At 44.1% G+C, this 288,034-nt stretch overlaps 2 protein-coding genes across 2 annotated transcripts; both read left to right on the forward strand.

Moving 5' to 3' along the window:
• Positions 1–19,014: 19,014 nt before the first annotated feature.
• DAPK1 (death associated protein kinase 1) lies at positions 19,015–227,953 on the forward strand. The gene is made up of 26 exons (XM_082842193.1): positions 19,015–19,272; positions 20,133–20,302; positions 123,917–124,138; positions 163,122–163,260; positions 164,977–165,106; positions 165,276–165,324; positions 165,411–165,437; positions 166,149–166,301; positions 166,663–166,708; positions 167,858–167,947; positions 169,538–169,630; positions 171,939–172,058; positions 172,515–172,613; positions 173,438–173,536; positions 175,351–175,449; positions 176,349–176,546; positions 177,883–178,080; positions 181,823–181,921; positions 189,609–189,686; positions 203,156–203,378; positions 209,070–209,258; positions 211,320–211,517; positions 213,030–213,168; positions 214,293–214,413; positions 216,700–216,888; positions 226,637–227,953. Exons 2-26 carry the CDS (start codon positions 20,241–20,243, stop codon positions 227,867–227,869), a joined length of 4,293 nt encoding a protein of 1,430 aa, XP_082698319.1. The 5' UTR covers positions 19,015–19,272; positions 20,133–20,240; the 3' UTR covers positions 227,870–227,953.
• Positions 227,954–272,701: 44,748 nt separating this feature from the next.
• Positions 272,702–276,731, forward strand: CTSL (cathepsin L). The gene is made up of 7 exons (XM_082842679.1): positions 272,702–272,834; positions 273,137–273,259; positions 273,352–273,498; positions 273,950–274,174; positions 274,624–274,786; positions 275,438–275,555; positions 276,369–276,731. The coding sequence occupies exons 1-7, from the start codon at positions 272,709–272,711 to the stop codon at positions 276,466–276,468; spliced, it is 1,002 nt and encodes a 333-aa protein (XP_082698805.1). The 5' UTR covers positions 272,702–272,708; the 3' UTR covers positions 276,469–276,731.
• Positions 276,732–288,034: the final 11,303 nt, after the last annotated feature.

Below are 288,034 nucleotides of genomic sequence, written 5' to 3' on the forward strand. Positions count from 1 at the left end.
AACCCCTCATAATTTTATGTGTGGTCGTGATATTGTAGGTCGAATAATAAAAACAAAATTTATATTCATTGAGCCCTACTGTGTGCCAGGCATCAGGCTATACACATATTTAAAACTCACATCAACCTTCTGAGGTAGGGACTAATTGTTGTCCCCATCTTTCTAAGGAGAAAGCCGAGGTATAGGGGACTTCAGTAACTTCCCCGTGTTTACACGGAATGGGGCTGAGATTTAAAATGAAGCACCTAACTGCAGAGACCATCTGTGGTCATAACAACGTGCACAGCTCCCACTAAAAATTGGTGAGGTTTTATTTTCTTGTTTTACTCTTCCTTCGTGGGAGTTTGAAACAACATTCAATGAAGGCAGAACAAATAAATAAACACAAATACTCCAAAGGGAAACACGGCGAATACGTAGGTGGCCTTATCCTCATTCAGTGGAGATGCCAGTCAGAAGGTGGGCCATGAATCTACACGAGACAATAAGCTGTAACATGGAGGTGGAGGTTTGGGAGGTCGTTTACAGCAACCACTTGACCTTAAGGACCATAATAGGATTTCTGGGATGCAGCAAAGCTTATGAGAAATCACAGACATAGAGCTTGACACCTGTCTTAGTCTGTCCAGGCTTCTATAATAAAATATGATAGACTGGGTGCTTGTAAACAACAGAAATTTATTCCTCACAGTTCTGGATGCTGGAAATCCAACATCAGGGTGCCAGTGTGGTTGGGAATCTGGTGAGGGCTCTCTTATGGGCTGCAGACTGCCAACTTCTTGCTATATCCTTACATGGTAGAAGAGAAGGGAGCGCACTCGGATCGCTTTTATAAAGGCACTAATCCTGTTCATAACCTAATCCCAAAGGATTAGGGATTTGGAGGTGCTAATACCATCACATTGAGCACTGGAGTTCAATATATGAATCTGCTGGCAGGGGAAACACAAATGTTCAGTCCATGGCAACACCCAACCCATCTCCCTCTTTTTATCAAAGTGACAACAGAGGTCTAAAGTGGGAAAATGGCTTACCCAGATTCATGGAGTTTTTGGTAAAACTAGAGCCATTTATTCAGTTAACCAATTTCTCTGCACCTCATGACCTCTCAAATAGGTGAGTTTAGTTAGGCAAATGGGTGTGGCTTTCAAAATCAATTCAACAGCTCAAGTTAAACACAGAGACAAAAATATTACGGTACCAGATGTTCACTTTCTTTTTTTTAATTGAGGTATACTTGACGTAGAACATTATATTAGTTTCAGGTGTACAAATGATGATTTGATATTTGTATATGTGGTGAAATGATCACCACAGTAAGTCTAGGTGACATCTGTCATCATACATAGTTACAAAATTTCTTTTTCTGGCGCTGAGAACTTTTAAGATCTACTCTTTTAACAACTTCCAAATACGCAATTTGGTGTTATTAACTATAGTCACTATGCTTTACATTATATCTCCATAATTTGTTTCTTTTGCAACTGGAAGTTTGAGCCTTTGGGCTTCCTTCACCCATTTTCCACATCCCCCAGTCCTGCCTCTGGCAACCACCAATCTGTTCTCTGTATCTGTGAGCTGGTTTTTTGTTTTTGTTTATGTTTTTTAGATTCCACATGTAAATGAGATCATACAGTACTTATTTCACTTATAATGCCCTCAAGGTCTATCTGTGGTGTGGCAAATGGCAAGATTTCATTCTCTTTCACAGCTGAATAATAACCCACTGTTTAGCACAATTTCTTTATCCATTCATCCATCAATGGACACCTAGGTTATTTCCACATCTTTGCTATTGTAAATAATGCTGCTGTGAACATAGGGGTACATATGTCTTTTTGAGTTATTGTTTTCATTTTCTTTGGATAAATATCTGAAAGTAGAATTGCTGGATCATATGATAGACCTATTTTTAATTTTGTGAGGAACCTCCATACTGTTTTCCATAGTGGTTGCACCAGTTTACATTCCATTTACACCAACAGTGCACAAGGGTTTCCTTTTTATTTGTCATCTTTTTTTTCTTTTTTTTTCTTTTTTTTTTCTTTTTTTTTGCAGTACGCTGGCCTCTCACTGCTGTGGCTTCTCCCGTCGCGGAGCACAGGCTCCAGACGCACAGGCTCAGCGGCCATGGCCCACGGGCCCAGCCGCTCCGCGGCATGTGGGATCCTCCCGGACCGGGACACGAACCTGCGTCCCCTGCATTGGCAGGCAGACTCCCAACCACTGTGCCATCAGGGAAGCCCTATTTGTCATCTTTTTGATAACACCCTTTCTAATAGGTGTGAGGTGATGTCTCGTTGTAGTTTCAATGTGCATTTCCCTAATGATTAGAGATGTTGAACATCTTTTCACGTGACTGTTTGCCATCTGTATGTCTTCTTTGGAAAAATGTCTGTTCAGATCCTTGGCTCATTTTTTAATTGAATTGTTTGGTTTTTTTGCTATTCAGTTCTATGAGTTCTTTATACATTTGGGATATTAACTCCTTATCAGATATGTGATTTGCAAATATAATCTCCTACTCCATAGGTTGCCTTTTAATCTTGTTGATGGTTTCCTTTGCTGAGCAGAAGTTTTTTAGTTTGATATAATCCCACTTGTTCATTTTTGCTTTTGTTGCCTTTGCTTTTGGTGTTAAGTCCAAAAAATCATCACCAACGCTGACGTCAAGGAACTTAAAGCCTATGTTAGCTTATAGGATTTTTATGGTGTCAAGTTTTGTGTTCAAGTCTTTAATCCATCCTGGGTTAGTTTTTGTGCATGGTATAAGAGAGGGATCCAGTCTCATTCTTTTGCATATAGCTGTCCAGTTTTCCCAGCACCATTTATTGAAGATACTGTCCTTCCCCTATGGTATATTCTTGACTCCTTTGATATAAATTAATTGACCATATAGGCGTGGGCTTATTTCTGGGCTCTCTATTCTGTTCCATTGATGTATATGTTTGTTTTTTATGCTAATACCATGCTGTTTTGATTACTACAGCTTTGCAATATAGTTTGAAATCAGGGTGTGTGATGCCTCTAGCTTAATTCTTTCTTCTCAGGATTGCTTTGGCTATTTGGGGTCTAGATGTTCACTTTCTATGTGGCATTACAGCAGATTTTAGCAATATCTCAGTCCCTCCAAATCTCTATTAACTGGAATTTCCATAAAAGATGCTCATAATTCTTCAAGATTTCACTGTGCTTTCTGGATCATTAAAGAAAAGATAAAATTGTGGTCAGTGCAGGTTTGCTGTTATGCAATCGACTTTATTCTGTCTCTCCATATGGCATTTTATCTTGCATCTTCTAAACTCAGAGTCTGCTTATTAACCAGAGCAGCCAGGCTGAGCAGGAATGGTTAAAAGTTGGTGGAGGTGGGTCTTGTTTCTCTCCAGAAAACTCAGTAGGTTCTAAGTATAACTGGAAAAAACTGGGGCAAAATATCAGAGAGAAAATAGCTATAATACAGCATCACCAGCGTGAAGGAGAACAGGAAGCAGGAGAAATACAGTGGGGGTAGAAAAACAAGTAATTAATCGTACTTTACATATGCAGGATGTTTTATGTTTTTCAAAATTTTGTGTGTGTGTGTGTGTGTGTGTGTGTGTGTGTGTGTGTGTGTGTGTGTGGTCCCAGTATGCTAATTCTGACCCTAGAATATTTATATTAAAAAATATCATCTGGGGCTCCCCTGGTGGCACAGTGGTTGAGAATCCGCCTGCCAATGCAGGGGTTCCAGGTTCAATCCCTAGTCCGGGAAGATCCCACACGCCGCGGAGCAGCTAAGCCCATGCACCACAATTACTGAGCCTGTGCTCTAGAGCCCGCGAACCACAACTACTGAGCCCACGTGCCACAACTACTGAAGCCCGCGCGCCTAGAACCTGTGCTCCGCAACAAGAGAAGCCAACACAATGAGAAGCCCACCCACTGCAACAAAGAGTAACCCCCACTCGCTGCAACTAGAGAAAACCCGTACACAGTAACAAAGACCCAACGCAGCCATAAGTAAATAAATAAATAAATTTATTAAAAAAAAATCATCTGTGGATGAATGTGATAAATGCTTGTAAAACAGCTAATCAGAATGTCTCTCTCTGTCTCTGTCTCTCTCTGTGTCTCCGTGTCTCTGTCTGTCTCTGTCTCTCTGTCCCTGTCTCTCTGTCTCTTGTCTCTGTCTCTGTCTCTCTCAGGCCTCTGGAGTTGTGAGCAACACCTAGCATATGAGTGAGTGTCTGGAGCGTGTGGTTCTTGTGGGGGCTGAGCCGTAGGAGATTTCATTGGCTTCATGACCATTCTTGTCCAGGAAGCCACCTCTAGTGGCCCTTTCTTCTCTTTATCCTTCACTTTCCTCATTCACAATGTTAAATGACATCACCATTTTTTGGAGATTCATCCAAGCTGTGAAGATGGCGAGGTAATGTTACCACTATGACAATAACATCACTTTAATGTTTAACCAAACCGCCCACAGTGCTGTCGGTGACTCAGGACAACCATTGAACATCTTCCTCCATCCGGCCTGGGGGATTGAAGCGTTTTGTGCGAGAAAACATAAAGTAGGGAAAGATAAAACCTCAGCAGTCCTAACTGTCAATCAAACATGACTGCAAGAGGTGATGTTAGAAAAGAAACTGGATGTCTCCCCAGGTGATCATATCCTCTTGTTGTAAGACCGAAGCATAAATGAAAAAACGAAAGTAAAGGGTAGCTCCTAGGACTGCCTATTAAGTTCAGGGGTGGACCATGTCCCGTAAGCTGGTTTGAATGCTTTGCAGAGAGCATCATATATACACTTGAGGGACTGATTGGAAACTTCCACTGCTAGCTGCTCACAAGTGATTCTTTGATGTCACTTCCTTATTATCATAATAGGTGGAACCTAAACCTTCAAGGCCAATTAACACATCCTTTATTCAGGTATTTGCATGCTGAGAACTATTGAGGAATGTCCTTGCATGGCAACATCATCCTGTCTATTCTCAAGGGAAGAATTAATTAATGGCCTTGCTCCAGTATAAACACATTGTGTTTTCAATAAAATGATGAAAAGCTTATTTTTTTTAAAAAAAAGTATCTTGCAAGTCACTACACTTGAAATTGTCCTTCAATACAAAATGCTGAACAATTATTTTAAACAAATCTATTGTAATAACAATTGATGAGGATGTCAGTTCTGTAAGTTCTCTGACAACTAATTCAGCCAGAGACTTTAAGAATACATTTAGGATTTCCCTGGTGGTCCAGTGGTTAAGACTCACAGGGGGCTCAGGTTCACCTCCCGGTCTGGGAACTAAGATCCCACATGCCGCGTGGCAAGGGCAAAAAATAAAAAAAAAAATTTAATTTTTAAAAAGAATATAGTTATATTGTATATTACATGTAAGATGGTATGTTCTATCACATCAGAGCAGTACTCTCCTTGAAGAATTTCAAGAGTTTTCTCAATGCCACTCTGACTAAAATTCTGCAATTCTTTTTTTGAAAAGAAGTTTTATTGAAATTCACTTGTTTTAAGTGTTCAATTCAATGATGTTTAGTACATTTGCTATTCATTTTCAAAGTGGTTTTCCCTGGTAAAACCATGCATTGAGTTTTCCTCAATCATATGAATCATTTCCAATTTGGGTGTTTTGGTTGCTCCTGTATCTAGGTTACTCATTTGTACAGAACTCCCAATTCTTGCTAGCTAGAAGACTGAAAGGCCTGGGTTTCCCCGATGACAGCTTTTAACAAATATTTGGTTGCCTCTGCATTGTAATCAAAATACTGATAAATCTACCCGGTTAATCCTAGTTATCGTCACAAAAGACCCCAAGGGCAGGCCATGGTATGTTTAACATCTACAAAGCTGCATATAAGTCTGTCTTTTGCAATCATATTTTAAAATGGTTTATTCCACTGTCAAAATACAATGCATTTGATCATCATCAAATAAAATATTCTCGGGCTTCCCTGATGGCGCGGTGGTTGAGAGTCCGCCTGCCGATGCAGGGGACACGGGTTCGTGCCCTGGTCCAGGAAGATCCCACATGCCGCGGAGCGGCTGGTCCGCTGAGCCTGCGCGTCCGGAGCCTGTGCTCCGCAACGGGAGAGGCCACAACAGTGAGAGGACCGCGTACCACAAAAAATAAATAAAATTTTCTCTGCTTTTTGGCAGGTGGACAACCTATCAGTCATTGGGAAAGATTGCCACAATGCAGAATTTAAAGGTGCTGTAAATTTTGCACCTTAAGAACACCTGTGCCTTGGTGTGCTTAAACAGCTTTCAGTGCATATTAAAAGCCAGCTGATCTAATTTAGCAGTACAGTGATCCACTTGGAAAATAGGTAGAACTGTTATGCTTTCAATTAACATATATGTAATCAAAAGGTAAAGAAGGGAAGCCTAGGAAAGAAACAATTATTCAGCAGTTTTAAATGAAATCCATGTGTGTACCAGGTGTAGGACACTCAGCAGTTATACAAGGCACGTTCCTGAAGAAGCAAACTGTACTGAGAGATGAGAGCAGCAAACATGGAACAATGAAGGCTATATAAGGGAATACATATATGGGAATAAATTACGTAGAAAGACCTAAAGGGTCAAAGCAATTTAGAGAAGAGAGATCAATGTAGACCATAAGTATTAGGGAAATTTTTATGGAGAAAACAGGACATGTTCTGGACCTAAGGGATAGTTAATATTCTCAACAGAAAGTTTCCAAATTTGGGAATACTTCAGTACATACAGTAATAATTTTGATGGAGTGGCATAATCTATATTTATATGCAACTAAATTGACTTAGGAATAGCACATGAGTAAAAGTGTATCCATATCCTTATATGCAGAACAATAGAACTGGAAGATATAAAAAGTAGTTTGCACATCTAGAATTCCTGGGCAAAAGAGACGATCCAATAATTTAGGGAGACCAGGCTTACCAAATTCCTGACTTGGAGCCCTACAAATGATGATATTAAAGGTCTCAGAAGTTGAGCTGAAGAGAAACTGTTTAACTCTACTGTAGAATGTGTGTGGTTTTTGTAGGGGCTGAGCCGTAGCAGATTTCATTGGCTTCATGACCATTCTTGTCCAGGAAGCCACCTCTAGTGGCCCTTTCTTCTCTTCACCCTTCACTTTCCTCATTCACAATGTTAAATGACATCACCATTTTTTGGAGATTCATCCAAGCTGTGAAGATGGCGAGGTAATGTCACCACTATGACAATAACATCACTTTAATGTTTAACCAAACATACTGGAGAATTCTGTAGAATTCTCCATGATTATCTGACCATGGAACACTCTCACAAAATACATGTTACACAGAATACACATGTCAAAGAACTGAATTCCATGGGACACAGATTGGAAATAGAAATATATAACAATAAAAAACAAGCAACCCAGTTTTAAAAATGGGCCAAAGACCTTAAAGACACCTCACCAAAGAAGACATGCATTAACGTGTACGCACTACTATACATAAACTAGATAATCAACAAGAACCTACTGTATAGTACAGGGAACTCTACTCAATATTCTATAATAACCTATCTGGGAAAAGAATATGAAAAAGAATGGATATATATATAAATATATGTATGTATAGCTGAATCACTTCGTTGTACATCTGAAACTAACACAACATTGTAAATCAACTATACTCCAATATAAAATAAAAAATTAAATAAAAAAAAGAAGATATGCAGGTGGCAAATAAGCAAATGAAAAGACGTCTGCATGATTTGTCATCCGGGAAATGTAAATTAAAATAACGAGATACCACTACACACCTATTAGAATGGCCAAAATTCAAAACACTGACAACACCAGATGCTGGTGAAGATGTGGGACAGCAGGAACTCTCATTCACTGCTGCTTCAAACGCAAGATGGTACAGCCACTTTGGAAGACAGTTTAGAAGTTTCTTACAAACCTAACCAGGATCCAGCAACCACGTTCTTTAGTATTTACCTCCCCAAATTGTAAACTTAACGTCTACACAAGCAACTGCCTATGGACGTTTATAGCAACTTTATTCATAATTGCCAAAACTTGGAAGAAACCAAGATGTCCTCAGTAGGTGATGAATAAATAAACTGTGTCACATGCAGACAATGAACTTATTCAGTGCTAAAAAGAAGTGAGCTATCCGGCCACGACGAGACATGGAGGGAAGTTAAAAACATATTCTTAAGTGAAAGAAGTCAATCTGAAAAGGGTACATACTGTATGATTCCACATATGTGACACTCTGGAAAAGACAAAAACTATGAAGACAGTAAAATGATCGGTGGTTGCCAGGGATTAGGGGTGGGGGAGGGAAGGATGAATACTCAAAGCTCAAAGGATTTTTAGGGCAGTGAAACTAGTCTGTATGACACTATAATGGTAGATACATGTCATTATCAATTTGTCCAAACCCACAGAATGTACAACACCAAGAGTGAACCCTAATGTAAGCTATGGGCTTTGGGTGATGATGATGTATCAGTACAGGTTCATCAATGTGACAAATGTACCACTCTGGTGCAGGATGTTGATGATGTTGATAATAGGGGAAATTGTACATGTGAGGGGCAGGAACTCTATGGGAAATCTCTGTACCTTCCCCTAAACTTTCCCCTCAATTAATCTGCTCTAAAAAATAAAGTCTATTAAAAAAAGTAACCCAGTCAGGCGTGCGTTACACATCAGTGGAATCTGGTCCACACACATATTTTGTTTGCTACATTACCTACTTACATTTCCTGTCTGGTACAAAGCTTCATTTAAAAAAGAGAGAGAGAAATTGGCATTGAGAGCTATTATGTGACTTGCACAAGGCCCCATGGTGGTGTTCATGGCACAGTGAGTGGCGGAACCCAGGTCTCCTCAACGCCAGTCTTGCGCTTCTTCTGCAAAGTGCTGCCTTACAGAAGCTTCCTTGTCTGTATCCTGAAACCCTCAGAAAGACAGGTGAACAGTTTAGAACAATGTCACAACTAATATTGAGAGGAAAAAATTAGGAGCCTAAAATGTAACCTACTTAAATGTGGCCAAATACAAATAATCTTTAAAGGGATGAAAGAAAAATGCCTTATGGCTCTAAAAGTGTCAAAATTGTTCAAATGCATAAAGATGATCACAAGAAGAATTTGCAATCACTAACCCATTCCATAAGGATTTCTGGTCTTTTTTTTTTTTTTTTTTTTTTTTGCTGCACTGCGTGGCTTGTGGGATCTTAGTTCCCAGACCAGGGACTGAACCCTCGAGCTAGGCAGTGAAAGCGTGGAGTCCTAACTACTGGACGGCCAGGGAATTCCCTCTGGTCTACTTTTTAACCACACAAATCTATTATTTCTCCTTAAGAACTGGTGTACTTCCACCCAACCCTTACCTTGAAAAAGCAGACATTTCAAAAAATCATGGCTGAATGCAGTATTTGGAAAATGATCTGATTTAGTCAAACATGTATAAGACCCTCAGCTCCCACTTTTCATCTTTTCACATGGAAGTTCTTGCATTCCATACTGCCTGACAGTAACCTAACGACCCTTTTCCATTTGTGTCCTTTTATCATTTTTAAGTTTGTTTCCTTCTTCAATGGCTTTAATCATTTTAAACATTCTTATTTTACAACCTCTATCCAATTGTCCCATTAACTAAAATTCTGGGGAGAGAAGTTATTCCCGACATTGATGAAGTCTAGTGGTTCCTAGTTCTGTTGTACTGGTTCCTTGAGGGTTCTACAGTTTTCAATTATGAGCTCATCTTCAGTGGGGTTTGGGTACCCTTCCTGGGGTGAGATGAGGGCAGGTCTCTCCAGAGGAGTTTACCAGCCCAGGACTACTTTCCTGACGTAGGTGATTCTGGACCAACATAAAGTGTCAATTTTAAACTCAGTTCCATGTGAGGAGGAGACCTGATGTTACAAATTCTCAAACACCTTGTGGCAGATCAGTTTTTGTCATCAACCCATATTCATGGGTGAGTTTTTATCCACTCCAACTCTTACTGAAGGTTCAATCTCTTAAAGAGTGTTTTATCTAAAACTGCCCGAAGCCTCAACTCCTGTCCCACTTGAGTATTAAAAATCCCAACCCCTTATATTCCTGAGGCTGACACCCATCCCCAGTGCTGTCAGGATCCACTTGTACCTTAATTTATTCTTTTGGTTGTATCTTTCTTACTTTCTTTCAGGTACAGATGTGCATTTAAATGATGTTATTAGTGTTTCGAATACCTCACAGCTAGAGGGTTTTAGGGTTTCTTATTCACCATACAGCCAAGTTCAAAATGCCCTTTAGCTTTCACTGCATGGCTTCTGTTAGAGAACAAGGGAACAGCTCAGGCTGCTCAGATTATGTTATACAGCTTTCTTGATAACTCTATTACAATACATAAAACTACTATTATAAGTTCAAAGTTTTCCAATGAACTGGAAAATGCTGTTGTGTATTCTTTTCTGGGAGTTTTCCTTATATTTCACGATAAACAGAATTTGTAAATAAATTGAGGAAGCAGCAAACAGTGAATGGGAGAGATTTTTGGTCACATTTGAGATTCTTAAAAAAATACTTCTCTGTGTAGCAGCCATTGATGTCAGCAAGTAACACATGTTCATAGCCTCATACCATCCTTTGAAGCAGCACTGATGAATTTCAAAGCTTCTTGTTGCTCTAAGGAACTTTTCTAAGAGAGAAAGGGGAATCAGCTCAAACCTTCTTGGACAGATATTGGAAATTTGGCCCATGCCAATTATCCCCCAATGTCCTTCCAAACTCTAAGAAGATAAGCACAATTATTTTTGATGAACTGTTTAATTAATGTATCTATTATTCGGCATACTACTTTAACTAGAATTTATGATACTATAAAGTTGCATTTTATGTGATATACATATGTATACGCACATGTATCTATAACAGTAGAGTGCTGTGGTGATACCTACCGTGCATTTATGCCCATTTTATTAGGCTTGGAGCATAATTTTACTCTTTTGAATTTTCACGGAGTTATTGTTGCTGAGACTTGGCTTTTATGACATATTTTTGTTTACTGCCATAGTTTTTCCTTAGTCAGTAGTACAACCTCCAATTATTGCATTCTTTCCATGAAAAAGCACTATACGTTTACACCATGGGCTTCATGATGCTCCAGTTTCCGGGAATGCATTTTGGTTAAAAGCAAAAATTGTTTGTATATCAGAACATGATTGTAGCTAATTAATTACACCAAAAGGCAATTAGTCCAGGAAAAAATTTCACTGTGTGCCTAGTACCATGCTTTTTTAGCACTAGCTTTTTGAGATATTCTAAAAGATATAAAACATGGACCTCTAACTCTCAAGGGGCCTACAAGTATTTTAAAAGCTTATATAAATCAAATACCTAATCAAATATTTGCAAAACATTTGATTTTGCAAATCAAATGGACAAGACCCATTTTTAAAAAGATGTATTTAAGACATACTTAAGTCAATTAAAGTGTAATATTTTTTTTTGGTCACGCTCTGCGGCATGCAGGATCTTAGTTCCCCAACCAGGGATTGAACCCATGTCCCCTGCAGTGGAAGTGCCGAGTTCTAACAAATGGACTGCCACGGAATTCCCCCAAAATGTAAATTTTTCTTTAATGTATGAAAGAATCTAGTTAATATTTGAAAAATTAATCACCTTTGCAAAAAGTTAGGATAGGATGGAGGGTTGGGAATCTATGTTTTTTAAACATGAAGATAGTGAGGTAGACTGGAGAGATGGGAGTGGCGTGGAGGTCTGCAGAAGAGGTGGGAAATGCATTTTCAACTATTGTGTCTTTTTTATTGCATAACCTTGATTAGGAACTACTCTCATTGATAGTGGCTGGAGAGCTCCACTGGGGGGATTTCTTCTAGGAAACTTAAGCAGGAAATTTCAGAAAAACCAAGTAGATCCTTTCTTTAAGAGGATTCTACAGAAATATAAAACGTGGCTACTTCTTAGTCATTATTCCCTGGGTTTGTCTTATTCACCATTATCCTTACCATTCAATAAATAATTAAATCAATGAGTGAACATTAAATTACTAGAAGCACTTCTGAATTCCTAGGAGGTTATAAACCCAGTGTAGTGTTCTTAAGTGGTATTTCCTCATAAATTTTCATCATCCGATGACATTTCTTAAAATTAAGAGAAAATGGCAGAAATACTTAACAAATTAAATTAAGCCCATTATTCTTTTTTTTTTTTTTTTTTTTTTGCGGTACGCGGGCCTCTCACTATTGTGGTCTCTCCCGTTGTGGAGCACAGGCTCCGGACGCGCAGGCTCAGCGGCCGCTGCTCACGGGCCCAGCCGCTCCACGGCATGTGGGATCTTCCTGGACCGGGGCACGAACCTGTGTCCCCTGCATCAGCAGGCGGACTCTCAACCACTGTGCCACCAGGGAAGCCCAAGCCCATTATTCTTATACAGTTTTTTGAAAAGAATATATTTGGACTTATTAAGTCTAAACAAAAAACATCAATTATCTATAGGTGTGCAAATTTATGAGAATACAGCACTGAAAGGGTCAAAGATTATTGCTTTATTTGCGAATCTTCAGACTGACAAAACCCTCTGGAAAAATTTATGATGTTTGTCTTTTTTAAAAAGCAATGTTTCTATAAACCCTAACAAACTGCTATGAATAAGGCTGTAAATCACTTCACTGGCTTGAGTAATGGGACTTGTATTTCATGAAACCATGCCAAGAAACCTGGAGGCTTTCATTGATATTGAATCTCCTGTAATCTTTAATATCTCTGTGTCCCCCAAAAAGACAAATTTTGATACTGACCCAAAACACTTTTACCATAATTATTTTCTGAAAGGAAAATAAACAGAAATCAATGATATGGTCTGATGGTTTTCAAGAGGTTCATTAGTTACCAAAAGAGAAAAAAAAGTTAGAGGCAGTAGAAAATAAATAGAACTACCTTCACTAAATCAATGTGGCTGTAGGTTTAGATTTTATCTGTAATTATGATTTGTACATCCAGTTCTAATGGATGAATAATGTTGACTTCCTTCTGGATGACTTTTCTTTCAGTCTTGCTTTAAGTTTGTTTTGACAAAACAGAAACTCTGTTGAATGTTCCACTCTTCCCCTTCCCCATTATATCCAAATGGATATAATCCCAACTATATCCATTTTATGCAAATAGGGAAATGTTGTAGAATCTGGTAGCTAACTGCACTAAAAATCCAATAGCAGGAACGCTGCGGAGAGAGAAGCGTATGTGTTATATGAATGCTACATTTGCATTTAACAGTAAAATAAGCGACATGTACAGTGCTTAGAGACAGCTCTGTGTACCTCTAGTTAGGAACCTGGCTGACATTCTGGGCCATGAGTTTTATGAGTGCTGCTCAGTGTTACCAATCTTTTGCTTCAGGTAGTGTCTGAACCTAAAAGAAATTGGGCCAAGAATAAAAGAAATCAGGCTAAGGACCAAAGCATCTGTATCCCCAGATGTTTATAATCTCCTGTGGCCTTTCAGACACTGGTCAGTGATTTGTATGTGTTTATTTACATACCTCTTGGGTTTTTTTTACAAAGGATTTAATGAGGGTTAGCGATGCATTCGATACCACAGGATACAATAAATAAAAATTGGAAAGAAACTGAGTCGGAGGGCAAGTAGGTGTAGACAAGTAGGCAAAATCCACGCCATGGGGTCTTAAACTCTGGGTCCCATACTCCAGTGCAGAGGGCCAGGCAGGTAATGTCAAGCCCTAATGTTTAAACCCATGAGCTACAAAAAGACTGTGAGTCTGGTACAACAGCAGGAGAAGGGGTCGGAGAGGTGCTTCAAACAGCTCACAGCTCAGAAGGAGTTGTGTAATGTGCATTTGATATTTTCTCTGTGAATATTCAATTCTGTTACAGAAAACAAGAAAATAAATGGGATGGATGAAACTCACGAGATTTGTTAAGCACGGAGAGGAAGTTAGTAACCTATTAGACCAAGAAGACAGCAAATATTTATGATGCACTATACATACAGTATACACATAAGGCACTCAATATTCATGAGGTCTTAATTCACCACTCATTGGTGGTACCCATTCTGATTCCAAGGAACACAAGTAAAACCCACAGCTACTCAGCAGACTAATTGGCAATCTATAGCTACTGGCGAGGCATACCTGCCCCTCTGTATTTGCTTGGGTTAATATGCTTCTGTTCTCAAGAGTTTTGCCCCTAGCACTCTCCTTTTTAGTCCTTCATCCTGTTCCTAAATGGCCTCATCTACTCTCATGCTTGAAGCTCCTCTGGTGTACACCAAAATTACCCTCGGCCATCCCATAGGTACCCAGCTCCACCTGGACATTATCTAGATGCCCCATGGGCACCTCAGACTTCATATCTCCCGGACTGACCTCATCTTCTCTTTCCCCAAACAGCTTGTCTGTCTGTATTTCAGCCCACATAGCAGCAATATCTACCTAATGACTCAATCAAAAATTTGGATACTGCCCTGACTCTGTCCTTTTCCTCTAGCACCAAGTCCTGTGATTTCTACCTCATTAAAGTTTCTCATTGTTTTTCTCTACCCACCATGTCCAAGGATGTGCCAGATTAGTACTAATCATACTGGGTATCAAAGAGTCTTCAGAACGAAGACCTAAGTGCCGAGCACAATGGACAGGACTGCAAAGATCTCCCTTGGTTTACGTCTCCGCTCTCCTCCAAGTCCTGGACACAGTGCAAAAGACGCTTCCCCTCTCTACTCTTACCCCTTGACATTTCACTGACTGAATTCGGATTACTTACAGATTCCTGAACGAGCCATTATCTCTCACATCCACGACTCCATCCTCACCGTTTTCCTCTCTCTAGATGTCCTTCTCTCCCACCTCTACAACCCCACAGTCCACCACCCCATCATCCACCATTTTATTCTGTTAACTCTTAGTCTTCTTTTGCATGTTTTAGTGGGACTGTCAACTCCTCCAGAAAACTCCCCTGGAACCCCAGGCTCACCCCTATCATCATCCTCCATCCCTGGCCTTTATCTGAATTAAGTGCCCTCCCTTCGTGCTTCCACAGCAGTCTGTCAGGGCTGCAGAGGAAGGAGATGGCACACTCAAATTAGGATGATTCAAGGAGGTGTGGGAGAGGTACAGGGGAGCCATAAGGGACGGGGCAGGAACCCCAGGTTAGTAACGTGGTGCTGCCACCAACTCTAGGTCTGAAGAGACTAGGGGAGAGAGTGGTTACCAACACCTGGACAGAGAAAGTCACGTAGAAGAGTTTATCTGGTGAGGAGCCTTTGTCTGATAGTGACCAAGGCAAACTTGCAGTGAGAAAAGCATGACAATAATTACCCTGGCCTCATTCTTCTCCCTTCTCCTTGACGCCATGCCACGTTCCCCGCTGGCCAAACCAACCTGCAGCCAGAACATAAGGAAATGAGTTAAAATAATCTTACAGCTCAGCCTGCAGACCTGTAGGGGCGGAGAAGGATAGAAAATACATCTAGAGAAATAAATGGATTATATCTAGCACAACCACACTTTAATAGAATTGTCTCTTTGTTCTTTAGTCTTCATCACTAGACTGAGTTACTCGAGGACAGAGAATGTTCTATTTATCTTTGCATCCTTAGTATCTAATATGTATTAGACAATAAAAGTTTATTCAGCGAATACGGCAAATTGGCCATAACTTGGAGGATTACATTTTCTGATCTTGCCACTTGCTTTCTCACTCTGGAAAACGGAGAACAGAGTGAGCTCTACAATTTTCATTGTCTGACAAAAAAGAAACATCATTTGGTCAGGAGTAATGAGTTCTCTTAGCACTCGGTGCTGAGAGGAATTAGAGTCAATCATGTGACTGTCTACCTAAAAGGCACTCAACTGCATAATGGGCAATATCTTCAACATGGAAAGCACAGGTGCAGAAACATTCTTCATGGGGTCATTTAAAAATATTAGCCCTTGATAAAAGCCAAAGGCATGTTATTAAAAAGTAATCCAAAGGTGAACTGAGCTAGTGTGTTCCACTCTGATTAATCTTAGAACATCTTGCCCAAGAAATGGTTAAGCCTTAGACTTCAAACCTGACCCACTAAAAAACTCCAGTCCTCTCTGGATTCTCTCATCTCTCATCAGCCAATAGATGAAAAGGATCAACTGAGAAACTCAATGCACTGAGGAGTCATGGATCCATTAGAGGGCAGAAGCCTGGGTCCCTGAATGACTAGGTGGAGTGGAGCCCTTGCTCTAATCTCTGCAAACCTCTGTGCTGAGAGCAAGAAATAAGCCTTAAATGTGTCAAACCTCTGAGATCTGTGGAGTTTTATAGCAGCAGTTATTTTACCCTGACTAGTGCAGTTATAAAATAATGTCCTAAATTCTATACTGGAGTCTGTTTTAAATGTTATCACCATTATTATCATAAGCCATAGTCCATATCATATTCAATTTCTTTTCATGGAAGTCCTTTCCAGCTTGAATCTCATAATATCAGGATTATAGTATTGTCTTCCATAGGAGAAAAGTCTCTCAGAGCTCTTCTTGCTTGGACTACGATAGAAAACATAACACCAACATTCTGATGTATTTTATAATGTAAAAAGCCCTGTTTCATGCATTATCGTTTAGAATCTCCCAGCAACTCTGAGGAACACACTCTATTATTATCCTCATTTTGCAGGTGGTGAAACCGAGACTAAGAAAGATAAAGTGGAGAAAACAATTTACAGAGTTGTTTGAAGATAAAGCAAGAGAATAATTTAGTCTGCCTGGCATTTGGTACATGTTAAGAATTAAGTTTTCTTACATGTTATCTATTGCCTCGTAATAAACCACCCCAAAATAATGACTTAGAACAGCAGCAATCACTTACTCTGCCAGCAGAATTGGGGCTGTGGAGACACAAATAGCTGCGGGTGGGGGTAGGGTGGAACAGCTGGCTTCCTTGGGCTTCTCTCTTTCTGTGGTCTCTCCACATGGTCTCTCCACATGGCAGCCCCAGGGTAACCATGGCAGCTGAAGGCTTCCCGAGTGAGTGGAGAGAACAAGAGCAAGAGAGCAAGCAAGAGAAAAAAAAAGAGAGAGAAAGAGAACGTTAGGCAGAAGCTCTAACACGTTATGACCCAGCCTTAGAAGGATATCACACTGTGTCACTTCTACTACATTTCCTTAGAATCAAGTCACTACAGACAACTCATATTCACGGGGAGGAGAATTAGACTCTGCTTCTTCATTGAATTTGGGGGCACATTTCCCTCTCTAAAATGTTTTCCTGAATTAGTACAGACATGAAACTAACAGGTAAGGGACACAGCCAGGGTCATTCACGGCTAGGGTTAAATGGTTCCACCACTATTAGATCTAAATGTGTGACTGCCAAGCCCCTGCTCTTTTTCACTACTCCAGAAAATCTCCTGTGATCAGCATGTCGAATAGGGAAGACATGCTAGTCCCCAAACAGAGGCAGTTCTTCTCATTGCCTTGGAAAGCACACTTCAACATGTATTTTGCAGGAAAATATTACCCTTAAAGCAGTCATCCATAAGCACTTTCCAAGTATCTGTGTTTTTAATCTTCCGCCAACAGATGTATTCATTTGCATTTCCCCTAGATGAACCACGTTTTTTTTGTTATTTTTGACTGTATATCTCACCTCTCAAGATCCTTTTGTATTAATTCTCAAACCCATCACTAAGGTTGATGCCGCCACCCAATTTGGAATCTTCCCTTGATTCCATGATCATGAATGTGTGCCCTTCCTGTGGGCCATTGAACGAAATGTTCTTTAAGAGGAGGTTCTGACGTAAGATCTGAGGGGCATTCTTTTTTTTTTTTTATCTCCCAAGAATTTCTATTGAACTAAAGAGAGTTTAAACCATCTCATTTTAGAAAATCTGGAAATTTGAACAATGACATGGATCTGAAATCTCAGAGCGTTCACATACCGGTTTTTGTAACTCTCAGCAGTAAGGCAAATTTCCCTATAGGAGCTTTTCTCTGTTTAGGGATCCCCAGCAGTCCCTATGGGGAAACATCCTTTTTGTTCCCCCTGAACCCCAGGGCTTGGTGGGGGCCTGGGGTAAGAAGTAAAGAGAATGGATAAGGGTCTCCAGTGTAGACCAGCACAGTCCACAGGAATATAACTGGAAGCCACATAGGTACCATATTTTCTAGTATCTGCATTTTAAAAAGTAAAAAGCAAAATTAATTTTAATAATATATTTCATTTAACCCAATATGTACAAAATACTATCATTTGAACATGCATTTCATATTAATATAAAAAATATTCAAGGGATTTTTTCATCCTTATTTCCATACCAAGTCTTGGAATCCCATGTGTATTTGACACTTCTTGCACACCTCATTCCGGACTAACCACATTTCAACTCATCAATGGACAATACTGTACTGGACTGCACACATCAACCCTTCGTTTCTGTTGCTGCATTGGGCCTCTGAGACCTCAAACCTTTCTTCTCTGGTTTCATACCTTCTTACAGTTCAGATCTCAGCTCAAAACACCTATCCTGAACAGAAATCCCTTCTAATGCTGTCCATTCCCGCCCGCCCTGTCATTCTCTATCCCGTTACCCTGCAGTATTGTCTCCATGGAACCAATCCCTTCTAAAATGATCTCATTTATTCGTTTACATATTGATTGTCTAGCTTCTCCACCAGAATGTAAGTTTCAAGAGGGCAGGGATTTTTTTTTTTAACCTATTATGGTCTCTATGATTTTCCGGTGCCGAGCACCGTGCCTGGACCACGCGGGGCGCTCAGGACACCTCTGCAGGATGAAGGAATCTCATTTCTCTGGAGCCCCGCCGAAGGGGGCAGCGTAGCAGCGTGTCACAGGTGGGGCGCCCATGTTGCGCGCGGCCGCTTTGGCTGAGCTCCTGGCGCGGGTGTGGGGTGAGTGGGTGTGTGCGGGGGTGTGCGCGGTAGAGCGCGCCAGCGAGCCCAGAGCGCCGAGCGGGGAGGAGCAGCCAGCGCCGCGCAGCACCCGCAGCGCCGGCCCGGCCGGGCAGCTCGGAGGTGGGTGGGCCGTGTCGCCAGCCCGCCCGCGGGGTCCCCATTGGCCGCCTGCCGGCCGCCCTCCGCCCGGAAGGCGGCGAGGAGCCGAGGGGCTGCTCCGGAGCAGGAGCGGGAGAGCCCGGCCGAGCCGACGCCGGACGGACGCGCGGGGTCCGCGCCCCCACTCGCTGCCTCCCTGCGCTCCCGCGGCCGCCCCGCTTGTCCCCGGCGCTGGCGCCTACCGTCGACCAACGACAGCGCCCCGGAGAGACCCGGGCAGCTCCCGGGCGCCCGGGTGAGTGGCCGCTCGCCGCTCCCCGTCTCCTCCCGGGCCCCGCCGCCTGCTTTTGCTTTCACGGCCGCGGCGCGGCGGGGTTGGCCCGGGCAGCGCCCAGGGCAACCGGGAAGGCCGAGGCGGGGTACACTTGACTGAGGGGAAAAGGGGAATGGCAGCCAGGAGATGACCGCAGCCCCGCGGGCCGGGTGGGAACAGGTGGCGCGGGCCGGGCGCTTTGTGTCGGGACGCGGAGACCGGGAGCGGGCGGCCGCGCCTCCCTCGGCCGCTCCCTTCCCTCCCTTGCTCCCCCGGGCGGCCGCACGCCGGGTCGGCCGGGTAACGGAGCTGGAGTCGCCAGGAATGTGCCTCTGGGGACTGTTTGGCTCGTGGGAGGAGAGAAGGTGGCTGAGGCGGCCGGGGAGGTGCGGGAGCCGAGAGGTGGCGCGGGGGCTGCACCGCCGCTCCAGGCAGGAGAGGGATGCTTCCAGCGAGGCGCGTTCGGCCCCGGCGAGGGCTTCATTCTTCCGCTGCGCCCCTGGAGGTGGGGAGCTGGGTGGGCGTGTGTGCAGAGAAAGGGGAGGCGGGGAGGCCAGCCACTTCCGGAGCGGGTTCTGATCCGTGCCGAGCGCCCTGCTTTCGGGGACGCGGACCTTGGGGTGCGGTTGTGCCCGGCCCCACGCGTGCGCCGGCGATGCGGGGCTGGGGGCGTCCCTGGCCCGGGTTTAACAAAGAGTGCTGCTCTCTACCCGGCGGGGTGCGGCAACTCCGGAGAGGTGGTCTTCAGCGAGCGAGTCTTAGCCCTCGGGAGGGGTACTTCGTTTTTGGGTTGTCATTTTATTGTTGTTATTGCCTTTTTTTTTTTTTTTTTTTTTTAAAAGGACTGTTGACTGATGCATGAGGGGCCCACGGAGGCGCAAGAGCGGTGGTGATGGTTTGGGAAGCGGAGCTGAAGTGCGCTGGGCTTCCGTGAGGCGTGACAGTTTATCATGACCGTGTTCAGGCAGGAAAACGTGGATGATTACTACGACACCGGCGAGGAACTTGGCAGGTACTGGGGGTGCCGGAAGCGCACGTTTCTGGGTTGTGGAAATGCACAGTACTGCGGGCAGTGGGCGGTAAACAAATGCAGTTTGAATTCAGGCGTCTCCCTCGTCCTTCCAGGAGATGTGCAAATTATAGAGAAAAGAGTTAACTAACCCAGCAAGGACTAGGGACCGGAAATAAACTACCTAAAACAAGGAGCTGGCGGCGGAGAAGCTATTTGAGTGTTAGATTATGATGCAGAGTGTATTGATCAAGACCCCTGGACAAGAATAGATTTAGTTGTCTGCAGTAACGCTTGTCAGCTTTTGCCCTTCTGAGACAGTGAGGCAAAAGCTGAGATATAGTTGAAACTGGAGTTAGCTCCAGTTAACTGTGACTTAGCCCTTATGTGTACAGAGAGTACAAACTAATTCATAGGCTTTTAAAGGCTTAATACTTTGCCTCTTTCGGAATTTTCAGAATAACATGCACAAGTATCGGTAGGTCACACATGGAGACTTGCCAGATGTTGATGTTGGGTTTGGATTTTGAAACTTCCTTGAACCAGGAGTTTAATTACCCAGTTGGTGTCAGTGGTTGCTTTGGTTTCATTCACGATGTTAAATTTTTAACACGTCCCTAGTTGAGAGTCTAATATGGCTATCTGGATTCAGAGCATACTTCCATTGCTGCAGGAGCTGTGATTCTGAATGTGAAGCCTTTCAGTGCCAGGTGAACAAAGAATGATTTCTTTGGGGGCCTCTAAGGGCTGGATGGGTTTCCCCTTGACTGGGGATTTGACAGGGTGTGTTATGCTCTGGTCTAACTTAAGCAGAAAACCCAGTTTTCACACCTAAATTTAAATTCAACATAAGAAATTTGACTGCAGTGTATTTGTATCGTGAGTCAAGTAGACAAAAGGATCTTTAAACCCACAAAAAAGTATGTATTTACTTACATGTGTATCAAAATATGTATTTTTCCGTATACACCTGATGTCCTGATTCAGTGCTTCCTGTTTCCCCATGAAAAGGAAATTCAAAACTACCCACACCCTAGATGACCTTGTGAGAATTGTGAAAGTTGAGTTTAACTAAAATTTTTTCAAGTTCAAGTAATAGTTCAGAACAAAAGCAATTTTTAAAAAGATACTGTATCAAAATATTTCTGTATACATTTAGTATGGCTTCAGAACATCACTGGGAACTTGTGCTTGGGGGAGCTCACTATATCTTGGAGATTTACTGAGTGAATAAGTAAGAAGGAAAGCTCTCAAAAATATTTCATGGATATGTTTAATGTTAAGGTTTAAGGGTATGTGGTTGAAATACTTGGTTTAACTAGAATTAACTAGAATTAAGTCACTTTATTCCTGTGGTTTTTAGCAAGATGAGTGGTACGTGGTGTTTTCCTTTGGGAGCAGGGGAAAAAGGCAAAAAAGTATGTTTAAATTCTGTTTGTGTAGGGTGGCCTGATTATATGAATTCTCTTATAAAGAAAGATGATTAAAAGTAGGTGAGATGATTGCTTTATAGATTAAGTATGTTGACCTTATTTTCCTTAAGATCTTTTGGTAGAATTATGTGTTATGAGAAGGAAAAATAATGAGGCCTCCCTGTGGCTGGCGGGGGAGTCTGTGATCTTTATTTCGTGGGTGGGGTGACAGGCTCTCTGCCTCTGCGCTGGAGAGCAGTTTGCTCATTTGTCACTAGAGTTTGCTTTGATTTCGGCTCATTCTACATTTCTGTGTATAATTTTCTCCCCACTGTGCAAGACTAATTGCCAAATTGTTTATTGAATAATTTAATTTGTGTGACCTGTGAATTTGAAAGAAGTGCCTTGACAAACTGGGAGTTGGGAATTTTTAAAAATAAAGCATCCAGGCCGATCTGTCTGATAGGTCTTTTTCTTTTGTTTAAAAATGCAGTAAATGGTTGATTTTTTTATTTCAATGTGTTTTTCGAGTCCTGTGAATTTTATGTCCGCCAGGAAATAGCCACTTCCTGAAAACAGATCCTGGCATAAGATGGACATATAGGAAAGATGCTGCTTCTTGTGTCACTGAGAGAAGATTGGGAGTAGAGGCAGGAGCTTAGTAGTGGCAAATGAAAATGGGCAGATGTTTAACACAAAAGCAAGCTTGTTCTAAGCAGTGAGTTGTAAACAAACCAACATCTATGGTTTAAAACTTCATCCACATATCTTTAGCAGTAATCTACACAATAGCTACTCACTTACTTTATAAATGGTCTAAGACAAAGTCCATAGCTGGAGGAGGGAGGATGGGTTTTTAAACAAGTAGGATATAGTATTTTGATTATGACTATTGTTACTTTACTTTTAGGAAAACAGAAAGTGTGTGTGTACAAGGGTGAGAGTGTGTGTGTGTGTGTGTGTGTGTGTGTGTCTGTATATTAGTGTGTGTACTGTAAAAGCTGTCAACTCTAAAGAACTTTATAAAGTATTATGATTATTTGTAGTAGTGATAGAGCAGACAGACCGCTGGACAGATATTCTGGTCCAAAATTGGCCCTAGAACTTGCTAGCTGTATAACCTTGAATAGGTCACTTACCATCTCTGACCCTCAGGATCTTCATCTATAAAATGAGAGACCTAGTGCTTATTTCATGGCTGTTGTGAATACCAAGTAAAAGAATTTTATCAGCCGTCAAGAGTTAAACAAATATAGATATCATCAGCAGGACTGGTTGAGACATGTGAGTATTCCAGGCATGCTAATAACTTGGTTTGCAACTTGATATTCTTTTTTCTGTTTACCAATTTGAGGAAGGGAGGTCCTGTGGGAAAAGGGTCATGGGGGAGACCCATTGCTGACAGCCCTTGGCCTCTCCACTCTGATTCTGAATAATGCAGCTCTGGCCTTGAACTTGCACACCCTTCAAGTAGAAACAAGTCCCTGCAGTGACAAGGACTGTCATGGTTAGAATATTGTTTGGTGACCTGTGTTGACTTCAGGAGGCCCTTTGGGTTTCACCCTCTATCCCAGGAGGTAGAACGAAGAACTGCTTCTGTCACATGTAGTGGTTTCTGGGAGGGGTTCTTTTAAATGCGGATTTCTCCATGTGCTGTTACACTGGGTCATTTTAATGCCCCAGGTGCCTTAGCATCTCTTATCAGTTGGCACTCGGGGCAGCTGAAGGCCAGCTTGTCCCACCATCGCGCTCCAGTTACATCCCTGGCTGTGGTTCAGCCTAACCTGCGAGCCTTCTTGGCACCTCTGTGAACACCGCCTTCCTGAGAACTGGCCTTCTTTCTCTTACACTGTCTGACCTTATGTGATCTGAAGACCTGGGTCCCACCTCCTGAATAAATCTCTCCACAATGATCTCTCCCTTTCAGAAGCCAAATGACTTGCTCTCTGAAGCACTCCACTGGTCATGACCACAGACTGCCCCGTCCATGCTCCATCCTTGCTTTGTGTTGTTAATATTCTTGTATGACTCCATGTAGCCGGCTTAAAAGTTCCTTCAGGGTGCGCTGTGGGCTCTTTTCTCCCCTGTGGGTGTGCAATGTGCTGTATCATTCTGGGCAAAAGTTTCATCGACGCCTGAATCGGCAAATGCAGGCCGGCAGGTACCATACTGAGACCAGAATGGGGATTTGAGATGCAAATGCTGATGCGGGTGCTGAGGCCGATGGAGAGGTGGTGTGTAGCGTGGGACAGCCCGGCCCCCTCCTTTGGGAAGTGGGGAGACACCTACCTTTGCAGGATGCTATACGAATTAGAGGCAGTGGCTGTAAACATCTCACACATAGTCGCTGCCTCAGATATTATTCTTAATAACCTCTTTTCCCCGTTACAGCATTTACCACAACGCATACTCATTACTTGTTGGATTATCTACTTTCGCCACAGCTTGTCACAGGGTTGTGACCTTGGACTTGCTTGTCATTTTTTATCTCTTATGCCTAATGAGGTGCATGAGGTAGGTGCTCAATAAATGCTGACGGATTGAATAAATGGATTAATATTTGTAAGGCACCATGAGTACACACACACATGCACCTATATATGGTTACATGTATATGGGCCTCAATGAGTGATGACTCTGGTGGGGGTGAACTTAGGATATTGAAGGCTGCAGCTCAGCAAAATAAAAGCTGTTTTTCCTTTTGCGTTCTGTGGCTAAGGTGCACAGCAGCCAGCGTATCCAAGCACAAGATCAGTTTTAAACAAAACAAAGTGGAGCATTAAGTATTCTCCATTTGTTTGGATGGTTGCTGGAAGCTAATAATTTAAAGTTAAAACACTCTCATTTTGGCATAAAATCCAGAGGCATTTTAATTGACGTGAGGAATTGTAATAAACCCTGACAGTCTGAGTACATCTTTCTGCTGGTTTACTGTGAACTGCAGGAATCAGTCCTAAGACTGGCAATCCCGTGGGGATGGGAGAGGGAGAGACTTCCCAGCGTGTTTTCTCCTTGGAAGCGGGACTCGCAGGCTCACAAGGTTGACTAGTGAGATCATCCTGTAGGACCTCCCTGAATGTGAGTTTTCTCTTCTCATTTCTGCTTCTGTGTGCCCTCAGCTGTTTCCTCTGATGGGAAAGGCTGCAAAGGTTTAAGAGAGATAAAGTTCAAATATATATATTAGAGGTAACAATCAGGGATTTTAAAATTTTGTGCATTCTAGCATGCGAAGGGAGGGCACGGTGACAGTAGTGAGGGGCAGTTGGGTTGAATGCTTGCTTGCCAGCACTGGGAATGCGCCTCCGGACCACCTGGGGATGTAGAAATTAGGTTCACTGGGACCTGGCGGGACATACCATCAGGAACGTAGGCTATGGAGGCGCTAATTGATGGGGAAGCCAGGGAACGTTGAAGCGGCCTTTTTGGTCCTCCTGTGCCCTTTTACCCTAGGCTTGTGTCTCACCCAGCTGCTTAGGAACCTAAAGGCCCCATAGCGTTGGCAGGCCCCTGCAAAGCTGTGAAAAACACAGTAAGCTTACAGAGATGCGTGGTCAGGTGAATCTCAGTAATTGCAATACAGGGTTATATGAGAAGAGGTGACATTATCAGACGTATCCTGTGGTCTCCCAGCAAAGTTGTAACCCCAGAAAGGTAGAGACCATTTCCTTCAGGCATTGGGGTGGGGGTGTGTGGATACCTTCAGAGGTGGTGTGGTGGGGGAATGACGGGGGAGCGACAAGGTCAAGATTAGGTGGTCTGACCTCTGGGACACCCTGTAGGGGAATGAATTATGAACTTTCACCCCTAATTCTACCCAGCTGCAATGTGTACCTAACCTAACCTAATCAGGCATTTTATATGCATGAAATAAAGCATGATTTTAATGGAAACATTTCTGATCAGGAGACAAAGAATGCCACCTGCTGGTAGAGGGGAGGGGCTTTTGTTGGTGAAGGGTAGCCCGGGACCCTTGGGCACTTAGACCTAGAAGAAGCTGAGCAGTCAGTGAGTCCTTCCTTCTTGTTTCATCCCATCAGTCCTTAGGTCAAGTGGCTTTCTCAAGGTAGCTGGCTACCAGGTAGCAAGAGATGGACCTAGACTCCCGAGCAGGACTGTTTTCATTATATTCTTCACACTACTTAGGATTTGGCAATTCTCATTTTTTTAGAAGCCAGATAATGTTGATATCGAACAGAAGTGATTTGGGCAGGCATCTCGTGCCTATCCATCTTAATACGTGCTTGGAGGGGATGGTCAGGAGTAACTAGTAACTGCTTCATGGTGGGTTTCCATTTTCACCCCATGAAGAGGCTGACGCTTTGAGTTCAGAACTCTCGTGGGCACTTGACAACACACGTGACCTTCTTGCCTTTTCCAAATGGCTCGTGCCCCACAGTTATGAATGGTGCTAGTACGTGCCGTAGTCTTACCCAAGTGCCAAAGTGCATAATTTAGCTTTTTAGAAAGTTCACAGAACACTTTCATCATTATTTAACGTTTGAGTCATGGAATGTATAAGAGTCGTGGCTCTGCTCAGTAGGCAACCCCACTAAAAGACAGTTTCTCATTTCATTAAGTGGCCCTAGTCTGTCTGGTTTAAGGCTGGGGTGTGATTGTTTGAAGCTTTATGTGGAAGGTGATACTTAATTGTTTTGCTTTGGTTTGCTGTGGTAAGTGATCACAACAGAATGCATCAACCCTCGGCCTTGAGAGAGATTATATGGCAGTATAATTATTTATAATATATCCAGTCTATCACTTTGTTTACATTCTAAATTAATTCCTGTAAATGTACAGTTAGGAGAGAGTAGAGGAAAAAATGACTGACCTTTGGCTTTTCTACATCATCTAACAAAAATGGGTTTAAAAATAACTCTGTCGGGCTTCCCTGGTGGCGCAGTGGTTGAGAGTCCGCCTGCCGATGCAGGAGATGCGGATTCGTGCCCCGGTCTGGGAGGATCCCACATGCCGCGGAGCGGCTGGGCCCGTGAGCCATGGCCGCTGGGCCTGCGCGTCTGGAGCCTGTGCTCTGCGGCGGGAGGGGCCACAGCGGTGAGAGGCCCACGTACCGCAAAAAAAAAAAAAAAAAACAAACACAAAACTTTGTCTAACTAGTACATCTTCCTTAGGTAAAACAGAAAGTGTCATATGCCCATTCTAGGTTTAATGTACTAAAAGGATTTTTACAGGGAAGGAGTCTGAAACCTGAAATAGTTGGTCTTATTTTCAATCCCAGTCCAGAACAAAACAAAACCAGTCATGTGCTGGTAACTAATCTCTGGTGATAACTGACAGGTGTGATCCTTAGTGACTCTTGTTTATCGCTTCTGTCTTTTGGAGGTGACGTTGAGAGCTCGTGTGGCTTACAGACCACACTGCCGTCATTTAAGTATAATGTTGCTAACCTCTGAGGCGTGACCACGGGGCTTTCCCCTATGTCCTACCTGTCGACATTCCAATTGTCAACTGGAGAAATTTTATTCAGTACTGTAATGTATTGGTACATTCAGAGATGTCAGGAGGGGAAGGAGGTGGGGAGAAAGTTGTTGATTTTTCCCTTTATCAAGCATTCAACTTTGGATGAGGAATGTAATGTTTGAGCAAATGAATGCTGTGAACTGCCGATCTCTGGTGTTTGAAAGGTTTATATTGATGGTGCTTATATTCATAAGCCGGATGGATGGCTTTCAGCTGGGAAATTTAGCTCTGTGTGTGGACTCTTGTGGGACACATTCTATTTTCGGTCAAAACTGTCTGATTACTGTTTCTTAGATGTAATGTGATGAATGGGGCTGGTTTTCAGATATCTCCAGTACAGTTGATATAGTAAGTTTTCACGTATAAGGAATGAGTGAATTTCCATTTTTTTTTCCATTGTTAGTTTTTTCTGTAGTTCATTGTTTTCTACTTTTGAAACCATGCAACCCTTCCCTTTTTAACTTGTAAGAATTGTCAGGATTTTCGAGACCTTACTTTGGTCCTCCATGCCCTTGTCCCTGGCCCCCCAGTGTGGAATTTTCCAGTTGCAAAAGAGATGTAGGAGAGGTAATCAGTACCTTTTTTTTGGTCCCATCATGAAGAGGGTCAGATTTCCCTCTGAACTGCCTGTCTCTATGTCCACCTAGCAACTCATACCACCGTCTACGACCAGGCTGTATATGCAGGAGGGTAGGTACGACTCAGGTGATAGGACAAGATAGTGACAGAGGGATACGTTGGCACATAGATGGAGTGGCTTGGGGGAGAAGAGGTCAGTAGTTAGTGCTGATTCTGTTCTAATGTTTCCTCCCTCCTTTGAGAAGTTCTTCTAAATCGTTTTGCCTCCTCTGGGTAGAGCGCAATTTATTTGTTTTTTTTCCATCTGTGGTTTATGGGTAAGTGGCAGAAATATGTGTCTCTGGGAGAGTGATGAAAGACTGCAACCTTTTGAGTATAATATTTAATAGACTGAGAATTGCAAGCTGCTTCCCTTTCCAAAAACAAAGCTATGGGCACTGTAGGTATACGAATACTGTAGAGAATAGACTTTTCACAGCTAACTGCTGAGCTGGAAATGCTGAATTGCACCTGACACCCGGAAGAGCTGTCCTGAGAAATTTGGTAAGCCAAAAAAAGCTAAGAAGTTATTTGTTATCTTAAAAATACTATTTTACTGGTACATAAATCAGTGTAATTGAAACCAGATCCTGCCAAGGGGTTTCTGATGTACACTTGGAATGTGAATATAGAAAGTTGTCTTTCTAAATGTTGTCCTTGCCACTCAGAGTGTCTAGAATCAGCGTGTGAACTGCTGTTTGTAATGCCAGAAACTTCCACCAAAATATCCTCAGGAGCTCCCCTGTCTTTGGATAATCACAGGTTTATTTCCTTCCCCTTTCGTGGCCGGCTTACACTTCTCTGCAGACCATAATTGCAGTGGCACCTGTGTGCCCGGGACAAGGCCTGGCTGATGTAAGGCACCTCTGCTCTTGTCTTCTCCCTAATGTCTCTATTTCCACATTGAACAATCGGAGTGAAGGAGAATCCTCACCTGTCATCCCATTTGGTGGAGAACTTATAAAATGACTGCTTGAGACCTTGTTCTAGGAATTTCTTTGCCATGTAATTCAAACTAGCTTTGGGATGGAGGGAAGATATTTACAGTTCCCCATTTAGAATGGATAAGGTTTGAGCACCTGGCCGATATCCCCCCTCAGGAGCTTCAGGAAGCTGATTCAATTGTTTGGGAGAGGAAGTGAATTAGAACAAGTGGAATATTTTCCAGGATGAAGTTTTATCGGTCTGGCTTTCCTCCCCACCCCTCCCGTGGCACACAGAGATAGGAAAGCTTGGCAAATACGGCAGTGGACAGGCAAGGTAAGTCGAGGTGGTGTAGAAGCATGAAGTCCCTCGGTTTTGCTAAACATGCTTCGGGCACTGAATGAGTATATCCGGTTTTATTAATGTTACCAATTAATATGGACCGTCCTTTGTAGGCCTCTTCAGAGGCAACATTCTCTTTCATGCAGATAATTAAAAACATTAAAAAAAAAACTTTTGCACCCACAGGGCAAGGTCAGGCAGAGCAACCGCGGAGCAGGACCCCGCGTCCCGGCGGGTCTGGGCTCCCAACATTCCCGAGTCTCTGGCGCCCCTTCCCCGCACCCTCGCCTGACCCCGCGCCCCAATGTGCCCTTTGACCCCATCCAAAAAAGTGTTCTGAACCAAGCCGCCGACGGAGGAGGGGCCCACAGCGACCTGAGGGACCGCTCTGCTGTGCAAACGCTGCGGCACAGCCGGGCACCCGCTCGCGGAGGCGGCGGGGAGGCTGCAGGGCCTCGTCCCCTGGCGCAGCCTGCCCTCCGCCCTTCGCCCTTCGCCCTCCGCCCGCGGGGCCGGGGTCCTGACCGACCCACGCGCCCAGGCCTGCTGGAGGAGCAACGCGGCGGCGCCGAGGCCGGTGTCCTCGCCGACCCCGAGCCTCCTCCCCTCCGGCCCAGGCTGGGTGGGTGGCAAAAAAAAATTTTTCTAATTAAAAAAATTATCTGTATTAGAGACAAGTTTTAACCTGGAGAACTAAAAAGCGAATGCAAAGTGAGCTGGCCTGTTTCGGCCTGCAGGCTTCTGTGGAGCACGTCCACAGCTAGTCGTGCAGATTCTCTCTTTTATTTCCTATATCCCTTAACAATGTGCGGTAAATAACTGCGCACTTGGTATTATTTTACACTTGGCTTGTTCGTGTGATTCTTGGCTCTCTCTGAATTGTGAGTTTTCTGAGAGTAGAAAACATGGCTTTTTGTGTCTCTTACATGGGGTGGGATTCAGCTAAGCCCACAGGAGGCTTTGTTTATTTGCCTTATGAAGGTACGTGTCCAGAAATTAGAATGTGGTTCAGAGCTTTTGACCCAAATCCCTGACTCCACAGTGCACTAGCCGTTGCCTTGGGAAAGTCACTTGACTTCTGTGAGACTCAGTTTTCTCATCTGTGAAATGGGGATAATAAACATACCTCCCTCATAAGGTTGTTGTGAAGACACACGTAATGCGTGTAAGGCACGTGGCCCAGTAGCAGGCACACTGTAAGTGCTGGAGAAGGGGCAGCTGTTTAATAAGACAGATAGCGCAGGAGAGACTGAACATATGCTTCTGAACATAACATATGCTCCTTGTCACCGGGGTCCTGCCTTTTTCTGTTAGTTCCTCATTTCCCCACCCAGGTTCTGACCTGGTCTCCCAGGGGCGGGGTGGGGGTGACGGCCCTCTTCTCCTCAATTCCATTCTTCCTCCTTCTCTTCTTTTTTCCTCTATCTCCCCATCTTTGGCTCAGCCTGCGGGGTGGGCTCATTCTACCAAGTTTGACGTCGTTTATGTGATCTGCCCTTCTAGCTGCCTGTTCTGGCTGGCTCGGGCCCAGGACTCGGTTTATGTGCTGGGCTCCCTGGTGGGTCCGCCCAGTAGCGTGGTCAATGATTTGCAGAGCTCCTGAGAAACAAGTTAGCCAGGAATTTAGCCGTGCATTTGAAAGCGGGCTGCTGGAGATGGGGCTTACAGGGATGCCATTGCCAAAGTGCACCCAGATGCCCCTGGAAGAGGGAGGGAGGAGCTCATGTCAAGGAGGGTCTATTAAGATGGGAAAACATGCTTTCAGGGAAGCCAGGACAACTAAAAGCTGAACAACAGCCGGGAGAGAGCTGCTCGGAAATGCTCAGAGGGACGGTCATCCTGGCGTCATTAAGAACCTGAGGTATGTCAGCACACAAATTTATGTTTTAACAGGGTGTACTGTAACTTCCCGAAAAGTCAATTTCGTTTTTCTAGCTGCTTTTTAAATGAAAAAACTGTCTTAAGCAGCCCAATAAGAGACTAGGAATTTGATCAGATGAACAAATCATTGATTTTTCTTACAGATCTTTATGGAAGAAGGGATCTGAATGAGTGTGTGAGTTCCATTCTGAGATGAACTTGCTGCAGAAGGCAAGACGTACGGCAGGTCTGAGCCTCCGTTCAGTTCTGACACGTACTGATTTAAGATGTGAAAATAAGTGTTTGGCCAAGCCAGAATTGCCTGTGCCAAGAAAAGCCTATTAGGTTGGTGGCTGAAAGGCTGAATTGTTAGGATTTACTTAATGGCGAGGTTCTGCCAGCTGCTGGGAGTGAATGCCCACTTAGGCATTTGAGTGTATCCTTGTTCCCTGGACTGGGGGCCCATTTGTTCAAGGAGCATGGCGGTCGCACCAGAGGCCCCTTTAAAGGATGCTTCCTTATTCTTTGGGCCATTGAGTAGAGATATCTGTAGTTTATAAAAGTGACATTAGATGCTCACAAATTTGCAAAGGAAAATGCCCAGAAATTGGGTTTATAAGGTAAATTCAAGAGAAATATCAGGGAGTTGACAATGCTAACTATAAACAGGTAACATAAATAGACCGTTAAACAGAAGCGTCGTGTGAACTGTGATATCCGTCCATCACATATTCATTCGTCGAGGGTTGATTGGACTTCTGAATGATAGGGCACTGGCTGGGGTGTCAGGCAGGACCGTTTATCTCAGCAAGTTCCTAACCAAGTAGGGCAGACAGACTTTATACAACCAATGATAATAGAAAACCTAAATAAGGAGTGAGAGGAATTCAGTATGAAAAACTGTTTCTGGAGTTCAGGCAAGAAGAGGCCATTCTGACTTGGAGGGTTCATTCATTTATTCACTCATTCATTCAGATTCTTGTGGGGACAGAAAAACATAAGCAGGTGGGTGCCTGAGCGGATATGTGTGCGTGCACGTGTCTGCCCATTTATTCCCTGGAAGAAATTGGAACTCAGACATGAAGGAGGAGACAAGGGCACTAAGATTTACTGGGAACCCATTTTAGACCAGGGGCTGGAGGGAGGTATTTAATCCACATTTTACAGATGAGAAAACCGAGGTTCGGAAAGACATTGGCCTTGGATAATGTGTTTAAGATGGTGGAGGCAACCATTGGACACCCAAAATTGCTAAGTCATGACTGGAGATTGGGTGATGGGTGGTAGGGCTTACTCTGTGACCTGTTTCTCTGCCCTGTCATGGAAGCGAGAAGTTTAAAGAACTTTAAAACATCCAGCACAGTGCCTGGCTCATACAATGTGTTCAATATATGTTTCCTTCCTTTTTTTAAAAAAAATAAATTTAATTAATTAATTAATTAATTTTTTACTGGGTTGGGTCTTTGTTGCTGCGTGCAGGCTTTCTCTGGTTGCATCGAGCGGGGGCTACTCTTTGTTGCAGTGCGTGGGGTTCTCATTGCAGTGGCTTCTCTTGTTGCAGAGCACGGACTCTAGGTGCACAGGCTTCAGTAGTTGTGTCACACGGGCTCAGTAGCTGTGGCTCGTGGGCTCTAGAACACAGGCTCAGTAGTTGTGGCTCATGGGCTTAGTTGCTCCGCGGCATATGGGATCTTCCCAGGCCAGGGCTCAAGCCTGTGTCCCCTGCATTGGCAGGAGGATTCTTAACCACTGCACCACCAGCGAAGCCCGATGTTTCCTTCCTTTAAACTGAAAGTTCTCAACCTTGGTACTAGTGACATTTTGGTAGAGATGATTCTTTGTGGTTGTGGGATGTTTAACAGCATCCCTGGCTTCTGCCCTCTGGATGCTAGTAACATCTGCCCCCACCCCTGCCCCAGCCCATTGAGAACCACTGGGCTACAGTATCAGGACAGGGAAGTGTTAACACATGGACCTAGGGGTTGGAGCGGGTAGTAGGCAAGGAGGATCCTGCACCCAGTGAGCAAAGAAAGTGCCCCTGAAGGAAGGTATTGACCTTGGGTGTCCAGAGCTTAGGAAGGAAGAGAGCAGGATGCAGATGGTGTGAGCCAGAGGTCTGAGGCAGGTGTTGTCTTAGTCTGGCTTTTATGTACTGTCCCTGGAGCGGGTGTGTCTGCTGTTTCCCAGAGGCGTGGGGTGGCACTGACAATGAGTAAGACCCGGAGAGACTTCCGGATGTCGCTTGTCCAGTGTGGTAGCCACCCATGACCAACATCGGAGTTTCTGCCTTGCCCCATCCTGCTGAGCAGGCTTCTCTGAGTCATGGCTCCGCTGGGTTCCCATCACTGCCAGACTTCAGTCCACCCTCCTGTCTCCTAAGGGGGGCCTTCTGCTGCCATCTCCACGACTCTGTTTTTAACCTGCTGAATAGCTTTGTGTGTGTGTTTTTTTAATGCTGATTTCTAATTTTTAGTCAAAGCTAGATAACTCCTTGCTTTTTATTTGCTTTTCATTCTCTTAGGCCCCAGATCTTGCCTCTCCAGCAGACTGGATGGCATAGCATGCTGTGTGACTGTGGGGAACCCATATAGCTTAGTTATTGCCTCCAAAATCCCCTCTTCCAGCAGGGGGCTTTTAAAGGTGAAAAGTCAGGTCTCAGGATGTGGCAGGAGGTGTGAAGAGTGCCCTCTCCCAGCTCCCTGGGGGAGGGGCACTTATACGGAAGTCACCTGGGGAAGCTTGTCAGTGGTGGAGGGTGTGAAAGGACAGGGGCTGGTTTGGAGGGCACGGTGGGGAAGGGAAATGGGTCAATCAGGGTGCTGGCAACAAATGTGTCCACTCCTCTTCCCTGGTGGCACAGTGGCACCTGCCAATGCAGGGAACACGGGTTCGAGCCCTGGTCTGGGAAGATCCCACGTGCCACAGAGCAACTAAGCCCATGTGCCACAACTACTGAGCCCGCGTGCCACAACTACTGAAGCCCGCACGCCTAGAGCCCGTGCTCCGCACCAAGAGAAGCCACCGCAGTGAGAACACGCGCACTGCAATGAAGAGTAGCCCCCGCACGCTACAACCAGAGAAAGCCCGCACACGCAGCAACGAAGACCCAACACAGCCAAAAATAAATAAATAAAATTTAAAAAAAAAGAAATGAGTCCACTCCTGATGGTCAACGTGAAGGACGGCCAAGTACACACAGTCTGGGAAGCTGATACTGTGCCTAGGGCTGAGCTGGGGCCACTGAGGAGGGCCTTCAGCACATATGCCACTTCGGGGAAGACACACCCTGACCTCTCCCTCCTCCTTTCTGCCAGTGCCTCCTCTTACCCCCCCCCCCACCGCCCCCCAGGGAGCAGGATATGGGGCAGCCTCCAGCTGGGCAGAGAACGGTGAAGAACAGATTGGGGGTGGGGTGGGGAGGGGGGGTGGACAGATGGAGGAGATGGAGAGTAACCAGGAGAGGGGCGTCCACTAGTGACAGCTGTGAAATAGCACTGGGTTTGCCATGGAACTGCTCCCCTCTGTTGGTGCAGGTGATCAGAATCTGTACTCTCAGTGTGCAGGGTCTTCCTCCCTACTCTGAATACTGGATTTATATTCCATTTTTCCCAGGAAGTCACTCCTGACCATCCCCTTTCAAAGTGTTCCCTCCTCTTGCAAACTCCTGGATATTTCCTCTTTGGCACAGTCATCCAGCATTTAGACTCTCCATGTTGCATTGCTGGCCGTCCCTGCCTGTGTGTGTGTGTGTGTGTGTATCTGTGTTTATCTTCCCTAGATTGTAAGCCCCTTAAGGTGTCATAGTTCTTTTGTTCCCAGCATCTTGCACAGAGAAAGTATTCCAGAAATACCTGTTGTCTTCATTGGTCATATTACAATATTCTGAAATGAAGGACTGTACCATAGTTCCTATGAGTTTTAAAGGTGGGTAAGTAATCACTAACAAGTTCCTTAAGATGCATAGTATGTTTTCATCCTTGGAATAGCCCTGGGTAGCGACAGCCCTGTAAAGGTCCAGAGTGGGTCCCAGTTTCAACTGCTAGCTGGAGAGTAGGATATGGACAAAACGGCTATATCCTTTCCATTGTATAATTTCCATTGCAGAAATCCTGATGATTTCCCCCAAATCTATTGGTACTGTTTTTTTTTTTTTTTTTTTTTTTACCATGTTACCTATTCTCATTGTCTGATTTTAAAGTCTGGGGGAGTCTAGTGGGAATACACTGTGGTGGACCCCCTCTCAGTTACTGAAGGGAAAGGTACTAGAGGCAATAGGCACCAGCTGTTGATGTGCCCATGTCACAGCTAGCGTGGTTCTTAGAGAAAGCAGCACGTGTTTGTGCTGAGTCTGTGAACAGAGCCTCTACAGCACAACTGTTTGCCCTGGAATATTTGCAGTTTAAAAGTGAAAACCATGGGACTTGATGTTAAACCTTTCTGCAGTCGGCAGTCTCTTCAGTACCATCAAGTTTGCTCTCTTTTTTTTATGATGCTGGAAAACTGGGGCTTCAGAAAGCAAAAAGGAAGTCTGAGTACAGAATTGACTTCTTCCCCAGTAAATTTTAATTGATTCTAGTGCGAGTAGAAAGGTGTATCATGTGTTCTTAAAAGATAGGATTTAATTATGATTTAAAATTAATTCTCTAGAAAGTGCTGGAGTTGCACCCAGAGAGAAAAAACAGAGGGCTCTGGTAGAATCCTGTAAACGGATTGATGGGAAAGTGGGCTCCCGCTGCTGAGGGTTTGGGAGCGTTGCCAGCCTTACGACAAGGTGTCAGTTAGCCTTCCCACTCAGGGAGCAAGTGGGGGGACTGCCAGCTTGGGGGAGCCCTGCTCTGAGGGGGCAGGGACATCTGGAGCCAGAGCAGTTTCCAAGGCGGTGCAGCTCTTGTTTCCCAGGTAGCATTCCTTCTTGTGGTAATAAAGAGGTTACAGGCGAGAAGACAGCTGCTCGAAAGCCAAGGACAGTTGTTGCGAACAGGTATTTAAAAATCAGCCACCGTGGGATGGGAAGAATCAGGATATTGGAGACAACTAGGGTTCAACTTTATGGCTTGAGGTTTCTTTTCTGACCCTTGAAGGCAGGTGGGAAGTGGTTTTTTTATGCTTCTTTTACAGATTGGGAAACCAGAGTTTAGAGAAGTTAATCTCAAGGTAGCAGAGTTCAATTCAGTGTGAATTGAAATGCGTGTATGTGTGTATATACTTACATACATATATATATATATATATATAATGTACACATGTATATGTACACCATAAATACATTTATTGTAAATTTTACTAATGTAAAGGATGTGTAACAATTTACAAATAATCACAAAATCTCCATATTCATGATTATAAATTCCATATATAGAGCCAGAATGCGTTTGTTAATTTTTGCTGTGGTCACCCTGTGCTTGATGATGTTTTGACAAATGGAAAGGCATCCCCATCTGCTAATTCTTTTCCCAGTAAATTGATTGCCACCCGATCTGGCATGTGATCTACTGTCCAACGATTTCTCACCCTTGTACAAATTATATTCAGTAAATTGAACCCTCTTTCAACTTCAGCACTGCTGATCGCAGTAGTGCTATCTTTTTTGCTTTTGGTGTCATTGCCGGGATTGGGACATTGTTGGATTCTGTATTCTTTAACAGTGGCTATGTGTAACACGCAGCTCACAAAGTTTCTGCAAAATGAGCAGTAGGCTCTCATGAGCAGCACGGACTGGCTGGAGCGCTTCCCCAGCTCCGTGTTTAAGCAGTTGTCTGAGAAGGCAACTGCTTACCTGTCTTACTCACTGCTGAGCCCAGTTCCAAGGCTGGTGCCAGATGTGTGCTTGGAGACTCAGAAAGTGTTGTTCACATGGATGAGTGAGACTTCAAAGCTGGAACCAGCAGCCAGTTCATGGGACTCCAGTTTGCACCCCATGAGGACAAGGTCCTTGCTGGACAGTGAGGGAGCTCAGGAAGGAAGAGGCACCAGAGACCATCTCCACCGTCAGAACTGCCTGACAGAGCCCTGCCTTCTGGTGGGATGTTAGCGCTCGGGCAGTGACACAAAGAAGAGGAGAGAGGACAGCATCTCCTTCTGTGTCCCTTTCTTCCAGCTTTATTAAGTCTGGCATTTTTCTTCCCCATCTTCTAGGGAAGGCAGAGCCTTCTTGTCTACCAGTGTAGGGACTTGCCCTAGTCATCAGTACCCGATGCGGGTAACCAGTTATGGGGAACAAGAGACATATAGATCCCTTTACGTCTTCTAAAATGAAATGGGTCACACCTTTCACGCAACACAGACGTCAGAGAGAACATGCAGGGAAAGTCGTGCCCCTCCTTCTGTCTTCCAGCTACCAGCTCCTCAGCTTCTTGGGGATCCTTCCAGGTAGAGCCTGTGCATATTTCAGTCAGTAAGCTTATGCATATTTTCATGTTTTTACTGAGATCGTATCATGTTATATGCATTGTTCTACACTTGGTTTTTTTCACCTCACAACATATTTTGAAAATCATCCCATTACTGCAGAAAGAGAAAGGCTTCTTTCTGTTCTTTGAGTTTACCGTAATTTATTTAACTCTCTCCCTATCTATGAACTTTTAGGGTTCGTTTCTAATTTTTTATTACAAATAATTCTTCAGTGAATACTTTTGTATAAAAGGTTGAAATTATCTGTAGGATAAATTCCTAGAAGTGAAATAGCTGGGTCAGAGGGTATGAGCATTTGTCCTTCTGGTAGATATCGCCAAGTTGCTCTTCACAGAAGATAAGCCGGTTTACAACCCAACGACCCAAAATTGAGAGAGCTGATTTCTCTACCTTCTTTTAAAACTTCTGGGTGCATTCTATTTTGGTAGGTGTGGTTTCATTATTATTATTATTTTTTTTGGCCCCACTGCATGGCTTGCAGGATCTTAGTTCCGCAACCAGCGATTGAACCCAGGCCACGGCAATGAAAGCGCCAAGTCCTAACCACTGAACCGCCAGGGAATTCCCTCGTTAATTTTTAAATATGAATGAGTATAAGCTTCTCTTCATGTGTTTAAGAACTATTTGTCTTTGCTGTGAACTTTCAGTTCATACTATTTGCTCATTTTTCAATAACTTTTTAGACCTCTATTAATTTGTAGGAACTCATTATATATTAAAAATTGCTTTATGCCCATGGTATGATTTAGACATCTTTTCTCTAGGTTGTTCTTTGTCTTACTTTGTTTCTGGTCTTTCCCCCCCCATGGATATGTTTTTCTGTATTATGGTAAAATATACATAAAATAAAATATACCATTTTAACCATTTTTCGTGGATTTTTTTTTTTTTTTTTTTTTTTGGCGGTACGCGGGCCTCTCACTGCTGTGGCCTCTCCCGTTGTGGAGCACAGGCTCCGGATGCGCAGGCTCAGCGGCCACGGCTCACGGGCCCAGCTGCTCTGCGGCATGTGGGATCCTCCCGGACCGGGGCACGAACCCGCGTCCCCTGCATCGGGAGGCAGACTCCCAACCACTGCGCCACCAGGGAAGCCGCATTTTAACCATTTTTAAGTGTACAGTTTAGTGGTATTAAGTACATTCACATTGGTTATGCACCACAGTCCAGCTCCAGAACATTTTCATCATCCCAAGCGGATATTTTTTTAAAGTAGTCAAATTTATCAAAATTTTTTCATCTTTCTTAGGTTTTGTATCACATTTAGAAAGTCTCTGCTCATTTTGAGTTCATTAAAAAATACTTTCTGTAGTTTCTTCTAGTACTTTTATGGTTTAGTACTTACGTTTAAATTCTGTCATCCATCTGGAATTCCTTTGGGTCTAAAGTGTGAGGTATGACTCCAAGTGTACTTTTTCCAGATAGGGAGCTCCTTGGTTGCCATTTGGCCATCAAACAGGTTTGAGGACTAGCTAGATTCGGTTCTTGGTAGCTATAGGGAAGCAGCAGAGGAAGCCACTTTGAGCCGTCCATGTGAGCGTGGGAGACTTCAGAAGTTAAGCCTGACCTAGACTGAGGAAATTGAATTGTAGGAAACTATGAACTCCTAGGTATTTATGTTTGCTATCCCCCCAAAAAAAATCACAGACATGCTAGTCAGTACTTTGAATTTGCTGAAAGACAGTCTGTTCCCCCTGACAGAGGTGGATAGGATATGTACAGCACACAGGACAGGACTTCTGGCTCTTAGGCAAGGCCATCCTGCAGGACGAGCAGTTTGTACCCTGCCGAAGGCTCTGCAGCAGGCTGAGAAGGGGTGGGGTCAGGACTGTAGTCCAGCTGATGCTCTGGGACCTCTTCCTGGAAGAGGGGGCACGTGTTTCGCAAAGGCTCCAAGTAGGCCAGAGGTGCCCTAACACTAGAACTCAGTGTCCCAGGTCTCTAGACCCACTGGCAAGCACCCTTCTGGATCCTCCCAGGCTCCTCGAGTGGAGGATCAAGGAGCATCCCTCACGTTCCAGGTGGACTGGGCTGTGGTTCGGTGCCCTCACTCTCAGAGTAACTAGGCAGGGCCTGGGATCATTGGAGCCCCCTGGCTGGTTATCTCAGGCTGCAAGAAGCATAGATATCCTTTCTATATGGTCCATGAGGTGGGATAGAAAGGTTGGGAAGCACAGACTTGACCTCTTGAATTTGCATCTTTCTCAGAAACCTGCAGGTGGAGCTGGGGTGAGTTTCCTGCCAGAACCACCTCCTCACAGAATTCCAGGGGACACCAGTCACAGACATTCACATCCAAGCTGTATGAATGGTGTGCCCTGCAGTCTCCCCAGGGTCCCATTGTATCCCGTGGAAGCCTGTGGTGGCCCAGTGGAAGCAATTGGGGTGGATGAATGTCTTTCTATATGTGGGGGTGAGTTCCAGGACTTTCTGCATCTCTGTTTTTCACTGTGCTTAACTCAAAAAATGAGTTGAATTAATGAACAATGTGATGTCAACTTCCAGAAAAACCTGTGGTATTTCTTTGTGTGTGTGTGTGTGTGTGTGTGTGTGGTATTTCTTTTGCAAAGCAGCCAAAGCAGCAGGTTGGGAACTCTGGTCTACCTCCCCCTTCCCCTGTGAGCTCTCCAAGGCCTGGCACTGGGGCATCTCCGTTTTGCCCAGCTCCTCTCTCTAGACCTGACTCCTATTGGATGCTTGAAAGTTTGAGGAGCTTATTAATTACCTGTCCCTGTTGCTCCCACCACGGGGTGAGAAGTCAGTTGCTCCAAAGGACACAGCCAGTCAGTTGAGCCACCAATGTACAGAGAGATGCAAGTTTGGTTTTATGTTTTATTTTATTTTTATTTATTTTTAACTTTTAATTTTATCCTGGAGTATAGGCAATTAACAATGTTGTGATAGTTTCAGGTGCACAGCAGAGGGACTCAGCCATATGTATACATGTATCCATTCTCCCCCAGTAAGTTTGTTTTTAAATATTAAAGTGGAAATCACCTAGAAACAGCAAATATTTAAATTCTTTGTTGGGTTTTGCTCTTTTTCCTGGTTACTACTAGATTTTTTTTGCGGGGGGGCCTTTTTTTCAGATATAGTTTGCATGCAGTAACATTAGATTTTATATTGTACAGCGTTATGAGTTTTAACAAATACATATTGTCATGTAACCGCCACTGCAATCGAGGTACGGTAGTTTTGTAATCCCCTCAAATTTCCTTGTGCCTCTTGTAGTTAACACCCCCACTGTCCCCAGCATCTGACCACTATTTATCAGTTTTCTGTTCCTCTAGTCTCTCCTTTTCGAGAATGCTATAGAAATGGAATCATAGCATGTGTACCTTTTAAGTCTGGGTAGCATAATGCATTTGACATCCATCCAAGTTGTTGCTATATCAGTCATCCCTTTGTATTGCTGAGTAGTACCCTGTCCTATGAACATGCCACAGTGTATCCATTCACCAACTGAAGGACATCTGGGGTTTTCCAGTGTTAGCATTTTGACTCCATTTGCTAGTGGGTGGGAAGCTTTCTAGAGGATCATTGTGGTCCTAACCAAGTATGTTTGGTATCTTTTTCGAAGACATTCCCCAAGACACTGCTGTGTAATTGTGCACTGAATGGTCCTTTAAGGTGATGGTAATGGTGGTGTCACTGCCCAAATCTGGTTGACATCTCACCATTCAGCCATCCTTAATTGTTCTCTGCTGTTCTCTGACACGCCTTCTTTGATGTTGAGGCCAATTAGAAATGTTATAAAGGCATTTCTCTGAAAAACTCAGAACCCAAACTAAACTACCTCCATATGCTGTTTTCTGCTTCAAAGGCAGTGAGAGGCTAGTTCGACACAATTCCTTCCCATAAGAACAGAGAAGACTCTTGGCAGTGGGGCCAAGGAGGAGGGGATGGAAAGAACCACCTGAACAGAACACACTGGTCTCAGGCAGGCTGTGAAAGTGGATGCCTGAAGGGTGGGGGGCCAAAGGCCATGTTAGTTGTCTGTGCTTACTTATCTGATGGAACAAGCATTCCACAAACATTCTGTGAGACCAAAGCCTAGTAGTAGGCGGCTGCACACTCAAGTGAGGAGAGCTGGGGTCTACATACTTCACTGATACGTTGTTTCATTTGGGGCAACCCTCTGCCTCTCTAGGTCTTGATCTCCCAGTGACTGAAAAAAAATCCGAGAAGGGAATTGAGGAAACTCATCTTTTGACCTTGACTTGTGTGCTCTTGAGCATTGTGTGTCCTTGGGTGGCTCACCTACCCTCCAGTTCTTCTTTGCGAGAATGAGGGGCTTGGAGGGGATGGGCCTCCTGGGTCTCTGACACTGATCTCACCCTCTCAGAGCCCAGCACATACTGGCTCTTCGCATCTGCTGGGTCTGCAAGTCCAGAAGCAACAGCTCGGTACCACAGGGAAGCCCCCGCTGCCATCACTGCTCACCAGTCATGGCGGTGGGGGGAATGCTCTGTTGTAGGACAAGCCTGGGCTGGCCAAGCCCCCCTAGCAGAGTGCAGAGAGAGCTTGCTCCCCCTGGGAACTTCCCTGGAAGCTTCTCTGATGCATTCTGAATCCAGGCCTATAAGGAAGGTGAACTGGCAAAAGATCCCCAGAGCCTTTGAAAATCCCTTTTATAGATGTGCCTGCAATACTGTCTTCCAAAACACAAACGTCATGTTTTCTTTGGGTCATTTCCAAACACTGAGCTTTTTTTTGAGCTGTCACTGGCTGAAGTATTGGGACTTACCTCAGGTGGTTATTTCACATCCTCCTCTTCTCGCAAGTGACATTTAAAATACTTCTCCTTTGATAGCACGCTATGTTAAGCCAGGAAAAAATCCAAGGACTGGAAGGGATCTATTGGCTGAGGTCTTATCTGCAAGTGATCGTTTGTCGACTGGAATGCAGAAACCACGAGTCCTCCTTTGCTGCTGCGTTCTAGTGACTTTGAAGTGGAAAGTTAGATTTCAGAAGCACTCCCAGTGCGCTGTGCAGGCCACATTATTTCATACTCCTGTATGCATAGGTAGTTTGAATTCATCATGTACGTTCATCAACATAGTAAGCCACATTTGTACAGAGAATGCCGGTGACACTAACACGAACGTGCCGTGTAAGCCTAATATCCAGATGGTTGAACACTGTTCTACATTAATCATTCTTCCGAGTACTTCAGCAATATATGGCCGCTTTATCCATTTAAGCTTATTGTTGGAATGCGATGTCTATTCCCTCTTCCTGGGATGCTCTTCCCCCCCCCGAGAGTCACATGTTAACCCTCACCTCCTTCAGCATTTGCTCAAGTGTAACTTTCTCAACGAAGCCAAACTTTACCACCCTATTAAAATCACCTCTCACCCCACACTGTACCCCATTTTCTGCCCTATTTCTCCCCCAGCACTTAGCACTTTCTGACATACTACTAACATAACCTTACCTTTTTAAAGTTAAGGATGTTATTTATTCTGTGACTCTTTGGGCAGAGATCTTTGTCTCTTTTGTCCTAAGCATCTAGAACAGTACCTGCCTGGCACATAGTAGGTGCTCAATAAAAAGTGATGGAGTGAATGCATGCATGAATGGGGGGATGAATGGCATAGTTATTTGGTTATTTGTTTGTTTTAATTTCTTGACCGCAGAGCTGGAGGGAAGGCCCAGGTTGCATTGGAGGAGACCGAGCTTTAACACCACATGGGCTGCAGCCCATATCCCTTCTCCTGCTGGATAACTGACTACATTGAGGCTGCCTGGAGCAAGGAAGCTGCCAGCCCCAGAGGCTTAGGCTGGCCCGGGAGAGCCCAGGAGGAGGGGTCCTGGTCGCCTGCCCCTTAGTGCAGGGCAGATCCCCTCTGTTGCACTGGGATCTGGTCTCCTGCTGTAAGTTTCTTCCTTGTTGCCTCTGGCCCTTTAAATTTGGGGTTTTATGAGAATATCTGGGGTGGTGGAGTATCTGATGTCTCCTTCACTTCTCAGAACTCCTGCTTCCTCATCTGCAAAATAGGATCCTAAGAACTGCCTTAGAGATCTGTGTACATTAAATGAAAGAATGTCCATAACTTCTTACTGCAGTGCTGTCATTAAGTTTTAAGCTCACTGCTCCCTCCCTGCTACCATCCGTATTTAGAATTCAAAAGCACAGCCTAATCTTGCCCTCCTGTTTTCCCCAACAAGAACCTGTATGGTTTCTCTAAAATGCAAATCAAAATTACAGTGAGGTATCACCTCATACTGGTCAGAATGGCCATCATCAAAAAATCTACAAACAATAAATGCTGGAGAGTGTGTGGAGAAAAGGGAACCCTCTTGCACTGGTGGTGGGAATATAAATTGATACAGCCACTATGGAGAACAGTATGGAGGGTCCTTAAAAAACTAAAAATAGAACTACCATACAACCCAGCAATCCCACTACTGGGCATATACCCTGAGAAAACCATAATTCAAAGAGAGTCATGTACCAATATGTTCATTGCAACTCTATTTACAATAGCCAGGACATGGAAGCAACCTAAGTGTCCATCGACAGATGAATGGATGTGGCACATATATACATGGAATACATATATACAATGGAATATACATATACATATATATATACATATATAATGGAATATATACATATACATATACGTATATGTATATACATATATGTATATATACATATATGTATATATGTATATACATATACATACATATGTATATGTATGTATATACATACATATATACACATATATACATGTATATACATGTATATATGTATATATACATATGTATGTATATATGTATGTATGTATACATATATATACATATATAATGGAATATACATACATATATACATATATATATACATATATACAATGGAATATTACTCAACCATAAAAAGAAACGAAATAGAGTTATTTGTAGTGAGGTGGATGGACCTAGAGTCTGTCATACAGAGTGAAGTAAGTCAGAAACAGAAAAACAAATACTGTATGCTAACACATATATATGGAATCTAAAAAAGAAAATGGTTCTGATGAACCTAGGGGCAGGACAGGAATAAAGACGCAGATGTAGAGAATGGACTTGAGGACACGGGGAAGGGGAAGGGTAAGCTGGGATGAAGTGAGAGAGTAGCATGGACATATATATACTACCAAATGTAAAATAGATAGCTAGTGGGAAGCAGCCGCATAGCACAGGAGATCAGCTCAGTGCTTCGTGTCCACCTAGAGGGGTGGGATAGGGAGGGTGGGAGGGAGACACGAGAGGGAGGGGATATGGGGATATATGTATACGTATAGCTGATTCACTTTGTCATAAAGCAGAAACTAACACACCATTGTAAAGCAATTATACTCCAATAAAGATGTTTTTTAAAAAAATATGTATATATATAAGCGCCTTTTCAAAAAAAAAAAGGAACTTACATGGTTTCTCTTGTGTTCTGTTATTCTTCCATTCAGCATAACTTATGCCATAGCAACATAGCATTTTCCAGAATGTGAGAAATAGCTGAACGTTGAGACTGTCACTTTTGTGCAGTTGTCAGAGATCTAGGAGAAGCAGTTGAGCGCTCTTTTGACTTTTAGCATCAACCTCAGAGACCCTGTGTTACCAACATAGGCTGTGTTATCAGTTCATGCCTTTAGTCTTTTAAAGGTAGCTTGATTTTCAGTTCGCAAGTTGATTTCAAGTTTGTTTTGTATGTACAATTTATATTCAGCACATTCACAGCCTCGATCTCTCCGAGGGTCAGATAATAGGTCTGCTTTTCTGCACCCATTTTGAAGTTAGCAGAGACAGTTAATAGGCAGCTGCGTTCCCTCCCTTTTAGTTTTAATAACAGACGAAAAGTTCTTTCGTCCACTGTATTTCTTCGAAAATTCCAGAGCAGTTTTCCTCTATTTGAGGAATATTAATGTGACTCTTTAAAAAGATAAACATGTTATTTCATTTCTAAACTCGACTTTCCAATGGAATTCTGGCATTCGGGGACAGCCTGGATGAACTGGGTTGGGTGTTGCTACATGAAAAAGATGTGCAGTGGGGAGCCTTCGTGGCCGGTGGGAAAGGACATCCAAGGATATCTCTAAGGGGCCCTTTTGAAGGTCAGGCTCCCTGGAACAAAGATACTCATTGGGCCCAGATCCATGACCTCTTCATATTCATGCAGGTCTCCCCTTCAAATAAGTAATTTCCTTCCCCAGGGGGACAGAGCAGCCGTGAACCAAGGATTAGCATCAGGCCTTTTGAAGATAGAGACCGATGAATTTAAGAAATGCTTACCCTTTAGAAAGTCAAGTAGAGACATAGATATATTTTAAAGTATCTGTCTATCTAACCCTCTCCCTCAAAGGAGACGGAGAGGGAGGGAAGAGAGCCAGAGAGTGCGAGTGAAAGCTAGAGAGAGGTGCGTTTGTGGAGGAGATGGGGGAAGGGAGGAGAGGGAGAGAAGAGACAACCATTTTTTAGGGAAAATATCGTCTGATAGTTCTGGGTTGCACGCAGTGGGTTTGGTTCCGTGTGCTTCTCGTTTGCACCCCATGATGGATCGTGGCTTGTTCACAAGTCCTCTTGTGCACGGTCCCCTCCGAGTGGAGGGCTGTGCCCCATGCCCTCTGCTGGAGTGCATTACTGGGCCACCAGCCTCCAGCCTGTTGTTCAAAGAAGAAACAATATTTGAAAGCTGGCCTGATTTTTCTTTTTCCCGTTGGGCTTTCCTGCATTTTCTTTACTGAGCATGTAAAACGTTGTATTATAATTGGGGAAAACAGAATAAATAGCAAAAAGAAGGGTCATGAGGTGAGACCATCTGAAGGCTTTGTAAGTTGTGAGAGGGAGCGGTGGGGCGAGGACACAGTCACTGGGCAGCAAAGACTGGTGGGTTTCAGGCCAGTGCAAACCTCTGCAGGATTAGTGACCCAGGACGAGTAGAAAAAAGTCATCACTTCTGTTTAATGCTAAGAAAAAGCCACCCCCTCTCTGGCAGAGGGCATGGAATCCGTCAGGATTTCATACAGGACTAGATATTACGTAGAGTTTTAAAAGCTAGTTACCTGAAAATTAAACTGTTATTGTTTTCTCTGGCTTACAGGAGAGTTACAGAATATTGGAGTGAGGAAGTGGGGGGGAGGGGTATCAGTTCAGAGCAGTCCCCTGGACTCTCTTATTTCTGCAGTTCTCCCCCTGTGCGTCCCGTGGGCGTTTGCCCCATGATCTGTTGCAGGTAGTGCCGAGAGTGTTCCTGGCTCTTGATTTTCATTTTTCGAGGCACCGTCTCATATTCCTGAATGGGCTTTAGTGCTGTGCTGGGCCTGCTCTCTGTCTGGCCACATGGGCATTAATGACACCCTTTGAGCTCCTCCTGTTTGTAAGCCCTTATATGCCGTTGATAACTGGGGCCAGAAGTGGCCAGGGTACTGTGGTTTATATCAGGGGTCACAAAAGATGACTTGAAGGACAAGTCTGGCCCAACGCCTTTTTGTCCAGCCCACAGGCTAAGAATGGTTTTCAGATTTTTAAATGATTGGAAAAAGTCAGAAGAAGATACTATTTTGTGACATGTAAGAATTAGATGAGATTCACATTTCAATATCCACACATAAAGATGTGTGGGAACACAGCCTCACCCATTGTTTTACATTTGGTCTACGGCTGCTCTCATGCTATAGAGTTGGTCGTTGTGGCAGAGATCTGGAGACCTTGAAGCTGAAAATACTTACTATCTAGCCGTTTACAGGAAAAGGTTTTCAATCCCTAGTTTACATCATTGGGCGGTGCATGTTGTACTGTTGTCCTGTTGTTTAAATTTTGAGATCTGAAATGTATTAAATTAATCCCACTTACATTATAATGTAACATTTTTGTTTTGACAGCACTTTTCATGCCCCCTATAAAAATCTGAAAATGCCAGACAATGACTCAATGTTGAAACTGTTGAATACACAGAGCCAGGTGTCCATAACCGAACGCTCTGATGCTTTAAGAGAAGAAAAGCCTCATCCCTCCTTTTCCATCCCCTTCTTTTTTCCCAACATGTTATTATGAAAAATTTCAAATATGCAGAGAAGCTGATGGAATATGCAGAGAAATTTACTATGCAGTGAACACTGATATGCCCACCACTGAGATTCTGCATTTGCTAACATTTTGCTTTATTTCCTCTATCCTATATCTATCCATCAGTGCACATTATTTTCAATGCATTTTAAAATAAGTTGCATATGTTACTACATTTCAACTATGGGTTACTTTTATTTCCACTGTTGATGAGGCATAACCAGGAGGGTGTGGAATGTTTTCATTCTCAGAATGGAATAAAAGGGAGGTGGTAAGAGCAGATAGGAGCAAACAGGAAGAGATAATGTAATTAAAGCCTGGGTTTAAAAAAAAATACATGTTTGTGTGTGTTTGTATGCGCACACACACATTGTAAAATTGTGTGTGCATATACATGTGTGTGTATATATGTATGTATGTCTACATATAAAATAAAGGACAAAAATTGTCCTTAAAGTCATGGAATCTTAGGGAAGCTTATTCAGAGGCAGCTGCTGGGAAAGAACTATGTGTAGATGTGCCCGGACACCAGGACAGGGTTGTGAAATTAAAGATGCCAGAGACAAGGCCATACTGAGTGTCTGAACTGGGGGCAGATGTGTTTTAAGGAAGGAAGCACGTGGCCACCTGGGTAGCCCTGTTCCTAGCCGGGCCACGTGGCACCTCCAGGGCAGCCTCGACTTCCCTGCGCTTCGCTGGCGTGTCCTCTAGAAGCCTGAGCTCTCCTGAAGTTGTAGTTGTGTTGCAGTGCTGCCCGAACCTATTTGGCTGTGCTTTAGGAGAGCATCCGAGGAGTGGGACGAGGCAGGAACAGTGGTGTCTGTGTGTTCCAGGCGGCTTCAGATGGGTTGAGAGCTACCTTCAGGATCAGAAGCCAGCCAGTCCAGAATGTGCTTGTGTCTACGTGTGCAAGCAGCACTCTGGGGAGCAGAGCCGGGTGCCTGGGGGAAAGTCTGAAGTGCATTAGGCAACCTGCTACCTGAAGGACCAGTGAGGAAACATTATCAGAGAAGCCCTTTAGGACAGGAACAATTAATCTTTAACTAACTCATTATGTCCATTCATTTTCTCACAGGCTTCTCGGCTCCCTGTCCTGACGGCATATTTAAATGCGTTTGCATAGCGCTTTACAAATTTTAAAGCACTTTTCATGGGTGGTATTAGCCGTCACTATGATCATGTGGGAGTTATTATCCCAGTTTCTTAGGAGAATTTTTTTTTTGCAAATTGATTTGAGTTCTTAGGGAAAATTGTGTAATAAACACTAGAGCCTATTTACCAGTAAATGTACATAGAGCTATACACCACATGTGGCAAAATACAGATGGCTTAATTTGGTAATTGTTTTTTGTTTTTGTTTTAATGCTATAATGCTGTTCCAACTGGTTTGGCTTAGAAGTTTTTTAATTGACAGTTTTTGCCCCTCCCAATCTTTGCTCCCTGAGGGCTCCGGTACGCTGTCGGACATTTAATCGAACCTTCTAAGGCCCTTAACATAACGTTGATCCTCGTGCAGATACTTTGTAATGATTACTTTAAACTGACTTTGAGTTATTGATAGGATGACTTAGTTTTGATTCCATCTCTGACTCAAGGATCAGCAAAACTAACTTTAGGCACACTCAGTGTTCTTGTCAGTAGATACTGTTGTGAACAAGTGAAATACCTTTCTGTTGGTGACCATTATTTCAAAATTATGTTCTTCCTTGTGTTGTATTCTTCCTTGATTTGTTTTCTATAGTCGATTTGATTTGTGCAAATGTATTTGTTAATATGAAGAATATTTTTTGGAAGACATGTTATTCAGAAGATTAAGGAATAAATAAACAGTTCCTGGTTTCAAACAATATTGCAAAGCTATAGTAATCAAAACAGTATGGTACTGACATAAAACAGATACATAAATCAATGGAATAGAATAGAAAGCCCAGAAATAAACCCACACGTTTATAGTGAATTTTCAACAAAGGAGACAAGACTTTACAAAAGGACAGTCTCTTCAATAAATGGTGTTGGGAAAATAGGATATCCACATGCACAAGGATGAAACTGGGCCCCTATCTTACACCATACACAAAATAACTCAAAATGGATTAAAGACTTGAATATAACTGCTAGAAGAAAACATAGGAGGTAAGCACCTTGACATCAGTCTTGGCAATTATTTTTTGGATTTGACACCAAAACAAAAATAAACAAGTGGGACTACATCAAACTAAAAAGCTTCTGTACATCAAACGAAATCACTAACAAAATGAAAAGGCAACTTATGGAATGGGAGAAAATACTCGCATATCTAATAAAAGGTTATTATCCAAAATATATAAAGAACTCATATAACTCAATAGCAAAAATACCCAAACAATCTGATTAGAAAATGGGCAGAAGAACTGAATAGACATTTTTCCAAAGAAGACATACAAATGGCTATCAGGTACATGAAAAGATACTCAACATCACTAATCATCAGGGAAATGCAAATCAAAACCACAATGAGATATCACCTCACACATGTTAGAATGGCTATCATAAAAAAGATAAATGTTGGTGAGGATGTGGAGAAAAGGGAACCCATGTGCACTGTTGGTAGGAATGTAAATTGGTGCAGCCACTATGGAAAACAGTATGGAGGTTTCTCAAAAATTAAAAAATAGGACCACCATATGGTCCAGCAATCCCACTTCTGGGTATATCCAAAGCAGATGAAAACAGGATATCAAAGATATATATGCACCCCCATGTTCATTGCAGCATTATTCATAATAACCCAGATATGGAAACAACCTAAATGTCTCAATGAATAAAGAAGAAGTGGTATAGAATATTATTCAGCCATGAGAAAGAAGGACACCTTGCCATTTGTGACAACATGGACAAACCTTGAGGGCATTATGCTAAATGAAATAAACCAGACACAGAAAGACAAACACTGCATGGTATCACTTATATTATGTGGAATCAAAAAAACTGCCCCCAAAACCCAGTCAAACTCACAGAAAAAGAGATAGAAAAGTGGTTACCAGGGGCTGGGGGCAGGGGAAGATAGGGAGTGGTTGTCAAAAGGGTGCAGACTTTCAGCTACAGGATGAATAAGGTCTGAGGATCTGTTGTATAACATGGTGACTATAGTTGATAACACTATATTGCTATTGTATGATTGAAATCCACTAAGGGAGTACACACACACATACACACACGCGCACACACACACACACACATGCACACACAAAAGAATAAATAAAAAATCTTCATCAGCTCTTAGCTGCTGGAAATTACGTGATGTAAATGATTGGATGACACAGAGACCATATCTCTTTTTCGTGTTCTCTGTGTGTTTCTAGCCCCTGGCTAATCCTCTTGTAATGGCCCCTGTTGTGTTTTCACCGTGGTTTATGAACTGCTTTTCCATTAACTCCCCTTGTCTGGGTTTACCTGACTCTGGCTTATTGTTTCCTCAACAGCATCAAGCAGAAATCAGCAGAGAGATGCTTGTGAACATGCTGTATCCCCAGTGTTCTTAGATTTATTTTAGTGTTCAATCCTAGGAGTGACATGAAGTTAATTTTTTTGATATTGATTTACATAAAAATTATAAGTCCTAACTTTTGAGCATGGTTTAAACAAATCCTATAAATTTGAAACTGGTTCTTCTGTGGGATCAGCATTTTATATTGTAAATTATAGACACTAAGAATAACTTACAAGGAGGTTCAGTTGATCCTAACGTGGAGTTCTGACATGTGAAGGTCTCCTTTGATGTCAAATATAATGTAATATATTTTTAATGTAATACTGTCTATAAATATGATTTTTTTCTCTAAGCAAGGTTATAGTCTTACCTTAGTTAATTTAGATACATAGTCCTTTAGAATTTTATTTCCCTTTATATCATAACATAATTCACATAATTCAGGATATCTTAGAGTATTTCCAGATCCATAAATTCGCTTCACCAATTCTTTACAAAATTATTAAACTGTTTATTATTTTTAATAAAATAGATGATGATATAGTAAAGGTCTTTTGCCTAAGACATACTGTTAAGGCAACTTAATATGTTTGTACGTATAGGGAAGAAAAGGGTTAGACATAAACCAAAGGCCAGTGGTGGTTATCTTTCCATAGAAAACTGCTTTTTGGTGATTTTTGTTTCCCTTTTGCTCATCAGTTTTCTAAAATTTCTACAGTAGATGTTTTACCTAATAAAATGGAACAAAATGATACTTTACTTTTTTTTATTATTATTAATAAAGTCAGTTATACCTGCCCCTCAGCTTTTCTCCCCTCCTAAGTGAGGCAGGACTCACATGAATTTTTTTTTTAAGCTTTATTGAGGTATAATTATACCTCAAACTTTAGATATTTAAAGTGGACATCATGGTGATTTGATATACATTGTGAAAGGGTTCCTCCCATTTAGTTAGTTCCATCCATCACTTCATGTGTATATGTGTGTGTGTGTATATAATTTTTATATATATATAAATTTTTTTTAAGTGAGAACATTTAAATGCTACTCTCTTAGCAAATGTCCATTATACAATACACTGTTATCAATGGCAGTCACCTCAGGGTTCTACCTGGTGTCCTTGACTGCATTCTAGGTTAGGTTACTGCTCAGGTCAGCCCCAGGTGCTGTAGGAGCTCAGGAGTAAGGGTAGTCTGCTGTCACCATGCTGTGGCCTCACTGGCTGAGACATGGGTGTGGAGACAATTTAATTAAATTGTATTTAGAAAAAATTGATACGGATGAGAGATGAGGTTTTGATGTGTTTTGGAAGTCCTGTTGAGGACATCAGCATCTCCTGTGATACGGCACTGTCTTACCTCCCCCACTGGACAGGCTGGGGGTCCGGGGAGATGTTCCTGGGTGTGGTAGGGTCTGCGTATATGTGTGTGGTATATGGGATGCATGTGTGTGGGTGTGTGCGTGTGTGTAGTACGTGATGTGTAAGGTGTGTGTCTGTGTGTTCTCATCAGGAGTAGTGGACGCCATAAAGGATGCATTCTCACGCTCTGCTAAATGGAGGGAGAAGGGTTTCAGGAAACAGCAGGTGGAATAAAATGTGCAGCTGTAAAGTTAGAAGAAAATGTTGTTGAGGACCAGATTGGTTCTCAGGCCCAAGAAGGAGAAGGGGCATCCTCATAACATCCACCGCTTAAAACTATAAACATCAGATAGAGCCTCAGGCCACCCAGGGGCTGAGAGGAGCTGAAATGTGCTCTCATTCACAAAAGCAGTGGCTGCCAGCTTGATCCACAATCCTATAGGAATTACAACTGTTTTACTGGTCCCAAACGCTTTGTAATTCAGCAGATGTCTTGAAGAATTCAGTATCTTCCCATTTTTACTGTAAAGTTAAAGGGATTCTAATTAAAGCTAAAGCTACAATCTCAATGTCATTGTTTAAATGAATTCACTAAGACTATAGCTGTGGAATCTTTTTAAAGACATTTTAAGATGTTAATTTCCTATAGAAGTGTAGTATACTAATAACTGAACCAAATAATTACACTAAAGAATGGTTTAGGGATCTGCCCTTTTGGAGTACATTTTTTTTAAAAAAAGAATTTTTTCTTTCCTAATTATAAAAGTAATAAATGGTCATTAAAAAAAAAAAACCCTGAAAGAAAAGAAAAATCACTTATAATCCCCCCCACCCAAAGAGAATCATTGTAAATATTCACTCATTTCCCAATCATAAATGCAGATGTCTGAGGCTGTGTAGGGGTATGTGTATTGGTTTGTTTTGCACGTCTGCAGTTAAAGGCCAATATCTTTCCATTCAACTTAAGATTCTATTACTGTCTCCCTTTAAAAGGCCTTTATCTGAAATCCCCAATATGTCACAGTTCACACGTCCTGGAGACCTGCTGTTAGAACAAATATTTGAACAGAATTCTTTTAAAATCCTGAAATGTACGAGATACAATATTTAAGCAAGACTGACTTTCTGCCCAGATGTTTTGTTGCTGGCTCATTCTACAGGAATTGCCTATATGACTAAAAATTCATTGTGAGAGATTAAAATAAATAAATAAATAAAAAACAACAAAACCAACCTTACGTCTGATTAATTAAAAATGTTAAATTTACCTATGTTAAAAAAATTAAATTACAAAACAACAATGAATTAGTATAGCTTTATAAACTGTTGGCTTTGTTGTTTTTTGTTTTTGTTTTGTTTTGTTTTTTATTGGCTTTGTTGTTTTAATTTTAACAATTTTTAAAATTAGGTGATTTTGAGTCTTTAGCTGTGATGTCTTTGTACTTGTTAGACAGTAAAGGCCTTTGTACTCTAAACAGTGGGCTAAAAACCCTAACTGGATTATATATTGATATATATTTGGAGGCCTTTTATGAAAACTTTTGGTGTTAGCTTAAGTGTCCTAAAAGTGATAAGACTTACATTAAGATAGTTACTGAAGTTCAGGATGTGTAGATTTTATATAGACTTAAGATGTATAGATGTATAATTTAAGATGTATAGGTTATATGTGCTGGTAAAAGCTAGACGTAACCTTTTCCTGGCTGCTATTAAGTTAGTTTAATAGGAAAAATAATTGTAGTTGATAATAGGAGTATCAGTGTGACCACAGGAACTAATTCTATTATTATACACATTATATGACAATGTAGTGGCTCACTTATCTGTCTCTTTCCTAAACTGTGAGACTCTTAGTGAAACCTGTGTCTTAATCATTTTTTAATTCCTAGGGCTGACATGTACTTGAGATAGAAATAATTGTTGAAATAATGAAAGACCCTCTCTCTGAACTTTCTCTTTACCCAAGTTCATTTGGACTGTGACATACATCCCACAGAAATCTGTTTCAGTTTTCCATGTCAATCTCAACCTCACACAGAAATGAAAGTAATTTGAAAGACTTTCCAGGAGCATTCTCATACTTTCCCACATTTTAATTAAAGTACTCCAGATTTTCAAAAAGAAATAGTAATATTATTATGTATAAATTATCAGAAGTAGTTAAGTAAAGACAACATCAAGACATTCAAATAGAACATCCTTTTTCTAAACATTGAATATTGGTTACTGCTTTTATTCCTCCATCAGCCATTTCTGGTAAATGCTTATATATTCCTGTGTAGTTTATGACCAGCTCAAGTATAAGTGATTCTTCTTCTAACGCTTAAAGAATGATGACAAGAGACAACGAAAGGCAGTAGAGCAAACTGCATGCCACTGGAGGAAACTTGTGACTTTTTGAAAACTTCCTCAAAACACTGTGGTTAACCAATGAAGAAATGCAAAAGGGGAAATGTGAGGTTTATTTTTAAACTGAAGATAGTAGTAAGAAGAGCTAGAACCTCTCAAGAATATATTTTCATTAACTACAATCACACATCACATTCCCACAGGTGCTATCGTGGTCTGTAGGGCCATTCCTGTTACTAATGTGATTGATTCATTTTTCTGTTATATATCTATCACATATCTGTGTAGTCCGTATGTATTTATGCTTTTCCTGTTTGTTACAATTGGATTTTGTTGTTTTCAGCAGTTGCTTGTTTCTCAGGTCAGAGAATGTCTTTGCTCATTTTTAAAGTGGTATGGATAACTACACAGAATTAAATGAATTTTTGAAGAAATTGAAATCAGCAGGTTGTTTTAGACCCTGAATTTAAGGACTACAGCAGTATTTATAAGCCCTTTGCTCTGATAAGAAAGAATCAGGGACTTAGTTAAACTAAAAAAAAATAACTTATAGGGTTTGTCAGCAAACTTTTGTGCTAATCTGTCCCTTCATAATGATTTAGCTCACTTTAATCCCAGATTAACAATAAAAAATTAATAAGGTGTAAAAATTACTTACTAATAATAATGGGTAGCATTTCCTGAAAACATGAGACAAGTCAGACAAGCAGTGCTTTCTGCAGATTATCCCGCAGTCATCACACAATCATAAGAGGTTGCTGCTGTTGCGCCTATTTTACAGATGAGAAAACCGAGGCTTGACAGGTAAAGGGATTTGTCCATGTCACACAGAGAGTAAGGGATAAAGCCAGACTCTGAGCCCAGGTGTGTCTGGCCTCCTGGTCCTAGACCTTGTGCTCCACCCATCATTGCTAACTTTGTCAGCAGTCCAGCATATGAACCTGCAAGCAATGCACATGTCATTGCCTCACCAGACCTACCCTGTGCTGCAGGGGTTGCAGCTAGGTTTTCCTATGCATGTTAATGAGTACTTATCAAGTACCTACCCTGCTGGTTGACTTACATTCAGTGACTTTTTGAAGCCTCGCCAAACCCTATGCAGTTAGAAGGATCATTCCCATTTTAAGGATGAAGAAACTGGCTTTGTGGCTAAGTCACCAAAAGACAGATGGCCAGTGAGAAGTGAACCCAAGTCTGTCTGAAGTCAAGTGTAACACCCTTGCCGTTGCCCAGGGCTGGCTTCAGAGTCAACGCAGAGCCACTCCCCAAGGCCTTGAAATGATTGGATGCCCTGCACAGGTTTGCTAGCCCTTATCACCACAGAGTTCATTGACAAATACGGGAAATGTTATCAGGATCCTAAATAGGTGTTCAAATAACCTGGCGTATTGTTAGCATGTCATTTTATAACTAATTATCCTAATGTGACTGGACAGGTGACAAATCAGAAAATAAATTTTTGTTGCTTCTACCGTGAAGCATGTAGACATTTTGTAGGAATTATTTTAATAAATATTTAAAATATGGCATATATTATATAGAACAAGTTAGAGAATGTTAACATAAAAGAGGTTCTTTTTTAAAATTAATTAACTAATTTATTTAGTTTTTGGCTGCACTGGGTCTTTGTTGCTGTGTGCGGGCTTTTCTCTAGTTGCAGCAAGCGGAGGCTACTTTTCCTTGCAGTGTGCGGGCTTCTCATTGGGTGGCTTCTCTTGCGGAGCACGGGCTTCAGTAGTTGTGGCCCTCGGGCTCGGTAGTTGTGGCGCACGGGCTTAGTCTGCGGCATGTGGGATCTTCCTGGACCAGGGTTCGAACTTGCGCGCCCTGCATTGGCAGGTGGATTCTTAACCACTGCGCCACCAGGGAAGCCCAAAGGAGGTTCTAAAAGTATTATTTAAGATTGCACATTTATGTGAAAAATATGTAATTCTTGTCTTGATAGTTCTGCTTGTCTAAAACAAATGATCTGAGAAGGAACATGCCTTAGCCCCGAAGGTGAGGGGGAGGGGCAGGAAACCTTTATAAAAAACAAAATTATGGTGGCCTCCTTAACAGGCATAAGGTTGAATCTTTCTCAATGCTCATCTCTTAAAGATCGCTTTTCATTCAGAAAATTTCCTTTGCTCACCAATTAAATATAACTATTAATCATTTTGAACCCAATTTCTTTAAAATACACTGTTGTTAATAAATGTTTTCTGGTGGTAGATAAGCGGATTCTGACATAGTTAATGAAAACAACACAATCAGCCTAAATGATTCTAAGGATTATCTTTTCATTTCATGGCGCTTTCTGCGTATTTATCATTTATCCCTATCTGGGTTTTTTTTTTTCTGCAGTTGCTTTATTAAGCATTGCATTATTTGGTAATACAGATTGTGAGTTGAATGAAGTGGTATAAACTTGGGAAAAATGTAAAAGGCTCACTTAAATATCCAGATTACATTCAGTATAGTCTTACGTGTTTAGAGTTTGTTTATTGTAACACTGTACCGTAGGTTTAAGGATTGAGGACTTAGAAGACGATTGCAGCCTGAATTAGTGATCTGTCATATTTTAAGCAAACTTGTGATGATATAATAAAGATAGAAGTTGTAAATATATAATCCTCCAGAAGGCAGGGGTTCTATCCAAAAAATTATTTCAGATAATGTTTCAGAAGAGGAATATACATGATTAAATATATAAATCTATTGTCTTAGGAAAAATTATACAAGGAACATGATTCATTATCCAAATTTTGAAAAAAGAGAAGAAAATTCACCCACAGCTCCACTGTTTCAATAAAACTCTGTCATGATTTTGAGTTAATAAATGCTTGTTGACAATAAAGATAAAACAGTGAGCTCACCAGATTTTCATTTTTAAATATTGCATGCATGAGCAGAGAAAAATTTTATAAATACCTTACTCAAGAATATATGGTACTTGAGAATCTGAGTGTGTTCAGAGGTATGCGTATCCATGTATACATATACGTACACACGTTTCAGGAAATTGTCTAATATTTCTTACAAAACACAATCCACATCTTTATGAAGGTAAGTATTTTTGCGTTGTATTTAGTGACCGTATCATTTATTTTTCATAGCAAGATTTGGGTGGTCCCTACAGATGGTGCTCTCCTCCAAGCTCTCCCTGGCAAGGTGGATTCTATATGTCCCACTTCAAACAGGGAAGGCAGGACGACTTGAAAATGTTGAATTTTAAATGAGAGTTTAAGATTGACATAAAGTTAACTTCCCCTCAGGTATCCAAAATGCAGGAAGAAAAAAAGCATTTTTCTCTAGGATGAAATAGAAAAGTGAAGATTTTCATTCAGTCCCTGCCCCACCCTCCTCCCAGCTCCCCCAGGTGGAACTGGCAAAACAGCTCTGCTTTGTGGCAGGTAAACGATAATTCTGCACGTTTGTGGCCCACTCTTGCACCTCGCACACTGTGTGTGTGGGTCTCACACTCCCTAGGTTGCTTTCAGCATCTCACTGCTTGCTTTCAAATCTGCTTCCCATCTGGAAGATATTGTCAGCTACCACTGTACTTCGCAGGCATGGACAGAACTCCTGAAGAGCAGAGGCTGTCGGACCAGCTGTTGAAGGGCTTACCACCTTTTATTCAGAAAGTCAGAGGCCCCCAGCAGCATGATCTCCCTGCTTCTCCCAGAGCAGGCTCCCTGTTGAGATGTTAGGAAAGACTTAGCTTGAGAATGGTTCCTGAACCCACAGCTAAACTATATTAATCATCTCAACTCCAGCAGTTACTTGGGATGAATAGATCTTAATGGCTGCTTAATGAAAATGTACATAATATAGAGGATTAGACAACCGCAAGCAAGAGTCTACGTCATTTATTAGTTTCTTTCCATTTTAGGTGAGTGTGGACCAGACTGAGAAAAATATGCTAGACAGACATCAGTCAGAACATTTAGGATCCAGTCCTAGCTTTGCCCCTGCTGGTGACCTTGGGCGAGACGTTCCAGCTGTAAAATAAAGGTGTTTGTGTGATCATCTGACAGTTAGGTTTGAGCGATTGCACATGGTCCTGTAAGAGGGACCATTTTGCTGCGTCCCAAAAAAACTATAAAAGAAGAGTTTTGTTTTGGCTTTTTGGTTTGATTTGGTATTTTGTTTTTTTTGCTTCGTTTCTTTTTTTGTTTGTCTTGCAGAACTTACATATCCTCAGTCCTTCCCACAGCACAGCTGAATAACACACTCCAGCTCTTTGGCTAGGAAATTGATTTTCAGTTAAACAAACTTGAGTTTTCCAGCGGTGAGACTGGGTGTGGTGGGGTGCAGCTGTTTCCAAATGTAGATTTTGTTATTATTCGGGTATGGTGAGGTCAACAGGTACACTGGCAGGTGTGTTATTATCTAAGAACTGCCTAGTCCCGGGAGAGCGTTCCTTCCTGGGTTGCAAGGTCCTGGAATAGAGCAAAGCATCAGAATATAGAAAATAAAAAGGCATGATTGATGCAGACAGTGTGTTGGTTTTGGATGACAAGAGGCACATCCTTTTTCCCCCTCTTCCACACCCTGCTTCTATGCACCTCGCTTCCTTTCTTCTGCCCTATTCTCTCTGCCTTCTACCTCATCTGTTTTTGTTTTCCTCGCCCTTCCTTTTACCAGAAGACTCAGACCAAGTCCAAAAACAGCTGCACTGACTAGAGCAATCTGCGTTCTTTTTTACCTTTGTAAGTAAAAAATTCACAGGGAGGGTTTAAATACCTGATGTAATGATAATAGCAGTAACAACAATAATAATAAAGCCAAGACCCTCCCTGCCATCTTAGCAGATTTTTACTTAGGAGCCACTGGCTTCCTAGGGAAAAGGCTCCTTTCCTTTTCTAGAGGAGTCCCGTCCAAGAGAGCTCTCTGAATGGAAATCTCTGTATCTGCACTGTGCAGTACGGGAGCCACTGGCCACCTATGGCTGTTGAGCATTTGAAAAGTAGCTAGTGAGATTGAGGAGCTGAATTTTTAATTTTAGCTCACCTAAAGTTAAATTTAAATAGCCACCCCAGCTGGTGGCCACGGTGCTGGACAGCACACATGTAAGGACACTCTGCCTGTCGTGTGCCAGGCACTTCACCTGGGGCTCCACCAGATAAGTGCTATTGTACATTCTGTAGGAAACATGGCGGAAGCACCTAGTCAGTCACTTGCCCAACGTCACACAGCTGGTAAGTCGGGATTCACACCCAGGCAGCTTGGCTACAGAGGTCGTGCTTTACCACCACCTCTACTGAGCCTCCCCTAGCTTTGAGGGGCAGAGTTGCTTTCTAAACATCAGACTTTTTTCTCGTGGGGGCTGAAGTCAGAAGGCTTAGGTTAGAACCCTAGTTCTGCCCCTTAAATAGCTGTGTGATGTGTATGTCACTGAGTACCTGTGAACCTCTGTGTCATCGTATGTAATATAGGAAGGATAATTCTTTCCCCTTGCATTTTTTTTTGAGGGGAAGGAGGGTCCTAACATTTTGTTTGCATTTCTCTCTCTCATCATTTTGTGGACTACATTTTTCTTATTGCTGTGTCTATTCTGCAAAATATAAGCTTGAAAATGTCATCGGTAAAAGGCATTTGGTTATTAAAGAGTTATACTGATTTACATTATTTTTTCCTTTAATACTAAAATGCTGGAATTGCTTCTTTGATTATACAGGAACAACTAAACTTACGTATTCAGAATTACCTCGCTTACTCAAAGAGGAAAGCATGGCATTGTTCTTATTTGTGTAAGGTTTTCCTTTTAAGTAACTGTCTCTGAGCCAGTTCCCCATATTTGGCTGCCGTCTTGGGGAGCATGGTACTGATTTTCCTCCTGGTGTGCACACTCTGAGGTTCTCCGTTGGAATCTCCCCATCAAGTTTCAGTAGCTGGTTCTGCTTTTCGGAACTCCTGTCAATGCCGCGCCTCCAAACGAGGCTATACAGGACACAACTTTTGAGAACTCAGCACTGAATGTGAATTTAATTTTTATGTGGTTTGTTGGTTTGGGTTATCCTCAGGATTATTAAGAATAGACATCCCTCATAAAAAAAGAATGAAAATTTTGCCATTTGCAACAGCACAGATAGACCTGGAGGGTATTATGCTAAATGAAATAAGTCAGACAGAGAAAGACGAGCACTATGATATCATTTATATGTGGAATCTAACAAATACAACAAACTAGTGAAGATAACAAAAAAGAAGCAGACTCACAGATATAGAGAACACACTAGTGGTTACCAGTGGGGAGAGGGGCAACATAGGGGCAGGAGATTAAGAGGTACAGACTATTATGTATAAAGTAAGCTACAAGGATATATTGTACAACATGGGAATACAGCCAATATTTTATAATAACTATAAGTGGTGTATAACCTTTAAAAATTGTGAATCGGGGGGCTTCCCTGGTGGCACAGTGGTTGAGAGTCCGCCTACCGATGCAGGGGACACGGGTTCGTGCCCCGGTCCTGGAAGATCCCACATGCCACAGAGCAACTGAGCCCGTGCTCCACAATGACTGAGCCTGCGCTCTACAGCCCGTAAGCCACAACTACTGAGCCTGCGAGCCACAACTACTGAGCCCACATGCCACAACTACTGAAGCCCACGCACCTAGAGCCTGTGCTCCACAACAAGAGAAGCCACCACAATGAGAAGCCTGTGCACTGCAATGAAGAGTAGAGCCCACTCACCACAGCTAGAGAAAGCCCATGTGCAGCAACAAAGACCCAACACAGCCAAAAATGAAAATAAATTAATTAAAAAATTCTGCCCAGAACCCCAACAAATGACTGAAAGAGTCTCCTAGGTTGTTGCATGTGTCAGTACTTTGTTCTGGTTGATGAGTAGTTTTCCATCACAAAAGTAAACTAAAGTTTGCTTAGTCACTGTCCTGTTGGTGGGCACTAGTTCTGGCTGTTGTGACTAAAGCTGCTAGGAACCTTCTTGAGCCAGTCTTTCTGTGGACTTGTGCTTTTGTTTCTCTTAGATGTAGACCTAGTGTGGAATAGATGGCCTATCTCCTTCCAGCTGTAACCTACTGAGATTCGGAAGTAAACCTCTGGGCTTCTGTTTCCATATCTGTGGAATGAAGATTATTAGAGTAAATAAATAATCTTGAAGAAAATAGCTTCCTTCTACATTTCTCTACAATAATAATCAAGAGACGGAGGATTCCCCAGAATGTCAAGTCCTGTCAGCTGTAGGACAGTAACCATAGTAACCTTTGAATATTGGCTCTGCAGACTTGGGGAAAGTGGAAAAACAAGTGAATTTCGTACTTGCCATAAAATGGCTCCTATAGAATGATTGACATTTGGCCATAAATGTTCCTTAACAGCATAGAAAGTATACAGTGAAATAATAATGAGAAAGTCAGTTTCTACTTGACTAACAGTGAGAGAGTTTCAACAATTATATATAGAATGGATAAACAACAAGGTACTACTGTATAGTACAGGGAACCGTATTTAATATCCTGTGATAAACCATAATGGAAAAGAATATGAAAAAGAATGTATATATATGTATAACTGAGTCACCTTGCTGTACAGCAGTAATTAACAGAACATGGTAATGCAACTATACTTCAATCAAAAATAAATTTTAAAAAAAGAAAGGCACAGACTGGAAGAAAGTATTACATCATATGTAAGTTACAAAGGACTTGTATTCTGAACTTATAAGAACCTTCTACAAATTCAAACAACAGTAAAAAGACAATCAGAAAAGAGACTTGAAGAGGTACTACATAGACGAAGTTATCCACATATATGAAAATGTGCTCAAACTCATTCATCCAGACAGTCAGAGGAGAGTCTGAACCCCTGTGTCATCTCAGGGACTTGGGACCAGGAACAAGGATGAGATGCCCCAGCGTCCAGAAGCAGCAATATTCAGGAAGGCAAAGACAAAAAAATATGTGTGTTATATTTTTATATATAATAAAAATAAATAAAAGCCTTTTCAGGGTTGTGCAGAAGAGCCTGGTGCCCAAGGTAGAACTCTTAGAGAGCCCGGGAGGGAGAAGTTGCTCCATCCACAGAGAAGCCAGAGGGGCTGACTCAGGATGGAAGGGTGGATGTTGAAGGGCATTCCTCTCCAGGCCAGAGGACCCCAGCTGGTGGATTCCCCCACCCCCACCCCCATCTGCTGTGGGCAGCAGCCTGAAAGTGTTGCTGGGATACAGTCCAGTTGGGAGGCAGCAATTACAAACCACAGACCCTCCTTCTTAAAAGTGGGTGACATCTTCATGTCCCTTCATTTAGATCCTAGGCCAGGATCTATTGGTCTCCCTCTAAAGTTAGTAATGAAGTCCCTAAAGACCCAGTGGCTGAGGGTGTTACTGGGACAGCAGAGCAAAGGGAGGTGGGGAGATAGTCCCCAGGCCTCTGCTGGCAGCTGATGAAGGACAGAGAAGAAGGTGAAGTCCTCCAGAGCTGCAGGGAAACGGGGACAGAGTTCCCTGGGCATCCTTTGGGGCCAGCCCAGCAGGATGTCCCTTGCATCCTGCCACGGGGAAGCAAGCGATCAGCACCCCGCACGCTTCCAAGGCAGCTCAGGTGCCTGATACATCAGCACAGAGAAGCCTTAACGAAACCAGAGGGTGTAGAACCCTGACGGCGGATCTTAAAGATAAGCATCTGCCTGTACAGTCATCTCCCTGTAGCGATAGACATGCGAGCCTGAAGCTGATGCGGGAGTTTCAGATCCCTCTGTGGGATGGCAATCCACAGGCAATCTAGATGAACTGCACTCCAGATAATCTCAGCTGCCAGTAAACCTGGGGGCTTTGTGATAACCAAGATCAGGTTCTGAGATGACCAGGAGGCCCATGTAACTCTCCCCACAAGCAGCTCACTTTTCAGGCTGCTAGTGACGGAAACGTGATGCTGTCCGGGGTCCACTCTCTGGGCCCCGGCAGGGAGCCCAGGAGCAGGCAGGAGAGCTTGCAGCTGGTGGCCATTCCGAGTGTGGGGACTCGGTCAGCTGAGGCTGCCAGACACCGCAGCTCTGGTCAGGGATGCTCAGGGCTTCCTTTCCAACCCTGAGAACGTCCCAGAGGAGAGAAAGGAGGGGAGTGTTGGCCTGAGCGTGGACAGGGACGCTGCCTAAGAAAGAACCTGGCACGCATCAGGGCTTGTGAGACTCTGGGCCCAGCAGACTCATCTTCTTTAGCACCCCCGCAGAAATGGGTGCCAGTAGCATCTCTTTTTGCCAATCACATACAGAAAAATCAACACTACTTTTTTTTTTCTTTTTAAATTGTGGGAAAATGTACATTCCATAAAATTTACCATTTTAACCGTTTTTAAGTGATCGGTTCATTGCCATCAAGTCCATTCACATTGTTGGGCAACCCTCACCACCATTCATTCGTCTTCAGAACTTTTTCATCTTCCCAGTGAAAACTCTGTACTCATGAAACACCAACTCCCCATTCCCAACCTTCCTCCTAGCCATTCTGCTTTCTGTCTCTGAATCTAAGACTGCTCTTGAGCTCATCCTTGACATTTTTATTGATACTGCCAACGAAAAAAACTAATCAATAGTTGATCTAAGAAAGAAAGGGAAAATTTTATTCAAGCCACCCTGAGGATGCTAACCCGGGAGACAGCCTTTCAGAAATCTCTGAGGACTGCGACCAACCGTTAGAGGTCAAAGCACAGTTATAATAAGTATTTGAGATAAAGGGTTATACATCAAATGACAGTATTGTTGACAGTCTACACAATCCAGGCCTACAAAGCGAGTAGTGGGTCATGGGTCATCTTGGCCTCTTACAGGATTAAGAATGAAGGTTATCTCCTGAGTAGTTGTGACCCTTGATGAGATTAAGAAGGAATGTTATCTCCTAAGGAGGTCTGGGTAATGCAGAGGCACAACACACACTAACAGGGAGGGAGGAGGCCCAAAGAGGCAGAGAAAAATTTTATGTTTAAATTTTTCTCATCTTGCCGTAAACTATGAATTTTATTTCATCAATACCTAAGTTTCCAGCCAGCCAACTAGGCAAGAAACCAAACAAAACCTCATTCATCAGGTTCTTTGAATATGTTCTTCCTTGATTTTTGTCTGTGACCTAGGGTGGGGCTGGGGATTGGAAATTGACACCTACAGAGCAATCTCCGAACCTCCCCCAGCTTTCTGTTCGTAACATCTCAATAATCGTTGCATAGATGAGATCATCTATTTGTGGGTCCTTCTTTTCCATCTGACTCTGAGCTCCCTGAGAACATGGGCCCTGTCTGATTTGTCCTTGTATCTCCAACACTGAACACTATGTCCAGCACATGGTGCTCAGTATTTATTTATTTATAAATATTCTCCAGATGAGGGTGACAAGGAGAGGAGGAAGAAAAGGAAGAAGAGAGAGGATGAGGTGTGTAACTTGTGGGCAGAAAGGGGAGGCAGGAAAACATCCCCTTATGTATCTTCCACCAAGTTCTGACATGTTCAAGGGAATAAAAGGAACTGGATTGGGTAAATTTGCTATCGATTAAGTAGACTCTAACCATTTTGGGGAACTCCTCTGAGAATAGTTGAGAGCTCTATATACCCCTTTCTCAGAAAAACGCCCTCAAATACTCAAACACATAGCCTGCTCACAGACCTGCAGGTCAGAAATCCTGTCCTGAGGCATAAAAAATAGAATTTTTATTTTCATGTAAGTAGTTTAGTTCATAAGGAGCTACAGATGCATTAAAATTTTACCCTAGGTTTTGCCCTCAATGAGTGCAAGGGAGTCAAAGGAGGATATTCTCAAATGCGGTCACACCGATGCTTTTAAGCGTTCTTGTTGCTGACTACCATTTTGAAAGTGATTATTATTCCCGTCTTGTGCAACGCCTCAAGGCATTTTTTAAAAATATTTATTTATTTATTTTGCGGCACGCGGGATCTTCACTGCTGGGCACGGGCTTCTCTTTCGTTGCGCTGCGCGGGCTCCAGAGCACGAGGGCTCAGTAGTTGCAGTGCTCCAGCTTAGTTGCCCTGAGGCATGTAGGATCTTAGTTCCCCAGCCAGGGATCAAACCTGTGTCCCCTCCCCTGCATTGGAAGGCGGATTCTTAACCACTGAACCACCAGGGAAGTCCCCCGCAAGGTCTTTTTTAAGCTCAATATCAATCATTAATTGAATTAATGATTAAATAATTGTGGAATACTGGAAGCAATAAAAGTAAAATGTAATACCAAAAAGAAAAAAAAGTCATCTTCATTTCATCTAGAAAATTCAGTTTAAAGAAAAAAATCCTGTCCCTCCAGACATAACAGTGACTAAGGCAGAACACTCCCTCTGACTCAGCGGGACATTGGGAGTCCCAACCTACCAACTCTGTACACAGTCCCCCTCCAACCCCGCGCACTGCCTTGACTTAGGGGTGCTCGCTTAGCTTCCTCCAGTGGTCCTGTAGTGGGGGCATCCAGGGAGACTCCTGATCTCCATGGCAACCTGGATCCAAGTAAGCAAAGCCCATCAACTGTTCTGGGCTTGCTGACTACTCGGAGGGACAGAGGCAGCTGGTCCCGCCCTGGCTTCCTGCACCACCTCCCCTGGACACCTGGAGCAGGGGGTTTCTGCTCTCAGCTTCAGCTGGTTCTCCAGGAGGTCTTTAAAGAGAAGCCCAGCTGGTGACAAATTCTCTACCAGAACCTGGAGTGCTGTTGTAATGATGGCTCTTTAGATGGGTCAGGGAGCCAAGTGACTTGCTGGAACAGAGGAGGAACTGTGGACCGGCCTCCCAGAGCCGCAGCAAAGCAGATACAGGAGAGCTGTGTGCTCAGGGCAGCCTCACTAGTATAACTTTTAAGGACTTGGGGGTTTACATAACATCCCTTTTTCTCAGCTAAGTAAGTTCCTTCTTTCTGAACCTCATTGCTCTGAGAAGACCCAGTTCCTGATCTCGCTGTCCCATTCGAGCATTTCCCTAATATAGCATGTTCTTAAGCAGATGTTAAATCAGGAAGCAATTAGATCAGAGCTAAGCCTGGTCTTAACCTTCTAAAGCAATGTATCTGTCCTTCCCTTTAGCCTGTCTCCTGTCTCATGGACACAGGGAGAAGCTGAGACTGATACCCTGGGGTCATCTGGTACTTTCCTTGGGAAATATTAGTAAACAAACAACAAAAACAAAACAAAAAATTTAAGCCCCAAGTTTAAAAAACTGAGCACTAGAAACACCTTAAAACTTACTGTTAAGCACAAGTACGCAGAGCGCACTATTGTAAAATTACTGGCTAACTAAAAAGTAGGTGAGTTCCATGTCAGTATGATGAAGCAGTGCACAGAAAAATTATTATTGAAAGGAATGGAGGTGGTCACGTGCTGCCACTGCGGGAGATACTGTTTTATTCTTAAAAAGACAATTGAGAACATTAAGTATTATGAATGAAGGAGCAAGTGCGAATGTGACCGTCATAATTACTGCCGAGGAGCAGAGGAAGAGCCATTTATCTCCTTTCTAGTCTTGGCCACTGGGACTCATTGGTGAGGCAGGACCAAACACAGGAGAAGGCAATTTGGGGTGGACATTTCATTAACAGCAACTTGTGTGGCCCAGCAGCTGTGAGGGTCGGCACCGCACCAAGTGCCTTTTCACGTATTATCTCGTTTTAATCCTTGCAGTCCTTGCATATTCATGTTGTGGGTGAGGAGGCTAAGGCAGGGAGCTGGAGGGCTTGCCAGAGCTTCCCTGTCAAAGGTGGCAGGGCCGGGTTAAGTGCCCACGTGTGCCCCCACACCCTCTCAGCTACTCACGACGCCCAGTTTGCTCTCTGGCTCACTGATTTACCACCGTATATTGATGGGAAAGCTGCCACACACTGGTCGGCGTTTGGCCCCTGGGATACCTCGGTGGACAGGACAGCATGACCCCGTGGTCTGGTAGGGAGGAGGGTTTGGCGGCGGTGCGGCAGGTAGGGCCACCGTGTTCTCGCGCCGAAACCCGGTGAAGCAACTCCACCGCCCTTCCACGGAGGGCATCCTTGGTCTCTGAGAGGTGAAGTCGTTTGCTCAAGGCCAAGGTATTCGGAACACGATGTGAGGATTCTGGCCCAGGCCTGTGTGGCGCCCAGCCCCTCAGGAGGACGACTTCCAGGCTGAAATGGGGTGCGGTCACCGAGGTAGGGCCCAGAGGCTGGGGGCTTGGGCCTTCTGAGCTGCTTTTCCCGAGCCGGGCGGGCAGAGCTCCTCAGACCTGGTGGTGGAGGTGGATGGAGGACCTTCAGCTTTTCCCGTCTGGCCGGCAGCTGTTCACGCCCTTTATGGGTCAAGGAAAGAGGAAGGTGGAGGCCTGGCCTCTAACCCCATCCTCCCTGAGGCCGCTCTGCAGGAGGCCTCCCGGAGGGCCAGCACCTCCCCTCTCGGCCGGGTGGTCGGCCGGGTGGCTTCTCGGAGCTCAGTGTCTGGCTTTGTGAGGCCAGTGGTTTTCAAATCCTCTATGGTCTCGAGCCCTTTGTTCAAAGCGTGTTACCGGGCAGCCCCACACGTGCCAGGCAGCCCTCTGAGGCACGCGTGGGACTCCTGAGAAGAGTCCAGAAGCCTGGAATCTGCCTTTTCCTCCGTGGCGGGGCCTCGGGAGAATCACCTCTTGTCTTTGTCCTGCCCTCTGTTCACTACATCTGGCCCCTTCCTCGTGCTTCTGATGCGCTGTATTCGAGAAGAATATTCGTTTTCCTTCTGTGACTCAAAGAAGCCTCTTTTGTGAGCTCTAAAGCCATGCAGATTAAGAAATTACAAATTTAAAATAACATTGAGGGACTTCCCTGGTTGCACAGTGGTTAAGACTCTGCCCTCCCAATGCAGGGGGCCTGGGTTCCATCCCTGGTCAGGGAACTAGATCCCACGTGCCTGCCGCAACTCAGAGTTCACATGCCACAACTAAGACCCGGTGCAACCAAGTAAAAATAAATAAATGAATAAATAAATATTAAAAAATAGCGAGTATTCATTGTTTTTTTTTTTTTTGGCCATGCTGCACAGCTTGTCGGATCTTAGTTCCCCCACCAGGGGTCAAACCCCGGCCCTTGACAGTGAAAGCACAGAGGCCTAACAACTGGACCGCCAAGGAATTCCCCATGTTCATTGCTCTTATTGACAAACAACTTTAGTCATTAGAGTTTTTTTTTCTGTCTCCTGCAGAATCCTCCTCTTATTACTTAAACCATTACTTATTGAGAAGTTATCTATTAAGAGAAAAATGTGTTGGGTTTTTAAAAATACCTAATCCTTTAGCCAAGTGTGTCTCTTGGAAGAGTCAGTTATTAATCCTTAGAGCATTTTCCTTCTTTCACTTACCCAACCATGATCAGTCTTTAATTTTAACTTCGGTGATCAGGATCCTGAGTGAGAGCCCAACGTGGTAACTGGTACTTAGCTCGTCACACGTCCTATCATCTTGCCAGCCCCTTGGAAGCCAAGTGCAGGATACAGGTGATCTGTCTGGCTTCACATCATGGTCACAGAATCTCCCAGGCTGATGTCTTATCTGCACACTGGGTGTCTTGGCCTGTCCATACCGTCCTTGAGGGCTCCTAGGAAGATACTAAACAATATGGGTCGTATCCTTTTGTCATGAGTAAACCAACGGGCAGCATTACAAAATCTGAGAATAAACCCACAGACTAGTGGGAGAAAATAAAACAAGCAAGCCTATAAAATCAAGGGATATATTATAACCGTGAAAAAATCTTAAATAAGTAAAGGAGCTTGGAATCACTTGACTATATGCTCCACATACATAAATGCACACATATATATGTCCACACACATAAGCACGTACACAGTAGCAGATAGGCAAGGTGCAAGACGGTCATTGCATGTCAGTGCTCCTCTTGAGGGACATGAACAATTCCTGGTACCAGCTGGTCCCTGGGTGTCTGCTGTCTATCCTGCAGAGTCATTGGAGGGAAGGGCTGTGATTAAAGGGGTTCCTGTTGACACGGGCAGCAGTTTTCCTCTGTGGATCCCTCACTTGCCTTGTTGAACAGCCTGCTGGGGCCAAGTGGGCGCTCAGTCAGAGCCTGCTCTGGGCTGCGCCTACCCATGTGGCCTCCCACCTGTGGTCCCCATCCCCTCATTCCCTCCAGTTGGACTCCTGATAGGCAGGTGGGAGAAGGGAGACCAGACCTCCCTGCACCTGGTCACCGTGCCTGGTACCTGGTGGGCCATCTTGGAGGTGCTGTCCATTTCAGTTGTTTAATCAGAATCTGTTACGCTTTCTGTGGATGGGGAAGGTGTACAGATGACTGATTCATGCTCTCTCGCTGCAGGGAGTCCCACATGTATGTGTGTTTGTGTGCATTTGTATTCTAGTTGCGCCCTTCCCCAAAATAATACCTAGCATTCATTGAGCTCTTACCATGTGCCTTACAGGTGTGATGTTGTTTACTCCACTTAACAAGCCTATAAGGTACATGCTAATACTATAACTTACGTATAACATATGTGTATATGTTAGGTGTAATACATTTTACACGTGAGGAAACTGAGGCAAAGAGAGGTTGTGCGTCATCACTGGTACCCCCCAAGTTCCCAGTGTCCCAGGAAGGCTTCTTCCCATTACTGCATAGTATAGTGTAGTATACAGTAGTGTCTATACCGACGCTGTGCGATAGAACTTTCTGCAATTATGGAAATGTTCTGTGCTGTCCATTGTGGTGGCCTAGAGGTTCCTTTTGAACCGAATGGTATTCCACTGAATGTATCTCACATTTTCTTTATCCATTCATCCACTGTTGGATATTTAGGTGCCCTTCCATCTTATCTTTTCTTCCTTTCCCTCCCATTTCCCTCCAAATATAATAGGTAATTAAAATATCTAGACAATTATTGTATTAGATGAGGAGCAGTTTGTGCTTATTTCATATTTTAAGAGCAGCAAGCGCTGAACCTTTCTTCTCCCCCCAGCATCACCCCAAAATGTACCAAATGTGTCTGCCAAAAGTGGATTTTTAGTCTAATGAAGCCTCCTATTGACTTTTAATTTCTCTGGGTCATTGACTTTCCATAGAAAAAAGAAATTCCCCAGGTCTGCTCAGGGTATGACCCTGTTCAGATGGTAGGTTGGAGAGGCTCTGCATTGGGGTAATGTTTGGGTATGTTGGGTGACAGTAGTCTTGACCTGTTAAAGAGTTAATTGTTGTTTCCTACAAGAGTGGGGAGGTAAGTGGCCGAGTGTGACATGGTGGCCCCTCGGTGCCATGGGAGACACAGACCCCTGGGTTTCTCCCCTGCCATCCTTAGGGGTCACTGTCATCTGTGAGGTTCCATGGTGGCCACCAAAGCTCCATCCACCATGCCCATGGTTCAGGCAAGAGGATGGGAAGCGTAAAGGGTCCCAGAGGTGCCACCCGAGGCTCTGTCCGCTTATCAGCCAGACTGTGTCACACGGTACCCTGGCCCCACCGCCGGAGCATGGGAGGCAAGGCACGTGGCTGCCATGAATAAAGTTTGATTCTGCTGGGAAGACAGAAGCGGGTGGACATAGGGCAGGCAGCCAGCAGCTCATCTGGTGGCTTCAGCATCCACCCTCTTGGGGTTCAGGCTATGGTACCAAGAATTGGGGGCACAGACCCCTTTCAAATGGCCTGCCCTTGATACCAGAGGCATTTGTCTGCTTCTTTTGCTGCTAGAGCGGGCCAGCTTCCCTTTGTGAGTGCGGGCTCTAAATTCTTCCAAAAATAGAGGAAAAGGGTGTGTTGTATCCCTGTCTGGTTTCTTTGTGCGTCTGGTCACGGAGAAGTGTGGGATAAAGTAGCTGCCTGTGAGGTCTCCTCTGCATGGGTCTGTTTTAAAATTCTTCTATTTAAATGGGTTTTAAAATGTGAAAGGGGAAAAAAGGGTTGTCCCCTTAAAGAAGTCTCTTTCAGACGATGGTTCATCAGACTGCAGCTTAATAAAGACACTCATTCATAGCGATTAGGTCTTTGTTAGAAAGGATGGGGGAGAGTTTTTGAGGCTGGTTTGCAGAGACTGCGATTACCCAGATACCCTCGTGGTTTGAGCAGACAGGTAATTTACTCTTCCTCCGCGCTTCACAGGGGGCCTGTGAAGGAAGGGGGCACAGGGGGTGTGGGGATTGTCATAAGTCCTGGCTCCTCGAAGGAGTGAAGTAGGAACAGGGCGGTCAGGGTTCCAGGCCCTACTCTGGAGGGCTCAGCGGGAGTGCTGGGGAGTTTGGGCAGGGTTTCCTTGCTGAGTCGCTGTGAACAGAAGTGGTAGGCTTTGGGCATCCAGGGGCTGGCCTTTGAGGCGATATAGCTGTGGGACCAGAGAAAAGAAACCTCTTGGGGAAGCAGGGGAATCTCAAGCCTCGGAACCCTCAGACCAGCTGTATAGAGGCAGAAAAGGCAAGTCAGATTCCAGGGGAAAGAGAAGACAGGCAGGAACTGGCTTCCATACAGTGTATGTACTAGTGTCGGGGGGACAGTCTATGAGTCAGCAATGAGCCCAGGAAAACAGCTGGGTTTCAGACCTGGGTTTGCTACGTACTCTAGGCAAGTGGCTCACTCTTTGCTACTCAGGGTCAGGACTGTGAATGAAATGGCCCCGATGGGCAACACGAATATCCCCTGACCCTATGATCTAGACTTGGGGATGCTGTCAAAGGGGTCAAAGCCAAGATCCCGTGCCAGAGAGGAACTTGATAGGCCGCAAGCTCTCTCCCTTAACCCAGTCACTTCTGTGCGTTTCCTGCAAAGAAAGGAAGTGAAGCAGTTTCCTAAATTCGAGGCAGGCGAGGAGAGAGAAGTAGGAGCAATTAGGCAGAGGGAAGTGAGGAGCACATAAACTGCTCTAAAACCAGGAGTCATCTTGCTTAAACGGGCTATCACTTTCTTCCTCCCAGCAATTAAGGGTACTTACGTGTTCAGCGTAGTTATAGTAAGTTAGGACAGGCAAAGTCATGCCGCTGTAAGAAACAATGCCAATGCCCAGTATGAGCGAGCTGGGGGCTCTGTCTCACCCGTCCTGACCACGGGACCAAAGCTCTACCATCTGAAAAATGACAGTCACATTGGTGAGGGAAGAGGATGCGGCATATTGAGGACTGGCTCTCGAAGCTTTCATCCAAGGCAAGTACTTTGGTGGCCAAAGGAAGTCACGTGGCCAAGCCTTACTTGAAGAGCATCGGGGGTGCCCTCCTACCGTATCCTGACCGGGAAGGTCCCTGAAATATGTGATGAATAGCACTGCCACAGTAGTTATTTTAATAAAGAGTTACATTTTTACAGAAAAGGGGTCAGGAACAGGGTCATTTGCTAATCCAAGTCCCTGCATTATTTATACCTGAAGAAAGCTGAGATTCCCATATAACCTTACCATACCATTTAGCTTAATCTCAAGCACAATGTCCAGAAGGAAATAAATCTTGCCAGGTCTAACCCATAGAATGATAGCTTGTCAGCTGTCCAGATTAGGAGGACGGGTTGAAACAGCGGTCTGCTGTTACTGCCGAGGAAAGACAATTTGCCGTGTATTAAGTTTAAAGGGTGACTTAAAGAGGATTCCGCCCAGACGTGATGACTGCTCTGCTTTTTCAGTGGAACCTAAAGCAGGTGCCGACCTCTTAAACTTTTTTACTCCATCATGACACATGATGGGATTTGGAGTGAGGGTTGGTAAATGGAGGGAGAGCAACGGTCTCCCTGGAGATTTGCTACTGGTGAATTTCGGGGCACATTCACGTTCTTTGTGAAACGGTCACGTTCTTATTCTGTCGTCTCAACGTTTTTTGTCAGCAAAAGAGACTTTTTATTCTTTATTCACTGGGCCTTTGGGAATTCTCTGCTGATAAATTCCAATTCCTGAGTTTATAATTATGTGTATTTGTGACAATTTAATGAATCCACGTGAATTTATTAAACACCCACCGTGTGGAAAGAACTACGGGCGTTGCAGTTGGGGCTACAAAGGTAAATAGGATTTTAGGCTCCTTGAGTGCTTTTGAATTTAAGGGCCCCGCAGAGAAGGTATAAACTCGTGCCCTAATAATCTCTCTTTCCGTTCTGGGGTACATCGTAATATTCATGGTCGCTAAGGAACCTCTCGGTGACACACCCCCTGGCAGTTCGGCATTGCTGTTCTTCCTTTCCCTTTGAATCAGGACTGGCCCTGTGGCTTGTCCTGGCCAACAGAATCCTGCAGAAGGGATGTTGTGACTTCCAAGGCCGGGCCTCGCTCTCTTGGTACACGTCATCCTCACATAAGGGCTCTCTGGGTAACGTCCTGGAGGATGAGAGGCACGTGGAGGGAGGGGCCCAGCTGACGGCCAGCAGGCGCCACCGGACACGTAAGCGAGGCCATCAGCCCCCGCCAATCCCACTGGATTGCAAACAGGTGAATGAGCCCGGATAGCACCATGAGGAGTGGACAACCTGCCCAGTTGAGCCCAGCCCATACTGCAACCATCAGAACCGTGAGCAAGCCAGTTATTGTTATTTGAACTACTAAGCTTGGGGTGGTTTTTGTGCCCAGTGGTTGACCGTTGCCCAGTCCCTGCACTGACCCAGCCAGACCGACCTTCTTGTCATTCTCCAACATGATGTGATTTTGGGCTCCTCCTTGGACGTGTTGTCCCTTCAGTCTAGAATGCCCGCCCCTCACTTCCTCTCTCGGAACTTTCTGTCCTATCCTCAAGATCCAGGTACCTCTCTGAGTTCCCCTGGAGCCCTCGATACACGTCTTTTATTGATACTTTCTCTGTTGTCCTGTGGTTCTTTGTTTACAGGTTGGTATCTCCCATTAGATAGATGCTGACCTCCTAGGGGAAGAGGCTGTCCTCTCCTTCACTGACTCCTGGGCCTCTACTCAGATCCTGACACACAGTGGATGTGGCAGTCCATTGGGAGACAAAGTGTGGAGAATAACTCCTTTGTGAGGGTGGGCACTGCACTGGTAGTGGGAACATGGCTGCCGGGTCCTGACTATAACTGGATATCATACAGCAGTGCCTCTCACACTTTAACCATGTGCACGTGATCGCCTGGGATCTTGTTAAAACGCAGGCTCTGATTCAGTAGGTCTGGAGAGGGGCCAAGAGTCTGCATTTTTTTTTTTTAACATCTTTATTGGAGTGTAATTGCTTTACAATGGTGTGTTAGTTTCTGCTTTATAACAAAGTGAATCAGCTATACATATACATATATCCCCATATCTCCTCTCTCTTGCGTCTCCCTCCCACCCTCCCTATCCCACCCCTCTAGGTGGTCACAAAGCTCCGAGCTGGTCTCCCTGTGCTATGCAGCTGCTTCCCACTAGCTATCTATTTTACATTTGCTAGTGTATATATGTCCATGCCACTCTCTCACTTCGTCCCAGCTTACCCTTCCCCCTCCCCATGTCCTCAAGTCCATTCTCTGTGTCTTTATTCCTGTCCTGCCCCTAGGTTCTTCAGAACCCTTTTTTTTTTTTTTTAGATTCCATATATGTGTGTTAGCATGCGGTATAAGAGTCTGCATTTCTAACAAGCCCCCGCAGTCCACACTTTGAGTAGCAAAGCCATAAGATAACCCAGGTGCCCAAGAACAACAGTCAGTAGTTACAGAGGTCCTCAGTGGTTCAAAAAAAATAGGGATGAGTCTTTTTTTATTGAAGTACAGTTGATGTACAATATTATATAAGTTACAGGTGTACAGTATAGTGACTCACAAATTTTAAAGGTTTTACTCCATTTATAGCTATTATAGAATGTTGGCTGTATTTCTTGTGTTGTACAATGTATCCTTGTAGCTTATTTTATACATAATAATCTGTACCTCTTAATCCTCTACCCCTCTGTTGCCCCTCCCCACTTCCCTCTCCCCACTGGTAACCACTAGTTTGTTCTTTATATCTGTATCTGTTTCTATTTTGGTTATATCCACTAGTTCGTTATTGATATATTTTTTAGATTCCACATATAAGTGATATCATACAGTATTTGTCTTTCTCTGTCTGACTTATTTCACTTAGCATAAACCTCAAAGTCCATCCATGTTGGTGCAAATGGCAAAATTTCCTTCTTTTTTATGGCTGAGTAGTATTTCATTGTACATTGTACACCACATCTTTGTTCATGAATTTGTTGATGGACACTTAATAGGGATGAGTCTTAATAGCAGTGCTGATGGCCGTAGAACACAGAATACGGCAAATAAAGTGAGCTTGATCATTTTGAGGGTGCTCCAATTGAAGAGCAATGGTAGAAGGAGATAAATATTTATTGGGAAAGGAGTGTTCTAAATAAGCTGAGATTTTTAAAGGATCTACCAGAAATAAGGTGGGGAGAATGAACTATATCAGTACTGTTGACTACAGAACTAGCCTAGATTCTGACAGATACTAAATACAGAAACAAAACAAAAAAATTTTGTAGCCTGGTGTCCTGAAGAAGAACAAGGATGGGGTGGACACATTAATCGACTTCTTAGAAGGATGAAAGGAAAGCAGTGAACACTGGGGAGCTGGTTATATCAGGCTAACCTTATTTTCTTATTTGAAAAGATGACTGGGCTGCGGGAACAGAGAAGTGTGGTCCTGGCACACAGCGGATTTCAGCAGGGCATTTGACTCCTACCTGGGACACATCCTGTGGTCAATATGGAAAAAGCATGTATGTTTCAAAGTGTACAGTGTGTATGTTTGGAAGTGTACGGTGTGTATGTTTGAAAAGATATTTGTACATTTTGATGACTAGTTGGAAATCAAGACAGCAAGAACGCGGATTGATCAAGTTTACCAATGCAAAGAGAGGTGCCCTAGAATTTGTGCTAGTGGTTCATCTGAAGATATAGTTGGTACTTACGAAATATAGAGTTCCTTCCAAAACAAATTATTAGGAGATTAAAATATACTCTTTCTATTGACACAGCAAGTAAAGGCAAAGTCGAGGGGACTTGAGAAATGCTTGGCACCCCCCCCCCCACCGGTGACTGGTGCCAAGTCAATCTGTAGCTGTTTATTGTCTTGAATATGTACTCAGATTAGCTGTGTAGCAGGCCATCTGCCGTCTCCTCCAGACTCAGTTGATAGGCCCTGGGAAAGGGAAGTCCTGCCAAAATGCAAATAACCTACTAAACTGATAATAAAGGGAAAGATAAGGTCTGTGGGGGGATGGGGTAGGAATAAGTGACTGTCTTCTCAGCTCCTCTTTATCTTTCTTCTGCCTGTATTTCTTCCTGTTAGAGAAAGACCAGGTGTGCCTCAGGAGACCCCGGTCTCAATTGGAGATGCTGGGTCAGACCCGAAGTAATGGGGCAACTAGGAGGCTCAGTTGTAAGACTACGTTCTGCAACCTCCCAAACTAGTCTCTTCGTTTGAACTCAGCAGCTGGCTTGGTTTCCACTGGTCGGCTTGCCGAGGTGGAAGCCCTGGTCAGATTTGCGCTCTTCCAGGTGAGGGCTGTGGTCTCTGCCCCCAGGGGGCTAGCACCTGGATTCCCCAGGTTGCCTGCCGGCACATTAATTCATGAGCCCAGTCTCTTCTCCCCCCCCCCCCCCCCCGCCCCTGCCCCCAACTGCCCTCCATAGCGTTCCCACCCAAGCATGATTCAACTGTTCCCAGCAGCAGTCTTGAGCTGATTGGACAACTGTCATTTACATGCGCCTACTACTTTAGTTTCCAAACACTTTCATATTCACCTTCAGCTCCTTTCAATACTCATAGCCACCCCAGGAAGCTGTCACTACTCAATTGGAATAGTAATGTTAGAGAAACTAAGGCTCCATCCCAGGAGGAGGTTGTGACCATCTAAGACCTCGTAGCTAAGGAGTAGGAGACCAAAAACGTGAATGCAAATCCTATCACCAGTTCTGTCACTTTAGGGTGAGTCGTTGAGTAAAGAAGAGTTTGCCAACTCAGATGTCAGCAGGGCCTCTGCTCCTAGCAGCAAATGTGTGAAGCTGACCAGGTACCAGGCAATAGGGAGCAGTGAGGCCTGTGTCCAGCTGGAGAGCACAGGGCCTTCCCAAGGGGGCTGCCGTTATTCACTGTGTGATGGTTGTATGTGTGGACTGGGCCAGCACTGCCAGCTCTTCCAAGTCTAGGCAATGCTGAGAATTCGTTTTAAAATATTGACAATGGATTCATTTCTTTTCACACTTCGTGGCTCAGACAACAGTCATCCCCACAACCCTCCAGTTTGATCAGTGGATTAAAGTAACATTCCCTGGTGAATGAGGCTTCGCTTCTTTTGAGGGTACTTGCCTTTTAAAAGAGTTTGTTGAAGCAATTTAGTTTCTAATTAATGCAGTCCATGGGGGAGATGTTTTTTCATCCGCGTCACTACCTTCCTGAGCCTGCTTTAAGTCCCTCAGCTTCAACAAATCTTGGCTAAAGAGAGTTTGAAAATGAGATGCAGTATGCATGGCATCACCCCGCAGCTTAACCATATTGCCCCCATCCAGGGGTCTAAACTCCACAAGGTGGCTGCCCACCAGGGTACAGAAGGGGAGGCTATCTAAACTTACTTTGGGGGATGCACAGAAGTCATTAAAAAAACATTTTCCAAAAATCCTTGGAAAGGGGGAAGAGGACTGTCTGAGCTGTAGTTTATAGTTTGGAACGGTTGCAGAGCAGATCCATTTTTAAATTGCAGTTGTTAATCACCCACGCCCTGTGTTGGAAGGAGGATCTTGCCACAGGAAGGGACTTGGTGTGATCCGGGGCTGAGGTAATGAGCAGACTTAATACTGGGAAAGGAGTTTAGAGGAACAGAGAGTCAGCTCCAGAAAGGAAGTGTCAACCTAGCAGGAGTGATTGAAAAAATATGGGGGTTGGGGGGTTCTCTTGATATAGGGAACGCCTTAGGCCGTCTTCATTTTGCATAAGCGGCACCAGTCTGCGTTAGTCTCCGTGGTTCTGGGGGATCTCCTGGGAGCTTTAGAAACCACTGCTACCCAGGCCCAGCCTCCAAGATTAGATTTAACTGGTCCAGGTCTGGTCTAGGCACCTGCATTCTCTACAGCTCCTTGTAACTCTGGTTGAGAACGATTACTCCAGGTTTGGGGGTTTCAGACTTCACAGCATCAAAGAGCCCGGGGGGCTTGTTAACATGGGCATTGCAACGCCTCTCCTGTCCAATGAATAAGAACCTCAGGGAGGCCCTGGACTCTTTATTTTTTAAAGACCCCAGATGATCCTTGACTTAGGTTTTGAGCAGCCCTTTGTAAACCACCCCCTACCTTGTGGGCACCCAAGTACACACACAGAGATGCCATTTGCAACCGATAAATAGCAATACTTTAGTGTCCCACTTTGGCAAGCACTTGAGGTGAAAATAGATCTCCTGAAACAGATGTCAGTTAAGGCACAAAGGCTGTGACTGCCTAACTCTTAACTGCTGGGGAGTGGGGTCAGAGGGGGCAGTGAGGACTGGACCAGGCCGGGCTTCTGGTTAAACTCAGGCTTTCCCTGTGAGAGGTCTTCCAGCCCATTGATCTTGTGTCATTTGTAGAAATGGTGGCAAACAGCTGCAAATGCAGGGCTGAGAGCTCTCTGTCCCCTTGCTTTGTTCCCTTTCAGATTACAGAACACACTTTTGACCAATAATGTAAACAAAGTTTTACTTATTCTCTTTTGATTCAAAAAATCACCATAAAACACAACTTCAGAAACTCTGAATGTCACGATTTTATAGCTGGCGATATAATATTTGTGTTTCTGGGTCTTAAGTTGTTAGAAGAGCTTATGAAACAAAAGCAGTTTGTTTCTCCCGCATCTGATTCTTACACCCCTCATTTTGAAGTTTGCACTGCACATTTAGTGTTGGTCTGTGCATAACTGAGTCACTTGCTAATATAATTTTTGTTGTTCTTTTGTGATAAGAGCAGAATTTCTGTGAGTTGCAGTCCAGGAGACAGAAGGTACAAACACGGCAGATCAAATATCACCTGGGCCTGTATGGACTCCTGACCTCGTTTCCCTCTTGTATCTACAGGATACGCACTTCATTCTGACTGTTTAAGCCTCTCTGTCTACTAGAAACTTCCCTTCTGATTCCAACCTTATCTAATTATTAACACTCTGAGATACTACTATTGAGTTGATCAGAAAAGGGGAGAAAACTTGGGTTTAGGGCTAATTTTATTACATCTCAAAATGGCTTTGATGGAAATCTGCCGTATGTATCTTTTTATATATCGTCAAGTGCTTTGCTTTAACTCCAAGGATGTTACCCTCCAGTTGGGCCATGCTCTTTTCCATTCTTCTTCTTATTTTGTTACGCAAATGAACAGCCAGTTGCACACAGCGTAAATAATACAGGTTTTGTGTGCAGAGCTAGAATTCGTGGGACACCTACAACCAAAGACCTTGCGTGCAGGGAGTGAAAACCTCGCTGAGCATGTCCTCTTCTCAGGAATTTCTTGAAGGAAGGGAATCATCATTTACGGCAGCCACCCTGGGAGATTTTATTCCAAAGACTGAATTTTCTGTTCAAATGTCTGAAATACCTGATTCCCTAGATTTGGGGGACAGAAGAGGGAGAGAAATTACTCAGGAACACATAGGGTGTTGGCTATGCGTCTCAGCGATTTTTTTTTTTCATCCTAAGTGTCATTTGCTCAATTTGTTTTCCTTGCTTACATGTGGAACTGACCCCTAAACGTGCTGATAAGAGAAGAATAAGTAAGTAAACACTCCCAAGGTTCGAGGCTGATATAAAAGTCACTTGGTTTCAGTGAACCGGACTGGAACACGAGCCTTTTGTTTGCTGTTGAAAGTTTAGCACTTGAATTTCGGGTTGGGCTGTTCATTTCATTAAGGAAAATGTGGACACCTCATGCCAACTCCTGTTTTCCTTAGTCCCTGAGAATGGAAGGCATTGTGTATTTGGTCCACACACCAAAAAGTGAACAGTGACTTAATTGTGCCCTGGGAACAAAAGCTATTACCTGGGGACAAGATGGGAGACCCCAGGCTTCTGCTCACCCAGCTTCACTCTTTACAAAAGTCAGCGTTGCTGGGAACCCCAGAGCAAATGTTTGCATTGTGGCCACTGTTTGCGTTTGAAATTGTAACCCGTAGAGTGGTTTCTCGTGGTGCTTACAATTGAGAGGAATGTGGCAAAGTGGGGACCAGGCTTATTCGGAAGAGATCAGGCATCGGGCCCTAAGTCCCCCGACAAAGACCAGATGTCAAGCAGAAGGGGGAGACCGAAAAGGAAAAAGAGAGAGTTTGGTTCCTCCACTCAATCTGCCTCTTCCTCGCAAAAGCCCCAGTGACACACATTGAAGCTTGCATCAGTCATGTGGCTGCCCATCTGCTTGCCAGCAGTTCAACTTCGGTTAAATCTGTTTAAAAAGCACTTACGCACTGTTCAGTTATAGGCAGGCAACGAGTATGTGCCAGTGTGAGAATTGGGGGGGGCATCAGCTTTTCAGGCAGATGGTGGCAGTCCCTTGATTCTTCTGTCACATGAATATGATGACACTGTACCTCCTTGAATGGTGATGTCGGGGTAGGAAGCCTCTTTCCTCCTGAGAGTGCCTAAGGAGTTGGCTTTGCTGTTGGTTAAAGCCAGCACTTTGGTTGATGACCCCGAGTCCCAGGACATTTTGTTTTCTTTTGCCTTTGGAGTGTCGGCCAAGACTGAGATTTTGAATGTTTTTTGGTTCATTGGGGAGAATGTTGACTTGCCAGGGGTTGGGAATAAAGTGTCTCAAGTAAAAAGAGTTGCTTCAGAATTTGAAATTCCTCTTCCCCCAGTGGTTCTCTTGAGTTCTGGTAAATCAAGACCAGTGAATATCACAGCTAATAATAGTGGTAGCAAAAACAAAACTAGAATTTTTTTGACCTTTTATACTATACCATAACATGTATAAGCATTATCACTTATAATCCTTACAATAAGTGGTTCTTATTTTTAAAAATGAAACAAAATGAAAAGCAAGTATTGAGATTGGATCTCAGGACAGTGGCTAAATGTGTTCTGTTCTCCATGAAATCATGACATCACGGACCTAAGCCAGCATTTCCCAGACTTTGGTGTGTACATGGATCACCTGGGATCTTATTAAAATGCAGATTCCGATTCAGTAGGTGTGGGTGGGGACCGAGAGTTTGCATTTCTAATGAGTGTGATGCTGCAGGTCCACGGAACACTCTGAGTGGCAAGTTTCTAAGTCAGAGATTGCCAAACCTGGCTGATCGTTGGAATCGCCCGGAGATTCTGGAACACATAGCTTCCCTTCCACCTTTGAGATGCTGATTCTTAAGACCCCAGCCTTACTTTTATAAAATGAGCAAACTGTGGCCCTGAGAGCGGCTGTGATCTATACAAGATCACACGCGAGAATCTAGCCTCCTGGGATCTGGAACACACTTGTTCCTCACACTACCTGTGACTTAACGTTGACTGGTATCACGGGCTGAAATGTGCACCCAAGTTCCCATCTTCTTTCCTTCTTGCCGAATCTGCACAGCTGGCAAACCACCCTGGTTGCCGGGAGGAATGGGCCTCACTTCCCGCCGCATGATCTGAGCTGGTCTTCCTCCCTGGACTGCTTATCGTGTGCTACACATTTCTCCCAGGTGGCACCAAAACTAAGGCTCTGTCTCTGCAAGATGGAAACACTGCTCCCTGAAGAGCTGGTGACACTCGAGTTCTGTCCTTGCACACAGCCATTTATTAACACGACATCAGGAGGTGATGTGAGGAGGACAGGGGGGCTGGTGCCGGGGCAGTGGGGCTAAGTGGCTCCGAAGGAGGTGTGGTGTGTTTGCAGAGGTGAACAGCACAGCTGGGGGCTTCTCCGGCATGGCTGCATCATTGCTTCCCATCCCTGACCAGGAAGGCTCAGACTTCTGGAAGTGCTCCCAGCTCTAGCCAGCACCTTATGTAAGCGTCCTGTGGCCCCAGGACCTTCTCTAGTCACTTCTGCACAGCTTCCATCTCCCTAAGTGTCCAGGAACTCAGCAAGCTTATGAAATGGCCCTACAGGATTCACTTCATGCCCCTGATCTCTGTGACTCTAACCCAAGCTGACCCTTGATCATTTGGAGTTTTGAAGATATTTTCATTACTGAATATTTGTTAGGATTAGTTTTGGCTGCTTGGGTTTGACAGAAAACCCCAAATAATAATGGCTTAAAGAAAATAGGACTTTATTTCTATCTTGTGTAGGAGTCCAGAGGTGCTGTGGCAGCTCTGTTGTATCAAGCACTTTGCCTTCTTTTATGATGTCACTCTGCCAATATGGCTGCACATGCGTCAGCCATCACATCTTCGTTCCATCCAGCAAGAAGAAAGAAGGGCATGCCCTTTCTCATGAAGGACATTCCTTGACGATTGCACCCAATACTTCTGCTCACATCCTGTTCACCAGAATGTAGTTACATGGCCACAGCTAGGTAGTTACATGGCCACAAGGAAGGCTAGGAAATGTAGTCTTTATATCAAGGTGGCCTGATTATCAGCTGAAAATTGATAATTCTAGGACTCAAGACAAAGGAAAGATCAAATATTAGGATCGACAACTGGCCATGCCTCACCAAGGTCTTAAGGTCATTTTCAAACCCAAGTAGTGTTTGAATTAGAACCAGATTTTCAGATCGTTGCTTCCAAGCCACTTTATATACCACAGGAGGTCTGAGGTTATGCTGGATCTCTTAGGCATTCCTCCAAGAGGAGCCAGAGCTGGCCATTATACTTTTATTCAATTCATTATGATTTAATAATTTAATTAATTAGGGCTGATGTGGAATGCAGATTTAAGGAGAGGGTTGCTGGCAGTAATCAAAGCTTTAAGGCAGAAGGCAAGACTCGTAGATTGATAGCATTTCCCCTGATGCCGTCTTCAGCTTGCTAGAACTGCTTGTTCATATGTTTGGAGCTGGGCAAAAAGATTAACTATAACCACGGAAAGAAGAGAAAAATGGACCAAGTCTTAGCACCAGAAGGGATGGTTGTTTTGAGTCAGCATTGGGTGCTTTCTGGAGCATGATAGAACCTGTGAATCTTAAGGAGTGTCTGGGTCCTGAGATCCTTATTTTGTAAAATGAAAGCCCAGATCTAGAAGTACCTGGGATGTCAGTCTTCATGGGGGTTTCAAAGAAGCAGTTTGAGGAGTGGCATCCATATTATTTGAACATTGATAGTTAAATAGATTTCCTCAGATAGTATACGACTGAGTGGGCCATTCTGCGTTTTTTCTAGAATGTTCTGCCTTGTTCTTAGAAAATACCTAGAATAACTTCTGTATAGCCCATAAATGGATGTTAACACCTCACTTCCCCCCCCACCCCTCTTTTTGCCTAACAGCAAACACAGTTTTCTCTTTAGAAGAGAATGGCCAAGAGAGGTGGGAAAATAAGAATACATTTCTTAAACCTAATCATTCCAGACAGTTGGAACAAAGCAATCGTCACACAGGTAATAAGGAGCTCCCCTGACAAGTGGAATCTAGAGCAGAACAGAAGGTGTGGGTAGACCTGGCCATGCCTTGCAGGGGGAGGCTGTGAATATAGTTACCTCCTGAAACCAAAGTAGACAAATGACACGTCTTTTACAGATGCTTCCCATGACTTGACGGCTTGCTTTTACCGACTACTCTGGATGTCTGCTTTAGTGTAATGCTCTTTAACATCAGTGTCCAGTGTATTCCAAACTTCAGTGGATTTTGATGGGCTCATTCTTCACAGACATACACATGGAAAATGCGTTTGAATTTGTGCTAAAGGCAGGCTGAGCAGATGTTTTCTTATACTGAATGCATTGCTGCTTTCCTGTACTAATAACTGTAAGAATTTAAAAACAGCATAAGGAACTCATACATTTGCTCCTGCATTTTCCCCATGTTATATAGGTCATGACTTTTCAGGCAGCATGATACTTGCTTAGAGGAAAGGTTTTATCTAGTAAAATGTGTGTATGTTCTCCGAGGGAGAAAAGCCAGGACTTGGGCATCTGACAAGCCTCGGCTGCATCTCGACCTCACCCTTCACTAGCTGCCCATCCGTGGCAAATGACCCTGTTTCCCTGGATCTCAGTTTTCATTTTCCTATGATAGAGATGGCGGTGCCTCCTCACAGGAGGATGGCATGAGCTCTAGAGGATGTGAAGGGTCCAGCCCAGTGCCCAGTTCCCTGCAGCTGCTCAGTGAATGGGCATTTTCTTTCTTTGTTTTGATTTTCTGGACCTATGCCTTCTTTGGAAAAAAAAAACCTGCCGGTCAGTGTTTAGAGGAAGAAATAATAATCTGGTTTGTCACTAACATTTATCTGAGAATCTGCTATGGGACTCAAGGTCCCTGGGGCAAATCCAAGAAGCTCTTGCTCTACATCAGTAGCTCTTGAAGTGTGGTCCTCAGCCCCACAGTATCATCGCCTGGGAAATCATCAGAAATGCAGATTCTCAGGCACCACCGCAGACTTGTCAGCTGGGAACTCTGGGAGTAGAGCCCAGCAATCTACGTTTTAACCAGACTTCTGGGTGATTTGAATGTATACTAACATTTGAGAACCACTCCTCTCTACATCTGGATTCTCGGACCTTGCTGGACCTGAGAATTCTGAGGTGCATTTTTATTTATTTATTTATTTATTAGATTAATTAATTTATTTTTGGCTGCGTTGGGTCTTTGTTGCTGCGCACAGGCTTTCTCTAGTTCTGGCGAGTGGGGGCTACTCTTCGTTGCAGTGCACAGGCTTCTCATTGCAGTGGCTTCTCTTGTTGCAGAGCATGGGCTCTAGGCACGTGGGCTTCAGTAGTTGTGGCGTGCGGGCTTCAGTAGTTGTGGCTCGCGGGCTCTAGAGCGCAGGCTCAGTAGTTGTGGCGCACAGGTTTAGTTGCTCCATGGCATGTGGGATCTTCCCGGACCAGGGCTCGAACCCGTGTCCCCTGCGGTGGCAGGCAGATTCTTAACCGCTGCGCCACCAGGGAAGCACCACCCCCCACATCCGGTCCCAAGGTGCTTTTTTTTAAAAATTTTATTTATTTATTTATTTATGGCTGTGTTGGGTCTTCGTTTCTGTGCGAGGGCTTTCTCTAGTTGTGGCAAGCGGGGGCCACTCTTCATCACGGTGCGCGGGCCTCTCACTATCGCGGGCTCTCTTGTTGCGGAGCACAGGCTCCGCACAGACGCGCACGCTCAGTAATTATGGCTCACGGGGCTTAGTTGCTCCGCGGCATGTGGGATCCTCCCAGACCAGGGCTCGAACCTGTGTCCCCTGCATTGGCAGGCAGACTCTCAACCACTGCGCCACCAGGGAAGCCCCCAAGGTGCATTTTTAAATACCTGCGCCTGGGCTCTGATCCCAGAGATTGTGATGCTGGGAGTCTGGGGTGGAACCCAGACATGGGGATTTTTTAAAGTCTCCCAGGTGATTCCATTGTGTGCCAGGATTAAAAAAATTCTGCTCTAAAGAGTTTCCATCTCATCTTCTTTCTCCTTCCCTCTTCCCCTCCCCCCCTCCCCCTCTTCTCTCCTCCTTCATCTACTCTTTGGGGCGGGATGCTGGAATTAGGGCAAGAATTGTAACATGAGCTCAGAGGGGCTCACAGGGAGTGGGTGAGATGCTACCCACAGACCACAGAAAATTTCCATTGCCTTTGCCTCATTCCTACAGCCCTCTGCTATGTTTTGATGGAAGTCTTCTGATTTTAAATGTACCACATGCTCGTGTAGAAAGTTTGAAAAAACCTGGGAAACTTTGAAGGAGAAAATGGAAATACCCCATAATCCTATTCCTCCAAGGATCCCATTAAATGTTAACATTTTGCTGTATTAGCCTCCAGTCTTGCACTTATATGTCATGTTTAATATGAAATTAGGATCGTATGTATAGCTGCATATCTTGCTTTTTTACCTAACATTATATTATGATAATTTTGTATGATATTCTTTGAATTTCAAAGCCAGCATCAAATTGCACTTTGTGGATTTGCTGTAATTGGCTCAGCCATTTCACTCTGGTTAATTCCATTCTTTTTTTTCCAGGATAAGTTCAAATATCCTTGTAAATAAGTCCTTGTTTTTCTGATTATTTCCTTAGGGTAGATTCCTAGAAGTAGACTCACTGAGCCAAAAGTTAAACTTTAAAAGTTCTTGTTACCTAGTGCTAAATTCGTTTCCCAAAAGGGCTGTGCCGTTTTCACTGCTACTCTCTGAAAGTGTCCTGTTTGCTTGTACTTTTGCTAACATTGGTTATTATCTAAACAAACAAAACAAACAAACAAAACTTGTCATTTTGCTGAGGCAGGTGGTCGTGCCTTTGCTGTCTAGCAGCTCTCTGTGGACATGGTCACAGATTTCTAAACACGTGTCTTATCTTCCTTTCGTTCATCTTTTGGATCGTGTTTATCTTTTAACATCTGACAGCACTGGTTTGGGAATTTTCATCTTATCTTGGGATTTGAGACCATCTGGAATTTCCAACTCTGCTCTCTTATAGCTCCATCCTCACTGTATCTGGGCTTCATCTTCACTGCCTTTGAACCTTTGAACCCATTCATGCCATGCACACCAGCTTACCAGGAAGACACTTAGGACAGTACCCTCAAGAGACCCTGAATAAGTGCTCTGAGATATGACAGCAAAGGGCATACATCAGATTACAGTCAAAGTTAAATTATTGTAGGTCATCAACCAAGGTGTAAGTCATCTAATGCAGAAGGACACTGCATCTGCACCCAACACACACACACACACACACACACACACACACACACACACCTTCAAGTGCATTTCTATAGTGCATCATGTAGGGAAGTCTTTTAAGGACCCTCAACTGAAAGGATCAGAGAATTCATTTTCTTGGCCTTCCTTGACAAATGATATTTGCTTGAAGCACCAAAGAACTTATAATTGTAGACTTTCCTTTTAAACTGAATGTGCCTTGCTTTAGTGAAGGAAGAGGTCGAGAACATTTCCACTATCCACACTTAACATCGTGCAGGCATCCCAACTTGTAACAATGGCTAAGGCCATGTAGATAAAACCAAGATAACTTGTCTTTAGGTTTGGGACCTCCTAGGTAAGTCTCTGTGCTGGAAGGGTGCTGGTGAAGTCATAAATCATCATTGCTGTAATTCATGAAGCTTCCGGCACCTTCACATCCTAGGTGCTCTACTTTTGGAAATGTAGACAACTACGTGCCAGCTTGAATTCAAGCTTAGAGCATCTGCGGTCTGGGAAGAATAACAGTTAGAGACCCAGCTGATGGTGAATTTCAAGAACTTTGCATTATTTGAGAGGTGGGGAAGTTCAGGAGAGACAAGGGCAGGAAGGATTGAACTCTTCTATTCCAGGGTCAAGGCCACAGGTTTACACATTCTCTTCAAAGAGGGATTCCTCTTTGCAAACAAATAGAAGAGAATGGTAATCAGGTAACTGATGCTGCAGAAACAGACTGATGGCCTTATTTTTATCCCAAAGGCTCCTGGATGTCTCTGTTCTATCCATCCACCCATCCATACATCTACCTACCCACCCATTCAGCCAGCCAGCCAGCCATCCATCCACCCATCTACCCACCCATCCATCCATCTACCCACCTACCCATCCATCCATCCACCTACGTACCCATTCAGCCAGGCAGCTACCCACCCAGCCAGCCAGCCACTCAGCCAGCCAGTCAGCAGCCACCCATCTATCCATCCACCCACCACCCATCCAGCCACTCACCCATCCACCCACTCATCCACCCATACATCCATCCACCCATCTATCTTTCCAATACAAATTTATCGAACACCTGTTACTAGAAAGCAGCCACTGTGGTCCATGGTCTTCTGAAGCACTGCAATACTGTACAACACGAGTGTGTGCTGTGTATCCAGAGGCCTAGGAGTGGCCTGGTGTGGACTCACTGGCATATGCAGGTTTTTTTTCACTTAAAGCGGACATTATGACAAACAAATAGAAAATTAGCCAATAATAAGGCCTAATCTATTCAAAGACAGTAGTTACTGCATGTAAATAGTGATTGAAGGGGCAGGCGGGGAGCAGCTTTAACTGTGGGTAAGAGAACCTCCAGGTTATAGATGGAACTGCCCAGTCTGCTCCTTCTTCCCGACAATTCCTTTTAGTTCCTAATTTAAAAAATAAATAAGTAAGAAGGTCTATGGTTATGTTTAGCTCATTTTACAGGTGTGGTAGGCTTGGATAATGGCCCGCAATGATGTCCTCCTCCTAATCCCTGGAACCTGGTAAAGGGGACTTTGCAGAGATGGCAGTAGGAAACTAACATGGGGAGTGGGGTGTTCCAGTGCAGAAGCAATCTCAAATATTTTGTCCTCATAAGTATACTTTACTTTTTTATGCTACATATCCTGGTTTGGGGTTTGAAAGGTACAATCTCCATAGCAGATTACACAGGAATGAATTCTATCCTCCATCCCTTTATCTTGGGAGGAATTTTTCGCTCCGAAGTTTAGTTTATTGGATATTATTGGCACTTACTGTATACAGGGCTAACATAAGAGTAACTACACAGGTTGATACCTGCTCTTGCTTTGCATGACTTTACCACCTGCTCTAAGACTCCCTTCATCTCAGCCCTCCGTGGTGTCCCAGTAGTGATCTGATTGCCCCATAAAGGTAGCACATGTATGGCTCTCCCAGGTAGGACTGCAAAGTTAAACTTCTGAAGAGGATTTTGGAAGTTTTAGGGAGAAGCAGTACTCAGAGTATGGTTCCAACAGTGCGTGAGGACAGGTAATATGAAAACATCATCATTATTTCAGTGTGTGCCCTTTATACAACTTGGTGTTGACTCTACTGTAAAATGGAGATGACACAGACCTCTGTGGGATGCTATCCTCAATCCCCCCACTACAAAGTCAGTGGAGAGGTAGAACTACCATATGACCCAGCAATCCCACTACTGGGCATGTACCCTGAGAAAACCATAATTCAAAAAGATACATGCACCCCAATGTTCATTGCAGTGCTATTTACAATAGCCAGGACATGGAAACAACCTCAATGTCCATCAACAGAGGAATTGATAAAGAAGATGTGGTACATATATACAATGGAATATTACTCAGCCATAAAAAGGAATGGAAATTGGTCATTTGTAGAGACGTGGATGGACCTAGAGACTGTCATACAGAGTGAAGTTAAGTCAGAAAGAGAAAAACAAATATTGTATATTAATGCATATATATGGAATCTGAAAAAATTGGTATAGACAGAGAAGAAATAGAGACATAGATGTAGAGAACAAATGTATGGATACCAAGAGGGAAAGGGAGGGGTGGGATGAATTGGGAGATTGGGATTGACATATAAACACTATTGATACTATGTATAAAATAGATAACTAATGAGAACCTGCTGTACAGCACAGGGAACTCTACTCAGTGCTCTGTGGTGACCTAAATGGGAGGGAAATCCAAAACAGAGGGGATATATGTATACGTATAGCTGACTCACTTTTGCTGTACAGTAGAAACTAACACAACATTGTAAAGCAACTATACTCCAATAAATTTTTTTTTTTTAAAAAGCAAAGTCAGCAGAGAGGGACTGCGTGCCCCAGTCAGAGGTGACCTCTCTGAGTGGTCTCTCTACCCGCTCAGTCTCCTTGACCACTTTTAGACTCATCATCTAAAACCATGATGCAGGCAGTTTCACTCAGCTGTTCAGACCAGCCTCCAAAAACATAGCTTCCTTGCACACCAGCTGTAATCCTTAAATTGCATAGTTTTTATGCCTTTGTTTCCATTTTTCCTTCTGAGGGGAGGAGTGGGGAATGGCAGTGAGTGGTGGGAGTTACCTTAATCTGTCATTAAAGCTCTTCTGTCTGTAGGCAGATAGACTCAGCTTTGCCAGAGCACAAATCGTGATGATGGAAACAAGCTGTGACTTTTTAAAAAACTTAGCTAATTTTTTTTTTTTTGGGGGGGGGGTACGCGGGCCTCTCACTGTTGTGGCCTCTCCCGTTGTGGAGCCCAGGCTCCGGACGCGCAGAGTCAGTGGCCATGGCTCACAGGCACAGCCGCTCCACGGCATGTGGGATCTTCCTGGACTGGGGCACGAACCCGTGTCCCCTGCATCGGCAAGCGGACTCTCAACCACTGTGCCACCAGGGAAACCCTTAGCTAATTTTACTTAAACAATATTCTGCAATCAAAATGGATTTTAAATTGTGTAGTTATCCTTATCAATAATAAATAAGCTGATTCCAGGTCCTGTGCTTTCAGAGGTGCTTAAGCCCATTTCCGTTTTGAGATCCACATGTTATTTATGGCTAGGTCAGGGTGGAAATTAGAAGTTGATTCTTCTCCCAATTCCCTCTTGACCATGTGGACAGTAAGCTGTTTTGGGTCAAAAGCAACGTGCTCACATGACCAGCCTACAAAACAGAGCCAGCCTTAAAACCTGCCTGACTGAACCAGTTTGGAAACTTGGAGAAACTTCCCACGGGGTAGAGGGTCGTGGCCAGGGAACAAACCAGCAATTCATCTTATGCCCTTCACCTGGAGTAGATCATGTGCCCGGAGGTCATATGTATTTTTCAACATTTCTTCCGTCTCATTTTCTTTCATATGAAACTCTGGGCTTAATGTAATAAGAAAATGTAACTGAAATTTTGAACAGGGCCTCACATATAGAGTTCAGTATTCTACCAAAAAATGACTAAACTTTTCAAAAGAAAACTAATTTAGAAGGCCTTCAAAGCTATACACTTAAAACAATCAACTTTATGTTTTCAACGAAGATAGATTTTGTGTTCTGCTGGAATGTGGCCCCTTACCAGGTACGTCCTTCTCCTCTGATTCCCTTCTTAATGAGCTAGAGTATTTAGCGAGATCTGAATGAAGTGTACACAAAGTAAAACTGAAAGAATTGCTACAATCTTGGCAGCTTTTCTGATTGTACCAAATAATTTAAAGCAAAGTGAAGTTGGAGGTATATATGAGTCAGCTCAGGCAGCCATAACAAAATTCCATAGACTGGATGGCTTAAACAACAGAGATGTATTTTCTCATAGTTCTGGAGGCTGGAGGTCCAAGAATAGGGTACAGCATGGTTGGATTCTGGTGAGAACTTTCTTCCTGGCTTGAAGATGGCTGCCTTCTCGCTGTATCTCTTCTTACAAGGGCACTAATCCCATCATGAGGGCCCCACCCTCATAACCTCATCTAAACCTACTTCTCTCCCAAAGGTTCCAAATTCCACCTCCAAATATCAACATACTGGAAGTTAGAGCTTCAACATATGAATTGGGGGGGACACAAACATTCAACCCTTAATGCGGTGAAATGAGTTAAAAGGCTGGACGTGTCATGAAGAAAACAGTAGAGAAACAACAGTCATTAGAGTCTCTGGGACTGTAGCCTTCTGGGGCCCAGTAATGGTTGACATTCAGTGGCAGTCTTCACTGCTCTTCAGTGTAACAGAAGTATGAGTCCTTAAAATGTAGTCAGGAGTGGCTGGCAAGTTTGTTGAGACTGACATTCTACTTCAGTTGCTTCTCCCTAAATGGGGAGAAAGAGTCCTAGAGATGTAATTCTCAGCCAGGCAAGGGAAGAATAACATTTCATTGTTACAGATTCCCCCCTTTTGTGATATTTTAGGAGAAAAAACTCCCACCAAACTGTGCCTGACACACAGACGGTGCTCAAGAAGTGTTCACTGAGTGAGTGAATGAGTGAATGTATGCATGCAAGTAATAATCACCTGGAATTCAGGCAGAGACCCCAGTTTTTCTCAGCATATTTAAACTTGCCATCTGGCAGGAACGCTAAGCACACTGTACATAAATGCCTACGGCAGATTTAGTGAGTCCTGCGTGATAGGCTTGTTAATTCTTATGACTTTCCCAAGCAAGGGGAAATAATGGATGTCAATACTGTGATCTCTCACAAGTGAGGGAGAAATGAATCAGACCTGTGTTTGAGAAATATGGTGCATAGAGAGGGCAGATGTCAGTGAACATGAAAATCCGGGCTTGCAGGCTTCCCTTTCACCCCTCCCCTGCCATCCTGTCAGCTGCATTAACCTCCCTGTGGATGATGATATAACCATTACCCTGCCTCCTACTTCCTTTGACCCCCTCGTTTCCAGTATCCTTTTCCTCTGCTTCATGGTGTCACCAGAGACTCTACCAATATCTCCATTTCCAAGCAGGCCTTCTCACAGCACCTCCCCCGCTGGCCAGCCCACCCCTTACACCATAGATACTCTTTGGCCTCCTTGGAAACTTGCAGTCATCCACCACTGTTCCACATCCATCACCATTCTTCTCTACTTTAGTCCTTGGGTAGGAGAAGGGGGTAACTGAAATAAATAAGATCATACCAAAATCAATTTACCGAATAGGGTCAAACTTTTAAAGTTAGCTGAATCATAATCTCTGTGTTTCTCACTGGGGTGGATGTATTTTTGTAGCCTCATGTAGTATGCTGCTTAGAAATCTTGACGTTTGCCTTTTTGGAGCCATAAGGTTGTCTACACCAAACAGTGGTTCATGATAGCAGGAATTTGCTAGAGAAGGCTGTACGGAGTCTTAGTAAATGCCTTCAAATGCATAAAAGTTGGTTAAAGCACGCAGGTTGTCCAGTTGACTCCTGTACTCTAAACAGCAGTGTACGCTTACAAAGAAGACTATCTTTGAAGAATTGAAAACGTATTCACATAATTTTAAGAAGAATATCCAGAATACCTGGTCTGGGTTGTCAAGAGAATGTTGGTCTCTATTATTCTTATAATAAGGTCAGCAGTAATATCTTTATCTTCCAATGGTTAAGGTGTTAAATTAGCAATGGTTCACCTCCTAGGGCTTTCACAAGTATCCTTTCCACCTCCCTTCTGTAAATAAAATAATCACGCTATGTCCCAGTTTTATATTATGGCTATAAAATTAGCCTGAAGCGGTGCTGTGTGACACAGTAGCCACCAGCCACTTGTAGCCATAGAGCCCTTGGAGTGTGGCAGTCCCAACTGAGGTGCGCTGTGGGTGTCAAGCACACACTGGAGCTCAAGCACCCAAGAAAGGGTAAAATAAGTCATAATAATTTTTAATTCTTGATCACATGTTGAAATTATAACGTTTTGATATGTTGAGATAAATAAAATATATTATTAAAGTTAATTATACCTGTTTCGTTTTACTTTTCTTAATGTAGCTACTCAAAAATTTTAAATTGCACATGGGGTTTGCATTGTGGCTTTTATTATATTTCTGTTGGACAGCTCTGTCTTAAATAAGTCATGTTTTAATTTATAAATGTTTATTGCTTAAAACTTAATTTTATATTTATGTCCTAATTAGGAAGATTACATATTTATTTATAACTATGTAAATATATAAATCTTATATAAATATATAAGATTACATATTTGTAATTCAATTACTATAGGAAAAAACTATTAGATACATTTCTGGACAAATTAATTGACACTGGGACTTAAATAGATTAATGTAAATTGAATTGACCTTAATATAGTTAAATGGCAAGCTTTTAAAGCTTTTCTTATGTGAAATTTTATTCTAAGTATGTTTGCTTAAGAGAGGTTAGAATTCTGGAACTAGTGCAAAGTTCAGTTCCGTTTGCTTTGCCCTGAACCACAAATATTAACTCTTCTGAACCAGTTATATAGTGACATGACACCCAGAATTTTTAAAGTTAATTCAACGTCCTAAAAGTCATTTTCTTCAGTTTGTTTACATATGTCTTTATCATATCCCGTGGACCTAACAATGAAAAACATCTAACATTTTCTTTAATTGGGTTAGTGCATCAAAAATTAACAAGAGAAGCTTGGAATGCCAAGGCCCAAGGCTAAACAAATTAATTCATCCACCCATTCAGCAAACATTTGCTTAGAGGAAGAGGGAGATGAGGTGTCCTAGCAGGGCTGGAACTCCTCTTCTCCCTCACCATGTAAGGTTCAGGGATTTGTAGACAGACCCAAAGACATAGATTCAAAAGCACACGGTATGTTCTAGTAGCTACGGGTTGCCGAGTTCATCGCTGTCGGGTTTATAGGGACAGAGTTGTAGCTAGCTCCCAGGCATGAAGCTTTCCTCAGTGTTCCCTGTCTTCATGGCAGGTAGGTGATAATATTTCACATTTATGTTATTAATAATGGAAGAAAAAACAAGGCCAGATCTTTCTCTACTCCCTTTCTATATTAATTTTTTAATTAATTTTTGTTTACCTACACAGAGCGTGTCTGTGCGTTAGAAAATGTTAATCTTATTTTTCTTGTGCATGATAAATGTTGGTCTTGAATGATCAAAGTCACAATTGTTAGCTTGAGAAATTTGAGGCTTCTTTGAACATAGGTAAACTCGAGTTAGAAACAGCCTCAAACAGCCTCAGTTAGAGTCTTTCCTCCATGGCTGTCCAAGAGATGGACCTATAATTGTCCCAGGGTGAGGTTGCCCCACAGAATTTGACCATCCAGTCACTCCTGAGGCCATGGGGCCAGAAAGATGTCAGAATGATTTTAGTCAAGGGCCCAAGGTGTGAAAATTGGCCACTTTTGTTCTCATGCTTTCTGTCTCTTCACCCTGAATATTTCAGTATTTCATAAGTCCAAGTGATTAGCACCTTCCCCACATGCCAAGGTGTTCTGAAGCCATCAGCCTTCATGGGAGATCCACTCAGCAGCCCACGCTCAAGACAGCGTCTCCAGAACAGGGTGAAAAAGAAATTGCATAAATTTTTCCTTCTCTTATTTCTCTAGTAAGACAGTGTAAGAGCCTTGACATGTGTCTAAGAGATGCAGATGGTTTTAAGCAACAATATACAATAATAGCACAGGTTTTTCCCACCACCCAAAAGTAGAGCATTCCTATGAAGCTTCTCCTAAGCTGAAATAGCATAAAGTGAAGAGTTTCCCCCGCTTTCCAAAAGTTCATTTTATACCACTTTGCTTTTATGAAAAACCTACATTAGTACCTGTTTTTGCTAACTGCAAGAAATCCAAAAAGTAACAGAAATGTGCTTTTTTTTTCATAAAAGTAAAAATTCTCTTTTCTCCTTAATGCTCTCGTCAGGCAGCTTGTAAGTGGCAAGGCCAGGATTCGAAACCAGGCCCTCTCTTTCCAAAGTTCGAGATACATGATGTCATGCAGATCTGTCTGTCTAGATATTTATTTTAAGTTTTCATTTTGAAAGACTTGAATGGGCTGTTTCTAAATCCTGCTTAAAAGAATTCTTTCCTTCCCTTGTCATCCCCTATTAGAGACTGACCTGAACTTATTAGGGATCTTTGGACATGGACACAGAGGTTTTATTCCCAGCTGTGATATCACTTAAATATTTCCAATTATTAACATTGTATTTGTGTGATAGTATGGAGTGTATAAAACACAATCACATCTCTTTACTTCTTTTTAGTCTTACAACAGTCCTATAAGCTAAGCATCTTTAATCTCAGTTGTGTGTGTGTGTTTTTTAATTTCCCAAATGACCATGCTAAGGCTCAGGAAGGGTACTAAAGTATCAGCGTTCCCACTGTTGCTAGATGGGAGAGTGGGGTCAGCTGCCTCCTGGCTGGGCTCTCTTCCCTCCCCACAATGCATTTCCACTCAGGTTGTTAATACTGTCTGTCATTTTGGAGAGTTAATCTCAAGGTGCAGATGCATAAAATGTATTTCCAAATAGAGTCTAGAGAAGTTGATGGAAATATGGATTTGATTTTGAGTTTCAGTCTGGGAAGATCATTAATATAACAGAGATTCAGAAAATGTGTGAAGAAAAAATAGTGTCATAGGATTTCAGGTATACTCAATAATATGTTTTCTTTTAGTTAAGTGAGGAGTATAGCAAGCCAGAGTCTTGATTTCTGCAACCCCTAGAAACAGAGCATCTTAAGGTTGGAAGGAATTTAAGAGACCATCGTCCAACCTCCCACTCATTCCTGGCTGATGGCCTGATTCCTCTTGACAACTTTTCAGATAGTGACAGTTCTTATGACCAGAAGCAAAACCTCCCTATTGTCCTTGTCCTCCCCCGACTGCCACCTACACTGCCAGCGTCTTTCCTACCAAGTGCAAGTGCCCAGCATGAGGCCCAGGCTTGCGCTGAGAGCAGGAGCAGTGCACCCCTTCAGCACACTGGGACCAAGTGCACGGTGTGGACAGTGAGGTTACACTGTGCTTGTGTCATGTGTGGTCAGATAGAACCATCGTCTGTTTTCTATAAGAACTGCTGTCCCGTGAGGTTCATTTCCTTGAACTTAACTTTAGGGATATCTATTTCTCTTACGAATTTTATTATTCAGCCTGTTGGGATAATTTAGACTCTAGGTTCTGTCAGTAAATACAGCCATTACTTTTAGACTAGTTATTTTAAAATGTGGTAAGTATGCTTTCATCTGATACTCTGAAAAATGTCTAGAACAGCGCTAAACTCGAGAGTCTTATGGCCTGCCAAAATCCGCCACGTGGTGATTCACCATTTCAGCTACAAAAATGTCATGAAAAATTATGTCACAGGCCCTGCTGAAATCAAAACATTTTCTTGTCTGTAGCATTTCCCATTTCTGCTTGTCTTAGAACCCAGTTGGGACAGTGGGAAAGTTCTTGCTGGTTATGCTGTTGATCACTTGCTGTTTTTAATTCATCTGAACGATAACTGATCCTCAGTTTTTGCTGGGTACTAATAACAAGCTAATTGATCTTAGGTGGGGAGTGGGTCCTCTTTTGAACATCAGTTCAGCATCACTCCTTAACATTTGTCCGAGATTACCAGCAATAGAGATTGCTTCTGCCACACTGAGGTTTAACTTTCCCAGACCTGTGGATTGGAATTTCTTTTATTTGTCAAGCCAGACAACCTTTTACCATGTCTTTTCTAAACTCAAGCTTCGGTTCCACTTTACCAGTGTTTTCCCAGTCTTCCCTAAGGGAAGACCATTGACCTCATACATGAAAAAAATGAAAGCTTAAGAGAATTAATTTTGTTTCCTACATGTCTATTACACCGTCGACTCTGACCAGCCGTTTTTAGCCCTTTTCTGTCCATCGTCTGTTAAATTTTTGAGGTTTTTTTTTTTTCCCCAAATCTTAGTTCATTTAGGGTTCCTGTTGTGTACATATGAGAGCATGAACCTAACCTCCTCATTTTCCCTTCTTCAGAAATCTGACCTCATGGAGTTTGCAAATTGCATTGGCCTTTCAAGGGCCAGTTACAAATTGCTTAATGACTATGAGCAATTCTTATTTAAAAAATCTTTGGGATTTACCCAGTTACCTAAAGTTATAGCCTAAGGCAACTGCTTGGGAAAAGCACTTGGCCCTAAGGAGATCTTAGCCCCAAGGAGACTGGGGGAATTCAGAGAAGTGTCAATTGCCCTATGAGAACCATAATATACCTTTGCTTTTTAAATGAATGTACAAGATCAAATGCACTGATTGCCCCTTTGACAGCTTCTAAGGCAGGTGGGCAGCTCCCGGGGGGCCAGTTGGGACCTAGCACAAGGCTGGAGTCCAGTAAATTTTGGAGTAAAGTAAATGCACATGGACTGCCTAGGGCCAGGAAGTTCCTAAAGCTAATGATGAGACATCTTGTGTGATATTTTAAAATACTGGAACAACTGTTTTTCCATGTCCAGAAGGTCAGTGGAAACAATTTAAACAGTTAAGTAGTCAGCATATAAATTTAGGGTGACCTGTAAGGTGATTGAGTCAACATGTATTAATTCCGGAATTGTACTGAATACACCATGTTGGTCTCTTGGTACTCAATAGTGGTGTCAATTTTCAGGAAGGATCCTATATACAAATGTGATATAAACAATATTTTAGAAGTTAATATATTGGTAGATCACTATGAAGGGGATTAAAATTCAGACTCTATAATAGACGATTCTTCTAGCGTTACTTCTTTGTGGTTCTAAATGTCATAAATAGTGGTGTATCTCTCATGGTTGCCTAACAGGTCACAGAGTAGCTAGAAAAATGGGTTCTACTTTTGTGCCATTCACTTGCCTGTTAAGTGGAAAGTTAGTTCCAAATTGTGTATATTGGACTTCTGCAGCCACTGTCACCGTGAAGCCACCTAGCCACACTTGAGTCCAGCTGCCCTCCCTTCTCAAGTTGCTCTAGAACCCCCAGAAGTCAGCCCCTAGACCGTAAGGCCTAAACAAGTGGCCTGGAGTGTTGCACATAACCTCTGGTGAGCCCGCCTAGGGCATCAGGAGTGTGTTTATTCCCATTAGATTGTCCGCTGCTCCAGGCCTATAGCCATGTTTCCTTTGGGCCTCATTACCTGCCCGGAAGTTGTGGATCTTTTTTTTTTTTAATATTCTTTTTTTCTTTAAACCCCACATTTGTTTATTTATTTATTTTTGGCTGTGTTGGGTCTTCGTTTCTGTGCAAGGGCTTTCTCTAGTTGTGGCGAGCGGGGGCCACTCTTCATCGCAGTGCGCGGGCCTCTCACTATCGCGGCCTCTCTTGTTGCGGAGCACAGGCTCCAGACGCACAGGCTCAGTAGTTGTGACTCATGGACCTAGTTGCTCCGTGGCGTGTGGGATCTTCCCAGACCAGGGCTCGAACCCGTGTTCCCTGCATTAGCAGGCAGATTCTCAACCACTGCGCCACCAGGGAAGCCCAAAGTTGTGGATCTTGAAAGCAAGTAGCCTGGCCCAGGTGTTTCTACGAAACTGCAGATAAGCACAGGCTCTTGATAGGGTGACAAGACAGTGTAGACCTTCCGGGGAGGTGTTCCGGCAGCCTCACTCAGCTCTGTGGAGTCCAAGGCCATCAGTGGGGCGGGGGTGGGGTCGCAGAGACCCTCAGTGCCCCACACTGCAGATGAGGAAGCGGGAGAAAGGTTTCTCACCTGCACCTCTTCAGGGGCCGTTCCAGAAGTTTCCAGCGGACAAAGCTTCTGAAGCCCCTGCGCACGATCACTCTGAGTCTCCCCGAATGCAGGTTCCACATTTGCTTAGGAAGCGACATGTCACGAAAAGGCCTTGGGGTTTGAAGCCCCTGCTTCGGGAAGAATCACTTTCATACCTCATACACGTGAATTATTTTTCGTTTTCTTTTATGTTTGACCTAAGACCTGATAAGGGGCACCTGCTCCTCAGAAGTCTCCCTTCCCGGGAGAAGAAACGTCATCCGTGTGTTCGGGCTCTGGGCTGGGCTGTTTACAGCCCTCCCGGCCTCCAGCGATAAGCTTCATGTTTGCTCTGGTCGGGGCGCAGGGGTGAGGTCAGCCCACGTGGCAGGCTTCCAGGGAGTTCTGCTTCCATTGAGGGAATACTCAGCCTTCCCGGGAGCTCTGGTTTCTCTTTAACTTATCATCTTTCAGTTTTATCTGCGTGGCTCTCTCTTCAGGTAACTCCAGCAGTGAATTTCCCTGCCAGCCTCTCCTTGCCTGGCCTGAAGTGACCCCCTCGGTCCTCTACCTGTTTTCTCCTCTCCCCAGACTTCCTCCGGGAGGTGAGTCCCCTCCTGATTCAGAGCCAAGGTGACAGGTCCATAGACATCATGGGAAAGGGCTTGGCCAAGAGCGCTGTGAAAGGACTCCTCCCAGCTAGGCTGATGGCCAGACAGCAATTGGCTGCCTCATTGAGACCTGGGCCTGCGACTTCTGCTGCCCCAGAGAAGGCAAACCCTCAGGAAGCCACTGCCCCAGCTGTATTCTGTGTCCAGAGCCAGACAGGCTCGTGAGCAGTGTCTCCAAAGAGCATCGGTCTATGGCTGCACTAAAAGCCGTGTAATGCCAAGCGTATTTGAATTTCTGTCAAGTCACTCAAGTCCAAACTCTTCACTAATATAGACCCGACTTCCTGGAATAAGATAGAGCTGATTCTTCCCATGACAAAGTGTGACAGAGGGTCCCAAACCTGCTCATGAAAACATGCAGGCAAGTAGTATTTCTACCTAAACTGAGGGGGAAGACATGAAAATAGTCAAACATCTTTGTTCAGCACCTCGAATGCTCCAGAACTGGGCAGAGTACATATGGGAGGGCGGGGGTCATCCCACAGTTCCTATAAGTTACATTTAGTCTATGCAACTCAATACAGTATTTGCGCAATTACAACCCATACCCATCAGATTGCGGAACTGGTCCTTTCTCGTTCCCTGGAGCGCGTTCCCTCATCTTGAACCCTAGCACCTTGCACAAATCTTTCTCTCTGGCTGAGGCATAAGGAACTTCAGCTCAGCTCCTCGTTTGTCTTCTCTCTCCCTGTGAAGTTATATGAACCTCCTGCGCGCTTTTTGTTTTTTTCCCCTGAGAACGGCTTGCTGAGTTAAGAACAGATCGTACCTTATGGCCCAGTTACCTTTAGTCCAATAGCTAGAAGGGGATTACATGACAAAGTCAGGATGATCAAATAATGGGATTGGCCCAGGGGGTAGGTTGCTGAGGTTGGAGTGATCAAACAAGGGACGGACCCCTCTGAGTCTCGATGGGGCATCCGGAGGGCCCCCTGCAGCTCCAGCTGTCTGGGGCAGGAAGCCCCAGTCACCAGTCCCCCGATGTGGTCACCATTCATTAAATGGGCGAGCTGACCCTGGAGTGACGCCCTGTCTTTGTAAAGGCATTTGACTCTCCATAAAACTGGATCCACGAGCAATCCTGGTTCCGATGTGGGACTTACTATTTGGAGAAAACATTTGGAGTATTGCTGTTTGTTTTGTCTGGTCCATTGGAGCATTGTTTAGATTGTATTAAATGACACTTTTCCAGTACTTGTTTTCTTCTTTCCTTTCCCTTTTGGCTTTAAAAACAAAACCAAACAGCTCTCAAGCACCATGTCTGTGCTCTGAGTTCGGTACCAGGAGTGGTACTGAGCAGAGTGGATAAAGCTCCCCTCAGCCCTCAGCTAGAGCAGGACACGCACCTGCTCTGCACACCTCCATCACGTAGCACGCGCAGCTCTGTCATAGAGAAATGTATAAAGTCTTGTTAATCCCTGTGGGTTGTAAGTTCCTTAAGTCACAGACCGGATCTGAATCAGGCAAGATGATTAGGCATGAGTAATGCAAACCGAAGGAACTGCACCCAGAACAAGATGTTTTTTCTAGGCTCCTGAAAATCAGGTGCTGGGGGAGGCCATTCAGGACTTACTTTAAGGGCTCCACAGGATCCAGGCTCCTTTCCACCACCACACTCCTCTCAGGGCTGGTGCTCACGGTCCAAGGCGGCGGCAAGGGCTCCACACATCACCTGTAAATCATCCAGCAAGTATCACTGCGCTCTGCCTTGGAGCTCCCACTCTCCACACCTACTCAGCCTGTTCTCAGTTGCCACGGTAAATACCCAACCCAACTGACAGTCTGAAAGAAAAGGAAAACACAAAATTCCCTGCTGGTCTCCAGTGGCACTGGGCTACTGTTAGGACCAAGGCCATCATGCGTTTGCCTGTCTCCTGTGAGCAACCCAGACCAGCAGCCAGAAGGAGGCCGGGGAGCCCCAGGTCCGAGGCGGCAGGTGGCCTCCTCTCCCAGGCGTGACTCGGATGGTCCCCACCCTTCTAATAGGCCAGAGCCCCAAAAGGGTCTGGACCCCCATGGACACCTCCATCGAGCTCTGCACTCAGCTCCACCCAGGCCTTGACTGATATCGTGCCTTAGGAAACACCTCAAAATGCAGCTCTTGGTTGAAAAGGAAAAGGAAACGGTGCATTCAGAGTCAGTCCCAGCTCTTTTTTTAAACCTTTTTATTTTATATTGGAGTGTAGCCAATTAACAGTGTTGTGATAGTTTCAGGTGCACAACAAAGGGACTCAGCCATACATACACATGTATCCGTTCTCCCCCAAGCTCCTCTCCCATCCGGGCTGCCACATAACATTGAGCAGAGTTCCCCGTACTATCTAGTAGGTCCTTGTTGGTCATCCATTTTAAATATAGCAGTGTGTACATGTCAGTCCCAAACTCCCTAAATATCCCTTCCCCCCATCCTTCCCCCCAGTAACCATAAGTTCCTTCTCTAAGTCTAGTCCTAGCTCTTAAGATGCTGACCATTAACCGGGAGAGAGGAACAAAGCAAACTTCTATTAGAAAACTGGACCTCACAACAAAAAAGTGGTGAACAGCACCCTCCAACCTGCTGCAGCGCTGAATCCTGTGCCCCGTCTGCTGGGTCCTTCACAACAGAGGCCTGTTGTGACTCTGTTGACCCAGTTTTCCCTAAAAGTGCTTAGCCATGAAACTCTTTCTCCAAGTAGCCTTTTTTTTTTTAAATTTTATTGAAGTATAGTTGATTTACAATATTGTGTTAATTTCCGCTGCACAGCAAAGTGACTCAGTTATACATATATATTCTTTTTCATGTTCTTTTCTATAATGGTTTATCACAGGATACTGAATATAGTGTGCTGCCATGCAGTAGGACCTTATTGTTTATCCATCCTATATGTAATAGTTTGCATCTGCTAATCCCAAATACGAGCTCCAGAGAATCCACTTTGGGAAATGCTCTTCCAGGTGGATCTCAGACCTTCCCCCTCCAAAAAGGTATCCTGGGGACCAGTGGAGTGAACAAAGATATCCACTGCTCTCTTTCTGATCTTCCTTATTTCTGAGTCTTCACCTGCTCTGGTTTGCTAATTTCTTAATTATAATGAGGCTGCTCTAGCCACCCGATACTCGGTGTATTTGGTTTCTCTGACCCACTGGCAGCACCACACTTGGGTGGGAAGTGAGACCCTTGCCTGCCCTTGCCATGGGTCCTGGGTCTTGCCCTGTTCTCCTGGACTTCTCTGTGGCCTGTCTTCTGGGAGGATGCTCTCCCCAAGGGGGTGGCCTCTGGTCTGAGCTCCTCTGCCCAGTATGTGGCTCCCAGCATACCCTCCGGCAGCACTTACGTTCTGCATCTCACTCCTGACTCCTGGGGTGACGTGCTGCTGTTTATCCCCTTGGCAAACTCTGCTTCTCCCTGTTGGTACCCTGGCAACCTGCTCTGTTTTCTCACTGGTGGGGGAACTGTTGTTCTCCAGATCGTGTGCCATTTTAACTGACCCGTGGCAGCATTTCAAAATAATTTTTGGAGGGTTGTTTTTTTTAATAATAATAATCGTGATAAATCACCAGTTTTGTTTTTTTGTAAAAAGTGGTTTCGCTTGCTGTCACATCTAGCTAGCTCCTCAAAAGGCAGAAAGAGAGCAGTTTCCAAGTGTGGGCTGCACCGTGGAAATATTCCAAGGGAATTTAACTTGGTGCTGAAGTACCAGGTTCCCATACTGAGTTAGCCATCATCATATTCTGAAATCTGCACAGCCGGTGGGTTAGGATGGAAGGGGAGGTTTCCACTGAACGAGGACAAAGTGCTTCCTCTTCACCAGAGACCCCTCCAGGTGATGTCACTAGGGGTAGGCCCTGGACGTTCAGAGCAGTCAGGATGGAGATTAGCAGTCATATGTTTACTGGGTCCTGCTGGAGAGTTTGGTTCTTGTGTGTTTCCCAGAGTGGGGACCTGCTTCACCAGAGAAACTGGGAAAGGTAGGTTGGAGATGAGCACAGCTCAGGCAGAAATCTGCGAAAGCATTTCAGGGAGATCTTTGGGTTTTGTTGTCATCGGTTTGGGGTTCTGGCACAGAGGTCCCTCGTAAGTGACGCAGCATTTTTCTTGAAAGAGGGAGAATTGCTGCCAAGATGAGAAACAAAGAACCTGAAAAGTGAGGCCACACGTGCTGATGTAACGAGGGGGCTGTTTGTGGGAGGCCCTACCCCACCCCAGGGGGACCTGAGTTCAGAATGGTCTGGACACTCTCACTCCTTTCCCAGCCTCTCCCTTTAGGCTCGTCAGCAGCACTGGTCACCTTCTGGCGCCTCACCTTCTGTACTGAATCCTTTCTTCATGTAGCTTCTGGGTTCATCTGTTTAACAAACAAAAATAGTGGCTGTTCCACTTATCCATTGCCCAAAACTTGATAGCTTGAAACAACAATTTTTTATGAGCTCATGCTTCTGTGGGTTGCTTGAGTGTTCCTGCTTGGGGTCTCTCACATGGTAGCACTAAGATGTTGGCTGGGGCTTGAGCCATCTGAAGACTCACCTGGCTGGCCTTTTTTTTTTTTTTTTTTGAATTTTTAAATTAAATTAAATTTATTTATTTATACAGCAGGTTCTTCTTAGTTATCGATTTTATACATATTAGTGTATACATGTCAATCCCAATCTCCCAATTCATCACCCCCCCCCAACTTTCCCCCCTTGGTGTCCATACGTTTGTTGTCTACATCTGTGTCTCTATTTCTGCCCTGCAAACCAGTTCATCTGTACCATTTTTCTAGCTTCCACATATATGCGTTAATATACGATATTTGTTTTTCTCTTTCTGACTTACTTCACTCTGTATGACAGTCTCCAGATCCATCCACGTTGCTACAAATGCCCAATTTCATTCCTTTTTATGGCTGAGTAATATTCCATTGTATATATGTACCACATCTTCTTTATCCATTCATCTGTCGATCGGCATTTAGGTTGCTTCCATGACCAGGCTATTGTAAATAGTGCTGCAATGAACATTGGGGTGCATGTGTCTTTTTGAATTATGGTTTTCTCAGGGTATATGCCCAGTAGTGGGGTTGCTGGGTCATATGGTAATTCTATTTTTACTTTTTAAGGAACCTCCATACTGTTCTCCATAGTGGCTGTATCAATTTACATTCCCACCAACAGTGCAAGAGGGTTCCATTTTCTCCACACCCTCTCCAGCGTTTGTTGTTTGCAGATTTTCTGATGATGCCCATTCTGACTGGTGTGAGGCGATACCTCACTGTAGTTTTGATTTGCATTTCTCTAATGATTAGTGATGTTGAGCATTCTTTCATGTGTTTGTTGGCAATCTGTATGTCTTCTTTGGAGAAATGTCTATTTAGGTCTTCTGCCCATTTCTGGATTGGGTTGTTTGTTTTTTTAATATTGAGCTGCATGAGCTGTTTGTATAATTTGGAGATTAAACGTTTGTCCATTGATTCACTTGCAAATATTTTCTCCCATTCTAAGGGTTGTCTTTTCATCTTATTTGTAGTTTACTTTGCTGTGCAAAAGCTTTTAAGTTTCATTAGGTCCCATTTGTTTATTTTTGTTTTTATTTCCATTACTCTAGGAGGTGGATCAAAAGAGATCCTGTTGTAATTTATGTCAAAGAGTGTTCTTCCTATGTTTTCCTCTAAGACTTTTATCGTGTCCAGTCTTACATTTAGTTCTCTAATCCATTTTGAGTTTATTTTCATGTATGGTGTTAGGGAGTGTTCTAATTTCATTCTTTTACATGTAGCTGTCCAGTTTTCGAAGCACCACTTATTGAAAAGACTGTCTTTTCTCTGTTGTATATTCTTGCCTCCTTTATCAAAGATAAGGTAACCATATGTGCATGGGTAATCTCTGGGCTTTCTATCCTGACCCACTGATGTGTATTTTTCTGTCAGTACCATACTGTCTTGATTACTGTAGCATTGTAGTATAGTCTGAAATCCAGGAGCCTGATTCCTCCTGCTCCGTTTTTCTTTCTCAAGATTACTTTGGCTTTTTGGGGTCTTTGGTGTTTCCATACAAATCATGAAATTTTTTGTCCCAGTTCTCTGAAAAATGCTATTGGTAGTTTGATAGGGATTGCATTGAATCTGTAGATTGCTTTGGGTAGTATAGTCATTTTAACAATGTTGATTCTTCCAATCCAAGAATATGGTATATCTCTCCATCTGTGGTATCATCTTTAATTTCTTTCATCAGTGTCTTATAGTTATCTGCATACAGGTCTTTTGTCTCCCTAGGTAGGTTTATTCCTAGGTATTTTACTCTTTTTGTTGCAATGGTAAATGGGAGTGTTTCCTTAATTTCTCTTTCAGATTCTTCATCATTAGTGTGTAGGAATGTAAAAAGATTTCTGTGCGTTAATTTTGTATCCTGCTACTTTACCAAATTCATTGATTAGCTCTAGTAGTTTTCTGGTAGCATCTTTAGGATTCTCTATATATAGTGTCATGTCATCTGCAAACAGTGACAGTTTTATTTCTTCTTTTCTGATTTGGATTCCTTTTATTTCTTTTTCTTCTCTGATTGCTATGTCTAAAACTCCCAAAACTATGTTGAATAATAATGGTAAGAGTGGACCACCTTGTCTTATTCCTGATCTTAGGGTAAATGGTTTCAGTTTTTCACCATTGAGAATGGTGTTGGCTGTGGGTTTGTCATATATGGCCTTTATTATGTTGAGGTAAGTTTCCTCTATGCCTACTTTCTGGAGGGTTTTTATCATAAATGGGTGTTGAATTTTGTCAAAAGCTTTTTCTGCAACTATTGTCATGATCATATGGTTTTCATCCTTCAATTTGTTAATATGGTGTATCACATTGATTGATTTACATATATTGAAGAATCCTTGCATTCCTGGGATAAACCCCACTTGATCATGGTGTATGATCCTTTTAATGTGCTGTTGGATTCTCTTTGCTAGTATTTTTTGAGGATTTTTGCATCTATGTTCATCAGAGATATTGGCCTGTAGTTTTCTTTCTTTATGACATCTTTGTCTGCTTTTGGTATCAGGGTGATGGTGGCCTCATAGAATGAGTTTGGGAGTGTTCCTCCCTCTGCTATATTTTGGAAGAGTTTGAGAAGGATGGGTGTTAACTCTTCTCTAAATGCTTGATAGAATTCACCTGTGAAGCCATCTGATCCTGGACTTTTGTTTGTTGGAAGATTTTTAATCACAGTTTCAATTTCATTACTTGTGACTGCTCTGCTCATATTTTCTATTTCTTCCTGGTCTGTCTTGGAAGTTTATACCTTTCAAAGAATTTGTGCATTTCTTCCAGGTTGTCCATTTTATTGGCATAGAGTTGCTTGTAGTAGTCTCTTAGGATGCTTTGTATCTCAGTGGTGTCTGTTGTTACTTCTCCTTTTTCATTTCTAATTTTATTGATTTGGTCCTCTCCCTCCTTTTCTTGATTTGTCTAGCTAATGGTTTATCAATTTTGTTTATCTTCTTGAAGAACCAGCTTTTAGTTTTATTGATCTTTGCTATTGTTTTCTTTGTTTCTATTTCATTTATTTCTGCTCTGATCTTTATGATTTCTTTCCTTCCTCTAACTTTGGGTTTTGTTTGTTCTTCTCTCTCTAGTTCCTTTAGGTGTAAGGTTAGATTGTTTATTAGAGATTTTTCTTGTTTCTTGAGATAGGCTTGTATTGCTATAAACTTCCTTCTTAGAACTGCTTTTGCTGCATCCCATAGGTTTTGGATCATTGTGTTTTCGTTGTAACTGGTCTCTAGGTAATTTTTGATTTCCTCTTTGATTTCTTCAATGATCTCTTCGTTACTTAGTAACGTTTTTTTGTTTGTTTGTTTGTTATTTTCGGTACGCGGGCCTCTCAGTGTTGTGGCCTCTCCCGTTGTGGAGCACAGGCTCCAGACGCGCTGGCTTAGCGGCCATGGCTCATGGGCCTAGCCGCTCCGCGGCATGTGGGATCTTCCCAGACCGGGGCACGAACCCGTGTCCCGTGCATTGGCAGGCAGACTCTCAACCACTGCACCACCAGGGAAGCCTGAGTAACGTATTTTTTAGCGTCCATGTGTTTGTGTTTTTTACGTTGTTTTCCCTGTAATTGATACCTAATCTCGTAGCATTGTGGTCAGAAAGATGCTTGATATGATTTCAGTTTTCTTAAATTTACTGAGGCTAGATTTGTGACCCAAGATGTTATCTATCCTGGAGAATGTTCTGTGTGCACTTAAGAAGAAAGTGTAATCTGCTCTTTTCTTTTTGGATGGAATGTCCTATTAATATCAATTAATTCTAGCTGGTCTATTGTGTCATTTAAAACTTGTGTTTCCTTATTAAATTTCTGTTCTGATGATCTGTCCATTGGTGTTAAGCAAGGTGTTAAAGTCCCCCAGTATTACTGTGTTACTGTCGATTTCCTCTTTTATAGCTGTTAGCAGTTGCCTTATGTATTGAGGTGCTCCTATGTTGGGTGCATAATATTTATAATTGTTATATCTTCTTTTTGGATTGATCACTTGATCATTAATTATGGAGTGTCCTTCCTTGTCTCTTGTAACATTCTGTATTTTAAAGTGTATTTTATCTGATAATGAGTATTGCTACTCCAGCTTTCTTTTGATTTCTATTTGCATGGAATATCTTTTTCCATCCCCTCACTTTCAATCTGTATGTGTCCCTAGGTCTGAAGTGGGTCTCTTGTAGACAGCATATATATGGGTCTTGTTTTTGTATCCATTCAGCAAGCCTGTGTCTTTTGGTTGGAGCATTTAATCCATTCACGTTTAAGGTAATTATTGATATGTATGTTCCTATTACCATTTTCTTAATTGTTTTGGGTTTGTTTTTGCAGGTCCTTTCCTTCTCTTGTGTTTCCCACTTAGAGAAGTTGCTTTAGCATTTGTTGTAGAGCTGGTTTGGTGGTGCTGAATTCTCTTAGCTTTTGCTTGTCTGTAAAGCTTTTGATTTCTCCATTGAATCTGAATGAGATCCTTGCTGGGTGGAGTAATCTTGGTTGTAGGTTCTTCCCTTTCATCACTTTAAGTATATCATGCCAGTCCCTTCTGGCTTGTAGAGTTTCTGCTGAGAAATCAGCTTTTAACCTTATGGGAGTTCCTTTGTATGTTATTTGTCCTTTTTCCCTTGCTGCTTTCAATAATTTTTCTTTGTCTTTAATTGCTGTCAATTTGACTACTATGTGTCTCAGCATGTTTCTCCTTGAGTTTATCTTGCCTGGGACTCTCTGTGCTTCCTGGACTTGGTTGGCTATTTTCTTTCTCATGTTAGGGCAGTTTTCTACTATATCTCTTCAAATATTTTCTTGGGTCCTTTCTCTCTCTCTTCTCCTTCTGGGACCCCTATAATGTGAATGTTGTTGCATTTAATGTTGTCCCAGAGGTCTCTCAGGCTGTCTTCATTTCTTTTCATTCTTTTTTCTTTATTCTGTTCTGTTGCAGTGAATTCCACGATTCTGTCTTCCAGGTCACTTATCCATTCTTCTACCTCAGTTATTCTGCTGCTGATTGCTTCTAGTGTATTTTTCACTTCTGTTATTGTATTGTTCATCTCTGTTTGCTTGTTCTTTAATTTTTCTAGGTGTTTGTTCTTTAATTCTTCTAGATCTTTGTTAAACATTTCTTGTTTACAAGAAACTTTTCACTATCATTATTCTGAATTCTTTTTCTGGACGATTGCCCATCTCCACTTCATTTAGTTGTCTTTCTGGGGTTTTGTCTTGTTCCTTCATCTGGTACTTAGCTCTCTGCCTTTTTATCTTGTCTATCTCTCTGTGAATGTGTTTTTTTTCCCTCACAGGCTGCAGGATTGTAGTCCTTCTTGCTTCTGATGTCCGTCCTCTGGTGGATAAGTCTATCTAAGAGGCTTATGCAAGTTTCCTGATGGGAGGGACTGGTGGTGGGTAGAGCTGGGTGTTTCTTTGGTGGACAGAGCTCAGTAAAACTTTAATCCGCTTGTCTGCTGATGGGTGGGGCTGGGTTCCATCCCTGTTGGTTCTTTGGCCTGAGGCGACCCAACACTGGAGCCTACCCAGCTCTTTGGTGGGGCTAATGGCAGACTGTGGGAGGACTCACGCCAAGGAGTACTTCCCAGAACTTCTGCTGCCAGTGTCCTTGTCCCCATGGTGAGCCACAGCCACCCCTGCCGCCTCTGCAGGAGACCCTCCAACACTAGCAGGTAGGTCTGGTTCAGTCTTCTATAGGGTCACTGCTCCTTCCCCTGGGTCCTGATGCACACACTACTTTGTGTGTGCCCTCCAAGAGTGGAGTCTCTGTTTCCCCCAGTCCTGTAGAAGTCCTACAATCAAATCCCATTAGCCTTCAAAGTCTGTTTCTCTAGGAATTCCTCCTCCCGTTGCTGGACCTTCAAATTGGGAAGCGTGACGTGGGGCTCAGAACCTTCACTCCAGTGGGTGGACTTCCATGGTATAAGTGTTCTTCAGTTAGTGAGTCACCCACCCAGCAGTTGTGGGATTTTATTTTATTGTGATTGCGCCCCTCCTACCATCTCATTTTGGCTTCTCCTTTGTCTTTGGATGTGGGGTATCTTTTTTGGTGAGTTCCAGTGTCTTCCTGTCGATGATTGTTCAGCAGTTAGTTGTGATTCCGGTGCTCTTGCCAGAGGGAGTGAGTGCACATCCTTCTACTCCGCCATCTTAAACCAATCTCCCGGCTGGCCTTTTAAAGCTACTGTCAGCCCAGCTGGAGCTATTGACGGGAACACATCCACATGGCCTCTCCAAAGAGCTTGGGCTTCTCCCAGCATGGTGGCTCGGTTCCCAGAGGGAGCTTCAAAGAATGTGCATGCTGAGCAACCCAGGCAGAAACCCCAGAATCAACTCTGCCTCATTCTAGTGATCAAGCAACACTCAGATTCCAGGGGACCAGGATGATGGGAGAGGCAGGGCCACACTGCGGAAGAGCACGTGAGATAGAAGATATGGCTGAGGCCGTGTTTACAAAATGCAATCTGCTTCCCATCACCTACCCACAGGCTAAAACTTCAGCCTACAAACAACACCACAAGATCCTTTAGGAACCAAGGGGGTAAAAATCAGATAGGTCCCACCCAAAATGAAAATAGCTTTGTTGAGTCCTAATGGGGAAAAAAAATGTAGAGACTTAACACTCAGATTTCAAAGATGTTGGAAAGAAAAATGCCAAGAAGAAATTAGGTGCTGCTTTTCAGCCTCTGAAATACTACCATCTTGGCTTCTTTGAGAAATCAGAAGCTGAGACAGCATACTAATTTTCATTCTTTACATGTGCTTGATGTGCTGTACTCACTTGAGTGGCCTCATTTCATGTTGCCATTGCCCTTGTACAGATGTGGAAACTGAGGCTCAGCCAGGTCCCTGCTTTCCCATGTTGTTGGCAGAGTTGGGGCTGGCATTGCTCCACTCTGGGCAGGGCCATGATTGTGGGGATCCCTCATACCTCCCCCATCACTTCCTCCTCCCTCAGAAATATTATGCAGGCTCTTTCATGCCCCCCTGCCTCGGGTCACGCTCTTCCTGCTCTTGGAAGCGTCCCTCCAACACACACTTTCTTCCTCTCCTGGCTGGAGCCCAGCCTTCAGGACACAGCCTGGGCCTCCTGACCTCACCCTCTCGCCTGGAGTGGCCCTGAGTGGCTATGTCCTGTTTGTGGCCCTTTCCATATTATAGCGTTACATGCTTCTCCCTCCCTTATTCTATAAACCCTTTGGGGTTTGTATTCCCTGCCATAAATGTGAATTATTATCAAATGTCAACTCATCCTTGAAAAATCTTTTCTGTCACCTCACCTCTTATATAAGACCTATAATTTCAGTATTCTAGCAGAATTTGAGTCAATGCCACTCTCAGAATGCAGTTCTTCAAGAAAAATAGATGACCCATAAACCAGCACTAAAATTTTGCCACGGGCTTGATATATGAATTCAAAAGTAAAAATTATTTTGTGTTAATTAAAAACCTTTTTGCAAATCTTGGGAGGAGGGGAGAGATGGAACTGATCAGCTGTTTGATTTAATCCAGATCTGTTTCCAGCATTAATGTGGGGAAGTCACAATCATAAATAGTTACCAAAAATAATTTTAACTGTCATATGCACCGGGTAGATACATATTTAAAATCAAAGAAAAAATTACACCCTGTTTTAGTCACTCTTTTTGAATCCGCACCCACCTTCCTTGGTGGGAGCTTGTTCAAATGTAGTGTCTGGATCAAGGTCGATGATGAAAATGTCAGGCCCTAGGGTAGGTACCAACCCATAAGGTAGAAAAAATTGTCACTCCAGCCAGTTTGCTCTTCATTCTAAATGCAGCATTTTCTCTAACATTGTGTGTCCATACAGTCTTTCCCCAAGTGAGAGCAAAACTGCCACAGAGATAAATTTGAAAACAAAACCTGGGGACTTCCCTGGTGGTGCAGTGGTTAAGAATCCGCCTGCCAGTGCAGGGGACACAGGTTCGATCCCTGGTCCAGGAATATCCCACATGCTGCAGAGCAACTAAGTGCCACAACTACTGAGCCTGCGCTCTAGGGCCCATGTGCCACAACTATGGAGCCCACGTGCTGCAACTACTGAAGCCCATACGCCTACAGCCTGTGCGCCACAAAAAGAGAAGCCACCGCAATAAGAAGCCCGTGCACCACAACGAAGGGTAGCACCCACTCGCACACAGCAAACGAAGACCCAACCCAGCCAAAATAAAATAAGATAATATAAAATAAAATCCTTACTGGATTAAACAAACTTCAACAGGTTTATGTATGTATGTATGTATGTATGTATGTATGTATGTATGTATTATTTTTGGCTGCATGGGGTCTTAGTTGTGGCACGTGGGATCTTCATTGTGGTATGCAGGCTCTTTCTTTGCAGCACGTGGGCTCTTCGTTGCAGCGCACGGGCTTCTCTCTAGTTGTGGCGTGCGGGTTTTCTCTCTCTAGTTGAGGTGCACTGGCTCAGTTGCCCTGCAGCATGTTGGATCTTAGTTTCCTGACCAGGGATCGTACCCGCGTCCCCTGCATTGGAAGGCTTTACCACTGCCACTAGGGAAGTCCCACAATAAGTTTATTTTTAATGAGCAGTGAAATGTATACAAATGCTTCCCCCAACTGTGTGTGATCCTTGTGTGCTGACCTTGAGAATGAACCTTCTGTGGTTCTTTCTTATTGTTAGTATCATGCTTCCTAAGCACACATACAAACAGGGTTCTCTTTTTATTGCAGAGCCCTTCTGAGCATGTTAAAGCCATGGTTTCAGCTAATTAAAACACTGTCTGAGTTTTCAGTGGGGAGGGGGAGGCTGCATTGCCCAAACTTACTTAACCACAAGGCCCCTCTCTTTGCCTTGCCCTCACAAAACTCTTTCCTGAATGATACTCCAGTCCTGTCTGTGACTTCACGGGAGTGGCTTGTATCTCAGACAAACTGGACACAAGCCCAGCACAGCAACTGTGCTCAGTGAATAGAGCTTTGGAGGCAAATGCACTTGGATTTGAATTCATTTCTCAATTATGCAATTTACTTGCTGAATGATTTGGGGGCGATTTTTAAAATCTCTTTGAGGCTTGGTTTTCTCATTGATAGAAGAGACAGTGATAATGTGAATCTCATAGTTGTGGTTATTAATAAGATAATACGTGTAAAATGCCTTGCATAGCATCCTGGATACAGTTCGATGAGTGACTACAAGGGTACTGTTTAAATTACATATATTGGTAAATTAGACAAAAAAATCACATTGGAACTTAGGTTAGGTGTTTTTATATGAAGCTTTGCTCCTTTTAGCTAAAGTTTTTCTCTCTTTTTTTTTTTTTTTTTGAGTTTATTTTTGTGTATGGTGTTAGGGAGTGTTCTACTTTCATTCTTTTACATGTAGCTGTCCAGTTTACCAAGCACCACTTATTGAAGAGACTGTCTTTTCTCCATTGTATATCCTTGCCTCCTTTGTCATAGATTAGTTGACCATAGGTGTGTGGGTTTTTCTCTGGGCATTCTATCCTGTTCCATTGATCTATATTTCTGTTTTTGTGCCAGTACCATACTGTCTTGATTACTGTAGCTTTGTAGTATAATCTGAAGCCAGGGAGTCTGATTCCTCCAGCTCCATTTTTTTCCCTCAAGACTGCTTTGGCTATTCAGGGTATTTTGTGTCTCCATACAAATTTTAAGATTTTTTGTTCTAGTTCTGTAAAAAATACCATTGATAATTTAATAGGGATTGCATTTAATCTGTAGATGGTTTTGGGTAGTATAGTCATTTTCACAATATTAATTCTTCCAATCCAAGAACATGATATATCTCTCCATCTGTGGTATCATCTTTAATTTCTTTCATCAGTGTCTTATAGTTTTCTGCATACAGGTCTTTTGTCTCCCTAGGTAGGTTTATTCCTAAGTATTTTATTCTTTTTGTTGCAGTGGTAAATGGGAGTGTTTCCTTAATTTCTCTTTCAGATTTTTCATCATTAGTGTATAACAATGCAAGAGATTTCTGTGCATTAATTTTGTATCCTGCAACTTTACCAAATTGATTAATTAGCTCTAGTAGTTTTCTGGTAGCATCTTTAGGATTCTCTATATATAGTATGTCATCTGCAAACAGTGAGAGTTTTACTTCTTCTTTTCCAATTTGTATTCCCTTTATTTATTTTTCTTCCCTGACTGCCGTGGCTAGGACTTCCAAAACTATGTTGAATAATAGTAGTGAGAGTGGACATCCTTGTCTTGTTCCTGATCATAGAGGAAATGCTTTCAGTTTTTCACCAGTGAGAATGATGTTTGCTGTGGGTTTGTCATATATGGCCTTTATTATGTTGAAGTAGGTTCCCTCTATGCCCACTTTCTGGAGAGTTTTTATCATAAATCGGTGTTGAATTTTGTCAAAAGCTTTTACTGCATCTATTGAGATGATCATATGGTTTTTATTCTTCAATCTGTTAATATGGTGTATCACATTGACTGATTTGCATATATTGAAGAATCCTTTCATCCCTGGGATAAATCCCACTTGATCATGGTGTATGATTCTTTTAAGGTGTTGTTGGATTCTGTTTGCTAGTATTTTGTTGAGGATTTTTGCATCTATATTCATCAGTGATATTGGTCTGTAGTTTTCTTTTTTTGTAGTATCTTTGTCTGGTTTGGGTATCAGGGTGATGGTGGCCTCATAGAATGAGTTTGGGAGTTTTCCTTCCTCTGCAATATTTCGGAAGAGTTTGAGAAGGCTGGGTGTTAGCTCTTCTCTAAATGTTTGATAGAATTCACCTGTGAAGCCATCTGGTTCTGGACTTTTGTTTGTTGGAAGATTTTAAATCACAGTTTCAATTTCATTACTTTTGATTGGTCTGTTCATATTTTCTATTTCTTCCTGGTTCAGTCTTGGAAGGTTATACCTTTCTAAGAATTTGTCCATTTCTTCCAGGTTGTCCATTTTATTGCATTGAGTTGCTTGTAGTAGTCTCTTAGGATGCTTTGTATTTCTGCAGTCTGTTGTAACTTCTCCTTTTTCATTTCTAATTTTAATGATTTGAGTCCTTTCCCTCTTTTTCTTGATTTGTCTAGCTAATGGTTTATCAATTTTGTTTATCTCCTCAAAGAACCAGCTTTTGGTTTTATTGATCTTTACTATTGTTTTCTTTGTTTCTATTTCATTTATTTTTGCTCTGATCTTTATGATTTCTTTCCTTCTGCTAACTTTGGGTTTTGTTTGTTCTTCTTTCTCTAGTTCCTTTAGGTGTAATGTTAGATTGTTTATTTGAGATGTTTGTTGTTTCTTGAGGTAAGATTGTATTGCTATCAACTTCCCTCTTAGAACTGCTTTTGCTGCATCCCATAGGTTTTGGATCTTCGTGTTTTCATTGTCATTTGTCTCTAGGTATTTTTTGATTTCCTCTTTGATTTCTTCAGTGATCTCTTGGTTATTTAGTAACGTATAGCCTCCATGTGTTTGTGTTTTTTACGTTTTTTTCCCCTGTAATTGATACCTAATCTCATAGCATTGTGATCAGAAAAGATTCTTGATATGATTTCAATTTTCTTAAATTTACTGAGGCTTGATTTGTGACCTAAGATGTGATCTATCCTGGAGAATGTTCCGTGTGCACTTGAGAAGAAAGTGTAATCTGCTGTTTTTGGATGGAACGTCCTATAAATATCAGTTAAATCTATCTGCTGTATTGTGTCATTTAAAGCTTGTGTTTCCTTATTAATTTTCTGTCTGGATGATCTGTCCATAGGTGTTAAGTGAGGTGTTAAAGTCCCCCAGTACTATTGTGTTACTGTCAATTTCCTCTTTTATAGCTGTTAGCAGTTGCCTTATGTATTGAGGTGCTCCTATGTTGGGTGCATAATGTTTATAATTGTTATATCTTCTTCTTGGATTGATCACCTGATCATTAATTATGGAGTATCCTTCCTTGTCTCTTGTAACATTTTGTACTTTAAAGTGTATTTTATATGATATGAGTATTGCTACTCCAGCTTTCTTTTGATTTCCATTTGCATGGAATATCTTTTTCCATCCCCTTACTTTCAGTCTGTATGTGTCCCTAGGTCTGAAGTGGGTCTCTTGTAGATAGCATATATATGGGTCTTGTTTTTGTATCCATTCAGCAAGCCTGTGTCTTTTGGTTGGAGCATTTAATCCATTCACGTTTAAGGTAATTATTGATATGTATGTTCTATTACCATTTTCTTAATTGTTTTGGGTTTGTTTTTGCAGGTCCTTTTCTTCTCTTGTGTTTCCCACTTAGAGAAGTTCCTTTAGCGTTTGTTGTAGAGCTGGTTTGGTGGTGCTGAATTCTCTTAGTTTTTGCTTGTCTGTAAAGCTTTTGATTTCTCCGTTGAATCTGAATGAGATCCTTGATGGGTGGAGTAATCTTGGTTGTAGGTTCTTCCCTTTCATCACTTTAAGTATATTATGCCAGTCCCTTCTGACTTGTAGAGTGTCTGCTGAGAAATCAGCTGTTAACCTTATGGGAGTTCCCTTGTATGTTTTTTGTCATTCTTCCCTTGCTGCTTTCAATAATTTTTCTTTCTTTTTTTTTCTTTTTAGGATGTTGGGGGTAGGAGTTTATTCATTTATTTATTTATTTTTGCTGTGTTGGGTCTTCGTTTCTGTTCAAGGGCTTTCTCTAGTTGTGGCAAGCGGGGACCACTCTTCATCATGGTGCGCAGGCCTCTCAGTATCGCGGCCTCTCTTGTTGCAGAGCACAGACTCCAGACGCACAGGCTCAGTAGTTGTGGCTCACGGGCCTAGTTGCTCCGTGGCATGTGGGATCTTCCCAGACGTGGGCTCAAACCCGTGTCCCCTGCATTAGCAGGCAGATTCTCAACCACTGCGCCACCAGGGAAGCCCAATAATTTTTCTTTGTCTTTAATTTTTGCCAATTTGATTACTATGTGTCTCGGTGTGTTTCTCCTTGGGTTTATCTTGCCTGGGATTCTGTGCTTCCTGGACTTGGGTGGCTCTTTCCTTTCCCATGTTAGGGAAGTTTTTCAGTATAATCTCTTGAAATATTTTCTCAGGTCCTTTCTCTCTCTCTTCTCCTTCTGGCACTCCTATAATGCAAATGTTGTTGCATTTAATGTTATCCCAGAGGTCTCTTAGGCTGTCTTCATCTCTTTTCATTCTTTTTTCTTTATTCTGTTCCACGGCACTGAATTTCACCATTCTGTCCTCCAGATCACTTATCCGTTCTTCTGCCTCAGTTATTCTGCTATTGATTCCTTCTAGTGTATTTTTCATTTCAGTTATTGTATTGTTCATCTCTGTTTGTTTGTTCTTTATTTCTTCTAGATCTTTGTTAAACATTTCTTGCATCTTCTCGATCTTTGCCTCCATTCTTTTTCCGAGGTGCTGGACCATCTTCACTATCATTATTCTGAATTCTTTTTCTGGAAGATTGCCTATCTCCATTTCATTTAGTTGTTTTTCTGGGGTTTTATCTTGTTCCTACATCTGGTACATAGCCCTCTGCCTTTTCACCTTGTCTATCTTTCTGTGAATGTGGTTTTTGTTCCACAGGATGCAGGATTGTAGTTTTTCTTGCTTCTGCTGTCTGCCCTCTAAGTTTTTCTCTTTTTAGTAAAATTTGTGATTATATATAAAACACATTTTTTTAAGTAGGTAATTCTTTAATGCAAGGGTGGGTCTCCTTCTTTTTATACTCATCTGACCAGTAGAGCTTAATAAATGTTTATTACATTGAAGTGAAAGTTTTCATTTTAAAATGAGTGTGGCTGTCTGTACCTAGTGCAGCAAACTGTCAGTTATTAAATGACGGAATGTTAGTCGAGTTTTTTAAAATGACACACAGTTAATTCTCATTGTGGTATGTTCTATAAATTCATCACAAACACTGAATTAATGGATACTGAACCATTGGTTCTGGAGGACATACAGGGTTAGGTACTGGTGAGCCTCTGGTCACATTTTCATCCACAGATCAATGCATAACCTTGTTTGATGTGTGTTTCTTTTTAAAGGTACCTTATTTAATATATATCGTTGATTCACTAACATTGAACTCACAGCCAGCACCGGTTATCTAGCACACGTTTTCTCTGTAAGGTGCACCATAGCGTCCATGCTTCTGGACAGCACTTCAAAGCCATGTTTAGGGACCATTTTAAATAGCGAAACCACAAACAAAAAACACAAAATTCAATTTAAAAAAAAAACCCAAAACAAAACAAAAAACCATGGCACTAAACAGACTGTAAAGTGGACACTGTTTACAGTGTGAGAGCTGAAAAAGGAAGGCAGAGTGTGGCCTTGCCCGAGCTCAGCTGGGAGCATGCACATCTGGCTATTCAAATCCACAAATGACCACAAAAGTACTGCGAGTATTGATTTTTTGGTTTAAAAATATATTTTAGGGAGTAAGTGAATTCACAAATATGGATCCCACAAAAAATGAGGATAGCCTGTACTCTGTTTTGTCAAGTTTAAATGATAATATACAGTGAGTTTTTGCTTTCTAGTGAGGAAGGTACATTCCCCATCCACGGAACCGTCACCACAGCCTGTGTGGGCATCATTCACTGAGAAGCCTCATGGGTTTGTCACGGGAGGGGGGCTGGAGCGACAAGCAGTCCCCCAAGTGGGCAGCAGTGGTGGCCTGGCTTCTCTGTGTGTGCTTACTCTCCTCCTGCCCAGAGCTCACCCTGGAAGCTGGAGCAGGATGTTGTTCTGGGAGCCCACAATTTAAAAGCCCTTGCCACAAAAATCCCCAGCAAATTGTCTTTCAATTGGGGGGGGGGGGTGTTGGAGAAGAGGACTTTCCCCCAGTGTGGCCAAATGCAGGGTTGAATGTGGGCACGAGGGAGACGGGGGCCAGGTGCCCAGGCAGGGAAGGATGGCAACAGCAGCAGTTAACCAACGGCCCAACTGGAATTAGGCCTCGCAAAGGAAATCACTGTGTTAGAGAAGAATGTCTTCTCTGAGGAGTCTGTCCTCAGCCTGCTGGTCGCCTGAGGAGGTGGCCCTGTGGAAATGCCCGACGAGCATCGCCGAGTCACACCAAGCCCCTCCCTGTGGGCCTTGCATGTGGCTCAGCTGGGACTCCATCCTCATCCCAGGCACTGAGTGCAGCCAGCTTCAGGGACCAGGAGTCCTGAGCAGCTCCTCTCCCTCGGGGTGGGGCAGTGAGAAGAAGAGAGACAGGACGCTGTGTTGGAAGACTGGAGCCAGCCTCCAGATTTAGCAGCAGTTTTGCATACTTTAACAGAGTATCGCCCTGCTGTGTGTGTGTTTTGTGTTGCTTTTCCATTTAGGGGTCTCTTCCCCCAGGCAGTCCTGAGAGGTGACATTTTGGGGGTAAATACTGCAGCGCTTTGAGATTTGAGCAACCGTGAGCTAATGACAATAACTCCAGTTTGGGGGACTTCCCTGATGGCGCAGTGGTTAAGAATCTGCCTGCCAATGCAGGGGCACGGGTTCGAGTCCTGGTCCTGGAAGATCCCACAGGCCACGGAGCAACTAAGCCTGTGTGCCACAACTACTGAGCCTGCACTCTAGAGCCCGTGAGCCACAACTACTGAGCCTGCGTGCCACAACTACTGAAGCCCACATGCCTAGAGCCCGTGCTCCACAGCAAGAGAAGCCACCACAGTGAGAAGCACGTGCACTGCAAAGAAGAGTAGCCCCCGCTCGCTGCAACTAGAGAAAGCCTGCACGCAGCAATGAAGACCCAATGCAGCCAAAAAGTAAATTAAATAAAAACCAAAAAATCCTCCAGTTTTGGAAGAAAATGGCTCACAGTTACTGAAGATTTACTATTGCCAGGAACTGTTCTAACCACTTGACCCATCTTAGCTCATTTATCCCTGCTCCCTCCATCCCAACAACCCTCCCAGGTAGGCACTCTATTGTACCCACTTTACAGGTAAGGAAAGTGAGGCAGAGTGGTTAAGTAGGTTAAGTAAGCCCACAGGTACGCAGCTACTAGGCATTCAAATACAGGCATTGTGAGCCCCTCGCGGCTCCACGGCTCTATGGAATTACAGTGAGGCAGCTTCAGTTTAGCACCTCTGGTTTTTAGGGTTATAGATTCGGAATTCAAGAGCAGGACATCAGCATTGTGCATGGGCTCCTGGCGGGGCTCTGCACCAAGGGCCTCGGGGATAGAAGATGCACCCGACAGCCCTCGGTCCTGAAGGGATTACGGTCTGGGGAGGGGTGGAAATGGGCAAGAAACAGGAAACAGCAGGTACCACAGAGGGGTATGAGGTTCCCTGTGGACTCAGGGGTGGAGCCCTGGTTGGAGCAAGGGAGTAGGGAGGCAGATTGTTCAAGAATTGGCAATAAATAAGGAAAAGTGTCTTTAAAGAGACAGCATTGAGATAAGTCTAAAAGGTGTTTTCCAAAATTGTTCTACACCCTCGTCTGACCCTCTGCAGCCAGGGTTATCCAGAGCACTAGCACGCTGCCGTGGGGCACTGGAATCACATCCTCTCCTGCGCGGGGGCCTTTCCCACCTGCTGGCCCCTCCTCTCCCACCAGCACCCCTCACGTGGGGACCCTGAAGTGTGAGTGGGGGATCAATGATTTGGTGAGGGGATCGGTTCCAGATGTTTTCGCTGCAAACCTGGGCAACATGGTCAGCTTAGATCTGTGCACACACTACTGGCCTCAACACATAGGACGTTCAGAACCATGCCTGAACCCAGCCCTTAGGGTTGGGAGGCCTGATGCTCTCACTTCCCATAATTAAAAGCATCAAAGGTCAACGTGAAGGGTTTTCCTGGTGGCACAGTGGTTAAGAATCCGCCTGCCAGTGCAGGGGACACGGCTTCGAGCCCTGGTCTGGGAAGATCCCATATGCCGCGGAGCAACGAAGCCCGTGGGCCATAACTACTGAGCCTGTGCTCTAGAGCCCGCGAGCCACAACTTCTGAGCCCGGGTGCCTAGAGCCCGCGCTCGCAACAGGAGAAGCCGCTGCAATGAGAAGCCCGCACACCTCAATGAAGAGTAGCCCCCGCTCGCCGCAACTAGAGAAAGCCTGTGCGCAGCAACGAAGACCCAACGCAGCCATAAATAAATAATTTTTTTTTTAAGTTTAGCTTAAAAAAAAAAAAAGAATGTCCAAAACTTTAAAAAAAAAAGGTCAGCATGGAACATTTGGCAGTGAAAACACATTCGGAATAGTCTTTGAGTTTAGGCTTGCATTCAGCAGGCTTTTGGCTCTTTGCTTTTGTTTTTTAAAGCAGTGATTCAAACCACTGAGTTTGCCTTGAGACTGCCTTTACAGCCCCCGAGACAAGTGACTGTGACTGCAAGATATGTGCAAGGCCCAGCTCCTGGAAGCATGGGTTGCTATGGGTTGGGGGTCCTGGGCTGGCCTGCGGCCCCTTGAGAGCACTCAGTGGGGACATGGTACTGTCTTTGAGAGGAGAGGGGATACAAGCACCACTTCACTGGCCTCTGTAAAGCAGTAACTAACTTTGTTTTGTATTCAGGCTGTTTTTCCTCTTTCCTCCATAAGCCCCATCTCTGCTGCTCACCTCCCACCCCCCCCACCAGAGAGAAAGCCCAGTTCTTCACTCCCCAAAGAAATCAGGAAATGGTTGTAATAAAGTCATAACAGATCCCATGACTCTTTAAGGTTGTGAGTTTACGGGCAATAGGTGCTAGGGTTCCGATGTGACAGCTTCTCGGCTATCCTGCTGCAGGGGGAAAGATGGTGTTAATAAGCTGTCATGCAAAAAAATTGACGCTGCTATAAAAATAATCCTTCATTATGTATTTTTCCTTCACTGGCCTCCCGCTGCCAAAGTAAATGAGTAACGTTTTAAAGTATCGATTCTTTAACATCAAAATATTAACCTTAATTTGATTTTTCTATCTCCCTTTTGTCTTCATGTGAGGAGAATAAAGCTAGCTAGAAATAACTGTGATAATTCTCCACATAACAGTTCCCTAGAAGGTACCAAGAAATATACAGATCCTGTGATGGGTGGATGGGCCCTGGGCACTAGGGTGTTAGGGAGGAAGTGAAGGTGCCGCCATTGACACAGGAAGCATCCTTCCATTACTTTCAGGGTAGCTTACTTGCGTCTCAAGATTTCAGCTGCTTACATAGTCACTTTACTATATTTTGTCAAGCTCTGTTATTATATTCTTTTATATGTGGATAGGAGACTCTGGTTGCTTGCTGTCGAATTTAGGATGCTTTCCTCTGCAAGAAATAAAAAACCCAAATCAAACTGGTTTTAGTGGTAAAGGGAATCTTATTGGCTTACATTGCTGAAAAATCTAAAGGCAGATAACTTCAGGCTAAGGTTGATCCAGCCATTCCACAGTGTTACTGCAGTGTTACTGGTTTCTTTCCTTTTCCAGCTTTGCCTCTACTTTAGATCAAGTGTGGTCATGAGATGATTGGCAGCAGTTTTGGGGGGTCAAAGTGTCTCAGAAAAAATCTTTGTCTCACATTCTCCAAAAGGTCTCATTTAGGTCATGTGACTTATCAGTCCCTGAAGTGTGAACAAAATATACACAGGCAGACTCAGAGATATCACAGGCTCAGTTCCAGACCACGGGCAATGCAGCAAATATTACAATAAAGTGAGTCACAGGCATTTTTTGGTTTCCCAATGCATATAAAAGGTATGTTTATACTATACTGTAGTCTGTTAGGTGTGCAATAGCATTTTATCTAAAACAAAACAATGTAGATACCTTAGTTAAAAAATAATTTATTGCCAAAAAATGCTAACAATCATCTGAGCCTTCAGCGAGTTGTAATCTTTTTTCAGGGATAACATCAAAGGTCACTGATCACAGATAACTATAACAAATATAACAATAATCAAAAAGTTTGAAATATTGCAAGAATTAACAAAATGTGACACAGACACAAAGTGAGCAAATGCTGTTGGAAAAATGGAGCCAACAGACTTACTCAATACTGGGTTGCCAGAAACCTTCAAATTGTAAAAATATCTATGAAGCACAATAAAGTGAATCACGATAAAATGAGGTATACCTGTATTGTTTGTTGTTGCTTTGAGTGTTTCAGTTGACAAATATTGGTGCTAGAAATATGTCATTGAAGGCAGGGCCCTATATATTTTTCTGTTGGTCCCGATCCCTTGCTTTCCTAGACATACAGGATAAGAACAAGGAAATGAGGTCAGACAGGAGGGAGCTCCTTCCTGTGGCCCCTGAATCTGAAATGGGGGAGATGGAGGAGAGCAGAGAAACGGGGGCATATTACCAATTAATAACATTTAATTCAAGAAAATAAATTTTTGTTCTTTGCAACAATGATCATAAAGAGACAGGCTTAATGGAACTGAAATATAGAAGAGATTTCTCTGGTGAATTCGTTAGTTTCCCACAATTTGGACTTTCCTATTTGTAATCCTGTTGTCCTCCCCCCGCCGCCTCCCCCCACACACACACCACCACCGGCATGGGGCCACATCCTTGCCCAAACCTGGGTTTTAGTGAACAATAAAGGATGTATAAATGACCTGGGACCTCTTCTGCCTTCTCTCTTCAGTGGGCAGTTTGCAGTCGTGAAGAAATGCCGTGAGAAAAGCACCGGTCTACAGTATGCCGCCAAATTCATCAAGAAGAGGAGGACCAAATCCAGCCGGCGGGGCGTGAGCCGTGAGGATATCGAGAGGGAGGTCAGCATCCTGAAGGAGATCCAGCACCCCAACGTCATCACCCTGCACGAGGTTTATGAGAACAAGACGGACGTCATCCTGATCCTGGAACTGTGAGTGCTGTGGCTGGGCGGGGAGGAGCGTGGGCTGCAGGCTTCCCGGCAGCTGGACAGCGCAGTGACCAGCCCTGGAGCCTCGTCAGGGATTGACTTGGCTTTGCCAAGTTCGAGAACTGCAGTGGGTGGTGCGCTGTGAGGCCGGCTGCAGTTATCTGGAGTAATTCTGCAGCAGCTTCCGTTGATGGGGTCCCACTTGATCTGCAGGCGGGTCCCCAATCTTGGGGTTCTTCCTCGTTTGTCTTGAGGTCGTCTGCGTTTTGAGTTTCATGTTAAGCTTTAGGCTTACGTTCTTCCCTCCTGTCATGCTGTTCCTCTGCCTCCCCTCTGTTTTCCTACTTCTCTTTTTCTCTTTCTTTCTCTATTCTCTTCCCTCTGTCTTACCACACCCCATTTTTAACTGTTGGAACTGTCAACACTCATATGAAAGGGTAAAAGTGAACCAGAATCACTCAGGGTGAGTGATTGTTTTTAAAGCGTTTTGCTGATTTTCTCAGGCACACCCTGCCCATCGGATGTTATTGTGGGAAACTGTAGCATGATGTTCTGTGACGCGTCCCCCTGTCCCTGGCCCTCTGCCTGAGGGCCCCACTCCTGGTCATGAGTCCAGCAACATGGGCTGGCAGGAGAGGAGAGGAGAGGAAGTCATCGAGAACACGCCACTGGGAGTGTCTCTGGGCTGTTCGGATGGAGGACACACATTAGTACCCTGAGGGCAGAGGGAGGGGTGGATGGAGCAATCCTGGGTGGTTCTTAGTGAACCACCCATTTCCTGGAGCCTCGAATTAAGATGTGTCCTTCTGCCAGCCCAGCAGCTCCCCATATGTGCAGATCTCTTAGGGCTAAGAGGTGATTTTTGAGACCAGGGGAGATGGAAGTGAAGGGAGGTATACAGAGGAAGCCCAGCCTTGGGGGCACTGCACTATGGGGACCTGCGCTTTGCTGTCACAAGGGCCTGGGATGCCCACTGCCTCTTGCCTCACCATTGGGATCTGGGCACATACCTTTATGCGTCTGAGCAACAACCTTCTTAACTATAAATTGGGGTCAATAATACCTACCTCAAAAGGGTTTTGAGGAGATAAATGAGATGAGAACATAAACATGTCTGGCTCGTGGATGTGTTTAATACATGTTTCTGGGAAGTTCTCAACCTCTGCGCTAGTGACATATTGGGCTGCATAATCCTTTGTTCAGGGGGCCATCCTGTGTGTTGTAGGATGTTTAGCAATATCTCTGGCTTCTACCCACCGGATAGCATCCTCTTCCCTAGCTGTCACAGCTAAAAATGCCTCCAGACACTTCCACATATCCCCTGGGGGGCAGATTCTTTTCTCCCCCTACCCGCCTCCCCATCCCCCCACCCCCTCCTTGAGAACCACTGCTTTAAAGGAAGAGCAGGGTTTTAAGGGCACAGAGGATTAAGGGGCCTGCTCAGGGTTCAGCAGAGAAAAGACAGGAATCAGAGTGTAATCCTTGCTATGGCTTTATATGGTGACTTGGAAACCAGACAGAACCGAGATCAAAATCCAGGGCAAATCCTTTACCATCTATCTCTAAGCCTAAATTTCCTTCCTTAAGGCTGTTGTCAGAGACCATGAATGCAAAGTTCCTGGGAAAGAAATTATGTAGATCACAACTGTTTTGCGTTTTCAGAGAATTACCAGGTCACGCGTAGTAAGTCAAGAATATAATTTGCTCCCTTTGTATATCAGAATGTACAAATGATGCCGGGGAGTTACTGCCACCTGCGTGTGTATTTTCTGGATTCAGCTTCTGTTGACTGACTCCCAGTTCATAGGTATTTTCCACTAGGTGCATTTATCCTGTGCATAGAATGGATAACATACAGATTTTTTTTACCACTTGATTTAAATTTTTTTAAAATTATTATACAGTAAATTTGATGTTGGGGGAGGGTTGTGTAATTCTATGAAAGTTGACACATGTATAGATTTGTGTAACCGCCACCCAAATCAGGATTCAGAATAGTCCCATTGCCCCCAAAACTCCCTTGTACTCTCCCCTTCTAGTCACACCCACCTTCTTCCCTCTACCCTCTGGCAATCACTGAGCCATTCTCTATCACTGTCGTTTTGTCTTTTCAAAAATTATAGAAGTAGGATTATAAAGTATTCAATCTTTTGAGACCGACTTCTTTCACTCAACATAATGCTTTTGAGATTTGTGCAGGAGTCGTTTGCTCCTTTTTATTGCCGAATAGTATTCCCTTGTGTGGTGTTTGTTTATCTACTCACCCATTGAAGGACATTTGGGTTGCTTCTAATATTTGATGATCGTGCATACAGCTACCATAAACAGTCATGTGTGTGAACATAAGTTTTCATTTCTTTGGGGTAAATAACACTGAGTGGGTTTGCTGGGCCATGTGGTAAGTGTACATCTAACTCTACAAGCAGTTGCCAAACTGTGTTCTAAAGTGGCTTCACCATTTTACAGCCCTTCCAGCAATGAATGAGCGTTGCAGTTGCTCCATCAACCCTTTGTATTGTCAATATTTGTTTCTAATTGTAGCCATGCTGTTAGGTGGATAGTGGCGCACAGCTTTACACAGTTCATTATGTGGAGACCTTGAATAAAAGTTGAGGGGCTTCCCTGGTGGTGCAGTGGTTGAGAGTCCACCTGCCGATGCAGGGGACGCGGGTTCGTGCCCCGGTCCGGGAAGATCCCACATACCGCGGAGCGGCTGGGCCTGTGAGCCATGGCTGCTGAGCCTGCGCGTCCGGAGCCTGTGCTCCGCAACGCGAGAGGCCACAACAGTGAGAGGCCCGCGTACCGCAAAAAAAAAAAAAAAAAAAAAAGTTGAGTGAGCTGACAAAGAGCAGCTCTTAGGTGGAAGAAGCAGGAGGAATCTTAGAAGATGGCCCCTCCCCCACAGGGTCAGATGCATGTTTGTCTTCCCTGGGTATTTGATCCTTACAGATTCCAGCATTCCCTGTGAGCTGATTGTCCTAGCCTTTTCACCCACCGGGCATGTGGGGAGTAGTGATGGTTACTTTTATGTGTCAATTGATTGTGCCACAGGGTGTCCCAACATTTGGTTAAACATTATTCTGGGTTGTGTCTTGAGGGTGTTTCTGGATGAGGTTAACATTTGAATTGTAGACTTAGTAAAGCAGATTGCCCTCCCCAATGGGGGTGGGCCTCATCTAATCAGTTGAGGTCCCAAACGGAACATAAAAGCTCACCTTACCCTGAATAAAAAGGAATTCCTCCTACCTGACGGCCTTCAAGCAGGGACATTGGCTTTTTCCTGTCTTCAGACTGAAACTGATACATTGGCCCTACTGGGTCACCAGCTGGGTTCAGTGGACTCCCCTTGCAGGTCTTGGGACTTGTCAGCCTCCATGATTGCATGAGCCAGTTTCTTAAAATAAATCTTTTTCTCTCTTTATATCTGTACATCCATTTGGTTTTGTGTCTCTGGAGAACCCTGACTCATACAGTGGTACCAAAGGCTAAGGAGGGAAAGTGCACCCTTGCTTTCACATCACAAGTCTGTCCCATTTTATATCTATATTTACTTTGCCATGAAGAGGTGTTTTCATTTTTAATAGACTATTCAAAATATTAGGTCTGCCCAGGAGAAAGAGTCATCTTTGCCTTTGAGAAAATTATTGTTGTTGTAAATTCTAACAGCTTTAAAGGAAGATTTAGTCATCAGTGACATATTCCATCTCTTCTTTCCTTTCTTAAGAATGCTGGGATACAGTGGTGGTTAAGGAGAGAATAAAATGTAAGAATTTGTCAGAAAATAGCCCTATGACCTAATAGTGGCCCCTTGTCTGTATCCTCTGGTTCAGAAATCTTTAAGTGGATATATTTTTTTGATTTTCTTGCTTTGGGATGAACTCCATGGCAGTAGAGCTTCCTTCAGGCTTACTAATGAAGCTTGCTCCCTTGTTGAAACTTCCCTCATTGAAGCCTGTTTCCACGTGGATGTGTGAGTTCTCACTCCCACATCTGGCCCTGTCCTTACCACTGAGACAGAGACCCCAAACCGCCACTCCATGCACTATTTCATGAGCTGCCCCTAATGATCTGGGCGAGATACAGAAATGATATCTTTTCCGTTCTTTGTACAGAAGCTACTTGGTGTCTGTGTTAAAGGCACAGTTGTCAAATCCTACTCCAGGATTTGACTTAAAATTTCTGTAAGCCCTGAAAGTAGTTTTTAAGAATGATATTTCCCCCACATGCTTCTCTGGAAAAGAATCTTTCCACACCTTATCTGCTATTGCAGCTTAGCAGAGCGTATACACCAAGGAAACAAACCTGATGTCTCAAAATCACAATTCCATGTCCTCCACATCCCATTGTTCCATAATGAAGTCATAGAAAAATCTCTTTGTTCTGTTACAGCTCACCCGTGCATTGTCACATGGGCAAGCCACTACAAAACTTTGATCTTCAGTGCGTGAGTCATTTCATAGCTTGCCCTGTTACCTGGTGAAAAGTGAAGCCAAACAGAGTCAGTGCTAATCAGAGACACTGGCTTCTAGAATTCTGTTCCTAAACTTGCTGCTCAGAAACAGCTAAGTATTTCAAGCTGTGGATAATTTAGGTTCCCTCTGCCCAGACATGGGTCAAACCCAAATGCCTTCAGGGGCTGGACAGGTGATGTAAGTGAGTGAGGTTGGTCTACACAAAGCCTCAGAATCAGGGAGGCATCAGGGAATGGTGGGGACTGTGGCTAACTGAACCCTCAGCCACTCTTCAGTTGATTGTTGCCATGTGGGATTTTGGATCCAGTGTTGCCAGACCCTGCAATCTTTTTCAAGAAAAGTCTGGTATCTAGGTTTTTAATTTTGGCAGTTCATAGTATTCATGAGCAGACGAAATAAAACCTTCCTGAAGGTCACATGTGGCCTTCACAGAACTCCAGATTCTAGCCTGTTTTATGTAAGCAATAAGTATTAGCAGCATGTGATAAATACAGTCAGAGACAGCCCCAAAAGGCTAGCAATTCTGTTGGAAAGGCAAGTTACACACTTAGCATTACAAAATGATTTTTTAAATGTCCAGTGTGGTTTAACAGTGGTTCTCAAACTTCAGCGTGCTTCAGAATCTCCTGAAGGCTTGTTAAAATACACATTACTTGGCTGCACTTCCAGAGTTTCTGAATCAGTGTGTCTAGGGTAAGGCCCAAGAATTTACATTTTAAACAAATTCCCAGGTGATGCCGATGCTGCTGGTCTAGGGTTCACCTTTTGAGAAGCTGTAGTAGGTTGAATTGTGTCTCCCCCAAAATGACAGGTTGAAGTCCCAACTCCCTTTATCACAAAGTGTCCCCTTATTTGGCAATAGAGTCGTTGCAGATGTCATTAGTTAAGATGAGGTCATACTGGAGTAGAGCGGGCTCCTTATCCCACGTGACCTTATAAGAAGAAGGCCATGTGGAGACAGAGACCTGGGGAGAAGGCCCTGTGGAGATGGAGGATTGAAGTGATGCAATAGTAGCATCTACAGGCTACTAGGAGAGAGGCCTGGAACAGATTCCCATTGGAGCCCTCAGAAGGAACCACAGCCCACACCTTGCTTTCAGACTTCTGGCCTCCAGAGCTGTGAGACAATGAATTTCTGTTGTTTTTAGCCACCCATTGTGTGGTACTTTGTTACAGAAGCCTTAGCAAACTAATAGAGAAGCCCTAGAATAGAAAACTACCCATTGCTGGACTGCGAGCCCACTCATGTGTTAACCAAAAACTCTTTGAGCCAGTTAACAACAAAATAAAACACCTAATCATGGTAGTTCTTCCATCAGGCAACCAAGAAGCAGTGGGATGCGTGACCCTTCCTCCCTGCAGGAAGCTTGCGCAGAGGAGGGCTGGAGTGGGGTAGGTGATTCTGGGTCTACCTTAAGTCAGGAATGGACATCACCCTGTCATGGCCTGCTTCAGGAGGGTCACCTGAGCTTTGGATGACCTGTCTGAAAGGTTACCCTGTTAAGATTTATAAAGTAAACATCCTAGAATTGCCATGTAAACTTGGTATAGTGGATTGTTCCAAAGAAATCAAGCCAGTTTGGATCTCCAACCTTAAATTTTCCCCTTTATTTGTTCTGCTTGGAATTTAAAGCAGGTCTTTAAGTTAGAGTAATCTCTCCTCTCTCTCTCTCTCTCTCTCTCTCTCTCTCTCTCTCTCTTTCTCTTTCTCGTAGGAAATTCAGTTTAGTGCAGTATGCAGTGGTTGTAGCCAGGTGCAGGACATGGAATTAATGCACTCTATTTTTATTTATTTAATAAAGTAAATTTTATTACTTTTTTACTGTGGTAGAAAACACATAACATAAAATTGACCATCTTAACCATTTTTAAGTATACAGTTCAGTAGCATAACGTATTCACCTGTGCAACATATCTCCAGAACTTGTTCATCTTGCAAAATGGAAACTCTATACCAATGGAAGAACAACTCTCCTTTTCAGCTCTTTCTGACTTTGTCTAAGTTAATAATTTCTGGAATTCAGTTTGTTCGTTGCAAACAACTGCCGAGTTGTATTCAGATATTTGTGTAATATTAGATCACTTTATGCAGGATCATTGTTAAGTTGGCTCACTCTCTCGTAGCCAAACGGAGATGCAGACTCATAAGAATATAAATATGATTGTTTCATTGTACATCAGCACAGTGGATGTATGTGGATAGGTTCATGCTTCACTGACAGCAAATCCAGAATTGCAAGGGCCTTTCAAGAAGCAAATGCAGTGATTAAAGTGATGGTTTCAGGGTACCTTAAAAGTGGCAAAGTTGTACTAAGCTGAACACAGTTGTAGGGACATAAGTGATGCTGGTAAATGAGGCGTATCTGACACTAGGGGCCTTTCAGTCTCCCACCCCCATTCTCTGCTGCTCTCCTGGTCCTCACAAGACACAAAAACACATTAAGATTGCTTAAATACTTTCCTTCCTTCCTTTTTTCTTTCTTTCTCCCTCTCTCTCTCTTTCTTTCTTTCTTTCTTTCTTTCTTTCTTTTTCTTTTTCTTTCTTTCTTTCTTTCTTTCTTTCTTTCTTTCTTTCTTTCTTTCTTTCTTTCTTTCTTTCTTTCCTTCTTTCTTTCTTTCTTTCCTTCCTTCCTTCCTTCCTTCCTTCTTTTTTTTTCCTTTTTGCTGCTACATTTGTTCTCTCTTCTCTGAGCTCCTGCCAGCTCTTTTGACTTTTTGAACTTTTGTTTTTATTCACAAAGGTAATTTCAAGAACTGTTCTGGGTTACACTTTTGGCTTCTGGATCCTCAGATATCTACTATTAGGCAAGAACAGAGAACTGAAATGCATTTGGCACCAGTCTCAACCTTTCACAACAGAATTAAATTTGTGTAGAATAGGTTATTTTCCGCTCAGGCATTATCTTGAGAAATAAAACCCTGTATGTATGTCTTCCCCCATGCTCTTACTTCTTGCTAATTCAGTTGAAAGTGTTTCCTTAGTGTTTATTAAATGGGCATTTTTATTCACTTAAGTGGATTATTTGATTTCCAGATGGTCTTAGAAAAATTGGGACAATAAAAATCATAAAAACAAATCACACGTAGTATCTGTGAGCTCATAGATGTGCAGTTTTTATCATATATTCATAATTTTAATATCTGGCTCCATTTACTCTGTGCTGTATACGTAAGTTATAGATAGTGAGTATTTGAAATCTTTGCTTATCTCCAAGAAAGGTGTATAATTGTTAAGGTTTGGTAAACTGGGGTAACACTGCTGCCTGCCAGCCTCAGAGACTTCCATAGCTGCAGTGATGTGCTATTAATCCCTCCTCAGGGACCACAGATTCTACTTTATGATGCTCTGGGGTACTCCAAGTCCCTGGGAACTGTTCACACTTCCTCTTGGAATCTCACAGCCATGTCACAGATCTCATTCTTCTTCCTGTCTTGGTTAACCATTCTCCTAATCAACACTTCAAGAGCATGCAACAGGTTACTCTGTAGAATTGTGGCTTCAAATGACCCCTCAGGCATTCTGGTTTCCCCTCTTGCTCTGCTCCCTCTCCTTGCCTCTCTGGTTTCGTACGTCCGAGGTGGGGGCCATCCTGGACACAATCACAGCCTCGCTGCACTGCTCAGCTTCTTTTCTGCCCCCAGAGCCCAGGGCCCTCCCAGGTCGAGGGCTGCTGGTTTGGTGGTCCATGTTCAGTCCAGACCTTCTGCCTGGCTTGCCTGACACTGCTCATACAGCACCCACGTCTAGGCACACTGCGCCCAGAATTCTGGGGTGTGGTTGGGATCAGCTTCGGGAACAAGAAGCTGCGGGGGACTCCCCCCGAGCCAGTGCCACAGAAGAGAGAGCATCCTGATCACAGGTCATGGGTGGGATTCCCTTATTAGGCTAGTATTTAGAGTAGATCAGTAACAATCTCTCCAGAACATCGATGACTCCCTGGGAGCCTCCCTTCTGCCTCATCATTGAAAAATGTTGTTTAAAGAACAAACAGGAGGTCAAGACCTTCAAGATGGCGGAGGAGTAACACGTGGATATCACCTTCCTCCCCACAAATACATCAGAAATACATCTACATGTGGAGCAACTCCTACAGAACACCTACTGAACGCTGGCAGAAGAGCTCAGGCCTCCCCAAAGGCAAGAAACTCCCCACGTACCTGGGTAGGGCAAAAGAAAAAAGAAAACACAGAGACAAAAGAATAGGGACAGGACCTGCACCAGTGGGAGGCAGCTGTGAAGGAGGAAAGGTTTCCACACAATAGAAGCCCCTTCGCGGGTGGAGACTGTGGGTGGTGGAGGGGGGAGCTTCAGAGCTACGGAGGTGAGCACAGCCACCGGGGTGCGGAGGGCAAAGCGGAGAGATTCCCGCCCAGAGGATCGGTATTGACCAGCACTCACCATCCGATAGGCTTGTCTCCCCACCCGCTGGGGCAGGCGGGGCTGTGAGCTGAGGGTCGGGCTTCAGAGGTCAGATCCCAGGGAGAGGACTGGGGTTGGCTGCCTGAACACAGCCTGGAGGGGGCTAGTGCACCACAGCAAGCTAAGAGGGAGTCCGGGAAAAAGTCTGGACCTGCCTAAGAGTCAAGAGATCATTGTTTCGGGGTGTGCGAGGAGAGGGAATTCAGAGCACCGCCTAAACGAGCTCCTGAGACGGGCACGAGCCGCGGCTATCAGCGTGTACACCAGAGACGGGCATGAGACACTAAGGCTGCTGCTGCTGCCACCAAGAAGCCTGTGTGCAAGCACGGGTGACTATCCACACCTCCTCTCCCGGGAGTCTTTGCAGCCCGCCACTGCCAGGGTCCCGTGATCCAGGGACAGCTTCCCCGGGAGAACACATGGTGCGCCTCAGGTGCAACGTCCCGCCGGCCTCTGCCGCCGCAGGCTCTCCCCTCATCCGTACCCCTCCCTCCCCCCGGCCTGAGTGAGCCAGAGCCCCACTCAGCTACTTCTTTTTTTTGTTTGTTTGTTTTTGTTTTTTTTTGATTTGTTTTTTTGCTGTACGCGGGCCTCTCACTGTTGTGGCCTCTCCCGTTGTGGAGCACAGGCTCTGGACGCACAGGCCCATCGGCCATGGCTCACAGGCCCAGCCGCTCCGCGGCACGTGGGATCTTCCCGGACCAGGGCACAAACCCGTGTCCCCTGCATCGGCAGGCGGACTCTCAACCACTGCGCCACCGGGGAAGCCCCTCAGCTACTTCTTTAACCCCATCCTATCTGAGCGACAAACAGATGCCCTCAGGCGACCTACACGCAGAGGTGGGGCCAAATCCAAAGCTGAGCCCCTGGGAGCTGTGCAAAGAAGAGAAAGGGAAATCTCTCCCAGCAGCCTCAGAAGCAGCGGATTAAAGCTCCACAATCAACTTGATGTACCCTGCATCTGTGGACCACATGAATAGACAACGATTCATCCCAAATTGAGGAGGTGGACTTTGGGAGCACCTGTAGACTTGGGGTTGGCTTTCTGCACCCAATTTATTTCTGGTTTTATGTTTATCTTAGTTTAGTATTTAGAGTTTATTATCCTTGGTAGATTTGTTTATTCATTTGGTTGCTCTCTTCCTTTTTTTATATAGATATATATATATTTTTTTCTTTTCTCTCTTTTTGTGAGTGTGTATATGTATGCTTCTTTGTGTGATTTTGTCCATATAGCCTTGCTTATGCCATTTATCCTCAGGTTCTGTCTGTCCGTTTGTTTGTTTTTTTTCTGTTTGTTTGTTTTTGCAGTATGCAGGCCTCTCACTGTCGTGGACTCTCCCGTTGCAGAGCACAGGCTCCGGATGCGCAGGCTCAGCGGCCATGGCTCACGGTCCCAGCCGCTCTGCGGCATGTGGGATCTTCCTGGACCGGGGCACGAACCCGTGTCCCCTGCATCGGCAGGTGGACTCTCAACCACTGTGCCACCAGAAAGCCCTCTTTTTTTTTTTTTTAGTATAGTTTTTAGCACTTGTTATCATTAGTAGATTTGTTTTTTGGTTTGGTTGCTCTCCTTTCTTTTTTTAAATTACTTTTTAATTTTTAAGTTTTTAATAATTTTTAAATTTTTATTTTATTAACTTTATTTTATTTTATTTTATTCTTTCGTTTTTTCTCCATTTTCTTCTGAGCCATGTGGCTGACAGGGTCTTGCTGCTCCAGCCAGGTGTCAGGCCTGTGCCTCTGAGGTGGGAGAGCCGAGTTCGGCACCAGAAACCTCCCAGTTCCATGTAATATAAAACGGCAAAACCTCTCCCAGAGATCTCCATGTCAATGCTAAGACCCAGCTCCACTCAACGACCAGCAAGCTCCAGTGTTGGACACCCTATGCCAAACAACTAGCAAGACACTAGGAACACTAAAGCACCCATTAGCACAGAGACTGACTAAAATCATAATAAGGTCACAGTTACCCCCAAACCCAACACAGGACGTGGTCCTGCCCACCACAAAGACAGGATCCAGCTTCATCCACCAAAAAGCAGGCACCAGTCCCCTCCACCAGGAAGCCTACACAACCCACTGAACCAACCTTACCTGCTGAGGGCAGACACCAAAAACAACGGGAGCTACGAACCTGCAGCCTGTGAAAAGGAGACCCCAAACACAGTAAGTTATGCAAAATGAGAAGACACAGAAACACACAGCAGATGAAGGAACAAGGTAAAAACCCACAAGACCAAACAAATGAAGAGGAAATAGGCAGTCTACCTGAAAAAGAATTCAGAGTAATGATAGTAAAGATATCCAAAATCTTGGAAATAGAATGGAGAAAATACACGAAACGTTTAACAAGGACCTAGAAGAACTAAAGAGCAAACAATGATGAGCAACACAATAAATGAAATTAAAAGTTCTCTAGAAGGAATCAATAGCAGAATAACTGAGGCAGAAGAACGGATAAGTGACCTGGAAGATAAAATAGTGGAAATAACTACCATAGAGCAGAATAAAGAAAAAAGAATGAAAAGAGCTGAGGACAGTCTCAGAGACCTCTGGGACAACATAAAACGCACCAACATTCGAATTATAGGGGTACCAGAAAAAGAAGAACAAAGAAAGGGACTGAGAAAGTACTTGAAGAGATTATAGTTGTAAACTTCCCTAATATGGGAAAGGAAATAATCAAGTCCAGGAAGCTCAGAGAGTCCGATACAGGATAAATCCAAGGAGAAACATGCCAAGACACATATTAATCAAACTAGCAAAAATTAAATACAAAGAAAAAATATTAAAAGCAGCAAGGGAAAAACAACAAATAACATAAAAGGGAGTCCCTAAAAGGTTAACAGCTGATCTTTCAGCAGAAATTCTGCAAGCCAGAGGGAGTGGCAGGACATATTTAAAGTGATGAAAGGGAAAAACCTACAACCCAGATTACTCTGCTCAGCAAGGATCTCATTCAGAGTCTATGGAGAAATCAAAAGCTTTACAGACAAGCAAAAGCTAAGACAATTCAGCACCACCAAACCAGCTTTACAACAAATGCTAAAGAAACTTCTCTAGGAATGAAACACAAGACAAGGAAAAGACCTACAGTAACAAACCGAAAACAATTAAGAAAATGGTAATAGGAACACACATATTGATAACTAACTTAAATGTAAATGGATTAAATGCTCCAACCAAAAGACATAGACTGGCTGAATGGATACAAAAACAAGACCTGTATATATCATGTCTACATGAGACCTACTTCAGACCTAGTGACACATACAGACTGAAAGTGAGAGGATGGAAAAAGATATTCCATGTAAATGGAAGTCAAAGGAAAGCTGGAGTAGCAATTCTCATATCAGACAAAATAGACTTTAATATAAAGACTATTAGAAGAGACAAAAAAGGATACTACATAATAATCAAGGGATCAATCCAAGAAGAAGATATAACAATTGTAAATATTTATGTACCCAACATAGGAGCACCTCAATACATAAGGCAAATGCTAACAGCCATAAAAGGGAAAACCAACAGTAACAGAATCAAAGTAGGGGACTTTAACACCCCACTTTTACCAATGAACAGATCATCCAAAATGAAAATAAATAAGGAAACAGAAGCTTTAAATGACACATTAAACAAGATGGACTTAATTGATATTTATAAGAAATTCCATCCAAAAACAACACAATAAACTTTCTTCCCAAGTGCTCATGGAACATTCTCCAGGATAGATCATATCCTGGGTCACAAATCAAGCCGTGGTAAATTTAAGAAAACAAATTGTATCAAGTATCTTTTCTGACCACAACGCTATGAGACTAGATATCAATTACAGGGAAAAAAATTTGTAAAAAATATAAACACATAGAGGCTAAACAACACTACTAAATAACCGAGAACACTGAAGAAATCAAAGATGAAATCAAAAAATACCTAGAAACAAATCACAATGAAGACCCAAAACCTATGGGATGCAGCAAAAGCAGTTCTAAGAGGGAAGTTTATAGCAACACAGTCCTACCTCAAGAAACAAGAAACATCTCAAATAAACAAGCTAACCTTACAGCTAAAGCAATTAGAGAAAGAAGAACAAGAAAACCCCAAAGTTAGAAGAGGGAAAGAAATCATAAAGATCAGGTCAGAAATAAGTGAAAAAGAAATGAAGGAAACAATAGCAAAGACCAGTAAAACTAGAAGCTAGTTATTTGAGAAGATGAACAAAATTGATAAACCATTAGCCAGACTCATCAAGAAAAAAAGGGAGAAGACTCAAATCAATAGAGTTAGAAATGAAAAAGGAGAAGTAACAACTGACACTGCAGAAATACAAAGGATCATGAGAGATTACTACAAGCAACTATATGCCAATAAAATGGACAACATGGAAGAAATGGACACATTCTTAGAAAAGCACAACCTTCCAAGACTGAACCAGGAAGAAGTAGAAAATACAGACCAATCACAAGCACTGAAATTCAGACTGTGATTAAAAATCTTCCAACAAACAAAAGCCCAGGACCAGATGGCTTCACAAGCGAATTCTATCAAATATTTAGAGAAGAGCTAACACCTATCCTTCTCAAACTCTTTCAAAATATAGCAGAGGGAGGAACACTTCCAAACGCATTCTACGAGGCCACCATCACCCTGATACCTAAACCAGACAAAGATGTCACAAAAAAAGAAAACTACAGGCCAATTATCACTGATGAACATAGATGCAAAAATCCTCAACAAAATACTAGCAAAGAGAATCCAACAGCACATTAAAAGGATCATACACCATGATCAAGTGGGGTTTATCCCAGGAATGCAAGGATTCTTCAATATATGCAAATCAATCAATGTGATAAACCATGTTAAATTGAAGGAGAAAAACCATATGATCATCTCAATAGATGCAGAGAAAGCTTTCGACAAAATTCAACACCCATTTACGATAAAAACCCTCCAGAAAGTAGGCATAGAGAGAACTTACCTCAGCATAATAAAGGCCATATATGACAAACCCACAGCCAACATAATTCTCAATGGTGAAAAACTGAAACCATTTCCTCTAAGAACAGGAACAAGACAAGGTTGTCCACTCTCACCACTATTATTCAACAGTTTTGGAAGTTTTAGCCACAGCAATCAAAGAAGAAAAAGAAATAAAAGGAATCCAAATCGGAAAAGAAGTAAAGCTGTCACAGTTTGCCGATGACATGATACTATACATAGAGACTCCTAAAGATACTACCAGAAAACTACTAGAGCTAATCAATGAATTTGGTGAAGTTGCAGGATACAAAATTAAGGCACAGAAATCTCTTGCAATCCTATACACTAATGAATAAAATACCTAGGAATAAACCTATCTAAGGAGACAAAACACCTGTATGCAGAAAACTATAAGACACTGATTAAAGAAATTAAAGATGATACAAACAGATAGAGAGATATACCATGTTCTTGGATTGGAAGAATCAACATTCTGAAAATGTACTACCCAAAGCAATCTACAGATTCAGTGCAATCCCTATCAAACTACCAATGGCATTTTTCACAGAACTAGAAAAAAAATTTCACAATTTGTATGGAAATACAAAAGACCCAAATAGCCAAAACAGTCTTGAGAAAGAAAAACGGAGCTGGAGGAATCAGGCTCCCAGACTTCAGACTATACTACAAAGCTACAGTAATCAAGACAGTATGGTACTGGCACAAAAACAGAAATATAGATCAATGGAACAGGGTAGAAAGTCCAGAGATAAACCCACGCACATATGATCACCTTATTTTTGATAAGGGAGGCAAGAATATACAATGGAGAAAAGACAGTCTCTTCAATAAGTGGCGCTGGGAAAACTGGACAGCTCCATATAAAAGAATGAAATTAGAATACTCTCTAACACTATACACAAAAATAAATTCAAAATGGCTTAAAGACCTAAATGTAAGGCCTGACACTATAAAACTCTTAGAGGAAAACATAGGCAGAACACTCTGTGACATAAATCAGCAAGATCCTTTCTGACCCACCTCCTAGAGAAATGGAAATAAAAACAAAAATAAACAAATGGGAACTAATGAAACTTAAAAGGTTTTTTACAGCAAAGGAAACCATAAACAAGATAAAAAGACAACCCTCAGAATGGGAGAAAATATTTGCAAGTGAAGCAACTGACAAAGGGTTAATCTCCAAAATTTACAAGCAGCTCATGCAGCTCAATATCAAAAAAACAAACAACCTAATCCAAAAATGGGCAGAAGACCTAAATAGACATTTCTCCAAAGAAGATATACAGATTGCCAACGAACAAATGAAAGGATGCTCAACATCACTAATCATTAGAGAAATGCAAATCAAAACTACAATGAGGTATCACCTCACATCAGTCAGAATGGCCATCATCAAAAAATCTTCAAACAATAAAGACTGGAGAGAGTGTGGAGAAATGGGAACCCTCTTGCACTGTTGGTGGGAATGTCAATTGATACAGCCACTGTGGAGAACAGTATGGTGGTTCCTTAAAAAACTAAAAATAGAACTACCATACCACTCAGCAATCCTGGCATATACCCTGCGAAAACCATAATTCAAAAAGAGTCAAGTACCACAATGTTCATTGCAGCTCTATTTACAATAGCCTGGACATGGAAGCAACCTAAGTGTCCATTGACAGATGAATGGATAAAGAAGATGTGGAACATATATACAATGGAGTATTACTCAGCCATAAAAAGAAACGAAATTGAGTTATTTGTTGTGAGGTGGATGGACCTAGAGTCTGTCCTGCAGACTGAAGTAAGTCAGAAAGAGAAAAACAAATACCGTATGCTAACACATATATATGGAATCTAAAAAAAAAAAGAAAAGAAAAAGGTTCTGAATAACCTAGGGGCAGGACAGAAATAAAGACGCAGATGTAGAGAATGGACTTGAGGACACGGAGGGGGGAAGGGTAAGCTGGGATGAAGTAAGAGAGTGGCATGGACATATAAATACACTACCAAATGTAAAATAGATAGCTAGTGGGAAGCAGCTGCATAGCCCATGGAGATCAGCTCGGTACTTTGTGACCACCTAGAGGGGTGGGATAGGGAGGGTGGGAGGGAGATGATAGAGGGAGGAGATATGGGGATATATATATACATATAGCTGATTCAGTTTGTTATACAGCAGAAACTAACACAACATTGTAAAGCAATTATACTCCAATAAAGATGTTTAAAAAAAAAACAAACAGAAATAGTTCTAAAAACAACCTTATATTGCTTTTTTCCCTTACTTGTCTTTCCAAGTAACTGAATATTACCTCACTTTCTTATGTTTCTTTCTTTTGTTTTTAATCATGTGTCTAACTTGTTTTCATTACGGTCAAAATCACTCTAAGGCAGAGGAGGAACCTCAGCAGTTGGTATTTGCTTGTTCCATCCTGAAATGTCAGTTTCATTTCCAGCCTCTAAACGAATGTAGTTACCAGTCATGGCTACAGTGAAACGTGAATGCTGCTATATTGATGAAATTAGGTGTAAGTGAAACATGGGCTAAAGGACCTCGTTCTCCCTAGATGACAGAATATTTTCCCCCAATATTTTGATGATAAAATTCAAGTAGAATTGATTGTTTCAGAAACACAGGGTAGAATGTTCACTTGTTTTTAGTCACGTGCAGTGGGTGTGTATCTTTCTATATAAACTTCCTTGAGAGAGAGGATAAAGGACAAGAGAGGCTTTCCTTGGAGAAGAAAGAGAAGCTGCACTTCACTGAGTCTTTGGGTCAGTCAGTCTCTGCGGGGCCCCTGCCTTATGTTTTCTCATTTAGTCCTTGGGCACAAGCCCAGGAGGGTGGTATTGTCACCACCCTCCAGATTTGGAAAGCTGTGCCTATCCAATCCTGATAGAGGGATGGGGGATTCTAACTCTCAGACAGCTTCTCAGGGAGGGAAATTTTTTGTTTGAGTCCTGAAGTTCTGCTGAGCCCCTGTAGGACTTAGCCCACAAGGCTAAGCCGTCATCTTTGGGGGTTGCGGGGAGGGTGAATGAAATAAAAGACCATCTTGGAGCAGGGAGGGTGTTCCAGGTCTGCCCCCTCACCCTGTTCCTCAAGTAGGGCTGCAGTCACCTTGACCATGACCTTCAAGGGCGGTGATGCTCACATTCCAGTGGCTCTTGAGCCGTATTTGCTTCTCTCAATTTCAGAGCAGTGACTTAGCAGCTTTTGAAAGCCAATCTGGACCTTGAGAACCTTTGTGTTTCTCTCTTTGTTTCTGTTTCTCCGACAGTCATGTTGTTCTTACCCCCTCATTTCTTAGTATTTCCACGATGTTGGGAGAGAGCAGAAAACATTCTAGTGTTCCCATGGGAATGAAGGTGTCCAGGGCGGCTTTGTGAGGGCCCTGGTGTGTGTATTTGCCCCCTTCAATATGTTTCTCTGAGGGCAAGAGCATATCCTGCTTTGGGTCCCACAGCACTTAAGACTGTTCTTGGCCCAATAAATGTATGCAAAGTCCAGATAGAGTCAGAAGAACATCACAATATGATGGAAGGGGTCACGTGTGGCTCAAGAGCCAGCTGACTACTGACGGAGACATTTTTCTTTGTGAGATGCTGATTGACTTGCTTGGGCTTCAGATAACGTAGTATTCTTTTTTTTTTTTTTTTTTTTTTTTGCGGTACGTGGGCCTCTCAGTGTTGTGGCCTCTCCCTTTGCGGAGCACAGGCTCCGGACACGCAGGCTCAGCGGCCATGGCTCACGGGCCCAGCCGCTCCGCGGCATGTGGGATCTTCCCGGACCGGAGCACGAACCCGTGTCCCCTGCATCAGCAGGCGGACTCTCAACCACTGCGCCACCAGGGAAGCCCAAACGTAGTATTCTTGACTAAGTTTCTTAGAGGGTAAGGAATAAAACCTTGAACCTGAGGGTTTGAGTCGGTCTGGATTCTACCAGAAAGCGGATGGCACACCCAAGCAGGGATATTTGAAGAGCATTTAATAAAGAGACAATTAATAAAGGTGTGTCCAAGGGTTAAAGAAAACAAGTACTGGGAAAGCACCCTGGAACTAGTGATAGCAAGGTGCTCCCACCACCCTTAGATCTGAAGGGGAGGAGAGGGAGTGACTTAGGAAAGGATAACTTCCTGGAGAGAAGAACCACCTGACCTGAGCTGAGCGCTCAGTAGAGGGACTCGGCCCTTCCTTGGCAACCTGGCAGGGGAAACAGGGTTGACCTCACTCTCCTTCCCTGTTGATGCTGCCTATTGACCAAACCAAACCTGAAGCCAATGGACAAGGGAACCTTTTCATTCAGTCTCAGTGAGCAGCCTCCCTGCACCCGGAAGTGGATGGAGAAGAGTAGAACATGGACCTGGAGAGGTAAATAGAAAATAATCTTGCTCTGGGTTTAGAGGGGTTTTCTTCTTGATTCTCTAATCCTTTTGACACTAAGTACTTACAGTCCGAACTTCCTGGCACCCCCTCATGAAATCTGTCCAGACCTGAAAAATACCAATCTGTCACTGGATGGTTAGGGTCCATTTGATCTCATGCCCTCTTTTATCGAAGGCTGTGTGCCCATCACACATTCTTAAAAAGGAAGTACTTTTTTTGAAGTATGACTCCCTTTTGTTTTCCCCGTTTTTCACTTTATTAAAAACTCTATTGGGGCTTCCCTGGTGGCGCAGTGGTTGAGAGTCTGCCTGCCGATGCAGGGGACACGGGTTCGTGCCCCGGTCCGGGAAGATCCCACATGCCGCGGAGCGGCTGGGCCCGTGAGCCATGGCCGCTGAGCCTTCGCGTCCGGATCCCGTGCTCCGCAACGGGAGAGGCCACAACAGTGAGAGGCCCGCGTACCGCAAAACAAACAAACAACAACAAAAAAACAACTCTATTGGAGTGATGAGGTGGAGACATGGAGGGCAAGGCTCGAAGTCCTGGCTCTTTGACAGGCGGTAGTTCTCCTTTGCCAGGGTAACTCACCCAGCAGGAGAGTTGTCTTCATCCTGCCTCTTTTACCCCTTGAGTGCTGTGTCCCTCTCTGAAGGGACTGGAGTTGTCTTCATGCTCCTTGGCATCCATGCGTCTAATGGCGGCAGTGGGAAGGATTTCCATGGAGATGGGAAGCACTCTGTATCTTCTTTCCTGTGATTCTCATTCCCTCTTCAGATCACTTTAATCTACCTTCCATTTCTCTACTTGCCACTGAAAGGACTCTTGCCGAAGCTTTCTAATTCGCAAAATTCTTTAATCTATATACAACCATGATACTCAACTATCACCTTCCAATATATTGATATCCCTACAGCTATATCTCTCAGTCTCTCTGCAGCCCCACAATTGCTTCTCCAGTTGCCTGTTCAACGTCTACCCAAATGGATCTCCCCAAACTTAACATGTCCTAACTGAACTCATAATCTTGCACTCCCCAATTTACTTCTCCCCTCTCCTTCTCTAGCTCAGTTCGTGGCATCACCACAGTCCTGGTTGCCCAGCCTGGAAACCTTGGCACCACCCTTGCCGCTTCCTTCTCCCCTCACTCCCCACTGACCTACACAGCCAATCTTTCATTACATCCTGTGGGTGCTGCTTCTGAAAGAGCTCCTGAATCCCTCTCTTTGTTACCATGCTCATACTTTTTCCCTGGTCCAGGATCTCATTAACTCTCTCCTGAGTTATTACAACATCCTCTAGTTTCTCTTCTGTCCACCTCACCCCCAGATTTATTATACAACAGCTACTTCTCTTGCTTAAAAATCTTTGATGTGAATAAGCATGTGAAAAGATGCTCAATATCGTTCATCATTAGGTATTCCTACAAAGCAAAACCACAGTGAGACCACGTCACATCCAGTAGGATGGCCATAATAAAAAAAACACAGACAATATCAAATGTTGGTGGGGTTTTGGAGAAATTGGAACATTCTCCAAAACATTAACATTGCAATGTAATTAAAATGTAATGTAACATAATTACATTGCTAGTGAGAATATAAAGTGGTTCCGCTACTTGGAAAACAATTTAGCCATTCCTCAAAATGTTCAACATAGAGTTACCATATGACTCAACATTTCCACTCCTCAGATTATAACCAAGGAAAATGGAAATATATGTTCATACAAAAACTTATTCATGAAGTATGTAGCAGCATTATTCACAAGAGCCAAAAAAGTTAAAACAACCCAAATGTCTATCAACTGATAAATGCATAAACAAAAATCTATACAATGGACTGTTATTTGGCAATAAAGAAGGCAGAGGTACTAATACATGCTGCTGTGGATGAATCTTCGAAACATTAAGCTGAGTGACAACAGCCAGGCTCAAAAGACCAGATATCATATGGTTGATGAATATGAAATGTCCAGAATAGGCAAATCTGTAGAGACAGAATGTAGATTAGTGGTTGCCTCAAGAACGTGGGGTATCAGTGGCAGGGAATGAGGAGTGGCTACTAATGGGCATGAAGTGTCTTTTGGGACCATGAGAATGTTCTAAAATTAGATTGTAGTGATAACTTCACAGCTCTGTGAATATAGTAAAAACCATTGAATTGTAGACTTTTTTTTTTTTGCGGTACGCGGGCCTCTCACTGCTGTGGCCTCTCTCGTTGCGGAGCACAGGCTCCGGACGCGCAGGCTCAGCGGCCATAGCTCACGGGCCCAGCCGCTCCGCGGCATGTGGGATCCTCCCGGACCGGGGCACGAACCCGTGTCCCCTGCATCGGCAGGCGGACTCTCAACCACTGCGCCACCAGGGAAGCCCGAATTGTAGACTTTAAAAGAGTCAATTATATAGGAAGTCATATCTCAAGAAAGCTTTAGAAGATATCTTTGATGGCTCCCTCCTGCCTGCACAATGCATAGAATGGTGTAGGATCTTTGAACCCATGTCCAGTCCCCTCCTTATATCCAACCACTTCCCCTGCACTCCTTTGCCTGTGCCCCTGATGCATGATTCACAGAGAATCTCTTGTCTTTTTCAGATTTTGCCAGGCTTCTAGGCGCCCCCAACCTGTGTTTATGCTGCCCCCTCTGCCTCTCACACCATACCTTGTCCACCTGGAGAATTCCTACCCATCTGTCAGAGCTCAGCTCACACATCACCCTCTCTCTTTGGCTTTCCTGTCTGCCCCAGTTAGATTTAATTGCTTTCTTCTGTGTGTTTTCGTCGCCTTTGAGAAGTGTGTTGATTATAGCACTTACCATACTATATTTTATATATATTTATATATACTTTTATATATATTTTTTGTGTTGTTCCCCTGTAATGGATTGTGAGCTTTCCAGGAGATATGCTAGTGTTTTATTTACTTGTCTTTCCATCTCAAGCCCCTAGAAGAGGGCATAAATACTAGTGCACAGGCAGTGCCCGGTAAAAGCGGCTGAAGTTGAATTCAGTTAAGGAGACCAGCAGGGAGATGCTGATGAACAGCGATGAGTGGCTTTTCTAGCGTTAGGACAGTGGGGATGAAAAGAATTAACAAAGCCAAAAGCTGTGCTTCATCTGTGACCTGTGGAAGTTGCCCTCTCTCCTGAGAATAGAGCAGTTTGTCACCTTAGCTAATTTCTATCTTGGGCCTGAATAGGACCATATGTTTAAGCTGGGTGCATGGGATGAGTAAAGAGTAGGATAGAAGAATAGTTGATGGGATTCCGAGGGTCAGGAATTGAGCACCTACAATATGCCTGACATTGTGACGCCAATGACAATCAGAGGTAGGTGGCTAAAATTAAAGCTGCTGATTGTCATTGGCATCTGGTATAATAATCCCATCACGTGGCAGGTACTCAATAAACATTTATGCAAATGAAAAAAAGAAAGCTTTTCAGGCCATCAAAAGTCACCCTTGCCCGTTATAGCATTCTGCATAGAGCCTGCCCTTCTCAAACCCGGGCATGGTCCCAGGCTGATCATGCTGTTGGAAAAGAGATCCAAATCCCATCTCCATCTTTCTTCGAGGCCTCCGGTTGAGGGGCTGACTCTCTGCTCTCAGCCTCCGCTTCCAAGGAGCAGGTTTCAGGCTTCCCTTTCCTTCCCTCCGTTTACCGACCAAGGTGGCCAGTAGGAGGCGCTCAACTCCACGCCACTCCTCTACCCATGACTCCCCACCTTCTGCCGGTGGCCATGTTTTTGGCGTTCTCAGGGGGAAGCCAAGGTAGGGCATGACCTGAGAGCCTCCCACCTGCTGAGTGACTATCAACTCCCTCACCTTTTCCACCTCTTCCTCCTCCAACTCTTATTCGTCTTCCTCAAATCCATCCTCAAACTGAAGGGAAAGACCACTTTGCTCTACACCTATTTAAAATCACAGCTTTCCACATCGCGGGTAGCCTGGCCCACACCGTGCGTACTTCAGATTGGCCGGTGCCGCCTATGTGATAGGCCATTGGTCTTTCATCCTGTGATTTCCAGGTCGTTAGCAATAGTCAGCAGCTTTCATCTGAGCCCTTCGGGATGGATTGCCATAGAGAATGAAGCTGATCAAGGAGTAGTTGGAGGAGATGGATCCCTGTGCTTCCCCAGATAATAGCCCTGCCTTGTTTGCAACGAGACGAGCCAGAATGATTTTGGAAACAGCCTCCATCTCTGGCTGTTCCAGTGTGGTTTACTTCCCACTGGCCTTCTGTTCTCGCACCAGTTACAATGACCCAGGCTGAAGAGGTGTCTGGCTGCCCGACTTTTCCATTTGCCCCACTTTTTTTTTTTTTTTTTTTTTTTTTTTTTTGCGGTACGTGGGCCTCTCACTGTTGTGGCCTCTCCCGTTGCGGAGCACAGGGTCCGGACGCGCAGGCTCAGCGGCCATGGCTCACGGGCCCAGCCGCTCCGCGGCATGTGGGATCTTCCCGGACCGGGGCACAAACCCGTGTCCCCTGCATCGGCAGGCGGACTCTCAACCACTGCGCCACCAGGGAAGCCCTTGCCCCACTTTTGATTGACCTCTGGAGCCATTAAAGTAGAAAGAGGCTTGTCAGTTGCTGTGGTCAGTCTTGCTGTTGAGTTTCCCGTGTCCCTTTACGTGAGTACCTTCTTTTGTTGAAGAAATCTGCATGGACGTATTGAAAGGAGGGACCAGTCTGTCTCTCAGCGCCTTCTTTACCAGCCCCCAGCCTACAGCAGTACTGCTCATCCATTGTCATGTGACACTGGTTTGGGGTAAACCGATGAGGCTGTTCATGGCTGGAGGTGACCATCCTTTAGGTTCAGATGGGCACCTCTGGGGCCCATCCAGACACCTGAAGGCCGGGACCCCTCTACTTCTGTTCCTCTGTACCCCTCCTGTGGTAACCCAGTTGGCAGGCTCGGCCACTGAACTCTGGGACACCATGCCCAGGAGGCTACATGTGGCCTTTCTAGCGAGCTTCTTGCCTGAACCACCTCAGCTGGGATTCCTGCATTCCTGGGCCACTGTGTCCGGTCTTCCTGCATCTCCTGACCTCCCTAAGCTCCTCAGGGCTGAGCAGTCTTTGTGTGTATCATGTCGCCTCATGTGTATCGCCCTCACTGTTGGCGTGGCATTTCCTGAGGATCCTCCAGACTCTGTCTCTCTCTTGAAATGTAGGGCTGGGACTGTGTGCTCTCCTCAGGATGTGGACGGATGGGCAACCACTTGTCTTCAGGTTTTAAATCCACCATGCATTCCCAGCACAAGTGGCCGAGGATCTCCTCTGACGCTGGTTCCCTTCCTTGCGTGCTAGCCTCTGCTTTTCATCATCTGAATTTTTTATAATTTCGCCCGGAGCCGACACTTTTGACTCTCCCTCTCCACCCTCCCTTTCTTCTTCCCCACCACCCCCATTAGAACAGAGGCCTGGGTGCCCCCAGATCTGGGGCTGCACATCACCCTAACTCAGAAATGCAAGGTTCTCCAGACGGCATGCTGGGCGGCCCTTTCTCGCACACTATTCCCTGTCTCCAAGGGCATCCTTCGGTCTCATGGAATTATCGGGAAAGCACACTGAGCCATTGCTCTACAGAGGTTTTTGTTCTTGCTGCCTTATACCTTTTTCCCTCCTAAACGGATATACTCCATCATTTTTTGTTTCTGGGAGGTTTCTGGAAACTTGAAACTGATTTTATCTATTTGGCATATTTTTATGTTCCCTCCCCCATCCCTTTCTCCTTCCCATGTCCCTTTACTCCCTAGCCAGTATGGGGGGAAAATGCAAGTAGGGGATCAGAAAATGAGCAAGTGCTCAGGGTTGGGGGTGGGAGGGCTGTGGCTTACATGAATCTACTGTAGGTGTGATGAGCACCTAAATAAGACATCCTGCGGCATGATGTGTCAGCCCACTGCCTGAGCAGCAGGCCCTGACACCCAAAAAACAGACATCCAGGTTTTCTTCTCCAGAGACCTGCACTAACAAACACGTCTCCGAACCGGTACCGTATTTTCAAGAGTCGTGATGATTTTGATCTAGTCAGTGGCAGAGGGCAAGTAGATTCTGATTCCCGAAAGAGGAAGAAAGAAACAAAACTGGTTTGGCTTTGTTGGCTTGTTTTGCAAATGCCTCATTATATTCCACATAGAGCTTCTTCAATTTAAAAAAAATAACGAGGGATTTTTTTTTAGTACCATGTCCAGCTGAGAACTGAAGCCTCCTGTTTGAAAGTCTGCCTCAGCAAACTGCGGCTCTCTCCTTCGACCTTGAACTTGAGCCTGTGGTCATTTAAGTGAGGGGGTTGGATAATCGCATCCGGGACCACTCGGACTGGAGCACAATCGCTCGTTATACTTTGTCCACAACTACTGCCACCTTCTTAACAGCTGAGCGATGTGGCCTGGCCCTGTGCATCGTGCCTGCTGTATTGATAAATCATGATGCATTTTCTGTTTACCAGTCCAGCATCCTATTTCCATCCTGGATACTGAAAGAAAGTCATGATTCTGCTCTTTCATTCATGAATGAAAGTGACTGCTTTAAAATCTTCATCTCTTCACAGAAGTCATACTTTAACCCAGCTTCACAGATTAGTCCTTCCTGACAATAGAAGACCAGATTTTTGAGGCAAGGGACCTTTTGGGGACCCCAGCTTATTTCCAAATGTATGTCTTTGTACAAGACTGGAATCTTCCTTTTCTTGCCACGGCTGGCAGAGCTAACAAGTTTGGTGCCTCTTGCACAAAGTGTACACCCCTAAAAGCACATAGACCAACTCGCTATTTATTTAATACCATTTCAGGTTTTCTTGCCAGTTACTTCAGTCAGTCATTCTTGAATCATGGAGGTGCCATGTCCACCGGGATGCAAAGAAACTGAAATGAAATTGTTAATTCCTAAAGAGTTAGAGGACCAGGCAGAGCTGCCCAGGTGTGGTGGTTGCATGGTGGGCTGGAGGGTGGGTTGGGAGTGGAGATGTGAAATGAGCTAGAGCTTGTGTGAAAGTTTCCGAGCACCAAAGCAGAAGGGTTTTTGATGTTTCATGAGCAACTACTTTATGCCATACTCTGCTAAGTGCTTTTCATAGAATCTCATTTAATGAAGAAGCCACAAAAGTCATCAGCCTCTTTAGAAAGCTCAGCGTTAGGAGCAAACCCCCTAAGATAAGGAAGTAAAACATTTCCCCTATCCCCGGAAGGGAACTCAAGCAGCTGTATTTTCTCTGAATAGTAATTGACATTACTGAGGACTTTTTATGTGCCAGGCATTGAGCTAATTAAGCACGCAAAAGCCCAAGGAGGTAGTGTTCTGAGGCCCCATTCTGGGTGTCTTTTGCTGCATAACGAACCACCCCAAAGCTTAACGGCCTAAAATGGCAACAGTCATTTGTTTTGATCATGACCCTCTGATGTGGGCAGGGATCAATGGCGCCAGCTCCTCGCTGCTCCCTGTAGCATCAGCAGGTGACTACTTGGGGCTGGAGGACCCCCTTCTAAGACAGCTCTCTCACTTGACGGGCCAGGTGGTACTGACCGTCAGCTGGGAGTTCAGCCGGGGGTGTTGGCTCTGCTCCACGTGTGCCTGCCTCTCCGCAGAGCGGCTTGGGCTCTCCCACAGCATGGCAACTGCGTTCCAAGGGCAAGAATTCCAAACAGGATGTAGAAACTGTCAGCGTCTTATGACTGACACAACATCACTTCTTTCATCTTCTGTCGGTCAAGCACAGAGCATGCTCAGGTTTGAGGCGAGGAGACCGAGGCCACAGCTCTCAGTGGGTAGTGGCAAAAAACGGGCAGCCACCTTTATCCTCCACGAGCCCAGAAAGGTTAAGTGCCTTGTCCTGGATCACACAGCTAGCACGTTGACAGGTCCCCTGTGCTCTGCGTCTTCTAGATCCTGTGACACTCCCCGAGGTGCCCAGAGCACCTGACGGACCTCAGTCCAGATTTCTGTACCTTTTCCTGCCATGAACTGGGCCTGTAGTGTCAATGCCCAGTGAAGCAGATTCTAGAAACATTCCTAAATCACTTCACCTGTATTTGGAATTGACTTTAAGAACATCCCTGGAAGAATCCTAGGCCTGAGAAGAAAAGACCCAGGGGTACGTGAGAACCATTTTTAGATACGGGAAAGCTGGTTGTGTAGGTCACGGCGTGGCTTACATTCTGCATCCTGTATTGTTCGTGAGCAGAGCTTGTCAGACTACAGCCGGTGGGCCAAAGCCTGCCACCTGGTTTATGTGTAACCCTTGAGAAAAAAAAATAGTTTGACATTTTCAAATGGTTGAAGAAAAAAGCAAGAAGAACATGTAACAGAGTGAGATAGTTGCAGCGGAGACTGTATAGCACACAAAGCCTCTTACAGAAAAAGTTAGTGGACCTTTGTTCTAGAAGGCAGAATCAGCACTGTGTTAGCAGAGCTAGATTTCAGGGCCACGTAAGAATTTTCTATCTAGAGCTGTCCACGTGCAGGAACAGCAGCTCTCAGCTGAAGGCCATGCAGGCAGAGGGCTGTGCCTAGGATGCTGCTGTCAGTGGTGTGCTGGTAAACGTGTAATGACCGGCTCTCCAGGGAAGAAAAACCCTGATGTGTAATGTTTGTCTGTTTCTTTGGATCCCACCGTGGTCACAGCTGAAAACCGTGGTCAGTTTTCAATTCTGACACGATGTCACGAAAGGTGGAGTTGGGAAGAGATGCACATAATCGGCTGCAGGAGTGTTCCAGTTTACCACTGTGATGGGTTCAGGGGATCGATGCTCTATAATGCTGCCCTCAAGTAGCTCCCAATGTGGAGAGCTGCAGGTGTGCAGGGAGGAACAGTAGTGCTGGGAAACCTTTGACATTCCATCTGCCTCTCTGGGCAGCCATCGTTAGCATCTGCAAACGCAGAAAGATTACGTACCGTGCCCTGGATTACACAGCTGCTAAACTCCACCTGCCATTTCCTGCCTCACATTTGGTTTAGAAAATCTTGATTTCTGCAAAGAGTGATAAGTTGGACTGCATGCAAGTCGAGAACTTCCGTTTAAGAAAACATCACTTTAAGCAAAGGTAAAATGTAAATGACAGATTGGAAGAAAACATGTGGAATCTTAAGAGATCCAGGCCTAATGTCAAAAGGATGTAAAAAACACCTATCACTCAATTAAAATTAAAAACAAAGACAGTCCAATAGAAAAATGGGCAGAGGGTGTGGACATACAGTGTATACCTACTCAGATACGAAGGGGCTTCCCTGGTGGCGCAGTGGTTGAGAGTCCGCCTGCCGATGCAGGGGACACGGATTCGTGCCCTGGTCCAGGAAGATCCCACATGCCGCGGAGCAGCTGGGCCCATGAGCCATGGCCGCTGAGCCTGCACGTCTGGAGCCTGTGCTCCGCAGCGGGAGAGGCCACAACAGTGAGAGGCCCGCGTACCGCAAAAAAAAAAAAAAAAAAAAAAAAAAAACGAAAGGCTGATAAATGTAGGAAAGATGATTAGCCTTTCAATATGAAAGAACATCAGCCTCACTACTAAGCAGAGAAATAATGGGGTAATAGTGGGATTCATTTACTTCATCCATCAAATTGGCCCAAAGTAATAATACCAAGTGAGGCTGTGATCCCAGCACATTCATCGACTGCAGCTGGAAGAACGTAAGTTAAAACGTCCATATACAAAACTAAAGTTCCTTCTATCTCCCCTCCTCCCCAACCTTGGCCCTCTCCCTCCCTCCCTCCCCCACCTCCCCCAAAGTAAAGATGGTCCGAATTCAACTTAGTGGTTTTTCAACTTTGTGATGGTGCCAAAGCAGTAAGCACTCAGTAGAAGCCATACTTGGAAGTTTGAATTTTGATCTTTTCCCAGGGCTAGTGATACATGGTACAGTCCTCTCCCATGACGCCGGGCAGCTCCCAGTCAGCCACACGAAGGGAGAGGACAGACACTCTACAGGGTACCGCGTTGCCAGCATGTATTGCATATTGCGTTTTACGTTTCAAATCCCATCATGTCTACAAAGTAACCGCTGACCCAGAAATTCCAAATCGGGCCTAGAAAAAAACCTCACATTTTCAGAGGAGGCGGGGACACAAAAAGATCATCCGCCTTGTAGTTTGCGGTCGTGAAAAATTGGAAACTACCTAAAGCCCCTCGGTCGGGGAATAGCTAAGTATACCCTGATCTAGATATCCCTGTGAGCGCCAGGCAGCAGTGGAAAAGGGGACACAGGAGCTCTGTACCGACGGGCATTGCTGAGGTGAGATAGCAAATTCTAGAACGGCTCACGCAGTCGAGTACCATTTATGTTCTTAAAGTGTAGGTGAAAGAATGCTGCGTAGTCCGTAGAACATCCCTAGAAAGTTCCAGGGGCCTATAGACCATAATAGTGTACACAGGTGCTCCTTGACTCATGATGGGGTTATGTCCTGATAAACCCATTATAAGTTGGAAATGCGTGTAATACACCCAACCTCCCGAGCGCTGTAGCCTAGCCTGGCCTCCCGTAAACGTGCTCAGAGCACTTTCATCAGCCTACAGTTGGGCAGTTGTCTTGAGTTTAAGTTCAAGAGTAACTACCTTCCTCTTCTTCTCACCAGAAGCAGGAGACACAGATGGACATTTCGTAGACGTGGTGGGATTTGAAACACAAAATACAATACACAGTGAATGCTGGCAACATGGTACCTTATAGAGTATTGGTCACTTCCCCTTGTGATCGCATGGTTGCTGCAGCCCGGCAACACGGGAGAGGAGTGTACCAGGTGTCACTAGCCCCAGGAAAAGATCAAAATGCAAATTTCGATATACAGTTTCTACCAAATGCTTATGGCTTTTGCACCATCAGGAAGTTGGAAAACTGTAAGTCAAATTGGCACCATCTGTACTTTTGTGGAGGGTGTAGGGAGGGAGAGGGCCAGGACTGGGGAGAAGGGGAGATAGAAGGAACTTTAGTTTTGTATGTGGGTGTTTTAATTTTTCTTAAGGAGAATATATTTATGTACTTCTTGTATAATATTTTCAAGAGACTAAGTTAAAGTTCGGTCCTCCCCACATGGAAGGGCTTCTGTGAGGGAATGTGCCGTCTCCCTGGCTAAGCCCACATCTGCCGGGTTGGCCATGCGGGGACCACTTGGGAGGGGTGCGTGAGTGGTGCTGACTTTGGCCCATGAGCTTGAACTTCCCTTGAGGACTCTCTCTCTCTCACCTCCGTCCAGGCCTCAATGTTCTCTTAACACTTTTGCCTAAGCGAGGAAAAGCTTTCGTCCTTAATTTCCTGTTGCAAGATTGAGGCTGGCCAGGAGCGAGGGCACCAGAGTCACATTAGGTGGACCCTATTGGGTTGAGGTTACCAGCACTGCCTTCTGCCCGCCCCTCCCACCTTCCCCCTCAGGGCTCTCATCCCTGCGCCCCCCGGCTGCTCTCAGGCACATCTAGACTTCTCTATGTCTAGACCCAAGGAAACTGGGCCGAGGCACCCTTCCAACTTACCTATTTCATGTCTAGGAACCCACCTCTTCCCCAGATTTTTGGCCCCAGGTATGTCCACCCATTTCAGGAAAACTCTTCTGTTTAACCATAGGCGAATGTGTGGTCTCATTGTACCGTTAACAGGACAGCCACATCAGAAGCCCACACCGTACGATGGCAGCTGGACAAGAGATACACAGAGAGTAGCTTCGAGGGTTTTCCTTGCCTGTAGTTAAGAGGAGTGAAGGCCCAGGATGCCTGCATGGAATATTGACCCGCTGACCATGTGGCAGACACACTCATCCTACATCATATTATCCCCATTCATCCCCAGAGGTAATAATGAACAGTAGGTGTTACTATTCCTATTCTACAAGCAAAGGAACTGTGCCTCAGAAAGTAACTTAACCTATCTGAGGTCACAGAGTCCAGACTGAAACCCAGAATGCCTGCCTCCAATGCTTTTTAACCTGAGCCATATTTTTCCTTTGGGGATTTCATTCTAGAAGTCTTCAGAAGTCTCCTCCCTGCTTTTTGCATAACCTCCCAGAGTGAAATGAAAGATCACTTCCCCCATGAATTTTGAGTGCCAGGCATTCTTTTCCTTGAGAATCCCCAGAACTCCTTTTAAGTTGTTGCTTAAATTTGAAGTGAAAACAGACAGAAAATGTGTTTACAGATACAGCTTGCACTAATTCAAGAGGAGGCATGAAGGTTAGGGACTCCTTTGATATTATTTATGTGATTTGAGGCAACAGTATATAATCAAAGAATGCTATTCGCAGACTCCTAATCTACTTTGACCTTAAATTCACACCTATTTCACGGATGCAAAAAGGAAGGTGTCATATTGCGTCTTTCCTTTGGATTCTCCAGCTTCAGTTTTGCATTCCTCAAAGTCCTCAGTAACCCAGGAAATTTAGAGTGTGAGAGGTGAGAATGTGAAAACTCTTCAGGACTTCCCCTAGATTAACAAGAAAGAGTGTTCAGCAGTTGGTGATGACAATGGAGCATTGGGTTTTAATTTGGGGTTTATTTAGAGGCAGAGCCGAGAAGTGGTTGGGTACTTCCCCTCACACCTTCACAGCACGGTCCACCAGGAGAGTTAGGTTTCAAAGAAGACGCATCTCAAAGTGTTGGGGAAATTACTTCAGGATGGGATCAGATATGCATTTTTCTCCCACATTTTCTGACCTGAATTTAAAAGTTTTTATAATAGTGCATGGATGAACCCTTCCTTCACAGGAGAATCGGAAAGCAAGACTAACAAAAAACATCAGTAGATTCTAATTATCGTCTCTCTCTGTTGCATCCTCTCCTTTTCCTGAGTTGCTTTAGACATCCCGTATGTAATACTTTGTTTGCAGCCTGTGAGCAATTACTACCTGTTATGGTTTGAATGGTGCCCCATGCCCCCAGAAAAAAGAAGATATGGTGAAGCTCTAGCCCCCAGTACCTCAGAATGTGACCTTATTTGAAAATAAGGCCTTAGCAGATGTAATCGGGTTAAAATGAGGCCACTAGGGTGGGCCCTTATCCAACCTGACTGGTGTCCTTATATAAAGGGTAAAATTGAGCCATAAACACAGACATGCACAGAGGGAAGATGATGTGAAGAGACACAGAGAGAAGGAAGTCCATGTGCAGGTATAGGATTTGAGTGAGGCGTCAACAACCAAGGAAAGCCCAAGGTTGCTGGCAAACCACTAAAAGCTGGGAAGAATCAAGGAAGATTCCCCTACAGCCTTCAGAGGGAGCAAGGCAGTGCTGACACCTTGATTTCCAACTTGTAGCTTCCAGAACTGTGAGACCGTAGATCTGTTATCTGAAGCCATACAGTTTGTTCGTGTAGCCCTAGTAAACTAACACAGCTACCTGTACCTAACCCTTATAAAATACACATGTAGGGTAAATAAGATTGAGCATTTCTGTTCATCTGTTATAGTCAGCGTGACATTATATTTTCCAAAGATGGCTGCAAGATCAGCCCCTGTCCTACATGTCTGTCTAGACCCTTGAAATTCCCCCATCAAGAGATGAATTCTAGGGCTTCCCTGGTGGCACAGTGGTTAAGAATCCACCTGCCAATGCAGGGGACACGGGTTCGATCCCTGGTCCAGGAAGATCCCACATGCTGCGGAGCAACTAAGCCCGTGTGCCACAACTACTGAGCCTGTGCTCTAGAGCCCACGTGCCACAACTATGGAAGCCCATGCACCTAGAGCCGGTACTCTATGACAAGAGAAGCCACCGCTATGAGAAGCCCGCACACTGCGGTGAAGAGTAGCCCCTGCTCGCCACAACTAGAGAAAGCCCGTGCACAGCAACAAAGACACAGCGCAGCCAAAAATAAAATAAATACATTTTTTAAAAAAAGAGATGAATTCTAAATCCCCTCCCCTTGAACCTGGATGGGCTGTGACTCCCTTTTGATGTTCTATGACTTCTGAGGCAGCTTCCACCCTGTTTCCTAGAACACTTGCCCTGGAGCCCTGAACTGCCATGTAAATAGTCCACTTGTCTCGAGTCCTCCATGCTGTGAGGAAGCCCATACTACCCCAAATGGAGAGACCACATGGAGACACAAGACTATATGGAGAGAGATACCCAGACGCCCCTAGATGCTCCAGCAACCCTACGGTTTCGGCTTCAGCCACTATCTGGTTGCACCCCCATGACAGACACTGAGCCAGAGCTGCCCAGTCCAACCCTTCCTGGATTCCTGACCCATCGAAGCTTTAAGAGATCACAAAATAATTGACATATTTAAAGCTACTAAGTTCTGGGGAGATTTGTTACACAGCAGTAGATGTCTGGGACAGTTAGTGTACTCTGTGCTTTGCATTAGGTGTTTTCATTTTAATTTAAAAAATGGATTGAATTTTTACTTCTGACTAAATAGTTTTATATTTAGAGAAGACAGACTATAACCACAAAATCTCAATGATTTAATCTAATAGTATTTATTTCTCACTCACTCAAAGTCCAATGTGGATGTTACAGGTTGGGTGGCTCTCCTACAAGCATTGACTCAGGGATCCATATTCCTTCTACCTAATGTCTTTGCTGTCCCCGGTCCTCCTTGGGGTCCTCTGCTGGGTCATCTGTGTTCAGGTAGCCAAAGAGAAAGGGGAGAGAGAGAGTGGAAGATCATGTGAGATGTTTTAGAGGCTGGGTCTGAAAGTGGCACACGTTATTCTGGTCCACGTTGCACTGGCTAGAACTAGTCCCTGACTCAAGGGAGCTGGGAAGTGCAGATTAGCTGTGCACCCAGGAGGAAAAGGTAAGTGTAATGGGAGCATAGCTCTGCTACATTCGCACGCTGGCTGATAGAATCTTATATTATCAGAACTGGAAGGGACATGAGAGATCGGCTTCTCCAAGTGTGGTCCACCAGCATCAGGACCACCTGAGAGGGACTTGTTAAAATGCAGATTCTGGGGCCCCACCTGCTGAGTCAGAACCTCAGGAAGTGGGTTCTAGCCAGTTGATTTTTGCCAAATCCCCCCCAGTTCTTGTTACGTACACTAAGGTTAGAGAGTCACTTACCAGTTCAACCCTGTCACTGTACAGATAACAAAGTTGAGGTCCAGAGAAAGGACGTGACCTCCATACGTTCCTTCCAGCTACTCACAACCTGAGGCCAGAGCTGGGGTTGGGGACCTGTGTGCTGAGGCCCATCCAGTCCTCTTGCCACGCCCCTCCCAGGGTTCTGCATCATAGCTGGCCAGGACCCCGATGGTGTGCCCTGGCAGAGCGTACTCGGTTACTGGATTGTAGCCTTGGCCCCCAATTCAACAACCACACATACTTGCTCTGAGACACCAACAGGGAAATCCAGCCCAGTGCGGTAGAATCACAGCGTTTTCCTTGAAAAGTCTCATCAGTTTATAACCAAGAGTCCCCTGCAGTTTAGCTTATGACCAGATCTAGTCCAGAATCAAGGCCTGTTATATCTTGGACATTCCTAGCCAGAGTCGGGGACCCGGAATAGTGTTTTGATAGCGAAATTGGAATCCTATAATAATTTCTCTTATGTCACTCTGCAGGCCTACCTTATCTTTAAAGCTGTAATGTGTCCTAATGACATTCTGATAGAGCTAGCTTGTAGGGGAGGCCTTGGTGGTAATGAAAGGCATGGGGAGGAGAGGGAAACTGCATATTTTCCAGAGCTCTTGATGAAAGCAGCCAATGCTTATTAGCATGCATTCCACACAATTTCCATGATGATGCTATAATTTAAAACACTGACTGAAAGACCTAATAAAGGAGGTGAAACTAGCTTTCTAAATTTGCTGAACAAATTGCTCATCTCTCCCTCCATCAATCTTCCTTCTCTTGAGCAAAATGTAAACTTTGGAACAAAGAGTGAAGATACTAGGGTTTTGACTGATCTTTCTGTTAACAGTATTCTGCTGTGTGGCAGCTGCATTGTAAGCATTCGAGTTCTGATTCTAAGCATGTATGTGAAAGTTCCCATGAAAAAAAATCTTCAAGTCACTGTCTACCTTCTGAGTTTGGGGGACAAACGGGGGTAAATTAACAAAGGATACTTATCACGCTCCCCAACCTTTGCTGAAATCACTTAGTTTCAATTACTTTGATTAATCACTAAAGATTTTGTAAGCAGCTAAAACATCTGCCTTCCCATATTGGCGTGAAGGAGAATGAGAATGTAGATAAGACCTTCAGGGCATCAGGAAACCGGTGATGGTTCCAGGCCCAGTGAGATGGTGGGTGTCCTTACCCCCCTGATGCCTAGCTGAACGATTTGGCTCCCAGCACAAGCTCATCGCACTAGCGATGGTGTGGAGCTCATCGTGAACAGCATGGGATTTGCACAGGGCCTGCGAGCAGGGTAGATGGAGAAAATCAGAGATGACGCCTGCCTCCTCCCCCTCAGTTGTGATCAGGTACTGCCACTTTGCAGTCTGGCCCCTCACTCCAGGGGCTCCAGGGTTGTTCCCAGTTATCACTTCTCTTGTCAGGAAGCACTGTTGGAGTTAAGTTACTCGGGACAGGAAGACTGGACAGGGCACGAGGTGGCCAGCCTGTAGAAAGGCAAACCTGATCTTTGACTGAAATGAGTAAACAGACCCAGTCAAGATGGTGAGTGTTCTGGTCAGCTATTGCTGCATAACAAACTACCCCCAAATTTAGTGGAGGGTAGGGTGGGTTCTCTGGGAAGCAGACTCTGAGCTGGAGAAGAGCATGCAGGATGTTCCTTAAGAACTACTCTTAGAATCAAGTCTTCCAAGGGAGAGGAAGCAGTAGGAGTGGGCAGAGAAAGTCATGCTGCCTTGCCGCTCAGTGACAGCCCCGGCTGGCCCGACACAGTCCTGGAGCCAGAATGACTCTTGAGAGTTGCCCCACATTAGGCTGAGGTGACCTGGCTTTTATATCAAGGGTGCGCAAACTGGCAAGTCTTACAAATCAGGTGGCCACCTCTCTTTGTAAATAAAGTTTTACTGGAACACAGTTCCACCTCTTCGTTTACGTAGGATCTAAGGCTGCTTTCACGCTGCTTGCGTAGAGCTGAGTAGTTGTGACAGAAGCTGCATGGCCCAGGAAGCCTAAACTATTTAATATCTTGCCATTTCTAGAAGTGAGTCAACCTCAGCTTTATGTTTCCACAGTAGCCATTGGCTGTGGGCTTCCAGGGAAAGGACAAGACCTTGGGCAGTGGCTCTGCAGCAGAGGTGAGCCCTGCTGGATGAGGGCTGAGGGCTGTGCTGCTTCCACACCCAGCACTGGGGACAGCAGGTCCTTCCTCAAGGGGAATGTGTGCAGTGCTCATGGTGTCCACCACAGCGGATTAAAATGACCGTTGCATTAGGTGGTTCAGGAACTCTGGAAGGGCTCAGATGGACAGTCTGACCTCCATGGCCTCATCTGGGCTGGAGGGTTCACTGCCAAGATTCCCTCCTCACTCAGTGCTCCTTTGCCTCTTTCTCTCTCTCTCTCTCTTTTTTTTTTTTTTTTGTGGTACGCGGGCCTCTCACTGTTGTGGCCTCTCCCGTTGCGGAGCACAGGCTCCGGACGCGCAGGCTCAGCGGCCATGGCTCACGGGCCCAGCCGCTCCGCGGCATGTGGGATCTTCCTGGACCGGGGCACGAACCCGTGTCCCCTGCATCGGCAGGCGGACGCTCAACCACTGCGCCACCAGGGAAGCCCCGCCTCTTTCTCTCTTTATGGGGCATCTCATCTTCTGGGGGTTCTCCATGCCACGGTGTGGTTTCGGGATCATCACACTTCTTACAGGAGGGACTCAAGAGGCAGGATGTGGAAGCCCTGGGCCCATGAAAAAGCATACCGGAGATGACACAGCATCACTCTGCTGTGTCTTATTGGCCAAAGCTATGATGGGGCCCATCCAGATTCAAGGGGATGGAGCCCCAGATGCAAGGTCACAGCACAGAGCAGGGGGCGGGAAGTGCTGTTGCACCGTCTTTGGAAAATCCACAGTGCCTCAGTGGGCCGGGTCTCGGAGCTGTTTGAGCACATCCTTCCCACCTCCACAGTCGCCATCATCACGAGGGTGGCTTGAAATGACCATGGTGGGAATATGACACCTCGGGGATGGGCTTTGCCCCAGCCCAACCCCAGAGAGCCGGTTGTTAAGTATGGCCCAGCACACCGTGGCTGCCGTGGTCGGGGCAGCGGGGGTTACGATTTGAAGCAAGGCAAGAAGAAAGACAGCACTGCTGATTGATTGCCGAGGTACTCAACATATCCTGGGACATCAGAACAACTCTAGGGAGTGTCTCTTATTACACAAAACAGGAATCCCAGGTGTGGCGAGATTGGGTAACTGGGCAGGATTCGAACCGGGCTCTCCTCACCCTCCACCAGGTCTCAGGAAGATGAAATAGGCTCCTTGTCACGGGCCTGAGGGAAGCTCAGGTTGGGCGAGAGGGAGGAAAGCCAGCCAGAGAAGGAAGGGGAGCAAAGGCCTGGCCGGGGCAGCCGTGAGGTTCCTGGGAAGGACTCAGGCCTCCACATCGGGCCCAGCTGTGTGGACACTGGAAGATTCGCCCCAACTCCTAGCAACCAAACCCCAGCCCTTTCTTATTGTCAGGAAACTTATCAATGTTTTAAAGGCACAAGCAGGCTGTGTGAGCAAGGGGGAGTGGGGAAGCCACTGAAGGGGAGGCAAAGAGAGGAAAGGCCGACACCATATTTACAGGAGCATCTGTAATGCTCCCCTGACCGGAAGTACAGTGGTTAAGCCAGACCAATGGACTTGAAAGGGGGAGAGGGGAGAAGCAGGGCAGGAAGGGGACTTTCATGATGGAGCCCGCCCTTCGGCAGGTGGCATGGATTCTTCCTTTATAACAGTACCGGTTCCACTGACTGGGCCTCAGCCTAAAGCTAGACCTGCCTGCCGCGGGCTTTACGTGTATTTATCATCATTAGTCCTCAAAACCCTCAGAGGAATGGGTCCTATGATTCCCATTTGATAAGAAAACGAGGCTCAGCAAGAAGGAGTAACCTTCTGGCCACAGAATCAAGGTTGGCGTTGGATGTGCCAGCCCTGGACCATCTCCCCACCGTGCGGCCGCGATGCCACAGTTTACCTAAGGAATGGCCGCGCGGGCCAGAGAGCAAAGAAGCAAACGGATGATAGAGCGTCTTTCTCAGCGTTAGTTGGTTCACAACTTTCCTTTTTTTCCTTCTTTCTGTTCGCTAGAGTTGAAAGATTCCCTCTCCCTGTTTTGTTGGTTTTAAGAGGAATAAAGAAGACAAAATGTGCGACGCAAAGGGCTGCACGGAGTTGGGCAGGGAGCCAGTGCAGGGGCGCAAGGCCGAGGGCGGTGAGGCTGGGACGGTGCGTTGGTGGAGGGGCGTTGCTGCATCAGCTGCAGGCCTCTGCCCCCCAGGCAAGGCTCAGGCTCTGTGGCAGAAACGCTCTTGGGTCCAGGGAGGTGGAGGAGTCACTTCGCCCTCCCCTCCGGATAAAATTTAAATATCAGAGGGAGGCCTTGCAGCGGGAGGATGCAATTAAGACTTCCGAAAACTGATCCTCAGTTTTTAGTGTGCTAAGAATCACCTGGGGTGCTTGTTTAAAATGCTGCCTTCCTGGTCCCCACTCTTAGAAACTCATGCAGCAGGTTGGACGTGAGGCCCAGGGTCCGCATATTGAAAACATCCCAAGCAATTCTGGTGCCAGGAGATCCTGAGCCAGGCTAAGAAAAACACCCACTTGGAGGGTGATGGTGCAGGATCTGAAACTCTTCTTTTACAAAAATAGCTTTTTTGTCATTATAATTTCATCTCAGGAGCACCAGTTTTCTTATTCTGGATGTAGATGTGGTAGGTATGTTTATGGAGCTGTCTTGCTGAAAGAAAGATAAGGCACATATGGTTATGTGCATAATTGCAGTTAATTATTATGTTGTGAACATATGGTTAAACTCGATAAAGATTAACTTATAAAAACGCTTATTAAAAGTTCCCTGTTATTTGCTATTCATCAGTACCATGGATTTTTTTAGGGGAGTGTGTTCATTCATCCACTTAATTAAAAGTTTTTTCATTCTTGCTGCGTGGCTGGCCCTGTGCAAGGATGGGGAGACTGCACGCAGTGGGCCAGCAGCCGGGAGCTGACTGCTGCCCTCTAGGGCTTTACAGTCTGGCCAGGGAGACAGATTCATCAAAACCCCAACAACCACGGGCATTTCGATTTTGTGTATGTTTATTCTTATTTGTTAAGGTGTTTGTTAAGTTCATTACTAAATGTGATTTTTATAAACTTAGAAGTATTTACATATATACAAATACAAAGCATACAAACAAAAAATCCTTGTCAGGCCATATATTGTGATTTGGGTTTTTAAAAAAATTGGCTAATACAGAGATTTTGAATTTTCCAGGTGTCTCTCTTTGGGCTAGGAAGATATAGTCTATAAATTCTATACAAAGTTGGATTGTAGTTTTTTTTTTTAATCAGTGAGTTAAGACTTCCTCTCTGAACATGTTTAATTAAGATGTCTGAAGGATGCATTAATTTTTTTCTGCATCACATTTCTACTCTCTCCCCTATTTGTGAACCTAGCACATTAGGAAAGCAGTACCCAAGTGCTTTCAAGCACAAATGTACCTGAATGCAGAATTCTTATCCAACAGGGAGAAGCACAGAGAATTCTGATTCCTTGCTTAGCAGTTTCAGCATGTCCTCAATGCTATTTTCTTGCCAGACACTTGAGCGTGCAAATCATCTATGAGAGAACAAATCAATATGAGACAGAACTGTCATCGATAACCTCTGCCTCTTGATTTGCAGTGTTGCAGGTGGTGAGCTCTTTGACTTCTTAGCTGAAAAGGAATCTCTGACTGAAGAGGAAGCAACTGAATTTCTCAAACAAATTCTTAATGGTGTTTACTACCTGCATTCCCTTCAGATTGCCCACTTTGATCTCAAGGTATGTTGCTTGGTGTGAATCAGATAAAAGCTTACACGTACCACAGCGTTCGCTGTCTGCTAAGAAAAACTGAGGGCGTCCCAAAGAGATACACGTTTTTTTCCTAGAGGGGTTTAACCAATGAAATTGTCAATATAAATCAGCAAGTGTATAAGCATGCCTACTACAGGAATTCCTAACCAATGTGTGAGATAGAGGCTTAAGATTAATGATTACATTTGAGAATTCTTGGGGAAGAATCAAGGGGTCTTACCAGCCAGGTCTTTAAGAAAGGGGGCTGCTGTTGGTTATGGGGTATTTTCAACCTAGAGTACCCATTGGCTGCCCAGTTTCCCTCCCCTTCTGGCTACAAGGCATATAAGATGGAAGGTGTCTTGATCTCTACTCTCTCTCGATGCAAAGGCTTCTGGGCTGACTCAGTCTCTGGCAATCAATCAAACCAAACTCTGAGACTGGCTAATTGTGGTCTTTGCTTGGCTGGAGGCAAGGCATTATCGGACATAAAAAGGCACATCATACTCCCATCCATCACAGAGGTGATGGTCTCTCTGAGAGGGGAAGATATACATACGAGCAACAGAAGTGGCAATGTAAGATTCAGGTACAATCCGAGGCAGCGAGAAGATTATCACAAAAAGTGTGTGGTTGATTGCCAAGTGAGTGATTCAGACCATTGGAGCTAGGATAGATGTAAGAGAAGGGAAGCTTTTCTCCATACTTATTGTAGCAGAGCCGTCAAGACCCCATCTGGATCCCCCAGCACTCACTAACGCACACCCCAAAGACTGCTGCTGGGAGCTGGAAATGCCAAAGAGTAAATGCCTACTGAAGCAGCTCTTAGCAGTGGAGCTGGGGAGAAGGTGGATAAATACCCCAACTCCCTCGTGCTTCAGTTGAAAACTTCTGAGTGCTGCGCTTTCTCCCCAAGTCCTCCAAAGGGATTGTGCTCCAGTCGCCCCTACCTTGATAAGACACTTTGTATCAGCTTCCTTCCTTCTGTTTCCTGTCTCCCCATTCCTCTACCAAGTATTCCCTGGAGTCCCCTCCTACATAAGCTGCTTGCATCCAAATCCATGTCACAGGTCTGCTCCTGGGAGAATCTAAACCAACACATTTATTTTTCCTAGTGTTCTCTTGCAACTACTCTTTCATCCCTACGTTTTGGTTGCTTTTTCAGGGAAGAGGAAGAATTACCTGCCATCTTGTCCTCAGCATAACATATTACAGGGTTTTTTAAATTGTGGAAAAATAAACATAATATAAAATTTACCATTTTAACCATTTCAAAGTATGCAGTTAAGTGACATTAAGTATATTCACATTGTTGTACAACCGTCACAGCCATCTATTTCTGGAAATTATTGATCTTCCCAAACTGAAACTATGTACCCATTAAACACTAACTCCCCAACCCTCCTACCCCCAGCTCTGGCATCCACTATTCTACTTTCTGTCTCTATGATTTTGCATATTCTAGGTATTTCATGTAAGTGGAATCACGCACTATTTCTCCTTTTGTGACTGACTTATTTCAGTTCACATAGTGTCTTCAGGATTCATCCATATTGTAGCACATGTCAGAATTTCCTTTCTTTCTCAGGCTGAGTGGTATTCCATTGTATGGATAGACCACGTTTTGTTTATCCATTCATCTGATGGGCATCATGTTATTTCCACCTATGAACAATTGCTGTACTATTTTTCTTTTTTTTAAAGCCTGAAAACATAATGCTTTTGGATAGAAATGTTCCCAAACCTCGGATCAAGATCATCGACTTTGGATTGGCCCATAAAATTGACTTTGGAAATGAATTCAAGAACATATTTGGGACACCAGAGTTTGTTGGTAAGTTTTCTTATTCCTGTGGTCATTCATTTCTCATAAACATTATGCTGGCAAAATTCACCCTGCTGCAGCATCATTTCCCTGGTACATGTTTCTGGTTTATACATGAAGATTAGAATCTGTTGGTTCACTTTCTTCCCCAACTAAATGTGCGTTCATTTCCTCTTAGCTCCTGAGATAGTCAACTATGAACCTCTTGGTCTTGAGGCAGACATGTGGTAAGGAGCATGTTCTTGATGTTGTCACCTTTCTGATTTATTTTACTATTCTTCTGATGTTGTTTTTCTTTTTATTTTGTGTCTAGGAGTATTGGGGTAATAACCTATATTCTGTAAGTACCCAAATCCACAGCTCACGTTCTTTTCGTTTTTCTTTGAGACCGTATGTTTTACTGACCATTCTATGTGTCATGTTGATCAGTTCAGCTTATGTATGCTTTTTTTTTTTTTTTTTTTGTGCGGTACGTGGGCCTCTCACTGTTGTGCCTCTCCTGTTGCGGAGCACAGGCTCCGGACACGCAGGCTCAGCGGCCACGGGTCAGGGGTCCAGCCGCTCCACGGCATGTGGGATCTTCCCGGACCGGGGCACGAACCCGTGTCCCCTGCATCGGCAGGCAGACTCTCAACCACTGCGCCACCAGGGAAGCCCTATGCTTTTTAAACATATTCATTTTACACCTCCACAACATGTTTAGTTTATACTAATGAAACATTTTCTCCTAATTTGAAATGAATCATCAGAAACTGCAGCATAATCACTGAAAGAAAGCATGGCTGTCTATTACTGCTGAGAAAATAGGAAAGGCTTTCTTTTTCTTTTTTTTAAACTACTAAATGCTGTTCTAAATTAACTGTCCTTTGCATTAAGCTGAAGCTTTTGTGCATGACAATTAAATGGCCTATAAAATGTAACTGAATTCTAAAGTGACCGCTCAAGCACCAGATTATAATGTTATTCCTCACTCCCTTTATCAGATATTGTAGGAACAGAATGACAACACAAGAGGGACTTACTCACGTTCTGTGCCCTGTTTTATTAACAGCCTAAGTGGGGCATCCCCATTTCTTGGAGACACTAAACAAGAAACGTTAGCAAACGTATCTGCTGTCAACTACGAATTTGAGGAAGAATACTTCAGTAATACCAGTGCCCTAGCCAAAGATTTCATAAGAAGACTCCTCGTCAAGGATCCAAAGTGAGTGTCCATTATACCTGAAAGGTGCCCAGCTGTGGCCTCAGCTAGACGAGAGTTAGCACCTGTCCTGTGCACACGGCCACGTTTATGCGACCCTGGTTGTTTCCTCCTGGCAAAGAGACGCATGCCGTGTGAAACGCTTCAGAAAATGCAGGCAGGGCCCTTTGTACCTGCTCAGTCAGCCCCTGCAGGCACAGTGAAATAATCACACAAAGACTGATGTTGTTTTCGGCTCCGTGAAGCAGGCCCCGAACTGCATTTTCCAGAGCATCTCCTTGGTAGGCCCAGCCGGCATGGAAACAACCTTAGTGTTTGCTTCTATGGTCACCGCATTTTTTTTCTTTCCCCTCCCCCCACAAAGGAAGAGAATGACAATTCAAGATAGTTTGCAGCATCCCTGGATCAAGGTAAGTTGCATATTGCGATTGGTTTGGGGATTATAGGGCGACCTGGAATTCGTTTGTCCTAGGGTATCACTAGGCACTATGGGTTCTAACCACGGTCACGTCTGGAGTCTTGTGTTTGCTGTTGGTGCTATACTTTAAGACAGCTGACAGCTGAGAGAATCCTCATGATGACGGAGGTAGAAAGGAGTGAGCTACCACAGTGCAGGACTGTGATGAGGAACTGAAGGGCAGGTCCACTCAACAACGTCGAGTTTGATTGTGGGATATTAGCCCAAACAATATTTTTGAAAATTCTTGAATTAACTTCCAGCATTTAAGTATCATATCAAATCTGGATTTCCAGCTTCTCTTGAAAAATCTGAAGATCTATCAACACTGAGCCCTCATTCTGCAAGGCTGCCAGAAACTCTGCCCAGTTGCCTTTGTACCAGGCCAGCAGCCACCCCCGATGTATATACACATTTACATTGTTTGCCTGGCGCCTGTCAGCATTTGGGTTAAAGAACTGAAGTTGCTTCAGCTAGACCAGAAAGGACTAAGGGTGGGGAAGCATGGCAGTTACAGAATAAAATCATGGAACCATTGTGGTGCAGTAACTTGCGTTGCAGAAGTAGGTTTGGGGCAGCTGGAGACCTCTGTCTGTGCCAGCTCCCAGCAGTTGCCTGGGCTTCCCTAGAAGGCAACGGTGTCTCCTTCCTTCAGAGGTAGAGTTGCATGGCCTCCTGAAAAAATGCAGTAGGAGGGATTTTAATGCTGTAAGATAGACCTAATTTGCTAACATCTGAGGTCCCAACCAGCTCTAAATTACTTGATGATGTTAAGTTCACGTGCCTCTCAATATGGCCTCACCATGAATCATGCCATTCCCAGATCCTCTTATGGAAAGTTGTAATTCAGCTTGTCCAAGCTCAACTTTGCAACTTTCCCTCAAGATCCAGTCTTCATGGATTTGCGCAAACCCTTAGCCACAAGAGTTTAGCCTCTGGAGACTAGGTTCCTGGATCAGGCATATCATCCCAACTCATTTTGTTACTTTAGCAAGGTGAATATGTAAGCGTCCCAAACAATGAGAGGATTTCAAAAGTTGTCATGTAACGCATTTCTATAATTTGAGAGCTCTAAATTGTCTTTCTTGGATTTTCATTTTAGCCTAAAGATACCCAACAAGCACTTAGTAGAAAAGCATCGGCAGTAAACATGGAGAAATTCAAGAAGTTCGCAGCCCGGAAAAAATGGAAAGTAAGATTGTTTGATTTGAAGGGATTAACGAATTCTGTGTCCCCTGTGGCTCTCCCTCTGTTCAGGGCTCACTTCTTCTGATACTGGCAATGCAGAACTGCATCCTTTTTAAAAATTCACTCTGTAGTCATCTGCACCATTGCCCTATTTTCAAAGACAATCAAAAATACTATTTCAGTCCTATTAACTCATCTTTTCACATGTAATTTTGCATTTTTTTAAATTAAAACCATTCCCAAGGCAAATTTTTAAATCAGTGCAATAAAATTATAGTGCAGTCTTTTTCTAAAGGCAACAAGCCACATTTTAAATAGATTTGTTTCTTGCGGTAGGCACCATAGCATTATGATTATACCAGAACTTGTGTAAATGGTTCTCTAAATCCAGCCTTGGTCTGTGAGTGGTTGGGATGGGGGTGGGGTGTGACCATGAGCGTCTGCGATGTGATCCCTTCTCAGTGCGGATGGTTTCTGCAGGGGCTGAGTAAGATGTGGCTCTAAAGGGCATTCCAGCCAAACTTGAACAAATGAAAATTCAGGGTTAAGAAGGGGACAGGATGGCTTCCTGTGCACAGGGTCATGTCAAGCCCAGAGGAAGCAGGTACTTGCCATGTCTCCTCATCACTGGGCCAGAAGTGTACCTCATTGTACTCATCAGGTTGGGGATGGCTTGATAGAGATGAGGAGGACCACAGCCATGGGTTACTCAAGACTTGACTCTTAGTCTCAAAGAAGCCTTGAAAATAAGGCTTAAAATGTAGAGTGAACCACCGTAAGGTTCTCTTTCTCTCCCTCTCTTTCATTCATGTACAGACACTCACACACACACACATTCTTTACCTGTTGCTTCTGCCTTTGAGAGTAAATGCAGAGGTGTTTGTCCTATAGGCTAAAGAGTCCCCAACCTGCTCATTTCCAACAACTGAATGAGTTTTGAGAGTCACACTGTCTGCCATTACCAACTTGCCTGGGCACCAAGGACACAGGGCAAGACCCTTGCATACCATGATTCTCTGAGGGGGGACGTGCAAGGGCTTTGTTAGGGTAAGATCCCATTCCTCAAAGAGTAGAGAGTGAATATGGAGAGAGAAGGGATGCATCCAGTTCTGCAGCTTAATAATGAAATGCAGGAGAATCTCTCTCTATTGTTGTCTTGATTTCTAAGACCTTTAGAAATTTCTTTAAGCAAATATGATCCGGGCTTCCCTGGTGGCGCAGTGGTTGAGAGTCCGCCTGCCGATGCAGGGGACACGGGTTCGTGCCCCGGTCCGGGAAGATCCCACATGCCGTGGAGTGGCTGGGCCCGTGAGCCATGGCCGCTGAGCCTGCACATCCGGAGCCTGTGCTCCGCAACGGGAGAGGCCACAACAGTGAGAGGCCCGCGTACCATAAAAAATAAAAAAAAATATGATCCAACCTGCTTGTGGGATCGCCCACCCCTGAAGAATAATACACGCTGTCAGCCTTGAATGCTATCTCAAAGGCTTTGTCATTTGCACTAATTTGAGTCTTGTTATGTAAGCTCTCTCTCCTCCTCTCCCCCTGCATTTTTTTCACTCTCTCTCTCTCTCTCTCCCTTTTTTTTTTAAAGCAATCTGTTCGCTTGATATCACTGTGCCAAAGATTATCCAGGTCATTCTTGTCCAGAAGTAACATGAGTGTTGCCAGAAGCGATGATACTCTGGTAAGCAAACATTTTCCCCAGATAGGTTTGTTCTTAGCACCGTGTATTTACCGTGTTTAGGTTGTTTAATTTGTTCAGCAACCCAGAAAACCTGAAGTCTTGGAAACATCAGGCCTGTTCTTCTCCTCTTGAGAGGGGGAGTTGGGGTGGCTGATTGGATCTACTCTGTTACTGTTTCGTCCTTTTTCCTCTTTGTTTTGATTGGCTGTACCTACTACCTCTAACACTACCACCTTCCCACCCTCCTCTCACCCCCAACACAGTTTGATAAAAGAGAGGCTTGCCAGTAGAAGAGGAAAGATCATATTCTAATTTTCATGAACTAAAACGAGAGCCCTCTGTTTCCACCAACCTTGGAGAATCTTAGACTGTACTAGTACAAAAGGGGCAGACAACCCTCCTTCTGAACACATACACACACACACACACACACACACACACACACACACGCACACACACAAACACACCAGAAAATCAGGGGAAATGCAGTGGGGTTTGCTGATATAGTTCGTGGTAGACCAGAAGGCTAAACCCACTCACTTTGTTGACGTTGTATTGATTTCTAAAGGCCCTTGAGAACAACTCCACGACTTTTTTCCCTTAATCCAAACTGAAACCTAATCACAGATTAACTCTTCAGATATGACTGGACACATCAGAATTCAACGAGACTTTCCCCAACAGTCAGACAACGGGGCTTTGTGAACCCTGGAGGTAAAGGGGACTCCAGAAAAGGCAGAAAGGGTGGTTCTGTGGGAACCAGCCTGCTCCTGTAACTGAATAGTCAGTGTTTCCTGAGTGGAATCCGGGAACTCCAAGGGCAGGATCACACATCAGCAGACACCAGCTCTTTTTTTACTCCCTGAAGCCAGTAGTTTTACTCAAGTTCCAGATCTAACCTTATAGCCTGAAAAGAGATAGGAAATTTTAAAAAGAAGTAGGAGAGAAGCAAGTTAGGAGGAGAAGGGAGAGAAAGAGGAGGAAAGCTGGACTGGGGGATTGTTTGAGGGTGGCCGTGGAACCAGGACAAGATATAAACTATTAATCTAAGTAAGGTGATGAGAACAATGAAATCTTACAAATTAAAATTGCCCTGAATAATCAATTGGGAGACAGTTTGTTGCAATGAAGAGTTTAGGGTAAGAGAGGGACAGGGCTTGTGTAGAAAGAAGCTCCAGGTGGGAAGACCCCCCTCCCCAGCCCTCAGGGTCTCTCTCTCATCATCTCAGTGTCCTGCTGATCGTGAGGCTGTGTTACAACAACGTGCTTATTCCTCCCATTCTCCCATTTCTTGTCACTCTCACTTTCAGTCAAATGTCTCTTAGTCTTCAACTTGGATTGTGATAGAAAAGCAAAACCAGTGGTGTTCTTAAACATGTACTCTGTGCAAATATTATTATGTCTCTCATGAAGCTTGTTTGGATTCAGATTTATAGAGAAGAGAAAGCAGAGTTCAGAGAAATGCCTTCTCCATTCTACTCCCCATAGGCACAGGTTCAGCCTCTGTAGGTACGCTTTTCCAGATTTGAAATTTTAGTAGCAGTACCTCTGTAAGTCCAAAACTTTTGTCTGGGACTTTTCTAGCTTATTTTTTTTGTTTTAATTTACCATATTGTGCAAATTTCTTATTATTTATATTTAAGAAAGTACTTTAACAAAGTAGCAAAAATTTAACAAACTTACTGTTCCACAGTATCTAGTTATTTTCTCTTTGTAAATGAAATGCAACCATTTTCCCATTTCTGGCCTTTATTTTTACATTTCTCCCCTTTTCATACCTTTTTTTAAAAATAATTGTGACCAGCTTTCAGAGAATTTTGCTATGTTATAGAATACCTAGAGAATGAAGAATTTCTAGTGCTCAAAAAATGACAATCTGTAATTGCAAAAATTACAAAGTAAGACTTCCTTATTCAAAGATATTATTTCCTTGGTTCTATGGTTTTTAGAATCTGAGTTACACCTGAAATTTTCTACAGTGGTTTCTGGGACTATATGTTTTTAAAGATTCCTAAGGTAAACACAAAGTGTAGTTTGTCATCAATCGTTGTTCTAAATCTGAATCTTAAGAGATGTTTGCTCTCTGGGTAACAATGCAGGCAACATAAAGACACTGATAAATAGTAGGTGAAGGGGCAAAAAATGACCTCCTGCTTCCCTTCATGACCAGGTGGATTTGGGGATTAAATGGCTTACTTTCCCCTGAACACTCCTTTTAATAAATGAGCATTGGTTTCTCTGATGTTGGTAAAAGGAGCAGCATGACCAACAATCTAACACTTTTTCCCTCTTCCACGTCTCTCTCAAGGATGAGGAGGACTCCTTCGTGATGAAAGCTATCATCCACGCCATCAACGATGACAACGTCCCAGGCCTGCAGCACCTCCTGGGCTCCTTGTCCAACTATGACGTTAACCAACCCAACAAGGTCTGATGCTGTCCTGCCGGGGTAGTGGGGGTCGGGGGGTCATGGTGATTGGGCACGTCCAAGTCCAAGGTGGAAAGACCCCATCTGCTCTTCATTCTCCCTTACTGTTGTAAGCTCCATACTGTGGGGAAAATCACTTCTGCTTAGAAAGTGAGCTGAGTTAGGAAGAAGGTCTTTTTGCATTGAGGGCCTTTCTACACGCACCTAGCACTCGCCTCTAACCATGAAAATTTAAATGTGCTCATCGTGCAAATGAAAATGTCACTTTGGATTGTGAATCCAAAAGAGGAAGTTGTTGTGTCCTTCTGACTGTCTTCCATTCCTGTCACGCAGGACAGGAATGTGTCCTGTGTCTGTGGAGACACAGGAAGGTATCTGGGGCAGCAGGGGTAGTTTGGGCTTTTCCTTTCCTACCAAACCTGAAAAATAGGTATTTTTTTTCCTTGCCTTTTCCAGCATGGGACACCACCGTTACTTATTGCTGCTGGCTGTGGGAATATTCAAATACTACAGTTGCTCATTAAAAGAGGCTCAAGAATCGATGTCCAGGATAAGGTCATAATTCTGTTTTATTGCAAAGGAATCAATTTTTTAAGTATTTCCAAATGTCTCTAATCAAAAGGTAATAGAGAAAAATAACACATATGCCCTACTTCGCTTCTCAGTTTCCTATAAAGGAAGATGAACTACTTGAATAGCCTGTTCCTGTCTAACATGTTACAGAGAAAAAGGCAAACATTCATCTTCCTCGTGGCTCAGTTGCCCGGCATCATCCTTTCTTTGTGTCCTGCCCCAGATTGACTCCTTACTGATCATATTTACTCAGCGGTGTTATTTGATGTCACATTGAAAATGTTTTAATTATCCAATTAATCTCATCAGAAATGTATTTGCCCGCACATTAATTAGGGCAACAGAGTAAGGAGGTGTAGACCACATTGGAAGTGTAGACACAAGTGATGATCAGCTAAGCGTCATTACAACGGGTCTGTCATCAGCTTCCATAGACTTTCAACTGAGCTGTAAAGGGACTAGATCTGGCCCTTGACAATATAGGGAATTCTAACCAGAAGTGGAAATGAAGGTTTTAGGAAAAGAAAAACAACTTTTTATTTCGAAATAATTCTAGATTTACCAAAAAAAATCTGCAGAGATAGTATAGAGAGCTCCCTTATCCCTTTCACCCAGCTTCCTGGAATGTTAACGTCTCACATAACCTTGGTCCCTTTGTCAAACTGAAAAGTGAAATGGGGTTTTATTCCTCTTGGGAGTTGCTCCTTTGGAGTTTGTCATCACATAGGAAGGGAAATATAGCAACTGAGTGATGTTTGCCTTCAGATCCCGTCTGGGAATGTGACTCTGCCTTGGTTTTTCTACAGGGTGGATCCAATGCCATCTACTGGGCCTCTCGGCATGGCCACGTAGATACCTTGAAATTTCTCAATGAGAACAAATGCCCTTTGGATGTTAAAGACAAGGTAAGGCCACCTCTCTTCTTAAGGAAAGTAATAAAAGGCATGCCTTCTGCATCATGACCCAAAGAACAAGGATTCAGGACCAAAATCTTCCTACAGAGAATTTAAGTAGAAGTTTCTTTTTGCTGGTGGCTTAGTCTAATATTAAAATCAGGGGGATTTCCTGGTGGCGCAGTGGTTGAGAGTCCGCCTGCCGATGCAGGGGACGCGGGTTCGTGCCCCAGTCCGGGAGGATCCCGCATGCCGCGGAGCGGCTGGGCCCATGAGCCATGGCTGCTGAGCCTGTGCATCCGGAGCCTGTGCTCCGCAACAGGAGAGGCCACAACAGTGAGAGGCCCGCGTACCGCAAAAAAAAAAAAAAAATTTTTTTTAAATAAATAAATAAAATCTGATTTTACTTGAAATCTGCCAAGTGTTTTCCATGTTATATAAGCAGTGAACTATCTTCCCCATAACATGAAAACTCAAAGTTCAGCCAGAAAGACAACCGGAAAGTGACCTGAGTCCTGGTCCTCTTCTCGACCCGCCATGTGCACATCTCTACCATTCTCTTCCTCTTTGATGTGACTGACTGACGGTGCTGACCTTACGATCACTGGCACTAGAAGGGTTAATGAGACAATGCAAGTAAAGTAAGGCTTTTGGGGTAAAGATGTTATCAGAATGATTGGTTTAGGAAGATACCTTACTTTCACGTACCCATGTTTCATTCAGTCCACACAGCAGCCCTGTGAATTCATTGCAGGGCTGGGACCTGAACTTAAGATTCCTATTTTCTCATCTGTTATGTATTCCATTATGCAACCCCTCTCTGATTCTACTACTAGTAGACTGATTTGTCATGTTCAGTCAGGGCTGCCACATACAGTTGTATGGATGTGCACTGCACCATATCTAAGGGAGGACATTTACATTAAAGACATACGTTTATTTTTTTTCATTATTATTTTTAAAATATTTATTTATTTATTTTTGGCTGCATCGGGTCTTTGTTGCAGCACTTGAGATCTTTCGTTGTAGTGCGCGGGCTCTTCGTTGTGGCCCGTGGGCTCTGGAGCACGTGGGCTCTGTAGTTGTGGCTCGCATACTCGGTAGTTGCGGCGTGCAGGCTTAGTTGCCCCATGACATATGGGACCTTAGTTTCCTGACCAGGGATCAAACCTGCATCCCCTGCATTGGAAGGCAGATTCTTAACCATTGGCCCACCAGGGAAGTCCCAACATACATTTATTATAACAGTTTTCTGCCGGGTGGCAACAAGTATCTCATTCTGTTATGTTTTTAGATCAGTTTATTCTGACAGTTTCATGGCAGATATAAAAAAAATCTTAAGGAAGTTGCATCTATTACTAATGCATATAATGTTATTGTATGGGCTAATGGTAATGTTTTTTAAAATCTCTGAGAATGTAAGAAATGACATTCTAAACATAGACAAAATGAAATCAGAAACTTGGTACTAAATAAAACCCTGTGTTTAAAGAACTTAATTTTAAAAAAGGAATTTTGTGTTTTGAAAAAAAATCACATAGCTGGAAGCGTCAGTATATAATGAAAATTGAGACCAGCTATCACAAGAAAGGGAACGCACTCTTACTTAGGGAGGGAGGGTTATCACACACAGGATGAGCCAGGTGTGTGGATTTAACGCTAGCTACATAGTGGGTGCCCCACCCCAGGGTCCTTGGCCCAGTCACCAAAGGGGCATCTGGCCTGAGAGGGGCAGGTACCACCTCAGGGGAGGAGGTGGAGCCAGGCGTGGGTGGGAGTGGGACGGCTCCCAGGGGGCTCTGAATCTTTGGCTGTGTCTTTTGCAGTCTGGAGAGACAGCCCTTCATGTGGCAGCTCGCTATGGCCATGCCGACGTGGTTCAGTTACTGTGCAGCTTTGGCTCAAATCCCAACTTCCAGGACAAGGTGGGTCATGGTACCTGATGTCCTCACTTCTTTCTGCATTTTGCATGGGTATACAGGCAGCCAGGTGATGTGTCTGGGTCTTACGGAGTTTTATCCAAGTTAGGTTTTCTGCTTAGATTACAGAGGGCAGGGACTCGAGCAAAAGCACTAACATTCATTCATCCGTTCATTAATCCTCTGGACAACCCTATAATTCTCATTTTACAGATGAGGAAACTGAGGCAGAGAGAGGTTCAAGAACTTGTCCAAGGTAACACAGCTCAACGGTGCTGGAGCCGGTGCTCAAGCCCACCCAGTCTGGTTCCAGAGTCTGTGTTCGTAACCACTACAGTACAGCCGCCTCTCATAGACAGATACACGTGTCTAATGATGTTGATCATGAATATGTAGACCTCACGACCAACCATTTTTGTTAAAGCTTGGTTGTCTTGGCCCCTTCTTTGCCAGAGCAGTAATCAATTTATGTGACTCATCTTTATGCTATATACATGACAGGAATCTTGGGGCATCAAGATTATTCGAAGAGTTCCTGCTCAGAGAAGGGCTGTCCCATGGTTAGTAGTCTCCAATGAAGTAAAGGACAGACAGCACTTTTACAGGACAGATGATATAAATCCACCCACGCAGAGGCTCTGTTGTTCAGAAGAGCTGAGCCATGGTTCCAGTGGGCTCCGCAAAGTCAGTTGTCAGTAAAATGCTGAGAAAGCTGAATTCGAATTAAGGAAAGCCGTCAGACCCATGCCCGTTATTTCACATTAATGTTTTGCTCCAATAGCTACGATCTCTTTCAATCCGCTGCCTTGAGCTTGCTGCCAGGTTTGGCCAGGACTCTCACCATGCCTGTACTTTCTTTCATAGTCTTGCATTCTCCTCCTCTATGTACTTGTCTCCTTGGCCAGGAAGAAGAAACACCCCTGCACTGTGCTGCCTGGCACGGCTATTACTCTGTGGCCAAAGTCCTTTGTGAAGCCGGCTGCAATGTGAACATTAAGAATCGAGAAGGAGAGACCCCCCTCCTGACAGCCTCCGCCAGGGGCTACCACGACATTGTGGAGTGTCTGGCTGAGCACGGAGCTGACCTTAATGCATCCGACAAGGTGCTTAGTGGGTCAATATATCCCACTTGCTGAAAAGTGATCTGGGGGGCTGGAGGGACCACAAGACTTCTCAGTGACTTTACCTAAAATAACAAACTTGAGTGCAACAAGTTATATCATCCTTTCTCCTCTCCAAAGATTCTGTGATTCTAGATTCTGTTTAATAATTAATATTCATTGGTGGGGTGTAACAAAATTTATGAATTGGTCAGATGACTCGGGTCTCTATTTTTAGCCTTTTTAGCTTTGCAGCAGGTACAGTGATGATCACAGAGCCCAAGACAAATCCTCATTTAGGACTGAAATTGGCAACACACTATTAATTTGTAGATAGACAAAGAAATAGGTGGTTTATTTACTTCCATCACCTGCTATTTTGTAGAAAAACAATAAACTATTCTTATTTGTTTGGCAATCTCAACTCCAGGCCAGGTTTTCCTTTTTTAATGAAGCACATTCAGCGTAATCTGTTCTTACAGTGAACTCGTACTTACAATGAGGCTGTGATGTTGCTGCGTATAGTTAGATCTGGCACACTGTGGTTAATTTAGGAACTGCCACTTGTGGAGTATTTTCTGGGTACAGAGAAGTAGCTCTCAAGTGGGGTGAACTTGCCCCCAGGAGACATTGGTAGTGGCTGGAGACATATTTTGGTCGTCACAGCCAGGGTGAGGCATCTAGAAGATAAAGACCAGGGGTGCTGCTGAACAGCCTACAATTCCCAGGACAGGTCCCAAATGTCAGTAGTGCCGACACTGAGCAAACCCTAGAACAAGTACGTTACAGAGATGTATCCACACTCCCTCTACCCAGCGCCTACAACTCAACACGCTTCTTCACCGGGGGTTCTAGAGCAGGTGAATTCCCGGACTGATGCTCCTATCCATGACAGCAAGTCGCCTTGCTGTCTCAGTTTCTCCTGGTGTCAAATAAAATAATAAACTTTCTACTTAGGAAGTTAGTAAACATGGCTGAGCAAATGTTTGGAAAAGTGTTTTTCAAATACTTGATAAAAGAGGCCATTGGAGTACCAAACGTAACTGAAGTCCTATAAATTCAGAGACAAAAAGGAGTGTGGAGTCTTCCTACCCGAATGTACTGGCCAAGCCTGGGTTAATTAAGCTGACGTTCAGCTTGGTCTGGGATTATTCAGAGTGAGATGTATGGGGCCTCGCCCCGACCCCACCAGGAGTAAAGTTCACGGTTTTAATCCTCCTTCAGGCTTTGCAGTAATGGTCCCATTGCCAGTTAAACCTGGCCCAGTGCAGCTGGAAAGGGAAGCGTCCAGGCCCACGTGCCCAAGCGAAAGCGCTCACGGCCCTGGTGTTTGTTGCAGGACGGACACATAGCTCTGCATCTTGCTGTGAGACGATGTCAGATGGAGGTCATCCAGGCTCTCATCAGTCAGGGCTCTTCCGTCGATTTCCAAGACAGGCATGGCAACACCCCCCTCCACGTGGCCTGCAAAGATGGCAATGTGCCGATTGTGGTGGCCCTCTGTGAAGCCAACTGCAATCTGGATCTCTCCAACAAGGTAAAGCTGGAAGGAAGATCCCTGCAGAGTCCGTCTGTGTCCGTCTGTCCACGTGTTTCCGGGTTTGGGCAAGTTTCTCTCTGCATCTTTTCATTGTTCGAAGTCAGTATTGCTTATATGAACCTGTTCCTTTCTATAGGGCTCTCCACTTTAAGTATATTTTACATCTGACTTTTGAATAATTTCCTAGAGTAACAGAAAATTACATTAATAAGTACTTCCTGCTAAGCCTGGCTTACCATTTATGGGCATCGAGAAAGAGAGAGAGTGTGCGTGTGTGTGTGCCTGTGTGCGCACGCACGCGCGTCCCCTCCTGTAATTAGAGAACATGGTACAAATTGGGGCATCTTCCTGGAGCACTAAGTCTTCAGGAAAACACCTAATGAGTTCTGATGGGATTGAAATTCCTGGGGCCAGATTTCTCCACTTTCCCCCACTGAGAGTTTTATGGTCAAAAGTTCATAACGTCTTTTTTGTGCTTAATAAGTTTGGTAAGACCAAGGGGATACTATCATTTGGTGAATGATAAAGAAATAAAAATCCCCATATGCTGACTCCTAGAAATTAGCTAACACCTTCTCTTTTCCCTGAATACCATCTAGATTTTCATTACCAAATATGATAGAACAGTTGGATATTCATGTGGTTTCAGCCCTGTACCTGTATGAAAGGCAAGCACTATTCTGTTACGATTATGTTAAAAACAAAGTCCAAGTAGAATTAATTTTTTAATTGCAGGAAATGTTTGTTTATAAACGGTAGACATGATACCAGCAGAATTTTATTAGGATTTGTTTGAGGTAAAAAGAATTAATATCTGAAACAACTGGAAAATGATGCTTCTATCAAAAAAAATAGTCCTCTTGCGTATTATGTGATTAATTCTAATGGGAATTGAAATTGGTAATCTTCATATTCTGGAAATATGAAAAGACAATATACTAGGTCTTAACCATTAGCTGCTGGTTGCTTTCTTAGTTTATCCTATTCTAACCTTGCCAAGTCAGTTATATAAGTGGCTTAAGGAGGAAGCTAAATGTAATATTAAGCAGCATCAAGACCTAGGCTTTCCTTCCAGGAGTCTTTAAATGAATAAAAAGCAGCTTTAGGAACCTCGTGGCACTCATTTGAATACCTTTGACTTGGCCATTGTACACCACGACTTTGTGGGTCTCACGCCTTCTTCAGAAGGGTTGGTGTCAGCTTGTTTTCCTGTTCATTTTTTCGCTGTTTATTTTAGGAAAGATGCTGGGGGCTGTAGGGGAGCTTAAAAGATGCACAGAAGAGTAAGAGAAAGGCATTATTTCTCCAGAAAGCACATCTGGCTTTACACGGTCTCACCCCGGTAGCCGGTTGTCAGCGTGGAGGTGGCACAGTGATGGCCCATATCCCACAGGCAGACTGTCACTCCTTTCCCATGCTGTGTCCTGCCTTTTCCTTACCTGGACTCAATTCCCCCGGAGATGAAAATGTTCATTCAGATCCTACCCCTGTCAGCAGTATGTGACAGGAACTTGTCACTATTTTTGACGCTCATTGCAGTGAAACGGACATGTCTTTTTCTGCATTCTTCTCATGTGAAAATCCGGAGAGTGGCTATTTACTCGGCCACATCGGGAAATGCAGGAGAGGAGAGGAACTAGATGATGCAGAGTGCACGGCCCTTAACCCTTTGTTCCTTTCTGGATTGGCTCTTCTTATCAGCGAAAGTAGAAAAAGCATGTCGATACACACGTGTGTGTGCACGCACACACACACAGATGCGCACACACATCCAGGAGCCTGCAAGAGAATTCCGTGCCTGCCAAGCATTGATGAATGCCCTTCTGTGACAACACTGTGCCAGGCGCGGGTGGGGAGCAGGGCTAGGCAGGGTATGGATGGCAGGGAATGGTTCTTGCCCTCAGGCTGCTTTTGGACAGACACACAGACATTTCAATATAACAACATCTCATATTGCAGTCACTGCTGTGATAGAGGTACAGGTGCTCCAGAAACATGGACATCTGGACATTAAAAAAACCGGGAAAACCTTTTCAGAGGTGATCATTTTAAATGAGTAGGACTTGGACAGATGAAGAAGAGGGGAAAGCATATTTCAAGAAGAGGAGGGAGGCAGCAAGAAAGAGGCACTGAATCCAGATGGTGAAAGACCTTGAATGTAATGCTAAGGAGTTTGGGTTTTGTTCTGTCAATCATTGGGGGCCATCAAAAGTGTAAACTCTCCTAGTCCATTTTATTCATCACACGTCTCTTCATTGACCTTCTTCCCTTCTCTAAAACTATGCATCCTGTAACCAAGACTATCTTCCTTACACAGAAATCCAAACTCTTCATCCAGGTCTTCCAGACCTCCTCCTTTCCTTCGCACTTTAACTCTAGGGTATTTGAAAGCTTCGTATCTGCTTTCTAAATCACGCTAGAAGCTAACAGTAAACAAAACATAAATTTGCACATACATTGCAGCGTTATTTATAATCGCAAGAAGTGGAACCACCTTAAGTGTCCATCCTCAGCAGGCTGGCTAAATGAGTTATGATATAGCCGTATATTGAATATTATTCAGGTGTCTGAAAGAATGTAATAGATTTCCTTATAGACGTGAAAAATTATTCACAACCCATTGTTAGGTGAAAAATGCAAGGGACAGAATAGAAGGTGGAGTGTGATTAATGTCTTGGCTCTTCAGATTATTCCTCTCCATTTATGGATTCATAGAGAAAAGGCTGGAAGGTTTGAGTAGGGCTAGTTCTGAGTAGGGGAACTTGGGGGAGGGGCAGGGGGAGGGAGACTTCATTTTTCTCCCATCTACCCTTCTATGTTGTTTGGATTTTCTACCTGAGCATGTGTTAACTTTCTAGCAGAAACCTGTGTTTGCACATGAACAGTATAAAGCAGAGATACCCACACTTCCTCAATTTGTGTCTTCCATAGTGTCTTAGGAATCTTTTTCATGGCTCCCCCGGAGCAAAAGAAATACCTAAAGTTCCGTTCTCATAACTCCTCAAACCTTGGACTCAGAGTGGACACCACCACCCTTATATCCTATTCTACGTGGATTTTCTCAAGATATTTGCCTCTTATCACAGCAGCGACCAACCCCCCGCTGTGCATACATGATGTCATTGAAAGGAAGGCAGTACCAGCTACTTTGAGACTTCGAACTACCTGGAGCTGGTAGTTTCCCTGGTGTCTGAACCTGCTGGTTCCATCAAAAATTTAAAATGTTCCTCAGCACACCATGAATTCACTGTAGTGCCTCCAGATGCCTTGGGTTTGGGAACCCATAGGCATAAAAAATGGTGGGTATGGCCTTGGAATTTCACCTCATTAGAGTGTCTTCAGTGGCTGTGCTTCCATGCCTTTTCCCTTTGCTGTATCTAAATTTGAACTGTGGTGCGGATCTTTCCGGAACTTTGGGGCCCTTGAGCCCTGACTCATGCCTCCTTTCTGCTGGCGCAGCAGGAGACTTAATTTAGTTATCTTATGATAAGCCTCCCACTCTTTCATCCTTTTAAGTTTTATTTTAAAGTTACTCTTTTAACTGAGAAATACTTGAAAATGTTTTGCTTGGCTTGCCTCCCCAAGGAGATGGCAAGTTTCTGGAGAAGGGAGACCTCGCCTCCTATTTCTTCTTGGAGGATCCCAGATGCCCCAGTGATGGCCCTGTGAGGTCACTCCATAAACGTCTTCCTCAGCAGCAGCCGTGAGGACTCTCCTGGGTCTTTCTTGTCTCTTCCAGTATGGACGGACGCCTCTGCACCTTGCAGCCAACAACGGGATTCTGGACGTGGTCCGCTACCTCTGTCTGACAGGCGCCAACGTGGAGGCGCTGACTTCGGTGAGTAGCCCTCTGGCAGGAGAAAGCAATTGCAAACCCCTCAGGCCTCGAGGGCACAAGGGGAAAGGTATTGCTTGCCAGCTGCACTCCAGAGCAGACAGGCTGCCGTTAAGCTTCAGCTCCTCCACTGCAGTTACGTAAACATTTGCCCACACAAACCCAGGGTAAGATCCCGAGAACGCCTCATCCTCTTCTTCCACCAGGTCTGCACTGCCAGGAACACCTGCTGTTTCCCACTGGCCTTTTCGTTTCCTGCGTTACGCAACACGCCTTTGTGTTTTCCATTAGGTTGTGTGTTTATCTTTTCTAAAAGTGCCCCCTCCTTCCAGGGAGGGAGGAGGAAGGCCCCCCAGCGTCGGGGGAACAGATGACAAGAGCTGTTCTCTCTTTTTTAAAAAAGTCCGGCTTTGCTCTTAGGCCCACAACATATTTTAAAATGAGATTTCTTTAAATCTCATTTCTTTAAATGTCTCACTCCCGACATTCCCCGTTCCAGACCTGGTACCTCCCTGCAGAGGAAACCCTTTGTTTCACATTTCAAGAAATACCAAAGAGGAAAAATATGTCCGCTAAGAGATAAGGTTGCTGTTTTTACCGCTGCGGTGAAACATTATCATTTGAGTTGTCTCTGGCCCAACAGTGGATTGAGTCTCCATTTGCTCATGTGGGTGATTCCTAAAACTCACTAGGACTTTGCTGACATAAAGTGTTTCTCTAAGGAGACCCATCGGAGTCTTGAAATATGGTGGCCAACCTTGGGAAAATCAGGGCTCTGAGGCTGGAGAGTCATACAGGGGTTGGCAAACTATGGACCACAGGCCAAATTCAGCCTGCTGCCTGCTTCTTTTAATAAAGCTTTACTGGGACACAGCCACGCCCATTGTTTACACATTGTCTGTGCCCATTTTCACTCTACAAGGGCAGACGAGCGATTGCAACAGAGACCCTGTGGTCCTCAGAGCCCCAAATATCTGCTACCTGGCCCTTGACAGAAAATGGGTACTGGCTCTTGGCCTAGGACATTGCCTCCCTGGCTGCGCTAATGTGACAGGGATGTGATTCCCTCCCCACAAGCAGTGGGTCTGTTCTCTGCAGTGTTGAGCCCCGAGCTGGGCTCTTCTGCAGGCCCAGTGCTTACTAGCGCTCTACTTGGGGTTGTCCCTTCTTAGGGTACCTCCTCGTCCATCACAAACCCACCTACCGCCGTGCAATGACCTGATGAGCCATTATCAAACCCTGACCATCCATGCCTTGGCACTCGGTCCAGCTACTCCACGATAGAGCACTGATGTACATTTTGATGGGGAGAAGTACTTTTTTGTTACAGATGTTGCCTCATAAAAAATAAACTGTCGGGCTTCCCTGGCGGCGCAGTGGTTGAGAGTCCGCCTGCCGATGCAGGGGACACGGGTTCGTGCCCCGGTCCGGGAAGATCCCACATGCCGCGGAGCAGCTGCGCCCGTGAGCCATGGCCGCTGAGCCTGCGCGTCTGGAGCCTGTGCTCCGCGACGGGAGAGGCCACAACAGTGAGAGGCCCGCGTACTGCAAAAAAAAAAAAAAACTGTCGAGGACGGCTGTGAAGATGCCAGCAGCTGCTCCTGCCTACCCGGCAGTGTGGGCCGGGACCTCTCAAATGTGTGACCTTCGGCCTCTGCTGGGTCCTTGGGCTGCCCCCTGACCACTGTGAGCCCGCGGTCATCTCCCCGTGCCTTTGGCCTCCCCTCAAGAGGCCCTCGGGTGTAACTCTGCTCCCCACCCTTCCCAGCTCACTGCAGGCGCTTCTCCCTGGTCCCTACGAGTCCACCACGGGGCCTCAGTCATTTATTCATTCAGCAGATACTGTGCATACACTGCACACCAGGCACAGAACAGCGAACACAGAGGGACCAAGCCAGGCAAGCTGCCCCTCCCTCGGGAAACTTCTAGTCTAATGAGAGAGAGTCAGACCCAAGGGTCACAGCTACTGGATGGGACCCGTGAGAATTAAGAGCCAGAGTCCCCAGGGACGTTTCCAGGAGTGTCAGGACCACTCCTTAGAGAGAGTGGAGAGAGGAGGAAGGGCCCAGGCCGGCGGAGCTGGAAGGACAGTGAGCTGGAGCGCAGCCTGGACTGGCCCGGCCAAGGTGGGGCTTGGTGGGGCTGGATGTGCATGGCCCCCCAGCGGGCATGGTGGAGACGGGGGTCTCCTAGGGCGGGGAAGCCACGTGGGCTCCACGCAGGGTGTGGGTCATCACAGAGGCGCCGTGCTGTGGGCTGAGGCCGGCTCCACGGAAGGACAGCTTGCTGCCTGTGTCATACTAGACTTCGTAGTAGCCGCATCTGACAAGGAAAAAGAAACAGGAAATTAATTTCACTGATATATTTTCATATGTTAAAAGTAACATATAAAGTAATGTATTTTGCCCAATAACATGCAAAATATTATCATTTTGACTTGTAATCAGTATTTATAAATTATTGAGATACTTCCAGTTCTTTGATTGAAGTCTTGGAAATCTGGGTACGTTTTATACCCACAGCACTTCTTAGCTCGGCCACGTTTCCAGCCCCGCGGAGCCGCGTGTGGGCTGGGCTGCCGCCTTATTGGACGGCACAGCCCAGCCCTCTTCGTGGGCCAGCTTTTCCCCTCTGCCTGACCGCAGGGTTCTTCCCGTCGGGCACCACCTCCCTCGACCCTATAGCGCCTCTAGCTGTTACCCTCCCTCTCCCAGTCTGTTCTCAGCCGGGATAACTGAGAAGAGTCTTCTGAAGGTCCGGTCCTCTTTTCCCTTCCCTCCCGCCTCTCCTCCGCCTGCCACAGTCTGTCCTCGACTCCCGGAATTCCCCCGACTCTGCAGAAACCCCAGTCACCTCGCCTTCAAAATTTTTTTTTCTTCTTTTTTTTTTTTTTTTTTTTTTTTTTGCGGTACGCGGGCCTCTCACTGTTGTGGCCTCTCCCGCTGTGGAGCACAGGCTCCGGACGCGCCGGCTCAGCGGCCATGGCTCACGGACCCAGCCGCTCCGCGGCATGTGGGATCTTCCCGGACCAGGGCACGAACCCATGTCCCCTGCATCGGCAGACAAACTCTCAACCACTGCGTCACCAGGGAAGCCCCAAAATTTTTTTATTGTAAAACAAAACAGATTTTTTTTAAGGAAAGGACATGAGCAAAAGTAAAACTTGGTGGATTTGACAAACACCTTTGTAACCCCACTAAGGTCAAGAGGTAGAATTTTCGAGGCCACCCCAGAAGCCCCCGGTGGCCTGCCCCAGCGGAAGCCCCACTCTGACTTCTGTGGCACTATTATCACCTCCTTCCGCACCTTTCTTTGTTGCCTTGCTCACCTGAGTGCCAGCAGTTATGTCTAGTTATCTCTCCAGGACACGACACTTCCTTGACACTCTCTCCGGCCTTGGGTAAGAAAATCCTACTGGCCCCTGCTTCCCCTCCCATCTCTGCCGCCCTCCTCCAGCTCCAAGGCTTCTTGCTGCTGTTCCACGCCCCCTGGCCGGCTGCCCTCCCGCTCTCTGCCCCCTGCTCCTCTCACCAGCCTCAGGGGTGCAGCTGCACTTAGGAACTCAGGTCCACGTCCGGGTCTCCGGCCCCACTTGTTCCCTGAGCACTGCGCTGGGACCCAGCCTGGTGAACACCACCTGTGGAAGGCCCCCCGCCTCCACGCTGCATCCTCTCCCTCCGGGTCTGCTCTCCTCCCTCAGTGTCTGCCCTTTGCAAAAGCCTTCTGCGTACATCCAATTGTCCGGTCCAGGAAATGTGGATGATCCCTTCCCTGGCATCACGCTGGTGGCCACATCCTGGATTCTTCTCGAACTCACAGCTCTTCGTCCTCTGCCTCCACTTGGTTAAAATCTCACGGTGTATTTCCCCCAGGACCAGCTCTGCCTCGGAACTGGTCCCTCACCTGTAGCCTCATGGCCCTCCTGACAGTTCTGACCCAGCACCACATTTATCATTCTGGAAAAGCCAGTCTGCCGTGGGTTCCAGTTGCAAATCATCCCGGGGCTCCGTTGCCCTCAGGATGTGCCCTCCATGGCCAGGTCCCTGCCCACTGCCCACCTCACCCTTCACCTTGCACCCCCTTGGCTATACCAAACTGAGTAGGACTCTTTGCAGGTCCGGGGACCTCGCTCATTCCCACCTCATCCAGTTGGTACATGCTGTTCCTTCCCTCTGGAACCTCCTCTGTTTCCAGCCCCACCCCTTGTACATAGTGCCCCCACGTACACACACATACCCCTGCCATGAGGCAATAAGACATGCTTCTGCCTTCACAGGGAGAGCCTTTCAGTGCCTAGGAGGCACCCAGGCACATAGTAGTGTGTGATGTTGGTGTCAGGAAGATTCCGGAACACTAACTCTTTGTCGTCTTGCAGTATCCAACTGGAGCCCCAGGACGCCTCCTCTTTCCCAGTCCCCTTCAGTGGGTGTGATTTGCCCCCTTTCTTGCTCTGTTGGAATTGACTGCTGATTCTCCCATGAGGCTGTGAGCCCTTGGCCATGATCACGTGTAACTTGTCCTGGTCTCCTAACTGGTGTCCGTGCTCCCATCCTGCCCTGTCCACAGTCTGTTCCTCACACAGCAGCCTGCCTGACCCTGTGCAGACATACGTCAGATCATGTCCCTCATCTGTTCAGACCTTCCTTCAGCGTAAAAGTCCTTGTGATGGGGACGTCCCTAAAGATCTGCATTGCCTCCCTGTCCCCCATCTCTTCCTCCTCCTCCCCTTGCTCCGCCTGCACCAGTCACACGAGCTTCCTTGATATTCTTCAAACATGAGAGTCATCCTGCTGCCTCAGGGCCTTTGCACTTGCTGTTCTTTGCAAGACTTCCTCAGGTATCCAAATGTCTTGCTCACTCACCTCCTTCAGGTTTTGACTCAAATATAACCTTCTCGGGCTTCCCTGGTGGTGCAGTGGTTGAGACTCCGCCTGCCGATGCAGGGGACACGGGTTCGTGCCCCGGTCTGGGAAGATCCCACATGCCACGGAGAAGCTGGGCCCGTGAGCCATGGCTGCTGAGCCTGCACGTCCGGAGCCTGTGCTCCGCAACGCGAGAGGTCACAATAGTGAGAGGCCCGCGTACCACAAAAAAATAAAAATATATATATATATATATATATATATAAAACCTTCTCAGTGAGACCTCCCAGACCACTGTGTGTGACAAGCAGGGCAGTGAGTGCTAGGATCGCTCATGGGCCAGCTGCAGACCTGGCACCTTGCTCAGGGGTGCATGGTAGCACAGGGCCAGAATGAAGAGATCCAGCTCCTACCCTTTTCCCTCTTGGACAGAAAGTCAGGGAGTTTTGGGACACTCTCAGCTCTTTTTTTTTTTTTTTTTCTTTGATGATTACCACTGCTTGCTTTTTCTGCACCTGGTACTTTGTTGGTTCTTTCCATTTGGTTTTCTCTAATCTGCTCAAGAACCTATGCAGTCAAGGTGTCATTTCTCATGCCGTAGATGAAGAAACCCAGGCTTCGGGAGGCCGAGTGACTGACCACACAGCTGGGGAGGGGCAGAATCCGGACTTAAACCTGGGTCCTTCTCACTCCAAAGTTCAAACTCTTTCCACTACACTGGCAGACATTGCTTTTGGAAGCCCAAACAGTGTCCTTTAGAGCAACATGTTTTGCAAACTGTGAAGTGCTGTGCAAACGTAAGGAATTGTTATTGATGGCTGTTTTCCTGACATTTGAGAGACTTAACAGTGGAGAGTAACTTGGCCAGTGAACATCCTCTGTCTGTGTGCTATGCAGATCTGAGGTCTTCAAGAGAAATTCATGGCCAGTCACACCAGAGGACAGAAAATTTAAGTCGAAGCTCAGATTGCTTCCAACTAAGGCAACGGTCCCAAAACTTCGCTGCACAATAGAATCACCTGGGAGGGCTTTTGAACCCTAATGTCCAGATCGCACCCCAGAGAGGTAGAAGCAGAGCATACGGGTGGGAGCCCGGCAGCAGGAGTTCTTAAAGACCCTGGTGATTCCAACGTGCTGTGAGATTTGGGAATGAAGGCCTGTTCTTATCACGTCAGGAAGGATCTAGACAGTTTGGCATGCATCCCTGGTTTGGATGTGGTGTCTGACAAATTACCTAATTCACCCCAAAGCAAACTAGAAGCTTTCGTCTGCCCGTTGGAGCCATTTCAGGACTTGAGGGGGGGCAGAGAGAGGCGGGTGGCATGACTATAAAGCACGCCTCCTCCGGAGTGCCCACCTGAGCTTCGACCACAGCCTACGGCTGTGGTTCTCAGTTGGGCAGCTTCACCCCCCAGGGGACGTTTGGTAATGTCCAGAAACACGGGGTTGTCACAGCTGGTGGAAGGGGGATGCTACTGGTGTCTAGTGATGGAGGCCAAGGTGCTGCTAGCCATCCCACAGCACACGGGACAGCCTTCCACAGCAGAGAATCGGCCTGGCCACAATGTCAGTAGTGCTGAGGCTGAGAAAAGCTGATCTGACGGCAGGGATCGTGACCTGGGTTGAGAGATTGGCAGGTGTGCTGTCCGTCAGATCCGGGCATTCCCCCAGCCTCCCCGGGGAAGAGAACTTTAACTGTCACTGGTGAACACTGAGAGATGAGCCAAAGGCCCCTTAGTCTTCTTATTTAAAAAAATACTGCTTTTATTTCTTTTGAAGTTGCCTCCCATCTTTTCTACTTTTAAATTTGTAATAATTCCTAAAACCGCAGCAGAAAGATCCCTCAGCCTCCGTTCCCTCCTTGGTAGTGCGTGAACAGCCGGCGTTCCTGCCGCCCTGGAGTGGCTCTGAGGTTACTGCACACGACGCACTGAGATTATTAAGAGGCGCTCAATAAATGTTAGCCATCATCGTGCATGTTCACGGCCTGGAAACACAAAGGAATTCGTTCAGTGTGAAACTGCAGCCCTGTGAAAATTCTCTAATTAAAAAGCAAACACCAAAGTGCTGTGGACCCTTATTTCCTCCTTTTATGTTCACCGAAAATCTTCAGATAAATATTGTAAAACTCAGCCTTTCCTTTGAAATGCACAGTAATTAACAGTAAATAGCTTGATATGAGTGCTACAGATTGTCTATGGAAGGATTTTTTTTTTTTTTTTTTTTTTTTTTTGCGGTACGCGGGCCTCTCACTGTTGTGGCCTCTCCGTTGCGGAGCACAGGCTCCGGACGCGCAGGCTCAGCAGCCATGGCTCACGGGCCCAGCCGCTCCGCGGCATGTGGGATCCTCCCGGACCGGGGCACGAACCTGTGTCCCCTGCATCGGTAGGTGGACTCTCAACCACTGCGCCACCAGGGAAGCCCTATGGAAGGATTTTAAGACGTTAGCTTCCACTAACTAGAATTCGCCAGCAAATGGCAGTCTTTATCGTTGGCCTAACTGAAGAGAGGAGGCTCAGGACACAGGGTAATCTGCCCGCTAACGAGGTGCCCGGTTTGATTAAAGCCTGTGGGCCTGAGACATCTCGCCATTGGACCTCAAAGCACCGATGCACGTTTTTTTCTACCTCTTATCTTCCTTTTTTGGACAATCAAGTGAAATAAGGATTCCACAGAAAGGGAAATAAATAATCCAGGACATGGTCTTTTGTTCACCTTATTTGCTTCTGATGCCTGTTACACTGTTTCTGCCTCAGATGGCAGTACTGGTGTATGGAACACACAGCTCTCTGTCGTGAAGGAAAATACTAATCGTTTTTCTCCAACAGGATGGAAAGACAGCAGAAGATCTTGCTAAATCGGAACAGCATGAACAGGTAGCAGGTCTCCTCACAAGACTCCGAAAGGTGAGAAATTGTGGTCTGAAGTGCTCTGTTTTTATGTGGAAGATTCTGTTTTTTCCCTTGTAAACTATGAGGATGAACAAAAGAGGCTTTGGACACACAAGTGGTACCAAAAGGCACTGGTCCTGTGCTGTGGTTTGCATATCGATTTGCATGAACACATTGGCTACCTCTCTGATTTCTTCTTCTGTATCTAGACTTGGAAATCATTGGCCTCTTTGCAGTCGCTATGCCTGGTTTCCCTCCTACCCGCTTTGTAATACCTGCCCTCTCCCCACCGTGAAGTAGAGGGGAAATGAGAAAGCTGACTCTGCTTCTTTCTTTCTTAATGTTTCGAGCTCCAAGATATCACTTGTGCTCCAGTTTATCAAACATTGTTGCTCTAAGGTTTGAGGAAACATGACAAAAATAAGTAAATGCAGGTGTACCTTTCCAGCCCACATCGTAGCAGTATGTACTGAGAGACTTCAAAATAGTCACACCCTTTAAGCTAGGGATTCTATGTCTGTGACTCTATCCTGAAGAAATGGAAGAAACGCAGAGAAAAAAGTTCTATGCACAAAGATGTCCATTGCAGTATTATTTATAATACAGTAATAAAAATTGGAAACATTGAATGACCAACAGTGAAGTCTAGTAAATTGACAGACAGCTATAAAAGAGAGTGGTTTGGGGCCGTTAAAATGTTTTTGAAGAGGTTTTAGTAACAGGAGTTTATTGCTTAGGATGTTCCTGGGCTTCAAAGCAGAAGATAAATTATGTGCACGTTGTAATCTCAGCTACGTCTTTTTAAAATGCATGGAAAGAAAAGGGTAACAGTGGTGTCTTTGGATTTTGCTTTTTTAATTAACACTCTTCTTTAAACATTACTGTATTTTTTCCAAATTTCCTATAATAATCATGTAATAATTTTTCAAAAAACAAACTTTATAGAAATAAAAAAATTACTCAGTTAAGTGCTCATTGAAAAGGTATTGTCCAGAATAAGCTTGGGGTATCCTACAAAGATCCTGCCATATAAATTGAAAAGTGCCTGGGGGAGGGATTATAATGTCTTATAATCACAGTAACTTTCACAGCTACTGAAAGTTTGAATTTTCATAGTGGTCCCCTGGTCTCCTGGTCCTGATTGAGGGGGGGGTGAGAAGGGACACATCCGTAGGTTGGAATGATTTCTTCCCCAGTGCTCGGAGTTGACCTGGGGAAGATAATTCATTTTCACACCTTTGTGCTTTGGATCCTGTGAACTGATAAACACTGAGATCCCCCAGGCCACTGCAGGGGTTCAGTCTCCCCTTTGATCTAGAGGTTCTACAAAGAGATCCCTCCTTATTCACACGTTCTTACAGGAAAGACTTAAATTAACTCTGGGCTTCGAATTCTCCTACTCTGTACCACCACAGACTGTCTCATTGTGAGGGAGAATTTGAACTAGAAAAACAAGGGAAAACTTTTTGTTTACAGGCAAAACAAGGGGGGTGCAGGGGAGCCTATGAGTCTGTCAGCAAATCCATAATGAACTTTCACATAAAATCTCCTAATCTTAAAATTCACTTTATTTGAAGCTATTTTCAGCCAAAGGAAACACAACCTCAGGCCACCGGTTTGCAACCTCTGACTTTTGCTGGATTTTATAGGAGGGAGCCCCACATTTGAGTGTGTGTGGAGTCTTACGTTCATAGACAAAGTGTCACAATGTAAGAGCTGTTTTAAATTGATTCCCCATTATAGTATTCATCCATAGAGGAAAGAAACTGAAATGAAATCTGGCCCACAGGCTGGATGAGCACACGTTTTTACAGTTAATTATTTAGCCTCTAGTATGGACCACTGGTAGAAAGCAAGACTTTATCAGGCTTAACACCTTAGCAGGTCTATACACATGCTGAGTCAGGTATTCTCAGGTTTCCCAAATTCCAGAGATGGGGATTTTAGCCCACCTGCCACTCCCGGCACCGTCGTCCTGATCGGAGCCCCAGCATTGTCCTTGTGGGTGTTTTGTGGGCTCAGCTGGCACGCGGGGAGCCCCCTCACAAGCGTAGCACTCTGGACAATCCCATTGCCGCATACTTTCCTGGAGTGCTGTTCACCATCTCAGAAACTCTTGTTATACGGCAGTGACCCCAGGGGAAGGTGCAGTCTATTCATCTTTAAGCAAAAATCAACTGCAAACCACGATCTCCAGTGGTCTGAGGGTCACCCTTGGCCGAGGGACGAGGCTTCTCCTTGGACTGTGCTGTGTTTTACTGCCCATCTACCCCTTAGGAAGATCCTTCCTTTTCTTTAAAAACAGATTGCTACGCTGGGTGCAAACCCAGGTGTCTATTATGGCAGATTGGAAACAACGGATAAATGCCCAGAAAAAAAGACAGGAAGGAGAGTACCTAACACGATAGCTGAGGTTGGGTGGATTGGATGGGTGTAATATGTTTCGACTGCTTTTATAATTAGGAACATATATAGGAGGTGCAGCTCCACGCATCTCAGGGAAGGGTGGCTGTTTCCAGACCAGAATTTTGAATTCCGGGTGGCGTGGGTTCTTGCCTGGTCCCAGTTTGGCTTTCCCTTTTTTTTTTTTCTTCCATTAATTTGCACTTTGTTTTTTGGTGTCTAGATTTTTTTTTAAGAGGAAATATGACAACCTTTAGTATTTTACCATTATCCTGTGGTTTTTGTAAGGAGACAAAGGAAGTCATTTCAATGCCTGTGAATAGAGTACGTCATCCCTGTTAGAGCCCACAACCTACCTAAAAGTTCACCTCTCATCTTTGCTTTGAGAGGCAAAATATGGGGTAAAGGCTGAGAGAGCACAGACTCAGGAGTCCCCACGCTGCCACCTAGCTGGATGAACTGGCCACCAGTTTAACAGCCCTGGGCCTCACTTTCCCTGTTTGTTAAATGGGCTGAATGTAGTGCTATTCACGGGATGCTGATGAGGGTCGGATGGGTGATGTAAATGATGTCCTTAGAGCATTGCCTGCACACAGGAAGCACCACGTGTTTGCCACAGTCGGCACCCTTGCTTGCATCCTGTGGACCACTCTGAGTCCCGGGGAAACATGGAGGTTTCCGTGGAGGCTCCTCTTGTGACCCACCCCCCCCCAGGAGCAGATGTTGAGGCTCCTCTTGTGACCCACCCCCCGCCCCAGGAGCAGATGTTGGGGCGTCAGCAATGGCAAATGTGGCAGGGTACACTTGAGAGTCACTTTTAGTAACAGCCACCATTTACTCCTCGGTATGTGTGGCAGCACAGTAATTTTACATCCCTGCGATGGGGATGTTCCTGCAGGAAACCTGGACTCCACAAGGTTAAGCAACATACTAATTAGTGCAGAGCAGAGATCCAGACCCAAACAGAAATATCTGCTTTCAGGGCTCGATCAGGGGCTCAGGGCTTCTTCGGTGCTGATTCCTCACCAGCCAGGGATGGTCCTTTCCCCCAGTGAGCTCACGTGCTCTGTGGCAGGCATGGGTCGTCTTCCGCGGGGTCACCCAGAGCCCCATTGCCTTCAGCAGAGTTTTCCCCAGCTCTGTGTTCAGCGAGACGTGCGTTTTCGCTTGCCTTTGTCATTCCCTCAAACGGCTCTAGACCTCAGCTTTCTGAGTCTCCAGAAAGGGAGGAGTTGGCTGCCAAGCATTTCTAACCACCCTCTATCATTTTTTTTTTTTAAATAAATCCCCAAATAAATAACTGCTTGGGATTTGGGGACACCCAGCACTGGAACCTGATTCTTGAAAATGATCGCGATATCCCAGTGCATCCCTGGAGAACGCATCGCAGAGGACTCGTGGGCGGTTGCCTCAAGGAGCAGGCTCTACCTGCAGAGAAAGCCAAGAAAGTAGATTTATGTGCAGTCATAACCTGGACCATATGCAGGAAGAGACTGTCCACAACCCGGTACAATGGGTGAGGGGAACGGGAAGAGGGTAATTTATACTTAGGGGCATCTTACCACCATTTCCTTTCAATGTCATTGTCTCCCCCGTATTTGCCACTGTTTCTCACCAGAGTGTTAACAGCAGCAGCATTTGGGGTGGGTGGAACTTCCTGTCCTTGGAGGATGCGAGGACCCCCAAGCGTCTAATGTCTAAGGTATTCCCTCCCCCATTCATTGTGGAAACCGAAAAACCTGCCTCTACACCTTTCCTAACACCCCTTAGGGTGTTGCCACCCTCAGTCCTACCCACCCCACGTGGATCCTAAGCACAGTCATGGGGAGAAGTCTGCATCTGGGACAGCAGGGAGGTTGGCCTTAAATTGCCTTGCTATGCCATTTGGTTTCTAAGGGCCAAATTAGCAACAGAAATGTTCCCTGTGTTTTCACCTTTAATCGGTTGGCAAGTCTAGGGACGTATTTTTAAACATTTGTTAGGGGTAAGCCATGGAGCTTTCCCTTCTGGAAATAGAACCAAAGTCATCTTGTTCTTCTGCCTGATCTAGGTGTTGGTACGTTCCCAGGGTTTCATCTGTTCACTCTTAACCCCCTCCCAGTGGGTAGCGTCATCTTTGCCTTTGACTTCAACTGTTGACACGTACTGAGGACTTTCCAACCCTCCCTCCATCCCTCATCTCCTTCTAGAAGCCCACACCTGCGTGTCCATAGATCTTTTTTTTTTTTTTAATTTATTTATTTGTGGCTGTATTGGGTCTTCGTTGCTGCACGCAGGCTTTCTCTAGTTGCGGTGAGCAGGGGCTACTCTTTGTTGCAGTGCACGGGCTTCTCATTCCTGTGGCTTCTCTTGTTGCTCTAGGCTCTAGGCGTGCAGGTTTCAGTAGTTGTGGCACGTGGGCTCAGTAGTTGTGGCTCGCGGGCCCTAGAGCACAGTCTTAGTACTTGTGGCACATGGGCTTAGTTGCTCTGCCGCATGTGGGATCTTCCCGGACCAGGGCTCGAACCCTTGTCCCCTGCATTGGCAGGTGGGTTCTTAACCACTGCACCACCAGGGAAGCCCATGTCCATAGATCTTCTGATCTCCATCTGATGATTCACAAACTTGATGTGTTTAAAAGTCTATTCTTCATCTTCCTCTCTAGTCTGTTCTTCCCTAGTGAATGCATGACTCTTTCCAATCACGGAAATCAGAAATTTGGAAAAAAAGAAAAAAAAAGTCATCGTGTTGACCAGCTTGGGACAGCAGAGGGTGGGCCGGAGGAAACTGAGAGAAGATTTTGATCCTTTGAGCAGGGGGCTGACTTCGGGGAAGTGAGACCCTTGCAGCCAGCACATCTGGGCAGGTGCGGGGAGAGGGCGGCCGAGCTGGGGCTTGTGAGGGTAGGAAGAACACAGTCCATCTTCCTCTCTGATCCAGTTCAGCAGGAGATGATTTGGGGGTAGTGGCATGTTGGGGCCCCAGGTACTGTCTGGGAGAGCCCCCCATACACATCTCTCCCCAACTGCGTGTCCAGTGCCTTCCACATTCGGGGCTTGAAATCAGCCGTGGTGGTGGTATTTCCACCACAGGAATCAGCAAACACTACAGATCAGGCCTTTCCCACCCCCGCCCCAAGCCCCCTGCAATGAGCTGGTTTTCCAGCACACCATTGCTACGGGGTCTCTGGAGGCTCCCACAATTCCACCTTGCATTGTAGGCACCATCTTCGTATAAAGGGGAGCTGCACCCTCTACTGTCCCCGGTGCTCACCCCCACTACTAAACAAAGCCCCCTCCGGCCCTCCAAACCTGCCCAAGACCTGTGTTGTTACTTAGCCAAACCACTTCTCCTTCTCCTAGAGAAAGGAGGGGTGTGTGTTGTGACAGGCGGGGAGGGCTTGCACTTAGATTTTGCATTGGCATCCATTTTTACTATCACTGCAAGGTCCATTCTCATCTGATTTTAAAATACTACTTTCAAGGGGGCTTGGGGAGTTGGCTTATTTTTATTTTGTTTGATTGTCCTTCTAATCAGCTTTTCTGTAAACTGATACTAAAAGTAGTTGCTTTTCCTAAGCCTGAGACTAGACAGTGAAGAAACATGCCCAGGAATATTTTGAAAAATAGGACAAAGTTGGGAGTTTGCCCAGAATTTAAAATTCACCACAAGTAAACTGCATTTGCATAATTAAGAGTTGCTGCTCCCATCCTGCTGGGTCTAATTGCATCCTGCCACGTGTGGAAAGCCATGTCATCTCTCCATGCTCTTATCTGGCTTTCCCAGATTGGAGATGGTCCTCCCTGTCAATCTGCTGACGTTTAGTTACCTTTGCAGATGAGAAAGTGAAAGCTAAATTGCCAGGGGGCAAAAGGTGCTGGAAGAAAGGAAACTAGAAACCCAAATTAACCAGGCCTTCAAAAAGCAATGCAGTTTCCAAATAATACTCGTTTAAAAGATAGTCACAGTATCTACTATAGGCCAAGAACTGTTCTAGGCCCCAAAGAGACCACAGCGAACAAAAGAGGCAAGACCAGCCAATAAACAAATAAGAAAATGCCAGATAGGTCAGGGGGGCAAACAATGGTCATAGAGCCCAAACCAGCCCATCGCCTGTTTTTGTAAATACAGTTTTATGGGAGCACAGCTACACCCCTCCATTTACTCCTGTCTCTGGCTGGTTTCTAGACACGCACGTGGCAGTCACAACAGAGACCACCTGGTGCTTTACAGAAAGGTTTGCTGCCCCCTGGTGTAAGTGTAGGGGATTCAAATGGGCTGAAATGAGAGAAAGTAAGGGGATGGCAGGTGGTGGCTGCTTTCCACTTACGGGTGTGGGGATGCCTCTCTGATGGTGACATTTAAACCAACACCCAGAGGCAAGAAAGAGGAGCCAACCGGAGGAAGGGCTGGGAGAAGGCAGAGGGAATGAGTGAAAAGGGCCTGAGGCGGTAAAGAGTCAGGTGCGTTCTAGGAAATAGATCAAAAAGGAGGGGCTGATGGGGTTAGCAGCAGAGTCTGAGTGCGGTCTTTGGAGCAGAAAATGATGCCGGAGGAGATCTGATCTGAAAGATAGGCCCAACTTTACAGATCTTGGTAAGGTGATTGGGTATTGGTCCAAGTGCGTTAAGTAAGTAGGTTAGGAATTTCCCTCTGCTCAGACTGGGAGACCAGATAGAAGGTGGTCTTGGCAGCCAGGTGAGATAGGACAGCTGCTTGGACCAGAGCTGTCCAGGCTCAGTTACTTTGTGAGCTTTGGGCAAGAATACAAACGGGAGCTCGCTTTCCTGTGTAAATATTTAAAGTATATAGTTAAAGCTAACAGGGAAACATGTGCTCTAGCCTCCCACTCTCACAAACGCACCTTTGTGAGCACCTGGAAGCCCAGGTTCTGGTTTAGGATTCTGATTCCTCGGGGTTCACTGCTGCTTCCCCCCCCCAGCTTCCCAGCCCGCTTGCAAGAGGCCCCACCACGTCCCAGCCACATCCGCCAGCCTTTGGGGGACAGGGGGACAGGACACGAGAATATTTCAACGCATGAGCCAAGACTTGGGTAACAAAGAACCCTCCACTCCCTCGGGCGTGTCCCTGCTCATGCTTCCCCGGCCCAGCCAGTGAGAACCTGACCAGCCCAGGCACAGGGAGGGTCTTAGGGCTTCTGTTAAATATAGACCACGGATGGACTTCAGTGCTCCCCCTCCAAAGAAATCGATATCCTATCACCTTCTAGAGCTAGCCAAGAGCACACTCCGTACCTTCCTCTGCCCCTGTCCGCATCAAAACCATAGTCTGCCTTGGAGAGCACACACTCAGACTGATGCAAGCTGCCTTCCCGGGGACCCCGGTCTGGATGCGTCCCTGCTGCGACATCTAGTGGTGAAAAGTGGAAACGCATCACCCACCAGGAGGGAAGAGATTTCAGAAACTTCTGTCTCAGGTTGCTATATCAAATTCAGTTGTGTTCAGATTCTCCAAAGTTCTTAGTGAGCACGAAGAGGGGTCATCCCCGAGGACGAGGTTAAATTTCCTTAGACAGGAAATCTCGAGTATATCTTGCTTTTCCTTGCCTTTCAAGATAATGGTGGATTCTGTCAGTCTTGGTGGAGAGCAGTTTCCTGGCTCATCTTCCCAAGGGCAAGGTGAAGGGTGAATGAGTCCATCCCAGCCCAGGCCAGCAGGTCCTGGTGGAAGGGGAAAGGAAGGTCCAGGAGATGTGCAGAGGCCCTGGGCAGAGGGCAGGAACGTGGGATGGCTTGCAACCCCTGTACCCCTTTCTTTGGCCTGCGAATTATTTTTCTCATCTGCCCGCCATTCACCTCCACTTGAAAGGTGAGAATGCACGTGTGTTCGTATGATCGTCTGGAATTGAGGCCATTGTAAAAGCCGAGCTGTCAGTCCAGTGAAGCAGTATTTTCTTGGACAAAAGATTTCCTGAGGACAGTTATTATTGGGGAAACAGCATGTGAGCTAGTGATGGGTTCTGAGATGAGCACAGCCCCTCCAGATGAAGGCACAATCTGCAATTTCATAAAAAAAAAAAAAAACTGGAAGCCTCCCTGGGGCTCCCCGAGGACGTGGAGCCTGTTAACACGGGCCAGCAATCCAACTCATTTGCTTAGGAAAAATGAGGTGCCGAAATGTGCCCTTTGTCCATGCAAATCCAGAGCAGGGGGGCCCCTTCTCATTCTACTTGCCTTTATCGTAGCAATGACTTATAAATCTTACTTTAAATCGGGACCCTGCACTAACTGGGAAGTGTCTTCTGAGTGGGACAAACTGGAAATGGCCCTCCTTGGATATTCACAGTGCTTGTAACTCAAGACATCCCCACTTTGAGATTCTGCTCTTGATCTGCAAATCCTTGTTTACCGCTCCCTGCTCCCCAGTCCCCTTCTGAGAAACCCACCACCTCCCTTTCACTGACAGCAGTGGCAGAAAAGAGACCTGGTGGTGAGTTCTGTCTTTGCCTTGGGCAAGTGTCTTGGCCCCTCTGAGCCTTGGTTTCCACATCTGAAACAGAGAACGACCACATTAACCACAAAGGTTTCTTTGAGGTTTAATAAGGGATGTGAGTGAAAAGACAGCATAAGCTGGAAGATACAAATGTGGAAGTTACTCCTGCAGACAGGAAATGCATCTGTCACAACTCCTCCATTCGTGAAAGAATAATTCATGACCCTTCCAGGGGTACTGCAGTGGGCGTGTAGCAGAGGAAAGAGACTGGCTCAACCCCAACTTCAGCAAAGACAAGTGGGGATTTATAGCCAAGGAGCAAGGGTGGGGGGAGGTCAGTGGGTGGAAAATTGCTAAGAGGAAACCCAAAGGCTGGGAGGCTTCTTGCTGGATTGAGTGCTTTAGATTCTCTTATGAGATGGCCAGCCGGTTGTGGCCACAAGAGGAGACAGAGGGGAGGCTCAGGGCAAAACATAGCTTTTTATATCATAGGTCCCAGAGAGACGGGGGTTAGAGCATTGCCACAGAGCTCAGACTCAAGCCAGGGGCAAGCTGCGAGCCCCCGTGGCAAGTGCCTTTGCTAGGGATCAGGGTGGGTACATGAGGAAAGGCAGGGGGAGCGGGGGGCAGTGTCACTGGTGCGTTTGAATGTCACGGGGTCACCCTTGGGAGGGTAGGAAGGGGAACTTGTGGCTGAGCCCACCTTACACACCGGTGCACCTGGGCCGGCACTCACAGCCTGTTTGCGGGGATGTTGAGGCAGCGGGGAAAATAGGAAGTTTTAAAGGTTATAATAGTCATCAGGATTCTTGCTGAAGGCGCGCCAGGGTGATCAGGTATCAAGGTTGGGCATGAAGAATTTGCTCAGATATCAGGGGTGGGGGATTTTCTGTAAACGTGACCCTGCAGGATTCTTGTTTAACCTGGACTAACCAGACCAAGGTCACAGCCCACTGTCACTGGCTTCTCGTCCCTCTTGCCTCCATTTCTGGGGCTGACCTGGGAAGCAGACAAACAGATCGCCAGCCACTGCCGGCCCGCCACTGCCCTGCGTGGAGTGGGGAGGAGTGAGCGGGGCTCTCAGGCTCAGGCGGCGCTGAGCAAGGTGGAGACATACCGTCTCTCAGCTGCGTAGGGCAAGCCCACTTTGGTTCAGAGCTGCTGCTGGAAGCACGCAGGGTAGCACCTGTGTCCATCGGGTCCCTCGGTGCAAGTCTGCTCAGAGAGGAAGGGCCTGCGGGGACTCGTGCAGAAAGGGCAGAAGTGCCCTCACTCCTTCACACAGGACAGACATGTTGGCCAAACTCACAGTGCCAGGACCAGGAAGGCACGAAACAGAAGAGAGCAGCGAGCGATTCACTGCGCAGTGCGTCCAGACCTAATGACGGGACTGAAGCAGTGCCTTTGCACTGTTTCGGGAGAAGCAGATACTGGCTTCACACAAAGGAGCTGGGCGTGTTAGGTGGCTGTGGGTCATGAAATAGGCGGAGAAGTTTTTAATTTATTCGGTGAGGTACTCCTAGCGGAAGGGGATGCTTCCAGTTCAGACACTCAGCGTGAGGTGGGTGGAGGTGTAGCGGGCCCTGACTTAGAGGGAAGATAATGGGCTGGTTTCGGAGATTAAATTAGAATGAGAGATGGTAGATTTCTTTCAGGGGGTCATGGGCTCATCGGCAGCAGTAGATGGCATGGGGGAGAATGCCAGCACCCGATTTCTTCATGCCTGCTCAGCAACACCCCAGTGAGTCACTGTCTCAGGATAGAACTTTTCAGCTTCTGTGCTGACTTGGGTAATAATTCAGGGAAATTGCTGGCAAGATACCCCAGCTTTTTCCACCCAATGCAGTGCTTGAGGTTAGAAAAAGAAACCAGATCACTGTCCCAACCATGGTTTCCAACCCTAGCCGACCCAATACTTTATAATGTACATATTGTGATGCCCCTTTACTCTCCCAAAATAAAATTCAAAGATAGCAATGTACCTACACAGGTAATTTTAAAAGATCAATAGAGGGACTTCCCTGGTGGTCCAGTGGTTAGGACTCACGTGCTCCCGATGCACGGGGCCCAGGTTTGACCCCTGGTCGGGGAACTAGATCCCGCGTGCCACAACTAAGAGCCCGTGTGCCGCAACTGAAGATCCCACATGCCACAACTAAGACCTGGCACAGCCAAATAAATAAATATTTTAAAAATACAAATAAAATAAAAGATGAATAGAGTGCCCTAACTATAATATAACAAAGACATCGAAGGAATATATATAGTATAATAGAATGTGTATGTAAATGCGGGGCACAGGCAAAGAGGAGACCTTGTGAAATTGGCAGATACTTGGACCCATCTGCAGAATCACTGAATGTAACACCTACAGATGCCACGGATGTGGGAGGGATGGCAACTCAAACACAGCAGCAACAGGCTGACGTTTCAGAAGTGGGGATCACAGCTCCTGAAAGATTAGGAAAAAAACCCATGTATATGTAATTCCACCAGCGTATAAAATAGTTGCGTTCTTGGGAAAGTCACTATGTATTAAACCAAGCCCTCCCAAAACCCTCTGGGAGGATCATATGTAAAATGCAATTAAGTCCTAAGCTCAGATGATCATAAACAAGGTTTTTCTCTTATATAAATGCTCAGCAGACACTCAGAAGTCAGGCCGACTCAAGAGAATTCTTACTGCTCAGGACATTGTATGTACACGTCAGTACCCCTAGCACCCACCTACCCACCGCCAGCAGTATCCCCCAACGCTGAGAACTAAAGCTGCTACCGTCCATTTCCAAAATGCCAGCTAGGGGACAGTGTTGCCCCTGCTGAGAAAGAGGGGTCAGAGTTTACCAAGAGAAAATGGGGGTAGGAACTCAGGAGAGCCGTGTTTGTTACTGAGCACGCTCCCGTCCTTGGTCGTTGGTGGAAAAAGTAACGGTGGCTCAGCTGGAAGAGATCAGCAGTAAATCAGCACCTCCCAGGATTTGGGTCTGGAAGCAGTGGTCCGGCCAGGTCTGAGGTCACACTGAAAGGGAAAGGCAGACACTTGCCTCCGAAACGCTCTTGCGTGGGTCACCCCCTGAGTACATCATTGACACAACACCTCTTTTTTGGGCATCCTACCTGTGCCAGGTGCTGGGGATGCCGTCTCTCCCCTCAAGGTTTGGCCCTTGAATCTAAAGGAGAAGAGTGTCACATGATTACCCTACAGTCTAGTGGGGTGACGATGGAGAGCCACACGTGCGCTTGAGCCTGCCTGTGAGGAAACCTCCTGGAGAGGCCACAGCAAGATAGGTCTCCTGGGATGTGTGGAAGTTAACAAGCTAAAGCAAAGGGGATCTTCGTGGGTAGGGGAGAAGGCCTCGACCTCAGGCTGCAAGCCACAGCTCTGACAGGCTGTTATTACTGGGTTAGGAGCTGGGAAGCGGGCCGGGTGTGTGAGTCTGGGATGGAGCCAGGGTGTCATGATCAATGCCCCCCCCCCCCACTTAGCCCTTGAGGTGGGTTCTCTGGGGGCACAGAGCACCTCAGCAACACCATCCCTTCAAAAGCACCCATGTTATATTTGATGTCACACTGTTCGCATGTCTGTGTCCCCCCAAAACTGCGGATCTGGGGCGGGTGTAGACCTTCCCGTTCCAGCACACGGGAGGTCCTCCATAAATGTTTGATGATGAATGTGTGAATTATCCAGGGCTGTGGAGACTCCTGCTTCTCCCCTGTAGGGCTGAGAAAGAAGAAAGCGGAAAGGTTGTCATGGCCCCCAGGCCCCTCCCCAGCATTTAGCTTTGTACCACGTGATGCCCTTCTTCTCATCATCTCGTACCTTCAGAGCGTCGTAAAGGAACAAGACCCCTCCACACAGAAGGCGGAGGTGACCTGACCAGTCTAACGGGGCTGACCCCGTTTCACTTTTAAATGGACCACTTGGCAGGAGTTGCTCCATCCAATTCATTGTGCATCAAAATGCAATGGAGGAAGGCAAATCCACTGAGACAGAGCACATCGGTGGTTGCCAGCAGCCAAGCAGAGAGGGGCCTGGGAAGTGGCTGCTCATGGGCACAGAGTTTCCTTGTGGGGGGATGAAAACACCCTGGGACCAGATAGCAGTGATGGTTGTACAACATTGTACACGCACCAAAAGCCTCTGAACGGTTCATTTTAAAATGGTGAATTGTATGTTTATTTTACATTTAAATTTTTTTAATGCAGTGGGGACAGACAGACTGTATCTGCCACGTGGGTAGAAATAGCAGGTTGGGGTACAAACTTCCAGTTATAAGTTAAATAAGTGTTGGGGATGTAACGTACAGCATGGTGACTGTACCGCACGTCTGAAAGTTGATGAGAATAGATCTTTAAAATTCTCATCACAAGGAAAAAAAGTGTTACTATGTGTGGTGATGGATGGTAACTAGACTTACTGTGGTGATAATTTCACAATATATACAGACATCAAATCATTTACATTGTACACCTGAAACTAATATAACGTTATAGGTCACTTATAACCTCAATTTTTTTAAAAAGGCAAAGAAAACTCGCAGACCGGAAGGATGCAGCAGCGGTCCTGAGCCGTGGGAATCAGCGTGTGCCTTTTGCTCAGGGGCTGCGCTTCTCCTGTGACTAACAGTCCCTCTCTCATCTATATTCAGGACACGCACCGAGGACTCTTCATCCAGCAACTGAGACCCACACAGAACCTGCAGCCAAGAATCAAGCTGAAGCTATTCGGCCACTCAGGGTCTGGGAAGACCACCCTGGTGGAATCTCTCAAGTGTGGGCTGCTGAGAAGCTTCTTCCGAAGACGCCGGCCCCGGCTGTCCTCCACCAACTCCACCCGGTTCCCACCCTCACCCCTGGCCTCCAAGCCGGCAGGTAGGCACCGCACCAGCCCCTGTCTCTCCACTGGGTACTTCCAAGGTCAAGGTCTGGGAGGAGGTGTGGCTTTGTTTGGAGCACTTGGCCTGAAGCTGACCGGTTCCCGCCGCCTTGGTGGCTTCCAGGTGTGGTCCTCCCAGCACTTGGCCAGTGAGCGCACCCTGCCCTGGTGCTAGCGAGGAAAGGGCCTCACTGAAATCACTGTCCGCAATCACGAACGTGCAAAATGGCACAATCGTGTTCTGCTCGGGGACTCTGCCCTTGAAGACACAAAGAGCTTGTTTGGACTGACATAGGTTCAAGGTTGCACGGATGGAATGTCAGCCCGCAGGACGGGTCCTCACCCCTTACGCTTTCTTCTTGGAATGCTGCGGGCACATCCAGGAATGCGAGAGCACAGAGCCACAAAACTGGGTGCACGGGGAAGCCCGTCCTCGTGTATCTGGAAGTAGGGTGGTGTATTTGAAAGGCTCCTTTATGGCTTTTCAGTTAGCCCGTCTGTTCACCTGGACCCTAGTCAGGAAGACGATTTTGCCGTCTGCCTCCACCTCCCACAGACGCGATTATCAACACAGGTTCACACCCGGAACTCCAGGGTGGCCTGTCCCTCCCCAGGGAGAAACACCTGCAGCGAGCAAGAGGAAGTGGTGCAGTCTGGGGTGTCATTTTTCCTAAACCCACCCTTTTAGAGTGAGGAAATGAAGGTTTTCAAAGGTAAGAATAGAGACCTTCAGAGAATTTCCTAAACAATGTCAGTGTTGAAACTCTGTGCCTCAGACTCACTCTCTGTACATATTACGAAGGTGTCATATCTGTTCCCTAGGATGAAAACAAATGTTTTAAAGTTTGTGTTTCTATGTAATTTCTGTCTCCGTGAGGAAGGATGTCTGGGCAGCATTAGCTGGAGTGAGGGACAGCTGACCGAGATCTGCACGCCCCTTTCAACTTCTCCCCTCCGAACACAGCAATAGAATTGAAACTAGGGGGAGAAGTGTAACCAAAATGGATATACAATTAGAATGATTACAATATTGCTAACACGTGTTGCTAATGCGTACTGAGTACTAACGACGTGCCAGTAGCTGGGCAGAATGTGGTACCTGTGACACCTCATTTAATCCACGTGACAGACTTATGGGCATTTTTACCACCCTCTTGCTGAAGCCTTGAGGGGTCAGGTAGACTGCCCGGAGTCACACAGCTGGTGATTCAGGAAGTGTCTGGCTTCTGAGCCAGGGCTTATTCATGATACTTATAACTCCGTCTGCCTTGGGGCATATATGTGCTCATGTTTTCCATTTTCCACTGTAATTTTGCTCAATTTCAGTATGTAAGATAGGTCTACCCCTTCTCAGAAGCCGATAGTCTTCCAGGTTTCACGATTAAGTTGAGCCTCTAATGTGTGGGCCAGACCAGTATTGCTTCAAGGTTCAAAGGGAGCTTCTCTAGCAGTTCCTCGTGTCACCCCTAGAGGGAGCCAGCTCTCTCCTGCTGTGGGTTGAGGACACTCCAGTCTGACTCTGGGGGGGCGGGGGGCGGCAGGGGGCCAGAGAGACAGAGACAAAGAGCAGAGACAGAGAAAGACAAAGAGATGAGAGCTATCCAGATCTGTGACCTGGAATTTTTATAAGTCGTATTGGATATGAATTTATACCTCAGGAGCCCATGGGCTAACCTGAAGCAGCCACATATCAAGTGACATCTGGGTTCCCCCGGAGGGAGAACGGCTCAACCCTCACCCCTCAGAAGGAATATCTCCATTCATCTTCCTTCTGGTCAATTTCCCACATCTGGAAGAATCCAGAAGTAGATTCTTGATAAAATGCAGCTCAGGATGGCTGCATTATCAGCAAATCTCACTGTGTCCTTCAGCCAGGGCTTAGAGAGACTTGGGTCATGGGGCTGCCTGACACAAGAGCCTCTCGAGGACAACAGGTGCTCTGGACCAGGAGAACCTCCCCACGACACTCAGCAGAGAGAAAAGTAACTCGAGGCGCTGGGAAATAAGGTCAGAGGTCAGCAGCCTGGTGAGCTGCAGCGTTGTGTAGTGTGAGGGGAAGGAGAAACATTGAATTAGCTTCCAACGTTTAAAAGTCAAGATGTCTGGACTTCCCTGATGGCACAGTGGTTAAGAATCCGCCTGCCAATGCAGGGGACATGGGTTCGAGCCCTGGTCCGGGAAGATCCCACATGCCGCAGAGCAACTAAGCCCTTATGCCACAACTACTGAGCCTGCGCTCTAGAGCCCGTGAGCCACAATTACTGAGCCCTCGAGCCTAGAGCCCGTATTCCTCAACAAGAGAAGCCACTGCAATGAGAAGCCCGCGTGCAGCAACGAAGACCCAATGCAGCCATAAATAAATAAATAAATAAATAAAATCAAGAGGTCTCACTTAAAAAGTTGGCTCTTTGGTTTCTTGTAACAAGTTGGTAGCTCTGGCCACACTGGATTCACATTTCCGCCTGGAGCCAGTTAGTGGAGAGGAGCGGCTACCCCATGTAGAGGGGCCCAGGCTCTGCCTTTCACCCTGTCTCACACAGCACCCTAACTCCAGGCGGGAGAGCTCAGGAGCAGACCCCTCCACGCCCGTGTCCGAAGGTTTGCCCTGTGGCAGAAATGACATTTTAGGAGTGCATTGGAGTGTGTGACCCCTGGACTAAGGTCACACCTAGTTCATCCCAGAGCTGTCTGGCCAGAGCCAGGCAGCCTCCCACAGGGCCTGGGCAAGGATGGAAGAGGCCTGCTCTGCTTCATGCCCAGGTGGCCGGTCTGCTCCAAGGGGGTGGGTGAAGTTTCTACCCAGACAACCCCTGCAGGTGACAAGATTCGTCCTCAGTTAATTCTAGTCCTGCCTGACGCTGGGAAGAGCCAGGAGGCTGTGTCTGCAGGAGGCTCCGGAGCAGGCCCTCCTCCTGCCCTGCCCTGCCCAGCGGGGGGCGAGCACACCCTGGGCTGAGGGAGCGCAGCCGCCTGCAGGGCCTGGACCCCGCCAGTCCTCGACTGGGCCTGGCCCTAACAAAACAGCAGAAGGGAGTCCTGGGAAAAGCAGCGTAGCACAAATAGGAAGCGGCAGGAGGGCCACCTGCGGGAGACCCAGCCAGAGGCATCTGGCAGGTCCTAGGGGCCTCTTGTGCCGTAGGGGAATGGACAGAGCAGCGTTTCTTTGTTAGGCACTTGAGGAAAGCCTACTCCGGAGTGTGGCCTCCAGGGAAGGAAGTCTGTCTCCAGAAACAGCAGCATTGTCCCTTCACAGTGGCATTGCTAGTGCCTGGAGGCCATGCTCTGCTGTGTCCTAGGCCAGAGCTCGGACGCCCCTGACCTCTGCTAGAATGGTCAGGCCTTCTTCCTTTCCCTGGGAGAGGTGCCCACGTGGGCACATTTACATCACTCAGGCAGCAGGAAGGTCGTTTGCCTTTAGAAACTTGGCTTTGCGTTGCACTGGAGACTAAAGGCTGAGCCACCAGCCAGGAGACAGGATAGGGTGGTGTGGGGACCTGGGGGCAGCCGCTCACGGCACGTGGCTGCCACGCACACACTGCCTTGGTGGCCAGCTGAGTGCCACAGCTGTTGCACTGTGGTTCTGCGGTAGGAAGGAAACCCCCGGTGCCAGCAGAGGAGCGCGCAGCCAGAAAGATCACTGCAGGAGGCTGTTGCCTGCTCACCAGAGAAGAGCGTTTGCAGGAAGTCTCTTCTGACCTGGGTGCAAAAGCGGCTTCTCCCTCCGGGCCTGCCACTTTTTACCACTAGGGGTCAGTGGTTAGCAAAAAAGTTTTCCTCCTATGATTTTAATGTTTCCCTGTGAAATTGTTATTTTAATAATACCGTATACAAACTCTGTCCTAACCTTTCATCCTCCCAACAAAAACTGTCCGTGAGGTGCCGGAGTGCCTGTCATTTACCGAATCCATTCTGGTCTCCCTCGGCAAGCCCCAGCCCACAGTGCCACTAAGACAAAGCTTATTCCCGACAGGAGTCGTCCCCAGGTTTCCAGGCACAGGGAAATGGACAAACCCATTCTTGTGAAGTCGCATGGCTTTTCTCAGACTTGGACTAAAACTCTCTAAAGAAATACACTAAAATGTCCATCACATTGGCCTAGAGAGTTGAGTCATTTTGTTTTCTAATTTGCACTTCTGTTTGCCAAGTTTTCTACTTTTATAACCCAGGGCAGTGGGGAGCTCCAGTTTTCTCCTCCTCCCTGCCAACCCCTTGGATATTCCCATTGTCCTGTCCTCAGTCTGAAGTCTTTGGTCTTTAAACAAGGGTTACCTTTGTGTTTGGATCACCAAGTTTAAAAGTCAGATGTCTCAGGTGAAATGGTCATTTCTTTAGTCTCTTACAGTGACTGTCACTATTAACTCTGAACCAAAGGTACGAACTATATGGTGCGATGCGGTTCACTGAGCCCCTCCCTGATGCACTCACGGAGCCTCCCCCTGTGCCCACCCGAGTTCTAGCCCTGAAGCGGAGAGGCCAGGTCTGCCTTCACAGTGCTGTCGGGGGTCTGTTGCGAGAGACGGGCAAAAGCCGGAAGGAGGTCAGGACCGAGGGCACACAGGGCACCGCTCCTGGCCCAGGGGACCCAAATGTGTTATTCCGCTGATTCCCCTGCCCCACAAAGTTCCACCATTATTATTTATGTAAAATTTTAAAAACTGATTCTTTTTATTTACTAAAAGACATAGGTTTGAAAGTGAAATCGCTAATGTCCTTACCATAAATGGAAAACCCATATCACTACTACCAATAAATAAAAATAAATGCAATGAACAGCAATGTGATTAAAATCTAGCTATATACTGTTGCCCACTCCCTCTTTTTTTTTTTCTAGAAAGAGGAAGAACATGCTTCCATCTTTTTCTTTTTTTTTTTAATTGGGGTATAGTTTTTTACACTCCCTCTTTATTAAAAGGGAAGATTAGCAAGGATTGAAGACATGCTAAAAACTTAATGTCACGCGTTGAGACTTGCTACTAGAGCAATTTAAAGACCTTCAAGGGGATTTTATAAAGGAATGGCCTTCTCACTGTGTGATTCAGCGTTACTTAATGCCATGCATTTTGCATTCAACCTAACAATCTCGTGTACCAGAGTGGTACTCATCTCATCTGTATCAGTCAGGGTCCTGGTGGAGATTTAACGAAAGTTCAAAGTCACAGGCACAATTCACAAGAACGTACAAGAGACGGTGAAGCATCCGGAGGCTAGGAACAGAGGGGAGCCATTAGTTACCACCCCTGAGGCTGAAAAGGCAAGAGGAGGAAGTCAGGATCCTGGGAAAGCTGGAGCTCCAGGGGAGAAGCCTCCAGGGCGTCTAGGGTCAGAGACACCACTGCTATCAGAAAAGCAGCAGGCAGTGAGGAGGGAAAATATATACCTCGACCTTTCTCTCCTCCCAGCCTCTACTGTGCCTCCCATAGGTGGACCCTCACCAGAGGCGAATGGCAAGCAAGCCTAGGAGATGCAGTCCATGGGGTTAGCCTCTCGGGACACAGAGCAGCGCAGGAAAGGATGCGGGAGGTGAAGCAAACAATCAACACAGTGTCCCTGGGAAACATTGCTGCCCAGCATACGCGAGAGGCACACGCACAAAGCAGGCTGAAGCAAGGGTGGGGCAAGGGCAGAGGGCAAAGTCTGGGAAGGAGGGCAGGGGGCAAGGTCTAACCTGCTTGCTCTCTGGCCTGCAGTGTCCGTGAGCATCAACAACCTGTACCCGGGCTGTGAGAATGTGAATGTCAGGAGCCGCAGCATGATGTTCGAGCCGGGCCTCACCAAGGGGATGCTAGAGGTGTTCGGGGCCCCGTCCCACCACCCGCACTGCTCCGCCGATGACCAGTCCACAAAGGCCATCGACATCCAGAACGCCTATTTGAACGGTATGGCTCTCCCACCCCAAATGGGAAGGACCTCGAGTTGCCCCCGGGGAGGCTGGCCCAGCGGGCGTCCATCACAGCCGCACAAAGGTTGGAAGAAGGGCCAGCGCAGAGTGATGTTGGGAGTGACCCAGGACTGAAGCAGGGCTGGTTAACAGCCCCCAAAAGTAAAACTAAACCCCCTGGTGTCCCCAGCACCTGGCAAAGCACTGGGCACACAGAGGTGCTTAATAAATGACTTGAGTACATTAGTACATTTTTTAAAGTACTGCCGAACTTCCACTTGGATGGGAAATCTCATAAAATACGGTCCCACTAGCTTTTTGACATACTCGAGTTTGAGACACAAGGGCTGCTCCCCCGGGGCTCCCAGGGCCCCCAGCTGGGCCCAAGGCACTGGAACACAAGCCTCTTCGAGACACGGTCCGGAGCAGGGATAGAGCAGTTTCTCTGAGGTTGAGTTCCCACGGCTGTGAGGATTTTATGAGCTCGTGTTTATTGAAGGTCCTAGTATGATGTCTAGCAGGGAGAGGCTCTCAAAAAGTGGAAATTGGGAGCATCTTCATGAAGGCCCTTTGATTATACTAAACCCAGTGAAAAATAGAATACTCAGGGTGTTTACCTAAAGCAGTGGTTCTTAGACTCCAGCGCAGGCACAAATCCCCTGGAGGGCATGTGAAAACACAGACTTGCCAGCCCGCCCTCGGGCGTCTGATTCATCCCATCTGGGGAGTTTCTTGGTGATGCTGCTGCTGGGCCAGGGACCCTAATGAAATAGAATAAAAGTCCGTGTGCATTCTGCTCTCTTAAAAGCTGAGTGTTCTCTGAGCTGCCGGGAGCAAAGCTGGCCCCGCAGCATAGGGAGAGCACCCATCACCCCTACCCTCATCCTTCGTCCTCCCCTGGCATTATCCCTGTCCCACGTCCCTCGCAGTGCTCTCCAAGCTCAAAGGGCCTATTTCTGTGTTCCAGAACTCTTCACACTAAGGCCTTAGCTGCCAGACTTAGAGGGCCATGCTCCCCAGGAGCGCCTGTGCTCTAGAAAAGCCCTATGGAGCTTCCAAAATGACTCTCAACTGCAGAATTTCTGGCACAGGATAAGCACCAAGGGGAAAAATTAGGGAAAGGGAGCCTGAAATCCTATAACATAAGTGGTCCTGCCTGGCTTCCCGGAGGCCAGTGGGTGGGTGGTCACTGACCTGGTGGGATGTGGCAGCGTAGAGGTGACTGTGTCCATGTGTCTGCACAGTCATCAGGAGGTTCCGGGTGCCTAGGAACTCCAGGTCAGAATCTCATCCGTGAGACTTGCGGGAAAAGCAGCCGTCCCCAGAGCTCCTGTGTGGGAGAGTAGCTGCCTCCCTACCCACACCCACAGCCTTCCTCCCCCCGCCCCTTCGGCCACCTCCCCAGCAGAGGTGGCCTCTTGGACCCAATTTCCTCACAGCTCCTCTTACATCCTTCCTGTGCAAAGCCACTCATCAATTACTGCACCTTACACCTGTGCACGGCACCCTGCTCCCTTCTGACCGACCAAAACAGGTCTCTCACCTGTGGAAGGTGAATTTAGTGACCATTTAACCAAAATTAAGGTTACATTTCATAGTGAATATACCAATATTTGGGGGTGAAAAACATAATATATGTGTCCACGTACACCTTTCCATGTATGCTTATAGGCGTGCATATACACACACGTGTGTGGGGTGTTGTGTGTGTGTGTGTGTGTGTGTGTGTGTGTGTGTGTACCACTCTGTGGTATTATAAGTAGATGTGCTAGAGATAGAGATACAATAATGAAGGCATTAAGGAAAATTGATAAGCAGATACAGATATAAGTAGGTTTATGGATATAGATATTATAAAAGGCATGGATGTAAAAATAGACATAAGAAATAGGGAAATGTAAATATTCCGTATGTAGATCTATACTTAAGTAGATGCATAAATAAATAGATGAATGTCACTGTCCCTACTGGTCATCCCTAAAGTGCTGAGAAAAACTGTGATTGAAATTTGGTGGTGGTGTTTCACAATCATAATCTTTCTTTTTCTTTTTCTCTGTAGGCGTTGGCGATTTCAGTGTGTGGGAGTTCTCTGGAAATCCTGTATACTTCTGCTGTTATGACTATTTTGCTGCAAATGATCCCACATCCATCCATGTCATCGTTTTCAGTCTAGAAGAACCCTACGAGATCCAGCTGAATCAAGTGGTTTTCTGGCTCAGTTTTCTGAAGTCTCTTGTCCCGGTTGAAGAACCCATAGGTAAGCCGAGGTGCCCCTCAGGGAGGGCGTGCCCTTCCTGCTGACCTTGCACCCTGGTCACGCCCGGATCCAACAGCTTGTGGCCAACAGCTGCGGGCACTCTTGTTCCTCCTTCCTATCAGGAGATTTCAACTCTGGAAATTTCCTAGGGCTCAGCTGGTTTTTTTTGTTCTGCAAGGAGTTGTTTCATGATTGCATATTTCTGCCACAAAGACTCAATTCTGAGCAATTCCTTGAGAGCCATTTCTTGCTTTCTTTCTATATTTTAGGGCTGTGGTCATTTTTGTTAGGTGCAAAGTGGAATACCTCTTTGGCAGCTACTGTGCCTTACCTAATGGGTACATAATTAATAGAATGAGCTCTCCTTCGTTCTGTAGTTCCATCAAAAATGAAAGAAAAGGGGGCTTCCCTGGTGGCGCAGTGGTTGAGAGTCCGCCTGCCGATGCAGGGGACACGGGTTCGTGCCCCGGTCCGGGAGGATCCCACATGCCGTGGAGCGGCTGGGCCCTTGAGCCATGGCCACTGAGCCTGCACGTCCGGAGCCTGTGCTCCGCAGTGGGAGAGGCCACAACAGTGAGAGGCCCGCGTACCACAAAAAAAAAAAAAAAAAAAAAAAAGAAAGAAGGAAAAGGAACCGTGTTAACTGAATGCATTATCTTAGCCTTATCCCTAAAGGAAAAGACAGCATGGACAGACTTATTTTCTTCTTTTCATACAAAAAAAGAAGCAGCCTTCCCTGATGAAATGCAAAACTCAGCAGTCATTTTGTTTTTGAAAAACTTACAATAATAAAATAAATTGGGCTAATTCCCCTCAGGGTACCTCCAATTTTGCCTCTTTTTTTTTTTTGCGGTACGCAGGCCTCTCACTGCTGTGGCCTCTCCCGTTGCAGAGCACAGGCTCCGGACGCACAGGCTCAGCAGCCATGGCTCACGGGCCCAGCCGCTCCGCGGCATGTGGGATCTTCCCGGACCCGGGCACGAACCCATGTCCCCTGCATCGGCAGGCGGACTCTCAACCACTGCGCCATCAGGGAAGCCCTTGCCTCTTTCTTTCTCATTCTTTTTCATGTTTTTGTTTTAAACATGCCCATAAGTGAGAGGCTCTCTGCCTGTGTGAACTGCAGGAGTCTCCCTTCTGAGCCATTTCTGTGCTGGTGCTGCATTCAGCGGGCTTGCTCTTGTCTCATAAAGGGTGTCCCCCAGTCATCTCCTCACCATGCAAACAAGGCCTATTTGGAGGAAGATCTGAGAAGCTGCCTTATGCCCTGTGGTCGCTTCTACTCCACTTCTGAGCAATCTTCCCGGAGGCCCAGGAAATAGGCTCATTCCATTCTGGGCCAGGCCTAGGCCTTCCAGAGGTCACTCCTAGCAGCAGGCCTGGGGCCCTCGGGTCTGCGGGCAAAGTTGCATGTCCACCTGGCGAGACGGCCCAGGCCTCAGGCAGAGCACGCAACCTCAGCTGGGCAGGACGGAGGACCCACCTGTGAAACGGCTTGCTCTCTGCCCTCAGCCTTTGGCGGCAAGCTGAAGAACCCACTCCGAGTTGTCCTGGTGGCCACGCACGCCGACATCATGAACATTCCTCGTCCAGCTGGAGGCGAGTTCGGATACGACAAAGACACCTCGTTGCTGAAAGAGGTCAGAAACAGGTAAGTCGGCTGCTGCATCTTCAGGGGTGATACAGCCAAAGTCATGTGACCCAGGGAAAGGAATTAAAGAACTGAAAGGCCTCTTTGGCTTGGTCAAATTTCTTTTACCAAAGCCACAAATACACGTAATAACAAATCGAACAGAAGTAAAGGGCACATAATAAAAATCAGCAGCCTTCTCACTTCTGTCCTCGCCCCTGAGTACCCCCGCCCAGAGGTAACTCCTTTTAGTTGTTTGATGTATTTTTTTCAGCTCTAGGGAGGAATAATTGACAAGTGAAATTGTAAGATGTTTAAATTGTATGAAGCGGCGATTTGATGTGTGTATACAGTGTGAAAGGATTCTCTCCATCTCGTTAATTAACGTATCCGTCACCTCACCCATTTATCTTTTTTTTTTTTTTTTTTTTGGTGAGAACATCCATCAGTATTTCTCAGAATGTAACTTGCAACCTGCTAGTGGATCATGAAATTCATTTAGGAGGTCTGGAGTGGAGTGGAGGGGAGAAGGACGTGATGGAAAGTATCAGAGTACATCTTGTATCAAGTATTTTTGGAAAACTTCTTTTTCACTTATAAATATGAATGTGCACAGAATCCCAATGTAAACGTATCTATTTTTACTTAGTGTCTATCCCCAAAACAGTTTGAACCTGCAGTTCTATTTAATATGCTGGTAATGTGAATTCTTGGTTTATCAACTGACAACCCTTCTCTGTTATCTTCCTGATGTGAGAAATAGGGCTTCTACTAATATTTTAGATCTAAGGTGTTATTTCATACTCATCCCTCTGTTCTCACTCCATCAACCTGCAGAAGCATCTCTTCTTCTGCCTTGTAAAGTGAGTGCATTAGGCCTCCCCTTTCCTGCATCGGGGGAAGCTGTTTCCCCCGTTTTGTGGAAGCTGGGGCGCCTGTCTGCACCCAGAGCAGGTGGTGTCCCCAGGCCTCCACCCCAGGGTGACGTTACAGAGTCCAGCCAACAGCAGGTGTGGGGTGTCTCTACAAGGCCACCAGAACTTCCTTGCCTCCCACCAACCGTTTGGGCCAGCAGGAGCCTGGCCCTCTGTGGAAACACCCGGTGAGACTGCGTCACTCTGAGGAGGTCACTGCTCTTTCCTTAGGTTTGGGAACGATCTTCACATTTCAAATAAGCTGTTCGTTCTGGATGCCGGGGCTTCTGGGTCTAAGGACATGAAGGTACTTCGAAATCACCTGCAAGAAATACGGAGCCAGATTGTTTCGGTGAGTATACCTGGGGAGGGCTGGACCCAACCTTCCCCCGGACCATCCAGTGACCCAGGAGTTGGGCCTCTTTGTGTGGCCCTCTGGGTTTGGTCTGGTTTTCATGGGACCCAGTACGCGGTGTCTGCATGGCCATGTTTTTATCCTGTTACCCTGGGGTAAGGAAGGAAGAGTAGAGAAACAAGGAGAGATGGCCATGAGATGAAGCGTTGTTATGGGCAAGGTTAGAGTATATGAAATTCTGACAGTTTGGGTTGTTTGTTTAAAAGTAAAATTGTTTGTTAGAAATTACAAAAGCAATGCAAAAGTGACTTATTGTGAAATATTTGGGAAATGCAGAAAAGTAGGAAAACAGTCACCAACAAAATTCACTGAAGAGCATAACACAATAGCTGTCCAAATGGAATAAGGTGGTGTTCTTGGATGGCAAGACTTTATTACTAAGTGTTTCATTTTCCCAAGTTATATAAACTTCATACAGTTCCAGTCAGCATCTGAATGGGGTTGAGGAGATTGGGTTTTTGTCTTAAAATTTCAATAGAAGAATAAATGAAACATGTTATAAAGGCTCTGTAATCAATAAACCAATAAATAACTGGAATAGATTAGTGAGTGTCGAAGTAAATCAGAACATCTGCAGAAATTTAATAGAGAACATAGATGTTATTTAAAGTTAATGGGGAAAATGTTTATTTAATAAATGATCTGGCACACCTGGCTGTTTGCCTAGAAGGAAATGAGGTTGAACTCCTGCTTACTACATAGCGCAAAAATAGACTGTAGGCAGATTAAAGCTTTTAAATGTAAAAAATAAAGTAATATCTTGATGGAAATGCAAGATCATTTATTTTTAAAATAACTTAGAAGTGCTTTGAGAAGCCTTTTCAGCCAAGTTAGAAAACCTCAGAAGTGTTCAAAGAAAACACACCAATATTTTGTCAAATACATTTGACAACATAGAAGATTTTTCTGGCCAATAAATTCCATAAACAAAGTTAAAAGGTGAGATAGATTGAGGGAAAAATATTCTCAATGCACCTGGCATATAAAAGGTTGCTATCCATAATATTCAAAAAGCTGTCTGAAATGGGTAAGAAACGGGCAAATATCCCAATGGAAAACTCCTAAAACAGAATGCTCCGGGGACTGTTCCTGCTTCTAGGCTCGAGTGTAACAAGGAGGACATGGCTCTCGCTCCCCTGCATGGCAGGTGCCGTCTTTAGTAATAACTCACCGTTTGCCTGATAGAAGTGCTGTGCTTACAATACCAGGCTCCCGTTCTAGACATGCTTTTGGAATTTTCAGGAACCCTCTCCTCTCTCGTGAAGCTTGACCCTCGCTTTCTAAAGGAGGGTACGCTACGGCAGAGTCGGTGGGCAGGGGAAAGCCTAGAGGGCTCTGGAGAACCTGGTCACGGAAACCAGTGGGTGGCGATCGGGAACAGTGGTCTGTGGCTGGCTCAGCGCCTGCTCACCAGGTGGCATGAGGGCCTGTGCTCCCTGAAGAGTCTTGAGCTGGGGTGTGGCATGATGTCTGCTTCACATCCCACACACCCCCAACTTCTGTGGTCAGGCAGATGAAGCTCACCAAACAAACTGCCTTTATCCCTGGGAATATTGTTCGTTGAATAGGGAGTGGAATTTAGGGGGTGTAAAAGATGAGATTCGAGAAGGGACTGCCTGATTAATGATGCAGTGCAGTGTATGGCTCGTGGCGTTTTTAACTAGGAAAGTGTGCTGATTATGAGTCTGTAACATAGACTGATTTATTTAACCAAGTTAAGAGCTTAAAAACACATTTCAAGCCAATTACCAAGAATTAATCAAATTTGAAATATTTCAACAGTAATCCCCATGAATACCTAATTTACTGGTAAAAAGCCATCTAATGTTGATAAAGATACTCTCTTTTCCTGTCTCTTTGTTCATAAAGCGGCCATCACCTGGCTGAAACCCTCACCCCAAGAGAGGGAGGGAGGAAAACATTAGGACTTCGTGAACGTTAGTTAATTGAGTCCACAATTCCAAAGCCATTTTTTGTGAATCCTTGCCATCTATTTAAGACGAGCAGTGGAAATGAAAGCCTCTATAAAATTTTATATTTGTTAAATGGATTCTGCTTAAAGGCAACACTGAAAAAACAAAGCTACCCCAGTACTTAATCAAAAATCACTGGCGCATCCGAAGAATTACATGCAACAGTGCAGATGTGAGCGGCATCGTTTTTTGCCGGCTCCTCCTGAGTCCCCACAGCTGTGCGTTGACCTGCCTGTACTGCATGTTCTAGGTCTGCCCTCCAATGACTCACCTGTGTGAGAAAATCATCTCCACGCTGCCCTCCTGGAGGAAGCTCAACGGGCCCAACCAGCTGATGTCATTGCAGCAGTTTGTGTACGACGTGCAGGACCAGCTGAACCCCCTGGCCAGCGAGGTGGACCTCCGGCGCATCGCCCAGCAGCTCCACAGTGCTGGCGAGGTGAGGGCTCCAGCCCCGGCAAGGGTCTGGGAGGGGGCCCTGGGATGCATTTCCAGCGTCTGAAGGTGGGATGAGCTGCGGAGGCCGAGTGGCAACTGCCCACTACCCATGATGTTTCCAGACGTGCGACTATCACAGGAAGTCTCAAGTGATTCCCCGAACTGCGGTTCTTTGCTCTCCTGTTCACCTTAAGAGCTGTTGTTTCGTCTTGCTTTGGTTGGTTTGTTTTCCGGCTTCTCTTAGTTTGGGAGCACAGTTCCTGCTACACTGGGTGACGGGGCCTCTCCTCTCTCTCCCTGGGGCAGCTGATGCTTAGCTGTGATTCCTGCAGCCTTCAGGGTGGCTGCTCTCCATGGAGTGTATCAGCTCCAAACAGACCTCTTGGGCTCACAGACAATCAAGAAATAGTAGTGACGTATCTTCAGGGAGAGAACATGTGGAGACACTAAGACATGGCAAGCAGTGATCCCCAGAAATGACGAAGAGATAGGAATCTCTCTTCCTGGTTCAGCTCTGGGGTGCAGTTTGGGAACCCTATTCTAATTGCTTCATAGGCTGCCTGTTCCTCTCAACGGGGCATAGCCTTCACATTCTTCCATCATGTGAAATCAGGAGACAGTGTAAGCTAGTATGGGCTAAGACAGTTCTGAATATGAAAAACCAGAAGCAGTTCCAGGAATTTTGCAAACCAGAAGCTTCCCTGCCCAGTCTCAGGTGCCATGTGTGGCCCTTGGCCATGGATTACATAGGTTTGAAATTCTACTTGAATCAAGAAGCCAGCGACCCTAAAAACTAGAGCCTCAAGCAGTGATTGTGTCAGTCTTTAAATTCCAATGAAACTACAGGCTAATCTACTGGCCCCTCCAGCAGTACTTTTTTTTTTTTTTTTTTGGTAACATCTTTATTGGAGTATAATTGCTTTACAATGCTGTGTTATTTTCTGCTTTATAGAGTGAATCAGCTATATGTATACATATATCCCCATATCCCCTCCCTCTTGCATCTCCCTCCCGCCCTCCCTATACCATCCCTCTAGGTGGTCACAAAGCACGGAGCTAATCTCCCTGTGCTATGCGGCTGCTTCCCACTAGCTATCTATTTTACATTTGGTAGTGTATATATATGTCCATGCCACTCTCTCACTTCGTCCCAGCTTACCCTTCCCACTCGCTGTGTCCTCAAGTCCATTCTCTACATCTGCGTCTTTACTGCTGTCCTGCCCCTAGGTTCTTCAGAACGATTTTCTTTTTTTTTTTAGATTCCATATATGTGTGTTAGCATACGGTATTTGTTTTTCTCTTTCTGACTTACTTCACTCTGTATGACAGACTCCAGGTCCATCCACCTCACTACAAATAACTCAATTTCATTTCTTTTTATGGCTGAGTAATATTCCATTGTATATATGTGCCACATCTTCTTTATCCATTTATCTGTCGATGGACACTTAGGTTGCTCCCACGTCCTGGCTATTGTAAATAGAGCTGCAGTGAACATTGTGGTACATGACTCTTTTTGAATTTTGGTTTTCTCAAGGTATATGCCCAGTAATGAGATTCCTGGGTCGTGTGGTAGTTTATTTTCAGTTTTTTAAGGAACCTCCATACTGTTCTCCATAGTGGTTGTATAAATCTATATTCCCACAAACGGTGCAAGAGGGTTCCCTTTTCTCCACACCCTCTCCAGCATTTATCGATTGTAGATTTTTTAATGATGACCATTCTGACCGGTGTGAGGTGATACCTCATTGTGGTTTTGGTTTGCATTTCTCTAATAACTAGTGATGTTAAGCATCCTTTCATGTGTTTGTGGGCAATCTGTATATCTTCTTTGGAGAAATGTCTATTTAGTTCTTCTGCCCATTTTTGGATTGGGTTGTTTGTTTTTTTGATATTGAGCTGCATGAGCTGCTTGTACATTTTGGAGATTAATCCTGTGTCAGTTGCTTCATTTGCAAATATTCTCTCCCATTCTGAGGGTTGTCTTTTCATCTTGTTTATGTTTTCCTTTGCTGTGCAAAAGCTTTTAAGATTCATTAGGACCCATTTGTTTATTTTTGGTTTTATTTCCATTTCTCTAGGAGGTGTGTCAAAAAGGATCTTGCTGTGATTTATGTCATAGAGTGTTCTGCCTATGTTTTCCTCTAAGAGTTTGACAGTGTCTGCCTTACATTTAGGTCTTTAATACACTTTGAGTTTATTTTTGTGTAAGGTGTTAGGGAGTGATCTAATTTCATTCTTTTACATGTAGCTGTCCAGTTTTCCCAGCACCACTTATTGAAGAGGCTGTCTTTTCTCCATTATATATTCTTGCCTCCTTTATCAAAAATAAGGTGACCATATGTACATGGGTTTATCTCTGGGCTTTCTATCCTATTCCATTGATCTATATTTCTGTTTTTGTGCTAGTACCATACTGTCTTGATTACTGTAGCTTTGTAGTATAGTCTGAAGTCAGGGACCCTGATTCCTCCAGCTCCGTTTTTCTTTCTCAGGATTGCATTGGCTATTCAGGGTCTTTTGTGTTTCCAAAGAAATTGTGAAATTTTTTGTTCTAGTTCTGTGAAAAATGTCATTGGTAGTTTGATAGGCATTGCATTGAATCTGTAGATTGCTTTGGGTAGTATAGTCATTTTCACAATGTTGATTCTTCCAATCCAAGAACATGGTATATCTCTCCATCTGTTTGTATCATCTTTTTTCTTTCATCAGTGTCTTATAGTTTTCTGCATACAGGTCTTTTGTCTCCTTAGGTAGGTTTATTCCTAGGTATTTCATTCCTTAGTATATAGGAATGCAAAAGATTTCTGTGCATTAACTTTGTATCCTGCTACTTTACCAAATTCGTTGATTAGCTCTAGTAGTTTTCTGGTAGCATCTTTAGGATTCTCTGTGTATAGTGTCATGTCATCCTCAAACAGTGACAGCTTTACTTCTTCTTTTCTGTCTTGGATTCCTTTTACTTCTTTTTCTTCTCTGATTGCTGTGGCTAAAACTTCCAAAATTATGTTGAATAATAGTGGTGAGAGTGGACAACCTTGTCTTGTTCCTGAGCTTAGAGGAAATGGTTTCAGTTTTTCACCATTGAGAACAATGTTGGCTGTGGGTTTGTCATATATGGCTTTTATTATGTTGAGCTAAGTTCCCTCTGTGCCTACTTTCTGAAGGGTTTTTTATCATAAATGGGTGTTGAATTTTGTCAAAAGCTTTTTCTGCATCTACTGAGATGATCATATTTTTTTTCTCCTTCAGTTTGTTAATATACTTTATCACATTGATGGATTTGCATATATTGAAGAATCCTTGCCTTCCTGGGGTAAACCCCACTTGATCATGGTGTATGATCCTTTTAATGTGCTGTTGGATTCTCTTTGCTAGTATTTTGTTGAGGATTTTTGCATCTATGTTCATCAGTGATAATTGGCCTGTAGTTTTCTTTCTTTGTGACATCTTTGTCTGGTTTAGGTATCAGGGTGATGGTGGCCTCGTAGAATGCGTTTGGAAGTGTTCCTCCCTCTGCTATATTTTGAAAGAGTTTGAGAAGGATAGGTGTTAGCTCTTCTCTAAATATTTGATAGAATTCGCTTGTGAAGCCATCTGGTCCTGGGCTTTTGTTTGTTGGAAGATTTTTAATCACAGTCTCAATGTCAGTGTTTGTGATTGGTCTGTTCATATTTTCTATTTCTTCCTGGTTCAGTCTCGGAAAGTTGTTCATTTCTAAGAATTTGTCCATTTCTTCCAGGTTGTCCATTTTATTGGCATATAGTTGCTTGTAGTAATCTCTCATGATCCTTTGTATTTCTGCAGTGTCAGTTGTTACTTCTCCTTTTTCATTTCTAATTCTATTGATTTGAGTCTTCTCCTCTTTTTTCTTGATGAATCTGCCTAAAGGTTTATCAATTTTGTTTATCTTCTCAAAGAACCAGCTTTTAGTTTTACTGATCTTTGCTATCATTTCCTTCATTTCTTTTTCATTTATTTCTGATCTGATCTTTATGATTTCTTTCCTTCTGCTAACTTTGGGGTTTTTTGTTCTTCTTTCTCTAATTGCTTTAGGTGTAAGGTTAGCTTGTTAATTTGTTTCTTGTTTCTTGAGGTAGGATTGTATTTCCATAAACCTCCCTCTTAGAACTGCTTTTCCTGCATCCCATAGGTTTTGGATCATCCTGTTTTCATTGTCATTTGTTCCTAGGTATTTTTTGATTTCCTCTTTGATTTCTTCAGTGATCTCTTCGTTAATTAGCAGTGTATTGTTTAGCCTTCATGTGTTTGTATTCTTTACAGATTTTTTCCTGTAATTGATATCATTGTGGTTGGAAAAGATACTTGACATGATTTCAATTTTCTTAAATTTACCAAGGCTTGATTTGTGACCTAAGATATGATGTATCCTGGAGAATGTTCCATGAGCACTTGAGAAGAAAGTGTATTGTCTTGTTTTTGACTGGAATGTCCTATAAATATCAATTAAGTCCATCTTGTTTAATGTATCATTTAAAGCTTGTGTTTCCTTATTTATTTTCATTTTGGACTATCTGTCCGTTGGTGAGAGTGGGGTGTTAAAGTCTCCTACTATGATAGTGTTACTGTCGATTTCCCCTTTATGGCTGTTAGCATTTGCCTTATGTATTGAGGTGCTCCTATGTTGGGTGCATAAATATTTACAGTTGTTATATCTTCTTCTTGGATTGATCCCTTGATCATTATGCAGTGTCCTTCTTGGTCTCTTGTAATAGTCTTTATATTAAAGTCTATTTTGTCTGATATGAGAATTGCTACTCCAGCTTTCTTTTGATTTCCATTTTCATGGAATAGCTTTTTCCTTCCCCTCACTTTCAGTCTGTATGTGTCACTAGGTCTGAAGTGGGTCTCTTGTAGACAGCATATATACGGGTCTTGTTTTTGTATCCATTCAGCCAGTCTATGTCTTTTGGTTGGAGCATTTAATCCATTTACATTTAAGGTAATTATTGATATGTATGTTCCTATTACCATTTTCTTAATTGTTTTGGGTTTGTTATTGCAGGTCTTTTCCTTCTCTTGTGGTTCCTTTAGTATTTGCTGTAAAGCTGGTTTGGTGGTGCTGAATTCTTTTTGCTTTTGCTTGTCTCTAAAGGTTTTAATTTCTCTGTCAAATCTAATGAGATCCTTGCTGGGTAGAGTAATCTTGGTTGTAGGTTTTTCCCTTTCGTCACTTTAAATATGTCCTGCCACTCCCTCTGGCTTGCAGAGTTTCTGCTGAAAGATCAGCTGTTAACCTTTTGGCAATTTCTTTGTATGTTATTTGTTGTTTTTCCCTTGCTGCTTTTAATATTTTTTCTTTGTATTTAATTTTTGACAGTTTGATTAATATGTGTCTTGGAGTGTTTCTCCTTGGATTTATCCTGTTTGAGACTCTCTGTGCTTCCTGGACTTGATTAACTATTTCCTTTCCCATATTAGGGAAGTTTTCAACTATAATCTCTTCAAATATTTTCTCAGTCCCTTTCTTTTTCTCTTCTTTTTCTGGGACCCCTATAATTCGAATGTTGGTGCGTTTAATGTTGTCCCAGAGGTCTCTGAGTTTGTCCTCAGTTCTTTTCATTTTTTTTTTTTCTTTATTCTGCTCTGCGGTAGTTATCTCCAGTATTTTATCTTCCAGGTCAGTTATCCGTTCTTCTGCCTCAGTTATTCTGCTATTGATCCCTTCTAGAGAATTTTGAATTTCACTTATTGTGTTGTTCATCATCGTTTGTTTGCTCTTTAGTTCTTCTAGGTCCTTGTTCAACGTTTCTTGCATTTTCTCCATTCTATTTCCAAGATTTTGGATCATCTTTACTATCATTATTCTGAATTCTTTTTCAGGTAGACTGCCTATTTCCTCTTCATTTGTTTGATCTGGTGGGTTTTTACCTTGCTCCTTCATCTGCTGTGTGTTTCTCTGTCTTCTCATTTTTCTTAACTTACTGTGTTTGGGTTCTCCTTTTTACAGGCTGCAGGTTCGTAGTTCCTGTCGTTTTTGGTGTCTGCCCCCAGTGGCTAAGGTTGGTTCAGTGGGTTGTGTAGGCTTCCTGGTGGAGGGGACTAGTCCCTGTGTTCTGGTGGATGAGGCTGGATCTTGTCTTTCTGGTGGGCATGACCGCGTCCAGTGGTGTGTTTTGGAGTAACTGTGACCTTATTATGATTTTAGGCAGTCTCTCTGCCTTTGGGTGGGTTTGTGTTCCTGTCTTGCTAGTTGTTTGGCATAGGGTATCCAGCCCTGGAGCTTGCTGGTCATTGAGTGGAGCTGGGTCTTAGCGTTGAGATGGAGATCTCTGGGAGAGCTTTCGCTGTTTGATATTATGTGGAGCTGGGAGGTCTCTGGTGGACCAATGTCCTGAACTCGGCTCTCCCACCTCAGAGGCACAGGCCTGACACCCAGTCCGGAGCACCAAGTCAGCCACACGACTCAGAAGAAAAGGCACAAAAAAAGAAAGGAAGGAAGGGAGAGAGGGAGGGAGCGAGGGAGGAAGGAAGGAAAATACAGTCATTAAAATAAAAAAATTTATTAAAAATTTTAAAACAATTTTAAGTAATATTCAAAAAAAGAAAGAAAGAAGAGAGCAACCCAAAAATCAAATCCACCAATGATAACAAGCATTAAAAACTATACTAAAAAAGAAAAAAATAGACGGAACCCTAGGACAAATGGTAAAAGCAAAGCTATACAGACAAAATCACACAAAGAAGCATACACACACACGCTCGCAAAGAGAGAAAAAGGAAAAAAATATATATATATATAAAAAGAAAAGGAAGAGAGCAACCAAATCAATAAATAAGTCTACCAATGATAATAAACTCTAAATACTAAACTACAATAAACATAAAACCAAAAACAAATTAGATGCAGAAACCAAACCCCAAGTCTACAGTTGCTCCCAAAGCCCACCGCCTCAGTTTTGGGATGGTTTGTTGTCTATTCAGGTATGCCAGAGATGCAGGTACATCAAGTTGATTGTGGAGATTTAATCCGCTGCTCCTGAGGTTGCTGGGAGAGATTTCCCTTTCTCTTTGTTCGCACAGCTCCTTTGGGTTTGGCCCCGCCTCTGCGTGTAGGTCGCCTGAGGGCGTCTGTTCTTTGCTCAGACTGGCCAGGGTTAAAGTAGCAGCTGATTAGGGGTCTCTGGCTCACTCAGGCCAGGGGGAGGGAGGGGTACAGAATACGGGGCGATCCTGCGGCGGGCAGAGGCCGGCGTGACGTTGCAACAGCCTGCGGTGCACCATGTGTTCTCCCGGGGAAGTTGTCCCTGGATCATGGAACCCTGGTGGTGGCAGGCTGCACAGGCTCCTGGGAGGGGAGGTGTGGATAGTGACCTGTGCTTGCACACAGGTTTCTTGCTGGCTGCAGCAGTAGCCTTAGCATCTCATGCCTGTCTCTGGTGTCCGCGCGGATAGCCGCGGCTTGCTCCCATCTCTGGAGCTCGTTTAGGCGGTGCTTTGAATCCCCTCTCCTCGTGCACCCCAAAACAATGGTCTCTTGACTCTTAGGCATGTCCAGACTTTTTCCCGGACTCCCTCCCGGCTAGCTGTGGCGCACTAGCCCCCTTCAGGCTGCATTCACTCAGCCAACCCCAGTCCTCTCCCTGGGGTCTGACCTCCGAAGCCCGAGCCTCAGCTCCCAGCCCCCACCTGTCCCAGCGGATGAGCAGACAAGCCTCTCGGGCTGGTGAGTGCTGGTCGGCCCCGATCCTCTGTGCGGGAATCTCTCCACTTTGCCCTCTGCACCCCTGTTGCTGCGCTTCTCCGTGACTCCGAAGCTTCCCCCCCACCCACCCCCTGTCTCCTCCAGTGAAGGGGCTTCCTAGTGTGTGGAAACTTTCCCTCCTTCACAGCTCCGTCCCTGAGGTGCAGGTCCTGTCCCTATTCTTTTGTCTCTGTTTTTTTCTTTTGCCCTACCCAGGTACATGGGGGAGTTTCTTGCCTTTTGGGAGGTCTGAGGTCTTCTGCCAGCGTTCAGTAGGTGTTCTGTAGGAGTTGTTCCACATGTAGATGTATTTCTGATGTATTTGTGGGGAGGAGGGTGATCTCCATGTCTTACTCCTCCGCCATCTTGAAGGTCTCTCCAGCAGTACTTTAAATGATTGAATCCAAGGGTGGGGATAAGCAAGGGATCAAACCTTACCTTGTAATATAGTGCTAGATATAAAAATATATATTGTAACCATAATAAAAAACTCACTCTTTTTAATACAGTATTCTCTTGCCTTGTGGCATTTGCCAGTAATTTTCTAGCTCATAGTGATTAATCCACATTAATAATCCACATCCCTCCTTGCCCTTGAGACTTTAATAAGTAAATGAAGGCAGAATAAAAAAGAAGGGAAATCTAAATCAGGTGGCCCCCATTCTCATTGTCCTCCAGCCCCTCCTCCAGTACTATTCCTGCCCTCTAGTAAGTAATCTAAGGATCTTTTCAGATTTCATCAGTTGTCCTGTCTTTTTTCGGCTCAGGATCCCACACTGCACTCAGTCATCTGTCTCCTTAGTCTCCTCCAATACGGGACAGTTTATCAGTCTGTCTTTTGTGACCCTGAGGAGATAGTTGTGTCTAGGACTGAATTGCAGGCAGTATTCCACCAAATGCCTTACCAAAAATTAAGTAGATACTGCTCTACATTCCAGAAATGTACACTCGAAGTCTCAATTTTGAACAGAATCATATCTACAAGGCATCTCAAAGATTTAAACCAGACTGTGGGGAGAAAAGTACTTCTGGTGCAAACAGGTCCAGGGTCTCAGCCTCCACGTGAGCACGGAGTCCACCTTGGATCACCATTCTTTGTAGAACTAGCCCAGAGTAGGGAGGGAAGGGAGGGAGGGGTAAGTGTTCCGTAAAGGGGAAAGTTGCCACTTTTTTCTTTCTGACTTCTGCTTTTTAAAGAAATGAATGTGACAGGAAAAGCTTAAGTCCCTTTTGGCCACCTCTCGCCACTTTCCTCTCTCCCCACTCCAGGGCCAACCACTGTCATGGTAGCGTATCTTTCTAGACCTTTTTTATATGTGTGTGTGTTAAAAATTTACCTAACAGTCTAATATTGTAACATTCTGAATCTTTTTTGAAAAATTTCAAGCATTCAGAGAACTTAGAAGACTAGTACAATATCTCCTCATATCCTCGACACCTAATTTAACCAGTTGTTTACATTTTGCTACATTTGCTTTATCTCTTTCTCTTCTATTTCTTTATTTGCTTTGCAAACATCATGACCTTTCACCCCTAAAAAATTTAGCTCGTACCTCCTAAGGAAAAGGACATTCTCCCACATAACCACAATATAATTGATTATCACTTCCTGGAAACATAACATTGATATAATACTATTGTTGAATTTATAGTTCTCATTCAAGTGTTTGCCACTTGTCCCAGTAATTTCATTTATAGCTAATTTTATTCATTTGTGTATTTATCTGGGGACTCAGAATCCAGTCAAAACTCACCCATTGCATTTGGCTACCCTCTCTCTGTCTCTCTCTCTCTCTGTCTTTTCTTACATTGACCTTTTATAAGGGTCAAAGGTAGTCTTTTCAGAATCTCCCTTCTGACATTGCCAAGCCGTTTTTTTGGCTCAGTATTGATTTTTGAGATCTGTCCATATGAATGTGCTGAGTCATTCCTTACAATATCTGCACAGATTTCATCCCTGTTCAGGCCCTTTAGTGCTCCGAGCAGCTGAAGCATCTGGCCATTTAGGTTCCTTTGAGTGACTTCCCGTTGTCCCCTCTGGCAGATCAACATCATGCAGAGTGAAACCGTCCAGGACGTGCTGCTCCTAGACCCCCGCTGGCTCTGCTCCAACGTTCTGGGGAAGCTGCTCTCCGTCGAGACCCCGCGGGCCCTGCACCATTACCGGGGCCGCTACACCATGGAGGACGTCCAGCGCCTGGTGCCCGACAGCGACGTGGAGGAGCTGCTGCAGATTCTCGATGCCATGGATATCTGCGCCCGGGACCTGAGCAGCGGTACCATGGTGGACATCCCCGCCCTGATCAAGACTGACAACCTGCACCGGTCCTGGACGGATGAGGAGGACGAGGTGCGGGTCTACGGCGGCGTGCGCGTCGTCCCCGTGGAGCACCTCACGCCCTTCCCGTGCGGCATCTTTCACAAGGTGCAGGTGAACCTGTGCAGGTGGATCCACCAGCAGAGCGCGGAGGGAGACGCGGACATCCGCCTGTGGGTGAACGGCTGCAAGATTGCCAACCGTGGGGCCGAGCTGCTGGTGCTTCTGGTCAACCACGGCCAGGGCATCGAGGTCCAGGTTCGCGGTCTGGAGACGGAAAAGATCAAGTGCTGCCTCCTGCTGGACTCGGTGTGCAGCACCATCGAGAACGTCATGGCCACCACGCTGCCCGGGCTGCTGACGGTGAAGCACTACCTGAGCCCCCAGCAGCTGAGAGAGCACCACGAGCCCGTCATGATCTACCAGCCGCGAGACTTCTTCCGGGCACAGACCCTCAAGGAGACGTCGCTGACTAACACCATGGGCGGGTACAAGGAGAGCTTCAGCAGCATCATGTGCTTCGGCTGTCACGACGTCTATTCGCAGGCCAGCCTGGGCATGGACATCCATGCGTCAGATCTGAACCTCCTGACCCGGAGGAAACTCAGTCGCCTGCTGGACCCACCTGATCCCATGGGGAAGGACTGGTGCCTTCTCGCCATGAACTTGGGTCTACCCGACCTTGTGGCAAAGTACAACACCAACAACGGGTCTCCCAAGGAGTTCCTCCCGAGCCCGGTCCACGCCCTGCTCCGGGAATGGACCTCCTACCCCGAGAGCACGGTCGGCATCCTCATGTCCAAACTGAGGGAGCTGGGGCGCCGGGATGCGGCGGACTTCCTACTGAAGGCGTCCTCTGTGTTCAAAATCAACCTCGACGGCAACGGCCAGGAGGCCTACGCCTCAAGCTGCAACAGTGGCACGTCTTATAATTCCATTAGCTCGGTCGTGTCCCGGTGAGGGCAGCCTTTGGCTTGGGCAGGGTCTCTTCCAACTGCAGAGGCAAGGGGGACACAGCCCATCTTTCCCACTGCAGATTCTGGCGCGTCCTTTCCTACGCCCACATCCTGAAGGACGCCACCCTCCCTTCCGCTTCACCTATTTCTCTGCTACTACCTCCCTCCTCTCACACATGGCGTTGTGTGTGAAGGGTCTTTCTAGTTTAAGAGCAGACCCTATCCTTTCCTTTGGCCATTTGAAAAGCTAGCTTCCCTCCATCTCTCATCCTCTAGTACCTTGCTTCTTACTGATAATTTTACTGGAATTCGTAACTTTTCAATGAAATTTTTTTAAACTATTATATTGATTGTCCTTTTTAAAAAAAAAAAGTGCACATTTATCCAAAATGTGTATTTCTTATACTTTTTTCTTTGTTATACCATGTCCTCAGCTTATCTCTTTTATATTTGTAGGAAAAACTCCCATGTAAGGAATCCCACTGTATGATTTATAAACAGACAATATGTGAGTGCCTTTTGCAGAAGAGGGTGTGTTTGAAATCATCCAAGTCAGCCCGGAGCTGTCGCGAAAGAAACGCTCCCTCTCTGTCTCTTGCTGTGTGCTGATCATCGCCAGAGGTGCTGCACCCGAGGTTTTTTTTTTTTTTTTTTTTTGGCAACTTTTGTGTTTCCTTTGACAAGGAAAGGGGAGAAAGAAACCTCCTCTAGAGCAATTTCATGGCCAGTGTTGTTGCTACGATAAGACATGTTTGTGTTTGCTTTTGTTTCAACGTCCGTGTGAACATCCACGTGGAACCTGCAGACTGTCACGCTTCATCGTCCCCTGTCATCTCAGGTAGAAGGCTGACACTGTTTTAGGGAGCCAAGACCTGTGTGAGAATTCAGAAGACCCCCGACTCATGATTTGTGGCAGTTTGTTGTCATTTGTGCATAGCAGATGGTTCTCCACATTTAGATCCTGGTTTGATAACTTCCTGTACTTGAAGTCTCAAAAAGAAAATAAAGGAAGCAAGTTTTCTTGCAGTGATTTTAAATTGTGATAGAGTTTTAAATCGAAATAAGGGAACATGTCCTAATTCTTCTGTCCTGAGAAGCATGTAATTTTAATGTTATATCATATGTATATATATATATGCAGTATGTATATACATATATATTAATACAGGTATTTTTACTTAATCTATAAGATGTAGTAAAAAAGGTTTTCTTTTCTTTTTAGTTCTTTTTTTTTCTTTTCCTTTTTTTTTTTTAATAAATAAACTGTTGCTTGTTGCATTAGTTTGTTGGTGTTTAATTCAAAAGGGATTCTTTTTCTTTGTTTTTTTTCATTTGCCAGTACCCCACCTCGTGGGACAAACCAGTCCAGAAAGTGATTAAACCTAAACTCTCAGGGGTGGAAATCAACCCAGTTTATTAGGTACTTAATTATTACTAAAGTTGGGAATGGTGTGGGGAAGCAGAAAGAACTCAGGTGATTTCACATGTATTTCTTTTTAATTTTTTTATTTTTATTTATTTTTGGCTGCGTTGGGTCTTTGTTGCTTAGTGCAGGCTTTCTGTAGTTGCAGCAAGCGGGGGCTACTCTTCGTTGCGGTGCACAGGCTTTTCATTGTGGTGGCTTCTCTTGTTGCGGAGCACGGGCTCTAGGTATGCGGCTTCAGTAGTTGTGGCACACGGGCTTCAGTAGTTGTGGCACGCAGGCTCTAGAGGGCAGGCTCAGTAGTTGTAGCGCACGAGCTTAGTTGCTCCGAGGCATGTGGGATCTTCCCAGACCAGGGCTCGAACCCGTGTCCCCTGCATTGGCAGGAGGATTCTTAACCTCTGCACCACCAAGGAAGCCCTGCACGTGTATTTTTGCTTTAAGGAAAAGAGGCCCCTTCCATTTTCCTTGGGTGAACCCCCAAACCAAATTGGATCATTCAGGCTCAGCAATGGGGGAACAGAGGAAGCTTTCTATTCCTATACAAAGGTGGAGGGAGCTCCTGCAGAACAATAGAAAACTTGCTACAAAAGATACATACCTTCCCGCCCATCTTTACTTAGACCACACTGCTGCAGGCCATCAACTAGAAACCCTAGTTTTGGCCTGCATGGTAGCTGTAAGTGACAAAAGCTCTAATGACAAAACCCATTTTTAGTAAAATCTCAAGACTGGTTTAAAAAAAAATGGGCAAAGAAAAAAGATTGGAATGAAAAAGACTACAGTGATGTGGGTGATTTTCTCTACGGTTGTGGGAGTAGAATTCATTTCTGTTTTGCCTAAATGGTCTGTAATAAACATGACTTACTTTTATAAGGAGAAAAGAAATATTAATGGAGTAAAATTAAAAGCTGCACGTAAATATGCGTCAAAAGGATGACACTGAAATTGAAATCGTGATTGCCTTAGAGGAGTAGAACCTCCTTTTCGTGAGTCAACTCCCTCCTGAACGTCAACTTCATCTCTCCTGCTTCAAAAGTGCTTCATATCACGGTATCTGGCACCAGGATCTAGGATCCAGGAGGCAAGGGCTGCCTCTGGCAGCCTCAGTAAGTAAAATCCCTAAGAAGGATTCTGACTGCTCCAGTCTGGATCATGGAGCCATCCCAGTGGTTGGGAGAGAGAGAGTCACAAGATTGGCCTGGCCCTGGGCACCCTAGGACAGTGTTGGGAAAGGAGCAGTTTCGCCCAAGAAGGGAGTTCTGTTAACAGGAGAAAAGGGCAGAGGGAGGATGCTGTGCAAATGAAGCAGAGGACTGCAGGAGTCTTTATACTTTTGTTTTAAGCAGGTGCCTGTCCATAAGGTTATGGGGCCACCTAAGCTCCTGAAATGTTGAAGCCATACTTCGGAATCATTACTACACAAATTTGCAGAGTTTAAGTTCCACTGAGCTCACTGCCCTGCCCTGGGAATTGCTGTGGGGTCATTCCGGGCGGCATCTCGGAGTCTTCAGTGCCATGAACTCTGGTTAGGCTGAAACTGCCTGGCAAAGCCCCAGCATGGGTAGCCGGCTCTGCCTCCTGCAGAAGGGGAGAAACCAGGCCATTCATAGCTCACTTCCTGCAGCCACAGTGGGAATCAAAAGGTACAGGTTCTTAGGAGCCAGAAGCAGCCTTTCATGGACCCTTTTTCTTAGAGTTGCTGTAAAATGCACTAGGGCAACATGTTCCTCATCCCCTGGGAGCTGTGGCTACCCTGGGGTGCCTGAGGTTCCCCTATGGACAAGAGCATCCCAGGGACCCAAAGCCTCCCTGGCATGGGCTGGAGGGCCCTTCCGAGAATTCTGATTGTTTCCAGAAGCTGGATCCCACACCTTCGGAAATGAATCAGAACTCTGGGTGGTCTTCTTTTTTACAATTAAAACCACAGGATTTCCTGAAACCATAAAACTACATTTGGCCCTATCAGTGTCCAGAGTCTACACCAGTCTTACCAAACCCTGATGGTGTGACCCCAGAAAAGCCACTCCAAAATGAAAGGCTGGGCCTGGCTACTCCTGCCTCAACAGCAGCTAGATGCCAGCCAGGCTGTAAAACCGAAGGGTAGCTCTGAGCTGAAAAGCTTCATTAAGAGTAAAAGGATAGTTGCAGTTTCGCAGCGTGAAAAAAGTCCTGGGAGTGGATAGTGGTGACGGTTGCACACCAATGTCAATGTATTTACTGCCACTGCACTATGCAGTTACAAGTGGTTAAAATGAAAAAAAAATTATGGTATATTTATTTTAGCACAGTTTTTTAAGAACAAGAGAAAAAAGATAAAGCTGGAACCTAAAACTATCCAGGTAACCGTGAAGCTTGCTGAGTAATATACAGTACTACCCATGTGTTCAGAGCAGCCCAGCAAAGCCTGTGCCCCCCACTATGGGGGAGGGGGGATTAAAAAATGAAGGATTGCTTTTAAGAAGATTTGATATTTTTTTATTTTAAAAGAACCTGGAAAATGGTTATCATGGGAGGAAGAAGTGAGAATTTTGTTTGGCTTCTTTTCTTTTTTTGTTTATTCAGTGTTTTGGGGTTTTTTGTTTGTTTTTCGTTCGAATTCATACCTTGGATGGCACCAATAGTCTTTTAAGGACTTTGGATTCTTTTTGTTTTTTTGGTTTTTTTGGCTACGTTGGGTCTTTGTTGCTGTGCGTGGGCTTTCTCTAGTTGCAGCGAGCAGGGACTACTCTTTGTTGCGTGTGTGGGCTTCTCATTGTGGTGGCTTCTCTTGTTGCAGAGCACGGGCTCTAGGTGCATGGGCTTCGGTAGTTGTGGCTCACGGGCTCAGTAGTTGTGGCTCACAGGCTCAGTAGTTGTGGCTCGTGGGCTCTAGAGAGCAGGCTCAGTAGTTGTGACGCACAGGCTTAGTTGCTCCGTGGCATGTGGGATCTTCCCGGACCAGGGCTTGAACCTGTGTCCCCTGCATTGGCAGGCGGATTCTTAACCGCTGCGCCACCAGGGAAGCCCCAGGACTTCGGATTCTTGGCGACTTAGGCCACACCATTTATGAGGGTAACATGCTTTGATTCATCATTCCCCAGACGTTTGCTGAGCACCTATTGCCTATCATGGGTGCCAGCTCCATGCTCACAGCAGGGACTCAGAGCTTGGTGGGCTGGAACCTGCTCCCCTAACCAGCCTTGGGGCTCAACTCGACTGTCCGAGGAATTTGCTCTCAGGGGGCTATTTTCAGGGACTGTGACTGTACTTTGGATGGCCACCTGAGGTTGAGGTCACTTTTATCATTGCAACCAAGGGTCACATGCTGGTGAGAGGACTCAGCAGCTACCAGGCAGGGGCCACGTCAGGGACAGAAACTTCTGTCCCCACTGAATGCCTGGTCAGGGAGGTGCCCCTGAAAGGGGACTGAAGGAGCAGTCAGCCCCCTTCCATCTGCATCTCTGGAAATGCGTGTGGCGGAGCAGGAAATGACCCCAGGAAACGGCGGCTAGTCCTGGCTGAAACGCCCAGCCTCAGAAGGTTGCCCGTGACTCGTGTTCACAAGGCAATTCTTTGCCCAGAAGAATCAAAGAAGTGTGTGGGAGTGGGGAGGAGGGACAGGAAAGAAGCTTCACAGGTACCTACAGTAGAGGCTTCCCTGAGCTCGGACTCTGATGCCCGTCACTCTAGGGGCTGACGCTTGGTGAGGGTGGCCTGGCCAGGCGCCAAAGGCTGTGACTCCAGCCTGTCAGCAGTACAGCAAAAGGACCGGGACAAGCTTCTGGTGAATAATGTGTCTTGTCCCATCGAAATCACAGAATTTTACAATGAAAAGAGATCTTATAGATGGTGTGATTCAACCACGCTCTTTGGAGGCTGGAAGGAAAGAGTTTAAGAGATTTAGACCAAACAGCACGGTTCAATTATTACAATTTAGACTAAATGTCAGGCCCTCTGACCACAACTGGGGCCCTTTATACTCCTCTGCTAAGTATTTATATTGTAATGTAGTGGGTGTGTTGTGAGTGCATGTGTATGTGTGTATACTGTGTGTGTGTGCACAAGTGTGCACCAGTGTATTGCGTAAGTATGTGTGTGGCGTGTGCATGTGCCCACGCATACATGTAACTGTGTATGTGCATGTGTGTAAGTGTATGTGTGTATATACATGTATACGTTTGTGTATGCGTGTATGCATGTGTGTATAAGTGTGTGTGTGTATGTGTGTATAAGTGTGTGTATGCATATGTGATGCATGAGGTAAGGGATTCCCTGGCCATAAAGACTTGCTCTTCTGGCCAAGAGCCTGGATTGCCACTGATTCAGCCATGAGTGCCCATTTCCCACAACCGGGGTGACTAACAGAGCATCACGAGAATTTTCTTACCCCCCACCCCATGCCATCCTCCAGTGTGAGCCCTATGGGGTTCTGCACAGCCCTCAGGTTACATCACAGCCAGAGTCAGTGATGAGCTTCCTGTCTTCCGAGAAGGGAAGGCCAGTCACCCTAGAGGGAGGCCAGGGCTGTTTCCTCTAAATCACGTGATTCTGTGACCAGTACTCGCATGGGAAGGAGAAGCCAGGCATTTATTACTGACAGTCCATGCTCCCACCTCTGTGCTGAAAGGCAGCAAGCCAGGTCCTTCCTTGCCAGCCCTACCTGGGGCTCAACAGTGCCCCTTTGGCTTTCGGGGCAATTGAAATGCAATGAAAGTTTTTTTTTCCTTTCACCTTTTTCCTAGACATACAATATTTTAATGGAACTGAAATCATACAAAATGTACAATTTTATATGCTGCTTTTTAAAAAATTGAAGTATACTGACGTATAATATCCTATTAGTTTCTGGTGTACTTGCTTTTTTTTTTTTAATGTAACATGATGGCTCTTTTTCAATGTTACTAGAAGCTCTTCAGAAACATTAGTTTTAATGGCTCATAATACTCAAATAGTGTCATATCCCGATTGAACTAACTGTTCCTTACCATGAAATACTCAAACATTTTCCCCCATTATAAATAAAATTGGGATAAACATCTTTTGGTACTTTCTTCCCCCTACATTCTGGATTAGACATGAAACATTTGGGGGTGGGGGTGGGGTGTGGTCACATGACAATTAAAAATCCAAGGACAGAAGCATTTATTGCTGAGCAAAAAATTGCATTTGTGTTGCTCTCTTTTCTGGGAAAATAGAAATCTAATGTCTAGATTTCTATTTTCCCAGAAAAACGTTATTTTATCTACCAACCTTTTGATGCTTTCTTACTACATTTTTTTTTGCTGCTTATAACAGCTTTTATAATATCATTCTTTTAGCAAGAATGGAAAGAAAATTCAATCTTTCCACCATCATGAGAGACGAAAATGATTAGTTAATAATTATAGTTATTGATTGTTTAGAAAACTCTCAGCTTCAAAACTTATTTTTAGTTAATGCCATATAAATTTTGAGAATTGTTTTCAAATCTGGGGAACCTCTATCAAGTATATATATATACACATATGAGCTGTAGGATTTTCTGACATGTTGACTTTTCTCATGAAAAAAGTGCAGTTGTAAACACTCATTAACCAGTTGTCATGGTGGACATACTTCTCCATCTGGTTTGATGTCCTGAGTTTCTGTGCAGGCTTCTGTCAGTGGAGAGGCACTTCCTGGTGCTCTGGTCTCTTCTATTTGTGTGGCCCCCCTGCCATCCCGCTCAGGGGTCCCAGTTCTCCAGCCGACAGACATTGCTGACCCTGGGAGCCAGCCGTCCAGCTGGGTCTCTGTCCAGCATGTTGGGAAACTACTGGACGAACTTATCAGTCAAAACAGGCTGTAGACAGTGAAGATCCCCACTAAAGACCCTTTCATGCAGAGAACACCCAGCCCCAGGGCACACATGCAAATCTGGTTATTTTGTAGAAGGTTCTAATTTGTGAATTTAGCTGACTGCTTTCACCTCATGACATTTTACTTATCTTTCCATAAACCGGACAAAGGCAGACTTGATTTGATTCTCATTCATCATTTTGGCAAGAATGCCATCCTGCAAATGAGAAATGAAAGTGAATTTTACTCCTCTCTGTCCCCAAAAGCTATAGCCTGAAGCTGTTTTCCCATAATAAGTAGCTTTTCGTTTTACTGACTCTTGAACCCTGCATTATTGTGTCAGTGGTTCCACTTTGAGAATTTCATGCACTAGTAAAATGTCATAAAGGTCATGGGGGCCTGACACTTTTTTTTGCAAAGTAAGACCACTTAGAAACAGCAACAGCTACCAAATGATGTCATCAGTCATTGCAAAAAAAGTTTTTAAACATTGTAATGTCGAAAAAAAGAAAAGAAAAGAAGGTAAGTTAGAGTCTTAGAACAAAGGACATTTCTTTCCATTGAATAATCTAATCTTAGGGGGAAAAAAATCATCCAGTGGTCCTTGTTTTCTCCTTATGTCACAAGACTAGTGACCAGTTGGTCATGGGCAGTGTGACTTTTGTTGTTTTGTTTTTCCAGAAGCCTTGGCTCTTTGCTATGTATAGAAGTGCAGGGAGAGCCCCACAGGACCCTTCTTGTGAAATATTTCAAGGCCATGTTGATTCCATCCCCTGAAAACTATAAAACTCACCTACTGTTCTCCAGGCAAGGCCAGGCTTTAGGAAGCATGGAAATTCTGGCTGCTCTGGAAAGAAGGTCACAGGATCTCAGCATTAGGAGAAACCTGGAAGTCAGGCGGTTTGGCCAGGGCATGACCCCGCCAGGAATGGCAAGGGTCAGTCGGTCTCTGCTCCAACAGCCCCAGGGCTGGAGAATTACAAAAGCAGGTTTTGATTCATAAGTGCACTGACACTTGCCATCCTTGTTCTGTCTTCCAGGTTACATAGAAATCTTGATTGTCATCCAAAATAGCCACTTAGGGTTTCCTTGGTGGCGCAGTGGTTGAGAGTCTGTCTGCCGATGCAGGGGACACGGGTTCGTGCCCCAGTCCGGGAAGATCCTACATGCCGCGGAGCAGCTGGGCCCATGAGCCATGGCCACTGAGCCTGCGCGTCTGGAGCCTGTGCTCCGCAACGGGTGAGGCCACAACAGTGAGAGGCCCGCGTACCGCAAAAAAAAACATGATTAACAATACCTTACACACTGTTAGTTGTCTGTACCAAGGTAATGATGATGGTTTCCTGAACTGTAGAATATCTGAATTGAAAGCTTTGTAAACAAAAAGAACAGAGAATCTTACTCATCACTCAGTCATACAAAGTGTTATGTCTTAACTCACTGCAGTCACCCGTGCACTGACAGTGCACCCTGAGGGGAATTCAGGATAGAAAAATACAGGATGAAGCAGTCTGCATGTTGGATATATGGCCCCTACATAGTTAAGATGCATATCTAAGGAAGCATTTCAATGATCCCAGATTCTTTCCATACATAGAAAAAGCACTAACATCACTAACTTGAGGTGTCTGGTTTTTGTGATTAGCAGTAAACTTTTACCAAGATGGATGCTTGACCACCTGTATTTCCCAGCCAAAAAAGCTGAGAGACTGTCACCTGGGCTCTAGTCCTCAGTAAGGTCCCTGAATAAAACTGAAACTCATTGCTCTTACGTTATGTGTTTTTTTCAGTTGACCGTTTCAAGTAACTTGTTTTTGTTATCCTTGTTGCTGATAGAGAGAAATCAATTAATTACTAGATGATATACTTGTAATTTTCTGGTCATCTGAATGCAGATAATAATAATACTAACATGTAAGTGTGTTTTCCTTCTTAAGAATTCAAAGACATTTCCTGTACTTGTTTGCCTATTAATATATTCATGAAGATCTTTCTTCATATATAGTATAGAAGAAAACTTCTCCTGCCCTGGTTGAATTATCACAGATTATTAGCTGGGGGGAAGAAAAAACAGAAAAAATGTAGACATAAATGTGAATATTTCCACTTCATTTTCTCATTTTTAAAATGACCAGAATGAGAGCAATTTTATGAATGGATGTACTTTTCAAATCAGAAAAACATGAAAATCTAAGGCAATTGGAAGTCATAGTTTAGTTCTGCTGCCCACATTTTCCACGCAGTATGAAACCTTACTTACTAATCAAACACCTACTGACAAAGTCATTGAGATCATGGATGGATTCAATGGTGTATTAGACATGAACATGACTTTGAGGAGCTCAGCCTAGCAAAGACGGCCAAAAAAATCTAAAACACTGTAGCAGGCACTCTCATAGCTTTTAAGGTCCACGGGCTATGGAAGCACAGAGAGGAAATCCATTTACTGACATTTGCTAGGGGGTTTGAGGGGAGAGCAGGATTTCACCAGACATTTAAAGAGGTGAAATGGGAAGGAAGAGCATTGCAGGTGAACAGAACAGCTTGGACAAAGGCACAGAGGCACAGGAGGGCTCCTCATAGGAACATCTAGTAGTCAGGGCAGTATTCCTGGAGGATACCATTCATGGCAGAGAGTGAGAGATGAGCCTGGAAAGGCCATTTAGGGCCAGTTATGAGGGTGCAGGAAGGTGATAATGATGGAGATGGTGCACCAGAATAAGATACAAGGAACAAAAGAGCCCAGCGATGACACTGTGAAGAACCGAGTAGCTCAACAGCCACAGAAAATCAATCAGAAACCAGCTGCTATCACTTTATACCATGCAAAATAAGACACTTCCTGCCCGGATCCTATAAAGGTTGGAAGGAAGTTGCCGGCTCCAGTAACATCACAAGTGGTCCTGTGAGCACTTCTTCCACTTCCTGTTAAATTGCCTGGAAAGGATTTCTTCTTCCATTAATGGATCTTTCTGGTGCTACTCAGAAGATGTGAACTCTTTGAAACTATAATGGATATTGTATAAAACAATAAAGCGTGAATTTTAAAATCTCACTCTTAAGAATCCCGTACCACATCCAGTGTTTTTGGTCTATGGTCAGTGGTCCCTGGACCTGCATCAGACACCATCCTGACAACTTACACAGCCAGGGAGAGGCAGACAAATCCTGGTGTCATCATCTGGAGAGAACTACTTGTGCTGAATGGCCCAAAGAAAATGTCTAGACTGGAAAATATGTCCCTTTCACAATCCACCCAAACTTAGTTAACCTCTCTGGATTTTGTTAGTGCCCGATCTTCTTTGGCCAAAGTATTTAAATGTACCTATATAACTGACTGCAACTGGAAACTAACAATGGATACGTGTAACAGTTAAGTGGATGAATCCTCAAGGCTGCAGAATGTGTTACAAGACACTTACACAGCATTCTGGCTATTTTAAAGCAGGCATGTAAACACTGGCAAGCAATATACCATAGAAAACTATCTTTGCATCAAGTAGATATCTTGGACAAAATTGAGAAGAGATTACTTTGAGGTGAAGTCTTTTTTTAAATTTTTTAACGTTTTCACTGGAGAATAATTGCTTTACAATGGTGTGTTACTTTCTGCTTTATAACAAAGTGAATCAGTTACACATATACATATATCCCCATATCTCTTCCTTATTGGGTCTCCCTCCCTCCCACCCTCCCTATCCCACATTACTAGCTGGTCACAAAGCATGGAGCTGATCTCCCTGTGCTATACGATTGCTTCCCGATAGCTATCTATTTTACATTTGGTAGTGTATATATGTCCATATATACACTAAGATTCTCTCACTTTATCCCAGCTTACCCTTCCCCCTCCCCATGTCCTCAAGTCCATTCTCTAGTAGGTCTGCGTCTTTATTCCTGTCTTGCCCCTAGGTTCTTCATAACCTTTTTTTTTTTTTAGATTCCATATATACGTGTTAGCCTACGGTATTTGATTTTCTCTTTCTGACTTACTTCACTCCGTATGACAGATTCTAAGTCCATCCACCTCACTACAAATAACTCAATTTCATTCCTTTTTATGGCTGAGTAATATTCCATTGTATACATGTGCCACATCTTCTTTATCTATTCATCTGTCGATGGACACTTAGGTTGCTCCCAATCCTGGCTATTGTAAGTAGAGCTGCGATGAACATTGTGGTACATGACCCTTTTTGAATTATGGTTTTCTCAGGGTATATACCCAGTAGTGGGATTGCTGGGTCATATGGTAGTTCTATTTTAGTTTTTTAAGGAACCTCCATATTGTTCTCCATAGTGGCTATCAATTTACATTCTCACCGACAGTGCAGGAGGGTTCCCTTTTCTCCACACCCTCTCCAGCATTTATTGTTTGTAGATTTTTTGATGATGGCCATTCTGACCAGTGTGAGATGATATCGCATTGTAGTTTTGATTTGCATTTCTCGAATGATTAGTGATCTTGAGCATTCTTTCATGTGTTTGTTGGCAATTTGTATATCTTCTTTGGAGAAATGTCTATTTGGGTCTTCTGCCCATTTTTGGATTGGGTTTTTTGTTTTTCTGATATTGAGCTGCATGGACTGCTTGTACATTTTGGAGATTAATCCTTTGTCAGTTGCTTCATTTGCAAATATTCTCTCCCATTCTGAGGGTTGTCATTTCATCTTATTAATGGTTCCCATTACTGTGCAAAAGCTTTTAAGTTTCATTAGGTCCCATTTGTTTACTTTTGTTTTTATTTCCATTTCTCTAGGAGGTGGGTCAAAAAGGATCTTGCTGTGAATTATGTCATAGAGTGTTCTGCCTACGTTTTCCTCTAAGAGTTTGATAGTGTCTGGCCTTACATTTAGGTCTTTAATCCATTTTGAGTTTATTTTTGTGTATGGTGTTAAGGAGTGTTCTAATTTCATTCTTCTACATGTAGCTGTCCAGTTGTCCCAGCACCATTTATTGAAGAGGCTGTCTTTTGTCCATTGTATATTCTTGCCACCTTTATCAAAGATAAGATGACCATATGTGCATGGGTTTGTCTCTGGGCTTTCTATCCTGTTCCATTGATCTATATTTCTGTTTTTGTGCCAGTACCATACTGTCTTGATTACTGTAGCTTTGTATTATAGTCTGAAGTCAGGGAGCCTGATTCCTCCAGCTCTGTTTTTCTTTCTCAAGATTACTTTGGCTATTCGGGGTCTTTTGTGTTTCCATACAAAGTGTGAAATTTTTATTCTAGTTCCATGAAAAATGCCAGTGGTAGTTTGATAGGGATTGCATTGAATCTGTAGATTACTTTGGTTAGTATAGTCATTTTCACAATGTTGAATCTTCCAATCCAAGAACATGGTATATCTCTATATCTATTTGTATCATCTTTAATTTCTTTCATCAGTGTCTTATAATTTTCTGCATATAGGTCTTTTGTCACCTTAGATAGGTTTATTCCTAGGTATTTTATTCTTTTTCTTGCAGTGGTAAATGGGAGTGTTTTCTTAATTTCACTTTCGGATTTTTCATCATTAGTGCATAGGAATGCAAGAGAATTCTGTGCATTTATTTTGTATCCTGCTACTTAACCAAATTCATAGATTAGCTCTAGTAGTTTTCTGGTAACGTCTTTAGGATTCTGTATGTATATAGTATCATGTCATATGCAAACAGTGACAGCTTTACTTCTTCTTTTCCGATTTGGATTCTTATTATATCTTTTTATTCTCTGATTGCTGTGGCTAAAACTTCCAAAACTATGTTGAATGGTGAGAGTGGGCAACCTTGTCTTGTTCCTGATCTTAGTGGAAATGGTTTCAGTTTTTCACCATTGAGGACGATGTTGGCTGTGGGTTTGTCATCTATGGCTTTTATTATGTTGAGGTGATTTCCCTCTATGCCTACTTTCCAGAGGGTTTTTATCATAAATGGGTGTTGAATTTTGTCAAAAGCTTTCTCTGCATCTACTGAGATGATCATATGTTTTTTCTCCTTCAATTTGTTAATATGGTGTATCACGTTGATTGATTTGCATATATTGAAGAATCCTTGCATTCCTGGAATAAACCCCACTTGATCATGGTGTATGATCCATTTAATGTGCTGTTGGATTCTGTTTGCTAGTATTTTGTTGAGGATTTTTGCATCTATGTTCATCAGTGATATGGGTCTGTGGTTTTCTTTGTTTGTGACATCTTTGTTTGGTTTTGGTATCAGGGTGATGGTGGCCTCTTAGAATGCGTTTGGGAGTGTTCCTCCCTCTGCTATATTTTGGAAGAGTTTGAGAAGGATAGGTGTTAGCTCTTCTCTAAATGTTTGATAGAATTTGCCTGTGAAGCCATCTGGTCCTGGGCTTTTGTATGTTGGAAGATATATAATCACAGTTTCAATTTCAGCACTTGTGATTTGTCTGTAGAAATATTTTCTATTTCTTCCTGGTTCAGTCTCAGAAAGCTGTTCATTTCTAAGAATTTGTCCATTTCTTCCAGGTTGTCCATTTTATTGGCATATAGCTGCTTGTAATAATCTCTCATGATCCTTTGTATTTCTGCAGTGTCAGTTTTTACTTCTCCTTTTTCATTTCCCATTCTATTGATTTGAGTCTTCTCCCTTTTTTTCTTAATGAATATGGCTAGTGGTTTATTAATTTTGTTTATCTTCTCAGAGAACCAGCTTTTAGTTTTATTGATCTTTGCTATTGTTTCCTTCATTTCTTTTTCATTTATTTCTGATCTGATCTTTATGATTTCTTTCCTTCTTCCTACTTTGGGGGTTTTTTGTTCTTCTTTCTCTAATTGCTTTAGGTGTAAGGTTAGGTTGTTTATTTGAGATGTTTCTTGTTTCTTAAGGTAGGATTGTATTGCTATAAACTTCCTTCTTAGAACGGCTTTTGCTACATCCCATAGGTTTTGGGTCGTCATGTTTTCTTTTTTTCTAGATATTTTTTGATTTCCTCTTTGATTTGTTCAGTGATCTCTTGGTTATTAAGTAGTGTATTATTTAGCCTCCATGTGTTTGTATTTTTCACAGATTTTTTCCTGTAATTGATATCTAGTCTAATAGTGCTGTGGTCAGAAAAGATACTTGATACGATTTCAATTTTCTTAAATTTACTGAGGCTTGATTTCTGACCCAAGATGTGATCTATCTTGGAGAATGTTCCATGAGCACTTGAGAAGAAAGTGTATTGTCTTGTTTTTGACTGGAATGTCCTATAAATATCAATTAAGTCCATCTTGTTTAATGTATCATTTAAAGCTTGTGTTTCCTTATTTATTTTCATTTTGGATGATCTGTCCATTGGTGAAAGTGGGGTGTTAAAGTCCCCTACTATGACTGTATTACTGTCGATTTCTCCTTTTATGGCTGTTAGTATTTGCCTTATGTATTGAGGTGCACTTATGTTAGGTGCATAAATATTTACAATTGTTATATCTTCTTCTTGGATTGATCCCTTGATCATTATGTAGTGTCCTTCTTTGCCTCTTGTAATATTCTTTGTTTTAAAGTCTATTTTGTCTGATATGGGAATTGCTACTCCAGCTTTCTTTTGATTTCCATTTGCATGGAATATCTTTTTCCATCCCCTCACTTTCAGTCTGTATGTGTCACTAGGTCTGAAGTGGGTCTCTTGTAGACAGCAAATATATGGGTCTTGTTTTTGTATCCATTCAGCCAGTCTGTCTTTTGGTGGGAGCATTTAATCCATTTACATTTAAGGTAATTATCAATATGTATGTTCCTATTACCATTTGCTTAATTGTTTTGTGTTTGTTATTGTAGGTCTTTTCCTTCTCTTGTGTTTCCTGACTAGAGAAGTTCCTTTAGCATTTGTTGTAAAGGTGGTTTGGTGTTGCTGAATTCTCTTAGCTTTTGCTTGTCTCTAAAGGTTTTAAATTTCTCCATCAAATCTGAATGAGATCCTTGCTGGGTAGAGTAATCTTGGTTGTAGGTTTTTCCTGTTCATCACTTTAAATATGTCCTGCCACTCCCTTCTGGCTTGCAGAGTTTCTGCTGAAAGATCAGCTGCTAACCTTATGGGGATTCCCTTGTATATTATTTGTTGCTTTTCCCTCGCTGCTTTTAATACATTTTCTTTAAGTTTAATTTTTGATAGTTTGATTAATATGTGTCTTGCCATGTTTCTCCTTGGATTTATCCTGTATGGGACTCTCTGTGCTTCCTGGATTTGATTAACTATTTCCTTACCCATATTAGGGAAGTTTTCAACTATAATCCATTCAAATATTTTCTCAGTCCCTTTCTTTTTCTCATCTTCTTCTGGGACCCCTATAATTCGATTGTTGGTGTGTTTAATATTGTCCCAGAGGTCTCTGAGACTGTCCTCAATTCTTTTCTTTCTTTTTTCTTTATTCTGTTCTGCAATAGTTATTTCCACTATTTTATCTTCCAGGTCACTTATCCATTCTTCTGCCTCAGTTATTCTGCTATTGTTTCCTTCTAGAGAATTTTTAATTTCATTTATTGTGTTGTTCATGATTGTTTGTTTGCTCTTTATTTCTTCTAGGTCCTTGTTAAACGTTTCTTGTATTTCCTCCATTCTATTTCCAAGATTTTGGATCACCATTACTATCATTATTCTGAATTCTTTTTCAGGTAGACTGCCTATTTCCTCTTCATTTGTTAGGTCTGGTGGGTTTTTACCTTCTCCTTCATCTGCTGTGTGTTTCTTTGTCTTCTCATTTTGCTTAACTTACTCTGTTTCGTGTCTCCTTTTCATAGGCTGCAGGTTCGTATTTCCTGGTTTTTTGGTGTCTTCCCCCAGTGGGTAAGGTTGGTTCAGTGGGTTGTATAAGCTTCCTGGTGGAGGGGACTGGTGCCTGTGTTCTGGTGGATGAGGCTGGATCTTGTCTCTCTGGTAGGCAGGTCCACATCTGGTGGTGTGTTTTGGGATGTCTGTGACCTTATGATTTCAGGCAGCCTCTCTACTAATGGGTGCGGTTGTGTTCCTGTCTTGCTAGTTGTCTGTCAGAGGGTGTCCAGCACTGTAGCTTGCTGGTCGTTGAGTGGAGCTGGGTCCTGGCGTTGAGATGGAGATCTCTGGGAGATTTTCGCCTTTTGATATTACGTGAAGCTGGGAGGCCTCTGGTGGACCAATGTCCTGAACTTGGCTCTCCCACCTCAGAGGCACAGCCCTGACATCTGGTTGGAGCAGCAAGAGCCTGTCATCCACACGGCTCAGAATAAAAGGGAGAAAAAAAGAAAGAAAAAGATAAAATAAGAAAAAATTTAAAAGTTATTGAAATAAAAAACAAAAAATAATTATCAAAAAAAATTTTAAGTAATTTAAAAAAAACACATCCACCAATGATAACAAACGCTGAAAACTATACTAAAAAAAATTTTAAAAATATAAAAACGGACAGAGAGAACCCTAGGACAAATGGTAAAAGCAAAGCTATACAGACAAAATAACACACTGAAGCATACACATACACACTCACAAAAAGAGAAAAAGGAAAAAATATATATATATCGTTGTTCCAAAGTCCACCTCCTCAATTTGGGATGATTCGTTGTCTACTCAGGTATTCCACAGATGCAGGGTACATCAAGTTGATTGTGGAGATTTAATCCACTGCTCCTGAGGCTGCTGGGAGAAATTTCCCTTTCTCTTCTTTGTTCGCACAGCTCCACGGGTTCAGCTTTGGATTTGGACCCGCCTCTGCGTGTAGGTCGCCTGAGGGCGTCTGTTCTTTGCTCAGACAGGACGGTGTTAAAGGAGCAGCTGACTCGGGGGCTCTGGCTCACTCAGGCCGGGGGGAAAGAGGGGTACAGAGTGCGGGGCGAGCCTGAGGCGGCAGAGGCCAGCGTTACGTTGCACCAGCCTGAGGCGCGCCGTGCGTTCTCCCAGGGAAGTTGTCCCTGGATCCCGGGACCCTGGCAGTGGCGGGCTGCACAGGCTCCCCGGAAGGGGGGTGTGGATAGTGACCTGTGCTCGCACACAGGCTTCTTGGTGGTGGCAGCAGCAGCCTTAGCGTCTCATACCCGTCTCTGGGGTCCGCGCTTTTAGCCGCGGCTCGCGCCCGTCTCTGGAGCTCCTTTAAGCAGCGCTCTTAATCCCCTCTCCTCGCGCACCAGGAAGCAAAGGGGCAAGAAAACGTCTCTTGCCTCTTCGGCAGCTCCAGACTTTGTCCCGGACTCCCTCCCGGCTAGCTATGGCGCACTAATCCCCTTAGGCTGAGTTCACGCCGCCAACCCCAGTCCTCTCCCTGCGCTCCGACCAAAGCCCGAGCCTCAGCTCCCAGCCCCCGCCCGCCCCCGGCGGGTGAGCAGACAAGCCTCTTGGGCTGGTGAGTGCTGGTCAGCACCGATCCTCCGTGCGGGAATCTCTCCACTTTGCCCTCCGCACCCCTGTTACTGCGCTCTCCTCCGTGGCCCCGAAGCTTCCCCCTCCGCCACCTGCAGTCTCCACCCACAAAGGGGCTTCCTAGAGTGTGGAAACATTTCCTCCTTCACAGCTCCCTCCCACTGGTGCAGGTCCCATCCCTATTCTTTTGTCTCTGTTTATTCTTTTTTCTTTTGCCCTACCCAGGTACGTGGGGAGTTTCTTGCCTTTTGGGAGGTCTGAGGTCTTCTGCCAGCATTCAGTAGGTGTTCTGTAGGAGTTGTTCCACAGGTAGATGTATTTCTGATGTATTTTGGGGGAGGGAGGTGATCGAGGTGAAGTCTTTAAGTCATTAACAGCTTTTACCTTTCTTAGTTGGTCAAATAGAGATTTAACTTAAATTGCCAAGGCGTTTAGTTCAAGATACTTTATCTCTTCTCTGCTGCCCCTAATTCAGAAGGGATTTATTGCTCCAATTTTGTATCTTTGTAGCCTTCATTCCAAATGGTTTAAGACTTTCTGTAAAACCCAACAACTTTCCTATGCTTTTTCTTTTTTTTTTTTTTTTTTTTTTTTTTTTTTGCAGTACGCGGGCCTCTCACTGCTATGGCCTATCCCGTTGCGGAGCACAGGCTCCGGACGAGCAGGCTCAGCGGCCATGGCCCACGGGCCCAGCCGCTCCGCGGCATGTGGGATCTTCCTGGACTGGGGCACGAACCCGTGTCCCCTGCATCGGCAGGCGGACTCTCAACCACTGCGCCACCAGGGAAGCCCTCCTATGCTTTTTCAATGAAGGAGCCAACACAGTAACGGGAGAAAAGCTGTGTAGCTGGCACTTCTATCTCATTTGATGTTGCTTTAGAATAAAGGACAGAGAAAATGATAAAAGCCCATAAGATCCCAGCAGAGGGGCCAGATGACAGTATTTGCTAAGCCACATTTGTTCATCAAATCTATAAAGGAGATATAGTCAGTGGAGGAATGGGAAGGTTAAAGGATTACTAACATGATTCTGTCGAGTTGTAATCACACTGCTGCCTTCAGAATGCACTGGGATAGGCGGAATTAACTCCACTCCAGAACTGAAGAACTGAATGCGGTAAAGGAAGACACTATTTTTTAGTTTGGGCCCAGAAATGTTCAATGGGAAATGGTGATTGGAAAGGTAGCATCTAAGGCTACCATTCTGGTGCTGTAGCTGATGTTCTTATTAAGATGCCATTTCATTCTTCATAGTTCTCATTCTCAACATCACAAATTGGAAGGAGCTTTGGACTGAGGCAGAAGCCATGGTGGGTAGACCCAGATACGTTACCAACTCAAGACAAGAAATATATGGTCATGAATGGAAGCTCTTTGGATTCCTTGCTCAGAAAGTACAGAGTCATATCTGCCCTAATGACTGACTCCCTCCCTGGGTGGTTGGGAAGTTCACGTGGGCTGACCTAGGGTGTGGACCCGGTGAAACAGTGCTATAAACACGAGTGTACCCCTAGCATTTGGGCCACAATTCCTTCTCTGCCCTCACTGAGCCTCCAAATGACTGCATCTCTCAGACTTCTCTCCCTGCAGCCACCTGCCCACGGGGCCCCTGAGGATGCAGAAGAATGAGGCAAGAGAAGGAGGGACCCAGTTCTTCTCTGTTTATATTTCTCTTAGCCAAGGCACAGGGTTACCGAAGGGTTTTTTTCCTGTTGGAAAGGCAATAAAAATTAATTTTAAATAATGATTTCTATTTAGACATTTAAAGAGAGATATGGTTAATAATTTACTAGTCTAAGATGAAAAAGGAACTAAACTACACATCTCTGAACTTTTCACTTCCTAATCTATTTTCAACTAACATCAACAAATAATGTTGAATTCAATTGGACATTAGCAGTTTAAATGAATGTCAAACATCAAATATCAAATTTCTAGACACTAACCATTTTTTTTAAATCTAATCTGAGGAAAAAAAATTATATCTACTCAAAAAATTTGGAGTACTAGACCAGATAACTACCCTAAATAAATGGTTGACTGAAACCATACATTTTTTAAAGAAAGATTTCCCCAGAGGGATAAACACTGTGAGTCTTTGAAAGTGTTTATTTTGTATGGAATGGCTTGGGGCATATAGTTTAGTAGAGACAAGGTCCCTCCCAGCAGAGCAGAGAAACAAACTCTCCATACGGAAAAGTGGTGACAATGTGATTCAGTTTTCTATATATATAATTTTTTCAGATTCTTTTCCATTATAGGTTATTACAAGATATTGAATATAGTTCCCTGTGCTATACAGTAAATCCTTGTTGTTTATCTATTTTATATATAATGGTGTGTATTTGTTAATCCCATACTCCAAATTTATCTCTCCCCCCAGTTTCCCCTTTGGTAACCATAAGTATGTTTTCTATGTCTGTGAGTCTGTTCTGTTTTGTAAATAAGATTATTTGTATTATTTTTTAGATTCCACATGTAAGTGTTGTAATATTTGTCTTTGTCTGACTTATTTCACTTAGTATGATAATCTCTAAGCCCATCCATGTTGTGGCAAATGGCAATATTTCATTCTTTTTTATGGCTGAGAATATTCCATTGCATATACATACCACACCTTCTTTATCCATTCATCTGTTGATGGACACTTATGTTCCTTCTATGGCTTAGCTGTTGTAAATAGTGCTGCTATGAACATGGGGGTACACATATCTTTTCAAATTAGAGTTTTCATCTTTTCCAGATATATGCCTACGAGTGGGATTCCTGGATCATATGGTAGCTCCATTTTTAGTTTTTCAGTCTCCATACTGTTCTCCACAGTGGCTGAACCAATTTACATTCCCGTCAACAAAGTAGGAGGGTTCCCTTTTCTCCACACCCTCTCCAGCATTTATTATTTGTAGATGATGGCCAAAAAATGCTATTTAAACCCCATGTCAGCTGAGTATTTTAGAATAATTTAAAGAAGAAGAAAGTAAGGCCAGATTGGTAAATAGACTTCTCAACAGCTCATCCTGAGTTCAGACAGCTTTGCTCTGCTGGAGTGGCAGCCCCGTGGCTTTCAGTGAACCCAAGCTGCAGGCACTGGTGAAGGGGAGAAGTTGAAGGTCAACCTTTCCTTTCCCAGCTGCTTTTCAGAGGGAGGCCTACTGTCTCCCCCTTTTTTCTAAGCATCAACAAGCACAGATATTTAGTAGTCCTATTTTGGGCACAGCTCTAGGACCAATAGAAAGATTCTTGGATACTTTATGCAGATGCGCTTTTTTTTCCCCCAGAGAAAAGGAAGAAATCTGCCCAATATCTTGATACAGGTTTCTATACTTTACAATGTAACATTTTTTGCCTTGATCTCTGACATTTTTATGCTAACAAAGTTTCTTTTGAGGTTGTACAATTTACATAGAGTAAAATTCACAGATCTTAAATGTAGAGCTCCTTAAGTTTTGACAAATGCATACACCCATGGAATTATGCCCAGATCAACATATAGGAATTCCCATAGTCCTAGAAAGTTCCCTCAGGTCCCTTTCCAGTCAATACTTCCCCTTGAGGTAACCACTGTTCAGATATCACTACAGATTCATTTCCCCTGTTCTTGGACTTCATATAATAGAATTATATAATATGTCCTTTTTCATAGGCCTTCTTTTGCTTGACATAGTGTGTTTGAGATTCATCTATATTGTTGCATGTAAACAGAATTTGTTCTTTTTTTAATTGTTGAGTCTGAATATACTACAGTGTGTTTATCCATTCTCCTGTGGATGGACACCTGTCCATCTGTTTCTGCTTTGGAACGATTATCAGTAAAACTACTATGAACAGTCTCACTTGGGTAAATATTGATACCTAAAGCTGGAATTGCAGAGTCAGTGGATAGGTGTATGGCTAATGTTATGAGGAACTAGTGAACACTTTCCCAGAGGGTTTTTTCCATTTTACACTCCCACTAGCAATGTGTGAGAGTTCCACTTCTTCCATATCCTCACCAACAATAAGTATTGCACCCCTTTTGAACTGTATCCTTTCTGCTGGGTATGAAATGTCATCTCACTATAATCGTATACAGTTTTTAAGAAAACTTAAGCCATCCTAGCACCCCTCAAAGGACCTCCTAAATTCTAATAAGGCAATTAAAGTTATCTGTAACATACAGGTCAAACATATGAGACCACGGATTTTATTTTAAGTTCTGTGGATATAGTCTTAGGACATGTAGGCCTGATTTTATCAGTTGGGGGGGCATAGTTTAATAATGTTAACTTTACCTTGGCTTTTAACATATAGGCTTACTTACCGCTATAGTTTATGGTTCATTTCACTAATTTGGTAACCTGGCTCATAGGATGTAAAGAGGTAAGTAGGGATTGTCTGTGAATCAAATCCTTGCATAAATGTTTTCTGAATTAAGCAAGACCTCTGGAAGGATTTTTTGACCTCACAAAAAAACAGTATTATATTAGCCCTGCTATAGAAGCTAATGCTTTACTTCATCTTCACAACAATCCTATGAAAAATATATAATTTGTATCCTCATTTCCTCAGTGAGAAAACTGAGGCTTAGGGGAGTTACATAAGCTGCCTACCGCCCCACAGCTAGAATGGCTGCTCTGCCCCAGCCCTGACTCCGAGCCCACATACTGAGTCTGTCTGTACACCACTCTCACACTGCAGAGAAGTGTTCAAGACAGACGTGAAGAAAGAACACAGGCTGCCTTCACAGAGGTATTTCAAGATAAGCAGGCGGTGCCTAACTGTTTAGAGATATGAAAAGATGCTTCTAAGTAGAGCAAAATCAATAGAGGGCAAATTCAAGATCTACTGATACACGCTTCTTTGCTTGAAATAGCTGTTTATGTCTCAGTTTTAGGAATATTGCTTAGCTTTCCAGCTGCTAGAGGTGGCCTGGCCATCTTTATGAAAGATGACTAATCCCACCCTACAACGGCAACTCCCTTCCACACATTCCACGCAAGGCCCAACATTTCTTGTAGGCTTGAATATCAAAGGAATCAGTATCACTATGAAATGTTTTTTTCAAAGGGTACAAAAGTGTATACCGTTGAAGGGGGAGAAAAATAAAGTGTTAAGCAGCACATAATGTGCTACCTTTTGTGGAAAAAGAAAAGGAGAGAATAAGAATCTATATTTTCATGTGTTCATATACATAAAGAAAGTCCAGAAGGATGCATAAGAAATGAACAGTAGATTTACATGGGTGGGATGGGGACTGAGATGAAAGAAAACTTTTGTCTATATACCCTCATATATTTGGGGGTGGAGAAAGGTCGCAGTATGTGACTTTTGTAAAAAAGTTACTCAAATTTTTGTTTAAATAAAATAATGGTGAATAACAAAAAAGAACATGAAGTAAAAACTTGATGTCTCCAACATAGGCCATTCTTTCTCATTGCCACAGATAACTGTTCTATGTGCTACATATTCTCCTAGATTTTCTCTTTATAGAAACCTATGTTCTTTTATCAAAATACATAGATACAGTTATTTTATTTTATTTTATGTTGGCTTTTAATGGGATCTTACTATGCACATTGTTCTGGAATTTGCTTTTTGTACTCAGCCATAAATGCTGGACATTTTTCCATATTTGGACACATGTCAACATAACTAAACAATCCCCAACTGACAAATATTTAGTTTATCTTCCACAGTTTGCTATCACAAACAGCACTACGATAAAAATATTTGAATATGTGAAGTATGTACATTTAAAAAATGATGAAGATTTCCCAGTAGCTGAACCAAAAATTGTATCAATTTACAAAAGCAAAGAAGAAGACCCATTTCTCCACACTCTCACCAACCGTAAATATCATCAGTCTTTTACACTTTCACATAGCTGAGAGGTTAAAAATAGAAAAAGATCTTAATTTGCATCTCCTGGATTATGAGAGAGTGAGCATCTTCTGGTATTTCATCTCCTCTTGCTTACACTGTGAGAACAAGACAGGTCATGAGATGGAATCTATGGTGGGAGCAGGGTCTCTCCTCTGAACTCCTTGACTCAGAATGTTCTCATCACATCAGAGGAGCAAAAGCGATGAGACATAAATTCATCCAAGACAGAGGTTGCAAATCGAAATGCCTTGGAGGGCCCCCAGGAAAATGTAAATAAATGCTGAAGGGGAACAATAGAGAGTGGTGAGGCCTTTGTTGAGTGCAGGATGCCACCCTGATCTAAAGGATTCACATTTTTTAAAGTGTTAATGATTGTGCAGACCCAATATCTTGTCCCTGACCTAAAATGTTAAAATCTGATTGTCCAAAGAAATACATCTAAGTACCAGATTTGTGCTTCTGTAGAAAAAGTCCTCATGTTTAAAATTCTAAATTTTTCCTAAATTCTTTTCTTGTTTTAAGTTAAAGTTTTTGTCTTGAGTTTTGTTTCAAAATTAACATAAAACTTAATGTTTAGAAAACACATAAAGTGGGCTTCCCTGGTGGCGCAGTGGTTAAAAATCCGCCTGCCAATGCAGGGGACACCGGTTCAAGCCCTGGTCCAGGAAGAGCCCACATGCTGCGGAGCAACTAAGCCCATGTGCCACAACTTCTGAGCCCACGTGCCACAGCTACTGAAGCCCACGTGCCTAGAGCCCGTGCTCGGCAACAAGAGAGACCACCGCAATGAGAAGCCCGCGCACCACAACGAAGAGTAGCCCCTGCTCGCCTCAACTAGAGAAAGTCCTCATGAAGCAACAAAGACCCAACACAGCCAAAAATAAATAAATAAAATAAATATTATTTTAATTAAAAAAAAAAAAAAAGAAAACACATAAAGTACTTTTTCACCTCACTTAGACCTGAAAAGGAAGATCAACTGAAAGTAATTATGAATTTGCCAGGAAGCAAGTTTTCTTTTTTTTTTTAAATTTATTTATTTTTGGCTGCATTGGGTCTTCGTTGCTGCATGCAGGCTTTCTCTAGTCGTAGCGAGCGAGGAGGGCTACTATTCGTTGCGGTGCACGGGCTTCTTATTGTGGTGGCTTCTCTTGTTGTGGAGCATGGGCTCTAGGCGCGCAGGTTCAGTAGTTGTGGCTTGTGGGCTTTAGAGTACAGGCTCAATAGTTGTGGCACACGGGCTTAGTTTTTCCTTAGCACACAGGATCTTCCCGGACCAGTGATAGAACCTGTGTCCCCTGCATTGGTAGGTGGATTCTTAACCACTGAGCCACCAGGGAAGTCCATGAAGCAAGTATTAAGAATTTGCTTCTTTACTTTAGTATTTATTTATGTTTATATAGATATATTCTGAGTAAAAGAATTCTCTCTTTTTTTTTTACAATTTGAATACTGCTTTATAATTTTGCAAATATTTTACCTACATTTAATAAAGTATTCATACAATTACAAAACTTAGTCCAGTTACTGCATAACTTCATAACATAATTGAGTAATAGACATAAATAAAATATCAATAATATGTGTAATAAGTGCCTGCAATGGAAGTTTGCATTATGACCTACGGGAAAGCAAAAAAATAAACTGCCTTCTAAGGGTGGTGACATTTCAACTGGGTATTAAAGAATAAATACAAATGTATTCGTTAGAGAAAAGGTGGAAAGAGAGATGTCATATAGGGTGAAAAAACATTTGAAAAGACTTAGAGGTTTAAACAAAGCAAGAATTCTTAAATCTTTTATTAATTTGAACCACTTGAAATTGCCATTCTGAAGGTCAAAAGTCATCGAATATCAACAATCTCATATGGATAAATCAAAAGTTTTTCTGTAAATTTGTCTATTCCACAACCAATTTGTTTTAAAAAGTCCAGATCATTCCGCGGGGTTGGGGGATGGGAACAGTACCATTGAAGTGTTAATACTCACATGGATTAGATTGTTTTCATTAGCTGATTCAAACTTCTTGCTTCATCTTTTTGTTTATTCTATTGCCAACGTATGAGGGAGCCAGGTTTTGGTAGTAGCCTGAACCAAAGGAAACAGCTATATCTCATATTAAAAGTCTGCCTACAGGGTCAATGTTGTTGAAAAGTTTTACTCTACAAAGAAGGCTTTTTGGCTCCGACTGGAAATAGCGACCAGGCACTGACAGGCAAAATATTCTATGTTGCTCTGAGTTATGAAACATTACCTGTTGGGTGAAGCAACAATACATAATTGCTGTACCTGGCCTCGTCCACCAAATGATTCATCAGTTTCATGGAGTCATTTGTCAACATCATTTTCCTGATCACCAACCAATTAGTGTTTGCAGAGCACCCACACAGGGATGACACTGTACCTGGTGCTTGACAGAATACAAGGAAGACAAAGAATACAACTTATAAACTAAACTGTTGGAACTGTGCATTTGAATATGAAACAGCGCAAACATACCTGTTAAGTCCGAGCCTACCTGGGTCACACGTGGTAAAATATACTCATTGAAACTCACCATCGAACTTCACAATGGTTATTTGTGTTGCAGCAGAGGATGGAGCAGATTGTCCTTCCACAGAAAGATGCTGAGAACGGCTCCCAGTCTCTTTAGGGAGCCAAGAGTCAGACTAAAGGTTTGGGAGGGCCTTTGTTAACTCTTGAGTCGAAAACTCCAGAATCCTTTGACAAGGTCCATCAAATCTCTAAAGACTTGGGGAATTTGAAGATTCTAAGGAAGATTCAGTTAGTTAAGAGTTGGGAATTTTGGAGAGTTCCATAAAGAAATTCTCGGACAAAAACACATTTGAAATTATCATAGGAGGACAGTTATGTACATATTTTCCAGCTAACAGTTTTTAATAAAAGAGGTTTTAGGTGGGCATTAGAATTGAATCAAGACTGTTTTTTCACCATTGTCACCATCCTCATTTTGAATTACTCCATGCTACAGTGTGTCCTCTTCAATTCCATCTTGAACTAGATAGAGTCAGAATAAAAAGGAAAACTGAACAAAATGTACCTATGCCTGACTGAGAAGCACTCTTAAGCCTTCTATGAGATTTAAACAGGGTAACCCCTGATTATAAGCAGGTCGTGTGCCCTTAGTGTTTGGCCAATGGGCTGACTGGAAAACAAGTCGTATTTTCCCCCAGGTGTCAAGTGCTTTGTGGTTAGGCACTGAGGCTGGTACAGGACAGCTCACTACCCTGGGTACACCTGAGGCGGTGCCACGTTGATGGTACCCAGTAGAACCTCACCCCTGTGGGCAGCAAGGTCTCCCTGGAAGCCGGGCACACACATGGCCCAGTGCAGTAGATCAAGGCCTTCGGGGCAGCAAGAGATGGCGGGCTCTTCCCATCATTGCAACATGACAGTGCAGCCTGGGAAAGAGGAGACATGGGAGTGGCATCCAGGCGGCCTCGGGCTGAGTGCGGCTGGAGTGACCTTGTCTATCCCAGTAGGTTTCCCACCACCCTTTGTTCCCCAGCCCTGTACACCTGCCCACTCTTCCCTTTTCGCTAAGGATTTGGAAGTGGCCAACGTGGAGAACGCCCCTCCCTGCGGAGGTTTTCTGACTCTTTATGGGGGGAAAATGAGGCAGAACATGATGAGGGTGACAGTCCCTCCTCCTCCCCTTGGTTCATCCTTTTGCACAGGACTAAAAGGAGGCTTGGCTGCAGGTAAGAGCAAATCCAGGCTTTGGCCATGCAGGGTGTCTGGTCCCAGGACCAGGTGCCCAGGCTCAGGGACAACGAACTGGGTCGGGAGATAGAAGTCTGCGGCTGGGACATCACCCCAGACGGGCGCCCAGGAGCAGTGATGGGTGGAAGCAGGGGCTCTGTCCTCTCCTTTCCCCTTCCAGGGCCCCTCAGTCCCACATGGGCAGCGCGTGCTCCTCTGTGGGTAGCTGGGAGGTGGAAGGGAGGAAGCACCTCCAGAGGTGGCAGAAGAGAGAAAGAAGGTGACGTCTATGGCCATCGCTGCTCCAAGTAGGCCATTGGGTGGAAAAAGACACTCAAGAAGCTTTAGATAAATGAAATCAACTCCCATGTTTTTCACTGACTTTTTAAAAATGTGCTTCTATAAATTTACAATGAAAAGAGCAATGAGCCAACAGAAAATGGGCAAAGACGTAAACAGTCTATTTTAGATGAAATACAAAGAACCTATACAAATTATAACAAAATGCACTAATAATCAAAGATATGCGGCTTCCCTGGTGGCGCGGTGGTTGGGAGTCCGCCTGCCGATGCAGGGGACACGGGTTCGTGCCCCGGTCCGGGAGGATCCCACATGCCGCGGAGCGGCTGGGCCCGTGAGCCATGGCCGCTGGGCCTGCGCGTCCGGAGCCTGTGCTCCGCAACGGGAGAGGCCACAACAGTGAGAGGCCCGCGTACCGCAAAAAAACAAACAAAAAAAAAGATATGGATCTGAAAAGCATAGTGCTAAGTGGAAGAAGCCAGACACAGGGAAAGTGTACTGTATGAGTCCATTTATATAAACTTCTAATAAATGCAAAGCTACAGTGACAGAAAGCAGATGACATGGCCAGGGGCTAGGCTTGGGGGAGGGGATGGACTACAAAGGGGCAGGAGGGAACTTAGTGGAGTGATGGGAATGTTCTGTATCATGACTGTGGTGGTGGCTACACAACTGGATGCATTTGTCAAACTCATCAACCTGTGCACTTAAAACTGATGAAGTTTATTGTTTGTGAAAGATACCTCAAAGCTGACAATAAACAAAGATTTTCTTTTTATTGAAGTGTAATTGATTTACAATGTTGTGTTAGTTTCAGGTGTACAGCAAAGTGATTCAGTTACACACACATATATACCTGGTTTTTTTCAGATTCTCTTCCCTTATAGGTTATTACAAAATATTGAATAGAGTTCCCTGTGCTGTACAGTAGGTCCTTTTTGGTTATCTATTTTATATATAGTAGTGTGTATGTGTTCATCCCGAACTCTTAATTTATCCCTCCCCACACCTTTCCCCTTTGGTAACCGTAAGTTTGTTTTCTATGTCTGTGGGTCTATTTCTGTTTTGTATATAAGTTCATTTGTATCCATTTTTTTTTAGATTCCACATATAAGTGATATCATATGATATTTGTCTTTCTCTGTCTGGCTTACTTCACTTAGTATGATAATCTCTAGGTCTATCCATGTTGCTCAAAAAAAGATTTTAAAGCCCAGTTGTGGATTTAAGCCAACTAATAGTTCTAGACATTTTAACCCTGAAAAAGTTGAACTCCATCTAGTCCAACTCCTTACTTTTATATTTTATATGTTAGAAATGAGGAAGTGCGCAACTCACTCTGCAAGGTTGCCCATGTGCTCTCCCACAAGTACTGTGCTTCTAATAAACGCTGTGCCTGCTTTAAAAAAAAAAAGAAAGAAAGAAAGAAAAAGAAAAAAAGAAATGAGGAAAAGGAGGTCCAGAGAAAGATTGATTATGTGACTTACATCGCACAGCTTGCTGGTGGTTAGGCCACATCCCAGCACTCAGACCTCATGTCTTTTCAGTCTTATTTCTGTTCTGCCATCTTTCTCAGCACTTTTAAACTGTGAACATATCAAGTCTCATGTTGTCACCCGAACAATTCACAGACACCATAAAATGTCTGGCAGATATATAGTACTTTAATACTGTAAAAATACTACGCCCCTATGTAGTAGATAAGGAAGATATTATTTCCCTTTTTCTGTTCTTAGAATAGAAGCACAGAGAATTAAAATTACTTGCCTAAGGGCGCAAAGTAACTCTCACATTTTGTTTTTCAATTGTACAATGAATAACTCTTACCTCATATCATTGTTGTGAGGAGCGAATTAAATTATATTAAATCAACTCTGCATGGAATGGGTTCTCAATACATGGTAAATACAGTTTACATCAATTATTTAGGGTAATGACGATGATAATGATAAACATAATGGTGAAAATAATAATACTTTGATTTTATAATAAGAAAGTTGAAATTAGAACACCCCCCTAAAAAGATATGCAAATTAGATCACATTTTGCCTATTAAAAGAGCTGGTTTATGAGTTGTGAGGAAATTCACTACAGGTGGGATTACACATTGAAATAACATTTTTCAGCAAGTAGTTCCATTTCCAGGAATTAATTTTATAATAGTATTTATACACATCTACAAAGATATATGTGCAAAGGTATCGACTGCAGTGTTATAAAAGAAAAAACGAAAGATAATCTAACTGTCCATCAGTAGGTAGAAAGGAGATTGTTAAGGGAATTACAGTTGAACGATGGAAGGCTGTATGTATTGACAAGGCAAGATATCCATGGTATAGTATTGGATCTAAAATAGAAGCGTTTGTATTATTGATGCCATTTATGATCCTAGACGTATTGATAACACCTCAGTGGTGGACAGGGGATGGATTCTCTACCCATTCTGTTAAAATAAACATTTTGCCCCCCTGAGAAATAACTCCAAAGTGGTGAGGCTGCACCATTCCACCACTACCTGTCCTCTCTGATTGGAATATTGGCCCTTGTTTTCTCTGTTAATACAGGGGCACCTGCAGAGGGTAATAGTGAGGTCACCACAGGGACACCATGCGGGCAGCCTGAGGGTCAATGGTGCAGTCAGACGACTCCCTAAAGACTGAGACCAAACATCAGGTCACAACTGGGTGAGCTGGAGCAGAGCCAGGTGGCAGATGCTGGGCCCTGTGATTACGGCAGAGACACCTGAATCCACCAGGCATGTTTGATCTGTAACGAAGGGCACTAGGTCAGAAGGTCTTTTATTAAACATCATTCTGGATTCCTCCTTTTCCTGATGAAATCCAGAGAAGAGGAGGCTGCCGTACTTTCTGAGCCTCCCTCCACCAGGGGGATGGGATGGCTACATGGAAACTTCATCACTTGGGGACCCACAAAATGAGAAAGTGACAGATTTTCAGGTCAATAGAGGAAGAAAGGAAGCGCAAGTCTATATATTATCCAAAGGGAATATTTGATTCATGCCTACTGCATGGACGTGAGCTCCTCCAGCGTAGGGAAGTATCAGTGTTTGTTCATCACTGATTCCTCAGCACAGGGCCTGACATAAAGCAGACTCAGTAAGGATTCCTAGAATGAATAGCAAAACATCACTTCCTGAATCTAGCCATTGTGCTGTTATTATCCCAAGGCTCCTGCCCTTCCATTCCAACACCTTATACAGTATCTGCAGGAGGAACAGAGTGGAGAGGAAATGGAGCCAACACCCAGTCCTACAGATCTGGCTAAAGGGCCGGCAGTAAAGGCAATGCTTGGTCATTCGTGTCACTCTAGACACAGGCCTGGCACTCTAGGCCAGTGCTGTGTGCATGAGGCCTTAACTCCTCAATAGCATTTGTCTCATGCCTACCACTCAATTGGAAGCATACTTTACAAGTCTATCGCCCTCTTAGAGGATTTCAAATCCACTCATAGGTTCATGAGTCCCTGGAGGGAGACTAGGATAATAACGTGGAAAAAATGGAGGAGATCTGGCAGAGGACCATGCTGAATGGGAAGGGTGCCAGCTCCCATGGTTTTATGGTGATTGAGGACTGCTTCCCTGAATCAAGTTACAAACTTCTCTACTGCCTTACAGTAGGGTTCTAGATGAATGGTAAAAGCAATGACATGATCAACAGACAGTGGCAACAGAGCTCACTGCAATGATAGTGTGCCTTTGGACTGAATGTCATTTCTCAAGGATATGTCCATTTTCGAGGGAGAAATTCTGTAAGGGGCTGCTTATATCAATACTCATGTTATCTCATTTAATTTTTAATACAGTCTTATGCGGTCCACATAGTATTATCCACATTAGTATTAGTATTATCCACATTTTATAGTGGATGAAACCAAAGCTTGGAGACGATAAGTTATTTGGGGTTGGGGGGGGGGTTAAAAATTTATTTATATTTTTTTATTTATTTTTGGCTGCATTGGGTCTTCATTGCCACGCGGGCTTTTTCTAGTTGCTACGAGTGGGGGCTACTCTTTGTTGCAGTGCACGGGCTCCTCATTGCAGTGGCTTCTCTCATTGCGGAGCACGGGCTCTAGGTGCATGGGCTCCGTAGTTGTGGTGCATGGGCTTAGTTGCTCCACGGCATGTAGGATCTTCCCGGACCAAGGATCAAACCTGTGTCCCTTACATTAGCAGGCAGATTCTTAACCACTGCCCCACAAGGGAAGTCCCAAGATAAGTTATTTGTACAAAGTTCATGACTACCAAAGATGAGATTGGAGTTATCTATGTTTCAAAGCCAGTGCAATCGGTGGTAAAACCATGAAGTCAAGGGCTATAAAAATTGTTGTTTCTGTTGGTTTGTCATTTTTCCGTGATTGTTTTAATGCAAACATGGCAGTAACATAGAAAAGTTTTGAAATAGAAGCCTTGGGATGCTCTGTAATTTGTGTTTTCAAAGTTACTATGTCCAGCAAAAGATGATTATTCATTAATGCTTTCTTCCACCTCAATCAAAATGATAAACAGGAAGAAGAGAAAGCATAAATGATTTGCACTGCTTCTTCAATCCAAAAGGAAAACCAAAAAGATAAAACAGAAATAAAAGTTCAAACAAGTCCCAATTTTCTGCCCTTTCATCCACTGGGCAAATGATCAAACTATCCATTCTGAGGTGACAACTTCCCATTGTGTTTACAGGTTTTATTGACTGTGGGGTTCAGTGCCTAGATCCGGAGGGTGCTCAGCAGGGGTAAATGCCAATGATTTTATTATGCTGGTACACGTGGAAATCATTAGATGAGACATCTGGTTAAGATGAGTCTTACCTCCATGCTCATTTTTACCATTTTTCCACAAACTGTTTCCTCCTCCTCAGTATCCCAGTAGGGGGTCTCTTGGGAGAAGGGCAGACAATTCTTAGTAAAATCCACGAGACAATAGCGACATTATGAGACATCATAAAATGTCCAATGATTTCAATCAATCTCTCTCTCTCACTTTTCTTTTCTTTTTGTTTTTTAATATTTATTTATTTATTCAGTTGTGCCTGGTCTTAGTTGTGGCAGGCAGGCTCCTTAGTTGTGGCATGTGAACTCTTAGTTGCAGCATGCATGTGGTATCTCCTTCCCTGACCAGGGATTGAACCTGGCCCCCTGCATTGGGAGCATGGAGTCTTATCCTCTACACCACCGGGGAAGTTCCTTGCTTTTCTTTAAATTGAGATATAATTCACATATCAGAAAAGTCACCATATTACAATGGACAATTCAGTGGTTTGTAGTATATTCACAGAATATAGAATGATGGTTGCCAGTGGCTGGGGGAAGGGAGGAATGGAGAGTTATTATGTAATGGGACAAAGGTTCAGTTTTGCAAGTTGAAAATAATTCTGGAGACAGACGGTGGTCATGGGTGCACAAAATGTGAATGTACTTATTACCACTGAACTGTATACTTAAAATGGTTAAAATGTAAATTTTATGTTATGTGTATTTTACCACAATTTTGAAAAAGAACACTATCAAAAGAGTGAAAATCCAAACAACAGAATGGGAAAAAATATTTGCAAATCACACAGCTCATAAATTCATAATACCCAAAATATATAAAGAACTCTTACAACTCAACAATAAAAGGATAAATAATCCAATTTTTAAAATGGGCAAATGATTTGAATAGATGTTTCTCCAAAGAATATATACACATAGCCCACAAGCACATGAAAAGATATTCAACATCATCATTCATTAGGGAAATGCAAATCAAAACCACTAGCTATCACTTCTACCTACTAGCGTGGACACCATTTCAAAATGGACAATAAGATGTCTTAAAGAGGATGTGGAGAAATTAGAACCCTCATATGATGCTGGTGAGAAAGTAAGATGATGTAGCCACTGTGGAAAACAGTCTGGTATTTCCTCAGAAAATTATACATACCAATCCTACGTATATACCCAAGAGAAATAAAAAATTACCTTCATGCAAAAACTTGCACACAAAAGTTCATGGCAGCATTATTCTTAATAGCCAAAAAAGTGAGAAAAACACTAACGTCCATCAAATGATGAATGAATTTTAAAAATATGGTGTATTCATACATTGAAATATTACTCAGCCATAAAGAGGGATGAAGTACTGATACATGTTATAATATGAAAAATCCTTGAAGACTTTATGCTAACTGAAGGAGCCAGGCACAAAAGGTCACATTTTTCATGATTCTATTTCTATGAAATGTCCAAAATAGACAAATCCGTAGAGCCCCAACGTAGATTATGGGAACTGGAGTTGGAGGGAATTGGGACTAACTGAGACTAATAAGTACGAAGTTCCTTTTTGGAGTGATGCGAATGTTCTGGAATTAGATGGTGGTGATGATTGCATATCATAGTGAATATACTAAAAAACTACAAAATATTCACTTTAAAATGGTGAATTATATGTTAAAATAATGTTATATATTAAAAAAGAAATAGGACATAAGTAAAATTCAATTCCTATATCATTAAAGTAAGTAGGCAAACAGAGGAAATCTTTGTGTTTTGGGGAGAGCTTGCGTATATAAATGCCCTGGGGTTTGTTCCACAGGAAAGGCGTCTCCACCTGTGAGTACCTGGTACTCCTGGTAATTAAAGCATGATTAGAAAAGGCTCCTGCCATGATAATCATGATTCTCATATCTAAATAACACAGGTGCCAGGCAATGTTCTGAGCTTTTTATATGTGCTCCTTCATTTACTGTTCCCAACAACACTATGACAGTGGTTCTCCAACTTGAGGGTGCATCAGAATCACCTCAGGGTCAGATTGCTGATCTCCATCTCCCAAGTGTCGGAATCAGTGGGTCTGGGAGGGGGTTCCAGAATTTGTTTTTCTAACAAGTTTCCAAGTAATGCAGATGCTACCAGTCAGGAGACCCTCTTGGAGAACCACTGCCCCAGGAGATGGGTGCTATTGTATGCCCCATTTTACAGAGGAAGATGGTCACAGCAGTGGGAAATAACAAAATCAAGGGTGGTGCCAGGTTCCCTTCTAAAGTGAAAAAATAAATGTGCTTCAGGCCAGCAGAGCTTAGAAAAGGAATCTGAGCCTTGGGAACTTTGCCCTCATCCCTCACCCCCCCAGCCCCCATCACTCGTTTGGCAAACTGGACTCTGGGTGCCAGAGGGCACCAGGAGAATGAAACATGAGCACTGAGGACATGGTGAGATAAAGAACGAAAGCTCCCCAGGGCCAGGCTCTGGACTTCAGTGCCAGTGCTGACTTACCTGGTGTCACGTGAAAGGAGGAAAAGACAGGTGAGCCACACAGAAGGCATGCTGCCTGCCCTGCGCTGAGCATCTTCCCACCTCATCGGCCTCCAGGAGGGTGTTTTGCCCTGTGCCTCCTGGGTGTTTTTGCTTGATCATTTCTTGGTGACAAAAGCTCTGCAACCTACCTCCAATGATAATCTCAGGTTTTAAAAAATGAGGTTCATTCATTCACCAATTCTGAAGGCACACTGAAACATGCTTTTAAAAATTCTAAGACCAAAAAAAGAAAAACAACTGTGTAATCAAGCATCCCCAATTCTCTGTATGATCACCTCAAAAACCAAAACCAAGGATATCATCTCAATATAAACTTTGGATTTTTGACTGAGTTACTGACTCCACTGTGTGGCTTATTTTTGTTTTTCCTTGTGTCCTGTATGTCCCCCCTCAACGCCTAATGCTTGTTGCCTCCCTATCCTGGTTTCATCAGCCTCGAAGCAGACCTGTAGCTGTGGATTCAAGCACATCTAAACTTTATCCTCAAATCTATAGACTCCACTGAGGAACCCAGCCTCTATTTTTGAGAACTAACTTATTCTCTGAATAAAGAATCTGATCGTTCTTGGGGAGAACGGCTAACATGGCCAGATGAAATAGCATGTAAGAGTTCAGTAGAGAACACAGAGCTCTGGTTGAAGGAAGCCACAACTGCTTCTTTTAAATGCATTTTATTATTAATAGCATCCTGTGCCCAGATGATATTCTCTCATTCTAGGAGGAGAAGTTAAGTGGAGGTCAGATTTGCAGAAGAGATCCTCCTGTGTTCAGAGGATTGTTTACAGACTTGGGAGTAGGGACGAGGAATGTGGGGAAAGTGACACAAGGTCACAAGTTTACCTACTGCTCCAAGACGCTTGCCATAATTTCATTGATATATATCTATCATGCTCTGTGTCCATTTGCTGTAAAATCAGGATGATGGTGGGAATCTTAGGTTTTAAAATGGAGAGACTGAGTCTGAGAAAACTGTCAGGGAAGGAACATGTAGATTGTCTCTACAGAAATTCTCAAACTACACCAAGCAAAGGAGAATGAGCACAAGGTCAGAGCTTAATTAATTCTTTTTGATTGATTGATTTAATGAATTGTCTGACTGTTTAACTCTACAGGAAAAGCAATGTTACAGTAGCTCAGAAAAGTAAGTTGTTTCATAAATGGCTTCATGTAAATATCAACAGTCTGTTGTCATAAACAGGTTATTTTCCATAAAATTATAAGTGATAATAAACCACTTTACAAATGGACAGTTGTCTGGATACTGTTTCTTAAGCATAATTTTTGGCTCATTAAATTTAATCAAATTGGAAGGAGTTGTTATATTGGGCAGAGCTGTTAAGTGGCCTCAGGGTCTTGAATACCACCACATGAGATTTGTTCACTCCCTTATGGTTTAAAACTTCCAGAGATGGGGTAAAGAATCATATCCTGTTTAACTAGTAAGCAAAAGAAATCTAGACAGATGCACACAAGAATATACTTTCACACAGATAGCCTCATCCATCAGAGGGCAGACAGCAGAAGCAAGAACTACAATTCAGCAGCCTGTGGAAGGAAAACCACATTCACAGAAAGATAGACAAAATGAAAAGGCAGAGGACTTTGTACCAGATGAAGGAACAAGATAAAACCCCAGAAAAACAAATAAATGAAGTGGAGATAGACAACCTTCCAGAAAAAAAATTCAGAATAATGATAGTGAAGATGATCCAGGACCTCGGAAAAAGAATGGAGGCAAAGATTGAGAAGATGCAAGAAATGTTTAACAAAGACCTACAAGAATTAAAGAACAAACACCCAGAAGAATTAAAGAACAAACAAACAGAGATGAACAATACAATCACTGAAATGAAAAATACACTAGAAGGAATCAATAGCAGAATAACTGAGGCAGAAGAAGGGATAAGTGACCTGGAAGATAGAATGGTGGAATTCACTGCTGTGGAACAGAATAAAGAAAAAAGAATAAAAAGAAATGAAGACAGCCTAAGAGACCCCTGGGACAACATTAAATGCAACAACATTTGCATTATAGGGGTCCCAGAAGGAGAAGAGAGAGAGAAAGGACCTGAGAAAATATTTGAAAACATTATAGTCAAAAACTACCCTAACATGGGAAAGGAAATAGCCACCCAAGTCCAGGAAGCGCAGAGTCCCAGGCAGGATAAACCCAAGGAGAAACACACCGAGACATATAGTAATCAAACTGACAAAAATTAAAGACAAAGAAAAATTATTGAAAGCAGCAAGGGAAAAATGACAAATAACATACAAGGGAACTCCCATAAGGTTAACAGCTGATGTTTCAGCAGAAACTCTACAAGCCAGAAGGGAGTGGCATGATATATTTAAAGTGATGGAAGGGAAGAACCTACAACCAAGATTACTCTACCCGGCAAGGATCTCATTCAGATTCGAGAAAGAAATCAAAAGCTTTACAGACAATCAAAAGCTAAGAGAATTCAGCACCACCAAACCAGCTCTACAACAAATGTTAAAGGAACTTCTCTAAGTGGGAAACACAAGAGAAGAAAAGGACCTACAAAAACAAACACATAACAATTAAGAAAATAGTAATAGAAACATACATATCCATAATTACCTTAAAGGTGAATGGATAGATGCACCAACCAAAAGACACAGGCTTGCTGAATGGATACAAAACAGGATACATATATATGCTGTCTACAAGATACCCACTTCAGACCTAGTGACACATACAGATTGAAAGTGAGGGGATGAAAAAAGATATTCCATGCAAATGGAAATCAAAAGAAAACTGGAGTAGCAATACTCATATCAGATAAAATAGACTTTAAAATAAAGAATGTAACAAGAGACAAGGAAGGACACTACATAATGATCAAGGGATCAATCCAAGAAGAAGATATAACAATTATAAATATACATGCACCCAACATAGGAGCACCTCAATACATAAGGCAACTGCTAACAGCTATAAAAGAGGAAATCGACAGTAACACAATAATAGTGGGGGACTCTAACACCTCACTTACACCAATGGACAGATCATCCAGACAGAAAATTAATAAGGAAACACAAGCTTTAAAAGACACAATAGATCAGATAGATTTAATTGATATTTATAAGACATTCCATGCAAAAAGGGCAGATTACACTTTCTTCTCAAGTGCACACGGAACATTCTCCAAGATAGATCACATCTTGGGTCACAAATCAAGCCTTGAAAAATTTAAGAAAATTGAAATCATATGAAACATCTTTTCCGGCCACAACCCTATGAGATTAGAAATCAATTACAGGGAAAAAAATGTAAAAAAAAACACAAACACATGGAGGCTAAACAGTACGTTACTACATAACCAAGAGATCACTGAAGAAATCAAAGAGGAAATCAAAAAATACCTAGAGACAAATGACAATAAAAACACGATGATCCAAAACCTATGGGATGCAGCAAAAGCAGTTCTAAGAGGGAGGTTTAGAGCAATATAATCCTACCTCAAGAAACAAGATGTACAGTAGAAACTAACACAACATTGTAAAGCAACTATACTCCAATAAAAATTAATTAAAAAAAAAAAAAGAAACAAGAAAAATCTCAAATAGACAACCTAACCTTACACCTCAAGGCTCTAGAGAAAGAAGAACAAACAAGTAGAAGGTTGGTAGAAGGAAAGAAATCATAAAAATCAGAGCAGAAATAAATGAAATAGAAACAAAGAAAACAATAGCAAAGATCAATAAAATGAAAAGCTGGTTCCTTGAGAAGATAAACAAAATTGATAAACCTTTAGCCAGACTCAAGAAGAAAAAGAGAGAGGAATCAAATCAAAAAAATTAGAAAGTGAAAAAGAAGTTAAAACAGACACCACAGAAATACAAAGCATCCTAAGAGACTACTACAAGCAACTCTATGCCAATAAAATGGACAACCTGGAAGAAATGGACAAATTCTTAGAAAGGTATAACCTTCCAAGACTGAACCAGGAAGAAATAGAAAATATGAACAGACCAATCACAAGTAATGAAATTGAAACTGTGATTAAAAATCTTCCAACAAATAAAAGTCCAGGACCAGATGGCTTCACAGGTGAATTCTATCAAACATTTAGAGAAGCGCTAAAACCCATCCTCTCAAACTCTTCCAAAAAATTGCAGAGGAAGGAACACTCCCAAACTCATTAAATGAGGCCACCGTCACCCTGAAACCAAAACCAAAGATACAACAAAAAAAGAAAATTGCAGACCAATATCACTGATGAATACAGATGCAAAAATCCTCAACAAAATACTAGCAAACAGAATCCAACAACACATTAAAAGGATCATACACCACGATCAAGTGGGATTTATCCCAGGGATGCAAGGATTCTTCAGTATACACAAATCAATCAATGTGATACACAATATTAACAAATTGAAGAATAAAAACCATATGATCATCTCAATAGATGCAGAGAAAGCTTTTGACAAAATTCAACACCCATTTATGATAAATACTCTCCAGAAAGTGGGCATAGAGGGAACCTACCTCAACATAATAAAGGCCACATAGGACAAACCCACAGCAAACATCATTCTCAATGGTGAAAAACTGAAAGCATTTCTTCTAAGGTCAGGAACAAGACAGGATGTCCACTCTCACCACTATTATTCAACGTAGTTTTGGAAGTCCTAGTCATGGCAATCAGAGAAGAAAAGGAAATAAAAGGAATACAAATTGGAAAAGAAGAAGTAAAACTGTCACTGCTTGCAGATGACATGATACTATACATAGAGAATCCTAAAGATGCCACGAGAAAACTACTAGAGCTAATCAGTGAGTTTGGTAAAGTTTCAGGATACAATATAAATGCACAGAAATCTCTTGCATTCCTATACACTAACAATGAAAGATCAGAAAGAGAAATTAAGGAAACTATCCCATTCACCATTGCAACAAAAAGAATAAAATACCTAGGAATAAATCTAACTAAGGAGGTAAAAGGCCTGTACTCAGAAAACTATAAGACACTGATGAAAGAAATCAAAGATGACACAAACAGATGGAGAGATATACCATGTTACTGGATTGGAAGAATCAATATTGTGAAAATGTCTACACTACCCAAAGACATCCAGAGATTCAATGCAATCCCTACAAATAACTGGTGGCATTTTTTACAGTACTAGAACAAAAAAATCTTAAAATTTGTATGGAGACACAAAAGACCCCAAAGAGCCAAGCAGTATTGAGGGAAAAAAAAATGGAGCTGGAGGAATCAGACTCCCTGACTTCAGATTATACTACAAAGCTACAGTAATCAAGACAACATGGTACTGGCACAAAAACAGAAATAATGATCAATGGAAAAGGACAGGAAGCCCAGAGGTAAACCCATGCACCTATGGTCAACTACTGTATGATAAAGGAGGCAAGGATATATACAATGGAGAAAAGACAGTCTCTTCAATAAGTGGTGCTGGGAAAACTGTACAGCTGCATGTAAAAGAATGAAATTAGAACACTCCCTAACACCATACATGAAAATAAACTCAAAATGGATTAGAGACCTAAATGTAAGACTGGACACTATAAAACTCTTAGAGGAAAACATAGGAAGAACAGTCTTTGACATAAATCACAGCAAGATCTTTTTTGATCCACTTCCTGGAGTTATGGAAATAAAAACAAAAATAAGCAAATGAGACCTAATGAAACTTAAAGCTTTTCTAAAGCAAAGGAAATTACAAACAAGGCAAAAAGACAACCCTCAGGATGGGAGAAAATATTTGCAAACAAATCAATGGACAAAAGATTAATCTCCAAAATATGTAAACAGCTCATGCAGCTCAATATTAAAAGAACAAACAACCCAATCCAAAAGTGGGCAGAAGATCTAAATAGACATTTCTCCAAAGAAGACATACAGATGGCCAAGAAGCACATGAAAAGCTGCTCAACATCACTAATCATTAGAGAAATGCAAATCAAAACTACAATGAGGTATCACCTCACAGCAGTTAGAATGGGCATCATCAGAAAATCTACAAACAAAAAATGCTGGAGAAGGTGTGGAGAAAAGGGAACCCTCTTGCACTGTTGGTGGGAATGTAAATTGATACAGCCACTATGGAGAAAAGTATGGTGGTTTCTTAAAAAACTAAAAATAGAATTACCATATGACCTAGTAACCCCACTACTGGGCATATACCCAGAAAAAAACGTAATTCAAAAAGACACATGCACCCCAATGTTCATTGCAGCACTATTTACAATAGCCAGGTCATGGAAGCAACCTAAATGCCCATCGACAGACGAATGGATAAAGAAGTTGTGGCACATATATACAATGGAATATTACTCAGCCATAAAAAGGAATGACATTGGGGCATTTGTAGAGACATGTATGGATCTAGAGACTGTCATACAGAGTGAAGTAAGTCAGAACGAGAAAAACAAATACCGTATATTAATGCATATATGTGGAACCTAGAAAAATGGTGCAGATGAGCCAGTTTGCAGGGCAGAAATAGAGACACAGATGTAGAGAACAAACGTATGGACACCAAGTGGGGAAAGTGGCTGGGGGGGTGGGGTGGGGGTGGGATGAATTGGGAGATTGGGATTGACATGTATATACTAATATGTATAAAATAGGTAACTAATAAGAACCTGCTGTATAAGAAAATAAAATATAATTCAAAAAAAAAGAATATACTTTCACAGGTATTGCATTTTAAATAGGAATCAGGAAGTTCTGCTAACTGCATTTTATCAAAGGCAGAGTTAAGGATTGGTCACTTGACTAAACTGTGACCATTTTAATAATGAGCACTCATCTAAGTTATTTGGCAAAGAAATGAGATAGAAGAGTAGAATAGGAACAAAATGGCTAAGCTAATGTCTTTCTGTAATACATTACTTAACAGATTTTGTATAAATAGATGTTGCAGTTTCTTGCTTAAATGGCCTTCTCCCATATTTCTCTGGCATTTAGATATTTCTTGGTCTAACTGTAGATTTGAGGCACATTCAGTATTTTAAAAAGTCCAGTGTTCTCTGATGCATTTGCATCAAATTCCAAGAAACAAAGTAGCCGCCACTCTTCGGAACAGCCTCCAGAGAGGCTATTGCTCCAGGTACTCATGGTCATGCAGTGGCAGGTTTTTCCACCCTGTGACCCAAGGGCAACTGTAAAACCCATATATTAGATTATGTACTTAGATTTTTTGAGTGAATGATTGTGTTGAACTCCATGGTGTATTAAAAAAAATTTTAACCTCCAATCATTTATAATACAACACGCTTTTGTAACCACCTAAGAGCTTCAGCCTCTAGTCCTGTCTGAGAAAGAAAAGTTTCTATTTCCTCAAAGATCTTAAAATATTTAACGAATTGATTTTTCTAAATTGTATGGGGTTGCCAGGACCATTCAATAGCGAAAAGATAGTCTTTTCAACAAATGATGTTGGGAAAGTCGGATATCCACATGTAAAAGAATGAAACTGGACCCTTCCCTTACACCATATGCAAAAGTTAACACAAAATGGATCAAAGATGCAAACATAAGAACTAAAACTATAAAACGTTAGGTGAAAACACAAGGGAAGAGCCTCCTGATATTGGGTTTAGTAATAATTTTTTGGATACGATAACAAAAGAACAGGCAACCAAAGAAAAAATAGGTAAACTGGACTTCATCCAAATTTAAAACTTCTGTGCACCAAAAGACAGTACTGACTTTACGAAAAGGCAGCTCAAAGAATTTAAGAAAATATTTAAGATTGGAACTCTGTGCAATGCTGGTATAATGTAAAATGGTGCAGCCACCATGGAAAACATAGAAAAAAATTAGACATAGGACTACCATATCCAGCAATTCCACTTCCGTGTAGATCCCCAAAAGAAATGAAAACAGGAATTTGAACACTTGTACAACAACGTTGACAGCAGCATCATTCAAAATAGTCAGATGTGGAAATAACCCATATATCCATCCAGGGATGACTGGAGAAACAAAACACGGTACATTCATACAACGGAATTTTATTCACCTTTAGAAAAAAAGAAATTCTGACACGTTACAACCTGAATAAACCTTTAAGCCATTATGTGAAGTGACATAGGCATAAAAGGACAAATATTAGATGATTCCACTTATGAGTGGTACATAGTCAAATTCAGAGAGACAGAATTAGAATAGTGGTCGCCAAAGGCTGGGAGGAGGGAGAAATGCAGAATTATTGTTTCGTGGGTACAGAGTTTCAGTTTGGGAATATGAAAAAGTTCCAAAGATGGCTGACGGTGATGGTTGCACAATAATGTGAATGTACTTAATGCCACTTATCTGCACACTTAAAAATGGTTAAAATAGACATTTTTATGTTATGTACATATTAACACAGTAAAATTGTGTCTGATTGTGCTTCCAGATGCTTATCCATTTAATTTTAAGTAGAAATTAATTTACAAGGCCAGTGAACCATGACTACATTTTTATTTTAAAAATTCAAAATATGCAGAGAAAAAAGGTAATGTGGAAAGGGACATGAGGTAATGATAATTTTTTTATAAAAGGTATTTTCTACAATGAATCTATTTTTATGTAGTAAAGGACAAACATGTACAACTTTTCTGGCTTGTGTTCCTTAAATTATTAATTATATAAATTAATATTTAATATATAAATCTATTTTCCTCCATTTAAAACGTTTCACTAACTGTCATTTAAATCCTGACATTAAATGTAAAGTAGAACTCACTGAAGTAAAAGTTAAATTTCTTAAATCTCAAGAAAAGCACCTTAGATACCAAGGAAGACATAACAATCCTTAATGTCGAGTGTGGTAAGGTAAAAGCAGTTTCTACTTTCCACGTTTCCTTTTTTTAAACTAAATTTTTCTGTAAATAACTCGTTTCTGTTGGTTTTGAGGAAAGCTTGAGACGTGAGAGGAACCCCTGACTGGGAAGACAGGAAAGGGGCATTACAAAATGCCATGCCTTCTCTGGAGACCCACCCAGCCCGTCCCCTTTCCCTCCCGGGATTTGGGGAGTGACCAGCGCGTCCCGAGCTTTGAGGAACAGCCTTTCCGCTCCGATCCTTCTTAAACCCAGCTTGTACCACCCTCAGCCCGGGAGGTAAGGCGTCTGCCTGAGGGCTCCGCATTCCTCCAGCCCGCCCCACCTTTGCTGTGGAATAAGCGGGAACCCCTAAACTAGACAGCCCTCCCGCAGGCTTTCACCAAAAACTCTAGGACTAAAGGCGGCACAGGGTTGCGCTGATAATCCACTTGGTGCTCCCTAGAAGCTTCTTTTCGTGAACCACCGGCCGAGCGCAGTCGAGGTAATTAGTTGATCCGGGTCCCCAAGGAAGCTCCGTCCACCCTTCTCAGCGCTGCCCAGCTCGCCGCCGTCGGGTCCACTGAGGCTGGCACCTGGCCAAGTTGGGACCAGCCCCGTGAGACGCCGGGAGTCCCGTGCTGGCCCCGCCCACATGTAGCTCAGCCAATCGCGGCGCGGGCTAGCGGGGGGCGGGGCCGGCCGAGCGGAATCCCGGAGCCTTAAATGCGAGGACATGCGCCCACAGCCCAATCTCCGACGCCCCTGGATCCATAGTTTTTAGCTGTGCCTGCCGCAGGTGAGCACCCCGGGCTGGGGCCTGGCGCGGCAGGGTCACCCCGGGAACCAGCGGGACTGCCAGGCTTGGGGTTTGGAGGGGTCCCAGGAGGCGCTGGTCACACAGGGCAGCCTGACCCCCGCAAGCCGGGCTGCAGTGCCCGCTGTTCCCTGCGCCGCGTCAACATCCTCTGAGAGCGGCGGGCGTTCGCTGGCGGCGGGGGGCGGGGCGGCACGCTCCTGGCCTGGCCCCGCCTGCAACCCGGGAGGGAGCTTCGCCCTAGCCGCGGCTCTGAGTCCCAGAAGAGCCTCACCGTCTCTGGCGCGGAAACTGGGGTCTCTGAGCTGTTTTTCTCTATCCACGTACTTAGCCTTCCCCAACAGTCCTTGTGTAAATACTTGGGAAGATAAATGTTTTTACTCCACCATAGTGGGTATAACGTCTCAGAAAAAAGTAGGATGGCCTTTTAGTAAGATTGGTTTAATCAGATACTCATTTCTTTTCCCTTCCTAGGCTTTTGAAACATGAATCCTTCACTCATCCTGACTGCCCTTTGCTTGGGAATAGCCTCAGCGGCTTCAAAACTTGATCTCAGTTTAAATGCACAATGGAAATTGTGGAAGGCAACACACAGGAAACTATATGGCTTGGTTGGTAACATCTGAAACTGTCCATCTGAAACCCCGCAGAGAATGGTCCATGCTGTTGGGAGTTTATAGCAGATAGTAACCTCTCGAGGCTGCCTCTTACCAGGGCAGTAACTTCATGGCACCCATTACCGAGTACAGTACGGGCATACGACGCTGTTGTGTGGGCGCTGGGAAACAGTTCCCAAGAGTATAAAGCCACCTCTGGCCATGGTTTCTCTTCCTCTCTTTCTGCAAATCCACTTGGTGAAGGTGGGTTGGTTTTAAATAGAAATAAAGAGTATAGGTTACCTGTTTGCCTGTAGAATGAAGAAGGATGGAGGAGAACAGTGTGGGAGAAGAATATGAAAATGATTGACCTGCACAATCAGGAATACAGCCAAGGGAAACATGGCTTCACCATGGCAATGAATGCCTTTGGTGACATGGTGAGTGTGGCATGAACTTTTTGTGCCTCCCCTCCTTAGTACTTTAGGAAAATAACCTCTTGCTTTTCAACATTGTTTCCTTTTCCTTGAAGACCAGTGAAGAATTCAGGCAGGTGATGAATGGTCTTCGAAACCAGAAGCGCAAGAAGGGGAAAGTGTTCCCAGTACCCGTCTTTGGTTTGATTCCCTCATCCATGGACTGGAGAGAGAAAGGCTATGTAACTCCTGTGAAGAATCAGGTATGACAGTATTCAGCAGATCTCTCTCCAAGAGTAAAGCCAGATAGGAGTTGCCGTCCTTGCAATGGTAGGCTGTGGACCAACATGCAATTCACTCGTTTTTTGTTTTTGTCTTTTCAAGAATTTAAAACATTTTATTTGGTTTCAAATTTCCTTGAGAGAAAAAGAATTGTGTTGATAAGTTTCTTGGAATGAGAGATGCATTTGCTGTGATGAAGAGTTGTTTACCAGCTCTTGAAGACTTTTCCTTCTGAAGCACTGAAAGTGGACAGAAGAGCCCTCAAATGCCTGGAGAAGAGGTTTCCTTTTGGAAACACCCCATGGCCTGCTCTGAATGACTAGAGTTTGGATGCAATTCACTAGTTTTTAAAAGCATTTTCAGATATATGGGCTATCGTCAAAGTCTTGCTATTTGTTTTGTACACTAAGAACTTTTAAATTTTGTTTTCAGGGTATGTGTGGTTCTTGTTGGGCTTTTAGTGCAACTGGTGCCCTTGAAGGACAGATGTTCCGGAAAACTGGCAAACTTATTTCACTGAGTGAGCAGAACCTGGTGGACTGCTCTCGGCCTCAAGGCAATGAGGGTTGCGATGGTGGCCTAATGGATAATGCCTTCCAGTATGTTAAGGACAACGGAGGCCTGGACTCAGAGGAATCCTATCCATATTTTGGAAAGGTAAAAGGAGCTCCTTATCTCGTTATCAAAGTTGAACGCTTTGGGGGAAAACAGATACCAATTTAGAATTCACATTTTAGATTGTAGACTCTATATCTGCAGACTGTCAGAACTAGTATTAAAATATGTTAGCCTTGCACAGTTCTCTGTTTAGATAGTTACCATAAAGCTGTTAATATTTCTGTGTCATGTGGAAATATACATACCATTCTATGTAAGTATAAATTTCTCCAGAGTAAACATTTTTTATGGACAGGTAGACTGAGCATGTCTCATTGAATAGACACCAGCTACTTTTTCCATTTCAAAACAACCAATATCATTTCGTCTCCTGGGATGCTTTATAACAAACTTGACTTGGAAATCATTAAGCCGCAGACTGTCTTGAACTCATGTACCCCAGGACGGGGATGGTATTAATCAAGTCTCTTCCCCATTACCTTTGAAAGGATGAATCCTGCCACTACAGACCCCAGAGTTCTGCTGCCAACGACACTGGTTTCGTGGACATTCCTAAGCAAGAGAAGGCCCTTATGAAGGCAGTGGCAACTGTGGGCCCCATCTCTGTTGCTATAGATGCAAGCCATCCAACCTTCCAGTTCTATAAAGCAGGTAAGCATTTGTCTGTATGGAAGTTTAGGCAGAAAAATTGGAAAACCACCATGACATACAGCAAGATTGACTCTTCAGTGTGTAGAATTCAGTGTATAATTTGGGGGTGTGTAGATTTAACGTAGTTGTTCATGTAGTATTTGTACCTGATGTGTCCATTTGACATTACTTGAACCATATCCCCATGATTTTAAGCACTTCACAAATATATTTAAATGGCTACTTAATTTGATTCGTATAGCTTAATTTACTTTTTTCCAGTTGTTAGACCTTTGAAATTTTCCAAACAATTTTACTACTGTAATTAAAACCGGAAAGAACCTCTTGCCTGAAGTAATTTTGTGTTGTGTGCTGTTTCCCTAGACTGACATTCTGAAAGTCAAATGATAAGGTTTTAGGGAGTGGTCTTTTATGCCTCTTGACACATTGTTTACAAAAGAGATTGTGCCAGTATTTCTGCTAGTGTTAGACAAGAACCTAGATCCCTAGGCTAGATTAAAAAAAAAAAATAGATCTTGTTTTAAAATCCTATCTAGATTTATGTCCTTTAGCTGAATTTTGAGGTGTCTCTCTTATCCTAGTTGATAGGCTGGGTTACTGTCATGGGTCACTTGAAGGTCCTCACCCCAACCTTGTATTTTATTTTCCCAGGCATTTATTATGACCCACACTGCAGCAGTGAAGACCTGGATCATGGTGTTCTGGCGGTTGGCTATGGATTTGAAGGAGCAGACTCAGATAACAATAAATACTGGCTTGTCAAGAACAGGTATAAAGTGCCCCAAATACTTATATTTGAGATTGAAATGGGAGTCCCTTTTGGAATCAGTATTTGGATACAGGTTCTCAAACCCTTAAGTACACTTCCAAAGTCTTTATGCCACTTAGGGTGAGCACAGACATATTAATGTTTGATTATAACATTAAGGTACTCTCTCAAGCTTGCCTAGAGTATTGATGGAGTTTTGACACCATTGCATTTCTTTTTTAAAAAAATTTAATTAATTTATTATTATTATTATTTTTTGGCTGCTTGGGTCTTTTGTTGCTGCACGGGCTTTCTCTAGTTGCGTCGAGTGGGGACTACTCTTCGTAGCATGCGCGGGGTTCTCCTTGCGGTGGCTTCTCTTGTTGCAGAGCACAGGCTCTAGGCGCGCAGGCTCCGGTAGTTGCGGCATGCAGGCTCAGTAGGTGTGGTACATGGGCTTAGTTGCTCCACAGCATGTGGGATCTTCCCAGGCCAGGGATCAAACCCGTGTCCCCTGTATTGGCAGGCAGATTCTTAACTACTGCGCCACCAGGGAAGTCCCAGCACCATTGCATTTCTAAATCTGAAAATTTTCTTAAATCTGAAACACATCTGGCCCCAAGAGTTTCCTTTTTCTGTCTCTAACTTTGCAGTTCCGTGAGAGGTTTGGAGATTGAAGTTATTTACACATTTAGAACTCAACCAGGAACAAGAACAACTGCCTTTCTTGCTTCTTTCTGAGTCTGTCCTGACCTCTGGGGCACTGTTTAAGTATTAATAAAGATAAATGTGTTTGATTCTTTGTATAAAATGGAAAACCCTCTCTTCTTTTAGCTGGGGTGAAGATTGGGGCATGGACGGCTACATAAAGATGGCCAAAGACCGGGACAACAACTGTGGAATCGCCACCATGGCCAGTTATCCTACTGTCTAAACCTCAAAGGCAGGATTGAGAACAGAACATCCAGAGGAAGAATTTTCTTTAAAACTAACCAGACCTTATTGTGTGGGATGAAACACTTGAATCGTTGAAGATCCAAGTTGTGATTTGAATTCTGTGACATTTTATGCTGGTGAAATGTTACCACTCCTTTAATACTACTGTAAATAGGTTTGTATGATCGACTTGCCTCAAGAATTTTGAATTTTCATGTTTTAAAAGGATGTATAAAGTTTTACCTTTAAAATAAAACAGTTTCAGAGTAGAGGTGGTACATCTTTCTGTTTTTAATACATTAAGTTTTTGTAGAGTAAAAAAGGTGATTGGGCCCTGAAGACGTAACTGAGTGTGCCAGTGGTCTGTTAGAATGGCTGTGTGGCCTTCTGGTTCTTATAGTTCTGAATATGTCAGCTGCCTATTGTCTGTGTCTGACCCAACCCTTGAATAGAACAAAATTTGGCAAACAATCTAAAGGACAAAGGTAAATTATTTTAATAAGGAAAAAATTCACATTTTAGAAAAGTGAACACACATACATACGAGTCCCAATCAAGCAAAGGGCCTTAGAGATCATGATCATTTGACCCACGATGGTGACAGCCCAGCAGAGTTACAGGATGAACGTCACAGACCCAATTTCTGGCGCATCTTCCCCAACTTCTAGCGAAGACTGTGTGGCTACTTTGCAACTGAGGAAGGACCAGACACAATGGATTGCCAAGAATGTTTGTCTTTGTGTCCATATGCGATGAAGGATAAGCTCCCTCATTTGAGGCTGGGCTTCAGAAATAGTCTTGCGGCCTCAGAGGTGGGCAATAGGTGAGAGCATCGAAAGAGATAGTCTGAAGCCTAATTTACACCTAGCTGCCTAATTCCTGAATTTGTTTTAAAAAAGAAAAACTCCCTACATTCCGCAGGCTAAGGAAGCACATAGTTTCATTTGCTGTCTTTGGGTTTAAAATTCTCATGTTCCTTCCTACTCAAGGAAATAAAAAGTAGGTGGAAGCATTTGGTTATCAGACCCTGTAATTCCTTCTGAAGACAGGTGGAGGAGAACTGGGGTCTCAGCCCACAAGACCTCCAGCAGCCTCTGGTCAAGTCCATCGGCACTGGACTGTGTGCCGTGCTGGACCCTCAATGTGGCCTTCCCTCGCAGGCGCTTACATTTCCAACTTTCTGACCTAAAATGACAGATGTTGTGTCATTTGGAGTAAAATTCTGTGGGTTTTGGGATAGCATGATCAAGCCACAGGAAGAATTGGGAGGCTCCCAATCTGAGTCCCTTCTACTGGTTGGGACCACACTGAGACAACTGGAATTGATGCAGCACTCATGGCGCCCCAGTCATCACCCTGTGGAAGAGACATTCCCAACCCTGAGGAGGAGATGGTGCTGTTAGAGGAGGTGGTTGAAACACCAGAAGGAAAAGAAACGGGACATGGACCCAGAGGAGCCGGGCAGTAACACAGGATAAAAGGGTGGGTATCTGAGCAGAGACTTCCCGGGTCAGAACCCCTTAGAAAAGAGAAACAACATTTAGAGAAAGTGGGAAGGTTGAGGTGTGGGAGATGAGGCTGGGCCCACACACAGGTTTTTAGGACACGGGAACCAATGGGGCATGCAGTGAAAAGACTATTCTGGTTATCTATTACTGGAAAACAAACTACCAGGAAACATAGCAGCTTGAAAAAAACATCTTTCCAATTTCCTGACTGGGCTTAACTACATGTTTTCCTTTGGAAGTCTTTCACGTGTGCCGGAATCATTAGCAGTTTTGACTGGGCCGACATCCAAGCAGGCTCACTCACATGGCTGTCCTAGATGCTGGTGTGGGCTGGGCATTCAGCCCTGGCTTCCCACCAGAGTACCTACATGGGCCTCTCCGTGGCTTGGGCTCCCATGGCACGAAGGGTGACTCTGAGAGGAACATCCCAAGGGAACGTAAGCCAGAATGCCCGTGGGGAACTGCAAGGCTTCTTATAACCTGGTCTTAGTCCCCAGTGAAACCTCTGCTGCCGCATTGCATTGTATTCAGAGCATGTCACCAGGGACGCCCAGGTTACAGGGGAGGGGGCTGACAGTCTACCTCCTGGTGGGGAGAGGCAAGGTCACTTAGCAGAAAAGCATGTGGGATGGAAGACGTTGTGGCCATCTTTGGAAAATGCAATCTGCCACCTTCAGTCTCTGAAAGTCCACTAGAAAGGACTCCTTAGTGACTGTCACCTTGCTTCACCGTAACAGGCTAGCTCATACTGCTGTCCACATAATCTTGGAAGTAGAGCCCAAGACTCTAAGAAAATGCCTAGGTGCTGATATGAATGAAAATGTGAAGACCTCTCAGATGTCTTCTGCAACTTTCAAAGACATTTATATTTATTTAAACTTGTGAAAAGTTCCAAACTAAACAATACCTAAATGATTAAACAGATGTTAGAAGGTTCTGTAACTTTCAAAGACAATTAACTTAAACTGAAAAGTTCCAAACAGTATCTATCATAAAAACTTTTTAAAATAAGCCAGTCGACAGGAATCAAAGCTGAAAACAAATTTTGATTTTACAAATGTGGATGAATGTCGCCTGCTATGTCGGTAAGCCAAGGATGTTGCAGCCATCAAGCCCTCTGCCACTGCAACTGCCCCCAGCTGTGCACCCTGAGGGGATTCAGGATGGAGAAAAACAGGATACCGGCCCTAGATAGTTAAGATGCATATCAAAGGAGTAGTTTCAATAAGTCCAGACTCTGGCATCTTCCTACTCAAAGAAAAGCACTAAATTCGTCAACTTGAGATGTCTGGTTTTCTTTAACAGTAATCTTTTGATGTTCTGACTACCTGGTTTTATTTGTTTGTTTGTTTGCAAAGACTCCTATATATATCCTGGCTCCTCCCTTACCTGTTCAGAACAGTCCCTCAGAGCTATCTGAGTGGCTGTCTCCCCAGCTTAAGTCCTTAGAATGTCTGACAAATTAAGCATAATTCTCAACTTTTAGGTTGTGCTTTTTTTTTTTTCTTCAGTCGACACAAAAAACTTGTCTGAAACATGAACTTACTATCAGAAGCTGAAAGAGGCAACAAAGGATTCCTCCCTAGAGCCCTTGGAGGGGATATAGCCCTGCAGACACTTTGGTTTGGAATTCCGGCCTCCAGGCATGAGAGAATAAATTCCTGTGACTTTAAGCCAGTGAGTTTGTGGTATGTGTTGTGTCAGCCCCAGGAAACTACTGCACTTGTCCTGCACAGCTAGCCTCGTGCTCTCCTTAACAGCCCAGAGGACACAGGTGCGGCCAGCAGAGCCGCACTTGGGACTTCCCTGGTGGTGCAGTGGTTAAGAATCCACCTGCTGATGCAGGGGACACGGGTTCGAGCCCTGGTCCAGAAAGATTCCATATGCTGCAGAGCAACTAAGCCTGTGTGCCACAACTACTGAGACCGCGCTGTAGAGCCCGCGAGCCACAAGTACTGAGCCCATGCGCCTAGAGCCTGTGCTCCACAAGAGAAGCCACCGCAGTGAGAAGCCCACACACCGCAACGAAGAGTAGCCCCCGCTCGCCGCAACTAGAGAAAGCCCGCGCGCAGCAGCAAAGACCCAATGCAGCCAAAAATAAATTAAAAAAAAAAAAAATCACCAAAGACAAGTCAGACTTGCTGAACATAAGGGAGAGATAAGTAAGAAATCTCTCAGCTCACAATGGTTCTTGGCCTTTCCTCACATGCTTCAAATGCTACAGTGCACAAGGAAATGGTTGGCTAAGACGGGAGAAGTTTGGATTTAAAGATTTGTAGGCAGAAGAAAAGACACAAGAAGTTTGGGTATCTTTTCCCTTCCTCACATATCCTCTCTCATCTAAATCAGGCACTGGTCAGCGCTGCAAACCAGGAACAGTCAATACCTCATAGCAACACATTCTCATACATCAAAATGCACTGAAAACAAGCTTTGCTTCCTTCTCTTTCTATTTAACTTGGTGAAAATTAATATCTTCTTTACTCTCTGGCACCTCTTTCACTTGATGACGCCAAATGTTTCCTGTTTTTCTCTGTGAGGGAGGAAAGACCATTAGAAAGATATGAAGGAAACATGGGCGTTAATGCAAGAAAACTTAATATTATATATGCTGCTCAAAAAGTAGTGGTGACACAAAATGGCCTAACTCATGCTGGGGAATACTGCGGTCTTTTTTGACGCTAAAGTCCTGATCTCTGATAACAAGTGCTCTTACAGGGTTTCGTGCTCTGTCTCCTGAGTGTAGGCTGTGTCCTGTGGCAATTTTTGTTTTCCTTTGGTAGGAGGTAGTCCTGGTCAGCCCTTGCTGGCCCACCAACCTCACTGTCCCTGGATGTCTTGGGAGCCTTTTGCCACATGACTGTCATATTGTCCCGGGTGTCAGTCTAACTTCCAAGAAGAAGATAGCTTCCCGGGGATGAGCTGCATTTCCAAACAAAAAACCCCTTGAGAAGCTCTTTTGTTAGGAAAACATGGTCTCAGATGGAGTTAACAATTCACCTGGTGGGAACCTGCACTTATCTTCTTCCTACTCACTTTCCCAGCTATCAAATGTGCACCAGCCAATCAAAACTACAATGAGGCACCACCTCACACCAGTCAGAATGGCCATAATGAAAAAGGATACAAATAACAAATGCTTGGAGAGGGTGTGGAGAAAAAGGAACCCTCCTACACTGTTTGTGGGAATGTAAATTTGTGCAGCCACTATGGCGAACAGTATGGAGGTTCCTTCAAAAACTAAAAATAGAGTTACCATATGATCCAGCAATCCCACTCCTGGGCATATATCTGGACAAAACTATAACTCTGAAAGACACATGCACCCCAAGGTTCATACTGGCACTATTTACAGTAGCCAAGAAATGGAAACAGCCTAAATGTCCATCAACGGATGAATGGATAAAGAAGATGTGGTACACATATACAATGGAATATTACTCAGCCATAAAAAAGAATGAAATAGGGCTTCCTTGGTGGCGCAGTGGTTGAGAGTCCGCCTACCGATGCAGGGGTCATGGGTTCGTGCCCCGGTCCAGGAAGATCCCACATGCCGTGGAGCGGCTGGTTTTGTTTACTGTGTCTCTTCCACACATCAGCACTTAGTCTGTACAGAGACCCATACAGAGACAAGGGGCTCTGTTTTGTTCACCTCTCTATCCTCAGCACTAAAGACAGGACCTGGCACAAAGCAGGCACACAACAAGAGCTGCTCTCTGGACGAATGAATAATTGATGTATCCACATTATATGAACACATTCTCAGAGTTTTAAGAATCAAGCAGTGAAGAAAAAGCAAAGGCCCATTTTGGAAATGTATCCCCTTAAATATTCCCCTTCCTCAGAGGAACAACCAAAATTATTAATTCTGGGATATTAACAGTCCTTTTGCTTTGTCTTTACCCAAACACACATGCAGTTTTGTTTTTCATTGTTTTTGTCCCTTCTTTTTTTTTTCTTTAAAGATGTAAGTGCAGGGCTTCCCTGGTGGCGCAGTGGTTGAGAGTCCGCCTGCCGATGCAGGGGACACGGGTTCGTGCCCCGGTCCGGGAAGATCCCACATGCTGCGGAGCGGCTAGGCCCGTGGGCCATGGCTGCTGAGCCTGCGCGTCCGGAGCCTGTGCTCCGCAATGGGAGAGCACAGCAGTGAGAGGCCCGCGTACCGCAAAAAAAAAAAAAAAAGATGTAAGTGTGTCTTGTCCATCATAAAACAAGCAAGCAAAACCCCTCTTAACCCTGGGTTATTGAAGTTGCTGCATTTTCCTCCTCCTGTTTCCAGCTGAACCTCTTGAACAGCTTGTCTAAACTTGCTATCCTCCACTTCCCCACCTTCTATTCTCATCCTAACTTAGGTCCGTCCCTACAGTAAGGCTTTCCTTCCAGATCCTCCCAAATGACCTCATCTAGTCTAATTACTTCAGGTACCACCTCCACGCTGACGACTTCCTGTCGCTCTCCTGAGTTCCAAACCCATGTATCCAACTGCCTATGAGACATCCTGACTCAGCTAACCCACAGACATTTCAGACTCCAACGTACAGAGCTGAAGTCATCATCTTTCCCCAGAACCAGGTCATCTCCAAGTGCTCCTTGGCTTTGTGGATGGCATGTCCATCCATATCCTTCATTCCTCCCCTCTCCCTTTCTCTGACATACGTAATCAATCACCGATACATGAACAGCTCTCAAACATCTACACGTCTCTCCATCCTCACGGCTTTTGATCGGGGCCATCATCACCATCAATTTTTGCCAAGATGATGACATTAACCTTCTTGACGGTGACCTAACCAGCCTCTAGTTTGACTACTTCAAATCCGTTGTCTATATTGTAGGTAATATTTACTAAAATGCATCTTGATTATGTTCCTCCATTGCTTAAAACTCATCAGTGGCTCCCCGTTGCCCTCGGGACAAACTCCATACTCCTTAACCAACTCAGAACATACTGCATGAGTTGGGCCTTTCTTACCCCTCCAGCCTCATCTCTCACTACCCTCCTCACACTCTACCCCCCACAGCCATAATGAATTACCAGTTGTGTCCCCAATAAATCATACTCTAACCGTTTTCAAATCTTTGCCCATCTGTCCCCTCACCTCTAGGGTTCACCCCTGTCACTTGTCTTCTCCGTCCTCCCTAACCTTCTCCTGAAAAGCTTCTAGTCCCACTTTCAGGCCTCAGTTTAAACGTCATTTCCACTGGGAAGCCTTGCCTGACTCCTCACTTCTGGAGTGGCAGCTCCTCTAAATGGCTCCAAAGCAAACACACAGTACTTTATCCCCAGAGTTACGCATGTGTCCCATCCAGCAGGCCTGAGCTCTTTGAGGGCAGGGATTTTGTCTGTCTACTTCACAGCTAAATCCCTAGCACCAGGTATGGTACCTGGTTCGTGTGTGTGTGTGTGTGTGTGTGTGTGTGTGTGTGTGTGTGTGAGAGAGAGAGAGAGAGAGAGAGAGAGATGAAGAGATGCAAGGAAGCCAGTGAAGAGACAGATGCAATGAGAACCCTGGGGAAGGAGGCACAAATAATTACAGAAGTAGGTCTTGGCAGACTGCACAGAAGTTATAGCCGCTAGTGAAATGTGAGGGACTGGATCATGTAGTTTTGTCATTTTTTTAAAATTTTATTTTATGAAAGTGGCATGGCGTCATATCTATTTGCAAAATGCCCTTTTCCCCTATGATTATAGCTTGGTCATCTTTCCTCGTTTGTACTTCAGATTGTGATGGTTAATTTTATGTGTCAACTTGGCTAGGCTATGGTGCCCAGTTCTTTGGTCAAACACTAGTCTAGAAGTTGCTGTGAAGATACCGTGTAGAAGTGATTAACATTTACGATCAGTTGACTTTAAAGATTTTTCTCGATGATGTGAGTGGGCATGTAGGGAATGAAAAATTCTTCTCTACCTTCTTAGGGTGTCTGGCCTGCCTAAGAATTAAACTGACATAAGCCAGATTAACAGAAGAAAATCATACACATTTTATTAAACTTTACACATACATGGGGACTTTTACAAGAGAATGAAGTTCCAAGACCAGAGCTGAAAGCTTTTATACCCTTTAGGCAAAGAAATGATAAATTTGTGAAAAAATGACAAGACAAAGGGGTTTGGCCTAAGGGCAGTAATTGTGGGGAAGTGACTAGAAGCTGTATATGGGGGCAGAGGGGTGCAAAACTAGTGGAAGATGAGGGTTATTCTAGCAGGTTTGTTCACACAGATCCATTTCCTTGTTGACTCCCAGTCTCTGGTGACAAGCATGTATTTCTCTTCCTGGTACAGGGAGGGCACATACATCTCTCATGGGAAATTTCATAACCTGCTTTCAGGTAGAAAGGGCAGATGAGAAAGCTCTTCCTGGATCTGCTGATTCTCAAGTGCCTTCAGCTCAAAATAATCAATATGCCAAAGGAGCACATTTTGAGACGGCCTGTCCTCAACCCCTTCAGCCTCTTCCGTCAGCTGAAAGTCGTAAGAGCAAAACTGAGGTTTCCCTCGGAAGCAGGAATTCTGCCTCAAGACTGTAACATAGGGGCTTCCCTGGTGGCGCAGTGGTTGAGAATCTGCCTGCCAATGCAGGGGACACGGGTTTGAGCCCTGGTCTGGAAAGATCCCACATGCCGCGGAGCAACTAGGCCCGTGAGCCACGACTACTGAGCCTGCGCGTCTGGAGCCTGTGCTCCGCAACGAGAGAGGCTGCGACAGTGAGAGGCCCGTGCACCGCGATGAAGAGTGGCCCCTGCTCGCCGCAACTAGAGAAAGCCCTCGCACAGAAACGAAGACCCAACACAGCTATAAATAAATAAATTTATTTTAAAAAAAAAACCAAAAACGACTGTAACATAGGTGTGTGTGTGTCCCCTATCGGCTCTGTTTCTCTGGAGAACCCTGACTGATACACAGATACACCTTATAGACCCACCCACCATTTCCTACCTTCCCTCTATATCTTTCTCATTTGTATTCTCTTCCTCAGTAAAAAAAAAAAAAAAAAAAAGCGATTAGATTCCATTTCATGAAAGTGAAGCCAGTGAGTAAAGAACATGTTAATTCTCATCAGGTTAAAAAGAAACAAAAGACCTTAGGGTGCTAGCTGATATATTTCTTTCTGTCTGCGTTTGTCTATTTTGATGTTAAGAATGCCTTTGTATAAAACTATTTAAGGTATTTATTTCCATATTCATAAAAGACTGGAGTGGGTTTGTAAATCCCAACTTATTTAAACTGCTGCACAACAAATCAACTATCTCCCTACAGGTGGACATTTAAATTGCTCTCATCTTTTTGCCATTACAAGCAATACTTAATTTTTAAAAGACTAATCTAGGCTGTTTTATACATACCAAAGTGTAGGACTTCTGGGCCAGAGGGGCTGTCCATTTAAACAGAACTGCCAAATCGCCTTCCCAGAAGGCTGTCCCCACCATCTGTCTCACCAGCAGAGGGAACGGGGTCATTTCCCTGCAATGTTAGCACATTTGATATTTTCAGTCTTCATTGTACCTTGCCAATCTGATAAGTGAAAAGTGATGTTATTTCACTTACATTTCCCTGATCATCAGGGAGTCTAACCATCTTTTCACATGTTTATTGACTGTTTGTGTTTTCTCTTCTGCAAATGGCAGCGTTATACCCGTAGTGTGTTTCTCTAGGATAGTTTCCTTTTCCTCTCAATATGCATGATTCCTAATGTTCATTTTTTGTTATAGGTTACAAATATTTTCTCCTAAGCTATCAATTGTCTTTTAACTATGTTGTGTATTGTTTTTACTTTGATATATTCACATCTGTCTTTCCTTTATATCTTATGCTTTGTGTCTTTTGGTCCCGTTTAAGGTCGTAAATATATTCTTCTTTATCTTTTTGCCATACCTTTACAGTTTTATTATTTATGTTTAATTCTGGAATGCATCTGCAACATGTTTGCAGATCTATGTTTTGGGTTGTTGTTTATTTTTTCCCCCAAATGACTAGCTTATTATTCAAACACCAGTCATTCATGTCACACTGATTTGAAACACCATGTTTTCTTCTTATTTTTAAAGAGTATCTATTAAAATGCTTCTTTCCTTTTGATGTGTTAATGGGTCTGCCCCCAAGCTGTGGAAGCTCATCTGCCCAAAATACAATAGAAACCAGTGAATGGTCCCACCTTCCCCAAGTGGGGCCAGACCTGTAGAGGGTAATTTGGGGGCTGCTGGAAAATGGAAAGAACAACTGGATTTCTCCTGAGATAGACAAAAGCATCTAAACTGGGAAGGCAATCTGGAGGGAATGAGAAACCAAGAGGAAAGGGATTCTCAGATCACTTCGGCCAGAGAGCCCAACTTCTTTCTGAGGGTCTTTCCAGACCCTGCCTATGAATGCACTGGTCACCCAGGCACCATTGCACCAATGCTCTCAAATCTTTGATATGTAGCCACTGAGAACGGAATGCGAGTCCCATACTCTTCCCTAGTTTCCCGTTCTTAGATTGGAGGTGCAGGGACCAAGAGTCTCAAGCTTGAAGAAGAGAAGTGAGTGAATGGATCTTTCCCTGAGCACCTACCACATTCATCAAAGCAACACAGACCATGATTGAAGGTGCTATCATTCACCTAAAAATCCTTCCCCTCCTGGCTGTGTAGTCCTGAAACCATGTGCTCACCGGATCAATTTATTCCTAAGAAGTGAAGACTTCAGTTTGAATCTTTGAGATATAAGTTTCTGATGAAATGTCTAATGAAGCATTAATAGCCCATTGGTTAGAATCAGAATTTTTCCTAGAAAATCTTTGTGTTTTGTGGAGGAAGATGAAAATTTTTCGATTATGTATTAAATTTTACTACTTCTGTTACTGCTGCCAAGCAGAGGTGGACTGAGGAACACTACTGAATCCTGAATTATATCCAAATCGAAATCCATCTTTGGGTGGTATGAACCACCTTGTCCAAAGCTAAAGTGGGAAAGGAATGTTTCTTCCCATGGTTTCTCCTAGCCCCCACCTCCCCACCACTGCCTCTTGCTTAAATCTAATGCATTATTTAATGGATTTTCTTTTTTTTTAATTAATTAGTTTATTTATTTTATTATTTTTGGCTGCACTGGGTCTTTGTGGCTGCCCTCAGGCTTTCTCCAGTTGCGGTGAGCGGGGGCTACTCTTCGTTGCGCTGCGCGGGCTTCTCATCGCGGTGGCTTCTCTTGTTGTGGAGCACGGGCTCTAGAGCGCAGACTCAGTAGTTGTGGTGCACGGGCTTAGTTGCTCCGCGGCATGTGGGATCTTCCCGGACCAGGTCTCTAACCTGTGTCCCCTACATTGGCAGGCGAATTCTTAACCTCTGTGCCACCAGGGAAGTCCCTGGATTTTCTAATATTGAATCATTCTTGAATTTTGGAGTTAAGCCTGATTTTGTCCTGATGTATCTTTGTTTTAAATATTTCTGGGTTTGTTTGTGAATATTTCATTAGGCTTTTGTGGCCTCCAGGTCCATAAACATATATAGCAACTCTTGGGAAAGCAAGCTGAGATTTCTGATGCATATGCCACCCCGTCCCCATCTAGACATAATTTGGACAAATGAAGGGTCGTTAACCAGTGCACTCTGCTTAGGGCCTAGGATAGATTAAAACATGTCCTGAAAATATTAAAAAGGAAAAGTCAAGAGGTTGAGAAAAGTAGCTATTAATTTTTAAATATTAATTCCAATTAGCATGTGGCTTTGTCAACAGGTGACCACATTTTTCTATTCAAATAGTTGTTGGTTATCCAAATAATTGCTCCTAATAAAGGCTTGATCCAAAATTTTAGAATTTAATACCCATGAGATTTCTAACTCAAAACCTATCCACAATAAGACAAAAACGTCTAAGAAATTAAGTCAGCCGTTTATATATTTAAATATATATAATGTATATTTTATATACCTTGAATATATATAAGTATATATAAAAAATAGACATATCTATTTTATAAGAAAGGAAATTAATCACTATAGGACTGAGACGCTAGGTTCAAATTTTAAGCAAACCAAGACAAATTCTTAACTGATCTCTGTCCCTTTGGCCCACAGGCGGGT

This window comes from Leucopleurus acutus (assembly GCF_964270905.1).
Source record: "Leucopleurus acutus genome assembly, chromosome: 7".
NCBI classification, from domain to species: domain Eukaryota; kingdom Metazoa; phylum Chordata; class Mammalia; order Artiodactyla; family Delphinidae; genus Leucopleurus; species Leucopleurus acutus.

Coding starts and splice junctions, on each gene's coding strand:
- DAPK1 (XM_082842193.1), top strand. CDS start 20,241: ATGACCGTGTTCAGGCAGGAAAACGTGGATGATTACTACGACACCGGC. Junction 169,631..171,938: donor CCAGAAGCGATGATACTCTG/GTAAGCAAACAT, acceptor GTCTCTCTCAAG/GATGAGGAGGACTCCTTCGT. Junction 209,259..211,319: donor CCAGAACGCCTATTTGAACG/GTATGGCTCTCC, acceptor TTTTCTCTGTAG/GCGTTGGCGATTTCAGTGTG.
- CTSL (XM_082842679.1), top strand. CDS start 272,709: ATGAATCCTTCACTCATCCTGACTGCCCTTTGCTTGGGAATAGCCTCA. Junction 273,499..273,949: donor TAACTCCTGTGAAGAATCAG/GTATGACAGTAT, acceptor TTTTGTTTTCAG/GGTATGTGTGGTTCTTGTTG. Junction 275,556..276,368: donor TACTGGCTTGTCAAGAACAG/GTATAAAGTGCC, acceptor CTCTTCTTTTAG/CTGGGGTGAAGATTGGGGCA.